Source organism: Adiantum capillus-veneris, chromosome 4 (genome assembly GCF_014529385.1).
Source record: "Adiantum capillus-veneris isolate H3 chromosome 4, ASM1452938v2, whole genome shotgun sequence".
NCBI lineage: Eukaryota > Viridiplantae > Streptophyta > Polypodiopsida > Polypodiales > Pteridaceae > Adiantum > Adiantum capillus-veneris.
Genome location: NC_140934.1, coordinates 21,342,892 through 21,631,249, shown reverse-complemented (window position 1 = coordinate 21,631,249; position 288,358 = coordinate 21,342,892). Strand labels below are relative to the sequence as shown.

Genomic DNA, 288,358 nt, shown 5'->3' with positions numbered 1-288,358 from the left:
ATAATTATTGTGTTTTTATTAAGATTCTGTAGAATGTTTTCAAAAGGTCAAAAATGAAAATTTTAGTTTCTAGAATATGTGGTCACCAACCTGTGAAGAAGGGTTTTGCTCCACTAATTCCATAGCGTTAATATAAACAGGAAGTCAAGGTTTAGGCCAGACCGTAATAGCAATCACCCACACCCACTCAACTCCCTTTCCAAAACACACACACATAAATGTCAAGGCTAAGTGAGGGGAAATCATCACTCACCTCTATTTATATTGGTTGAGGGAGGAAGCGCCATGAGTTCTGAGAGGAAGGAATCCCACAAGATGAGCTTCCACAATCTTATCGAGGACCGATGCAGCCAGATACAAAGAGCGGGTGAAGGAGGTAGATACTACAAGTGCAGAGAATGCCAAACGGCACGAAACTTCAGAGAGAAATGCATTATGTACGTAGTCTACAGACCGCAAGGGTTAAAGAGTAAAGGGAAGGGCAAGTGGTAAAGAAAGAAGGGGGAGAATAATTAACACGGCAAAACGGGGGAAGTGTAAAACATTTAAAGCCCACTACCTATTAAGGTTAAGGTTAAAAAAACCCTCTCCAATATTTTACAAGGGCTTGTAGGGATTGTGCCCATAGGATAAGAGTTAACACTAGAATGGTAACAGGACACTTTTATGTCCTTGGACACTTTTGTGTCCTGTTAAGTGACCATTTTCCTTGAATTATTTGAAGAGTATGTAAATGAATTTCTAGGTGCTATATATCCACAAAGTTGCCTTATGAGCTGAAAAAAACTTATCTTTTTTTTTTTGAGTATCGATCTCACCATTAACCTTACTCTTGCACAACATTTTTGAACCTAAATTGTGTGAAAAAACGAGTCTTGTTTTTGGCTTTTTTTTCAATTTTTGGCAACTATACCACTCTAAACTTCATGTTTGTGAGGTTTAGATGGCTAGAGGTTAGGCCTTCATAGTTCTCAACATGTTTGATGCTTGTAGGGAGAGCTAAGTGTTAAAATTGAAAGTTATGACCAATTTACAAGAATTGCATAATCCTGTTTTTTTGGCCAAAATTAGCACTTTTATGATTTTTTTGGTGGCTTTCTTGATATCCAAATTCAAGTTTGATTGTGTGTAATGTATAACATAAAGCTAATCTTCCTTGAGTTTTGGGGGACCTAATATGCTATATAGCATAGTATATGATGATGGTTGAGTTTTTTGATTGCTGAAGAATACGATACATTTTAGAGTAGCAAGTATAACTTTCTCAATATTGCTAGTTTCTTAGGCCAATTGTGTGTATTTTGTAGGTAGCAACCATATCTAGTCATAGACTACAAACTTGGCTAGATATTGAGTAGTTTCTATGGGTTTCTAGAGGTCATAATGCTAAACCCAGTTTTTTCATGTTTGCTGTATTTAGCACTTTATCATTGCCCCCAAGGTTCCCATTGTAAGAGATCCATTATCCTTTTGACATGCTCCATGGCTCCTTTTGAATCCAGAGGCCCAAAGGAAACTAAGAAAACATGTATATAGTATCTGTATTGAGCGTGACTATAGAAACTTTGATGATAGGTCCGCAGAATGGCAAAAATGCAACTTTTGTGTACCTTTTTTTTTTCCCAAAAAAAAATTAGTGAGGTAAAAGCAACCATATGCTTTGGTCACCAACCCATTGAAGTTAACGGGGCATTTTATCTCATGTCCTACAAAAATCTCCACTCTTATTTATATGCAATCAACCGTAAGAAATTGTTGTTTTGGGCAAAATGCACTGGTCCATCAACTTTGGAGGCTTGTAGTGACCAAGGGATGAGAAAAATTACAAGTTTCTCATTTTTTCCATATGTAGTAGTTACTAAACTATAAGCTCATGAAAGGATTTTTCAAAATGAGTGGATCTACTATGGTTTTGGAAATTTTTCCCAAAACCCATTTCCAAAACCATGAAAGGACACTTTTATGTCCTGTTAGGTTACCATTCTAGTGTTACCAAAGTAAGCGGGTCGGATAATGTATCGAGAAAGCATACAACCAATTATTCACATATGGTGCAGATTACTGAGTGGAAAAAAGTGAGGGGGGGTTGGTGGATTTTAAGTTTGTAACTATCAATCCCATTACTAGATAGGGTTCTGAGAATTGGAGAAGGGTCTTTCATAACCTTAAAGTGGGATATTTTGAAGCATAAGTTTCAATAAGAAACTTTAGAATTGCAAGTAGTAGCAAGTATTGGGCAGCTACAAGAGTGTGTGTGTGTGTGTGTGTGTGTGTGTGTGTGTGTGTGTGTGTGTGTGTGTGTGTGTGTGTGTGTGTGTGTGTGTACGCACCGCACCCTAACACAGGCACCATACTTAATGAGGCGGCAATAGGCCCATTACTCAATGGGCCTACCGCCTTTAGTTAAAGTAATGAGATTAGTATGGTTGATCCTTAATTTAGGCCATTTATCACGAGAAATAGATTTTGTGATGGGATTGATTAAATCATTCCTATTGAAACCATTAAGGCAATATTTGTCAATAAGGCATTTAAGTTCCTCCTGGGAAGTAAAGTTGTCAGAAGAGGAGTATAATATCATGTAAAGTAGACATATCTAGGAGTTTAGAGAAGCCTTAGGTGGCCGATTGCTTTTCTTCTTTACAAACTCCACAGTAGAGATCTTAAGGTCATCCCTTTTCCAAATGAGCCGGAGATCATAGTTACCGTTGTATGGACTATGTAGCAAAATTGAGAAGTTTACGAACTGTATAGCGGTAGAAAATAACCCAAAAGCGAAATTAAAACCTTTTCTCAATGTAGGTTCAATCTTGAGGCAATTTGGGTAAATAGATGTAATTTTGTTGTGAAAGGATCTATTATTATTATTAAGGTTAAGAATATCATCCATATACCTATAGGTGTGATTAAAATTGGAAAGCTTATGTCTTGATTTTGAGTTTCCCATGGTATTAAGAAATCATTTGTATTCAAAGTAGGCTAGGTATAGCTTCCACATGAGGGGGGAGCGAGAAAAGCCCATAGGAATACCTAGCCTTTGATTGTAGCAAATGCCCCTACACTATACAAAGCACTTGTCAAGTAGCCATGAGACAATGCTATATAATTTAAGCTCATTGAAGTAAGAATTATGTGTTGAGTTGGCTTTTTTAATCCATTTGGGTTTACTAACAAGAGAAATGAATGAGAAACCTTTCAAGCTAGCATTATTAAATGCAATTTTAATCATCTTTTCAAAGACATGTTTTAACCCAAGATCACCATTGAGGGGTATGTTCTCATAACATTGGGTGATATGTGCAGAGAACAAATGGAAAATTTGTTTGGGGAGGTTGAGTGTAGCCTCTGTGAATTTTTTACAATCTAGTACGGGTTATAATGGATTTTAAGAAAATCCAAACACACCTTTTGTTTTATTGTGCATACCAATTCAAATTTAGATAATATGAGATCCATGGAGAAAGTGATGTCCTTAGTAATATTAGTAAAGACCACATTTGAGGCATCAAATCCATATGAATTTGTGTTTTTGGTGTTTATAAGTTGGAAAGAGCACAGGTAGTTTGACAGAGTCAATAGAATAGCCAAGATCTAAACTATTTTTAATGATAAGGCTAGTGTGGCATCACTGGGAGAAAGGTTAAATAGTGAAAACTCATCTCCAGTAAGTCTAGGTTTTTGCCCATAAAAGTTGGACAATTAGTGGATTTATCTAGACCAACAATGAACCATTGTTGTGAGACTTTCTCAAATTTCAAACTTAAATCTGGTTTAATCCAAGTACTATCAGTAAGATAGCCAGTTTTGAGGTATGAGAGAGATCTTGTGAAAAAACTATTGTTTAACCAAATTGATTAAGTCCAGTAGGACTCATCTCCAATTGGAGAATGTTGACCAAGTCAATCAAACAGATGTTACCATATACATGCGGTAGTGATGTGTGTGAACACACTTAAGATCGCTGGGGCATTTTTTCCCTCACTAGGAGGTTTTTTTTTCCCACGTGCATTGTATGTATGCCCATCACTCTAAGGCTGTCTTATCTTTCCATTGCACACTAAGTAATATATCGTCTGTTGTGTGCCTTGAGCTTCCTTCAATTCTCTAAGTTGTTTGTGTTTTCTTGCAACCCTAATTTCAACCATTGGTATCAGAGCAAGTCGCATCCTCTCTAGGCTTAGTCGCCAGCAGCTCCAGCACATGCCTGCTCACTTTCTCCAATTTTTGTGAGCTTTGGTGATCGTCAGAAGGTCAACTGATATATTTGGATCACTCGTGGAGCTTGGTCCGCTCAGATTTTTGATTTGGGCTCATTTCGGCCTCCGTTACCACTACAAGCAGTATTGCGCATGCTATTTTGTCATTTTGTGTAGAAATTTTAGTAAGTGTCGTTTTTTGCATAGCAAGTCCCTTACTGTCTTCTACGATTTGTGCTATATAGCACGTGTTGTTCAAGTTGGCTTCATTTCTCCTCTTTTTGAGCAGTTTTCACATCAGGTGCAGCATTTGCCTACACAAATGTGTTCAAGATGTTTGTTGTTGAGCATAGATTGGATGGGTACGATTAACCTATGTGGGCTTATATGATGTAACATGTACTTGTGTCAAAGGGTGTCTGGAATATTGTGCAGGGCATTGATCTACATCCTCGTTCTAAGGATGTAGGCAATGTTGAGGATGTTGCAGGTTTTAGTGGCAGGGTTGTTGCTGCCAAAGCTATTGTGCCTACGGCTGAGCAAGTTCTTTGGGATGTAGAAGATGGGCAGGTTCATGCATTGATTGTGTTGTCTATGAAGTGCACTATTACTCCCCACATTCGTTCAGCGAAATCTACAAAACAGGCTTGGGATATTTTGGCGAGTTTTTATGCAAATCGCAGTGAGGCAAAAATTGCATTGCTATGTAAAGAGCTGGAGTCAAATATTATGCATGAGGAAGATGATATGGACACTTTCCTTGTTGGTGTCAAGGATATAAATGAGCAACTTATTTTTGCAGGTGAAGTCATTTCTAACAGTTCCCTTGTGCTGACTATTCTTGATGCTTTGCCAGATTCTTACCAGACTTTTGCTAGTACTTGGAGACTCATAACCCAAGGAAATCTAGAAGTTATCAAGTTTGATGCATTATGCACATTGTTGTTGCAAGAATCACTTTCTAGAAAAAACAAGACTAGACAATGTGCACTTGAACAGGCCTTTATCGTTGCTCAAAGAAAAGGTGGTAACAGCCATGTAGCCACTTCTCATGGTTCTTTTGCGAGTGGTAAATCACATGTTCATAATGCTTCTGATGGCAGAAATTCGTTGGGGATGTTTATGTGCTTCAAACAATTCTTGGCTATGGCTCGGAATGTCTCGAGATGTACTATGGGCACCCTCTGTTTCGATCGAGGGAGGGAGTATATGTCTCATGAATTTAATGCATTTCTTGCTAGTTGTGGGATAAAACACCAATGTACAGTGGCTTATACACCTCACCAAAATGGTGTTGCTGAGAGGAAAAACAGGTCACTTACGCAAATGGCATGATGTATGGTCAAAAGTCTAGCTTTGCTACATTCATTTTGGCTTGAGGCCATCATGTGTGCCACTTATGTACTTAACAGGTGTATTTATGTACTTAACAGGTGTATTACAAAAGCTTTGCAGTCTATGACTCCATATGAATCATGGCATGAGAAGAAAGCCTTCTATTGAGCATATGCGTGTTTTTGGTTGTTTTTCATATGCTTTGGTGCCACAAAGACATCACAAAAAATTGGATGATAATGCTGTCAAATGTATTTTTTTGGTTATAATGCTGAAAGCAAAGGTTGTAGGTTGTATCATTCGCAAACAAAGTGTATTTTAGCTTCGCAAGATGTTCTGTTTGTGGAAGATTCTGTTCAACCCTTGCTATCATGTACTAGAGACAGTAATGTAAGCTCACATGACATTTATGACACTTTGTTGCCTCTTTTTAGTGGTAGTGGTTCGAATCAGCCTACTACTGATGTAGATGACATGATGTACTTGATGAGGAAAGGGCTAAGAATGAGCAGGTTAGAGGCATGCCAAAATGGCTGGTGTATACTTTGCATGACAGTAAATTGGATGCACCTTTATCTAGTCATACTTGTTTGGGTTCTTGCCAGGCATCTTATGCATCAGATTGTTATGCTTTGGTTGTTTCTAGCTTATGTAATGTTGAGGAACCTCTATCTTTTAATGAAGCACAGAATTCAAAAAATTGGATGGTTGCCATGCAATCTGAATATGATGCACTTATAGAAAATGACACATGGACTTTATGTGATTTGCCTCCTAGAAAAAAAGGACATTGGTATGAAGCGGTTTTACAAGTTGAAACGCAAGCCGGATTGTGAGATTGATCGCTATAAGTCTCGACTTGTTGCAAAAGGTTATGCACATTGCTCGCACTTGTCATATGACTACTGTGCATTTTTTATGTGCATTGGCAGCTCATTTTGGTTGGGATGTACATCAGTTAGACGTTGTTACTGCTTTCTTGAATGGTGAAATATTTGAGAAATTTTATGTAACGCGGCCTCGCGGTTTTGTCATTAAAGGATAGGAAGATAAAGTGTGCAAAGGTAAGAAAGATTTGTATGGGTTGAAGCAATCTCCTCGTGCTTGGTATAAAACGGCTAACAGTCAGTTGGTCAAACGAGGCTTTCGTAACAGTCCAATACAAAGCACATTGTATATAAAGCGTGAGGGTGATGTACTTCTCATTGTCGTTCTCTATGTGGATGGTTTGTTGATCATTGGACCAAATGAGAGACATATTGCTGAATTTAAGGCTGATTTGAATGCTACTTTCAAGATGAAAGATTTGGGGTTGTTGCATCATTACTTGGGCATACAGTTTAAGCAATGTGATGGTGGTATTGCCTTGTGTCAGACACGTTATGTAGAGACATTTCTATGTAAGTTTGGACTTGAGGATTGCAAACCTATTGTCACTCCCATGGAAACAGGTTTGAAATTGAGTCTTCATGATGTTGGTGATCCTGCCAATGTCACTCTTTACCAAGGATGCCTCATTTATGTATGCAACACGAGGCCACATATTCAGTTTGCAGTCTCACAGGTCAGTAGATTCATGCATAGCCTAGGGCCTAAGCATTGGTAGGCTGTCAAGAGGATTTTTTGCAAACAATCCCAAAGGGGGATCATTGTCGCCACACTTACATTCTTTTTTGGACTCAAATTGGGCTGGTTGTGTTGACACGTGAGTGTCCACAAGTGGTTTTTGTTTCATGCTCACGGAAGCTCATGTATCTCATGGTTGAGCAAGAAGAAACCTAATGTGGCCACTTCTAGTTGTGAGGCTCAGTACAAGGCAGTCTTCACAGCTACGGTTGAGTGTGTATGGCTCAGACGCCTCATGGTTGATTTGGATGTTGGACAGGACACTGCCAACACTATCTACACTGATAGTCAGATTGCATTGGCAGTTGCAAGGAACCCAACTTTTCATGCTGGCACAAAGTTTTTGAGGTGCATTACCACTATGTTAGGGAGAGGCTCTCAGAAGGAGAGATCAACTTGGCTTATCTGCCAACATAGGACAACCTTGCAGATCTTTTCACAAAGGCATTGTCTCATGAGAAGTTTGAAGCTTTCCACAAAGCTTTGGGCCTACTCCCCTTTGTGGAGGCTTGATCATGTCCTTAGGGCATGGCACTTCCCTATACTCTAGGTTCCAGTTCTCATTCACCACATCACTCCCATGGGGAATTTGTTACCATATACATGTGGTAGTGATGTATGTGAACACACTTAGGACCGCCGAGGCATTTTTTCCCTCACTAGGAGGGTTTTTCCCCCGTGCATTGTATATACTCCCATCACTCTAGGGCTATCTTATATTTCCATTGCACACTAAGTAATATACTCTTTGTTGTATGCTTTGAGTGTCCTTCGTCTTCTCCAAGATGTGTGTGTTTTCTTGCAACCCTAATTCCAACGACAACTAAGTAAAGCTGAAACAGAAAGGTAGGGGTTTTTTGGAAACAACAAAATGTGGTTCAAACCCTTACCAATAATGTTCTGCATTGCAAAATTATTAATAATTTTAAGACACATGTGTAACATGCTTACTGAGATCCCCAAATTCTTTACAAAATATATCAAACTCTTTACAAAAGCATCTTGGAATAGCTTTGTCTCGCAAAAAATCATTGTTGTAAACTAAATTCTTGATGGGTTGATGCTATGTCCATCCAATCATGATGTTATCATGTTATGATCGCCAAAAAAAAGTTTAAACCATTCACAAACGATAATTTTAGGGGAAAATCAATTGAGGAGTTCATTGTGATATAAATAGTGCACAAAAATACAATCTCCTCCTGTAGAAGTATGGCTGAAATGATCTTTCTCCCACAAGGGCCTGAAATCACCTATATATCAAAATGAGCTACAAGTAAATAGGGGTATTCCTTCCTTTGCCTCTAGTGTAACTACAAGATTTACCCCTATTATAGCTAGTAGAATTGTTGGGTGTTAAAAAAGATGTAAAAGAGTTGTTAAGGGTGGTCAGAGAGTTAGACCTTTTGAGAGGTGGAGAATACTCATTTTAGATGCAAAATTTGGCAAACCAGTGGAAATCTTGACGCCTTTATAATTAGCATATGTGGTGAGATAAGTGCTAGATGCATCAGACTTTAGTTCCTTGAGGATGTCCAACATCAATCTTCTGAAGGCATTGAAAGAAATCTGCATGGCTACAAGGGATTTGGCTTGCCCACCAACAAATTAAGGACAAAGGGAGATCTATAGGTCTTTCCGCAAACAATTGTTCCAAATGATTGAGAATGTACCAAATAGCATGATCAAACCACATAATGCTAGATTCACAGGAAGCCTTAGGGTCAAGGAATTTACAGGCACATTTTACGCAAGGTTAAAAGACATTCCAGATTGACTTTTTTAATAAGTCAATGTTGCTTTTGGCAAACTCCATATTCCCTTTAGTGCGGATGTACAGGGCAACATTAGAGGCACATTTAGTATGATCAATAAATTTGATGTTAAAAGGGGCTTTGATGAGTTCCCTTTTATCCAAAAACTGCCCACCTTTTAGAACTTTGAGTCTACAGTCTTCCATAGCAGATGCTAGAAGATTGGCCAGATAGACCCAAGTTTCATTTAGAATAGGTGTTGAAAATGCTTTGTTGGGGAGAATCCGTAACTAATGGTCTACTCCAAAAGACTCCACTTCAATCTGCTTAACTGACAAGAAAGGAAAGACTTTAGGAACCATTTCCAAGAGAGTGGAGTTACTGAGGGTGCATAGATTGCTTTGGATTTCATTAATAGCTTCTAGAGTGGCATTTTCCTTGCAAAAAAGGCCACCTATTTGTGGGACAACAGGAGTAGCCGGAGTAGTAATAAAAGCTGGGTTAAGTCCACACAGTTTTTTAAGGAAATTAGTAAGTTCAGCACACCAAAGGAAGAGAATTGAGCAATATCTTGATTGTATTGTATAGCTAAAAAAGGAAACTGGGCTATATACTGAGAAATTATAGCCACTCTATCCTCTAAATCTTTGTCCAAGGTAGGCAAATCTTGACCTACTCATTGAAAGAAAGCATATGTAAAATAGATGACTTTTTGTTAGCTGCTGTTAGGACTGATTAGGATAGCTCAAACCTTTCCAAAAAGCTACTAATTTTAAACCAAATAACGGGGAAGGAGTCACAATTGCTCAATCAATCCCCCCCCCCCCCCCCAAAAAAAAAACAAAACAAAAAAAACTTAAACAAAACATGGGATCGGTAGATCACCCACAATGTTTTTAGAAAAAGCTTTTATATACACCAGACGATAGGAGCAATTTACTATGGTTTTTTTATTTATTTGCAAAACGTTTTTAGAAAACCAAAAATGATAAGATTAGTTTTTAGAATATGTGTGACACCAACCTGTGAAGGAGGGTTTTGCTCCACTAATTCCATAACGTTAATATGAACAGGAAGTCAAGGTTTAGACCACAGTGCAACATCAATCACCCACACCCACTCAACTCCCTTTCCAAAACACACACAGAAATGTCAAGACTAAGTGAGGGGAAAGCATCCCTCACCTCTATTTATATTGGTTGAGGGAGGAAGCGCCATCAGTTCTAAGAGGAAGGAATCCCACAAGATGAGCTTCCACAATCGGATCGAGGACACGAGATAGCCAGATACGAAGAGCGGGTGAAGGAGGTAGATACTACAAGTGTAGAAAATACCACGTGGTGCAAAACCTCATAGAGAAATGCATTATGTACGTACTCTGCAAACCGCAAGGGTACAAGAGTAAAGGGGAGAGCATGTGGTAAAGAAAGAAGTGGGAGAATAATTAACAGGGGATATCAGGGGGAGTGTAAAACATTTAAATCCGAGTACCTATTAAGGTAAAGGTAAAAAACCCTCTCCAATTTTTTAGAAGGGCCTGTAGGGCTTGTGCCCATAAAATAAGAGTTAACAAAGCAAGCGGGTTGAATAATGTATCGAGAAAGCATACAACCAATTTGTGCCCATGTGGATGACCGCCCATCACTAACTGCTACTAACCTAAGTGTACAGCTATACACTTGTGTGAGCCACTAACACAAAGTACAGTGTGTATTATGCCTAAGTGCATAAGATAGAAAAGAAAGAAAGGGGACACGCAGTGTGTCTCGGCTCTCCCCCTCTAACCTCTGTGTGTGTGTGGCTATGGTGGTGTCTGTGCATATTCATCTTCCTCTTTCATTGTGCTCCGGACTCCTCTCCTTCATCTAGTATCAATGATGTTTCATTCCCGAAATCGCTTTCGTGCGTGCGTGCGCTTTCAAGAGTGCAAACAGGGTTTCAACTTTGGCATCGACAAATTTAGCATTTCAAGAGCATTTTCATCAGGCATTCTGGGGTTTTACCCCCCTTTCGGAGCCATTCGCGCCATGAGAAACCTCATTCAAGCTACGGTTTATGAGCTGCATTTTTCAACTCTCTTTTGGTAGTATGTAATGCAGAGCTTCCATTGCCATTACAGGTACCATTGTTGTAGTCTTTTCCATCTACGAGAGCCCACGGCTCATTCGGGAGTGTGTAGCCTCTTTTCGAGTGGCCCCATACACACACATAGAGTGGGAGTTTGACGGCATTGTCTTCTTCGACTATAGGTACAGGTACATGTACATAGACCGGCTTGGTTAGCTTCCTCTATGCTTCTCGGTCTTGATTTTAGCTTCGGCTACGGCATCGGCATCAACTCATAGGCTACAAATTTCAGTGCTTATGATATTCTGGTTCCAATGGGAGCAGTTTTTTATGCGTACATGCATATGTTGGCACTTTTGACAGTGTTTGAGCTCTTTTGAGAGCAGTTTGAGTCCCTGCAAGGATATTTCTTTGCATGCACTTGCTTTTGGCGCATGTTTGAGCATCATGATAGACTTGTACGTCTTCGTGGATACTACCATTGTATGCTTTTATGGAGCCATCTTTTGGCTAGTACGACAGTTTCGGCCATTTCTGAGACTTGGTCAGGATGATGGCCATTTCTGAGACTTGGCTATATGTTTTGCTGCATAACCTACATTGTTGAGGGTCGATAGCATGAGATTTTCATTGAGCTAGGGTATTCTCAAATGTGGAGATACCTTCGGTGATACAGGTAGCTAGAGCATCCCTTACGAGGCCTCGCCATAGGACATTTATAAAGGGGTATAGGTGCTTTTAATGCTGATTTGGCGGTCTATGGTCAGTTTGATAGTTTATGTGCCTCAATTCGTCTCTATACAATGTGCTTTTGAGAGGCATTGCCCTCTTTTATGCTTTGTGAGTGACATATTTGGTCATTTTGTCTCCTATTTTGGTTGACATAGTCCTTAATACAAAGGAGACTCTGTTGAAATTTTCCCAGAATCGTTTGGTAGTTTTGTCACCATGTCTACTAGCAAAGACCGTGACATTTATGACATAAAGAAGTTTGATGGCACTAATTTTCAGCTTTGGAAGAACCAAATGCATGATGTGCTTGTCCAAAAGAAGCAAAAGTTGCCTATTGTCTATGCGGCTAGAACTGAAGATATGCACATGACTCAATTTCAATGAGAGGAGCTTGATGAGCTATGTAGGTCTACAATTAGACCGCACCTTGGTGAGTGGGTGTACTTTTCAGTGTTAGAATGCAAGACTGCTCATGCTTTATGACAGAAATCATGCGACACTTACGAAAAGGATACGGCTAGCAATAAGGTTTTCATGATGTGAAAACTTTTCAACCTTCGTATAAAGGAGTCAGCTAGCATTGCCAGCCATATCAATGATTTTCTTTTCTTTTTGCCCAGATTCATGCACAACACATGACCATTGATGATGAGATGAAAGCAATCTTTTTGCTTTGTTCGTTGCCACCCTCTTGGAATATCTTTTGTACAACTGTTAGTAACTTTGCTCCTAATGGTACGCTAAAATACTATGATGTTACTAGTACACTTTTATTAGAGGAGATGCGTCGAAAGACCATGACTAGCTCGCATTATGGCGAAGCTCATTATGTGCAAAGGGATGATAAGCAACATAAGGGACGTTCTTCGCAACATGAGTCCAAGAAAGAGGGCAGTAGAGATGCATCAAAGGGTAGATCAAAGTCTCGTGGTCGCCGCAATGTTCAATGCCATTATTGTGATAATTTTGGTTACATAAAGAAGGATTGTTATGCTTGGAAGCGTGACAAAGAGAAGGGCAAAGGTAAAGACAAAGATCATGATGATAAAGAGGAGAAATCAAAGAGTTCCGTTAAGATTGAAGAACTGAATATAGTTCAAGATGACAGTGATGCACAAGAAAATAATATGTTGACACTACAACACTACATGAAGATATCGACGCGTAAATATCGACGGCCATGCTTTTCCACGTGTATATCGACGTAATTAGCGTGCGTCTCTATACGTGTCGATATACGCGTCGCAATGTGCGTCGATATACGCGTGGAAAGGCTTTATTTGCCACGCGTATAGCGACGCAAAAAAAATTAGGGGAAAAAAGCGAAACCCGAGCGCAGGGGCCATTTTCGCCTGCTCATATCTTGGCCGAAACCTGCTGTGCAGGTATTATGTCCATCTCCGCCCCCCCCCCCCCCCCCCCCCCCCCCCCCCCCCCACCCCAACCCCTCCCTCTCTCTCTCTCTTTCTCTCTACATCGTGTGTGTGTGTGTGTGTGTGTGTGTGTGTGTGTGTGTGTGTGTAGGAAAGAGAGAGAGAGAGAGAGAGAGAGAGAGAGAGAGAGAGCGGTGTGTGTGTGTGTGCATGTGTGTGTGCAGGAAAGAGAGAGAGAGAGAGAGAGAGAGAGAGAGAGAGGTGTGTGTGTGTAGGAAATAGAGAGAGAGAGAGAGAGAGAGAGCGGTGTGTGTGTGTGTAGGAAAGAGAGAGAGAGAGAGAGAGAGAGAGAGAGAGTGTGTGTGTGTGTGTGTGTAGAAAAGAGAGAGAGAGAGAGAGAGAGAGAGAGAGAGAGAGAGAGAGAAATGTGTGTGTGCGCATGTGTAGGAAAGAGAGAGAGAGAGAGAGAGAGAGAGAGAGAGAGAGAGAGAGAGAGAGAGAGAGAGAGAGAAATGTGTGTGTGTGTGTGTGTAGGTAATCAGAGAGAGAGAGAGAGAGAGAGAATTAATGTATGCTTAGGAAATTAAAATTAAAGAAAAAAAATTAAAGAGAGAAATGAAATGAAATGTTATATTAACGTCTTCGAAAGGCCAAAGTGACCTATGAGACATGAGACAAGAAAGTTACAACGTGATGGATCTGATACAAAGTCAGAGTAAGAAGATGACAAAATAAAATATTATGGAATCCTAAACTGCTGGGTGTGGACTAAACGGCCAAACCAGCTAGCTGCGATAGGTAGATCATAGGAGATCCAACATCTGTCGCCGCTGCCGCTGGGGGATCTCATCAATCTCCTCCATGGTTAGTAGTGTGACCGGACGTTGTGCAAGTCGAGCCAAAGTGATCTAGCTAGATCCTCTGATGCAGCCTCTGTCGATGTTGTGTAGTCCTCCGTAGTCGTGGGCGTCTAGATCTCCCTAGCTCAGTCGCTTGTTCGATCAGTAGAGAGATAGGGAAGTAGAGAGCGAGAGAGAGAGAGAGAGAGAGAGAGAGAGAGAGATAGGAAATAGAGAGATAGAGAAAGAGAGTTTTTTATATATATATATATATATATATATATATATATATATATATATATATATATATATATATAGAGAGAGAGAGAGAGAGAGAGAGAGAGAGAGATAGGGAAGTGGAGAGCGAGATAGAGAGAGAGATAGGAAAATAGGGAAATAGAGAGAGAAAGAGAGATAGCGAGAGCGAGATCGAGAGAGAAAGAATGAGAGATAGGGTACGTAGACAGAGAAGAAACTATGGAACTAAAAGAGGCAAAGGGGTTTTGCTTGCTACATGCATTGCCATGTACACCTGGGAGTGCACGTATGTGTCTACCCATATAGGATTTGACCAATAAAGACGAGATTTTGACCCAGTGGTCCTGATCTCCGTACACCTCTAGACCGAGGTGTACGGAGATTGGGCAAGACTAGAGAATGCGAGGTAGTTTACATTGTGAGGAGTATATATATATATATATATTAAAACAACATTCATAATCATTGTAGATGGCAACGTCATCAACTAACATGGAGGAAAAGATTGCATGCTCGTGCAAGCTCTGCAAGTATCAAATCCTGCGCAAGCGTAGGATATGTAATGAGCATGTGCACAAGTACGGAGAGTTTGCTAGAGAAACTGTACAGAATCTGCGATACGACTCCTACGGAACGGGCATTGATTTCTGCGACATAGCACCTACATCTGAGAGAGAGAGAAAAAAGATTATGCGTGAAGGTCCGACCAATATAGAGCCACGGATAGAAGCAGAAAAGGGCTTACAGACAGAAGACGACGGCATGGAGGATATGCTGGATGCCTTCTTCCAGACAAGTAAGGAGAACGCGAACGAAGCAGCACCAGAAGCCGTGCGTCTATCTCCTGAAGACATGTTGAGGAAGTTGGCATGTCAACCAATCTATGAAGGCGCCAAAATATCTGTGCTTCGTACTTGTCTGGCGTTTTTGAATCTTCAGTCAGTGTATGGGTGGTCAAATGCAAACGTCACTGCTTTGTTTAGGTACGTAATTTACAAAAGAGATTTTCCGATTGCAACGGTGATGTGCTCGGAGAGCTTTTTAATTTAATGTGGCTTAAACAGGTTATTGCGGGAGCAACTTCTCCCGGTTGGCAATGAAATGCCCCCCTCCAGGCCAGACGCAAAGCAACTTCTGACCTCAGTTGGCTTGGACCACAACAAGATTCATGCATGTCCAAATGATTGCATTCTTTTTTGCAATGAATTCACAGATTGTCTATCGTGTCCTAAGTGCGGAGCAATGCGCTACAAACAAGATGCAGTTGGCGAGACAGTGCCAGCTAAAGTGTTGCGGCATTTCCCTATTATTCCTAGGATAAAAAGCATGTTTCGTTGTGGTTCCATTGCAAAGTTGATGCGGTGGCATTCTACGAATAGATCCACTGACGCAACAGTTAGGGTGCCCGCTGATTCAAAGGCTTGGAGGCACATTGAAGATACCTGGCCACATTTTAAGAGTGGCCACATTTTAAGAGAAGTATCTACCCATGAGCTGCCTAACTATCCAAATGCACTTGCTCATCCATGTAGTAGATGAGGTTGCAGTGGCAGGTATAGTCCACAGCCGTTGGATGTTCTTTCTAGAGCGGTTCATGAAAACACTTAACGGTTTTGTTCGCCAAAAAGCGCGTCCAGAGGGGAGCATGGCAGAAGGATGGCTGGTGCAAGAGTCTCTTGTATCGTTTCTGACCCAGAAATGCCTCGACTATGGAGCGATGAGGAGGATGCAAGACTGGTGGGAGAGGAGCCGCAAGGGCAAGGGGTGCCGAAGAAAATGAACCTGGCCATGCGAGAAAAGATCATGAAGTTCTGTATACTAAATTCAGCGCCGATGCAAAAATGGCTTGAAAGGTACGAAGAAGAGAAAGAGAGACGCAATAGGGAGCGACAGGATTTCAGGCGAAGTCGAACGACTAGAGGCTTACCCTTGCCAGACTTTCTCACTCCTCTACCTGAATTCCCTACAATGGCATGGTTGGACACGACAGTGAGAGCAGCTCGACAGATCGGAGAACCCATATCTCTAGAAGAGGAAGAGCTGGCTATTGGATGTGACTGGAAGTATCATACATACATGGCACTGTGGTCGCATGGAAAGCATTTCAGAACACAACAAATTGACAGTAGAAGAAACACGTTTGACAGTGGGGTAATGGTTAGTTTCATGCAAAAGAGCAGGGCCAATGCTAGAGACACGAATGAAAGCACTAGCAACCTGGATTACTGTGGTCTGGTGTCAGATATCCTGAAAGTAAGCTTCAGGCGGTTTGAGATGTTTTTGTTGGATGTGAAGTGGTTCAAGGTGATTACTTCTGGTTGCAATGCAACGGTACGCAGAGATGGAAACAAACTTGTGCAAATAGATTCTACAAAGATTTGGACAGATGCGAGCGACACATTTGCTCTCCCCGAACATTGCGAGCAAGTGGTCTTTGTACCGGACCCTCGAGAGCAACAATGGTGGTTTGTGGTTCAGGTTGCTCCAAGAAATAAACAAGTATTTGAAGGGCAAGATCTCCTGGAGGAAAGTCAGTCAGACGATGTCCATACTGCTGTGACATTAGATGAGATGGACGAAGGTATGGCAGAGGAAGCTAACAGATATACGAGGGATGACGCAGACGAGCCAGAATTGACACTTGTAGATGAAGATGCAATGGATGAAGACAATCTGCCAGAACGAGTTGGGGCAGAGTTATGTTTGCAATTAGAGATAGACGATGATACGGTGCAAGATCTTATCGATGATGCCTCACTCGTCGAGGCCTAGGCCTGTAAGTGTTTGTGTGAAGACGTTGATTTAAAATTAAGTTTAAAGTTAATTTAAACAATTGTGTTCTGACGCTTTATTTTACTTTCTTTGTGCAGGACTTTAGTATGGCAGACCAGATTCCAGATCCCGCTTCCATGAGTGCAAATGCATTCATGGGCTTCGTTACACGGATGACGCCTGCTCAGATGGCAGAGGCTTCTCAGTACTGGGTAGCCAGAGGCACGGGTACTACGCCTCCGGGCTTCACAACGGAGGGTCCGACGCCTAAGGGAGGGACACCTACAGGGGGGAGGATGCCTATGGGTACGACGCCTGCTTCTTCCATCACGGCCGCTTTGACACCTAAGGGTGGGACAGAGGCGGGTACGTCCTCATCTCCGCAGCACAGGCGCACTCGGAGGGTCCGACGCCTAAGGGAGGGACACCTACAGGGGGGAGGATGCCTATGGGTACGACGCCTGCTTCTTCCATCACGGCCGCTTTGACACCTAAGGGTGGGACAGAGGCGGGTACGTCCTCATCTCCGCAGCACAGGCGCACTCGCCGATCTCGACGATCGTCAGGTGGAGGTGGTGGTTTCTGTGGAGGAGGTCCACAGATGCTTCGACCCCTCCTCGCTCACGACCCCCGTCCTACCCAGGCACACCTCTCGACACACCTCTTGGCACACCTCGGACACCTTGGGGGGCACACGATCCTAGTGCCTCCAAGCTCTATACTGTACAGGCAGATGGTTCTGTTGACATGGATAGAGTCGGGACTGAGATGCGACAGCGGATTCGCCAGCTCGCGGAGCTGCAGTTTTCGACCAGCCTTCTGACGTCTTGAGGTGATCAGGATGGGGACAAAGTCAATTACATAGTGGAGACCATCCTGAGAGAGTACCAGCCTGCTCCGGGTTCTTCCGTTGTTCTGAGGAGGTGGATCAAGGGTGTTGCACGGGATACCGTGAAACATCGACGAGATGCAGCTCGGAAGGCTTTCAAGACCGGCTCGCGGAAGCCTTTGGGCATCCCACACGAGACGTAGCTGCAGATCAGGGAGGATGAGCGGACAGCGGACACGCGGTTCAGATAGCAGCGTGAGGCCGCGCAGGTACGACAGATGACCAGGGGGACATCTCATCTTGGCAGCGGAGGCTTCGACACCTTTCGCTATGAGTTTGTGAGTTTCTAATCCAATCTTAACTATGGCATTTTTTAAAACGCGATGAATCATGTATTCTTTTGTATAAACACAGAATCTTGCGATGCATCGAGCTCCGACACGCGAGGAGGAGTCAGATGGATATCGCAGAGGTATCTATGAAGTACTGAATGATCTTGAAGCTTCAGGAGAGCCTACAGACTGGGAGGCCTTACAGTCTCGCTGATCGCTTGAGGTGAGACGTTAATATGTGTGAGTTGATTTAATTAAGTAAGTATATGTGAAGTAATATCAATACTAATTTTGTGAGTTGTCCTATGTACAGGTTGCGACGCCTAGTTATTAGTGGACCGGATTTCATATATATGCTTTGTGAGACATAGACACGCTTCTGTGTCTCTTTTTTGTACAGACAGTTATTGTTCAGACAGTTATTGTTTCCCTTATGGTTATGATTATTGTCATTGTCATTGTATAGACATGGTTATTTCTCCTATTCTTGTATAGACATAGTTATGGTTCAATTTTTGTTAATGGTTATGTTTAACTTTTTGGTTATGCTTATGGTTATTGTTAATTTTGTTTATGGTTATGGTTATCTGCATTATGGTTATGGTTATCTACATTATGGTTATGCTTTTAAGTTATGGTTATGGTTCGTTATGGTTATGCTTTTCAGTTAGTACGGTACTTGTCTTTCATTGGCCTTAAATCTCATGTGAGATCCTACATGGATAGCATGTAGGAGGCGTATACATGATATGGTTTTTTTTTAAAAGTTTATGTAAAAACAAAGGGAACTCTGCCAAAATTTCTGCACACGGGAGCATGGTTGATTTTGGTGCTACTCGCTTTCTTGGGTAGAGGGCAGGAAGTCTGGCTGTGACTGTGTCCATCTTTTAACTAGGCACAGGCCAGGCTACCTGCCCTCTGTCCAAGAATTTTTTTTTCTGTTATGGTCGTCGCTATCTGCGTCTATATCTGCATCTATATCTGCGTCGCAAATAGCGACAGGTTCACAAGGACGCGGATATCGACGCACATAGCGACGCAGTGCGTCGATATCTGCGTCGATGACACCTTTTTTTGTTGTAGTGTGACTGAAAATAATGATGTATTTCATGATGCACATGAAACTCTATCTTTGTAGAGTGCCATGCCAGCTGAACTCCTTGTTAGTGGTGAAGTATCCCATACATGGATTCTTGATTCGGATGCTTCGTTGCATGTCACACCTCATAGACATTGGTTTACTACATACGAGGAAACCATTGTCTTTGTTACACTTGGTGATAGTTACTCTTGTGACATTGTTGGCGTCGGTGATATTGCCATGGTTATGGAAAATGGGGTAAAGTTTATCATCCATAATGTGCGTCATGTTCCAGCCTTGACACGCAATCTGATTTTGGTTGGACGTCTTGATGACTTGGGTTACAAAGTCACTTTTCATCAGCAGTCTTGGCGGGTTGCGAAGGGTCATCTTATTATAGCCCATGGTTCTAAAGTTGGTTCACTTTATCCTCTTTATGTATCTGCTAAACACAATGTTCTTTCTGTAACCGAGCTTCCAACCATTGCTTTGTGGCATAGCCGGTTAGGACATATGTCAAAGAAGGGAATGGAGACACTCTCTCGTTTGGGCTACTTACCGTCTTTGTCATTTTCTAATTTTCCCTTTTGTGAGCATTGTCAATATGGAAAGCAAACACAGACACATCGTACACATTCAATGTTGTTTCTATAACCAAGATTCCAACCATTGCTTTGTGGCATAGCCGGTTAGTACATATGTCAAAGAAGGGAATGGAGACACTCTCTCGTTTGGGCTACTTACCGTCTTTGTCATTTTTTTATTTTCCCTTTTGTGAGCATTGTCAATATGGAATGCAAACACGGACACATCGTACACATTCAATGTTCTTTCTGTAACCGAGCTTCCAACCATTGCTTTGTGGCATAGCCAGTTAGTACATATGTCAAAGAAGGGAATCGAGACACTCTCTCGTTTGGGCTACTTTTACCGTCTTTGTCATTTTTTGATTTTCCCTTTTTGTGAGCATTGTCAATATGGAAAGCAAACACGGACACATATTACAGATTCTTTTGATAAAGAGAGAAAGCCATTAGAGATTGTGCACAGTGATTTATGTGGGCCTATGCCCTCTAAATCCCATGGTGGTGCAACCTATTATGTTACATTCATTGACAATGCAACACGGCATGTTTGGGTCTACGCCATGAAGTATAAAGATGAGACATTTTCTTGCTTCAAGAAGCTCTTATCTAGTGTCGAAACTCGGTTTGAATATAAGTTGAAAGCTTTGTGCTCAAACAATGGTGGAGAATATGTCTCCAAAGAGTTTACAGACTTTTGTTTAAGTAGGGGAATTAAGTGTGAGTTTACAACTCCTTATACCCCTGCACAAAATGGTGTTGTGCAACAAATGAATAGGACCATCCAAGAGCGGATTATTTCTATGCTATCACAGGCTAATTTACCGCAAGTGTTTTGGGCTGAAGCATTATACATAGTCGTGTACTTGATCAATAGATCACTACATGCTTCATTAGAGTTTCATGTACCTTTGGAGTTATGGTCAGGACATAAATTGTCTTATGAAAAACTTTGCACATTTGGCTATGAAACTTATGCACATGTACCCAAGGAGTTGTGTACTAAGCTAGATCCCAAGTCCAGGAAATGCATCTTCATTGGCTATGGTGTAGATGGTCAATTTGGCTTTCATTTATGGGATCCGAAAAGTCGATCTGTGATCCGTAGCAATGATGCTGTCTTTAATGAGACTAAGATGCATAGACAACCAGTGAAAGAGGTTGAATTCCAAAACGTGACGTTTTCCAATATATCACCTAATGTCCAGATAGCTCCCGAGCCACTTACTACACAGGCTAGTACAAGTTCTGATCAATCGCGGAGATCTCAAAGAGTCTCACATCATCTGCTAGAACATTTAGTTCCAGGCGTGGATTTTGTTTTGCTGACAAATAGTGGTGAGCCTTCTTGTTACAAAGAGACTATGCTAGCAATTAATGATAGGTTCAGTGGGAACATGCTATGAAGAGGGAGTTGTCCAGTATTGCAAAAAACAAAACATGGGAACTTGTTCCATTGCCAAAAGGTAGGAAAAAATTGCCTTGTAAATGGGTTTACAAGAAGAAGCTTGACCATTACAAAGCTCGTCTAGTGCCCAAAGGTTTCGAGAAAGAATATGGTGTCCATTTTCAGGAAATCTTTTCTCCAATGGTCAAGATGACCACACTGAGAATGTTGCTTGCTTTGGTTGCCACTGAAGATATGGAGCTTGATCAAATGGATGTTCTTACAGCTTCCTTACATGGTGATCTCGAGGAAAAGATTTATATGCAGCAACTTGAAGGGTTTGTGTTAAAGGGCAAGGAACATTTGGTCTGTAAGCTTCTAAAAAGTCTCTATGGCTTGAAGCAATCATTCAGACAATGATATCAAAATTTTGATGCATTTATGCGTTCCCTAGGCTATAAGCGCAGTAATGAGGATCCATGTCTTTACGTGAAAAGACAACCCAATGGACAACTTATTATGCTTATCCTTTATGTAGATGACATGCTTATTGCTGGTCATTCCAAGAAGGACATTGCTAACGTGAAAACCAAGCTAAAAAGTCAATTTGACATGAAATATTTGGGTGAAGCCAATCACATTTTGGGTATGCGCATTACTCGTGACTGTAAGAAGAGGTGTTGTACCTTTCTCAAAAAGAGTATGTGCACAAGGTTCTTGATCGTTTCAACATACAGAAGTGGAAGGGTTTGAGTACTCCATTGCCTACATATTTGAAACTTAGCAAGAACGATTGTCCCAAACCTGCTGAGAAAAATGTTGGGATGGCTAAGGTTCCTTATGCTTCAGCTTGTGGTAGTCTCATGTATGCCATGGTGTCTACAAGACCTGACATTGCACATGCAGCGGGAGTTGTCAGCAAATTTATGTCTAACCCTGGTAAAAAGCATTGGGATGTTGTCAAGTCAATTCGCAGGTACTTGAGTGGCACTGGAAATAGACAGTTATGCTATGGTCGTGGAGGATTTGTAGACACTGATTATGCAGGCTGTGTTGACACTTGTAAATCAACAACACGTTGTATTTACACATTTGCTGGTTCTGTTATTTCTTGGAGATCCGTTCTTCAAGACTGTACATCGAGGGAGATTATGTTGCATTGAGTGAGGCATGCAAAGAAGCTATATGCCTTGCTCGCCTAGTGAAAGATCTTGGATTGGAACAGTGTACACCAATTCTTCATTGTGATAATCAGAGTGCTATTGCCTTGGCTAACAATCCAGTGTTTCATTCCAAAACGGGAACACATTGATATGCGTTATCACTTCAATCGTGAATGCGTGGCAAACAAGAGCCTTGATTTAGTGAAGATTCCTACGTCAGAGAACACAGCGGATGCACTCACTAAAAGTTTCTCCAACCATTAGTTTCAACACTGTCGGAGTTGATGGGCATTTGGTGAAGCGTGGTTCTCTTCCATTCTTATGGTCTCCCATATTGGCCATCAAGTGGGAGAATGTTAGGTTTAATGGCCATGTAGCCGACCGCCCATCACTAACTACTACTAACCCTCAGTGTACAACTATACACTTGTGTGAGCCACTAACACAAAGTAGAGTGTGTATTATGCTTAAGTGCATAAAATAGAGAAGAAAGAAAGGAGGCACTAAGTGTGTGTCGACTCTCCCCCTCCAACCTGTGTGTGTGTGGCTATGGTGGTGTGTGTGAGTGTGTGTGCGTATTCATCTTTGTCTTCCGCTGTGCTCTCGGCTCCTCTCCTTCACAATTATTCACAGATGATGCAGATTAATGAGTGAAAAAAAGAGAGGGGGGGGGGGATTGTGGGTTTCAATGTTTCCATTATCGGTTAGGGTTCTGAGATTTGGAGAAGGGTCTTTCATAGCCTTAAAGTGGGATATTTTGAAGTGTAAGTTCCAATAATAAATTATAATTACAAGCACTGGCAAGTACTGGGTAGCTACAGATGTGTATGTGTGTGTGTGTGTGTGTGTGTGTGTGTGTGTGTGTGTGTGTGTGTGTGTGTGTGTGTGTGTGTTAATCGGATGTAACAATCAAAGCCAAGTGAAGCAATCCTACCCATCAACTCCATCATGCAAAATAGAACCTGATTCTCCCATAGAAGTAAAAGCAAGTAAAATACCCATGATAATGAACCACAAGACATAATATAGCGTGTGTGTGAGTGTGAAAGATGAAGCAGTCAAAGCCACGTAAATTGATTGTGTGTGTGTGTGTGGCTGAGAGAGAGTAGGAAGAGATAATATATTTTCCACTTTATGGATTTTCTTTTTAGGCTTCAAAGAATGGAAATAATTTATGAAGACCACAATGGTATAGATACCGAGAGCTTCTCAATCACACTAGGAGTGCATAACCCACTTGACGGTGAATTGCCACATCAAAAATAGGTCCCCATAAAGAAATTCCATCCCAACAAGAAGGTTGAATTCATCTCCAACTCCATGGATGATACAATTAATAAACTCCATGGTGTCAACATGGAGAATGGTGCTAGCCAACCTTCTATCATACCATAAATAAAACAAAGAGCTCAAACCTCTTCATTTACTTCATAATTATTCAATAAAGTCAAGGCTAGAGTGCAAAAGAGAACCCTATCAAGAGTTGGACATTCCATAGCCAAAATGTACTTGGATGTAAGACCTCAAGATTCAAGGCCTATGTACTATCTGTAAATAGTCTTCATGCACATAGTTTCTTCTTTATTTCTTATGTTCTTCTATGATTTTAGCTCAAGCTCAAGAATTGAGCTAATTTAATCTATGTTTCTTATACTAAACAAGTTGAGCCTAAGAGCCAAAGTCTAAGTCAAAGCTAAGAACTCAAAGTGACAAAAGAGTGGAGAAGCCTCTACTACAAAAGACCTCTTTGGACTTGTGCCAGCCCTTTATAATGCTTTGCTGCACCACAAGGGCTACATAAAGTTCATAAAGAAGACATCACGTCTTTTTCTTGCACTGCATGATATTCTTATTGTGTATTTCTTGTGTATGCATAATAGGGTTTCTAACCATTAGACACATGCATTAGGCACACTTTTCTTGTTCAACCCATGGACGCGCACTTCCTATTTTGATACCCTCACCTTCAAAAAAAAAAGAATTTAGGCAATTTTTCCCACTGGTTTTTCTTTTCATCTCAATGTTTCTATTATGAATTTTTGCATGAACCATACTTCCAAGGCATACCATAGTTGGAATGGGAGGATGTCCTCTGTACACACACTCTCCACCTATGATCGTCATCATGATATGTGGGTGCGTCCCTCATTAATCTTTTAAAATCCATTGCTTCATTGAGCTATAAAGATTAAATCACCACAAAAATCTTGTAAACACTTGTAACATGCTAATCACCACCCAACCATCCTCTATATATACCATATGCCTAGATACCCTCGTACTACATGCCTGACACATGGCAAGGCCCTTACCCTAGGGGATGGTCTCCATGCCATCTCAGGACCGTTGTCTTGACACTACTCCCCCTTTTGGAAAAGTTTTCATCCTAAAAAACAAGAGTAGTTTCTACATAATGATTGTCGCAAGACAAAAGATTGTCAAATCCTTGATAATGTTTGAGTGGGTAAATTACAGAATAAATCTCATGCTTTTTAACATTTTTTTAATAGGATTGTCTTGATCCACCTATTAAAAAGAACAATACTTTCTTATTTTGCGGCTTTTGCAAGCGAAATCATAATCATATCTAAGTAGACAACCTTAGCTAGTAATTTTCATAATAGAGAGTGCAATAATGATCCTCATAGAATGAGAGTGATCAACACCATAGGATGCATTGTGACACATATGAAAATATGGCGCAAGTGTCATAGTCCATGAGAACTCATACTCTCCACATGTGGAATATGTTTCAATATAATATCAACGCCGTAACCATCTATGTCGATGTTCTTTTCAAACAAGAGAGTTTGTGTTCATGTGGCTAAAGTGAGCTCCATAAGCTTCTAAACCATATTGTCAACCCTTCTTGGCAAATGCCTTAGTGTTTGGTTTGTTTTATAGATTTGGAGATAAGGCAATGATGGTTGTAAGGGGATACCTTGAAATCATTGTTTGTTGACTCATGAGAAATTTTGAGATTAAAAAAAACTACTTTACAATTACTGATTTGTCCTCGATATTCCTCTTGCTCCCAACCTTATGATTTGTCTATTCTATAGATCCCGTAGATTACAATGTCTTGTAGTGTTCTCGAACTTAGACTTATAGGTCTCTATAGAGTTTCCTAGACCAACCTGGCTGCATGAGGTTAGCTTTGCTGAGTTGCCTTTCAATCTATACAAAAAAACATAGGAGCAACCTGTTGTAATCATCGCGCTACCTGACTCCGTCATTTGTCACAAGTAGTATGTCGACATTGTCGTTTGATATAAAAACTTGCATGCACGTGGAGAGAGAGTCTTTTTTTTGCAATTTTTCCAAGATCGTAAGCACATACTAAGACAATTCTCTTTACTTTTGCACTCATTTTGAGAGTCCCCATTTTTGGCATACCATTTTAAATTCTTTAACATTTCTTATGCTTGTTAGAGCCGAGTCCCCATAGGAGCTAGTGATATTTATAACATTAGGAAAATCTAGCTATATAGGTGTCACACCAGCCCATATTCTATTTAGTAAAATGAAGGGACACAATCCTAAATGCTAGCAGTACTACTCATTATAGGTTTTTTCCTTGTATTATGGGTTGAAGAAGAAAACTAACGAATGAAAATTCTCATTACCAAGTTACTTTTGGAGCACGTTCATCTCCTATCCAAAAACAAATTCACTTTTTACGAAAATCAAATTGTTGCTCTTGGCATTAAATTCTTGTGTGACCAAGATTGCCATTTACAAATGCTTCATTCCCTTAATACTCTTAAGAGCACGGAGGACTCGGCTCTTAAAACTCTTTTTGGCCTGCTAAAGGTCTTAGTCCCCAGAGGGTAAAGGTGGTTCAATTTTCTTTAAAAGACAAGTGTCGCTTAGGAGCTCAAAAGTCTTGTGAAAGAAATCTATTCTCCATTTACTCTCTTTGGCATGCTTGAAAAAGACTCTAGAGAACAAAAATATTAAACACTACATTCATAGAAGTTTGATCCCATGATGTGAGGTCAATGTTCGACAAAGATGTGCCTGAGGTTAGCCTTGAGCTGGTTGAAAATCAAGATTAGCCAGTTGCAAAGGATGGTAAAAAGCCAATATAATATACTAGAAAATAGTTCAAACATCTTGTAAATTTGAAAATTTCTACTAGTATTTTCAGTTTGCATTTGTATAAGGAGGAAACTCGTCGCTTAGGCAAAAAGACTTTTCTTGACATTGTGTAAAATATTGATAAAGGGCCCTTTTATTTAAGGATTTCAAAAAAATTCATTTCACTAAATTGTTTTATTATTTTCTATTTTTATTAAATCTATATTTTCTTAGAATACGAAACTATTAAAATATAATTTTGCTTTAATTTTTATTGTGTATTTTTATTTTACTTCCTTTTTATTTTATTTTGTTTCAAAATACTGATGAGCAATATGCACCTTTTACCTTATTATTTAAGTGGGGCCCTTCGTAATATATAAACCATTTGTGAGTAGAGGTACCGAGCCTCGACTGGAAGAAAATAAAAAATGACCCATTAGTGGAGATAACGAGAAGATGCCCGAGGAAATTTAGAGGTAGAGGAGTGAGAAGGGTGAGGCACGCCATGTGGAGGCCACACCTCCCAATTAGGGATCTCTCTCTCTCTCTCTCTCTCTCTCTCTTCGTAGAGCAGAGGTAGGGACACTTCACAAGGCCTACGTAGGCTAATAGAATCCCCCCCCCTCTCTCTCTCACTCTCTCTCACACACACACACACACACCGCAAAGCAGAGGTAGAGACGCTTCATAAGGCATACACGAATAGAATCTCTTTTTCTTTTTCTTCTTCTTCTTGTTCTCTCTCTCTCTCTCTCTCTCTCCCTCTCCCTCTCCCTCCCTCTCTCTCTCTCTCTCTCTCTCTCACACACACACGCACGCACGCACGCACGCACGCACGCACGCACGCACACACACACACACACACACACACACACACACACACACACACACACACACACACACACACGTTGTAGAGCAGAGGTGCTACAGACGGGAACGTCGCGAGCCCTGCAAAATAGCAAAAACAATATACTACAAGTCATGAAACGAACAAATCTACATACCTCGAATCACACAACGCATAATCCAAGTTGTACACGAGTAGAGAGAGAAAGAGAGCGTGATAGAACAAGAGAGCACGTGCAAGCGCACCTCCTAGAGTGGAGTGCTACGCCGGCACGACGAGAGAGAAGAGGGGAAAGGAGAGAAGAAGTACACAGACACTGGGTGCAATCTCCCCCCGTGCAAGAGTGACCATTTCCCTCTTGCACGTATTTGTTTTATAGATTTCTTAAATGGTCAATTGTGAGTACAAACTGGCCGGCCGGTCATAAATGGTCGAAGCTCATAAAGAGCACTTGAATAATACATGAAATATATTTCCGTATGCATAGTCCTAGCTCGGTCAAGCCTTTTCCACTTGTCAGCTGCAATAATTAATAGAAATATCAATTCCATTACAAGAGGTAGGGATGCTTCATATGGCATAGGCAATTAGAATCTCCCCCCCCCCCCCCCCCCCTCTCTCTCTCTTCTCTCTCTCACACACACCCACACACACACACACACACCCACATCGCAAAACAAAAGTAGAGATGCTTCATAAGGCATACACGAATAGAATCTCTTCTTCTTCTTCTTCTTCTCTCCTCTCTCTCTCTCTCTCTCTCTCTCTCTCTCTCCTCTCTTCTCTCTCTCTCTCTCGTCGTTGTAGAGCAAAGGTAAGGACGCTTCATATGGCATAGGCAAATAGAATCCCCCCCCCCTTCCCCCCTCTCTCCCTCTCTCTCTCTCTCTCTCTCTCCTCTCTCTCTCTCTCTCTCCCATAGCTCTGGCGTCCTTCCTCGACATAGGCATAGTCGTGATGACGTGGGGGGACCGTTCCATAGGTGCAAGTCCATGAATGGCGAGGAAAGCTTAGGTGCAAGTTCGCAAGGAAGGTGGATTTGTAGGCTCACAGGGATGCATCGAGAGGTAGAAAAAGGCAACACGTAGGCGGGAGAAGTTTTTGGTGACATAAACACGAGGTGAGGGTTAGGCGATGAGAGCAGAGGGAATCTTGATAGCATTTTTAAATTAATATATTTTATTTAAAGTAAGAGCCACTTTTTGAGAATAGATAATACAACTTAATATTGAAACACAACAAAAATTCTATATGATTGGAGGCACTTATTTAAACTTACTCTTCGTCCCCCCTTAAATTAGGAGGCCTTCGTGCCTCTTCACCTTGTTCTTGGTAGCAATTCCAGTATGTGTGCATGTTTTTAAAAATTCGTGAGAAGGGCGAATCTGGAGATGATGCACAGGCAGGTGGTGTTGGGTCATAGGGTGGTGGAGTTGTGGAAGCTTCCTTCTCTCTCTCTCTCTCTCTCTCTAAATATATATATATATATATATATATATATATATATATATATATATTTATATATATATATATATATATATATATATTATAGAGAGGGAGAGAGAGGAGAGAGAAGGAAGCTTCCACAACTCAACCACCCTATGACCCAACTCCACCTGCCTGTGCATCTCTCCAGATTCGCCTCTCACGAATTTTTTAAAAACATGACACATACTGGAATTGCTACCAAGAACAAGGTTGAGAGGCACGAAGGCTCCTAATTTATTGGGGGGGACGAAGAGTAAGTTTAAATAAGTGCCTCCATCCATTATAGAATTTGTTGTGTTTCAATATTAAGTTGTATTATCTATTCTCAAAAAGTGGACTCTTACTTTAAATAAAATATTTTAATTTAAAAATGCTATCAAGATATTCTCTGTCTTCATCGCCTAAACCTCACCTCGTGTTTAGGTCACCAAAAACTTCTCCCGCCTACGTTGTTGCCTTTTTCTACCTCTCGATGCATCCCTGTGAGCTACAAATACACCTTCCTTGCGAACTTGCACTTGCTTTCCTCGCCATTCATGAGACTTGCACCTATGGAACGGTCCCCCCACGTCATCACGACTATTGCCTATGTCGGGAGAAGGACGCCAGAGCTATGGGGAGAGAGGAGAGAGAGAGAGAGAGAGAGAGAGAGAGAGGGAGGGGGGGAAGGGGGGGGGGGGGGATTCTATTTGCCTATGCCATTGAAGCGTCCTTACCTTTGCTCTACAACGACGAGAAGAGATGAGAGAGAGAGAGGGAGGAGGAGAGAGAGAGAGAGAGTGAGAGAGAGAAGGAGAGAGAGAGAGAGAGAAGAAGAAGTAGAAGAAGAGAATCTATTCGTGTATGCCTCTATATGAAGCATCTCTACTTTTGTTTGCGTGTGTGTGTGTGTGTGTGTGTGTTGTTGTGTTTGAGAGGTGGAGAGAGGGGAGGGGGAGGGGGGGGGGGGGGGGGGGGGGGAGATTCTAATTTGCCTATGCCTTATGAAGCATCCCTACTCTTGTAATGGAATTGATATTTCTATTAATTATTGCAGCTGACAAGTGGAAAAGGCTTGACCGAGCTAGGACTATGCATACGGAAATATATTTCATGTATTATTCAAGTGCTCTTTATGAGCTTCGACCATTTATGACCGGCCGGCCAGTTTGTACTCACAATTGACCCATTTTAGAAAATCTATAAAACAAATACGTGCAAGAGGGAAATGGTCACTCTTGCACGGGGGAGATTGCACCCAGTGTCTGTGTTCTTCTTCTCTCCTTTCCCCTCTTCTCTCTCGTCGTGCCGGCGTAGCACTCCACTCTAGGAGGTGCGCTTGCACGTGCTCTCTTGTTCTATCACGCTCTCTTTCTCTCTCTACTCGTGTACAACTTGGATTATGCGTTGTGTGATTCGAGGTATGTAGATTTGTTCGTTTCATGACTTGTAGTATATTGTTTTTGCTATTTTGCAGGGCTCGCGACGTTCCCGTCTGTAGCACCTCTGCTCTACAACGTGTGTGTGTGTGTGTGTGTGTGTGTGTGTGTGTGTGTGTGTGTGTGTGTGTGTGTGTGTGTGTGGTGCGTGCGTGCGTGCGTGCGTGCGTGCGGTGCGTGCGTGTGTGTGTGAGAGAGAGAGAGAGGAGAGAGAGAGAGGGGAGGGAGAGGGAGAGGGAGAGAGAGAGAGAGAGAGAGAGAACAAGAAGAAGAGAAAAGAAAAAGAGATTTCTATTCGTGTATGCCTTATGAAGCGTCTCTACCTCTGCTTTGCGGTGTGTGTGTGTGTGTGTGAGAGAGAGTGAGAGAGAGAGGGGGGGGGATTCTATTAGCCTACGTAGGCTTGTGAAGTGTCCCTACCTCTGCTCTACGAAGAGAGTGAGAGAGAGAGAGAGAGAGAGAGAGATCCCTAATTGGGAGGTGTGGCCTCCACAATGGCGTGCCTCACCCTTCTCACTCTCTACCTCTAAATTTCCTCGGGCATCTTCTCGTTATCTCCACTAATGGGTCATTTTTTATTTTCTTCAGTCGAGGCTCGGTACCTCTACTCACAAAGGTTTATATATTACGAAGGGCCCCACTTAAATTAATAAGGTAAAAGGTGCATATTGCTCATCAGTATTTTGAAACAAAATAAAATAAAAAGGAAGTAAAATAAAAATACACAATAAAAATTAAAGCAAAATTATATTTAATAGTTTCGTATTATAAGAAAATATAGATTTAATAAAAATAGAAAATAATAAAACAATTTGTGAAATGAATTTTTTTGAAATCCTTAAATAAAAGGGCCCTTTATCAATATTTTACACAATGTCAAGAAAAGTCTTTTTGCCTAAGCGACGAGTTTCCTCCTTATACAAATGCAAACTGAAAATACTAGTAGAAATTTTCAAATTTACAAGATGTTTGAACTATTTTCTAGTATATTATATTGGCTTTTTACCATCCTTTGCAACTGGCTAATCTTGATTTTCAACCAGCTCAAGGCTAACCTCAGGCACATCTTTGTCGAACATTGACCTCACATCATGGGATCAAACTTCTATGAATGTAGTGTTTAATATATTTTGTTCTCTAGAGTCTTTTCAAGCATGCCAAAGAGAGTAAATGGAGAATAGATTTCTTTCACAAGACTTTTGAGCTCCTAAGCGACACTTGTCTTTTAAGAAAATTGAACCACCTTTACCCTCTGGGGACAAAGACCTTTAGCAGGCAAAAAGAGTTTTAAGAGCCGAGTCCTCCGTGCTCTTAAGAGTATTAAGGGGAATGAAGCATTTGTAAATGGCAATCTTGGGTCACACAAGAATTTAATGCCAAGAGCAACAATTTGATTTTCGTAAAAAGTGAATTTGTGTTTGGATAGGAGATGAACGTGCTCCAAAAGTAACTTGGTAATGAGATTTTCATTCGTTAGTTTTCTTCTTCAACCCATAATACAAGGAAAAAACCTATAATGAGTAGTACTGCTAGCATTTAGGATTGTGTCCCTTCATTTACTAAATAGAATATGGGCTGGTGTGACACCTATATAGCTAGATTTTCCTAATGTTATAAATATCACTAGCTCCTATGGGGACTCGGCTCTAACAAGCATAAGAAATGTTAAAGAATTTAAAATGGTATGCCAAAAATGGGGACTCTCAAAATGAGTGCAAAAGTAAAGAGAATTGTCTTAGTATGTGCTTACGATCTTGGAAAAATTGCAAAAAAAAGACTCTCTCTCCACGTGCATGCAAGTTTTTATATCAAACGACAATGTCGACATACTACTTGTGACAAATGACGGAGTCAGGTAGCGCGATGATTACAACAGGTTGCTCCTATGTTTTTTTGTATAGATTGAAAGGCAACTCAGCAAAGCTAACCTCATGCAGCCAGGTTGGTCTAGGAAACTCTATAGAGACCTATAAGTCTAAGTTCGAGAACACTACAAGACATTGTAATCTACGGGATCTATAGAATAGACAAATCATAAGGTTGGGAGCAAGAGGAATATCGAGGACAAATCAGTAATTGTAAAGTAGTTTTTTTTAATCTCAAAATTTCTCATGAGTCAACAAACAATGATTTCAAGGTATCCCCTTACAACCATCATTGCCTTATCTCCAAATCTATAAAAACAAACCAAACACTAAGGCATTTGCCAAGAAGGGTTGACAATATGGTTTAGAAGCTTATGGAGCTCACTTTAGCCACATGAACACAAACTCTCTTGTTTGAAAAGAACATCGACATAGATGGTTACGGCGTTGATATTATATTGAAACATATTCCACATGTGGAGAGTATGAGTTCTCATGGACTATGACACTTGCGCCATATTTTTCATATGTGTCCACATGCATCCTATGGTGTTGATCACTCTCATTCTATGAGGATCATTATTGCACTCTCTATTATGAAAATTACTAGCTAAGGTTGTCTACTTAGATATGATTATGATTTCGCTTGCAAAAGCCGCAAAATAAGAAAGTATTGTTCTTTTTAATAGGTGGATCAAGACAATCCTATAAAAAAAATGTTAAAAAGCATGAGATTTATTCTGTAATTTACCCACTCAAACATTATCAAGGATTTGACAATCTTTGTCTTGCGACAATCATTATTGTAGAAACTACTCTTGTTTTTTAGGATGAAAACTTTCCAAAAGGGGGAGTAGTGTCAAGACAACGGTCCTGAGATGGCATGGAGACCATCCCCTAGGGTAAGGGCCTTGCCATGTGTCAGGCATGTAGTACGAGGGTATCTAGGCATATGGTATATATAGAGGATGGTGGGTGGGTGATGATTAGCATGTTACAAGTGTTTACAAGATTTTTGTGGTGATTTAATCTTTATAGCTCAATGAAGCAATGGATTTTAAAAGATTAATGAGGGACGCACCCACATATCATGATGAGATCATAGGTGGAGAGTGTGTGTACAGAGGACATCCTCCCATTCCAACTATGGTATGCCTTGGAAGTATGGTTCATGCAAAAATTCATAATAGAAACATTGAGATGAAAAGAAAAACCAGTGGGAAAAATTGCCTAAATTCTTTTTTTTTTTGAAGGTGAGGGTATCAAAATAGGAAGTGCGCGTCCATGGGTTGAACAAGAAAAGTGTGCCTAATGCATGTGTCTAATGGTTAGAAACCCTATTATGCATACACAAGAAATACACAATAAGAATATCATGCAGTGCAAGAAAAAGACGTGATGTCTTCTTTATGAACTTTATGTAGCCCTTGTGGTGCAGCAAAGCATTATAAAGGGCTGGCACAAGTCCAAAGAGGTCTTTTGTAGTAGAGGCTTCTCCACTCTTTTGTCACTTTGAGTTCTTAGCTTTGACTTAGACTTTGGCTCTTAGGCTCAACTTGTTTAGTATAAGAAACATAGATTAAATTAGCTCAATTCTTGAGCTTGAGCTAAAATCATAGAAGAACATAAGAAATAAAGAAGAAACTATGTGCATGAAGACTATTTACAGATAGTACATAGGCCTTGAATCTTGAGGTCTTACATCCAAGTACATTTTGGCTATGGAATGTCCAACTCTTGATAGGGTTCTCTTTTGCACTCTAGCCTTGACTTTATTGAATAATTATGAAGTAAATGAAGAGGTTTGAGCTCTTTGTTTTATTTATGGTATGATAGAAGGTTGGCTAGCACCATTCTCCATGTTGACACCATGGAGTTTATTAATTGTATCATCCATGGAGTTGGAGATGAATTCAAACTTCTTGTTGGATGGAATTTCTTTATGGGGACCTATTTTTGATGTGGCAATTCACCGTCAGTGGGTTATGCACTCCTAGTGTGATTGAGAAGCTCTCGGTATCTATACCATTGTGGTCTTCATAAATTATTTCCATTCTTTGAAGCCTAAAAAGAAAATCCATAAAGTGAAAATATATTATCTCTTCCTACTCTCTCTCAGCCACACACACACACACAATCAATTTACGTGGCTTTGACTGCTTCATCTTTCACACTCACACACACGCTATATTATGTCTTGTGGTTCATTATCATGGGTATTTTACTTGCTTTTACTTCTATGGGAGAATCAGGTTCTATTTTGCATGATGGAGTTGATGGGTAGGATTGCTTCACTTGGCTTTGATTGTTACATCCGATTAACACACCCACACACACACACACACACACAACACACACACACACACCACACACACACACACCACACATACACATCTGTAGCTACCCAGCAGTACTTGCCAGTGCTTGTAATTATAATTTATTATTGGAACTTACACTTCAAAATATCCCACTTTAAGGCTATGAAAGACCCTTCTCCAAATCTCAGAACCCTAACCGATAATGGAACATTGAAACCCACAATCCCCCCCCCCCCTTCTTTTTTTTCACTCATTAATCTGCATCATCTGTGAATAATTGTGAAGGAGAGGAGCCCGAGAGCACAGCGGAAGACAAAGATGAATACGCACACACACTCACACACACCACCATAGCCACACACACACAGGTTGGATGGGGGAGAGTCGACACACACTTAGTGCCTCCTTTCTTTCTTCTCTATTTTATGCACTTAAGCATAATACACACTCTACTTTGTGTTAGTGGCTCACACAAGTGTATAGTTGTTAACACTGAGGGTTAGTAGTAGTTAGTGATGGGCGGTCGGCTACATGGCCATTAAACCTAACATTCTCCCACTTGATGGCCAATATGGGAGACCATAAGAATGGAAAGAGAACCACGCTTCACCAAATGCCCATCAACTCGACAGTGTTGAAACTAATGGTTGGAGAGAAAACTTTTAGTGAGTGCATCCGCTGTGTTCTCTGACGTAGGAATCTTCACTAAATCAAGGCTCTTGTTTGCCACGCATTCACGATTGAAGTGATAACGCATATCAATGTGTTCCCGTTTTCCCGTTTTGGATTGAAACACTGGATTGTTAGCCAAGGCAATAGCACTCTGATTATCACAATGAAGAATTGGTGTTACACTGTTCCAATCCATACAAGATCTTTCACTAGGCGAGCAGGCATATAGCTTCTTTGCATGCCTCACTCAATGCAACATAATCTCCCTCGATGTACAGTCTTGAAGAACGGATCTCCAAGAAAATAACAGAACCAGCAAATGTGTAAATACAACGTGTTGTTGATTTACAAGTGTCAACACAGCCTGCATAATCAGTGTCTACAAAATCCTCCACGACCATAGCATAACTGTCTATTTCCAGTGCCACTCAAGTACCTGCGAATTGACTTGACAACATCCCATGCTTTTTACCAGGGTTAGACATAAATTTGCTGACAACTCCCGCTGCATGTGCAATGTCAGGTCTTGTAGACACCATGGCATACATGAGACTACCACAAGCTGAAGCATAAGGAACCTTAGCCATCCCAACATTTTTTCTCAGCAGGTTTGGGACAATCGTTCTTGCTAAGTTTCAATTATGTAGGCAATGGAGTACTCAAACCCTTCCACTTCTGTATGTTGAAACGATCAAGAACTTGTGCACATACTCTTTTTGGAAAGGTACAACACCTCTTCTTACAGTCACGAGTAATGCGCATACCCAAAAATGTGATTGGCTTCACCCAAATATTTCATGTCAAATTGACTTTTTAGCTGGGTTTTCACGTTAGCAATGTCCTTCTTGGAATGACCAGCAATAAGCATGTCATCTACATAAAGGATAAGCATAATAAGTTGTCCATTGGGTTGTCTTTTCACGTAAAGACATGGATCCTTTTACTGCGCTTATAGCCTAGGGAACGCATAAATGCATCAAAATTTTGATATCATTGTCTGAATGATTGCTTCAAGCCATAGAGACTTTTTAGAAGCTTACAGACCAAATGTTCCTTGCCCTTTAACACAAACCCTTCAAGTTGCTGCATATAAATCTTTTCCTCGAGATCACCATGTAAGGAAGCTGTAAGAACATCCATTTGATCAAGCTCCTATTCTTCAGTGGCAACAAAAGCAAGCAACATTCTCAGTGTGGTCATCTTGACCATTGGAGAAAAGATTTCCTGAAAATGGACACCATATTCTTTCTCGAAACCTTTGGGCACTAGACGAGCTTTGTAATGGTCAAGCTTCTTCTTGTAAAACCCATTTACAAGGCAATTTTTTCCTACCTTTTGGCACAATGGAACAAGTTCCCATGTTTTGTTTTTTGCAATACAGGACAACTCCCTCTTCATAGCATGTTCCCACTGAACCTATCATTAATTGCTAGCATAGTCTCTTTGTAACAGAAGGCTCACCACTATTTGTCAGCAAAACAAAATCCACGCCTGGAACTAAATGTTCTAGCAGATGATGTGAGACTCTTTGAGATCTCGCGCGATTGATCAGAACTTGTACTAGCCTGTGTAGTAAGTGGCTCGGGAGCTATCTGGACATTAGGTGATATATTGAGAAAACGTCACGTTTTGGAATTCAACCTCTTTCACTGGTTGTCTATGCATCTTAGTCTCATTAAAGACAGCATCATTGCTACGGATCACAGATCGACTTTTCGGATCCCATAAATGAAAGCCAAATTGACCATCTACACCATAGCCAATGAAGATGCATTTCCTGGACTTGGGATCTAGCTTAGTACACAACTCCTTGGGTACATGTGCATAAGTTTCATAGCCAAATGTGCAAAGTTTTTCATAAGACAATTTATGTCCTGACCATAACTCCAAAGGTACATGAAACTCTAATGAAGCATGTAGTGATCTATTGATCAAGTACACGACTATGTATAATGCTTCAGCCCAAAACACTTGCGGTAAATTAGCCTGTGATAGCATAGAAATAATCCGCTCTTGGATGGTCCTATTCATTTGTTGCACAACACCATTTTGTGCAGGGGTATAAGGAGTTGTAAACTCACACTTAATTCCCCTACTTAAACAAAAGTCTGTAAACTCTTTGGAGACATATTCTCCACCATTGTTTGAGCACAAAGCTTTCAACTTATATTCAACCGAGTTTCGACACTAGATAAGAGCTTCTTGAAGCCAAGAAAATGTCTCATCTTTATACTTCATGGCGTTAGACCCAAACATGCCGTGTTGCATTGTCAATGAATGTAACATAATAGGTTTGCACCACCATGGGATTTAGAGGGCATAGGCCCACATAAATCACTGTGCAACAATCTCTAATGGTTCTCTCTTTATCAAAAAGAATCTGGTAATATGTGTCCGTGTTTGCTTTCCATATTGACAATGCTCACAAAAAAGGGAAAATCAAAAAATGACAAAGACGGTAAAAGTAGCCCAAACGAGAGAGTGTCTCGATTCCCTTCTTTGACATATGTACTAACTGGCTATGCCACAAAGCAATGGTTGGAAGCTCGGTTACAGAAAGAACATTGAATGTGTACGATGTGTCCGTGTTTGCATTCCATATTGACAATGCTCACAAAAGGGAAAATAAAAAAATGACAAAGACGGTAAGTAGCCCAAACGAGAGAGTGTCTCCATTCCCTTCTTTGACATATGTACTAACCGGCTATGCCACAAAGCAATGGTTGGAATCTTGGTTATATAGAAACAACATTTGAATGTGTACGATGTGTCTGTGTTTGCTTTCAATATTGACAATGCTCACAAAAGGGAAAATTAGAAAATGACAAAGACGGTAAGTAGCCCAAACGAGAGAGTGTCTCCATTCCCTTCTTTGACATATGTCCTAACGGCTATGCCACAAAGCAATGGTTGGAAGCTCGGTTACAGAAAGAACATTGTGTTTAGCAGATACATAAAGAGGATAAAGTGAACCAACTTTAGAACCATGGGCTATAATAAGATGACCCTTCGCAACCCGCCAAGACTGCTGATGAAAAGTGGACTTTGTAACCCAAGTCATCAAGACGTCCAACCAAAATCAGATTGCGTGTCAAGGCTGGAACATGACGCCCATTATGGATGATAAACTTTACCCCATTTTCCATAACCATGGCAATATCACCGACGCCAACAATGTCACAAGAGTAACTATCACCAAGTGTAACAAAGACAATGGTTTCCTCGTATGTAGTAAACCAATGTCTATGAGGTGTGACATGCAACGAAGCATCCGAATCAAGAAATCATGTATGGGATACTTCACCACTAACAAGGAGTTCAGCTGGCATGGCACTCTACAAAGATAGAGTTTCATGTGCATCATGAAATACATCATTATTTTCAGTCACACTACAACAAAAAAAGGTGTCATCGACGCAGATATCGACGCAACTGCGTCGCTATGTGCGTCGATATCCGCGTCCTTGTGAACCTGTCGCTATTTGCGACGCAGATATAGATGCAGATATAGACCAGATAGCGACGACCATAACAGAAAAAAAATTCTTGGACAGAGGGCAGGTAGCCTGGCCTGTGCCTAGTTAAAAGATTGGACACAGTCACAGCCAGACTTCCTGCCCTCTACCCAAGAAAGCGAGTAGCACCAAAATCAACCATGCTCCCGTGTGCAGAAATTTTGGCAGAGTTCCCTTTGTTTTTACATAAACTTTTAAAAAAAAACCATATCATGTATACGCCTCCTACATGCTATCCATGTAGGATCTCACATGAGATTTAAGGCCAATGAAAGACAAGTACCGTACTAATGAAAAAGCATAACCATAACGAACCATAACCATAACTTAAAAGCATAACCAAGGTAGATAACCATAACCATAATGCAGATAACCATAACCATAAACAAAATTAACAATAACCATAAGCATAACCAAAAAAAATAAAATAACCATTAACAAAAAATTGAACCATAAACTATGTCTATACAAGAATAGGAGAAATAAACCATGTCTATTTCGGCATTAGTAAATGCCACCACAGACAAATCTTTTTCCTTCTTAAAATGATGAATACAAATGCCACAATTGCCATAGATGGTCGCAAGCTTTGCAATAAGGACACTGTGGACATTCATTGGAAACATGGTCTTTGGATTTACACTTTGAACACCAGGTTTCCGCTCTTCTTACTGGTTACCTAGTCTGGCTGATTTCAGCAATCTACCGGGCCATCTCATCAATCTTCCTAGACCAAGACCTCTTTTTAGTCTTGTCTTTGCTCCTCTCATCTGCGTTGCTTTCAAAGCTACTGGAGGTCTTACTGGAATCAGAGTTCTCAGTAGAAGTATTGCTATCACTGGACCTCCTCTTCTTATGACTTCTTTCCTTCTTAGCCTGCTGTTCCAGCTTCAGGGCTCGCTGCACCAGATCATTAAATTTCTTGGTTGGTGCAGGCACCTCATGTTCCCTAAGCTTCTTACTTCGGAAACCATTTAAAAACCATGCCCGCAACCGTTTTTCTGATGGTGGTTCTTGTAGCTGCCTTATCAGTTCCTTGATTTTCTCAACATAGCTTCTGACTGATAATTTCCTTTGCTTTATCTTATCCAGTTCACAGAGGATATCCTCATCTCCTCTGTTATCTGAATATTCCAGTCGGAAAGCTTTGAGTAGTTTGTTATATGATCTGAGTTGGCAAGTTGGATAATGGTAGTACCATTTCTTGGTTGCCTCCCTCAATGTCTGAGGAAAGTATTCCCCCTAGTCATCTTCATCAATGTTTTTTAACTCAGCATACTGTTCGAAGGCTTGGATATGAACATCCGGGTCATCTTTTTTCCCACCCTTAAATACTCGAAAAGAAATTTTCAATGAAGAGGTGTAATCATGTCGATCAGCATCGTTTCGGCCTCTTCTCATCTTAGGAACCTGACTCCTTTTTGAAGATTTCTTGTAATGATCTGTATCTGTATCCCAGTCAATTTCTTCTGTAGTCTTAGTTTCTGTCTCTTCCCTGGAACTGTGGCGACTACCTTTACTGTCTTTGGCTCCTTCATCCCCATGTGTGGTCCGAGAACTCATGGCCTTGCGTTCTTCCCTTTCAGCCCTCCTTCGTCTGGACTGACTGGAGTGCTGAGAGCCCTTAGCCTCATCAGCTTGACTGTGCTCCTCCGGAGCCTTAGTCTCAGTCCCTGGTTCGGTCTTAGGATCAGAATCTTTTTTTGACTCCTCAGGAATAGGGTCAACGCGGTAGGATGGTTTTCGACCACGGCTGGTTTTGGGTGCCATATCTTCAGCTGAAAATTCAAATTGGGAGAAGCGGTCTGGTCAATGAGCAAACAGCTCTAGCCACCGTGATCGCCAAAATGGAGTTGGAGCTGATCTTTTCAGATAGCTGATTTTAGTGTTAGAATTTACAGCTATTGGAAGTCGTCAGTTCAGTTAATGAGACTGAAATGGAGTATAGAAACTGAGCTGGAATAGTTAATGAGCTGAAATACTCTACTGGAATTAGGAACAGACTGAATGACTGAAAAAGTGTTTCAGATTCAGATTCAGAGTTTACAGATACAAGGTATTACAGACTGAAGCTTAATGGACCACTGTCTTAATAATTACATAATAGAGTTACTAGTGAAGAGATTGTCACTCAGGACAGCTTCAAAGACTAGAACCAAAAGACTAGAAGTAAGAAGTCAAAGAGTTCAAACAGTCCCAAAGTACAATCAGTTCGATTACAATGTAATGGGTCCTATTTATAGCTTCTTGAGGTTACTGTGGTAACCGCCATGGTAATTACTGGCTCGTCCGTTGTTCGGCTTCCTGGATATGATTCCCACCTATTGAGACTATCTCCGCCATCTACACCGTCCCATTTTTAACCTGCGTTTCAAAACGCTGTGGCGTTTGTAGATTGAACCCCCAGTTGCTGCCTCACCGTCCGCTGCAGCCTGCGTTTCAAAACACCGGCGTGCGTGCCTCCTTGCGCCCTACCCCCCTATGCTCCTGTAGGCAGTTCCCTCTTTCCCCACTTGCGTTTTGAGACGCTCGGCTAGCTGCTGACTTGGCGATCCCCCTTTTTTCACTAGCGTCCTGAGACGCCCGTAGCCCTGGGTGTCATCTCCCCCCCCCTCCTTGCGCGTTTTGAGATGCCCTCTCTGGCGGCGACATGGTTGCAACGCCCCCCTTTTTGCCACCTCTTGGCCAACGTTTTAAGACGCTGTTTGGCAGAGAGAGAGTGCTCGAGGTTGTGTTGGCCTTGCCTTGGAGGACACAATGCAAGGGCAGTACATCGTGGAAAACGGATTTCGTAGCCTATTTGGAGGAGACCTTCGGAGCATGGCGTGAGCGACTTGGACGGGCATTGGGAGGAGCTTGAGAAGGCGACTTGCGAGGAGCAACGAAGGATCTTTGGACGAGACCCTTGATGCGGCTTGGGAGATCGGAGAGTTTTGCTTTGGCGATTCGGAGATCGTGTGGCCAATTATTGGAGTGCAAGAAGGCGAGAGCTCACTTCCAAGTTTTGCAACTTCAACAAGGCCTCCCCTTGCTCGAGCATGACTGACACCAACGACCAACAGTAATCAAAAGCTATGGATAACGGATTGTCAACCATCCATTTAGCGGCCTGTACACCAGCACAGTTCTCAAGGAACCCAGCAATTTGTTTGGCTGGACTTTATGAAGTCAAAAGAAAATGGAGGAGTTTGCTAGAGGACAGCAGCAAAGGTCAGTTAACAAGGATGGAAGTACAAGTACTCAATTAGCTGCCTCAGTACCCGGAAGGTACGACCACAGTTGTTATTATTGTGATTCGACGCTTTGTTTGACCCGAGAGTTTGAAGCCAAAGAAAAAAGCCGGAACTCAAAGATAGACAAGGATAAAGGCAAGCTGGACAAAGATTACTGCAATAAAGATTCGACAGAGGAGATCGGCATGGCATACGTGGCGGTGGCCACAGTGGCCTCGATGTCAGATTTCTAGTCAAATGACAGGTGTCACCACTAGCTTCAGCGAGAGAGAGGCTTGTGAGTGGCAGAGAGGGGCAACCACACTCTCCCTATAATAATTTGGACCCTTGTGTTGAAGTTCAAGTTATTGGTGTTTGGACCCGTAGGTTGGAATTCAATGCACATGCATCTGGCAGGGAACCAATTAAACGTCTAAAACACTATGGATGAGTGCACCAATCCATTATTGTTGGTCAGATTTTGGACAAGATGTGTTCCAACAGTTCATTATCTTGGAGTTTTATATTTTGGACGTGATGTGTTCACAGTTCACGAATGGGGATTATTGGAAGTAGTGTGGTCTACAGTTCAAAGTTTCTACAAAGGCAACCGATGCTCAAGATGGCATTACTTTCAGGTACGAAGTTGAGGAGAGCAACACCGAGGTGTATCCAGTTGGTGTCCACTTTCTGAGGTGTCCATGGTAGCTTCTTCATCGACTTGGTCTCACTATTGATGTCCACTATGAGCTGCAAAGAGGGTGTTAAAGTTTAGGCATCTCAAGTGAACTGCCCAATGTGATCCCATTATTTAGTTTGGCTTTTAGGTATTTATTTTACTTATTTGTCAAAGTTTTGGGTAGGCCAATTTACTAGGCTTGCTATATAAGCAACCCCTTGCCTCCATTGTATATACATTCAGTTATTCATTGCCAAGGTTGATTGGTTCAGTAGACTCTCTCTCTCTCTCTCTCTCTCTCTCTCTCTCTCTCGTGCTCACTCCCCTTGGTCTCTACGCTTCCGCATTGTCAACTTTGACACCCTTTTCCCTACACCAACGTTTTGTGATCATGGACATACAAAATGCAAGTGGACAAGAAAAGAATGTATGCAGAACATCTAGACAATGCACTTGCTCATGTACCCATGCCATCACACATTGAACAAACATGGCCAATTTTCAAACAAGCTCTATGTGACGCCGTGGAACAAACAATGGGAAAAACGCATCGGCGAGGAAATCATGTTAAAGGGCTACCGCATAACCCATGGTTTGATGAAGAGTGCAAGTATGCCAAAAAACAATTGCGGGCATTGTCAACGACGAACACGAAATGGGAAACTCTATCAAAAGACTACACAAATCTCAAGAGGCGGAAAAGAAGAAACTATGAGCTACGCACGGAGACACAAGCCATAGCCAACTTCAAGAAAAATCCCAAAAAGGAATGGCTGAAAATAAAAGGACGGAGACATGACATTATGGGGGACATAAGCTCAGATGACATGTACATGTATGTGGAACAACTATATGTGCATACTAATGCGGAAGAAATGCCACACATGCAAACCGATCTCCATGCCCAAGACCACTTTGATTCCAAAACGGTTAAAAAAGGCATACAGAAACTTGCAAATGGGAAAGCTCTGGACATACTACACTTAAAATCAGAAATGCTTAAATGGTCAGGTATGAGAGCCACAGAGTGGATACACAGAATGCTAAACCAAGCCATTGTTCAAGGGCTACCCGAGGATTGGCAAAGAACTGGATCAAAGCACTTTACAAAAAAGGGGATGTAAATCAGTCTACCAACTACCGTACCATTATGGTAGGATCTTGCATGGCAAAGCTTTTGGGAAGCATCTTAGAACAAAGCATAAGCACATGGGCAGAGACAAATGGAAAACGAGCAAAAGAACAAGCAGGTTTTCGACCAAAACATAGCACCATTGATCACCTTGTTTCACTCAGGGTATTAATGGAAGAGAGTCAGCTAAAGGGAAAAACATTATACTGTTGCTTTGTAGATTTCACCAAAGCCTTTGACACGGTCCCGAGAATGGGTATATGGAAAAGGATGGAATGCATAAAAGTACCGATGCATCTCAGGAGTGCGGTAGCACGTCTCTATGACAGAGTCATATGTCAACTAAAAACGCACGAAGGGCTGTCCAAAGCTTTCTCGAGCAACATGGGGGTCAAACAAGGATGCCCTCTCTCCCCTACTCTTTTTGGATCGTGCATTGATCAAATAGAAAGCTTCCTCCCTCAACTAGAAGGGGATGAACCAACCATCGGGATGCTTACACTTCTCATGCTCATCTATGCAGACGATGTGGCTCTTTTCGCCCATGACATTACAGCTCTATAGAAATTGGTCGATGCGTTACATGCTTTTTGTGAAAATGTGGGTCTATCAATCAATGTAGACAAAACAAAGTTCATGATTGTAAAGACTCGTAAGATGGATATCCACGCCCCCCTCATGTATCAAGGGAAACAAATTGCAAAAAATGTACATGTATATCATGAAGGTCAAAGTGATGCCTACTACTCGAATCCTCGCATTGCATGGGAAACGGAATGTGCGCCGCAAAAGACAAAAAAAAGCAAATTTTTGTCATCGAGCCTCATACATGACATTAAGAAATGGTTCGCTAAATGGAATGTAGAGGCATATGTGGACATGCTTATTGAGGAGGGCAAGGAGGGAGAACACATGCTGAATTTTGAAATTGCATTACTAAATAGCCTCCACACCAAGTGGAAGACAACGCAACACCGCTCGAAATTTGAATACTATTGCAAGCATGTCAACACAAAGTACTGGGAAGGCTATAGCACAAACCCAATGGAAGCCCAGGCCCACATACAAACACCCATGCCTCACATGGCACGAAGAGCCATCTCTTTGATGCGCACAAGGTCTCATATGCTCAAAATAGAAACAGAGGGCTGGCTGAAAATTGATGCTTCTAAACGGATATGCACATCATGTACAATGCAAGCTCCCGAAGATGAAGCACATGTGACATTGGAATGCCCAGAATACGCTCACATCCAGGCTAATTTTCAACCACTTCTAAGCGGTTGCTCTACCTTTGCGGACCTATTATCCAAGACAGACCCCTCCCCTACAGCTCTCGGAACATACCTCACCCGCATACTTGAGCATCAAAAGACACTCATAGGAACACAAAAAGAGAATAACACACACCACACCATACACCCCCGTGAGGGGAGACTATGTATCACTTTGAGGTCCCATGGGTCATTTCTGGCCCCCCGCGGACGTTAATACAAAATCAAATCAAATCAAATCTCTCTCTCTCTCTCTCTCTCTCTCTCTCTCTCTCTCTCTCTCTCTCTCTCTCTCTCTCTCTCTCTCTCGCTTCCGCACACGCTCACTCTCACATGGTATCAGATCTCAGGCTCTCCATGGTCCGGATGCACCTTCCACATCAGGTACTCCTCCCAAGAAGAAGATCAGCCAACGTTTTTGCAAGGAGAGGCCAGCGCTCAACCTACAGCAGCTTTCCATTCTGAAGAACCTGCGTTTTGGGTAGCAGAAAACCCTAGTGTTTTTTGGAGGCTGCTTGCGTTTTTGCTCTCTCTTGGTGGTGATCACCTCCTGGTGGCTGCCAGCGCTGGCCCTTGTGGGCTCTTTCCTCGCGAAAAACCCCTCCCTCCACCTGCGTTTTTGGCCAGGTCTGTGTTTTTTGGCCTATTCAGCAGTGTGTTGCAAGAGGGGGGCAGCGCTACCTTTGGCCCACCATGGATCTTGCCTTTCGACACCCGGCTTGGCATCCGGTGCCTTGCCGGCCCCGATCCTCTTCATTTCCATCAGATTACAGCCATTATACCTTGCTGTTTTCTCCGTTTTGAGCACATCTGGGACTGTGACCTTGATTCCCCACCCTCTTCAAACCCTCTGCACTGCTCCGGACCCTACTGGGAGCATATGAGCAAGCTAAAAATCGTTGGACAGTAGCGTTTTCATCACCTCGCAGTGGCGTTTTTTGGGTGGACAGCAACCACATGGTCTGTGTTTTTCACCAAGGATGAAGCTACCTCCTGCCAGGACACCATCCAGTGGTGGTCCATGTGCCGATGCGGTCTCTCAGTGACTGCTGTAGTACACGGTATCTTCGACATCGGCTTGATCATCTACAGGCGTACGATCCTTGGGAGATCCATTCATTCTAGCCATCATTCGGCGGTTGCGCACTCCAAAGGGGGTGGTGACTTGTGGTTTGCTATGGACACACCTATGCACTTATCGAAGGAGTTCACACGAGATATTTCCATGCTCATGGCATATGGGATTCCGACATTCTTAGAGAAGACACCACCATCTTGTGGTTAGACACTTACCACTTGACCTCGACATGTCGGATCACTTGCTTACATAGGAGCATCTACTTGGACTTAGGGAGAGGATCTTGGATCTCTTCTTGGACAGGTTCATTGCTTGGATCTACAGACTAGAGTGGGACTTCAGTGCTTTGGAATCTCTAGGAGAGTTTACCCGCAAGATGCAGGAGATCAGGCATCATTCCGCGACTACATCCGGAGTCACTGGTAGCTTGGCTTGGATGGTAGTGTAGTTGCTCTTCTACACTCCTGATCATTTGGATTGCTACCTTCAGAGTTGCTTACACTCACCCTCGGTAACCTTACAACAGACTTATCCCCTGACGTGGGTCGTAGGCCACTCCCAGCTCATTCACATTGAGAGCCACACCAAGATGCGGTTTGTTGGCGTTGCTGGCGCGGATTTTGTTTTGGTTGACACCGGAAGACTGGAGGCAGGAGATACAGGCAAGATGGCGTAGCAGATTGGTTTGACCTTTCCTCTTCTCTGAGATTATTCATAGCGCAGACTGCTCAGTCTGGCTTCGCGTCTTCATACAGGATGATTACGGTGTAGAAAACTTGGTCTGACCATACCTTCACAGCGCAGAATGTTGAGTCTGGGTTTCCCCTCATCTTGGATTGCCCCACCTACTGATAGAACACCATCCGGTGGTGGTCCATGGGGTCTATCAGTGACTGCTGCAGCTTACAGAAGCTTCTACAGTGTAGACTGTTTAGTCTGGCTTTCCTTGTTTCGGAGGACGTATACGACGCAAATTGCTACATATGGCCTTCCTGGAGTTTTACACAGCTTAGCCACTTGGCCACACTGGGTTGTAGGTTCATGCATTGACAGGCTTCCGGTCATTCTCGTGACGGTTTTTGGGCTTCCCCATTTTCTCCAGACGATTTGACTACAGACACCACAGATCCTGTTGGGTAGGTTCATGCATTGACAGGCTTCCGGTCATTCTCGTGACGGTTTCTGGGCTTCCCCATTTTCTCCAGACGATTTGACTGCAGACACCACAGATCCTATTGGGAAGAACACTTGCAGGTCTATTGGCACTTCTTTTACAACAAGGAGTTGTTTTTACACTTAGTTCGAGACCTCACGCAGTATCTTCACACTGTATTGGCGAGGAACAACAGTTTGCTACACTGCTCATGACGACACTTTACCATGGAGATCTCTCGGAGGTTGGGACATTCCAGATTGCTGCAGACATCGTAGCAAACATCTTCATCATTTGCCTCAGATTTGCGGCTTCATACGGTTTGTTCAACGTCAGGTGCTGAGAGGGGATGTTAGACTTACACCACTCTGCTGCTTCACAGGTCTAGGGCATGCATGTACAGCTAGTGTGCCTTCGGGTTGGCCACCCTTTGTATATGCATATAGATTGTATTTTCAGGCTGCCCACTTCTAGGCGTGCCGCTCGTATCTTGTCTAGGCGCCCTACACTCACTTATATCGTGTTGGGTCGTGGGGGCATCTTCGTGCACTACTTGACCTCCCCCTTGGGCACCTATATATGGGGGCAGGGGGGTACCCACTTCACAGTCATAGACTCACACATAGATCATCTGATCATTGTACGGGGTCCTCTTGTTCTGGTAGTCATGGGGGGTTGATCATCCCCTCTTCCCTACACCAACGTTTTGTGGTCTCTCTCTCTCTCTCACGCTTCCGCACACGCGCACTCTCACAAGGGTCCCAAAAATTAAGAAAAAATCAAGGAAAAGAAACTGGCAAATATATATAATGGTTGTCACAGGTTCGTGACACCAGCCTCTTCTTTCAAGAAGATTACGTTCAAGCAGCAGATATAGCGATTTTGTTGTGGTCTACCTAGATTATTGTTTGTTGCAGAAGTTCGAGTTGTACAACAATTGATGGGACATGCAAAGCAAGGGTTTGCAATGCATGGGGGCACTCTTACGTACTCCACAGATAGATTGGTCACAGTTTGGACCGGACAAGATACGAAGATTAGTAACAAAAGGAAGGGAAAGCAACAGAAGAAGAGACCTTCCCTCGACTATCAGTAGAGCAACGAGCCGAATACTTAAAGGAGGGTAAATGTTACGGTTGTGGGAAACACGGGCATGTGTTAGCCAGGTGCCCTATTAAAGCACCAAAGATCAGCCAGAGGACAAGCCTGAGAGCTCTAGTGTAAGGTGCAGCGGAATGAATGTTGTATTTTATCAAGATTTAGTGATCTTTATTGCTCAAGGTTCCTTTTAGTTCTTTAGGGAAAGAGAGAGCTTTTTGTCTTATGGAGAGTGCTATGATCACGAACAAAGTGAGTGGATATTGTGCGTGCAAGTGAATGAGACTAAGAGAAGGAGAGAGAAGAGATACGACCCCTGAGAGGTTGTAAAACCCTCCTCCGAAGGCCCCACTCTCGTCGGCGAGAGTGGTCTACTTTGATTGCACAAAGGTATACAATGCGTATGCAATGGACTGATGCAATGGGACTATGCCGATGACGACGACGACGGTGACTTGATGGCTGAAATCTGAGATCTTCTAACTGCTGAAATTCGGGACTGTTTCGGTGGCTGAAAATGATTGTTTTGGCTGCGTTTTCTTGGGCTAAAGTTGGGGGGACTTCTGCAACCGACTGGGGGCTGATCTGCTACGGTGTCATAGGCTGAAATCGCTGGGATCTGATGTGGTAAAAGTTCTCTCTGGAAAGGTACGTAGTGTACGGTACGGTTTAGGTACGTACGGAACGTACTTCCGTACTGAACCAACCTTTAGGTACGTGATAGGTACGTACCATTTGTAAAAAAAGACAATTACACTAAATTTAAGTTCACAGACCTTTCAAAATTCAGCCTCATTAACAATGCAATGCTTAAAATGAACATATTGATCATAAAACTTAATGACTCAAGACTCAATACTCAATGAGAAAATCAATGACCATAAATCATAAAACCAAATAACAACTATAAACATCATGTCCATGGCATCAGCCAGAAGTAGGCATATACCATACAAACTGAATCAAGATCCAAAACAAAGTACTGTGAAATACTACAATGCCATAATAACAATAAAAGTCTGTTGCAGCCTGTCCTCCAAAGCATGTAGTCACCAGAGTGCACTAAGACGTGCGGCCTCAAAAGTCTGTGTCAGATGCGGAAGATGAATCGTCGGTAGAGAGCAAGCCCCCATCATCAAGGACATTGCCCTCCTCATCAAACTCAGGGTCAGGCTCAACATATGTCAACTCTGGTACAAGCACCTCTTCACCACAAGCCTCCTCAGGCATATCAGCAATCTCTGCATGGATGAGCCGGACAGCTTCATTCGCTCGCGTGCGAATGGAGCGAATAGGAAGCTTCCCCCTGCGAATACTCTCTCGTCTCACAGTGTCTGGATCTTCTCCCACCGTGCGTAGAGGAAGACTAAGAGCTCGTGCACGTGATCTAGTCACACGACGATCCACACTCTCGAGCTCTCTATGCAGCTCTCTAAGAATCTGCTCCTGCTCGTCCCTAATCTGTCGGTCCACCTCCTCTGGTCTAGGATCATCTACCATTTTCAGCTATGTCGCATCAACTTGTTGAAGAGTAAAATAAAGTTAAACTGACTTATTTATGGCATATGCTTGCAGGTTGAGTTTACAATGGCCAACATCAAGATAATTGCAGGTTGAGTTTGGGTTGCCCCAAAGAATGGTAACTCCGCACAAGCCTCATGTTGGCTCTGCAATACACCAACTTCTCCAACTGAGAAGTGCTAAGGCGATTTCGAACCTTCGTGTGTATGAGAGAGTAAGCACTCCAATTGCGCTCACATGCTCCAGCCGAGCAATCCTGCTCAGTGCTCAAGCAAGAGCGCAATCATCAGCAAGAGAGTGACAAGTGTCAAGTAATATAAAGATAAAGTTAGAAGTTTAAAATGATATATACATTGTACAATGTAATCATGGATGGCAGTTTCCTAACCTGAGAAAGGGTACGAAGAGCAATGCGTGAGAGGTTGGGAAGACCAACTCTCCCATACGAGTGCCACCACGTCAAAGGATACTTTGTGGCTTCCTTCCTCAAAGAAACTGCTCTCGTGAAAGAAGTGCCAATGCCATTCATGTAGTTGGTGAATTCCTTGTCTATCCCAAGCTGATCATCCTCTGAAAACATGAGCCCAACATACTCTGATTGTTTTGTGCTAAGCAAGGTATTACTCCATAGCTCTGGCGACCTGTAGAGAGGATGAAGCATGGCAGCCATCGCATGTATGGGACGGCTCATGAAAGTCCAATGGCTCTCAACACATCCCAATAAATCTGATCGGCTGAAATATCAAAACAACTTGTCAATACAAGTTATAAGTTAGACTTGATGATTAAAACAGACAACCATTAGAACATGAGGAACCCTTACCGATCAATAGTCAACAGTTCGCATTTGGAAACGTGGTCTTTCATCTGCATAAACAGATGATAGACTAGTCCCAAGGTCGATCCCTCCATATCCGTCAATCGAAGGAGGACGTAGACTGGCTTGAGTGCCACTGAAAGAGCGTGCACTTCCTGCCAAAAGCTCTCATCAAGGATCCGCCTCTGCAAGTATTTTGTAGATTCATCTTGCGATCTTGACATGCCTTGCCATTTTGGATCCACCACTGTCTGTAGTAGTGGATCTCTAAGTTTGTAGAGCCTCTGTAAAACCAAGTAAATGTAGGCAAACCTGATTTTTGAAGGTCGAACCATATCCAAAGTGCTATGGCTGCGGAAGATAGCAAGCGCTTGATGTTTCTTGCGAAAGAAGGTGGTGACCTTGACTACATCTGCAACTATGGGCTGCACCCATGAAAGTTTGCCAATATCCTCCATGAGCAAATCCAAACAATGTGCAGCACATGGAGTCCACACTATGCCAGGAAACTGTTGCTCCACCATAAATCCCATTGCCTTGCAATTAGCTGCATTATCTGTCACCACCTGCACAACATTCTCCTTGCCAACCTCCTCTATGGCTGTTTTGATGTGACCAAAAATAAACTCAGCCGTGATCTTTTCCCGTGCTTTTCCTGCATCCACAGCACGCAAGAAATAGGTGCCCAAAGCTGAAGACACAAGGATATTGATTATGTGTCGTCTGCGTATGTCTGCCCAACCATCTGAGATAATGGTGCATCCAAGCTCCTTCCATCCAGCTTTCACAGGCGTAAGTGCCTTGTCAATTAAGGCCTTCTGTTCATCTAACATAGTGGTGCGCATCTTTGTGTAATCAAGACCTGTCCATGTCTCAGTAGGCCCCACCTGTGCAATGGCTTTTACCATTCTTTTCCACTGATCTGTGCGCAAAGCATTGAAAGATATGTTGCACTCAATAAGAGTGCGACATATCTCCATCTCTGCCACCCTCTGACGCTCTTTCACCCAAGCCTGAGAAGAGATGCGACTAGGCAAAGTGGTCTGCGTTGGTGTTTCAGATGTACCTTTTTCACGTGGCAAGGAATCCTCACCTTCACCACCAACACGTGCTCTCTTCCTGGAAGTAGGGGGTTGCATGGAGGCTGAACCTCCTCCAACCTCTGTCTCCGCACCTAAAGACTCCAGCTCTCCAACAAAAGCATCATGTAAAGCATCCTGTGTGCTGGGAGCACCTCTCAAACCAGGAGCACCAACAGGAAAATACTCTTGAATAAGCTGCTCCCTCAAAGGTGGTGGTATTTTCTCACATGCACCAATCTGATCAGTGCACCCGATGCCCGTCAAGTGCTTTTTGACTCACGTAATAGTGCTGGTGTATTGGTCCCCACAATACTTGCATTGCCATAAGCGTGTGCCAGAACCTTGCTGAGAAGTGGTCGTGATGATGCTCAAAACAATGGTGTGGAGCGACCAGTTGGGGTTGGTTTTACGCGGCATAATGAATCCTGCACATTGAAAATGCAAAAGAGTGCACACACATGAGGGTACGGAGTGCGAGAAGAGTACGGAGTGCATGGTGGCAGAAGCAGTACCTTTTCACGCGCGTAGCTCGGCTCTGCAGGACTCTGTGCACTGCTCTGCAGACTTCTCTGTAATAGAACAGAGACTCTTTTGCTACAGTGGTCGATTAAAAAAGCCTAAGGCTTCCCTCCCTTCACACTAATAAGCCCATCTGAAAGCGCTCCCTAGCGGAATTTGTCCGAGCTGAAAACGCCCAAAAAAAATAATTATGCCGTACTGTACCGTACGGTACGTACTGTACCGTACCGTACGGAATGGTACCGTACGTACGTACGGATTCTACCCTGTAAAAGATGAGAATTAAAAACGCTGGCTGAACCTGTCCTTTTCAAAAACGCTAATGGCTGAAATAGCAAAACGCTAATGCTGATGAATCTAAACCAACGCTGATCTGCAGCAATCCCTAGCGTTAGTGAAAACGCTGAGCAAGGCAGGTTGCTGGAGAACAAAACACTGCAGGGGCTGAAGTGATAAGGGAAAAACGCCAGGCAATGGGGGTTGATGGCGAGGATCTGCTGTGAAGGAAAACGCAAGAGTTGCTAGAGGCTAGGCGATGGTGCTGAGGGGGGGGGGGGTACTGCTGAGAAGTTGCCTGTTGAGCGGGAAGCTCCTACTGCCTCTTCTGCCAGAAAGTGCTAACTTGGGTTTGCTTATATATTAACTTAGCAAAATTGCCCTACCTACTTTTGTTGGAAAGTCACTTAAAAATAATAGGTGAAAATAACCAAAAATAGGAAAATAGGGTAAATGCACTGGAAAATTCCCCTAACTGATGCTAATGAATTCTGATGGGAATTCCGATGATCATGTTGTGTGCAACCAAAGGATATGCATCTACGCTAAGTGACTGGGTATGCACGGTCTAGGAAAAGACTCACAAAAGTGTCAGATCACTGCTAATCTAAACTGACTGAACTGACTGAACCCTGCTGTGGTGTAGCTTGTCCACGGACACATAGGGTTGGGATGTGTCATGTGACATCCCCTCCTTTTCAAAGTGAGGTACTGGTACCGAACTGTATGCGGTCGAGGAAGATCGCCAATAGCATCCGGAATCCTAGAAGAGACTCTTCGCCGGCCCACTCTGATGTGTGGGCCGTGCGGTACTTGAACTTCATAAAGGTCTGCAACGCTTGCTTCTTTGGGCCGCGCCGAAAGCGACACAAAGTCTTCTGTGGCTCTTTTGTTGCTTCAACTGCATCTAGAGTCGTGCTTCTTCCATCTTCAAGAATCTCCATGGCTGAAAATTCCTGAAACCACTTCCAACACAAAACCATGAATATACGAATTTCATGTAAAGTGAATGGAAAAAATCTTGTCTTCGCTAAAGACTGTGTATGCAATGTAGATGAACATAGAGACAGAGTGACAACCCGTTCATCAAACACATCTAAGCAATGAGGTCGAATCTTTTCTGTTTGACCGAAATCAATCAATTGTGGCAAATCACAATGGAAATGCCCATGCTTGGTGCTCATACTATCAGGTGCTCTTTCGGAAACTGTGTCATGCCAAGGAAGAGACATGGAATGTGACTTCCTGACATACAAACTTTTTAGCTTTTCACGAACAATCCGTATACATTCGTGCTCATCCATGAGAGAAACGTGCTCAACATACAATATGTCATGTCTAGTAAAAGGGATCACATAACGATGCTGACTAAAATACAGGAAACCTTCACGAATGAAACACTCGAACAATGCGTGCGTATCAATCATGCGAACACATAATACTTCCTGTGTGGGTTCTTTGGACCAAGGCTCGAGAGTCAAGATCGCTTCTTCTTGAATGATCGAATCGTCTTGTGGGGGTTCTTTGAACCTCGACTCGAAAGCCAAGATCGGTTCTTTGTGATTGATCGAATCTGTAACGATGTTAGCTTCGCTAGAAAAAGCATCAACTAACACATCATCCTTGTGAACAATCACATCATCTTTATGCAACTCATCATGCTTGTGAGAAATCACATCTTGATCATGCAAATCATCATGCTCGTGAGAAATCAGATCTTGATCATGCAAATCATCATGCTTGTCATTGTCATCCAAATCATTATGCAAATCATTGGCATCCAAATCATCATGCTTATCATTGTCATTCAAATCATCACGCAAATTATTACCATTCAATTCATCATGCTTCTCATCATCATGCAAATCATTGTGCTTATCATTGTCGTTCAAAACATCATCATGCTTCATACAATCATGCAAATTGTGTGTATCATGCGATGGAGAAGAAGAGACTGAGGGAGTCTCCTTTTCCCGAATCTCTTGCATCGGTGCCTGCACTTGAGAAAAGAGTCGCAACATCTCTTGCAATCGTGCTTTGTTCTCGCGATAAAATTCTGCTTGTCTTGCTTGGTTCTTTGCTTGTCTGTGTTCCATTTCTGGTTTTCTTTCTTTGAATTCACGATCCAATGTGGCTTGTCGTTCTTTGGCTTCCAAGCGTGCTTGCTCGTTCTCACGCGCTATGGCTGCCATTCTTTCTTGGTACTTACGCTAGATGGCTGCCATGTTGTCTTTGTAGGCTTTTCTTTCTTCTTTCCGTTCAGCATCTCTTGCTTTGTCTTCTAACTTCTTGTCCATGATCCTCTTGTCGAAAGCCTCCATAGGAGTTAGTGCAATCGGCATCGTAGATGGGGAAGGGTCGGAAAAACCTCCCGGCGGGGACAATTCTTCTTCGCCTCTCTCATGCTCATCACCTCCAAGCGAAGTATCCATTCCGCTTCGAGTGATGACCATTCTGAAGTCGTGGGTTCTTGTGGGTTCTTAAGTTCACGAGGAAGTTGGGTTTTTGCGGGTCTTGAGTTCTTGGGGTGCTTGATTCGTGAGAATCTTGGGTTCTTGAGGTTCTTGAGTCTTGAGGGTCTTGGGTTCTTGGGGTTATTGTGATTTTCTTTCGCTTGCAAATCGCGTTGGAGGAGGATCTTCTCTTCACCCGAGTTCTACCCTTTTCTGCGGGCGCACCCCTTGGCAGCTTTGCGCTCACACCAAGGTTGCTTTTTCCCACCTCACGTCAATTGGCTAGCCGCCAAGTGCACGGTCCGCTCTCAATGAGTGAAAAGAAACACAAGCGGAGGCTGGACAAGCCCTTCTTTCTTGGGATGCTTGTCACTCTTCAACAAAACACGATTAGGAATCGCCACGCCCAAGTAAACTTGGGTTCGTGCGATCGCAACAAGCAAAAAAATTCTTGTGGTTCTTGTGGTTCTTTCCTTGAGTAATGCAGAACACGTCCAAAGCTCTGATACCAATGTTAGGTGCAGCGGAATGAATGTTGTATTTTCTCAAGATTTAGTGATCTTTATTGCTCAAGGTTCCTTTTAGTTCTTTAGGGAAAGAGAGAGCTTCTGTCTTATGGAGAGTGCTATGATCACGAATAAAGTGAGTGGATATTGTGCGTGCAAGTGAATGAGACTGAGAGAAGGAGAGAGAAGAGATACGACACCCGAGAGGTTGTAAAACCCTCCTCCGAAGGCCCCACTCTCGTCGGCGAGAGTGGTCTACTTTGATTGCACAAAGGTGTACAATGCGTATGCAATGGACTGATGCAATGGGACTATGCCGATGACGACGACGACGGTGACTTGATGGCTGAAATCTGAGATCTTCTAACTGCTGAAATTCGGGACTGTTTCGGTGGCTGAAAATGACTGTTTTGGCTGCGTTTTCTTGGGCTAAAGTTGGGGGGACTTCTGCAACCGACTGGGGGCTGATTTGCTACAGTGTCATAGGCTGAAATTGCTGTCATAGGCTGAAATTGCTGGGATCTGATGTGGTAAAAGCTGAGAATTAAAAACGCTGGCCGAACCTGTCCTTTTCAAAAACGCTAATGGCTGAAATAGCAAAACGCTAATGCTGATGAATCTAAACAAACGCTGATCTGCAGCAATCCCTAGCGTTAGTGAAAACGTTGAGCAAGGCAGGTTGCTGGAGAACAAAACGCTGCAGGGGCTGAAGTGCTAAGGGAAAAACACTAGGCAATGGGGGTTGATGGCGAGGATCTGCTGTGAAGGAAAACGCCAGAGCTGCTAGAGGCTAGGCGATGGTGCTGAGGGGGGGGGGGGGGGTACTGCTGAGAAGTTGCCTGTTGAGCGGGAAGCTCCTGCTGCCTCTTCTGCCAGAAAGTGCTAACTTGGGGTAGCTTATATATTAACTTAGCAAAATTGCCTTACCTACTTTTGTTGGAAAGTCACTTAAAAATAATAATTGAAAATAACCAAAAATAGGAAAATAGGCTAAATGCACTGGAAAATTCCCCTAAGTGATGCTAATGGATTTTGATGGGAATTCCGATGATCATGCTGTGTGCAACCAGAGGATATGCATCTATGCTAAGTGACTGGGTATGCACGGTCTAGGAAAAGACTCACAAAAGTGTCAGATCACTGCTAATCTAAACTGACTGAACCCTGCTGTGGTGTAGCTTGTCCACGGACACATAGGGTTGGGATGTGTCATGTGACATCCCCTCCTTTTCAAAGTGAGGTACTGGTACCGAACTGTATGCGGTCGAGGAAGATCGCCAATAGCATCCGGAATCCTAGAAGGGACTCTTCGCCGGCCCACTCTGATGTGTGGGTCGTGCGGTACTTGAACTTCATAAAGGTCTGCAACGCTTGCTTCTTTGGGCCGCGCCGAAAGCGACACAAAGTCTTCTGTGGCTCCTTTGTTGCTTCAACTGCATCTAGAGTCGTGCTTCTTCCATCTTCAAGAATCTCCATGGCTGAAAATTCCTGAAACCACTTCCAACACAAAACCATGAATATACGAATTTCATGTAAAGTGAATGGAAAAAATCTTGTCTTCGCTAAAGACTGTGTATGCAATGTAGATGAACATAGAGACAGAGTGACAACCCGTTCATCAAACACATCTAAGCAATGAGGTCGAATCTTTTCTGTTTGACCGAAATCAATCAATTGTGGCAAATCACAATGGAAATGCCCATGCTTGGTGCTCATACTATCAGGTGCTCTTTCGGAAACTGTGTCATGCCAAGGAAGAGACATGGAATGTGACTTCCTGACATACAAACTTTTTAGCTTTTCACGAACAATCCGTATACATTCGTGCTCATCCATGAGAGAAACGTGCTCAACATACAATATGTCATGTCTAGTAAAAGGGATCACATAACGATGCTGACTAAAATACAGGAAACCTTCACGAATGAAACACTCGAACAATGCGTGCGTATCAATCATGCGAACACATAATACTTCCTGTGTGGGTTCTTTGGACCAAGGCTCGAGAGTCAAGATCGCTTCTTCTTGAATGATCGAATCGTCTTGTGGGGGTTCTTTGAACCTCGACTCGAAAGCCAAGATCGGTTCTTTGTGATTGATCGAATCTGTAACGATGTTAGCTTCGCTAGAAAAAGCATCAACTAACACATCATCCTTGTGAACAATCACATCATCTTTATGCAACTCATCATGCTTGTGAGAAATCACATCTTGATCATGCAAATCATCATGCTCGTGAGAAATCAGATCTTGATCATGCAAATCATCATGCTTGTCATTGTCATCCAAATCATTATGCAAATCATTGGCATCCAAATCATCATGCTTATCATTGTCATTCAAATCATCACGCAAATTATTACCATTCAATTCATCATGCTTCTCATCATCATGCAAATCATTGTGCTTATCATTGTCGTTCAAAACATCATCATGCTTCATACAATCATGCAAATTGTGTGTATCATGCGATGGAGAAGAAGAGACTGAGAGAGTCTCCTTTTCCCGAATCTCTTGCATCGGTGCCTGCACTTGAGAAAAGAGTCGCAACATCTCTTGCAATCGTGCTTTGTTCTCGCGATAAAATTCTGCTTGTCTTGCTTGGTTCTCTGCTTTTCTGCGTTCCATTTCTGCTTTTCTTTCTTTGAATTCACGATCCAATGTGGCTTGTCGTTCTTTGGCTTCCAAGCGTGCTTGCTCGTTCTCACGCGCTATGGCTGCCATTCTTTCTTGGTACTTACGCTCGATGGCTGCCATGTCGTCTTTGTAGGCTCTTCTTTCTCCGTCTCGTTCGGCATCTCTTGCTTTGTCTTCTAACTTCTTGTCCATCATCCTCTTGTCGAAAGCCTCCATAAGAGTTAGTGCAATCGGCGTCGTAGATGGGGAAGGGTCGGAAAAACCTGCCGGTGGGGAAAATTCTTCTTTGCCTCTCTCATGCTCATCACCTCCAAGCGAAGTATCCATTCCGCTTCGAGTGATGACCATTCTGAAGTCGTGGGTTCTTGTGGGTTCTTAAGTTCACGAGAAAGTTGGGTTTTTGCGGGTCTTGAGTTCTTGGGGTCCTTGATTCATGAGAATCTTGGGTTCTTGAGGTTCTTGAGGTTCTTGAGTCTTGAGGGTCTTGGGTTCTTGAGGTTTTCTTTCGGTTGCAAATCGCGTTGGAGAAGGATCTTCTCTTCACCCGAGTTCTACCCTTTTCTACGGGCGCATCCCTTGGCGGCCTTGCGCTCACACCAAGGTTGCTTTTTCCCACCTCACGTCGATTGGCCAGCCGCTAAGTGCACAGTCCGCTCTCAATGAGTGAAAAGAGACACAAGGGGAGGCTGGACAAGCCCTTCTTTCTTTGGATTCCTGTCACTCTTCAACAAAACACGATTAGGAATTGCCACGCCCAACTAAACTTGGGTTCGTGCGATCGCAACAAGCAAAAAAATTCTTGTGGTTCTTGTGGTTCTTTCCTTGAGTAATGCAGAACACTTCCAAAGCTTTGATACCAATGTTAGGTGCAACGGAATGAATGTTGTATTTTCTCAAGATTTAGTGATCTTTATTGCTCAAGGTTCCTTTTAGTTCTTTAGGGAAAGAGAGAGCTTTCTGTCTTATGGAGAGTGCTATGATCACGAACAAAGTGAGTGGATATTGTGCGTGCAAGTGAATGAGACTGAGAGAAGGAGAGAGAAGAGATACGACACCCGAGAGGTTGTAAAACCCTCCTCCGAAGGCCCCACTCTCGTCGGCGAGAGTGGTCTACTTTGATTGCACAAAGGTGTACAATGCGTATGCAATGGACTGATGCAATGGGACTATGCCGATGACGACGACGAGGGCGACGACGGCAACTTGATGGCTGAAATCTGAGATCTTCTAACTGCTGAAATTCGGGACTGTTTCGGTGGCTGAAAATGATTGTTTTGGCTGCGTTTTCTTGGGCTAAAGTTGGGGGGACTTCTGCAACCGACTAGGGGCTGATCTACTACGGTGTCATAGGCTGAAATCGGTGGGATCTGATGTGGTAAAAGCTGAGAATTAAAAACGCTTGCTGAACCTGTCCTTTTCAGAAACGCTAATGCTGATGAATCTAAACAAACACTGATCTGCAGCAATCCCTAGCGTTAGTGAAAACGCTGAGCAAGGCAGGTTGTTGGAGAGCAAAACGCTACAGGGGCTGAAGTGCTCAGGGAAAAACGCCAGGCAATGGGGGTTGATGGCGAGGATGTGCTGTGAAGGAAAACGCAAGAGTTGCTAGAGGCTAGGCGATGGTGCTGAGGGGGGGGGGGGGGGGGGGGGGGGGGGGTACTGCTGAGAAGTTGCCTGTTGAGCGGGAAGCTCCTGCTGCCTCTTCTGCTAGAAAGTGCTAACTTGGCGTTGCTTATATATTAACTTAGCAATATTGCCCTACCTACTTTTGTTGGAAAGTCACTTAGAAAATAATAAGTGAAAATAACCAAAAATAGGAAAATAGACTAAATGCACTGGAAAATTCCCCTAACTGATGCTAATGGATTCTAATGGGAATTCCGATGATCATGCTGTGTGCAACCATAGGATAAGCATCTACGCTAAGTGACTGGGCATGCACGGTCTACGAATAGACTCACAAAAGTGTCAGATCACTGTTAATCTAAACTGACTGAACCCTGCTGTGGTGTAGCTTGTCCACGGACACATAGGGTTGGGATGTGTCATGTGACATCTAGAGCAGCGGAGGAGCGAGCAAAGAAGGGAAATACAAACGTTGGACTAGTAATAGATTTTGTGGGCACCTTTTTCGACGATATCATCGTAATTTCCAAGAATGAGGTAGTGTCACTAATGGGTGACGTGGCATGGCATGGCCCTGGACATTGGGCCAGCAGAGCACACACACACCGTTCTCAGCTGGCCGACATCCTCGGGAAAATTGGCTGAAATGTTGACGTGACACTGGCGTACAGTCCCCCGGAAATTGCGGCAGAAAACGCGGCGCAAGAAGCGGAAATCTGTACGAACAGCCATGTGGCAGCAGCGTACGGACACCTTGCGTTTTACGGGCAGCTGTACGGATTTTTCTCTACGCAAAGGTTGAAAGTCTACTCAAGCTGCTTTATTTTTACCAAGCAAGCTTGTGAGAGGAATTGCTTTATTTTGGATGCTTTTTGTGGACAGCTTTTGGGGCTCTGCTTTTGTCATCCCTTGTAAACCTGTATAAGTGTGGGCAGGGCTTGTGGAGAGTCAGTGCCACTGTCTTTGGGACTGTCCTTTGGCACAGCAGGTTTGGCTTCGTGTTCTTTGGCTGATGCCAGCTCTTTCCACAGCTTGGCAGTACACTTGGGGGGTAGCAGCTTCGTCCACTCTCACGGGCCTGACACTTCAGTTTGAGCTATCCTCCACCAACAAGATGATAGTGATGCAGGGGGGTCGACCTACACTCTAGCCTGCTACAGAGCTTACTCCATAGGAGTGGTGCAGTGAGAGAGAGGAGTGTTGGGAGCTTATCTGCGGCTTGACACTCTGGTTCATCTGGCGGGCCTGCTGCTTCCGCATCTTTGAGGCTCGCCCTGTATCACCAGCAGAGACAGTTCGGGATCTTTGGCTAGAGCTGATCTATACTCTTAGCAGAGGACAGCTCGAGAGACTCCAGGGCAGCTCCGATCGCATGAGGGAGCGTAGAGAGGCTTTTCTTCGACTCTGGCGCCCTGGGTCTTTTTTCACCATGGTCCACGGTGTGCTCAAATGGCACTACCGTCCACCTGTGTGGCTTTTCCCTCCTCCCATTTCTTGATTTAACCTCATTGTACATATTGTTTTTTTTTTCATTGGGAGAGTCTCCCCTTCATGATTGTTGTAGCCCTCTCTTGTAGAGATGGTTGTATGGGCAGTTTTATTAACTAATAGAAGGATCTTTTTGTTGAAAAAAAAAAAAGAGCTCCATCTCCTTCTCCAAGCTAGTAGAGAAGTTGAGAGCCTACACCAACACTCTTGGCTATGGAATGCAAATCCAACCAAGAGCCATGCTTCAATGCTTAAGCTTACCATCTTCTCCATCTTCATTACTATGCTATTATGTACGCTAGCAAGAAGAGTGATGATAAGTAAGGAACTATTTCTTTTTCCTATGAATGTTTCTTCTTCCTCTTCCCTACCCTTATTCCCCGCTAGCTCTCTGCACCCTTGAAGGTGTTTGAGGCCTTGGGATCAAGGCTTGGGATAGTTAATGCTTTTTGCAAAGTTTATGTTATGCTCGTGATGCATGAAGCTTCCCATCTTCATTGCATCACCTAGGTCACAAGGAACACAAAGATTTTATTGTACCAAGTCTCTCTTGATGGAAGAATCTATATTACAAAAGCCTATTGGAGGGGAGACCGGCTCCACATAAATCCGGTCCTTAATTGTTGTCAAGTTCTCTAAACTCTCTCTCTTGCAAAAGTATTGTTCATGCCAAGGTAATTAAGTACTATGATTATGTTGCTACCATCAATTAAGTTCACCCTCCATGTTCTCAAAGTTAATTCTCTTAATTCCGCTATTCTCAAAGTTCATAGGCCATTTCTATTACATTGGTATTAGAGCTATTGGTTTCTCTTTTCTTGCTTAAGAAGAGAGGTCCTTAAGTTGTCCATGAAAGGTTGGGCTTGTTTATTGCAATAGGGTAAGTGGGATAGGGATCTATTATCTTGGTTGAGAAGGACTTAGTTTGAAGTACACCGTTGGGAACTATATTCTTAATTATAAAACCTCTCGGGGCTTGCCTTTGGCTTTACCATTATTGAGCTACGAGCAAGCTCAACAGGAACCATAATCAACCGAGCAATGGTAGACCCTCTCTACTAGTCTTTGCAACTAACAGTGTTAAACCACGGGTATGGTTGCTTGAGAACTGATTTTCAAAGGTAAAGAAGAGTAGTGACTAAGGTTTTTGAGGGTACCAAAGCACAAAGTATTCTCTATATAAGTATAATTAGCATGGCTGACAATAACCAAGAGAGTAGAATGAACATTGATAACTTTGATTTTGCACATGAAGGTGCTAATGATGATGCCCCCTTGTTTGTCAATTATCTTGTTACTAGATTGCAGCAAGCTATGGGCAACCCTGCTTTGCAAGCCGAAGTTACCGAACAACTTCACGCTTATGGGATTTCCCTTCCTCTTCAAGAGGAGAGAGAGCTTAGGAGGCCTCTTGATGAGACCCCCAAAAGAAGACTTCCCCTTACGAGAGGAGGATTCCAAAGAACAAGAAAGTAATGAATCCCTAAGTTCCTCTGAAGATGTGGCTCCACGAAGATGGCGGTTTAGACGGTCGCAAACTCCTCCCAAGAGGAAACGGTCAACCCACAGTCCTTCTCGTCACTACGAAAGGAAAGAGAAGAAACAAAGGAAGAAAAGGGTAAGAAAAAGGTCATTTCTTCTCCTTCTTCTTCATCTTTCTCCTCTTCCGACGAAAGCTATGGCTATTCTCCTAGAGAATACAAGAGGGTAGGACATCGTAAATCTTACCTTGCATGATGAAGGTCACAAAAGCTCAAGAAGTTCAAAGAGGGAGGAAAGACTATCTCTTTTCTCACCTATGATGGCATCTTTGGTGCTACTGACAAAGTATTGGTCTTCATCCAACAATTTGATGTGGCCTTTGGAGACGAGGGCTTCACGGAGTCCTCCAAGCTACGCCATGTAGCTATGCACTTTCAGAAATCGGCTCGTCAATGGTGGGCTAGCCTTCGTGGCAATGGCAAAGCCCCAAAGACATGGGAAACTCTACGAGTTTCCATCATGAAGAAATTCCTTGCAAGCGATGCAAAGGACAAAGTGCTTACCGAATGGTGCAGTTTGAAGCTTCTCTCTCATGAGTCTATACACAAATATGTAGACAAGTTTTGGGATTTACATCTCAAGGCTACTGTCTTTCAAAAGATGGACTTCGCCGAGAAAAAGCAACAATTCTGTGCAGGATTACCTGAAGAGATGGCAGAGTACGTCAACTCTCAATGGCCTCGTTCTATCAGGGAAGTAATCCACCACACTACGGTTGCTTTGCGCATCAATTTCTAACAAGGGGCTAGACGGAATGTCAAGCCCATGGAAAGCAAAGACAAAAGTGATGCAAAGGGGAAAACCAATGCCCAAAATTTTTCCCAAGGCAATTCCAATAACAACAATCTTGTTTGACCCTGGCTCTACTCACAACTTCATATCTACGGAGTTGGTTGAATCCGGCCCCTGGGGCGGTAGGCTTTGGCTTTCACTCGAAAATCTTTACTTTACTTTAGACACACACACACACACACACACACACACACACACACACACACACAGAGTACTTTGCAAAAGGAACGTGCGACGGGAATTAACACTTAAGTACACACGGCTCGGAAGCTAGAATGCTCCGAGCAGACGTTGACAACCTGCAGGCCCCAAAATTGGCACCCCTTTGGGTATTTCTTTATATATTAACAAAGGGAATAAAACCTGTGATTTCCTACGAGTTGTCCCGCATAATCCGGGCTGAAAACCACCTGTTTTGGCCCGATTTCGGCAGCATAACTGTACTAGGACGCTTCACAGACAGTATCCCCATGCAATAAATGACTTTCCCGATGCATATGGACACTTTGCAAAACCTGGCGAGAATCTGCAGCACGCTGAATTCTCTGTTTTCTGCCCTGAAAATGTGCCAAATCACCTCTACAGCGGTCCCCTCGTGTCCCTAGACCTCTTGGGGGTAATTGGGACGGTTTAGGGCCGAAACTCTATACCTGCAAAATACACAGCAGGCTGTATTTCCGTGTTTTGGGCTCCATTTCGCGAGCCGGTCGCATCCATAGCAAGTCCTCGAGCTCCCGCACGTGTAGGGCTACTTGCCCTTTGAATCGGACGATATTTCTCACGTGAAACCTTTCCAAATTCACCTGTACCTGCGATGGGATTAGCAACTAGCTAATCCAGTACCTGTGCAAGAGGCTCTTGCCTTGGCAATCGCGCATGAACCCACACAACTGTACATAGGTCAAATGAAAAGCCCTCTTGTGGGGCATCACATAACTCCACGTAGGGGCGAGAGAGAGCGGTGTGTAGTGTGTAGGTCATCATTCCTAGCACCACACTGTACATAGAGTGGAAAGCAAGCACTCCATAGCTCTTAACCTGTGACAGAACTCTCAAAATGAGCCTCCCAGCTATAAATTCAGCGCTACCTTCTCTTGCATGAGAAAAGTGCACAGAAATGTGCCACTTGGTGCGTTTACATGCTATTTCTCGTTTCGGGGTTGCCGGCTAAAAATCTCCCGATTGGTTGCCCAGTTGACTTTGCGGCAGAGTTCTAAAATGTTCCCCTTGTCATTCCGAGGTAATGACGCGAACACATTTCATGGCCCAAAATAGCAGTTCCCTAATTTTTAGGAGATGCTTCCGTTGGGCTCCCACTGGTCTTCTGACCATCTATCCCCATTGGGACCGCATCCAAAAATGCAATGTGGCCCAACTGTCGGGTATTTTCTTTTGGTGATCCCACCTTGGCTTTATGCCTTAATTGAGTTCACTTCCTAGTATCCACCAACTTGCTAAGTGCGACAGGGGGACCTACATGATCTTGAACTGAGCCTAGACACCCTCTTACTATACGAATTCCAGTGCCGATCCACTTCCTGTCTGCGGGTGAAACTACCGTTCACACTGGCCATACAATGTCCGACCATTTGCAACTTCAAAAAGAGGGTCTCAAAAATAAAACAAAAATCATTGGAAAGAAACCAACAACTAAGGTTAGTAGTTGCCACGTCCTCGTGACATAGTTAACAGTTACCACGTCCTCACCAAGTTGGGCATTCAAGCTTTTGAGATGGGAGATACCTTAACGGCCGACACCGCTTTCAAGGGACAACAAGCCTCCGTAATTCCCTTGATTGGGAAGTCGAGGCTTCATGTTTAAAGCTATGTTGACAAAGAAGACTTCTTTATCTCTCCTCTTCAACATGAGGATGCTATCCTAGGGGCACCATGGTTCAACCGCAAAGACTACCTGCCTGCCGAAATGCCCAGCCGTTCCGAGACGTTCCGTACACCTGAAGCCTGCCAGAAAGCCGTTCCGGCATTCTAGGCCCTGTAGAAGCCGTTCCCCGGTAACGCCCTGGGCCTTCCAAAAGCAGTTTACATGAAAAGTGTCAAGTCTAAAAGCATCCTGCCCGAAAAGCTCGCACCAGAAGCTACCAACGCAAATCGCGGAAATTCGGCCTGCCACGTCAGCAACGCAAATCACGAGCATCCGTACAGTTGCCACGTCATCATCCTTCTACGCAATTTTTCGGGATGAGAGAGTGGGCCTGCTTTATTTTTAATTCCTTGTGTCCCTAGGCCCCATAGGACAGGGTCCCATAAGTTGGTGGGAATGGAACTCTACAAATAGGCCACTGGGCAAGACTTGAAAGTTGGTAAAAGTTCTTCTGCATGTTTCAAGAGGGATTTGACCCCTCTCTGTCCGGAGTTCGTCTTAGGTAATGCCATGTTCTCACTTTGTGACAACCTCACTCTTGGAGAATATGGTGATGTCGTTGAAAAAGGTGCACGATGACCTATACTCTCTAAAAATCCCGTCCATCATTCTATTGAACGTTGCAGGAACATTTGTGAGACCGAAAGGCATCACCAAATACTCATACAATCCAAAGGACGTCCTAAACACGGTCTTGTATACATCTCGAGGAGTGATTCTCATCCGAGGATAGCCACTTTTCAGGTCGATTCTACTAAACATGTAGAACCTTGTAGCCTGTCAAGTATATCATAGATCTTGGGTATTGGAAACCTAATCTGGATGGTGATTTTGTTGATAGCTCTTTGGTCAATGCACATTCTCCAAGACCCATCTTTCTTTAAAACTAACAACACTGGCGAACAGTAAGGTGATGTACTGGACTAAATGAGACCCTTCTCTAGAGGCCCTTTCACTTGGTTCATAATTTCCTCGTTTTGGGCTCCGCTAATGCAGTAAGGTGGCCGGTTCGGTGGCGTGCTGTCGGGAATCAAATCAATGGTATGATCGTCAAGACGCTAAGGAGGTAACTCTCCTAGTAAGTCTTCAAAGAAACAATCAGCTTGAGCTTGCAGAAAGTCTTGTCGTTTCTTCTCAAGTTCGAACAAATTCGACGTTTTATTGTCATCTAACTCATGTAAGTAGATCGAGTAAACAATGCAAGTGGGATGGGCTCGCCCTTTGATTTTACATCAAGTAGCATATCTCTACCCTTCTCATTCTTCAAAGTCGCTTTCCTCGCCTTGTAGTCCACCACTGAGCTGTTCTTGTGAAACCAGGGGACTCCCAAAAGGGCGTCACACCCCTCCAAAGGCATGATGTAAAAGTACTCGTGCCCTAGATACCCCTGACAATGCAACTGTAGTTTGCCTACAACAGGTGTAATGGCAACATCGTGTCCTAGTGCTGCTAGGATTGCCTCAACTGGCGGCATAGTCACAAGGGACGCATTCCGAGACGGGGGAACGGGGGACGGGGCTGAAATGGATTTTTAGTGTAAAAAAGAGAGCGGGATGGCAAGTGGGGACGGAAAAGTGGGGACAGGAAGCCCGAAAAAGGGCGTCCCCTGTTACTATGACTGGCGGTCCCATTTCCTCTGATATAATTCCAACTGGAGCCACCAATTCAATCGAGATGAAGTTGGCATTGCTCCTCTGTCGAAGAAGACGAGGGATTATTGATCTTGTACTTTGCCCCATGCTCTGTAGAGCTTCGTACTTTCGTCCATTTGTTCAAGGTCGGTCCCGCTACCAGTCCTGCTTTTGTCTTCCCTTTCTTTGTTCGCTCCTTTGCTCCTTTGGAACTCTCTGGCTTGTCTTGTGACTGATCTTTAGATGCTTTGTTAGGCCACCTAGCAAGCACATGCCCTGTTCGGTGCATCCGTAACATTTACCCTCTTTGTAGTATTCGGCAGCGTTGCTCTGCTGACAATCAAGGCCGTGCAGGTTTCTTTTTTTGTTCCTCCTTTTGTTACAGTTGTTCGATTCTTGTCCGGTCTGAACTGCTACAAGCTTGTCTGAAGGATACGTAAGAGTGCTCCCATGCATTGCAAACCCTTGTTTGGCATGTCCCATTAGTCGTTGCATGTGCCACATCACATGGCATTTTTGCACCCCCACAGTGGTTCATCCTACATTCATCGTACAAACCAGCTTGATGTTTACATAGCCTACACAATGTCACTTCTCTTTTGTACTTCCTCTAGGAGATAGGCCATTGAGCATCTCTCGAGGTCTCTAATGTACACAGAATAAAGCCCCTTTTCTCCCCCCCCCCCCCCCCCCCCCCCCCCCCCCCCCCCCCCCCCAACACACACACACACACACACACACACACACACAGAGAGAGAGAGAGAGAGAGAGAGAGAGAGAGAGAGAGAGAGAGAGAGAGAGAGAGAGAGAGAGAGAGAGAGAGAGAGAGAGAGAGAGAGAGAGAGAGAGAGAGAGAGAGAGAGAGAGAGTGCTGCACGAACCCTGCCCCTGACACGAACCCTAACTGCGAACCTGCTGCGCGAACCCTGCCCCTGACACGAACCTGCTGCTCGAACCCTGCCCCTGCTGCGGGAATTTGCTGCCTGCGCGTGGTGAACCTGCTGCCTGCGTTGCTCTGCCGCCAGCCCGAAACCCTAACTGCACGACCTACCGCTTGCCCGAAAGCCTAACTGCGCGACCTGCCGCTTGCCCGAAACCCTAACTGTGCGAAACCCTAACTCCCGAAACCCTAATTGTGTGAAACCCTAACTGTGGGCTGTGCGCTTTTGCCTACTGCCTGCGAGAGAGAGAGAGAGACAGAGAGAGAGAAAGAGAGAGAGAAAGAGAGTCCAAGCTTCACTTTGGGTCCTGCTTTTATCATTTGCCAGTTTCGCCCGTTCTTCATGGCGGCTTTGCCGGTCTGGAGTGCTCCTCATGGCGCTCCATCACCACTTGCCTGTCGCGTGGATTGCATTGGCGACCTATTGACACGCATTGACTCCAAAGTACAACACTTGGCTCAGCATGCCTTAGTTGGCCGGATGATTGGACAGTCTCCACCCCGATCTTCTATCCGTGATTGGTGTCAGACTGCATTGGGCACTACTCAGGGATGGATCTCGGAGCTTACACTCCTTGGCAGAGGCATATTCATGGTACGTCTTTCAGATCTCGCCACCGCCTCGGCTCTCCTGGCTCGCTCTCCGATACTCTCTGATCGCAGGATGATATACTTGATGAGGTGGTATCCCGAGTTCTCCACTGAGGAGTTTGACAGTTGACACCTTATTCCCAGATTCCCTCTGACGCTCTCCTTCCCGGATAAGCCGCTCCATTTTATCGATGAACATCTCCTTTAGATGATTGCTGCTCATTTTGGCACGGTAGTTCAAGGATCCTGCATCTTCTCATCTGGCCCACCTCGCATTCAGGTCTTGGTGTTTGGGGATACTTCATTACCAGATAGAGTTACTGTGGCTGTGCGTGATCGAGACTACTCTCTCCGTATGGTAGTCACTGGCCGCTCAGGACAGTGCTTACGTTGTCACGAGATGGGACACTTGGCGCGAGATTGCCCCACCCTGCCACGACACCGGCGGCAACAACAGCCGGCCCGTGGCAGTCATGCTCAGCCACGTGGTCAGCGTCAACAGCCGGTTCCACCTTCTTTCCCATCTACTACTCAAGCACCTCAACAGCCTACAGGCGCTCCTCGAGCTCCTGTCCTCCATGTTCCTCCCTCCGCTTCAGCTCCCACTGAGGTAGCATGGCAGACAGTGGGTTGTAATCATTCCTTCCGTCCTCGTTAGCAACCAACAACGCAGCCAGCTCCCAGTGTTACCTCTCCCGCTCCCTCTCAAGTTTCCACCACACCCTTACCCCCTGCATCTCCTCGCCATTCTTCTTCTTCGCGACAGGATCACTTGCCTCTGCTACCAGCTCCTCCTTCACCTGCAGTTCCCCCACCCGCTCCTTCCCCTCTTCCCGAGGTCCCTGTTCCCATGCAGATGGATCATTCACTGCTACTACCTCTCCCTTCTCCTCCTCTTCCTCTCGCACTTACTCTCCCCCCTTCGCCTTCTGGTCTTCCCCCTCCCTCAGCAGCTCATACCTACGTCTCGCGCAGTTTTCTAGCTCTTGCCCTCTTTCCTGGGGCACTCATCGGGCTGAGATGTGCGGTGACTCAGAAGGGCCATTGCGGGTGCAGCTCTATCTTATGCATCACAAGACAGGTTGTGTACCCTCTTTAATAGGCAGTCGCTCTAAGCCTACCATTCATTTTTCCTTCCATTCCACGCTGCTCAGGAATGGACCGAGGATCAGGTTCTACATTTTGTGCACGCACAGACTATGGCTCAGCTTCATTTATGGTTGTCTACTTCCGCTCCTGATGTTTTGTCTCCTCACTATCCTTCATGTATTGGTGCTATGGAGTGGAGTGACGTTTATGCTTGCTATTCATTGCCTATGGTCATTCATGTATCCTCAGATGTGGTGCTTCCTATGTCTATGCGCATTTGGGGTGTCAAAGCTGCAGCATCGGTAATGCAATGTAAACAAGCTGAGGTACGCAGTTGGTGCAATGAGACACCATATCTTAGAGAGGGCTTGCGGGTAGCTTTCTTACCGCCTGAAGCTCACCCCTTGGATGGCCCAACTGCCTCCAAGAAGATGCGCAGTTAGTCAGATGCTATTCAAACTCGTTCATGCAATCTATGGATTTACATGTAGTTTCTTGGAATGCTAATGGTTTACAGACTTCTCAGGTAAAAGGTTCCCGTAAGCTTTTACTTCGCAGAGATTTATACACTCATGTAGTGGGCACTGTGGATATATTGCTAGTACAGGAGCATAAGATTGCCACTCCCTTTGGCAACCTCATGCCCTCGGGTGCCCGCACTTTTTGGGAGCTTGCTCTGGGCCTGCATGGACAGAGTTGTGGTGTATGCATCTCAGTGGGACCACGTTACTTGGCCTCAGTTCAGCAGCATGGCACCCTTGTCGCTGGCAGAGCAGTTTATGTTTCTATTTGGATTTGGGAATCTATCATTGGTTTTATGTCAGTCTATGCACCCACTACTCCTCGGGAGAGGGCTACATTTTGGTCCTCTTTGGCTGCTGTTCTACCTATTGTAGACTCTTGGGTTGTTGGAGGTGACTTCAACAACGTTGAGAGCGAATCTGATTGGCGAGCCATCGCACCTCCAGTTCTATCATCCATCTCTCCCGATGAGCAGCGAGCTTGGGATCGCTTTCTTCTAGCTATTCAAGGTGTTGACGCCTGGCACATACCGTCTTTTGGTCATCACCCTGCTACACTTCATTACTCTTGGGGGTTTCAGGGACAGCAGGGGAGATTATTAGAGCGACTTGATCGTTTTTACATTGGCCCTTGGGCAACAACTCTAGGCGGATTCACTACTATATGGAGAGGGACCAGCCTCTCAGATCATTTACCCATCTCATTGTTTATCTCCTTCACTAGATCCTCTACACAGAGACGAGGCTACCGCATCCCTGACACTGTTCTCACCACCTCAGTATTGCAGCAGCAGATTCGTGACTTATGGTCCACGGATGCTTCTTATTGTGGACCCCCTGGAGAGTTTCTTGCTCATTGCATTACTCAGTCTAGTATTCACTGTCGTGATTAGACCGCTATTATTCATCGTCAGTTGAGAGTACGGGAGTCTGATCTTCACATCCCTCTTGGTTCCACTCAGCGCTTGCTTGAGGAGTGGCCTCAGGATGCATACCTCGTTGCTAGACAGACAGAGCTCACAGAGGAGATTCGTCGCATACAGAATGCTAGGTCTAAGTTCACTCATCATGCTTCAGTATCTCATTGGATAGCTAAAGCTGATCGAATGAATAAAGACTTCTTCGCTGCGCATAAAGAACACCCTCCTGGCACCACCCTTCGGACTTTGTGCGATGCTCAGGGGACTCTACATATTCATCCTGATGTTATACTTGATATGTCTGCAGATTATTTTGAGACATTGTTCACTGCTGATGTATGCACTACTGAGGTTTTACTTGCCCGTGAGCAGATCTGGCATCACATGAGACACCGTTGTACAGACACTATGGCAGAGATCTTGTTGGCACCATTCACACTTACAGAGCTCCATGTTGCTATAGAGAGTCTTGATCCATCCTCCTGTCCAGGAGAGGATGGCCTCACTAGAGCTTTCTTTTTGACATATTGGGATGTATTGCATATACCACTGCTTCGCGGTTGTCAGGACATCTTTGCATCAGGATATATGCATCCGGATCTTTGTTCAGGTCTCATATCTCTTATTCCGAAGGGGGGTGACACCACTCAGCTCTGATAGTGGAGACCTATTACCCTACTCCCTTCGGTCTATAAGATATTAGCGTTAATGATCAGCCATCGCTTGCGGCCATTCTTACCAGATATTATTCATACTTCTTAGACAGGCTTTGTCATGGATCGATGCATCCTGGATAATATCTTCACTTTTTATGAGGCAGTAGAGTGGGCCAGATCATCTTCTGAGCCTCTCGCTTTTTTCATCCTTGACTTCGAGAAAGCATACGATCGTGTTGAGTGGGACTTTCTTGAAGGAACTTTAGCCAGGATGGGTTTCCCTTCGAGATGGATCTCAAGCATTTCCGCTCTCTTCAGGACTGCCAGCAGTGCTATTACTATTGGTGGCCGTGTCAGTCGCAGTTTTGAGCTTTCTCGATCTGTCCGTCAGGGATGTCCTCTAGCAGCATATCTGTATCTGTTTGTAGAAGAGACTATGTCCGACTTTCTTCGTGCTCAGAGTCATGCATTCTGTGGCTTGACCATGCCAGTACCTACAGCTCCATACCTTATCGATCAGGAATTTGCTGATGACACTATACTCATGTTACGCTATTTGCTAGCTGTAACAGACTTGGACACTCCAAGTCAAGAATCAATCGCGACAGCACCAAATAACCACTTCAAAACAATTCACAGATCACAATAGATTTGCACTGGCCCGGCGGAGTTCGGATGTGATCAAAAGCTGAGCACTCTAGTAGTGTGTGGTACTCAGACTCTCGAACTTGCAGTGAGCATAATGTGCACAATCGATTTGACTCTTCTCCATTGCCCCAACGCCCTATCTCGCATCGAAGGAAATGGGAGCTAAGCCGAATTGCTGCGATAGTGCGTATCGCGGACAAGGGAATAGGCTCAAGCATGTAAGTGTGAGTACGGTTTCCTCTCTCAGCGAAGAACATGGTTTTGTAGTTGGGGGCAATATAGGTGGTGTAATGTATGAAGCGTGACCCACCGGATTTCTCCCAAGCCGTAATACATTGGCGTTGTAGAAAAGCTTCATTCACTTGAGAGTCAATTGAAGCATCATGTAGCAAGTGCAATGCTCATAGACCACCTCAAAGCATAAAAATCAGTTTTTATCATAGTAGGCTTCATACGCGTATGAAGTCTCACAGCCAGTTTTGCACAAGAAACACTCAGAGGTAATCACAACATCATTCTGCATACCCTCTAGAAGCAATACACAAAATTTCATGAAATTTGGAGCTTTTACAGGCACCCAAGAACCAAAGAACGCAAAGTCTCAGCCTAATCTCAATATTTGGCTTTAAACTTATGAAAGATGCTCCAAATCATGTGAAATTTTGTGCACAGCATATACTTAGCCCAAATATCTTATGACTATGCTCAAAATTGCAATATGTGAAAATAGACTTTATACACATATAAAGACTAACTCGGCTATCAGAGGGTGCTGCTCACAAACTGATTATCCAAGCCTATAAAATATATAATGACAAGACACTACATCAAATTTCGACCAAATTGGGAATGTATTGGTCATCCATCACTTCAGTTTCAAAAACAAAGTGTCTTAACCTGAAATTATGGCATTAAGCTCAAGAACTCTTATCCAGTTTCATTTGGGCACCTATCACAGCAGTTCCATGCCTAGAGATATTGGCCCCAAAGACTGGCGCCCCTTTCGGTATTTCTTTTTATATCAATCAATCATCAAAGTACAAGAGAGCGGTTAGGGTTTCACTCTCAAACTCTGCGTCCAGATGCTCTGAGAAGTGAAGCCCTCACCACTTATTTAAAGATACAAGGGATGCCCAAGAGCAGAGCCCCAAAAGCTTTTAAAATAAAAAGCATCAGTTCTCTCTCTCTCTCTTAGAGAGTCTTTTCTCTTTTTTTAATAAAAAAAAACAAAATTCGCGTCGCTCATCATTTCAAAAAAAATTTTAATAATTTTTTTAAATTTATTTTAGAGCCTCCGCGATTTCCAAAAATTAGGGTTTCTGGCAAAAATTAGGGTTTGCAGGAATTTTAGGGTTTCTGCTGTCCGCCACGTCATCACTTTGTGACACTAGCTGCTCTTGAAAGCATTGTAATCGACCGCAATTACGCCTGCAAAACCAACAAAAGCCATAAACCGTCTTAGCAGACACTGACTGTTAGTACCTACGTACTAGGAACACACATCTAGCACATGTACAAAATCGACAGTCACATCACACGACATCACATGACATCACATGACATTCAACATTCATTCGGATCTTAGACCGTGATTTATCGGCAATGTAGCTAGCAATCACATCTAGGTCCAATCGGGACCTCATCGATGTCCGATTGATTAACCCCTATTGCAACCATGTCTATTCGAGATCAATCAGACCAAAATGCTGTTGTCATTTCGTCTATCAGTTCCTGCACTCACAAGAAGTCAAGAACAAATCAGTATCATAATCAGGAATTCCATTTCATAAAGTCATCCAACAGAATACTATTAGCTCTCAGTATCCCTGAAGCTCAAAGAGACATCATTGACTTTAGTATCAAAATCGAGGCATCTGTTGACAAAGGAGCGGAGTGACTCCCCTCTTGTGCATCCCACTGCACCAGATCTTCGGCCAAGCTAAATTCTGGGTTCCGTTTGGAGTAGACTATGCTAAACCAAAACATCGAGGTAAAGTTTCACAATCCGAGGAGTATCTGCTAGGTCCTCCTCCTCCATCCACTTCGCATCAAATGCAGGAAAGTTCTTGAACTTAACCAAGAACCCGCCTTCGGACTTTACCTTTCTTCGTATCCTTATGTGCCAAAATCTGTTCAGGAACAAGGATCTCCTCGTTTTCTTCCACTTCGGGTTGCTCATCAGGCTCCCCATCATCAGGTACATCACCTTTAAAAGGTTTCAAGAGACTCACATGAAATGCATTATGAATCCTCCAAGTATCTGGTAGTTTCAATCGGAAGGAGACATCATTTATCTTTTCAGTTATCTGGAAAGGTCCGTAGTATCGCATACTAAGCTTTGGAAAAAGCCTCTCCTTTCCCTTTTTTTTTCTTAGGCGTGCCTTCTCAAAAGTAAGAGCACCCAATCATCCTCCTTCAGTTTCAAGTCGCGACAATGGCGATCCGCTGCCCTTTTCTGTCGTTCTTGAGACTCTTGCAAAGTCTCGCGAACCTTGGCAAAAGCCGTATCCAAATCTCACGAATATTCATCCGCTTCAAATATCTAATCTTTCGTGCTCAGGAAGGATGGAACCTTCGCAACACTTTCAACAATTTCACATGGCGTCTTCCCCGTCGAAGAGTGTATCGTGTTATTGTAGGAAAATTCCACCAAAGGTAAGTTCTTTTCCCATTAAGTCTTCTTATCCGAGATACAAGACTTCAATAAATCTAAAATCACTGAATTGGAAATCTCAAATTGCCCGTCAGTCTGCAAGTGGAACGATGACGAGAACTGCAACTGCTTGCCAATGTTCTCCCAAATTGCCTTCCAAAACCAACTCATAAATCTGGGGTCTCTGTCGGAGACAATCATCTCAGACGTGCCATGTAATCGGAAAATCATCGTGATCATTCTGTGTTCTCGGGAGATCAAAAATGAAATCCATTTCAATACTTTTCAGGGGCGGATGGGTATGGGTAAAGGCTTTAACAATCCCTGTGCCTTATGCCTGTCAAAATTGACCTTCTGGCATACTGCGCACAACTCTTCCACGTCTTTTTTGAGTCACGGCCAAAAGAAGTATCTCTCTACCCCTTTCATGGTGGTAGCAATGCCTCAGTGACCCGTAAAAGGTGGACAGTGGCATTCAGTCATAACCTTTTCCCTCAATAGCTGTGTGACGCACAACAGTCTTTTTCATCAAGTAGCCTTCCCGAAGGGAGTATCCAGCTACTGTCTCCCCATCCCGTATCCGTGTGAAAATATCTGCAAAATCTGTATCTATGGCATACTGATCGACCATATCCTCGAAGCTCCTATGATGTATCGCGGAAATAGCCAGAACGAGACAAAGCATCTGCCACCACATTCTTTTGTCCCTGCACATGGACAATCTGGAAGTGGAACTGTGACAAGATGTTCGCCCACCGCATCTGCTTTTCCGAAAACTGCTTCTGTGACGAGAAGTAGCGCAAACTCTGATGGTCTGTAAAGACAGTAAAATCCGCTTCGAGTAGGTAATGCCGCCACTGAGTAAGAGCATGGATAATCGCCAAAAGCTCTTTCTCATAAATCTGTGCTGTCATCTCCGGCCAGAGAACAATCGGCTCTCGTAAGCAATGACATGGCCTTCTTGCATCAAGACAGCACCCAGACTACGACCACAAGCATCACAAAATACTTCAAATGACTTCTGCAAGTTCGGCAAAGTCAAAATAGGTCCCGTAGTCAATTTCTCTTTCAATGTCCGAAAGGCAGTCACCTCTGTGGGTCCCCACGAAAAAGGTGCTCCTTTCTGTGTCAAGGTATGCAAAGGGGAAGCAACCTCTGCAAACTTTCGTATGAACCGCCTGTAGTACGAACACAGTCCTAAGAGGCTTCTAACTTCATGGACATTCCTCAAATCGGGCCAATCACGGATAGTCTCTATCTTGGCCGGGTCCATTTGCACTCCTGTTGCTGACACAATGTGTCCCAAAAAGTGTATCTCTGGTAGGAAAAATTCACTTTTCTTTGCATTAATCACTAACGTGTGATCTCGTAATGCCTGAAAGACTTGAAGCAGATGATCTCTGTGTTCTGCCTCATTCTTGGAGAAAACAATGATGTCGTCAAAGAAAGTGCCAACAAATAGCCTGTATTCTCGAAAAATCCTGTCCATCATCCGGTTAAATGTCGCAGGAGCATTGGTTAAGCCAAAAGGCATCACCAAAAACTCAAATAACCCAAAAGTCGTCCGAAAAGCTGTCTTGTAGACATTTCTTGGCGCTATCCTGATCTGATGATATCCACTCTTCAAGTCAATCCTGCGAAAGCACGAGGATCCCTGTAACCTGTCCAGTATATCATCGATCCTAGGAATCGGAAATCTGTTCTTGATGGTGATTTTGTTGAGAGCGCTATAATCGATGCACATTCTCCAAGATTTGTCTTTCTTCAAAACCAACAACACTGGAGAGCAATACGGTGAAGTATTAGGCTGGACAAGACGCTTTTCCAAGAGGTCTTTCACTGGGTTCATAATCTTTTCATTCTGTACTCGGCTCACACGATAAGGTGGCGTGCTTCCAGGTATCAGATCAATGGTTTGATCTTCAGGCCCTCTGAAAAGCAATCGGCATGAGTGTGGAGAAAAATCTTGGCGTTCTTTTGATCATGTCAAAACATATTCAACCTTTATCCAGCGTTCAATTCTCTCCCAAAAGAATGAGTAAGAAACTGAAGTTCATCAAGTACAATCTCTAAGCCCTTCATTTATCAAAGTCGCTTTCTTGGCCCGGTAGTCAACCACGGCGTAGTTGTTGTGGTACCAAGGGATCCTGAGTAGAATGTCACTCGCGTGCCCTGAACACCCCTGTCATTGCAAACAAAGTTTGCCAATGCTCGGTGTAATGGCAACATCCCATCCGGGTGGCAGTCGAACTACCTCTGCCTGTGGCGTCAGTCTGTCGGGCGTAATTCCAAATCGAGCCGCCAATTCCAAGTGAAAAGAAGTTGGCCTTGGCTCCTTCAAAAGAGCTTCGTGATCCTTCACTTTGCCCCAAAAGCGGCAAAGTTTGTACTTTCATTCATTAGATTCGGTGCAGGTCCCATGCCATGTGGTACCAGTTTTGCTTTTCTATCTGCCTTTTCTGCCACATTCCTCAGCTGCTCTCGAACTCTCAGACCTGTCGTCGTCTTTATCATTCTGTTCTTTCTGTGCCTTATTAGGGCACTTCGCGGAGATATGTCCCTGTTCCCCGCATCCAAAGCACTTCCCCTCTCTGATGAAGCGAGCTCTCTCCTCAGGAGTAAGCTTGGGTCGTGCATCCTTTTTCTCTGGGTTGCTCTTTTTCTTTCTACTTTCATTCCCAAAAGTCTGTTCGGCTCGTTGTGTTATGGCCTCATCTGTGTGGTAGGTCAGACTGCCAGAGTGAATGGCAAAGCCCCGCTTCGCATGACTCATCAACTCCTGATAGAAGCTGACTTCTGTTCCAAGCAGTGATCTCGGATCTCTGTAGGTAGACCCAAGGTAAACCGCTCAATCTGTTCTCTGAACGAGATCTTCTTGAATGAAGAGGCAGGTAGAAAAGAGCTCCAGAATCTTTCACAGTAAGTATTTACTGGATCGCTCTTGGTCATCCGAAGATGGTTCCAAGCAGCTCGTATATCTCGTTCATATTCTTGCGTCAACCAAGAAGAAATAAAAAGCTTCTTAAATTTCAGCCATTTAACTGGCGCACTCTGGTTTAAAAGAAGCGTGGACCACCAAGTACGAGCATTCCTCTTAAAGTAAGAGGCAGCTCTCCGAATCTTGGAGTGCTCTGAACAGCGTCCTCCCACGAAAGCAATGTCAAACTGCTGTATAAAAGACAAAACCTTCGAAGCATCTGAGTATCCTGAAAAAGTATCAAACTTGATTGAGTGGCCACCTTCCTTAAACTCTCGGACTTTCTTGCTTTTATCTTCGAGAAAGTCATACTGGTTGGCTTTGTAAAAATTCTTCTTGTTCGCATAAAAGTTTCCGTTGTCAGAGTCTGAACTGTCCGTAGACGAGTCCTCTGTAGAAGTGTCACTCACTGTGCGAGACTTAGACTTCCTTGCCTTTTTCTTGTCCTTTCCGAAGCGTTGTTTCTTGCTTCGCTTTTTGCTTTTCCTGTCTTCTTCGCTCGAGTTTGAAGAGCTAGAAGAACTGTCAGAAGAAGAAGAAGAAGAACTGGGTAGGTCTTCAAACTTGACGCGCTTCTTCAATTTCTTTGCCTTGTCAAATGTCAACCGACGACCCAAATATCCCGGGAAGTCAGTGCCTTTCTTCTGCTTTTTGCCGTGCTTTTTGCCTTTCTTTTGCACGTCGAAAAGTTGAGCAATCCATGCATCAACCACATTCTCCAGTTCCTTCTCCGTATATTTCTTGGAGGCAGAAGGTTTCTTGAGAGCGGGTTTTGGGAGTGGTGTTGTGGTTCTTTGCCACTCCATTTGTACCTCTTCCAAAGAGGTCTGGTTCATATATTTTGCCATCTTTGGGACCTTGGCAAAATTGAGCATCATCTTTGTTGCATCGCCAATCAATTGACGATGCTCCATCTCTCTTTGCTCTGCCGGAGTAGGGCGAGGCGGGTCATACTCTTTGTCTGAATCTTCGTTGTGATCCCAGCCCGCATCATGGAGATGCAGAGGGAGTCGACTGATCATTTCCTGAAGCCATAGGTGGCGCGGAAAAAAAATTTGGGGATTGGATTTCTCATAGAAGAGAAATCGGCCGTGCTCTGATACCATTGTAACAGACTTGGACACTCCAAGTCAAGAATCAATCGCGGCAGCACCAAATAACCACTTCAAAACAATTCACAGATCACAATAGATTTGCAATGGCCCGGCGGAGTTCCGTGCCTAGAGATATTGGCCCCAAAGACTGGCGCCCCTTTCGGTATTTCTTTTTATATTAATCAATCATCAAAGTACAAGAGAGCGGTTAGGGTTTCACTCTCAAACTCTGCGTCCAGATGCTCTGAGAAGTGAAGCCCTCACCACTTATTTAAAGATACAAGGGATGCCCAAAAGCAGAGCCCCAAAAGCTTTTAAAATAAAAAGCATCAGTTCTCTCTCTCTTAGAGAGTCTTTTCTCTTTTTTTAATAAAAAAAAACAAAATTCGCGTCGCTCATCATTTGAATTTTTAAAAAAAATAAAATTTATTTATTTATTTTAGAGCCTCCACGATTTCCAAAAATTAGGGTTTGCAGGAATTTTAGGGTTTCTGCTGTCCACCACGTCATCACTTTGTGACACTAGCTGCTCTTGATGCTATGCGGGAGGCCCTAGGGGTTTTTTGCATTGCTAGTGGCGCACGCATTAATTGGCATAAATCCTATAGGTTACTGGTTGGCAGTGATGACATACCTACCTGGGGGGTAGCTGATGGTTTCACATGGCTGCAACCGGGTCAGACATGCAGATATCTGGGCTTTCGGGTTGGATTTGATGTTACCTCACAGCAGTAGTTTGCACCCGTACTTCAGTCTATTCGCAGAAAGCTATGCTATTGGTCTTCACGTCATCTGTCGTTGGCTGGCCGTGCCTTGGTCGCCAACCAGGTCATTCTGGCTACAGTATGGTATACGGCTTCTTGCTGGATGTTACATTCTGGTGTGATAGCTCCGCTCCGCCGCTTAGCGCAGAACTTTTTATGGAGTGGCACAGATGGGACTACTGACACCCGTGCTCGGGTTCGTTGGTCCACGATTATTCGTCCTAGGTCAGAGGGAGGCCTGGGCATTATTGATCCAGAGTTACAAAGCCGCGTCCTTCTTACCAAGCTTATTGTTCGGGGTCTTTTTCCCGGACAAGAACCTTGGAAGATGCTTCTTCAGGCCGCTCTTTGCGCAGTGACTCCACGACTTGGCACTAGAGATGGTCATACTTGGCAGACAGGGTATCGGTTTCTCTTTACTAATGCTCCCTTGTCCACCGCCTCCCTCTCACCCTTCATCCGATCGCTCCTTCAGATTTGGGTTTCCATGCGACGGGCTATCATACGCTCACCTCCCTCATGTTGTGAGGAGATTGAGCGCCAGCTTCTCATTTGGAATGCTGCAGTTCTTGATTCTTCGGTTGATCCACCCCGTCAGCTTGGAGAGAGGACTCACATTGATTGGGCTGCCTGGGACACTGGCCATGCTGCCTCTATGTGGTTGTTTCATGAGACACGTATGCTGGATGCTGATTTTGTGGCAGAACATTATGACATTGGTCACGGGGTGACAGACAGATTGCTTGAGATTGATTCCGCCGTTCCTTCACAGTGGGATGCAGTCATGAGAGGCACGATTTAGATGCCTCCCCATTGTGGCTGGGAAGGCCTCTTTGCTCAGAGCACTCTCTTATTAGCTCGTTTAGACACCATGCTATTCACAATTGATACTAACCAGTCTCAGGGGATTCATGCTAGATTGACATATGATGCCACCTCTCCGCACCTTGCCCTTCCCGGAGCTCGATGGGAGGCCATCAGAGTAGTTGGCTCCCGCGTGAAGCGTCGTTGTGTTGACCCTCATTTCGCTTCCGCTGATGCTGCACTTTGGAGGCTTTGGGTGTGGGAGGGTCGTGCCCTATCTCAGCTTTATTGGAACCTAGGCGAGTGGCATTGGCCTTACTCTGACCCCACCGGTGCACCTGTATCCTTCTTTGAGTACACTGTCAGGATTGGACGGTTAGCATTGATGAGACAGCAGCCAAAGCAGCCCACTCGTATGCGTTTTTTGTTACATTCAGGCCTCTCCCATGCCTATCTGCAACAGTTTTGGTCCGCCATCTGGGATTTACATGCGGCTCGTCGTATTTCTTTTTTCATGTGGATGATTGCACATGCGGGACTTCCAGTTGGGACTTGGCAGCTACTATGGGTCATGATCCGTTATGTACTCGCTGTCCTCTGCGACTACTGGAGTCACCTGCACACTGTCTTTGGTCATGCTCAGCTTCCCATGTAGTGTGGCTTGTAGTTTGCTTTCTACTTAGCAGAGTAGGTGTTCAGCATGGATTTCTTACTTGGGGATCTGTCTCATGGTTGATGCCGATGCCCGGCCCCCATCTTTTCTACGAGGGCTCAGACACAGATCCAGCCTTTATGCTCACATCGGCTGGTTATCGGAGAGGTACTTTGGCTATGCTACCACAGATTGCTTGGCAGGGGGATTCTCAGACACGTGATGAAGTTTTTTCAGTCATCACTAGTATTACACTATGGAATGTTTGGAGAGCTCATTGTCTCCACATTCTGAGTGCGGCTCCACAGCTCCTTTAGGATACCCTCACTTCCATTTGGCTGGACATCATTCATACCCTGATTTGGCAGTGGGATTCTTCCTCAGGTACATCTCGAGCAGCCGAGGCTCGCCGCTTTGCCTTCCTTCGGCGTTGGGCACGATCCCCACTCTTCTTCACACTTACAGGTGGCCAGATTACGTGGCATTATGCCCCTCCTTGGTGGTTTCTCCTCCACTCATCACACAGACCACCATGAGATTGTTCTAGTCGAGTTGTCACTATAGTGGCTCTCCTCCTTACATTCAGCTTGTACACCCCACGTGATAGGCTATTTTGGCGTCCGCTGGGGATTATATTGTACTCAGTAATATATAGCCCTGACTTTTTCCAAAAAGAGAGAGAGAGAGAGAGAGAGAGAGAGAGAGAGAGAGAGAGAGAGAGAGAGAGAGAGAGCATATGTGTGTGTTTTTGGGCAGGCTTGGATCTTGAAAGAGATAGAATTCTCGAAATAGCTTGTATCATTACCGATGGGAAGCTACAAAAAGTGCTTGAGGTTGGCATATAATTCTTTATTCCCTTATTTATTTGATCCTAGCTCTTAGAGCATCAAAATTTTTAGTCCCTCTTAGCTCAAGGAGGCGGTTATGTTTGTCACATGAAACTATCAGGCGTCTTGTATTGAGGCCCTTGTTGAAGAGGCCTGTGTTTTAACAAAGAAATTTTAATTGTAGAGAGGTCAATGATTCACATGATCAATTTTCTTAACGCCTTAATTGATGGATTTAATAACCATGCTTGTGTTCCTTTTAGAATCCCGCAAAACGTTTTTTTAAAATTGGTATGTCGGTGTCTCAAATTTTATTTAATTGAAATGTGAAGACTAGTCATGAGAAGAGTTAGACAGAGACGTGGAACATAGAATAGCTTTTCCCATCATCTCCTTTACCACCTATATTGACTTTGAGATCTTACGAGAAGTACACAGAGTGCCTAATGCATAAGTAACGTGGGTCAGGAGGTTACATGTCAAACCAGGCATAGCTTAGAACTCTGGATGCCTATCAAGAGCTACCATCTAAAGTCAGATTTGAAAAATAGTGAGGAACCGGTATGTACATGGTGCATAAAGAGCGTACATATGCTGATATGCTGATATGCTGAAACCGTGAAGATGATTACCTTGTGCTTTTTCTTTCGACCTTGTCAATTTGCTGAGAACCACTTTGCAGATTGGGTGACATTAAGGCAAAGTTTTTGCAAGGCCTTCCAACTTGGTGACTTCCAAGGCAAGGTCGGATGAGTTGAAAACCTAGCGCTTCAACCGGAAGAAAACTTCCATAGCTCATGAGAACCAAGAAGGCCTTGGTGGCAAAGCTACCCCAGTAGCCAAGGGAATACATGGTGAAGAAGTGGGTGGAGAAAGCTCTTCCCAACTCAAGCTAAGAGAGTCTCTCAAACATGATGCCACATTGGACCAGTTTGTTGCTGTAGCCACAAGGATTGAAGGAGCAAGGAGACTGTTTAGAGACACCCTGAAGTAGGGTTGGCCTTCTGTTCTATTGGAAAGTGCATCTGACCCTATGATTTTTTAATGTGGGAAATTGGAGGGGTCCCATAAGTTGGCAGGAACTCCTCTTTAGAAATAGGAAACTCGGCAAGACTTTGCAAGTTGGTAAAACTTCTTTAGTTGCTGCTGCTTCTTTTGCTACTACTTCACTTAGGGTTTAGGCCCCTTGGCCGGGCTCTGCAGGCTGGCTCCGTTCTTCAGTGGCTTGACACGCAGCAGTTTGTGACAGAAATCTTTCCTCTTTAAGAGATTTCTGCAACTTTAATGCCAGCTGTACGGATTTCCGCAAAATGTGCTGGCAGCTTTTGGACCAGTTGCTTTTAGAGTTTGATGCTTTTCATGTAACTGCTTTTGAGAGGCCAAGGGCCTTTAAATATGAGCCAAGGGCTCATTCTCTGGTACGCTCCCGCATAGAGGTGTAGAGGATGGAGTACCGGTGATGTACTGAGTTCAAGCAATATAAAGAAATATCAAAAGGGGTGCCAACGTTGTGGGGCCAGTGCTCTTGGGGTGGAACTCCGTCACTCTCCGTCTCGTGTGTCGTGCATCTCTTTCAGCTTTGTTGTTATTTGAAGTGCTTAACGGTGTTCAATCTGTTCTTTTCCGTTTGCACATGGTGCCCCGTCCCGGTTACAATCTCTCTGTGTTCGGCATGAAAGGTCTCCTGACCAGCTCACAACAAGAGTCTAAGGTTGCAGCGTGGTGCAGTTCACGTAGCTCTCCCAGCCATCCTCCCCAAGAATGCTCTCTTAGAGGTTACTGAAACTTCTGCAAGAAAGGTGGACACAACGATAAAAACTGCTACTATCTCAAGGGGCTTAGACATCTATAGCAAAGCCTTGGCTCCCCCTCTTCAACATGGATTGGCTCTCTTATCAAATATAGTTTCTCCTTATGGCCATCCAGTCAGATTCCGCCCTTGCTGACGAACCCTCCTATGCAAGCTATGCAAGGCGCCTTTCCACCCCAGAGCTTCTACCATGCCAAACACTTTTGGCACCTCAGAGATTCTACACAGTAGCAACCTTTGGTCCTAAGCAGGCACAACGCCCACCCCGTCTGCCTCCCCATCCATCTAACCGCCCGATCTTGTGCTACAGATGTGGTGAGTATGGCCACTATCAAAGCAAGTGTCCTCTTCGTGAGGGGTCTCGACCATGCTGACATTGTCCTGAGGCCAAGGACGATTATAGCAAGGACTGCCCAACGCAAAGAGCCTCATCGTCATCCAGTCTGGGCTAGAGCCAATCTGACTTAACTTTCCCAAAGATCAATATGATAGCAGTGAGCACTACCCCAACTCCTCCTTCCACCCATGCGGTTGCCTCCCAAGACAAGTTGCAGAAGTCTGAAGAACCAGCTGGGGTCCTCACTTGGGCCAAAAGGGCTGCTTTAGGACTGTCTGTTCTGTCTACACCTACCCTTCCGGTAAAGCCATCTAGTAATAGTAAAGGAGAACAAGCCTCTCTGGTGGTGCTTCCTTGGAAACAGTAATAGATCTACAACAGCTCAAGCCACTGGAGAGGACACCTCTAACCAAGCCTACTGCGGAAACCATTCTTAGAAACACCTTTCAACAAGTTTCCCGATATGATCTAGTACACGTTTTTTATTTTGGGTCCTTGAAAAAGAAATCTAGTACACGTATTATACTACGATGTACTATACGTCGTGTCCCGTACCTGGCTACATCTCCTACTTCGATGTACTATACAGCCTGTCCAGTACTTGGAAACATCTCCTTGTGCAGCCATCAAAGTCCTTTATGATCTCTTACCCAACTCATTTTCTGTTGTTGATTTTGGCTAGAAGAACAACAATGACATCATACTTGGAAGACCATTCATGAGACAGTTAAAATGGTCCAGGATTGGGGATATGACCATATTTACCTAACAAATGTGGAGACCACAACTAGGATAATTTAAAAGACCATAGTTATAAGGATGTGACAAGAACTCTCGTTGAAGAGTTCGATTCAGCTATGTTAGCCGGATCTGAACTTCCATCATGGTGAGGTCAGTCCAACTAGCTATGGATGTGTGGTGCTTCAAATTGTGGTAGCTTAAAACGAGAGGAATGTATCCTAGAAAGGGCTTTAGACATTTACTCTTGATTTGGTGGTGGTGCGCCTTCCACAAGTGGAGGGAGGGTTCCCTTTGCTTGTTGACATGCCTTGGTTTAGGCACACTAAAGCATTGCATGACTAGGGTAATGATGCCAAGTATATTCGCACTCCTGATTCTCCCATGAGACCAATCAAGTTGAAAGGTGGGATGGATCTTGTGGCACACCATAGTTCCCTGTCAGTAGAGTCGTCTTCCTCACTCGGCCAGCCTCCACCGCTTGACGGACTTGAAGAAGACCTAAATGGTTGGCTGCCAGAGCCTATGCCCTGTTTTGTAGTCTCCATTCAACCTTTACCTGAAGATGCTCCTCCCGTAGGCTGGCCCCTACCTTGATGCAATAGCATCTGTGGAGGTCCTTGGACTGGGAGAGCCTTTGAAAGATCACAAAAGGGGAAAGAAGACACCTCTGCAACCGCACCTTTTCCGCATCTACACCCTCAACCAAGTCCAAAACACCTGTGTGTAGACAACCTACCCTTTGAGGAACTCCCGGCCGGCTGGCTACAAGAAGAATATGCTGATTTTCACATTGATCAAGACACCTGCTCATGATTTTCACATTGATGCAGACACCCGCTCATGATGTTTCTATGCTCCAAGAAGTTGCTTCTTCCCTGGCACCCATTGTTGCTAGACGAGGTAGTCTGTGTTATGCACTCGTTTAAAGATGGTTTTGCTTGGACCTATCTAAATCTGGGAGTCCATACTATTCCTCTGATCAGTGGGGCTAAGGCAGTCACGGGCATAAAAGCTGAATCCCAAGTATGTAGTGGCAGTCAAACAGGAGTTAGAGAAGATGCAAGAGGCAGTTATCATAGTGCTTGTGGAGCATTTTGAGTGGCTGCCCCCCATGGTGATAGCTCCCAAAAAAGATTCTTAACAAAATCCGTGTTTGTGTTGACTTTCGAGCTCTCAACAAGGTTACCATACAAGATGGATTTCCAACACCATTCATTGAGAGGTTCCTAGATGGCTGGGCATGCCCTGTACAGTCCATGGATGGTTTTAGTGGCCACAATCAAATGGCCATCCACCCAAATGAGAAAATCAAAACAGCATTTGTGACTTTGTGGGGTGTTTTCATTTACAAGAAGATGGCATTTTGGGCTAAAACATACTCTGCCCTCCTTCAACTGCACAATTTACGTCATTTTTTGCTCTCTACTCACAGATCATCTCAGCATTAGTCTTCTATGAGTTTTCGACCTTCTTTGGTGCCCAATGCTCTACACCTCTGGAGAACTTGGAGGAGCACGTAGCTCAGCTCTTTGCAATATTCCAAAAGTGTTGGAAAGCATGCCTCAAGCTAAATCCTAACAAATATCATTTTTCAGCTATTCAAGGTATGCTTTTGGGCCACTTTGTGTCTGCTAAGGGTTTAGCAGCCGATCCAGATAAAATGGTTTTCATTTTGAAGTTGCCTCTGCCGCTTAACTTTAAGGGTGCCAGAGCTTTGTTGGTCATACTAGGTATCATCGTCACTTTATTAGGATGTATGCTATGGCTGAGCCTCTTTCTAGGTTGACGAGTGCTTAGGTACTTTTTCAGTGGTCTCAGGCTGCAGCCCTTGCTTTTGCTTATCTAAAGAAGTGCCTCACTTAGGCCCCTATATTTGTTGCCCCTGATTGGCTCCTAACATTTCATGTGCACACTCGTGCTAGTCTAACTGCTGTAGGCGCTGTTCCAACAAGGAGTTCATTTGGATCACCTGATCCACTACGCTAGCTAGTTGCTTACCAAGGCCGAATGCAACTACAGTCTACAGCACCAGTGAAAGGGGTGGACATGACTCTTGAAAGGTATGGTGTGACATCCTCCTGTTGTTGTCCACCGTCATGTACCTCGACAATGCTTCTCCATTGCAAAAGTGAGGTTGCTACTGAAGTCAAACCCCTTCACACTGATTGGGGAACATCTATACAAATCTGGTCCAGATGGTGTTTTACGCAGGTGTCTCTCTCCTCATGAATTATGGAGGATGCTCACAATGGTCCGTTAAGTGGGCACTACTCTAGTCAAAAACCGCCCAAAAGATTTTGCAGAGTGGGTTGTGGAGGTGTTATCTACTTAGAGATGCCATTGCCTATAGCAAAGAATGTGACTATTGCCAAAGATGTGCTCCCAACCCTAGTTGACAAGCTAACTGTCCTCTACAGGTGTCAATGGCTTGGCTACTCTTCAAAAGGTGGGGCCCAGATTTTTTTTGGTTTGATCAGTCCAACAACACAATGAAAGAAAACGATACTTGTTGGTTGACTATGCAACCAAACGGGTGGAGGTATTAGCTACCACATACTGCATTGCAACAACACTGGCCAGGTTTTTATATGAAACTATTTTCTGCAGGTTTGGCTGCCCTTTGGAGATTACACGTGACTGAGGCAGCCACTCCACCAAGCTAGCTCAACATAAGGTTTTTCATTGCAAATCTTGCTCTTACTATCCGAGGGCCAATGGGTAGGCAAAAAGTACAAACAAGGTTCTGATTGCTTTACTCTGGAAAGCCAGTCATTTGCATCCGACCACATGGGCATAGGCTCTCCTTGGCACTACATGGGTTGAGTGTGACATAAAAACGCGTTCCATGCCTCTGAAACCTCGAAACGCCGAAACGTTTTGGCCCAAAACGTTTCGGCGAAACCCCATGAAGCACCACCCCTTTTGTTAAAAAATCCAACTAAGCCGTTTCACAAACGTGTAAGGACCAGCTTTTATCTACGGTAGAAACCACATATTAAAAAATACTCACCACACGTATTCGCATGCTGTTATGTGAATCTTACCCACGCTGGCGGCTGAACGGAAGGCTGTCTCATCTTTGTTCCATGCTGCTCTCTCTCTCTCTCTCTCTCTCTCTCTCTCTCTCTCACACACACACACACACACACACACACACACACACACACACACACACACAGAGCAGCCCGCTGCTGCACAACCCCCCCCCCCCCCCCCCCCCCCCCCCCCCCCTTACACACACACACACCCCGGTCCCCGTGACAGCAGCCTGCTGTCCTCTTTCAATTGTTACCACCTTTCTCTCTGTCATCAGAGATTGTTCATGGCTCTTCCCCAAACTTCTAAACCAAAAGCATGGGAGTTGAAGTCGAGTTGTTTTATGCAAGTTTTGTGGAGATGTGCTTCGAGGGAGTCTCACACGAGTTACCAGTCACTTCAATTGGGTGATGGGGCGTCGTGGTCATGGATGCAAGCAAACGTGTACAAGAGTCCACATTCTATGCTTACGGTGGTTTAGAGTCTCGATGGACGGAGGTGAAAGCTGATTTGAGAGCTCCACTACCTAAGCATATGATCGATCAAAATCTTGCCGAAGCCAAGGAAAAGGAAGGAGCAACCAAAGATGTGCGAGAAGCGGCCAAGAGAGCACGAGAAGAAGCCGATGATGAGAGCTTTCCCACTCCAACTGCAACCTCAGCAGGTGATGATGGTGGACTTTCTAGCCAACCTGGAGACATCAACACAAATGGGTGAGTCCAGAGCTTTTCCACACGTTGCTTCCTCATCACAGATTCATGCATGTGCTAGTAAGAAGTTAAAGCAACCTATAGCTCCACATGTGCAAACCACACTCACATCGCGATATGCACCAAGGCTTAAGAAAGATTGCGGAGCGACAATTCTTTTATCAATGCAATCTTGCTTTTAGAATTGCTCACACACCAGCATATCATCGATTCTACAATTCCTTGGTTGCCACCGCAGCCGCCGATGCTACGGGACTACGTCCTGTCAATGCAGAAGCTCTACGGACAAAACACTTGAGGGGCCAAGTGGCATACATAAAAAGGAGCTAGAAGGTTTGCAAGCTTATTGGCAGCATTATGGTTGTTCCATTATATCAGATGGATGGAGTGATCTAGTAAGTTTTTCTAGACAAGATACATTACTCTTGAAGAATTGAAGTTGTATGTTGAAGGCTTTAAAAGAGAGTTTATGTCCGTTTTCAAAAGCGTCGGCATATGATCAACATATTGGTTTCTAGTTGTGCGGGAACAAAACTATTGCATGTTATGGATACCTCCATGCCAGGATTGCGGATCATAGGTGAATGGTTTTTGGTTATATTTATTAGGCTATTGAGGAGATTGGACGCAATGTGGTCCAAGTAATAACAGACAATGGGTCTAATTGTGCATCAATGGGAAAGATGGTAGAAGAAAAGTTGTCACATTGTCTGGACTCCTTGTGCATCACATTCTCTTGATCTTCTATGCGAGGATATTGCGAAGCTCTCATGGGTGGAGCCAACCTTGGATAAGGCTATGTTCATTATCACATTCATCACGAAGAGGCCTCAAGCTTTGGCACTCTTTCGTGATGTTTGTCAATACGACCTAGTGAAGCCTGCCAAGACAAGGTTTGGATACTTGTTTCTTGTGCATCAAAGGTGAGACTAAACCTCTATGTTGAGTTTATGCTTGTCATACTCATAGTCTTCTAAGCTTATTTAACTTGTACTGCAATTATAGATTGGTGCAGTCAAAGGATGCACTACGACGTCTTGTTTGTAGTGCAGAATGGGGCAACTGGCATGGAAGCAAAAGGCAAAAAGCAATCACAATGAGTGACCGCATTCTTTCTAACATCTTTTGGAGGAAGCCGAGGCAATCAAGCAAGACGTATCACCTTTGTATTTTATTCTACAACTTTTTGATCATGAGGGTGCTACCATGAGCTTGGTCTATCATTATCTACATTACTTGGGAAAGTGCATGAAAACGTGCAAGGCACTTTCACGGGGAGGTAATTTGTTTTTTGGTGATTTGTACATATAAAATCTAAATGGTCTCCATATATATTATATACTATTCTTCTAAGTCAATTGATCACTTGTTTTCTAGGGTGGATGATCTTACTGCTCTATGGAACACAAGGTTTGATTGGTTTCATAAACCAATCCACATAGTGGCACATATGCTCCATCCGCTCTATAAGAATCTTGAGCATTGGAATGATCGGAAATTGATCAATACATGGTCTGAGTATGTTGAAAAAGCTTACTCTACAGAAGATTGTGCAGCGTAAGTTTACACAATCGAGTCACTATGTCAAAGTAGGCATATAGACTGTTCTCCCAAGACAGGGACTACTTTGCTCGCGCAATTGCCTTGAAAGAAGAGAATAGGTAGCAAGCTGTGTCATGGTGGGAGATAAATGGAAGGCTTACTCCCATGCTACAAAACCTAGCCTTGTTCACCTTATCACAAGAGTGCACTAGTGGTGCAACGGAGCGCATTTGGAGCATTTGTGCAAACATTCAAACCAAGAAGAGAAACAGGTGTTTTTTTTAAATATGCAATAGCAAGCATTCGCAGTTGTGATTTGATGATTACTTAATACTTACTAAACGAATTTGCAACATTGGAGAATGAGCACACCTCAGCTTGATAATCTGGTGTACGTGAATGCAAACCTGAGGCTTCTTGAGAGATTGCGACGTGCAGATGGAAACGGAGAGGGAGTGTTGCTTGCCTATTGCAAAGTTGTAATGTGGGCTACAACGTGGAGAGGCAATCGACATTAGCTTTATTCAGAGACGCAATGATGAGGATCTTGCTTACGACTTTCTTCGAGAGGAGCAAGCACGATTTAGGCGTGTTACATGATCCCAAGCCCGTGCTTTACAGCTTGCTAGTAGCCAACAGGCTACTACCATGGGTGCAAATGCTGCTGGCCCATCTCATGCTAGGTCTACGAGGTCTTGAGGGAGAGGCCAATTTGGTCGAGCTACTAGGCGCTCTTTTGTCATGAGAGAGATATTGTCTTTTGATGGGAGTTCTTCTAGCAGTGAAAGTGACATTGATGAGGCATCACACAGTGATTCTCCTAAGGAGGACTCTAGCTAGCCACTTTTTGCTATTTTGGATGCTTTTGTATCAGGACTACTTTTGGGATATGATATTGATATTCAAAAATATTTGGAATCTTTAGCCTTTCAGCTTGACTTAGTATTTCAGATTTGAGCTCTTATTTGATGCCTGATGTTTGAAGTCTCTCATTTCTAGCTTTGCTTGAATTCACCGAATGCCCACATATTGTCACGAGGACATGGCAGCTGTTAACTATGTCACGAGGATGTGGCAACTGCTAGCTTTAGTTGTTGGTTCTTTCCAGTGGGTTTTGTTTTATTTTTGAGACCCTCTTTTTGAAGTAGCAAATGGTCGGGCATTGTATGGCCAATGTGAACGGTAGTTTCACCCGCAGATGGGAAGTGGTCGGTACTGGAATTCGTATAGTAAGAGGATGTCTAGGCTCAGAGCAAGATCATGTAGGTCCCCCCGTCACACTTAGCAGCAAGTTGGTGGATACTAGGAAGTGAACTCAATAAAGGCACAAAGTCAAGGTGGGACTACCAACAGAAAGTATCCGACAGTTGGGCCACATTGCACTTTTGGATGCGGTCCCAATGAGGATAGATGGTCAGATGACCATTGGGAGCCCAACGGAATCATTTCCTAAAAATTAGGGAAGTGCTATTTTGGGCCGTGAAATGTGTTCGCGTCATTACCTCCTGTATGACTAGGGGAACATTTTACAACTCTGCCGCGAAGTCAACTAGGCGACCAATCGGGAGATTTTTAGGCGGCAAACCCCGAAACGGGCAAAAGCTTGTAAATGTACCAAGTGTCACTTTTTTATGAACTTGCCCCATCCAGAAAAGTTGACGCTGAATTTTTAAGCTGGGAAGAGCCTCACTTGGCTTTCTGTCTCACAGGTTAAGAGCTATGGAGTGCTTTATTTCCCTCCCATGTACAGTGTGGTGCTAGGAGTGATGCCCTGCACACTACACACTGCTCTCTCTCTCCCCTACGTGGAGTTATGTGATGCCCCACAAGAGGGCTCTCCATTTGACTGATGTACAGCTGTGTGGGTTCATGCTTTTGTGTTGAGGCAAGAGCCTCCTTGAGTAGGAACAGGGGTAGCTAACTGCTACTCCAAAGCAGGCACCGGTGAGGGTGATAACCTCACCGTACAGTTGCAAATTCAGCGCTGTGTACGCGCAGAAAATTGACTGTTCTTCAGCCATACGGACGCAAGAACCTTTGGGAATCGTGCCTCACAGGCAGAGAACAGTTCGGGGACTGTTTAGGGCTGGAAACATGGCAAAAACCAATAAACACAGCGACCTGAATTTACTGTTTTTGGGAAGGAATCAGAGGGTTTATGCCAGTGCAAGTGAGATCCAGCAAAGGAATTGATTTCGTGCAAGTTTTGGGGCTGTTATGTTGCCGAAATTTGGCCAAATCAGGTAGTATCTAGTGTGATACAGGTAAAGGATTCCCAGGACCTTACTTTGTAATTTACCCTCTCAAAGAATAAAGAAATACCAAAAGGGGCGCCAATTTTGGGGCCTACAGGTTATCGGCGTCTGCTCGGAGCATTCTAGCTTCTGAGCCGTGTGTGTATTCAAATGTTAATTCCCGTCGCAGGTTCTCTTTGCGAAGTGCTCTGTGTGTGTGTCTAAAGTAAAGAATTTCGGGTGAAAGCCAACGCCTACCGCCCCACGGGCCGGTTTCATGGTTCCATTGCCGGGATATCAATCACTTTTTCCTCAAAGAGTGAGCCTTGGTTGTTTTGGGTAAAGACACAGAGTACAGGAACGCGGAATTACACTATGGTTGACAAAGGGAAGGGCATTATGGAAGAGGGTTCCTCCTCGAAGGACAAGTAGGAGATTTCTATGGTCTTTGAAATTGGCAGAGCTCACGGCCACGTCAGTCTGTACCTCCTGTCAATGTGAATGTCCCTCCAGTAGTATAGGGCTTTATGACTGTGCAACTTGAGGATGATGCGTTCAGGACTCAGTTAGTTGCCGCGGTGAATGTCTTTTCGCAACTGGTGCAGAATCCAAGGTTTATGAAGTTCTTGCAAGCGCCACCAGTGCAACAGCAAAATAGGCAACCTACACCGCGTACGGAGCTTGTTGAGGCTCAAGCCCAAGTACTTAATGCGACTTAGCAGGATAGGGAACACTCGCATGTTGCGGAGTCAGGGGCTCCAAAACAGGTTTCTCCCGTGCTTGAACAGGTGGCTGTTCCACAGGTTATGCCAGTTCGACCCGCCACCTTTCAGAGCCCGCATGCTGTCTTGAATGGACAGGGAATTGGATACCAGGCTATGCACCCAGTTTTTCCACCACCCACGGTACATCCTGGGTATTTCGGGGGTGGATCAGTGTTCCAAAAGTATGGCTGGTTATGCGCCTGAAAGTCAGCGGTACATGTTAGGAACAGTGTTTGGGGGTATGCAAGGCATCATGCCAAACCCCATGTATGGTAGTATTGGCATGCAGCAGGGTTTTCAGTGCAACGAGGGCAAGTATGGCTGGTTATGCGCTTGGAAGTCAGCCGTACATGCCAGGAACAGTGTTTGGGGGTATGTAAGGCATGATGCCAAACCCCATGTATGGTAGTATCGGCATGCAGCAGGGTTTTCAGTGCAACCAAAGCCAGTTTGGAGTGCCACAGGGTCATTTTGGCATGGCTGGTTTTTCTGGACAACAGCCAGATATCGCACCTCTGACGCAAAATGTGAATGGCCAAGATGTGCCGATCATGCCTACTACAGTGTCCATGTTGCTGACCATTCCTTATGACAACTTGGGGGCACTGGAGAAGCCAAAAGCTTACAAAGAAGGTGGTGCAGCTGTAAAGTTCAGTACCTTCAGTGGTTTCGAGGATAAGACAAAGGCTCTCACTTTCCTCCAACAGTTTGATACAGCTTATGCAAGAGGGAAATTTACAGAGGCCTCGAAGGTTAGGAAAGTTGCCACTTTCTTAAAGGACAATGCGCTCACATGGTGGACGACATTGTTAATGCAAGGATAGGCACCCGCCACTTGGGTTTACTTCAAGCAAATGTTTGCATCTGCTTGGCTGTCAAATGAATTTGAAGCCGACGTCATGACAGATTGGCACCAGCTTACTTCAGCTTCATGCAAGAGCTTGCTGGACTACAATAGGAGGTTTTGTAAAGCGTTACTCTCAGTGACCTCCTACAGATTTGTGCCATTGACAGAGCAGATAGAGAAGTACTATTGTGGGCTGCCTAAAGGGCTTCGCGATTACTGTACCAAGAACAGAGTGGCTACCCTCACTCAGTTAATGGAAGTTGCGAACACTGGTCTTGCCTTGTTGATAGGAGAGGACAGTGGGTTTCCGAGCAACGACAAAGGAGGGCAGCAAAAGAAAAATTTAGCGAAGAAGCCCTTTGTGAAAACGGCTCCTGATGCGTCACAGGGGTCAGAAAAGGCCACCAAGGACAAGGATTCAACCAGGACTTCTGGAGCGAGGCAAAGAAACAGAAAAGGAAGCCTTTTGTGCGCAAGTCGCTCGAGGAAAAGAAGGTCCTAATGGCTGAAAACAAATGCTTTATATGCGAGCAGCCTGGTCACTTTGCTACCAATTGTCCAGAAAGGAAAGACCAGCTGACTTTGATGATAAAGAAGATCAGAAAGGCAAGAAGCCTAAACCCACGGCAGGTTTAGTGCCAGACATGGTGGTTGACAGGCCCAGCACAGATGCCATTGAGTTATGCAAGGCATGGGGTAAAGTTAGGGATCAGACGACACTCATCTTCTTTGATCCAGGTGCCAAAGCCAACTTCATCTCACCAGAGTTAGCTATGAAGCTGGGCATCAGAGCTGAAGTGATGGGGTACACAGCAGAGGCAGGGTTGGCATGTCCTGGCCACTCAGAGTGTGTTACTCCTATTATTGGAAAGCTGCGTCTGCACATCATATGTGGACACAGAAGAGTTCTACATCATGCCACTGGAAGGATGTGATGCCTTGTTGGGGATCCCGTGGATGTTCCGAGTGCATGGAGTCTTGGATGCCCACAACAAAAAGATCACTGTACAACATAGGGGCAAAACTCACATCTTGGATGTAAAGCTTAAACGAGAGTTAGTCCCTATTGTATCTTCTTTTGCTATTACTTCTGTAATAAAGAATCATCTTTCTGTGTACTTGATTTTTGCACGTGATGTCTCAGATAGTGATCAATCAAATTTATCTGTGTTAGATAAAGGAAGGTCAGCATTTTTTTGCAAAAGTTTAGTGATTGTTTTTTTGATTCATTACCGTCGGAATTGCCACCAGAGTGACCTAAGGACCATCGGATAGATTTGGTGCCAGGGTGTAGCCCACCAAATAGACCTCCCTACAGGGTTAGCGTGACGCAACAGAAAGAGATTATGGGCCAGGTTGAGGAGTTATTAGAGAAGGGGCTGATTCAGCCTAGTTCTTCACCCTTTTGCTCCCCAGTGCTCTAGTGCAGAAGAAGGATGGCTCATGGCGCATGTGTATTGATATTACGTGCGTTGAATAAGAATACCATCAAGAATAGGTTTCCTATTCCTAGGATTGATGATATTCTCGATCGTTTAGAGGGTGCTGCAATTTTCAGCAGGATAGACCTTAAGAGTGGGTACCATCAGATTCGTAAAAGGCCAGAGGATGTGCACAAGACTGCGTTTAGAACGACATTTGGTCTTTATGAGTTTCTAGTGATGCCATTTGGTCTAACAAATGCTCCTGCCACATTCAACAGAATGATGGACCAGATTTTCCGCTCGCATCAACAGTTTGTTGGGACGTTCTTTGATGACATGATAGTCTATTCGAAGAATGAAGAAGAGCATAGGCGTCACTTGACCATTGTGTTCGAAGAGCTGCGTAGTCACATGCTACTTGTCAATCCTTAGAAAAGTGAATTCTTCTTGGAAGAGATCCACTTTCTTGGCCACATAGTTTCAAAGGATGGTGTTAGAATGGATCCCGCAAAGGTCGAAGCTATCAAGACATGGCCAGACTTGAAGTCTGTGCACGATGTCAGAAGCTTCTTGGGATTGTGTTCGTACTATAGAAGGTTTATCAGAAACTTTGCAGAGATAGCATCGCCTCTTTACGCTTTGCAAAAGAAAGAGGTCACTTTCAGATGGACCCAAAAAGAGATTTCAGCTTTTAGTCTCTTAAAGGAAAAGATGATTTCAGATCCAGTAATTGTTTTGCCAGATCTCAGGAAGGCATTTGTGGTCCAGTGTGACGCGTGTGGCAGTAGCATCGGAGCAATGCTAATGCAACATGGACGGGTGGTAGCTTATGAAAGCCGAATTTTGCAAGGGCCAGAGAAGACTATGCAAGTCTATGAGAAAGAGCTCTTGGCCGTGATTCATGCGCTTTCTAGCTGGAAGCACTACCTCTTAGGTGCTGATTTTGTTGTCCAAACAGATCATCAGACCTTGCGATACTTCTTGACACAGTTAAAGTTATCCGAAAAGCATATGCGATGGGCAAACATTCTTTCCATGTTCCACTTCGACATTATGCATGTGGAAGGCAAGAAGAATGTTGTGGCTGATGCGTTATCAAGAAAACCACAAATTTCAGCTGTGTCAATTCCTTATCATCATGAGCTAGATGACATGAAGGAACAGTATACTGCTGATGAAGATTTTGCAAGGATCTTTAAACATTTACAAGAGGGGCAACATCACGAGCACTACCTCCTCAGAGATGGTTTTATGATGATGCATGGAAGACTTTTAGGCCACTGCGACATAAGGTCATGGAAGAGAGTCATGTCCCACTGTATGCAGGGCATCGTGGCATTGATGCGACAGTTAAAGCGGTAGAGACATTCTTCTATTGGCCTACCTTGAGGAGAGATGTGGATGCCTTTGTGCGAGCATGCATAGTTTTCCAAAAGGTCAAAAGACACCAGGGTTGTTACAACCATTGCCGATTCCGGATAAGCCATGGGAAAGCATTGCTATGGACTTTACCTTTGATCTTCCAAGAACGCCAACAGGGAATGATGGTATATGGACCATTATCTGCAGGTTCAGCAAGCAGGCCCATTTTATCCCTGTCAGGAAGAAGCTAAAATCTGATCAGATGGCATGCTTGCTCATGTACAATGTGTTTAAGTACCATGGTATGCCACAATCGATTATCAGTGATTGTGATCCTCGCATGACCAGTTTGTTCTGGAGAGGATTGTTTGAGAACATGGGCACTACGCTCAAGTTCTCGTCTTCGTTTCATCCACAAACTGATGGACAGTCAGAAGAGGCTAATTCTACTGTCTTAAATCTGCTGAAATGCTACGTGTCAGATAATAAAGGCAAGTGGGAATAGTATTTGCCTATGCTTGAGTATGCGTACAATAATACGGTGCATTCGTCTACTGGCAAAGCACCTTTTGAGATTGTTGAAGGCGGCAAGAAGGTTCCTCCCATTTTGCATACAAAGGACAAGATCTTTGAGGCAAATCAATATGTTGAGAACATGGATGAAATGTACAAGAAAATTAAAGTTGCATTGGAGAAGACTCAGGAAAACAGAAAAAGGCTGTTGATCGTCACCGTCGTGAATTGTTGTTATCACCTGGTGATTGGGTTCTGTTAAGGTTCGAAATGGCAAGGTTAGAGAAGATGAAGGGCAAGGAACGGCTCTTTCCTAAGCTCAGCATGCGTTACTATGGGCCTTTTCAAGTGCTTGACAAGCAAGGTAGTACCGTACGTACGTACGGATGACATCCGTACGGTACGTCCGTACAGTACGGATCCGTACCGTACGGATTGCATCCGTACGGTGCAGTATTTTTTTTAAAAAAATTTGGCTAGCGCGTGTTGCGTTCGTTGCAGCGATAGGGTAGCGTTTTATTTTTTCAATAAAGCTCTTTACAGAGAGTGTGCGCTTCTGTAAAAGGTGCAGAGCAAGTGCAGAGCAGGTCTGTGAGCGCCTTTCTTGCAAAGAAAACACCATGCCTCGCGAAGCCAACCCCCTCTGGAACATTCACACTAATGTCATTGAGATTGTGAAGACTCCAGGGCAATCCGGATCAGGTACACGACGTTGGCAATGCAAGTATTGTGGGATGCAGAAGACCAGTACGGTCACTCGTGTCGTCAGGCACTTGACGGCAATAGGATGTACAGCCAATTGTGGAGCATGCAAGAAGGTGCCGCCTGCTGTAAAAGATCAACTGATTGCATAAAAATTTCCAGCAATGGCAGGAGTAAACAAAGGTAGGGGAAAACAATCTACACAAGATGCTCTTCATGATGCCCTTCTCGGAGACCTTGGGGAGACGGACACTCAAGATCAAACGGTGGGAAGTAGTGAACCTAGTGCACAGGCTCAGTCTAACAGGAAGAGGGCTCGTGTCATGCAAGATGTTGAGGATGTGTTTTCTGAGGATGTTAATGATACGGAGGATGTCACAGGGCCTAGGCAGACCACCTTGCCCTCGCGTGTGCATACTCAATCTTGGATCAAGGAGCGACAAAAGGTGGCGGAGATGGAGATTGCTCGCACTCTTATTGAGTGCAACATCTCCTTCAATGTATTGAGGACTGACCAATGGAAAAGGATGGTGAAGGCTATTGCTCAGGTTGGTCCCACAAATACATGGACTGGCTTAGAGTACAAGAAAATGCGCACGACAATGCTTGATGAGCAAAAGGCTTTGATTGACAGGGCTTTGGTTCCAGTGAAGGCAGGATGGAAACAATTTGGGTGCACAATCATTTCAGATGGTTGGAGTGACATACGTCGACGACACATCATCAACATTCTTGTGTCATCTTGCCTTGGCACATATTTTTTGCGAGCCGTGGATGCAGGGAAGGCAGGGGAACATATCACAGGTTAGTTCATTTACACGCACATTCGGCAGGCCATTAGAGACGTTGGCGCAGAGAATGTGGTACAGGTTGTCACTGATAATGCATCAAATTGCAAAGCAATGGGTGACTTTATTTCAGCAGAGTTTCCATCCATAGTTTGGACCCCTTGTGCTGCACATTGCCTTGATTTACTCATGGAGGGGATAGGGAAACTCCCTTGGGTGCTGCCTATTGTGTCTGATGCAACAAAGATCACCACTTTCTTCCGCAAGAAGCACCAAGCACTTGCCATCTTTAGGAGCCACAGCCAGTTGGATATGGTACGGCCTTCAAAAACCAGGTTTTCCTATATGTATTTGGTGCTCCATAGGCTCTTCAAGCTAAGGGATTCCCTGATGCAAACAGTGGTGGATCCCAAATGGAGAGACATGCACAATTCCCAGCAGGAGAACACTAAGTACATCCAGAGGCGTGTTCTTGATGAGAGCTTTTGGACAGAGGTGCAGTCTCTCACAGTGGCTTTGCAGCCTGTTCACGTGTTGCTGCGTGTCACGGATATGGAGGGGTCCACACTAGGGCTGGTTTACCATCTATTCTTGCAGATGAAGAGCCACATTAGAGAGTGTCCTTCTTTGTCTCAGCAGCGGTATGTTTCCTTGATTGCATCATTGACAATTGTTGGCAATTGTTTTTTTTTAGATAGCTCGGACCTGCTACACTGAGATGCTTCTTTTTTGATGGATGTGTGCAGACGAGATGACATACTGGCTATTGTGGCGAGTCGGTGGACGTTCATGAGCCGTCCTATACATGGAATGGCTGCATGTCTCCATCCTCTCTACAAAAAGCCAGAACTATTCCATGATAGAGATTTGCTTGCACTACGCGATTCATACATCTCGTCGAGGTATGACGAGGACACACAACTGGAGATTGATGCTGAGATGACGAGCTTCATCAACAGCTTAGGTCCTTCCTTTGTGCGGCCTGTGGCACTGAGACAGGAGGCCACCAAGTTTCCTTTGACTTGGTGGCAGAGCTATGGGAGACAGGGTCTTCCCAAGCTTACGGATCTTGCATTACGCCTACTTTCGCAGGTAAATACGAAACCTAAACCATTGCCACTTTTGCAGGTAAATACTAAACCCTAAATCATTGTAATTTCCCAATTGAAGGATTGCTCTGCGGGTGCTTGTGAGCGCAACTGGAGTGCCTACTCATTGATCCACACCAAAATACGCAATAGGCTAAGCACTGCGCAACTAGAGAGGTTGGTTTACTGTAGAGCCAACATGAAGCTTGTGCGAGCCTACCATGCTTTGGGGACACCAAAGCAGGTAATATTAAATATGTGGTTTTGTTAACTCGTCGATTTTACTTATGATGATATGATCGAACTCTTTGTAACGTACGTTCGGTTTTTTCTATGAGCAGGTAGATCCCACGCAGGTTAAGATGGTGTCTGATTCCACTATAGAGAACATTGAGCAGCAGACGAGAGATGAGCAGGAGGAGATTCTTCAACTACTTCATAGAGAGTTGGAGAGTGTGGATCGACGAGTGACCAGATCGCGAGCACGGGCATACAACATTCCACTCCAAGAGCGAGCTCCAGATCCAGATATTGCACGACGTGAGAGCATTCGCAAAGGAAAGCTTCCTGTCCGCAAAGCACAAGTACGTGCAAATGAGGCGGTTCGTCTCATTCACGCCACAGAGGAGGAGGATCTTGAGGATGTTGCAGAGCAGCCACAGGTGTCTATGGTTGTGGAGCCAGAGTACGACGACGAGGGCAATGTCTTGTCACATGGAGACATTCTCTCCTCTGCAGAGAGCTCATCTTCATCCGATGATGAGTTCTAAGCTAGTTGTCTTGGGAGAGAGAGACTTGAGTCTCTTGACTGAGGACTCCATTGGGTTTTTTCTAGTATTATTCATGCTATGTATTAGTTTTAACTTTTGGCATTTGCACCTTGCTAGTTTATGAGCTTTTGTAGTTGGCATCAGACATTGGTCATGATTGCTATGTCATTCTCATTGGTCATGATTGATATGCCATTTTCATGCCGGGATGATTGTAGTGTTGAGTTTTGTATTTGCAGTATTTTAATCATCATTAGTCAATCTTTGGATCTTCACCCTTGTATGATCATTGATGTACATTGTCTCTTACCTTACAATGCTATGTTGCTTTTGAGATTATGGTATCGAGTCTGTCATACTATTACTGAAATCGGGTATTGTGTCCCATGTTCGTATATGGACCACGGTAGGTCACTTGATTGATGTTTAATGCAGGTAGGCCTTTTCATTTAGCCATATAGATTGATAGTTTATATATTTGTGGGCTTCTTTTGTGAAATTTCAAATGTTTTTCCTAATTTTTAAGGGTTTTTTATCAATAGTGCGTATTTTTACGTACCTTAAACCTCAATCCATACAGGACTGCGTACCTTACGTACCGAATACGTACAGTATTTTACGTTTGGTTCCACCTTGTTGACAAGATCAGCGATGTGGCTTACAGGCTGAAATTGCCTGATGCATGGAAGATTCATAATGCGTTTCACGTGAGTCTTCTAAGACTCTTCGTGGGTGATGTGCCAGAAGATATGCTAGATGAGGATCCGCCCGAAGTTGAAGAACTTGATGAGATCCTAGTACCTGAGCAAGTTTTGGCACATAAGGATAGAAAAGTTAAAGGACAAGTTGCAAGACGCTATTTGGTGAAGTTCAAGAATTATCCGCCTATGGATGCAAAGTGGATGGAAGAGCATGAACTGTCAAAGTCACCAAATATATTGCAGCTTTACCTTGAAGCCTTTGGGTTACAACCTACCTATGCCCCAACCCAACGTGTGCAAAGGAGGGGTAATGATGGAGCTAGCACATCAAATGTACATATGAATTCAATGTAATAGATGGAAATGACAAATGTATGAAGGTCTCATTAAGTCATTTGTATCTATGCGTTACGACCTTTCTTGCGGATACACGCGATGATAAAAGAGTGTTGATAGCACAAGATCATCAGTGGCGTGTATTTATGGTATGCAATCGAGGACGTTTGCGATTTCAAGAGGGGGGTATGTCACGAGGACGTGGCAGCTATTAACTGTCACGAGGACGTGGCAATTGCTAACTTTAGTTGTTGGTTTCTTTCCAATGGGTTTTGTTTTATTTTTGAGACCCTCTTTTTGAAGTAGCAAATGGTCGGACATTGTATGGCCAATGTGAACTGTAGCTTCACCCGCAGATGGGAAGTGGTCGGCACTGGAATTCGTATAGTAAGAGGATGTCTAGGCTCAGAGCAAGATCATGTAGGTCCCCCCGTCGCACTTAGCAAGTTGGTGGATACTAGGAAGTGAACTCAATAAAGGCACAAAGTCAAGGTGGGACTACCAACAGAAAGTATTCCACAGTTGGGGACCACATTGCACTTTTGGATGCGGTCCCAATGAGGATAGATGGTTAGATGACCATTGGGAGCCCAACGGAATCATTTCCTAAAAATTAGGGAAGTGCTATTTTGGGCCGTGAAATGTGTTCGCGTCATTACCTCCTGTATGACTATGGGAACATTTTATAACTCTGCCGAGAAGTTAACTGGGCGACTAGTCGGGAGATTTTTAGGCGGCAACCCCGAAATGGGCAAAAGCTTGTAAATGCGCCAAGTGTCACTTTTTATGAACTTGCCCCATCTAGAAAAGTTGGCGCTGAATTTTTAAGCTGGGAAGAGCCTCACTTGGCTTTCTGTCACAGGTTAAGAGCTATGGAGTGCTTTCTTTCCCTCCCATTTACAGTGTGGTGCTAGGAGTGATGCTCTGCACACTACACACTGCTCCTCTCTCCCCCCTACGTGCAATTATGTGATACCCCACAAGAGGGCTCTTCATTTGATTGATGTACAGCTGAGTGGGTTCATGCTTTTGTTCTGAGGCAAGAGCCTCCTTGAGCAGGAACAGGGGTAGTAGCTAGCTGCTACTCCAAAGCAGGCACCGGTGATGGTCATAACCTCACTGTACAGGTGCAAATTCAGCGCTATGTACGCGCAGAAAATTGACTGTTTTTCAGCCATACGGACGCCAGAACCTTTGGGAATCGTGCCCCACACAGTTCGGGGACTGTTTAGGGCTGGAAACAGGGCAGAAACCAGTAAATACAGCGACCTGAATTTACTGTTTTTGGGCAGGAATCAGAGGGTTTATGCCAGTGCAAGTGCGATCCAGCAAGGGAATTGATTTCGTGCAAGTTTTGGGGTTGTTATGCTGCCGAAATTTGGCCAAATCAGGTAGTATCTAGTGTGATACAGGTAAAGGATTCCTAGGACCTTACTTTGTAATTTACCCTCTCAAAGAATAAAGAAATACCGAAAGGGGTGCCAATTTTGGGGCCTACAGGTTGTCGGCGTCTGCTCGAAGCATTCTAGCTTCCGAGCCGTGTGTGTATTCAAGTGTTAATTACCGTCGCAGGTTCTCTTTGTGAAGTGCTCTGTGTGTGTGTCTAAAGTAAAGAATTTCGGGTGAAAGCCAACGCCTATTGCCCCATGGCCGGTTTCACATATCTCGTCTAAATGTTTGTATTTCCTTGTCCAAATATATGTATATATCCATTTTGTGGTCACACACACAAAAGCACATATAATGCAACTCATTCAAGCATAGATGCATATATCAATAATTTTTATACACATATTTAGGTTTGCTCAATGAAACCTGCGTTTTGTATTTCTCGTGCTTCGAAATGAAACGTTTCAAAACCTTCAAAACTTCGAAACATCTGAAATCCCGAAAGGTTTTATGTCACACTGCATGGGCATCGCACTACATTCAAGGCCACCACTCAACACACCCCATTCCAATTAGTGTTCGGAATTGAAGCTATCCTTTGAATTCAACTCAAGATCCCCTCGGGTAGGTAAGTTGTGCACACAATGGTCTTCAAACTGCACACTCGTCTAGCGATGCTTGATGAAACTAGATTGTTAGCCACTCAAGCTCTTGAGTTAGAACAACTTCGGAGGAAGGCTTGGCACGATCGTCATCTATGGAAGCCGAAGTTTGAGAAAGGGTCTATGCTCCTGCTCCATCAGTTAAGGTACTAGAGTTGGTCCCCATTTGGCAAGGTCTATTTTTGATGTAGGATACCCTACCCCAAGGTGCTGTGCAAGTGGCCAACACCGATGGTATGTCCCTCCCACTTGTCAATGGCTCTAGGCTCAAACTTTATCACCTGCCCAACGCTAACTCCCTTGTAGCACCCACGGTTGTCTGTGCCATTGCTGTTGCCTATGCCATTGACAACCTTGATCCTTTGCCTGAATTCACTTATGTCTCTTTTCCCCTCATCTGTGCTCGATTATTTCTAACTTTACTGTGTAACCCCTAGCTATTTGCTTAATTGCTAATTCCAATCCCTGTTCCGATGTTATGTCTTATAGAGCTCAGCCTTCTCATGCCATTTGTTACCTATTTTGCAGTCAATTCAATGATCTTGGGTTTTTTGTATTTGTTCTTAAACATTCGGTGTGCATATGTTGCTCTAGTAGAACATGCAAAAGGTTGCTTGTTCAGATATGTTACCTTTCCGTATGTTCACGCGATATTTGTTGTTGAGCCTTGAGTTAGCCCCTGACTTCCATTTCCATTCCAAACGTGCTTGAAGGAAATCAAACCTTATTAACACTAATTCGCTTGTCTTTCTTCCGCAAGGAACCTGTGCTCGCGCTATGGTTGTGGCTATCCCCCATCTTCCATATCTATCCTGGTGCCCTCTCTTACACCATGCCCTCGCCCTTTCACTATAAAGAACTTTGTAGCGGAAATCCCTTGGAAGAGCTCTCCTGTGAGCTCTTCATGGAATCACTACTTAGAACTGTCCACCCAACCATAGGAGTCCTATGCTTAAATAATCCTTGCGTGGCAGTTCACACTTGTACAGCCATGACCCAAGCCTACGGTGTGCCGGGCTACACACTTGTGTGGCCATCTAGGCCTCCTCAAATCCCGTGTGGGCTCCACCCCCAAGCTTTTCTTACATAGTGCGCTCTACTCACCTATCCGTGTATGCCATACATGCTCCATGGTGTGGATTGACATTCACTTTACTGCCTAGCCTTCTCAAGTTGGCGATATTGCCTCCCTGCTACTCTAGTCCCTTGTCCTTCCCCACTTGCTAAATGCTCGAGCCCTTGTCCCTATAGCTCGCCACTTGCACTCACCTAGCCCATGGCTTGTAACTCACCAATTGCCTTGCCTTGTGTGGTGCTGTTTGCCCACATATAGCATGCAAGATGATGCTAAAGATATACTCGCCCAACTTGCAATTCGCCCTTTGTTGCTCAACCTCTTATTCGACTTGCCACTCGTCTTGTCCTCTTGGTTCTGCACATTGCCCTCATCCCCGCCCTTGCAACTCGCCATGTTGCTCCCACTTGCCATTCTCCCACTTAAGCTTTTGCTACTCACCCCACTTGATGACTCACTTGCAGATCGCCCTCGTCCTCCTGCAACTCGTCCAAAAAATCCGCCGTGGCAACTTACGTAAAGGATGCCACCGTGTATCATTTTTAGAACTATAAACTATCATTAAAATTTTCCAATATAGCTCACTTGTGCACAACATATAAAGAAAAAATATAGAACCTGGAGCATTTTGCTCTGCGTAGCAAACACAGGTCATGCTGCTGGCTGGCACTGAATCAATAAGGGTAGAATTTCTTCTGTTCTAGTGCTTTGTGCTCTTTCACCGCAAGGACTTTGCAGTTTGCAATATCGCCAGAAAGGGAAATTCTAACATAGATCCCCCACTCTGAGAAGCATGTTGTGTGTATCTGCAGTGTGTTCACATGGATTATGCAGTGTATTGAAGCCGATTATGGATGTATGCATTTACGGGTTAGTTGATATGTATGTTTATGCGGCCTTATTGCCCCAACATAGATTGCAGTTCTAAGGTGTGAGTTCTAGGAGCAATTTGGTTTGCCTTTTAGAGTTTTGTGAAAGTCATTGGACAGAGTTACCGAATCATGGTTTATTCGCAAAACACTGAAAGTGTGCGGATGCGTGCGTGTGGGAAGAGAGCGTAGAGAGGAGATGAGACGGATGTTTGGTGGAGCTGCAGAGTGAGTTAACCCTCACTTGTTCTATATTATCCAATAGAATAAGGTGAGTCGTTAGCGGGTTGAGATGATAGGTGCATGGTCGGGGTTACGGCCACGTTGGCCCTTTATCCCAACAGCCTCCCACTTAAAGGCCAATGTGGCCGTAAGTGGCTATGACTAAAGTTAGTCTATACAATGACCTGTACTACCATGAAGCATGTCAGTGGCTTCACCCTACACCCATCAGCTCTATGCAACCACAACTAAGCTCTTCTTCGTAAGAGCATCCGTATGGTTGTTATCTGTATGGACCTTGAAAAGGTCGATCCGCTTATCTGCCAACACATCCTATGAAGTGATGCCTCACCTCTATGTGTTCCGTCTTGGAATGAAACATGGGACTATTGCAATGCACCACTAGAATTTCGTGAACCTTGTTCAGATCTCCCACTAAACGTGCCAACCACAATGCTTCCTTGCTGGCCTCTTAACTTTGCAACATACTCAGTGTATGTAGACTTCTTGTTGTACATTCTCTTCATAATCTGCATCTATGTATTCAACCACGGATGCATCACTGTTCGTTAAGCATAAGCACTTGCTTGCCGTACCTTAGACTTCTTGTTGTCTACATTCTCTTCATAATCTGCATCTATGTATTCAACCACGGATGCATCACTGTTCGTGAAGCATAAGCACTTGCTTGCCGTACCTTTCAAGTACGTGAAGTGATGTTTCACTGCATCCCAATGTTTCTTGCCAGGGTTAGCCATGTAATGACTCACCACTCCCACTGCAAATGCAATGTGTAGCCACCATAGCATAGACGAAGAGGTGCAGTCTATCTTCTTGTTATGCTCTCTACCTTCTTCATGGGACACTTTCTACTCAACCATAAGTAACTCTGCACCAAAGGGCAAGTTGGTTTACAATGGTGTAGTCCGTAGTTTGCTCACTAAAGAGATTTGCAAAAATCTATTGAGCCTACCAAGGGTGGTGATGCATATGTTGCTAGTGTATAGAAGCACCGAGGTCACACATACTATCGTGCCATTGTAAGAATTCCCACGATAAATCTCATGGTTCCATTCGCAATGTAAAATGCTATTATTGCCATAAGAAAGGACATGTGAAGAAAGATTGTAGATGATGGCAGAAAGACGAGAAAAAGTCTTAGGATGAGAAGAAGTCTAACAGTGACATAAAAGACAAGGCTAAGGTTGATAAGATCAGTGTGGTTGAGTCTCCCAAAACCAATGTTTCAGACATTTTGGTATTCACAGCAGCTCTTAGAATGGATACTTTTGCACAGAGTTAGGTCATTGATTCTCGTGAAAGCTTCCACATTACACCACAAAGAGATTGGTTGTCTACTTACGTAAAGAGTTAAGCCATAGTGAATCTTGGAGACTCTTATGCGCTTGATATAGTTGGTGTTGGAGAGATCAAGTTGGTGTGGAGTAATGGCACAGAGTTTATGCTACGCATTGTCGGACATGTACCCAAGCTCGCAAAGAGCTCAATATCCGTTGGATAGCTAGATGATTTGGGGTACACTAAAATCTTCTGGGAATAGAACTTGGATGATCAAACAAGGTAACCTTGTGGTTCTCAAGGTCATAAGCATGATACTCTTTACCCCATCCATGTGTCTTATGTAAAATATGATTTATCTCTATAGCTGAGATGTCATCTATTGAACTGTGGCATAGCCGGCTAGGCCATATGAGCCAAAAGGAAATGAAGACTCTAGCACGTTTTGGTTACTTACCTGTGTTGAGTTTCAATGATTTTTCTGTACGTGAGTATTGCATTTATGGCAAACAAACTAGGTTTGTACACTTGCCATTGGGTAGAAAGCCTTTTGAGCCACTTGAACTTGTACATACTACATAGCGACGTGTGTGGTCCTATGCGCACCAAGTCTCTAGAGGGAGGCTAGCTATTTTGTGGCATTCATAGTTGACTCTACTAGGAATATCCTTTGAAACATAAAGAGAGAGTTTTTCTCTGCATTTCAAAAGTTTCTCACATTAATCGAAAATTATTCAGGAAAGAAGCTCAAGAGCTTAAGGGCTGACAACGGGGGACAATATGTCTCCAAGGAGTTTACAGGATTTTGTCCTAGGAGAGGAATTCAGTAGCAGTTTATTGTGCCTTACACACCTGCACAAAATGCAGTAGCTAGAAGGATGAATTGCACGATTCAAAAAAGGGTCACAGCTATGCTTTCTACGGCAAACTTGACTCATGGCTTTTGGGACGAGGCTATTTTGACAACGCTTCACATTGTAAACAGATCACCTAGTATGCCATTGAATTACTATATTTCAGAGGATTTGTGGTCAGGCAAGAAACCACACTATGATCATCTACGTGTCTTTGGTTGCGAAGCATGTGCACATGTGCCAAAGGGGTTTAGACGGAAGCTTGAACCAAAGTCACACAAATGTATCTTCATTGGTTATGGTGCAGATGAAGAGAGAGACTATCGTTTAACACCCAAAATCTCGTAAGATCATTAGAAGTTTGAATATCATATTCAATGAGTCCAAGATGCATAAGAAGCCTATCAAAGAGGTAGAGTACAAAAAGAGTCACATTTGAAGATGTTGCCTCAGATTTGGTCAAAACTCAAAAGTCTAGTGAGAAGCCTCCCAAAGCAACGCTCCAGAGAGAGCCGAGAGCAGTAGTTAGGAACTGAGATGCTCTTGTGGAGCCTCAAATCCGCCTGTATATTTTTAGTCAAGACTACATTATCTTATGCTAATGACTGCGAGAAACTGTTTTGTTTCCAAGAAGCAATGCAAATGGATGTTAAGGACAAGTGGGAGCAAGCGATGCAACGGGAATACGGTTTGATTGTCAGTAATGAGACTCGGGAATTGTTTTAAATTGCCTAAAGGAAAGACAGAGTTAGCTTGCAAATGGGTTTACAAGTAGTAGACCTCAGGAGATCAAAAGCCTGAGTACAAGGGTAGACTCGTAGCTAAAGGTTTTAGGCAGCACAAAAGTGTAGACTTTGATGAAATCTTCTCAACTTTGGTCAAGATGACTACTTTGCGTATGGTGATTGGACTAGTAGCTGTAGAGGACTTGGAGTTAGTCCAAATGGACGTGAAGACGGCTTTCCTTCACGGAGATCTCGAGGAAGATGTGTGCATACAGCAGCCTGAAGGGTTTGTTAACCCAAGCAAAGAAGAGCTTGTGTGTAGAGTCAAGAAAGCACTTTGTGACTTAAGGCAAGGTTCCAAGCAATGGTATCAGAAATTTGACTTTCATAGAGTCTCATGAATATAAACGGAGTCACGAAGATCATTGCTTATACGAAAAGAAGCTCAGTGATTGATCACTTATTCTTCCTATGTTATATGTCCATGACATGCTAATCACTAGGAAGAACACTCACGAGATTGCAAATCCTAAGCAAATGTTGAGTTAGACTTTTCCCATAAAGGATTTGGGAGAAGCTAGTCACTTTCTTGGTATGCATATCAAGCATGACCAGTCAAAGGGTATTTTTGAACTTTCTCACGAGTTGTACATTGACAAGGCCTTGCAACATTCAATATGCAAGGGGGGGAGGGATTGAGTACACCCATGCCACCATATTTGAAAGCAAGAATGATTCTCCTAAATCTGATGTTGAGAAGGCTAAGATTCCGTATTCCTCGGTAGTGAGCAATCTCATGTATAAAATCAAGTCCGTTTGACTTCAACCGAGTGAAGACTCTGATGAACTCATTTAAGTGTCCAAAAACTGTGCCGTCTTCTTTCATACGAAGCTCAAATAGTTGATTCATCAGGTAAACCTTATTACTTGCAATCTTGCTCTCATACGTTTTTCACAATTTATCCCATAAGGCTTTAGAAGTAGCTTCACTAACAATAGTGAAATAAAGGTGTAGAAAAATAGTGGATCGAGCGTTGGCATCAAGCACTTTCTGCTGTGCATTGGTGTAGCCATTGCCGTCTTGGTGCTCAAAAAGTGGTTCCAATTGATCTTTTTGGATCAAGACGTCCTGAATATGCTCTTTCCATATGGAAAGGTTCGTGCCATCGAACTTCCTCATGTTAGATATATCTTTCTTAGAAGAAGAGGCCATAACTGCAAGAGGTAAACACGATGGCAAGAAAATTAAGAAACTATGGTGACAATCTTGGGAAATTTCGGCAGAGTTTCTTCTATAACCGAAGCAAAATCTCAATGGAAAGTCAAAGAAAACGATCTCAAAATCAAAGACTAGCGCATAAAGGGTATGATTGACTAGTTGTGTGCGTAAACTGATCTTTGAACTGACCCAAATAGACCACGGACACGGCGTCAAAAGCACCTAGTGAAACCGGCCTGTTCAATCCAAAAAGGGCGGTAGACTTTACTTCAAACCTTGATTTAGCTTTCACCCATTATTAGTCGTCTATTTTACCTGTACTTTCAAGACACAACAAAGGGGAGAGGGATACAGGCTGCTAGATTGCACCTGTATGAGTAGACGGACACCAGATTGGCCCCTAACTTAGGCGCCCCTTTCGGTATTTCTTTATTGTTCAAAAGAGGGAATAAACGTTGTGGTTCCCTACAAGCTGCCCCGCACAAACTCGGCTGAATTTCCACTGTTCCAGCCCGATTTCGGCAGCATAACTGTACTAGAACCCTTCACAGTCAGTATTCCCACGCATTGGATGACTTTCCCGACGCATACGGGCACTTTGCATAACTTGGCGAGAATCTGCAGCACGCTGAATTCTCTGTTTTCAGCCCTGAAAATGTGCCAGATAACCTGTACAGCGGTCCCCTTGCGTCCCCGAACCTCCTGGGGGTATTAGGGTCCGTTTAGGGCCAAAACCCTAAACCTGCAAAAATACACAGCAGGCTGTAATTTGCTGTTTCGGGCTCCGTTTCTCGTGCCGGTCACATCCGTAGCAAGTCCTCGAGCTCCCGCACCTGTAGGGCTACTTGCCCTTTGAATTGGACGAGATTTCTGGCGTGAAACCTCTCCGAATTCACCTGTACCTGCGGGGGGATTAGCCGCTAGCTAATCCAGTACCTGTGCAAGAGGCTCTTGCCTCGGCAATCGCGCATGAACCCACACAACTGTACATTGGTCAAATGAAGAGCCCACTAGAGGGGCATAACATACTGCCAAAGGGGAGAGAGAGGGCAGTGCGTAGCGTGCAGGGCATCACTCCTGGCACCGCACTGTGCATAAGAGGGAAAGCAAGCACTCCATAGCTCTTAACCTGTGACAGAGACTTGCAAAATGAGCCTCCCAGCTATAAATCACGTTTTTGCCTTCTCTATAAGTAGTAAACTGGCCTCAGAGTGCCAAGTGTCACTCATTTGTGCATTTTCCCGCTTTAGACCCTCGGGTCTAAAAATATCTCACCTGCAGCCTCTGTTGAGTTGGCCACAGAGTAACAAAATGATCCCCATGTCAAATTGCACGTAATGACGCGAAGACATTTTCAGGTCCCAAAATAGCAGTTCCCTAAATTTTAGGAGATGCTGCCATTGTATCTTTCTAGGTCATCCGACCCTCTTTGTACACTGCGGCCACATCCAGAACTGAAATGTAGCCTCTGTAGCAAAGGATTCCACTTTGGCTAGTCAATGACCCCACTTGGCTAACCATAGTCCTTGTCCAACCTTAGTGCTCTCTTGCCCTCAGGCCTGGACTCCCTCTGGACAGTTCCACACTAGCTATGCAATGCAGGGTAGTTAGATTTCCCGAGGGGTGTTTCCAAAAAGTGAAAGTAAATAGATAATAAGAAAGAAATCAACAAAAAGGATAGATAGTAGTCACACGTTGGTGACACCTAGTCCTCTCTATACCTAACTTGTGGCGAGGCCTCAGAAAGAGGGGTGCTCCAGCAAACTTGTATCACCAAAAGGATCTCAACATTCGAGAATTCCGTTGCTCAAAAAAACCTCACTACGACCCTTCAGAGACTCATCAGACAAGACTATGGTCAAACTTAGCAATGATGATCTTCCTGACCAAGTCTCAGAAATGGCCGGGATTGCCGTAAGTGCGAAAGAATGGCTGCGGCCAAGACTCGCTCTTTGTGTGTGTCCGAGATCTATAAGCTCTCTTCGAGCTCTAGGAACGCTCCTATGGGATGTGTGTTACTGCACGAGAGCTTCTTGCTCTCTCTGTTGCGCAAGAAGATCTCTCTCGTTATCGTGCAAGAAGCCCCACTCTCTCTGTTGCGCTACAATATTTTTCTCTCAGCGCTGCCTTTTCCGCAATGCTAAGCCTTGTGTTAAAGCTTTATGCTGCCAATGCTACTGTAAGCCATTAAAAGAATTCTTGCTCTACTGATTCAATTCTCTGAGCCCTGCCCAATTTCAAGCATAGAGTTAAGTTTTATTAAGTTATCTCCACACTGCTTCTTCCTTTGTTGCACACCCGTACTTGATGTTTTGTGCAGCTCTGTGTGATTGTCGAGCTCTCAACCGAGCTTCATGTCTCTGTGTAGCCTTAATCCAAGCAACCTTAGGCTTGGGAGAAAGAGGAGAGTCGCGCAAGGAGAGTGAGCATTTCCGTCTTCATGTCTCTTATACTATTCGAAAGTGGGCGGATGCGTGCTGGAAGCAAAGAGTGTAGAGAGGAGATGAGACAGATGTTTGGTGGAGCTACAGAGTGAGGTAACCCTCACTCGTTCCCTATTATTCTATATTATCCAATAGAATAAGGTGAGTCGTTAGCGGGTTAGGATGATGGGCACGTGGTCGGGGTTATGGCCACGTTGGCCCTTCACCCCAACAAACAATGTGAGCACTCTGCACACACTAAGAACTCTCATGAGTCTTCTCAGAGTGGTGACGACAACATTCCCTCAGAGTATGCCCCAAGTTCTACCAGTTATTCGGAGGTTGAACACTCCTCTTCAAATGAGGAGCCCACGGAATCTGGGGAGAAAACAACACAGACAAAAACTTACAGTACCTCGACCGACAAGTGCAGGTGCAGTCACAGTGATCTTTCATTTGAAAGATGTATTCACCACACTGCAGCTGCTACATCTGGGGTTGCACAATCTGGGACATCCAGGTCTCTCTAAGGTCTCTTGGTCGAAAACGGATGCTCTCATGCTAACTTTCCCTACTGCACCAGCCATCTGTGACGCGTTTTTGTGCACATGTCACTGCCTACCCTACCCTTTTCACCAGCTCTTATTTAAGTCCATTCAAGATAGGGTGAAGCAGTTTCATACACAGTAGAAAGCTGAAATTGAAACATTAATTGCTTTGCAGTGCTCATCTTGCAGTGGGTTGTGGATATACTGCAATCACATAGGGATGCTATAGGATAGGATGATGATGCCCCAGTACAGACTAAGAAGAGAGCTGGTCCAAGCTCCTAGGCTAAAGGCAAGGAGTCCAGTAAGAGAGCCCGAGTACTAAAAGACAACCCAACAAACTTGGCTACTCTACCTTTCTACGAGAGTCGGGTCCACATCACTTCACCCTCTACTCTCCACCACTTCCACAGCCACTTTGAGCAATTGCACCCCGTGCCCACCTTTGTCATTGCACCTCTTCGTCCACACTATCCATCTCATCCACTTTCCACTGAACCCACTCCTATCTTCACTTTTTCCAGCACAAATTCCACCTCTGACACTTTCACATACTTCACCACTCCATCTGCACATGCACCTTCCTCGGCACCACAAGCCCAAGAACTCAGGAGAGGGGAACCCCATGGTTACAGTACATGGTCTCAGTATGTACTCAATATCGAAAATTGTGCTCTCCACTCTATTGCAGAAGCATTGACTACTATAGAAAGCACTCGGTAAATGCATGGCGCCACTTATGATGGGATGTATAGAGACTTAATTCAGTGTCATTTGCTCATCTATGGGTCAGGCAGTTTGACACTATGTGTAGCGAGCAGACCTAAAAGCTGAGAATAGGCCACTCAGACAGGAACTCCACGAAGCTGCAGCGCTTCAGTTAGCCTCCTTTGTTGCTGTTACCAGTGGTAGTCCAATAGAGCCGATTGATGTTGTGAACCAAGTTGTTTGTGAAGCTGTTCCGGAAAGTGCACCAGCTATTACCCGTACATTGACGTTTGCTTCTATGCCACTCCCAATGGATACTATGGCAGCAGGGACTCTGGGTGTTGGGTCAGAGGCCTTGCGTTGTCAGGGTGGTGCTTCTCAGGGGTATAGGCTCAGATGGATTTCTATGGTCGAATTCCACACCTCAGGCCTCAGCCTCATCTCAGTTTGTTCCACTATCAGTGGCTCCATATGTCCTGCAGTAGCAACCATCCTATGCTGTGGGCACATATCAGAGGCATCCATTTCTGGCTTCATAGACTCCCCTCTTAGCAGCAGCTTCTACACTAGGTCAGGGAGCCAGCATGCATTTGCCGATGTACCGTCCACCTCTTGGCTTTGGGATTTATCCATTACAATATCCGTGGCCTCCACATCCTTACCCTCCCTTTTACCTGCAGCAGCCTCCTCCTTCCATGCATCAGTAGCATGGAGGCCTCATTGCATTGTCTATTCCCATTGTTCTAGTGTCACTAGCAGTTTGGTTTGGTAGCTTCACTCATCAAGACTGTGAGTGGTCTTGTGGCGGGCAACTTGTAGCAGGGTTACAGTGTCACTAACAGTGGACTGTCAGTTACAGTTGGTTTTGGTTCACACCTGGCGGACGCTCTCGATTGGTGGACTAGACCATGTAGGTGGTCTAGCGGGCCAGATGTGCCTGGCAAGACATTGAGTGGTAGTGGAGTGGATACCGTGGCCAACCTACCACCATGTATATATGATGAGTCTGGCATGAGTTCAACCACCTACTGTCAGAGCTTGCGGAGAATGGATATAAATGGAGTCATCATCGACGTGTTCACTGTAAGGTCAACTCTAGTCCTAGTTCCAACTCAAGTTGAAGAGAAGAAGACAAACGTAGATCAAAGAAACTAAAGTATCAGAAGAATAGACCTCAGAAATATTTTTAGTAGTTCCAAGGAGGATGATTCTATAAGTTCTGACAGTCCTAGCGATAGATCCTCAGGTAGTTCTGATGACAGATGGGCTACTTCTGTATAGACATTTGGAAGAAAGAAAAAAAACAAAATTTGACAATCTGGAGCCTAGAAAGGACAAGAAGGAATATGGAGATGGTGGCCAGAGCATCAAGTTTGACACTTTATCGGGTCACAAGGATACCCATGGAGATTTATCCTTAATCGAGCAGTTCGACACCGCCGTCTTAGGAGGCAACTTTACAGAAGCTTCAAAGGTTTGCAAAGTGGCATCCCACCTCAAAGGGAATACACAAACATGGTGATCGACGCTTTTAGTGCATGGAAAAGCGCCTCGTAACTGGGTTAAGTTTAAAAGGTGGTTCTTATCTTTTTGGTTGACTCCTTAGTATGAAGCTGATGTCTTGATGGCATGGAACCACCTTAGGATGAAAGAGGAAGATGACCTTTCTACCTATAACGAGAGATTTTGGGATACTTTCCTACTGCTTCTCCTTCCTTCCGGAAGGTGTCTTTAAAGGAATAAATGGAAAGATACTGTTGTGGTCTATTGAAGGAAATTCAGCGATAGTGTCTGAAGAAAAACTCCGTTGCATTCAGCAATTTATGGATCATGCTCTGGACAGTTTCTCATTGTTGTCAGGATCCTTGACTTATGCTACCGACGAGCTAGTGTCCAACACTATATAGAAAAACGCTTCGGAAGGGAAGGAGAAAGCCAAGAAGCTTGTTTAGAAAAACGCTTCGGAAGGGAAGGAGAAAGCCAAGAAGCTTGTTTAGAAATTAAAATCAATAGAGCAAAACGCGGAATACAAGAAGGGAAGTGTGGTGAAGTGGGGCTTGTCTTAGCAAGGTGCCCTAAGAAAGAGAAGCCAAAAGACAAACGAGAAACTTCAAAAGCGATGGAGGAAAGAGCAAAGAAGGGGAAAACAAAGGTAGGACTTATACCTGATTTTTTGGGATGCCTAAGTACCATGAAGATGAGAGTACAGTGCTTTGCAGGGTGTGGGGCAAAGTATAAGAATAGGAAGCCCTAATTTTCCTCAATAGCGGTGCCAAGGCCAACGTCATTTCAAGAGAGATGGCGGTTGGCTTATGAATCAAGCGATGGAGGAAAGAGCAAAGAAGGGGAAAACGAAGGTAGGACTTACTCCAAAGTTTATGGGGATGCCTAAGGAGTCAGGACCATGAGGATGAGAATACAAAACTCTACAGGGTGTGGGTCAAAGTACAAGATCAGGAAGCCGTAATTTTCTTCGATAGCAGTGTGAAGGTCATCTTCATTTCAATAGAGATGGTGGCTCACATAGGAATCAAGTTCGAAGATATGGGATCAGAGATGGATGGACTATTGGTGGCACGAGACATAGTTACAAGGAATGGCCATTTTCAGGTCTTCGTTCCCCGTTCCCATTCTAGCTTCCCATTCCGAATCCCCGTCCAGTGTTTCGGATGTGAGTATCCGTAATAGGGAATGGCATTTCATGTCAATTTCCCTGTTCCCTGTTCCAATTTTCTATTCCGAGTAACTATGGCACCAGTGCATGAAGTCGCCGGAACGCTTGTCATAGGCAAGCCTAGGGTGCATTGTCAAGGTGACCTAGGGCATGAGGACTTCAACATAATGCCATTGGAAGGGTGTGATGTACTTTTTGGGATGCCATTGCACCATAAGAACACGTGGTGGTGGATTATTGGGCTAGGAGCGGCGATCTTAATGCAAGAGGGCCATGTCATAGCTTATGAGAGTCGGATATTTTCCAAGACAAAGAGGCTGCACATATTTATAAAAAGGAGTTCTTAGTAGCTAGCTATTCATGTTTTGACTTAGTGGTTGCATTACTTTCTTGGTGTAGACTTTACACTGTACACAGATCACTAGAGTTTGTGATATTTCTTGTCCCAAAACAAACTATCCGAAAAGCACATGAGATGGGAAAATATTTTGTCACAGTTCTATTTTCAGATAGTGTGCCTGCAGGGACAATGCATTTGCCAACACATTCTTCTTTCGCGAACACCTTTGAGTGCCACATTATACCCCTGTGCCAATGAAAAGGAGAATTCTGACACTCCGTCAACACCTTCTGCCTCAAACCACATGTGACACACATGGTCTTTTGCATAAAAAAACAATGCAACACATTTAATAAGTTTAGATGTAAGGTTTGGTTATAAGATATGGAGAGATTAACATTCCCTTAAGAGTACTTGCATGCTAGGTGCTTGTTTTGTGATTGATATGAACTTGTGGCTTCGCATAAAGAAACAGCTCAATTTCAAAAAAGCCAAATCAAATGTTAAGTTTGAATCCAAGGTTTGGCTATAAGATATGGAGAATTTGACATTCTTGCAAACAAGTGCATACTAGCTACTTGTTCTGTGATTGATATGAACATGTGGCCTTGCATAAAGCAACAGATAATGTATCTATGTTTCTTTGATTCAATTGCTGCTGCATGAAGAGGCTCAGAATTTATTCTTCACAGATATGCGTATGTTCCGGCTAGTTGAGGAAAGTTTCTGTCCAAAATTATCAACTTAGTTGCGGTTGCATCTTCCTTGTGATTTCCTGTAAGAAGCCTGTCATATGTCACTTTGTTTTTGCAAAGTCTGGTAGTGCAAGCCACAGTTGAGTTTATCATGCTGGTTTTAATGCTAATACAAATGGGGCAGTGCAACAAAAAACAATCTTTGTTTGAAAAAAAAGGAAGGAGGAACGATCTTTGAATTTTGGACAGTCCATTGACAATAAAGCTGCAAATTATTGCCATCTCCACACTCATGTTTAGTTTTCTCTTGACTTAAAGTGTTGATACCAGGGTCCAGATCTGATAATCCATCAATCTGAACAACTCCTCGCTGGCATGGGTGAATGGTGTCAGACACATCATGCTGCCAATGGTGAGTCTCTCTGGAGTATCATGGAGTCTCATATTTAGATTTACTACTTGTTATAAATGTTTATATTTGGAAATTGGTTTGATGTAGGACTTATTGAGGCAGTGCGAAACAGCAGAGTTACTGAGAGAGAAGCAGAAGAAGAGGTTGGTTGTTTTGGACGTCCCTCATCAATATGGTTTGAGAAGTTTCCAAACATTTCGTTTGTCCCTTTGTCTCATAAAAGGACAGGAAAGGAATGTAGAACATAAGATGCCTGTCGAAGAACCATTTTTCGTTAGCAGTATATAAGGAATGACCGAGTGTTTGCTTGAACTGATCCATCCACAGTCGCTGATTGTTCTCTTGATTTTTGCCCTGGCTCTTATCTGATGGTGCTAGTGATGGGAACGATAGTTTGAGGTGTGCTTATAGCACTTGAAAAGTTTTCACTAGACTGTAATTAGCTGGTGTAGAAGCCCTCTCAGATATTGGCATCTAAGGTGAAGCTCCTCTCAATCATCACTGTTACAACTGGATAGACTACTGAAGAGCACAGCTGAAGCACTGATGAAATTGAATAAAAATTCTCAATTTGAGTTTATCCATGCTAATAGCAGTTTTCAACGTTTGCTTGCAAACTTTAATGGCACATAAAGTTCAGTTCTGCTTGAAGGAAACTGTCCCTTCCACAAAACTTCACCGAAGTTACTCAATCATGTCTGCAACATCTGCCAGCTTAATTGATACCGGTGCCTGTAAACCTTTTGGAGAGATTCTGACTGAAAGATCTCTGCCCATCTCGCCGCCAGTGGAACAGTGGGTCCCAATGAAAAGGAAACATCTCTTGTAGGTTGTGACATTTAACCATGGCTGTCAATTACAAAGAAGCTGTGGGTTGAACTTCAAGTCCCCTTGAGCTTGCTTGGGAGAGGACACCTGTGCTCAGATGATGTGTTTTAAGTGGCGAGGGCTCTTGCCCTTGAATACTAATGTGCACTATCTTTTCCCTTCTCTGAGAGGAAGGAGTACTCCAATTTATAGGCTGTTTACAGCGCATGGTCCATCAATGGTGTACTATTTGGGCATGAATCTATCTAATTAGACTTTTGATTGCATTATTTTCATGATATCCAAATCCAGAAGTCCTTGCGCTTGCTTGGCTCAGCATTATGTTTCTTCAGATGTGAGTCTCAGAGTGGGAGGAAGACGTCTCTCAGCTGTTCTGATTTCTCCACCTGTTAATGCTGGTGCTGGAATAAGCTTAGGAATGAACATGTCTGATTGCATTCATGAAATTTTTCATGAATCTCTTTTGAACAAACCTGCTTGGGCCGAAATCAGTGACACTATGATATTGAGGATGATTTGGAGTAAAGCCATGAGATTTTTAGAGCAAAGATTGATAGCGCATTTATCATAATGGAGGAACTAACTTGATCCGCATCATTTATGCATAGCTTAGGGGAGCTTCCAAGACACAGATAGCCATATAGTCCTCTAGGCAGCTAGCAAAGAGGAGACACTACCTGCTGGTATTCACAGATGTCAGCATGGTTTGATGTCCATGGATTCAAGGTGGCCAGACTACCACCACTTCATTACTCTTTCGCTGCATCAACTCTCACCTTGAGACGATCTAAGATCGGCCAGCTCATCAGGTAGAATAATGCACATCGATATTTGCAGGACATGGCTTACACCTACACGGGAGCTAGGTAGGAAGATGTCTTTCTACACTGACCTCCTTCTTCCCACTATGGAGGATGGATTTATCATTCGCCCTAAACATATAGGGGCATCTCTCACATGGGTTGAGATGTGCACCTCCTCGCATCAATTGTAGATAGAGGTTGGGCGACAACAGTTTTGTGTCTACATGGCAGCAACGCATACACCAAGTTTGTAGGTAGGCACCAGAGACCGAGGAGCATTTCAGCTGCCATCTCGTGAGGTGAGAGGACGTTTTCATTGCTTATTTGAGAGGGATTTGGACCAATTTCCAAATTTATGGACTAGCCAGATCATAGATGCCTTGGTTTGTACTTACTAGATATTTGCAAACTCAGGGATATGATGCTGAAAGAGAGCACACTTGCATACCAATTGCCTCTAACAAGACAGATGATAGATTTTTTCACCGCAAGATACAACCATGGCTCCCTGTAGGGAATCCTGGTGGATAGAGTCATGCTTTGACATGGCCCAGACTTTGAGGGAGACCACTCTATTGGGCCACTTACAGAGGAGGATTTGGGATATCATTACTAGAGTCTAGATACCTGGAAAGGCCTACTTGCTTCTTTACTAGGGAGACGATAGAGACCATAGTGGAGAGGGCCATAGACAGTTCATGGAATGACTCCTCCCTTGCCCTTCCTTGTATTACACCTTCTCCGCCCTTTATTGTATAATACTTTGTATTGTAGCCTCCTTTTATAGTTTGATTCCCATTCTTACGCCCGTTGCATATATTTCATTTTCCTATCTGTCAAGGTCAATTTTTATTCAGTTTTGTTCCAAATAGTTGTATCACATTTATGACGGTTGTAACTTTTTTGCTCATAGGCCATTTGTTACAGGCTTGGACACTCCAAGCGAGAAATCAAGAGCAACACACGAACAAAATCTGTAAATAACGTGAGAGAAAATGATATGAAATGAAATGTTATATTAAACATCTTCAAAAGGCCAAAATGACCTATGAGACCAAACTAATACAATCCTTGTGGATCTAATCCAATGTCTGGGTACAAAAATAAAATGAAGTGAAAGACTAAAATCAAAAGACTTAAATCATCAGCCTGAAAATCATCATCATCATCATCATCCATGCCCGAGGATGCCCGGCATCGGGCATTGTCCGATAAAGTATTGCATCGGTCGCTGAAGAGCTTCGTCGATGTCCACCTCTGTAAATAATCGTATTGGGCGTCTCCCATGTCGTGCTAGAATAGTCCCGATTCTCTAGTGGAGCCTCCGTCGATGTCGTGGTCGCCCCCGTAGACATGGGCGTCTAGCTCTCCTGAGCTCAGTGGCTTTGTCCACTAATATACCTCTGGTAGAAGTGGGATTTGAAGTCTGCTGCGAAGCATGTTCATCTGGCTGCTGACTCCCTGCTCTAAAGAAGTCAGTGATCCCCCTCTGTGAATGTCTCCCACTACCTGATCTCCTCAAGAGACTTTCCGTGTGTTTGTACAGCTCTAGCAAAAACAACCCGAGGCATCTCTGATCCTGATATCTCATGACTCTAGCCAACGGTCCAAAGCCCTCTCTGAATAGACAATGAAAGCGGCCTCGTATCTCGTATTACACCAGACAGTGACAAATGTGATGTAACTCTGTCTCTGGCTTTATATGACACAACTGGCATATCCTGGCTTCTCCAGGCACTCTCCTAAATCGCCAGTCTCAATCTCTAGCTGATGCGATGATGTGCGCACTTGACCAATAGCACATTATATCCCATAGGATAAATGAGTGTCCATATAAGCCGGTCTGATCACCTATCCATCCTCTCTTAGTTGGAGGAGATGCTCTCTATAGAAAGCCATCTTCATGCCCAACTCTTGTACCGGCTGTATCCATGTGCTTCTAGTATCTAGTTGAATCAAATCCTGACGTATAAGTCTACTGATCTCTGTCCGTGCGAGAGAAAGGGAGGGTGCATCCAAGGAGTACTAGAATCGAGGAAGTCTATCCATGCTGACGCCATGCGACTGAAACCATGATGTCATCTGCCCATACCAACATGCTGTGTCCCCTTGTAGCGCTAGCTGTCAAGATGACTCTAGGGCTAGCCGAGCATATCTGTCTCTGGGGAGGTCCCATAAATTATGCATGAAGGAGACTGACTTAGTAAGGGCCTCAACTACGAGAGGAGGGGCAGCTAGCTCAGCCCGAATAATCTCATGTGGCATTGAGGCCTTAGCCTGAATCATCCGAGAGATCATAGAGACTAGAGGCCTCTCCATACATCTCCATCCATCAGTGCTACCAGATCTGCCATGGTGGTCCATTGAGGGCCCCCAAATCTGAACCCCATAGAGCATAGTTGAAGCCACTAGAGTGTCATAAAGCCACAGCTTTGTTTGAGGTTCCTGAAACTAAACCTGCGAACACATCTTCTCCAAACCTCCCAAGGTTGCATAAGCTCTCGTCAATCTAGTCTCTGCTGCTCTCCTCAATGAAAATGCCGGTCCACTTAAAACTACCCCAAGATAGGTGTACGCATCTGTATACTCCACCGTCTCCTCGCCATATGTAAAAGTAGGTATTGACCTCCTGACCCACTATGGTGTGGTGCTAAACACCATAACCTTGGTTTTCCCTAGGTTAACAGACAATCCACTATCGTGGGCAAATGTGTACTAGGCATCTAATTGACGCTGCATCCCCTCCGGGGGATCGAAAATCAGCACAATATCATCAGCATATAATAGTAGTGGGATCCATGTCCCTGCCAACTGTGCTCCGCTATCACCTTCCCTCTCAATGTAGTCAGCAACCTCGTCCACATACATGCCAAATAGTGTAGGAGATAGCGGGCAGCCCCGTTTCACCCCAATAGTGGAGTGACCCAAATCAGAAATCCCCTCTAAAGTCCGTACATGTCTCACTACTGACTTGTATAGAGCCATGATCCCCCAAGTCAACTCTTTTGGGACCCCCATCTCTTGCAATTTGCGCATCAATCTAGCTCTGGGCACTGTATCGAAGGCTTTGCGGAAGTCCACAAAGCAACAATAGAGCCGTCGCCCACGTGATTTCCCCCTCTCAATAATGGCTGTGAGTGTCTGGATATGATCAAGAGTAGAGAAACCTCTCTTGAAACCGCCTGTCCTACTGCCCGTACACCCTCTCTCTCTGCCCATCTACTCAATTGTTGCTCAAGGATGAATGCGTACAACCGTGCCAATGTGTGTATAATCATGATAGTGCGGTAGTTCCCAGGCTCCATAGGGTCCCCTGACTTGAAGATACGTACAATTGTGGACAAACTCCAAGTATCAGGCACGGTTGAACATCATTGCTGGAAGCTCTGCAAGAAAATCTTTGGTATGTATAAAATGCTCTGCTACCATGCCATCGTGATCATATGGTCTCCTAGTCTTCATGCTGTCAATGGATTTGTTTACCATCTCGGCGGTAAAGAAAGCACATGTTTGTGGGCATGGCTCCGGCGGATCTGGAGAGAGAGAGAGAGAGAGAGAGAGAGAGAGAGAGAGAGAGAGAGAGAGAGAGAGAGAGAGAGAGAGAGAGAAATGAAATGAAATGTTATATTAACGTCTTCAAAAGGCCAAAATGACCTGTGAGACCAATCTATTACAAAATGGTGAATCTAATACCATGTCTGGGTACGAGAGAGAGAGAGAGAGAGAGAGAGAGAGAGAGAGAGAGAGAGAGAGAGAGAGAGAGAGAGAGAGAGAGAGAGAGAGAGAGAGAGAGAGAGAGATGATGAAATGACCTACGAGACCAAACTGATACAATCCTTGTGGATCTAATCCAATGTCTGGGTAGAAAATAAAATGAAGTAAAGTGAAAGACTAAAACTAAAAGACTAAAACCGTCTCTGAAAATCATCATCCATGCATGAGGATGCCCGGCATCGGGCGTTGTCCGAGCAAGTATTGCATCGGTCGCTAGAGAGAAATGAAATGTTATATTAAACGTCTTCAAAAGGCCAAAATGACCTATGAGACCAAATTGCTACAATCCTTGTGGATCTAATCCAATGTTTGGGTACAAAAATAAAATGAAGTAAAGTGAAAGACTAAAACTAAAAGACTAAAATCGTCAATCAAAAAATCATCATCATCATCATCATCATCATCCATGCCCGAGGATGCCCCGCATCGGGCGTTGTCTGAGAAAGTATTGCATCAGTCGTTGAAGAGCTTCGTCAATGTCCGCCTCTGTAAATAGTCATACTGGGCGTCTCCCATGTCCTGCTAGAATAGTCCTGATTCTCTAGTGGAGCCTCCGTCGATGTCGTAGTCGCCCCCGTAGGCGTGGGTGTCTAGCTTTCCCAAGCTCAGTGGCTCTATCCACTAATATACATCTGGTAGAAGTGGGCTCTGAAGTCTGCTGTGAAGCATGCTCCTTTGGTTGTTGAGTTCCTGCTCTAAAGAAGTCAGTGATCTGCGTCTGTGAATGTCTCCCTTTGCTTGGTCTCCTAAAGAGACTCTCCCTGTGTTTGCGCAGCTCTATATCTCATGACTCTAGCCAACGGTCCAAAGCCCTACCTGAATAGACAGTGAAAGCGGCCTCGTATCTCATAGTATACCGGACACTGACAAATGTGATGTAACTCTGTCTCTGGCTCTATATGACACACCTAGCATATCCTGGCTTCTGCTGGTACTCTCCTAAATATGTCAGTCTCAATCTCTAGCTGATGCGATGATGTGCGTATCTGACCAGTAGCACATCGTATCCCATAGGATAAATGAGTGTCCATATTGGATGGTCTGATCACATATCCATCTTGTGTTAGTTGGAGGAGATGCTCTCTATAGAAAGTCATCTTCGTGTCCAACTCTTGTACCCGCTGTATCCATGTGCTTCTGGTATCCAGTTGAATCAAATCCTGATGTATAAGTCTAGTGGTCTCTGTGCGTGTGAGAGAAAGGGAGGGTGCATTCAAGGAGTACTGGAATGGAGGTAGTCTATCCATGCTGAAGCCATGTGACTGAAACCATGATGTCATCTGCCCATACCAACATGCTGTGTCCCATTGTAGTGCTAGAGGCTAGATGTCGGGATGACTCAAGTGCTAGCCGAGCATCTCTCTCTCTGGGAAGGTCCCATAATTATGCATGAAGGAAACTGATTTAGTAAGGGCCTCAACTACGAGAGGAGGGGCAGCTAGCTCAGCCCGAATAATCTCATGTGGCACTGAGGCCTTAGCCCGAATTATCCGAGAGATCATAGAGACTAGAGGCCTCGCCATACATCTCCATCCATGAGTGCTACCAGATCTGCCTTGGTGGTCCTTTGAGGGCCCCCAAATCTGACCCCATGGAGCATAGCTAAAGCCACTAGAGTGTCAAAAAGCCAGATGAGAGAGAGAGAGAGAGAGAGAGAGAGAGAGAGAGAGAGAGAGAGATGCAATGAAATGTTATATTAACATCTTCAAAAGGCCAAAGTGACCTATGAGACCAGAAAGTTACAATGTGGTGGATCTGATACAAAGTCAGAGTAACAACAATAACAACATAACATAACAAAATAAAAAATACTATGGGATCCCAAGCCGCTCGATGTGAGGTAAGCAGCTGGCTGGGATAGCTAAATAGCTAAATCATAGGAGATCCAGCATCGGTTACTGGCGGATCTCATCAATCTCCTCCATGGTCAGTAGTCTTTGACCAAGCGTCGTGCATGCCTGGCCAAAGTGACCCGAATCTTCTGATGCAGCCTCCGTCGATGCTGTGTAGTCCTCTGCAGTCGTGGGTGTCTGGATCTCCCCAGCTCAATCGCTCGGTTGATCAGTGTGCCTTTGGTGTGAGACAAATGTGAGCTCTGTTGTTGTAGTAACTCCTCCGACTATCCAATGTCTGTTCTAAAGAAATCTGTGATCCGTCTCTGAGACTGGCTAGCCTCTCCTCTTATGAGGCTTTCCTTGTGTCTATGCAGCTCAAGAAAAAACAAACCCAAGAATCGTTGATCTTCGTACCCCATGACTCTGGAGAGTGGTCCAAAACCCTCTCTAAACAAGCAATGGAAGCGGCCTCGTATTTCGTAGTAGACAGGACAGCGGCATGTGTAGTGCAACTCTGTCTCAGGCTCCATGTCACACAAGGGGCATGTCTTGGCCTCTGCTGGTACTCAGTTGTATCTCCTATTCTCAACTCTCAATCCGCAGCTGGTGTGAAGATGTGTGTATCTGGCCAATAGCACATTGTATCCCATGAGACAAGTGGGTGTCCATGTATCTGGGTCTCATCACAAAACCGTCTTCGTAAGTTGGAGAAGATACTCTCTGTAGAAAGCCATCTTCGTGCCCAGCTCATGTGCTGGCTGTATCCATGTCCTCTTGGTGTCTACCTAAGTCAAGTCCTAGCGGATGAGCCCGGTGATCTTGGACTGTGTAAGAGTGAGAGATGGTGCATCCAGTGAGTACTGGAAGGGTGGCAATCTGTCTATGCTGAACCCATGTGCCTGAAACCATGATGTCATCTCCCCATACCAGCATGCTATATCTCCCTGCATGGCTAACTATCAAGAGGACTCAAGTGCAAGGCGGGCATATCTGTCTCTGGGAAGCTCCCACATGCGGTGTATAAAGGAGACTGGTCCGGTGAGCGCCTCTACCACTAGTGGGGGGGCCGCTAGCTCTGCTCGGATAATGGCACGTGGTACTAAAGCCTTGGCTCTAATGAGCCGCAAGATCATAGAGACCAGAGGTTTCTCCACGTCCCCCCATCCATCAGTGCGACCCGACCTCCCGTGATGATCCAATGAAGTTCCCTATATCTCAGCTCCATAGAGCAATGTAGAAGCCATCAGAGTGTCAAAGAGCCAGAGCTTCGTCTGAGGCTCCTGATGTCACCAGCGTGTGACTACTATCTATGCTTTTTGTTGATTTCTTTCTTATTATCTATTTACTTGCACTTTTTGGAAACACCCCTCGGGAAATCTAACTGCCCTGCATTGCATAGCTAGTGTGGAACTGTTCAGAGGGAGTCCAGGCCTAAGGGCAAGAGAGCACTAAGGTTGGACAAAGACTATGGTTAGCCAAAGTGGGGTCATTGACTAGCCAAAGTGGAATCCTTTGCTACAGAGGCTACATTTCAGTTTTGGATGTGGCCGCAGTGTACAAAGAGGGTCGGATGACCTAGAAAGATACAATGGCAGCATCTCCTAAAATTTAGGGAACTGCTATTTTGGGACCTGAAAAGGTGTTGACGTCATTACCTCCGGAATGACAAGGGGAACATTTTCTTACTCTGTCGTGAAGTCAACTGGGCAACCGGTTGGGATATTTTTAGACGGCAACCCCGAAACGGGAAAATGCTTATAAATGTGCCAAGTGGCACCTTCTGGTGCACTTGCCTCATGCATCAAGAAGTGGCGCTGAATTTAGGAGGGGGAGAGCCTCATTTTCAGATTTGTCACAGGTTAAGAGCTATGGAGTGCTTGCTTGCCCTCTTATGCACAGTGCGGTGCCAGGAGTGATGCCCTGCACGCTACGCACTGCCCTCTCTCTCCCCTTTGGCAGTATGTTATGCCCCTCTAGTGGGCTCTTCATTTGACCAATGTACAGTTGTGTGGGTTCATGCGCGATTGCCGAGGCAAGAGCCTCTTGCACAGGTACTGGATTAGCTAGCGGTTAATCCCCCCGCAGGTACAGGTGAATTCGGAGAGGTTTCACGCCAGAAATCTCGTCCGATTCAAAGGGCAAGTAGCCCTACAGGTGCGGGAGCTCGAGGACTTGCTACGGATGCGACCGGCACGCGAAACGGAGCCCGAAACAGTAAATTACAGCCTGCTGTGTATTTTTGCAGGTTTAGGGTTTTGGCCCTAAACGGACCCTAATACCCCAGGAGGTTCGGGGACGCGAGGGGACCGCTGTACAGGTGATCTGGCGCATTTTCAGTGCTGAAAACAGAGAATTCAGAGTGCTACAGATTCTCGCCAGGTTTTGCAAAGCACCCGTATGCGTCGGGAAGGTCGGCCAATGCGTGGGAATACTGACTGTGAAGGGTTCTAGTACAGTTATGCTGCCGAAATCAAGCTGGAACAGTGGAAATTCAGCCGAGTTTGTGAGGGGCAGCTTGGAAAGAACCACAGCGTATATTCCCTCTTTTGAACAATAAAGAAATACCGAAAGGGGCGCCTAAGTTAGGGGCCAATCTGGTGTATGTCTTCTCATACAGGTGCATTCTAGCATCTGTATCCCATTCCCCTCTCTTGTGTCACTATAGCGCAGGTAAAATAGACGACTAATAATGGGTGAAAGCTAAATCAAGGTTTGAAGTAAAGTCTACCGCCCTTTTTGGAATGAACAGGCCGGTTACATGGTTCCATCGCCGGGATTAAATCACTTTTTCCCATAGAAGTGAGCCTTGGTCAGTTTTGGGCTTGAAGACACAGGGGATCATAGACCAGACACAGGGAATTGCAATTATGGCTGACAGACCAGATGATGTGATTGAAGAGGTTTCGTCTTCACAGGGTCAACAGACACATGAAGTGGGTGAGTCGTCAAGACCACCACAGACAGATGACGATATATTCAGGACCCAGTTGGCTACTGCTGTGGCTATGTTCACACAAGTAATGCAGAATCCGAGGTTTTTAGCCTTTCTGCAACCTCCTGTTCCGTCTCAGCAAGTTGGGTCACTGGATCATATTCAAAAGCCTGTTAAGGCTCGAGCACAGGTGATTCATACCGCACAGTCAATGGAAACACCTGTACACTTGACGGAGAACATGCAGTCTCCACAACCTATGCATAAGGTGCAAGAACAGGTGGCTGAGATGCCAGTATTTCAAGCTGTACCAGTTCAGCCCGCCACCTTTTAGCAGCCTATAGCTGGTTCTAATGGGCAGGGAAGGAACCTACAGGCTATGCAACAGGTCTTCCCACCACCTTCAGTACACCCTGGCTATTTTGGAGGTGGATCGGTATTCCAAGCTGTACCAGTTCAGCCCGCCACCTCTTAGCAGCCTATAGCTGGTTCTAATGGGCAGGGAAGCAACCTACAGGCTATGCAACAGGTCTTCCCACCACCTTCAGTACACCCTGGCTATTTTGGAGGTGGATCGGTATTCCAGAGCATGGCTGGTCATGCACCTGGAAATCAGTTTTACACGCCAGGAACAGTGTTCGGGAGTGCTCAAACGATGATGCCTAACCCCATGTACAGTGTCATGGGTATGCAACCAGGGTTTCAGAGCACTCAGGGCCAATTTGGGATGCCACAGACAAATTTTGGTATAGCTGGAATTACAAATCAGCAGCCAAATATGGCATTTTCAGGTCAAGTTAATAGCGGCCAAGGAACACAGATGAACCCTAATAGTGTTCCCATGTTTCAGTCACTACCATATGACAATTTAACGCCGTTGGAGAGGCCAACTCCGTACAAAGAAGGTGGCAAAGGTGTGTCATTCACGACCTTTACAGGGTTTGATGACAGGAAGAAGGCTCTTTCATTCCTCCAGCAGTTTGACAAGGCCTATGCAGGGGGAAACTTTACAGAGGCTTCAAAGGTCCGCAAGGCAGCCACTTTCTTGACAGGGAATGCGGGACAATGGTGGACAACTTTATTGCTTCAAGGGCAAGCTCCGTCCACATGGATTTACTTCAAACAGATTTTTGCAGCAGCATGGTTATCTGATGACTTTGAAGCAGATGTCATGACAGAATGGCACCAGCTAAATGCTGCCACTTGCAGAAATCTGGATGATTACAATCGGAAGTTTTGGAAAGCTCTACTTCCAGTAACTTCCTGTAGGTTTGTGCCATTGACAGAACAGATTGAAAAATACTGTTGTGGCCTACCCAAAGGATTGAGAAAATACTGCACAAAGACAAAAGTTACTACTTTGACGCAACTCATCGAGGTAGCAAACACTGGCAATGGTTTGCTCAAGGGAGAAGATTGTGAATTTAACAATGGCGTCAAGGCAGGATCAGGCAAGAAAAATTCAGCCAAGAAGCACGTTCCCAATGAGGCTCCTAAAGCGACTCAGGAGTCAGCCAACGCAGGGAAAGACAAAGCTACGGCTGAATCAGAAAAGGGACCAGCAAAGAAATGGAAAAGACGTTTTCCTCGCAAGTCAGAAGAGCAAAAGAAGGTCCTGAGGACAGAGAACAAATGCTTTATATGTGTACAGCCTGGCCACATTGCTTACAACTGTCCTACAAAGAAAAGGCCAGCTGATTCTGAAGACAAGGAGGACAGGAAAGGAAAGAAGCCCATGGCTGGTCTAGTGCCAGATATGGTGGGCGACAAGTCAAATTCAGATGCAAGTGAGCTTTGCAGAGCATGGGGAAAGGTCAGGGATCAAACAGTGCTTATCTTCTTTGATCCAGGTGCCAAAGCCAACTTCATTTCCCCAGAATTGGCTTCAAAGTTGGGAATCAGACCTAAAGAGATGGAGTATACAGCAGAGGCAGGTTTGGCATGTCCTGGCCATACAGAGGCTGTGACACCCATCATTGGAAAATTGCGCCTACATATCCAGTCCTATGTAGATGCTGAAGAATTTTACATCATGCCACTGGACGGATGTGATGTGTTGTTAGGTATTCCTTGGTTGTTTCGTGTACAGGGAATCATGGATGCCTACAACAAAAAGATCACTATACAGAGGAGGGGAAAGACTCATATTCTGGATGTAAAGCTTAAAGGGGAGTCTATTCCTACTGTATCAGCTTCTGCTATTACTTCTGTAATGAAAAAGCATCTTTCTGCGTACTTGGTTTTTGCACGTGAAGTGTCAGATTGTGATGAATCAAATTTATCTGTGCTAGATAAAGAAAGGTCAATGTTTTTACAACAGTATAGTGACTGTTTTTTCGATTCATTACCGTCTCAATTACCGCCAGAGAGACCCAAGGACCATGCGATAGATTTGGTGCCAGGCAGTAGCCCACCAAATAAGCCTCCGTACAGGGTTAGTGCGGCTCAGCAGAAAGAGATAATGGGCCAAGTACAGGAGCTGTTAGAAAAGGGGTTGATTCAGCCCAGTTCATCTCCATTCTGTTCTCTAGTGTTGTTGGTGCAGAAAAAGGATGGCTCATGGCGTATGTGCATCGACTACCGTGCACTGAACAAGAATACCATCAAGAATAGGTTCCCTATACCTAGAATTGATGATATTATGGACAAATTAGAAGGAGCAGCTATGTTTAGCAGGATAGATCTAAAGAGTGGGTACCATCAGATCCGCATTAGATCAGAGGATGTGCACAAGACTGCTTTTAGAACGAAGTTTGGCCTTAACGAATTTTTAGTGATGCCCTTTGGTCTCACAAATGCTCCTGCTACGTTCAATAGGATGATGGACAGAATTTTCCGTCCACACCAGCAGTTTGTTGGTACATTCTTTGATGACATGATAGTCTACTCAAAGAATGAAGAGGAGCATAGGCATCACTTGGCCATTGTGTTCAAAGAGCTACGCAGTCATAGGTTGCTCATCAATGCAAAGAAAAGTGAGTTTTTTCTGGAAGAGATTCACTTTCTGGGACACATTGTCTCAAAGGATGGTGTCAGAATGGATCCTGCAAAAGTTGAAGCGATCAAGTCATGGCCAAATTTGAAGACGGTGCATGATGTCCGAAGCTTTTTGGGACTATGCTCCTATTATAGAAGGTTTATCCGAAATTTCGCTGAGATTGCTTCACCTTTACATGCTCTTCAAAAGAAGGCAGTCACCTTTAGATGGACACAAAAAGAGATTTCAGCTTTTAATCTCTTAAAGGAAAAGATGACTTCGGATCCAGTCATTGTGTTGCCAGATCTTAGGAAGTCATTTGTGGTCCAGTGTGATGCCTGCGGTAGTAGCATTGGTGCACTGCTAATGCAAGATGGCAGGGTAGTAGCCTATGAGAGCAGAATTTTGCAAGGGCCAGAGATGACCATGCAGGTCTATGAGAAAGAGTTACTGGCTGTGATTCATGCGCTCTTAAGTTGGAAACACTACCTGCTAGGTGCAGATTTCGTTGTCCAAACGGACCATCAGACCTTGCGATACTTCTTGACACAAACAAAGTTATCTGAGAAGCATATGCGATGGGCAAATATTTTGTCCATGTTCCATTTTCAGATTGTGCATGTGGAAGGCAAGAAGAACGTTGTGGCTGATGCCTTGTCAAGGAAGCCACAAATTTCAGTTGTGTCGATTCCTTATCATCATGAACTTGATGATATGAGAGAACAGTATGCAAATGATGAAGATTTTGCAAGGGTCTTCGAGCAACTAATGGATGGACAACGTCATGAACACTATCTTCTTAAAGACGGGTTCATGATGATGCATGGCAGATTGTGTGTCACAAAGCCATTGCGACGCAAAGTTATGGAAGAGAGTCATGTCCCACCGTATGCAGGGCATCGTGGTATCAATGCTACAGTTAAAGCGGTTGAGACATTCTTCTACTGGCCTACATTGAGAAGAGATGTGGATGCCTTTGTGCGAGAATGCCTAATATGCCAAAAGGTCAAGTTTGACAGGCAAAAGGCACCAGGGTTATTGCAACCACTACCTATTCCAGATAAACCATGGGAAAGTATTGCTATGGATTTTATCTTTGATCTTCCGAGAACGCAGACAGGAAACGATGGTATTTGGACCATTATTTGCAGATTCAGCAAACAGGCTCATTTTATTCCCGTCAGGAAGAAGATAAAGCCAGATCAGATGGCACGCTTGTTTATGAGCAATATTTTCAAGTATCATGGCATGCCACAGTCGATTGTTAGCGACCGTGATCCACGCATGACAAGTTTGTTCTGGAAAGGCTTGTTTGAGAATATGGGTACCACGCTCAAATTCTCTTCGTCGTTTCATCCTCAAACAGATGGGCAGTCAGAAGAGGCAAATTCTACTGTCCTAGATTTGCTGAAGTGTTATGTGTCAGAGCATAAAGGAAAGTGGGAGTAGTATTTTCCATTGGTGGAGTATGCATACAATAATACAGTGCATTCATCAATTGGCAAGGCACCCTTTGAGATAGTTGAAGGTGGCAAGAAAGTTCCTCCCATACTGCATATAAAGGACAAGATATTTGAAGCAGATAAGTATGTTCAAGACATGGATGAAATGTACAAGAAGGTCAAAGTGGCCTTAGAAAGGACTCAGGCAAAGCAAAAGAAAGCAGCTGATCGTCACTGTCGTGAAGTGGTATATTCACTTGGTGATTGGGTGCTTTTACGCTTTGAAAAGGCAAGGTTAAAGAAGATGAAGGGCAAGGAAAGACTGTTTCCAAAGCTCAGCATGCGTTACTATGGGCCTTTTCAAGTATGCAACATAATCAGTGATGTTGCATATAGGCTGAAATTGCCTGACAGTTGGAAGATTCACAATGCATTTCATGTGAGTCTTCTCAGACCCTATGTGGGTGATGTGCCAGAAGATATGCCAGCTGAAGATCAGCCGGAAGTCGAGGAACTTGACGAGATCTTGGTCCCTGAACAGATTTTGGCACACAAAGAAAGGAAAGTGAAAGGCAAGGTTGCTAGACGTTACTTGGTAAAGTTCAGAAACTATCCACCAATGGATGCTAAGTGGATGGAAGAAGGTGAACTTGCAGAGTCACCAACTGTGTTATCACTTTACCTTGAAGCCTTCGGTTTGCAACCTACCTTGACCCCTTGAGTTTCAAAGCTACATGGATTGTCAGTGTGACAATGGCTTCTGAAACAAATGATGTACATGGTATTTAAAGTGAGCTCAAATCAAATACCTGTTACATGAATGTTAGAGCTGTACAGATTGTCAGTTTGGCAATTGCTCTTATGGAATGTCCAAAAGTTTGGTTAGTGCTATAGAAGTGAGTATTTCTTGTCAGTTTGTCAAGGATATAGTGATTGCTTCTATTGAAGAGTACATGTGTATCTGCATTCTTAAACTGTCGGTTTGGGTATGCTCGAAAGTGTTACGGGATCCAACGTGTACTATAAGACAGTGGCAAAATGTGCAGCTACCATTTTGTCATTGGAAAGTTAGTGACTCAAAGCAATGGCACAGTGCGAAGCTACCACTATGTCATTGGGACAGGGTTCACACGCAGGCAATACATGAGTCGACGAGGTGTTGAATACACCAGGGTTGACAATGAGCATGTATGTGTCGTACATGTGTCGACAGGTGTTGAATACATCAGTGTTGACTAGGAGCATGAATGACATAGATGCAAACGAGGACGTTTGAGATTTCAAGAGGGGGGTATGTCACCAGCGTGTGACTACTATCTATCCTTTTTGTTGATTTCTTTCTTATTATCTATTTACTTTCACTTTTTGGAAACACCCCTCGGGAAATCTAACTGCCCTGCATTGCATAGCTAGTGTGGAACTGTTCAGAGGGAGTCCAGGCCTAAGGGCAAGAGAGCACTAAGGTTGGACAAAGACTATGGTTAGCCAAAGTGGGGTCATTGACTAGCCAAAGTGGAATCCTTTGCTACAGAGGCTACATTTCAGTTTTGGATGTGGCTGCAGTGTACAAAGAGGGTCGGATGACCTAGAAAGATACAATGGCAGCATCTCCTAAAATTTAGGGAACTGCTATTTTGGGACCTGAAAAGGTGTTGACGTCATTACCTCCGGAATGACAAGGGGAACATTTTCTTACTCTGTCGTGAAGTCAACTGGGCAACCGGTTGGGATATTTTTAGACGGCAACCCCGAAACGGGAAAATGCTTATAAATGTGCCAAGTGGCACCTTCTGGTGCACTTGCCTCATGCATCAAGAAGTGGCGCTGAATTTAGGAGGGGGAGAGCCTCATTTTCAGATTTGTCACAGGTTAAGAGCTATGGAGTGCTTGCTTGCCCTCTTATGCACAGTGCGGTGCCAGGAGTGATGCCCTGCACGCTACGCACTGCCCTCTCTCTCCCCTTTGGCAGTATGTTATGCCCCTCTAGTGGGCTCTTCATTTGACCAATGTACAGTTGTGTGGGTTCATGCGCGATTGCCGAGGCAAGAGCCTCTTGCACAGGTACTGGATTAGCTAGCGGCTAATCCCCCCGCAGGTACAGGTGAATTCGGAGAGGTTTCACGCCAGAAATCTCGTCCGATTCAAAGGGCAAGTAGCCCTACAGATGCGGGAGCTCGAGGACTTGCTACGGATGCGACCGGCACGCGAAACAGAGCCCGAAACAGTAAATTACAGCCTGCTGTGTATTTTTGCAAGTTTAGGGTTTTGGCCCTAAACGGACCCTAATACCCCAGGAGGTTCGGGGACGCGAGGGGACCGTTGTACAGGTGATCTGGCGCATTTTCAGGGCTGAAAACAGAGAATTCAGAGTGCTGGAGATTCTCGCCAGGTTTTGCAAAGCGCCCGTATGCGTCGGGAAGGTCGGCCAATGCGTGGGAATACTGACTGTGAAGGGTTCTAGTACAATTATGCTGCCGAAATCAAGTTGGAACAGTGGAAATTCAGCCGAGTTTGTGCGGGGCAGCTTGGAAAGAACCACAGCGTATATTCCCTCTTTTGAACAATAAAGAAATACCGAAAGGGGCGCCTAAGTTAGGGGCCAATCTGGTGTATGTCTTATCATACAGGTGCATTCTAGCATCTGTATCCCATTCCCCTCTCTTGTGTCACTATAGCGCAGGTAAAATAGACGACTAATAATGGGTGAAAGCTAAATCAAGGTTTGAAGTAAAGTCTACCGCCCTTTTTGGAATGAACAGGCCGGTTACACCTGAAACTGAACCTGCGAACACATCCTCTTCAATCTACCCAATGCTGCATGGGCTGTAGTCAATGTGGTCTCTGCTGCCCTCCTTAATGAAAATGCTGGTCCGCATAAAACCACTCCTAGGTAAGTGTAACCATTTGTATACTCCACTGTCTCCTGGCCGTATGTGAATGTAGGTGCTGACCTCCTGATCCACCGTGGGGTGGTATTAAACACCATAACCATGGTTTTAACAAGGTTGACAAACAAACCACTTTCTTGGGCAAACCTGTGCAAAGCATCCAACTGACGTTGCATTCCCTCCGGGGAGTCGGAGATCAACACAATATCATCAGCATATAGCAATAGTGGAATCCATGTCCCTGCTAGCTGTGCACCTCTATCACCATCGCTCTCAATGTAGTCAGCAACCTCATGCACATACATACCGAATAGAGTAGGAGAGAGCGGGTAGCCCTGCTTCACCCCAATAGTGGAGTGAACCGGTGTAGATAGACCCTCTGAGCTGCGTACATGCCCCACTACTGACTTGTATAATGCCATGATCCCCCAAATGAGCTTTGTGGGTACTCCCATCTCCTGTAGTCTGCGTATCAATCTAGCTCTGGGTACTGTGTCAAATGCTTTGCGGAAGTCCACAAAGCTACAATAGATCCGTCTCCCATGTGATCTGCCCTCCTCAATGATGGATCTGAGTGTCAAGATATGGTTAAAAGTAGAAAAGCCTCTCCTAAACCTTGGCTGCCCGGCTGCGCGTATCCTTTCCCTCTTTGCCCATCTATTGAGCTGCTGCTCAAGAATGGATGAACCATGCCAATGTGTGTCCAATCATGATAGTGCAATAATTCCCAGGCTCCATAGGGTCTGTCTGTCTGCCTCTGCTCTCAATCTCACCCACATGTACCTAGCCTGCTCATCCCTGCGGGCTATATGTATCAATGGTTGCAAATCCTCTCTGAATAACACTGCCACTCCCTCTGATCCCCGCCCTTTGTGCTCTGATCGTGTCTCCTTTCTGTAGGTTGTCTCCCATCTATATCCACTGATGTGAGGCATAGATTGCCTAGGGGCTTGATGTGTCTCAGAGTAGAAGATGATGTCCCTTCCAGTAAAAATATCCTCAAAAGCACCCACATCGAGGCGCATAGATCCATTACAGTTCCAGGTGGCAACTTTGAGTGTGGTCCCATAGGTCTGGCACCGTCATGTGGAGCGTCGCTCCAGTATTACCACTCTGCCATCTCGGTAAAAGGCAATCTTTCCTTTTTCCCTTGCCGCTCTAATCTCCGGCATTACTTCGTGCATATGAGCGATCTGCGAGAGGGTAAGATCATCTCTGAGCAAGATGCTTGTCTTCTTAAGAGTTGGCCTTTTCTTCAAAAAGTCCTTCGCTTCCATGGAGGGAAAACGAAGGATGAGTGCCCTTTCTTTCAAGGTTTCCCCATTGCTTCCATTTTTCTTGTTGCCCACTCCCCAAGCTCGTGTGCATCGGCTCATGAACCCCCATTAAAGCCATGAGTTCTTTTACCTCTTCGTCCACATTATCTTTGTCTTTAAGGCCGCAAATTCTCGCATGTAAAGCGCACACACGTCTTCTTTGCTCCTCCTCTAGAGTCAGATTAATAATAGTGGGTGTGGACGTGGACGTCAACCCAAGAAGTCATCATTTCTTTGTGCTGTTCTTCTCCTTTTTTGATGGCCCGTACTTGCTCCTTGATCGTGTTGAGTTCTTCTATTACTGAGGGTTGCAATTCTCCCTCTTCAAGTGTGTTTCTTGATCGTGCTTTAGCGAGATCCTTCTTGAGTGATGTAATCTCTTCATCCTGAGCCGTCACACGATCTTCCAGTGCATTTATCTTACTTTCTTGGATCAACACGCGTCCTTCGAGCATTTTTATTGTGCCCAATAGGTTGCGGTTCATCTTGCTAATGGTTTCCGTCATTTCTTCTTTGCACTTTTGGATGGCATCCTCCAAGGGGTCGATCTTATCATTCTGCTTCCTCATGCTTAATCGCCGCCAAAACGAGAGCCTATGCGCACATATGTTTCCACATTATGCATACATTTTCTCTCGCATTAAGTATGCATTTTGCGTACCCCTGCAATTTCAGCAAAAAATCTGCAGTCTGAGATTTTATTTTTTTCTAAAACAGATTAAATTTTTTTTTTCTTCCTTCTCTCTACGCATGCAAGTTTTCTCTCTCTACGTTTCCTTTTCTCTCTCCACGCTTTCTTTCCCTCCACTTTCTCTCTCTACGCTTTTTACTTCTCTCTCTATGCCTTCTTTCCCTCCACTTTTTCTCTCTATGCACGGGCGGCAAGGGGGGAGCGCAACACTCTTTCTCTACCCACGGGCAGGAAGGGGGGAGCGCGGCACTCTCTCTCTACGCACAGGTAGCAAGGGGGGGAGTGTGGCGGGGGGGGGGGGAGAGAGAGAGAGAGACGGCACGACGGAGTTCCGCGCCCAGATGAGACTGGCGCCCCTTTCGGTATTTCTTTATTATTATTTTGCTCGTAAGAGTACAACTCTTGAGGGGCCCTCTGCTCTCTGACTCTGCATCCAGATGCTCTACAGAGTGAGGCCCCAGGGGCTCTTATAAAGAGTACAAGGGTTGCCCAAAAGCAGAGCCCTAAAAGCACTCAAGCCTAAAGCATTGCAACCAAAATCATCTTCTCCAAAATCCCACGCAAAAGCTGGCCAAAATTTCCATTAGCACAAAGCATGAAAATCCGTACAATTTGTCATGTCATCATCAACATCGCAATTCGCGGAAATCCATACAACCTGCCATGTCTGCACTTCAACGCGTTTAATGGAAACCCCTCTCAGAGATCAAGCTTTTGTCTCTTGGGGTTTTAGGCCCCTCAGCCGGTGCTCCATAAGTTCTTTAAGTTAATGGGTTAGGATTTTTTAAATCCTAACCCCTTTTTAAGCCCCACAACCACAACGTCAAAGTTCTTTTGGGTTTAGTTTCTCGTCCACTCCGCCATTTCTCTTATAGTTGGGCACGCCATGTCATCACTTTGTGACACCATTTCCGCTCTTTGCAAAAGTTAATACTATATTTAGTTTCTGTGTGTGTGTGTGCATGTGTGTGTGTTCTTTCATCCAAAGAGTGAGGAGAGACATGAGTAGCCAAAGAGGAGGGGTACATGGCATATCACTAGGAGAGCTATTCTAAGTGAACGAGCAATTGACTAGCTAGGGAGAGCTGGGAGGCGGAGGATGAGGGGATGCTCCTAGCGCCGAAGGAGGTTGTAACATAGGATTAGATTCATATTGGTGAGACATAGGAGACGCCTTGTGCGGATTCTCACCATTGAGGACATTGACATGATCATGCACTGATCGATGCGAACTATCACCGGATTTGGTTATATACATATCCACCATGTGTATTTTGAGATACCTTCCCAGTTTTTGTATATTTACCCTCAGGCTCATGCTACCCACCTTTTAGAGCTCTACTAATGTTCTTGTTTAGTTTAGTTTCTTTCCTTTATTAGGATGTATCAGATTCACCATGATGTAACTCTTCTGTCTCATAGGTCATTTTGGCCTCTAGAAGATGTTAATATAATAATATCTCATTTCATTTCATTTCTTCTTTTAGAAGAAACAATCTTCTAGTAAATAAACATCTTGAGGGAAAAGTCCTCAAGATAGATATACAAAAAGACCGGGTGTGATCCCAAAGTCCATAAGATATACAATCAAATACTAAGTTTATTTGTCAACAATTTGAATTTTTGGTCTACTAGGAGTTGACTGTATTGTATTGGAATTGGCCATTTTAGAGAGAGCGTAAAATAGTCAAAGGGTTGTGAATTAGAAAGATGGAAGAAAGGTTCTGTCACGTGCACATCAAACCCTATGTGCATGTGGACAAGCCGTAACTCCTATCTCTAGGGTTTAGGACAACCTAGGAAGTGTTCTGGCACCCTTGTGAGCCTGTATGGAGGACGTGCATGTCCAAACACTTTAGAGTAGGTAAATACCCTTTGATTGCACATGAGCACAACCAGTGTCTGCTATGTGTAGGCACTGGGGAGTGTTCCCATACAACACCATTAGTACCAAGCCTAGGCAGTAATTGCATACGAAGCAGCTCTTATTAGTAGTTCATCAACTTATTGATAAGCGACATTTTAGCATCATTTTATAAAATCGTGGGGGCTCAATTCGACACTGCTCGACCCAAACTTTTGCACCTATAGGGGTCACCTCTCTAGGGACATCCAGTACCTGCAGTACGAGTACCATAGCACAGGCATCTTCAACGTTTTTCAGTCATCAGCCCATCGCAAGCTGCATCAGTAGAATCAGCCCAACGTTTTCAAATCTCAGCCCTAGCCTCGTTGTCAGTTTGTAGACCCAACTCAAATCAGCTGAGTTGTTTTCAGTTTTCAGCCCTATTTTTTCTGAGAAAAAGATCCTTCTGTTAGTTAATGAAACTGCCAATAGGGCTACAACCACCTCTACTAGAGAGGGCTACAACAATCATAAGGGGAGACTCTCCCAATGAAAAAACAGCATATGTACAATGAGGGCTAAATCAAGAGGTGGGAGGAGGGAAAAGCCACACAGGTGGATTGTAGTGCCATGTGAGCACACCATAGACCATGGTGAAGAAAGGCTCAGGACGCCAGAGTCGAAGGAAAGCCTCTCTACGCTCCTGCATGCGGTCGGAGCTACCCTGAAGTCTCTCGAACTATCCCCTGAGAGTATGGATCAGCTCCAGCCAAAAATCTTGAACAGTCTCCGCTGGTGGCACAAGGCGAGCCTCAAAGATGCGGAAGCAGCGGGCCCGCCAAATGAACCAGTCAGGCCCCAGTCAAGCTCCCAACACACCTCTCTCTCACTGCACCACTCCTGTGGGGTGACCTCTGTAGCAGGCTGGAGTGTAGGTCGATCCCCCTGTATCACTATCATCCTGCTCGTGGAGGATATCTCAAACTGTAATGCAGGACCCGTGAGAGTGGACCAAGCAGCTGCCCCCCAAGTGTATTGCCGTGTTGTGGAAAGAGTTGGCATTAGCCAAAGGACCCGAAGCCACACCTGCTGTGCCATAGGACAGTCCCAAAGACAGTGACGCTGACTCTCCAAAGGATGGCCACAAGCTGCACATGCTACCGAGAGGCCACTATGTACAAGCCAGCTCCCCACTGCTGTAGCTCTATGTGCAACCAACCATTGGAACAACGTGACTCACCGCAGTTGTCTGGCATCTCACAACCTCTCCCAAAAAATGACAAGAACTCAGTTGGAGACCCTCTTCTACCAATGAGGTGCTACAGCAAGACGAGCCTCTCTCCATGTTGCAGTATGTGACGTCCCAGTCGATCAGTGTATCGAAAGAAGGGGACACTTGGATGGTCGGCTGAGGAGAAAGGGTCCCTTCAAAACCACTCTCGAGGATCCCACTGCACTCGTGCTAGTGGACAACTCTCCCAAGCCCACGGCCTCCAATGGCTTCTCTCAAGAGTTGCTGGGTCAGGATCTATGACACAAGTCCCCCCACAGATGCCCACAACTCAGATCCTCTGAAAACAACACTTTGCAACCTGTGGGGCCTCTACTGAGACTCTGTGCAATCGACCCTCGCCTTGTAGCTCGAAAAACATGGAGGGTACAGTCTCTAAGCAAGCCTAAACTGCAATGAGGACCTCCAATCGCGTGAAGGTCCCCATCCATGCGGGCGTTGTTGACTCGAGAGGTGTAAGCCACTCAGCAGGTACTGCCTCTATGATGTCCTGACACATGCTCTGCACCCCTCTCATGCCCTATAGCTGAATGCTCTGAAGCTCCTCTGACAAACCTGAAAATTGTAGCCAGTCACCTAAAGTGCGTGTTGGACCCTCTGCCATGGGACCCCAAGAAACATGAGGTCTACTACCAACCAAGTGGCCTCTCTGAGTGTTGACCATGGGGTTCCAAACAAGGGGTTGTCTCAAGCGCTCCTCCGTGCAAGTGGGCTGGTGCCGCTCGAGGCTTCTCCGTAGCTGCACCCAGGAGCGAGGCAGGCTCATCGCAAGACTATCCTCCAGTTTCCTGCTCAGGCCAACTCTGCGCATCTCTGTGAAAATCCATCTGATGGAAGGTCTCCAAGGGCCTCTTGCCTGAGGCACTCTAGCTCTAAGCCGCTGAAGCAAAAACTCCTCTCCCTTGGAAGCAGTCCTCTGACAACAAACTTCCCAAGAAGGGCTATGGTGTGCAAGGTCTATGATCCCCAACCCGCCCTGAGAAAAAGGTAAAATGATGACCTGGTAGGCCACTTTGGCCCGGGCTATCTGGGTGTCGTGCCCTGACCAAAGGAAGTTCCTGATCAGCCTCTATACCTAGCTGATGCAGGAACTCGAAAAGATCCAACAAGACGTAATGTACCACATAGTAGCCAACAACACCTGGTTGGCCACTACAACTCTGCCTGCCAAAGAAAGTAGTGTCGAGCTCCAATATAACAGCTGCCTCCTGATGGACAGAAGGAGGGGATCCATCTAAAACCCTTACCTGGCAGGGAATCAGGCGCTGGAGCACTGCCAAACGAGAAATCCATTGTCTTCCTCCAGTTGATCAGTGCGCCTGACGCACAACAAAACATCTCAAGAGCCTGCTCATACGTGTGTAGGTTGGCCTCCTGGCCCTCCAAGTACAAAGCTGAGTCGTCTGCAAACTCAACATCTAGTAGCTCATCGCCCTGAATAGGGAGCGCGAAGCCACGTAGACCAACCTGCTCTGAAACCAAAATCTGCTCATTGCCTCAACATAGAATAGAAAGAGGAAGGGGGCAAGAGGGCAACCCTGTCTGACCGAACATGTGAGCATGAAACGGTCTCCTCTACCTCCTGCCAAGAGCACCTGACTGTGTGCACGTCTGTATTGAGCTGACACACCTCTGATCCAAGCATCTGAGAAGCCCATCCTACGTTAGAGTGCCCTCCAAAAAGTCCCAGTTAACTCTATCATAGGCCTTCTCAAAATCGAGAAGAAGAATCACTGATTCCTCACCACAGAGGCGCGCGAGGGTTGAAGCCTCCCAAAAAGTACAGATGTTGTTGAGGATACTGTGCTCCTTGACAAAACCTGTCTGGGTCCCATGTATAATGCTCTCTAGAAGTGGTTGAATCCTCAAACTCAGAGCCTTGGCAAGAATTTTGTAGGCTGAGTTGAGGATCGAATCTCATCCAAGGAGCCACCCTCCTTGGGAATGAGGTAGATCAAGCCCTCACTCATGTTGTCAAGCATCTCTCCTGTGTGTAAGATGTATTGAAAAGCGTTGCATAGGTCCGAGCCAAGCAAGTCCCAGTACTCTAAGAAAAAGCTGGGAGTCAAACCATCCTCGCTGAGACAGCTACCACAGGGAAGTGCTGTGAGGGCCGTGTGGAGCTTCTCTAACTGAAGAGGTAGCTCAAGCCTCTCGCGCATCTCCTCAGTCACCAAACAAGGCATCTATGCCCAAACCTGCTCTCTGCATGCATCCCGACGCTCTAACTGAGGCTCTGCTGACAACGGGTCACGGTAAAAGTCAGTAGCAACTGCACGCATGTCCTCTGGCTCTTAGGCAACTGACCCGTCAGGCCTCCCCAACTGGCTGACAATGGCTTGCGCACGCCGGGGACCCACTGTCTTAAAGAACGCCCCAATCACTCTGTTACCCACTTGGGTCCACTGAGATGCCTATCGATGGAAAGCAAACTCATGGCGCCTCTCCTTTGTGCTAGCGAGCCTGTTGTAGCTTGCTCCTCCAACTAGGAACTGTCTGGGTGTTGCTCTTGCATCCTCTGCAAGGAAGCAACGAACTGTTGGAGACGTTGCTCCTCTCTCGCTGCAGCGAGGCGGGCCGTAGACTCCTGAAGAAAGAACTGAGTAAGCTGAGCAAGTCCAGAGGCCACCCTGTCAGCAGGAGAGTCCAGCGTGTCCAAGCCCTCTGTCCAAAGAGCCACCACTCGCTCTCTGAGCTCGGAGTCCAGCAAGATCCTCTTAGGGATGCGTAGCATCGTGCTCCCCCTCCTCTGTCTATCCGTCGGATAGTGCCGACCCTGTCAGTTGGCTACCAAAGCAAGTGGATCATCGACAGATTGTAGTTGAGGCAACTGACATCGCACATCTCCAGCCACATACACCTGAGGACGATGTGTATGATTTCATCCGTGAGGACATGATGAGGTTCTCACGACAGACTCGTTCGTGGGACAGCTTTTTTTGTGTTTGCCATCACTCCAGTCTTGACTCTTTACAGTCTTGTGCTATGTAGTCTGTCGAGTCTCGACAAGATTATGGTTTGGATTTCATCTTATTTACGTGGAGAATTGACTTATGCTCTTGACATTCTATGTGCATTGTGTTCAAACTTCACTATCCGATCCATTGGTTTGTTTAGTTCTACTAGTAATGTTCGATGAATCAGAAATCTTGAGACTTGAATGTGCAAGTAGTTACTAGTTGTAACTTGTAACTTTGTAAGTTGTAATTTCTTGTCGCTTTGAAGTTTGAATTTTGCTCACTTTCAGTTTGTTCCAGTTTAAATTATGCAACGGTCTATATCTTGGAAAGTAGAGGTAATGCCATCAATATTGATCACATTATCATGTATGATGATATCTCCCTCTCTCAAGGATCTAGATGTGGCACAAATGTGTGCAAATGTGTATTGCATTGTACACACCTATCATGTATATATATAATACTATATATACCCAGAATTGGCGTTTCGGTCATACGTTCACCGAGGCTCCTCTCAAGGGTGAAATGTTTCGGGGTGAGATGTTTCGGGTCTGAAATGTTTCGCAGTTACGCTGCACTTGCTCTGTCGCTGTCGGCGAAAGAGAAAGTTGGATGGTGGGCTCTACAAGTTCGGGCGAGGGGGCTTCTGAAGAGTCCCTCTGGGGCGGAGCATGAGCCTCCATCTGTCTGCTGCTGTGATGGAAAGGGGACGCATGAAGACAACCCTTTACGAAACTTGGCGAGTAAAGTCCCAGAAAAAACACCATTGCAAGGCTAAACAGAGCAAGGCTTGGGGTAGGGGTGGGGGAGGGGAAAGGTGCGCAAAGGGGGGAGGGGTGGGCGAATGAGGGCTGAGAAGTTGAGGGGAGGCGGGCAGGGGAAATGGCGGGCTGAGGCAGTGGGCAGCAACGGGAGGGGTCGGGGAGAGGGGCTGGCGCGTGAGGGCAGAGGGCGAGCGGGCTGCGCGCGAGGGCTGGCAACACTAGCATGCAAGGCATGGCAGAGGCGAAGCTTGGGGGGGGGGGGGGGGGGGGGGGGGGATGGCGGGGGGTGGGGGGCAGCGTACAACCGCAGCAAGTCCCAGACAGTTAGTTTTCAGCCCTTAGCCTCGCCGATCCAAGCATCTACCAAGATCCCATCAGCATCTCAGCATCTAGGACCATTGTATCAACGTTTGTGCAATCTAAAGCAAATACATCTCTAGCGATTGAGAGGGGGGCCCTTGGAGGGGGTTTGGGACCCCATCTGGTATTAGTCCTCTCTCTCTCTCTCTCTCTCTCTCTCTCTCTCTCTCTCTCTCTCTCTCTCTCTCTTTCTCTATGTGTGTGTGTGTGTGTGTGTGTGTCTTCAGTTTCCTTCATGCATAATTTATGGGACCTTCCCAGAGACAGATATGCTTGGCTAGCCCTCAAGTCATCTCGACAGCTAGCGCTACAAGGGGACACAGCATGTTGGTATGGGCAGATGACATCATGGTTCCAATCGCATGGCTTCAACATGGATAGACTTCCTCCATTCCAGTACTCCTTGGATGCACCCTCCCTTTCTGTCACACGCACAGAGACCACTAGACTTATACGTCAGGATTCGATTCAACTGGTACAAGAGTTGGACACAAAGATGGCTTTCTATAGAGAGCATCTCCTCCAACTAAGAGAGGATGGATATGTGATTAGACCGGCCTATATGGACACTCATTTATCCTATGGGATATGATGTGCTATTGGTCAGATGCGCACATCATTGCATCAGCTAGAGATTGAGATTGGCAGATTTAGGAGAGTACTTGGAGAAGCCAAGATATGCCAGTTGTGTCATATAGAGCCAGAGACATAGTTACATCATATTTGTCACTGTCCGGTATACTACGGGATATGAGGCCGCTTTCATTGTCTATTCAGAGAGGGCTTTGGACCGTTGGCTAGAGTCATGAGATATCAGGATCAGAGATGCCTCGGGTTGTTTTTGCTAGAGCTACACAAACACACGGACAGCGGCCCAATCGACGTGAGAGGTGGGAAAAAGCAAGTACCAAGAACCCCAAGTACCCAAGTACCCTAGTACTCAGTGCATGGTCATCACCCGAAGCGGAACGGATGCTTTGCATGATGGTGATGAGAGTGGAATTGGAGAAGAATTCCCTACACAAGAGGACCATGTTTGGATCCTCCCCCGTCCCCATCTAGGCCACGGATTGCACCAAATTCTATGGAGGCTTTGGTATAGTCCATAATGGAGATGATGCTACAGCAAGAGGCTCAGCAAGCCGCAACCGAAAGGGATAGGTAAGCTCAGCGAGCCAAAGTCGAAAGGGAAAGGGAAGCTCAAGGAGCCAAAGCTGAAAGGGAGAAGGATGCTCTGCAAGCCGAAACTAAAAGGGAAAAGGAGGCGCAACGGGCCTTCGTGGAAAGGGGACGCATGGCTCTAGAGAGGGAACACAAAGCTCAACGCATAGCGGCTGACGAGAAGAGGCAATGAAACTGGCCCGTAGGGCGGTAGATTATGGCTTTCACCGGAATTCTTTACTTTACTTTAGACTTTAGGACACAGAGGAACTTCACAAATAAGCCTGTGACTGAAATTCAACACTTCAAGACAAACAACGGCTTAGAAGCTAGAGCGCTACCAAGCAGACAATGACACCTTGTTGGCCCCAAAGACTGGCGTCCCTTTCGGTATTTCTTTATTCTTATTATACTTGAGAAAAAAACCTGTAAACTTCTACAAGCTATCGTACTTTTATCGGGCTGAAATTCCTCTACTCCAACCCGATTTCGGCAACATAACCACAGTAGAAGTCTCCACGGACAAAATCCCAAGCAAACATTGACTTTCCACGCACTTTAGAGCTCTTTGCAAAACCTGGCGAGAAATTGCAGCTTGCTGAATTCTCTGTTTTGCGCTCTGATCCGAGTGCCGATCACTTTTTTGGGTAGCCCTCGAGCTCTTGCACTTGTAGGGTCACTTGTCCCTTGAATTAGACGAGATTCCTCGCGGGAAATCTCTCTAAATTGTCCTTTACAAGCACCCAATGCTTTCTCGAGGCTCCCTTGGCAAATAAACAAGCCGAACGCTTTCACCTAACCCTCACCAAGCTGTCCAAACCTGTCCATGGCTGTAATTGCAGGTTTTTCACCCAATTTCGATAGCATAACGGCGCAAATATCCCTGTATGTCAAAAGTACACGTCAAGGACACTTTCCATTGCGGTATGGAAGCTTTCCAATGAGCTGTAGGTCAATTTTAGCATGCTATAAGTTTCTGTTTTGCCACTGTTAGGTGCCTACTTTCCTGTACGCGCATCCCAAGGCCTTTCCGAGGCTCCCTTGGCGATTCCCTGCAGTTTAGGTGCGAAACCCTAAACCCGCAGAAAAACACAGCAGGCTGTAATTCTCTGTTTTGGACCGCTCCGAGCGGAGCGAGCACGCCAACGCGTGTCTCAAGTGCTCCCGCACGCAATGGGATAGTTCCCGTGTAAATCGGAGGAGTTTTCACACAAGAAAGCTCTCCGTTTTCGCATTCCTTCACGATAGAACTGTGCGTACTTGAAGGGGATTAGCAATTAGCTAATTCGGTTTCTGTACAAAAGGCTCTTGCCTTGGCAAACGCGCATAAAACCCCTAAAACTGTACATGGTCATCTGAGTAGCCCAACTAGTGGGGCATTACCATACGTGCAAAGGGGAGAGAGAGATGCGCGAGAGCAAATCCTCGCGCTACATAGAGCAAGGGAGAAGGCAAGCTTTCCATTAAAGCTGTGAGCGTCTGCACCCACTACTCACACACATCGTAGCACTCACTTATGGGCTGAAATCAGCCCCCTCTCTTGATATGGACGCCCCCTCTTGTTGATGTAGCGAGGGGCCTAAATCACTTTGAACTGAGCCTAGACACCCTTTTACTGCTCGGATTCCAGTGTCGATTGGCCTGACCAACTCGTGGCGACCTGCCCTTTCCGACTGCGGGTGAAACTCTTGGCCGTCGGCCGTTTCACACTAGCCATACAATGTCTAGCCATTTGCAACTTCAAAAAGAGGGTCCCAAAAATTAAACAAAAATCATCGGAAAGAAACCAACAACTCAAGTTAGCAATTGCCATGTAATGGAATTGGCCTATTAACTTGAGAGTAGCGGATACTTTTAAGAAATTACTTTGTGACCATAGCGGGTGATTCACATAGTTGAAGTTCCGTCCGTTCCGTCCCGTCCCTTGCATTTTGTATGTTCTGTACGGGACCTGTTCGTTCAAAAAAATTTGGCCATTGTAGGAAAATTTTGACCGTTTTGAATTTTGAAATTTTTGAGCGCCGAACGGCTACAGCTTTTGAACGTCGGGGCCTTGGGGCATCATAGGCCCTTAGTGCATGATGCATCAAGCCTCTCTCTCTCTCTCTCTCCCTCCCCCCCATTATTCCTTCAAGCTCCCTTCATCTCCTTCAAGCTCTCCATTATTCTTTCAAGCTCCCTTCCCACCATCACGATTCACTCTCCTCACCAACCATCTCCTTCAAGCTCTCCATTACTCTCAAGTTCTCTCATCACTCCCCATCCCATACAAGCTCTTCATCACGATTCACTCTCGAGTCTCAAGTTATCTCATCACTCCCCATCCTTCAAGCTCTCCGTAATGCCGCCCGCTCTTCATGAAGCCTTCACGAAGCATTGCCGCTACTTTGAAAGGGTGAAGAGTAAGCAAAATGTTTGCAAATGGTATTGCAAATATTGCGCTTCAAGACCATGACCTCAAGCGCCACCCGCCTTATCATCCACTTGACCAAGATGGGAGGGCAAGCCGGCCCTTGTCCGAATATCCCCGATGACATTCTCCAAGAGTGCAAAGCAAAGTATCTCCCCTTGAAGACGCGCAAGGGGGTTGCAAAGGCATCGGAGGAGGTGGTGCCGCCCGACATGATGTCTCCAATTCGGGAGAGGATGCTTCTCCATCAATGTCCGTTGCATTCGGCCCCTCTACCATGGCCTCCACCGACGGAGGTAGCATCTCAAAAAAGAGCAAAAAAGGTCATGGTGGGCGGCCTCCAAAGCAGGCTACTCTTGCACAAGCGGTGGGTGGAACTTCCGGTCCATTGTCTTTCCTCAAAGAGAGGCAACGACAGGCGGAGATAGAGATTGCACGCCCCATCATTGAGTGCAATCTCTCTTTCCATATTCTTTGCACGGACCGTTGGAAACGCATAGTGAAGGCTATTGCCATGGTTGGTCCATGTGAGGGGTGGACGGGAGTGTCATACCATGACATGCGCATCAAGAAGCTTGATGAAGAGAGGGCGCGAATCGACAAGTCTCTTGACCCCATGCGTGCCGGATGGGAAAAGTATGGTTGCTCTATTCTCACCGATGGATGGAGTGACTGCAAGAAGAGGGGAATCATTAATATCTTTGTCTCATGCCCTGTTGGCACCTACTTCTTGCAAGCGGTTGATGCGGGAGCAAGGGGAAAAAGGTCACAGGTGCCTTCATTTACCGCCACATCCGTCAAGCCATAAAAGAGGTAAATTTTTTGATTCCACTCTCAAGTATCTACTATTTTCAATTTTTTCTTTTGCCTTGGCTCTTCTCACTTTCCCTTTTTCTCCATATGTAGATCGGTCCAAGCAACGTCATTCAAGTAATCACCGACAATGCCTCCAATTGTGCTTCCATGGCCAAAAAGCTAGAGGCGGAGTTATCCACACATAGTATGGACTCTATGTGCATCTCATTGCATTGACCTCCTCTTGGAGGACATTGGCGACCTACCTTGGGTGAAGGACATTCTAACCCAAGCCCTCTCAATCGTCAACTTCATCAACAAAAAGGTGAGAGTACTTGCGATATATCGCACTTACTCCGGCTTGGAGTTGAAGAAGCCTTCCTCAACACGCTTTGCCGCTATGTGGCTCCTCCTTGAGCGCCTCTATGATATGCAAACCAACTTGCAAAAGACAATGGTCTCGGATGAGTTCAAAGCATCGATGGAAGAAGAGACCCAATCAGCCCAACAAGATGCGAAGGCCATCCAACGGCTTTGCTTGAAGGAGGAGTTTTGGCAAGAGGTCAAGAGTCTTGTCATTGTGGTATTGCCATTGTATAGGGTGCTTCGGATGACCGACATGGAAGGGTCTACCATAGGTCTCCTTTACCACTTCATGGAGGAGGCTTACAAGGAGATTGAGAGACCATTCTTGATGGAGCACCCAATGGTTCACGGTAAACAATTCACGTTATGATTTATCTACATTGTAAGTCTTTTTTCATCTACGGTTCTACCCTTCCATGCTTGACTATCTTTCTCTCTTTGTAGTGATGTGTTGGAGGACTCTCCAAAGAGAGATGACATTCTCTTCCTTGTTAATAAGCGGTGGGATTAGATGAGGCGACCAATCCATGGCTTTGCCGCCCTCTTGCATTTACCTTTCAAAAAGCCATCTCTTTGCGGATCAAGCACTTCAAGAGGACCGCGACAAGTACCTTCCAAAGATTCTCAATGAAGAACACCATGGAGAGTTTCTCCAAGAGCTCATCAACTATGGAGACCAAAGAGGTACGGCATTCGCTTCCTCGGTGTGTTGGAAGAGGGATTCGTTAGTGAAGCCTCTTTTTTGGTGGGAATGTTTTGGCTATCAATTGCCTCATCTTCAAAGGGTGGCATTGAGGGTTCTTGGACAGGTATATGATATATATTATACCATAATTTATAAATTTATAATTTCAATCATGTCATCATTTGACATTCATGTGACATCACCTCTCAATTTCCATAATTCAAATCTCATGCCTCTCTTCTATCATCTATGTGCTCTAGGATCGCTCATCGGGTGCATGTGAGCAGAATTGGTCGGCGTATTCTCTCATACACACCAAGATCCGCAACAAGCTTTCTACGAAGAAATTGGAGCGGCTTATCTATTGTCGCTCCAATTTACGCATGTTGCGGTCCGTGCATGAGATGCCAATGGCTAGGCAGGTAATTAAGTTGGCTACATCCTACTCTTTATTTATGCTTTCACATGTATGATGTGCTCATATTTTTTGCATGCCAAATTGCTAACTCCAGTAATCTTCTTGCATGTTGTAAATGAAAAATCGGTGAATATAGATGAATGCAAGCTCGCGATCCATAGGAGGACCAAATATTTCGAGACCTCTACTTGGAGTTGGAGGAGATTGATAGCCGTGTCTCTCGCACACGGTCCTGCAAGAAGGTGGTTGTGCAAGCTTTGACAACTACAGGTAAAGGAGATTCCACTCCGGTTGCTCGTGGGAGTGGAGAGCATCGGCACAGACACCCAGGACCTATGTGCGGCGAGGCTCGGGTAGCGGATCTACTATGGCGGACACCACTTTGGAGAATGTGTCCATTTCTAAGCGTGCGGATCCTAGAGAGCCAGAGCTTGATGATGAGGGCAACATCCTTAGTGAGGGAGATTATGGTCTTGCATCTAGTGCATCTGATACAAGTGGTGTTGAGGATGATGCAACTACCGCAAGCTCAAGCTCTAGCTCAAGCTCGGACCACAACTCCGGTGATGAGAGCAATTAGAACTCTCTCTTTATGCTTTAAAGTTGCACCCATGGGCCATGAGACTATGAGTTGTGTCACTACTTTTTTGTACTACTTTTTGTCATTTGTATCTCTCGAGTCTCGACTCTCTACTTATGTAGTGAAATCAAATGCAATCGTCATCTTCGTTTTTCGAACATTGCCGTTTATAATGTCCATGGCCAAATCTTTAGTGTTCTTATTTGTAAGACATCTCCTTTAAGTTGTACGTACTCAATATTAAGTAGTTACATTACTAAGGTCTATGTCACGACTCATAATAGACTATAGGCTCTAAAAGATATATGATTTATTTTTCTGCATCGTATGTTACTTCAACGTCCGTCTAATTTTTTTTAGTTCGATTCGTACCGCACGTCTTCGTACGTGTAACCATCGTACGTGACCATACGTGCCAACCATAAACATAGCAATTAGTTAACTTGGCATGAACAATACTTTTGCAAGAGAGAATTAGAGAACGTGACAACAGTTGAGGACGGGATTTATGTGGAGCCGGTCCCCCCTCCAATAGGCATTTGTATTATGATTTCTCCCATTAAGAGAGACTTGTTACAATACAATCTTTGTGTTCCTTGTGACGTAGGTGACGCAATGAAGATGGAAAGCTTCATGCATCATAAGCATAACATAAACTTTGAAGAAAGCTTTAACTATCCCAAGACCTCAAACACCTTCGAAGGTGGAGAGAGCTAGCAAGGAATGAGGGTAGGGAAGAGAAAGAAGAAACATTCATAGGAGAAAGAATTAGTTCCTCACTTATCATAACTCTTCTTGCTAGCATACATAATAGCATAGTAATGAAGATGGAGAAGATGGCAAGTTTAAGCATTGAAGCATGGCTCTTGGTTGGATTTGCACTCCATAGCCAAGAGTGTTGGTGTAAGCTCTCAACCTCTACTTGCTTGGAGAAGGAGAGGGAGCTCTTGCACTTTGCACAATGTACATTGAGAGTGTGTGTGAGTTTGTGTTGGAGAGTATACTCCCTAAGCAACCCCCTAGCTTGCTTTGGTCGACCCCCCCCTTGTAGCTCATGCTTGAAGCTCATTTGACCCCTCCAGGCCTAGCCAATTACAAGCAGGAGGCATTACAAGCAACAAGGGTAGCCTTGGGACAAGTGTCCCCCTTTCCCCTTTGAGAGAGAGGACTTGATAAATGTAAAGATAATTAATTAAATCTCCTAAATTATCATTGGATCCCTTGGGTGGCCAACCAATAGGCTTCAGGCACACCATGAGAGCAACATGAGGAGGAACTTGACAAGTGTCCCCTTCGCTTTCTTTGTACTAGGCATGCCTTGTGTGTGTGTGTTTTCTCTCTCATCCCCCCTCATGTAGGGTTCGCCCCCTCCTTGTAGGGATTGTCATTGACCTTTTGCACACCTCAATCCACTCAACTTGGGCTTGGTTCCCACCACAAGCGTTGGGCCGGGTTCCCACCTCAAGCACAACCCTAGCTTACCTAAGGTCAAAGGACGTTTACACTCATTATTGGAGGTCTTCAATGAAGCTAACCCTAAGGTCTTATGCTCCATTGGTTAGCCTTGCTCTTTGATAGACCATCTCTCATTTGGGCCCCTTTACCATTGGCTCCGTGTTGAGCTAGATCTATAAGCACATGTCTATATCTTAACCCTTGTTCCTGTTTATTCTCCACATTAAATGATCAGTTTAATAGGAGAAAATCATTTGGGTTGGTTAGATATTACATTTTATGACATTACCTCTCTCGAAATCATGGTCGTCCTCGATTATGAGGTAGAAGAGATAAAGCCTTAGTCATTAGTCAATCTTACTTAGCGGGTAGAGTGTAACAAACTGCGGACGTGTCAAAGCCTAAAGAATGGAGCCAACTTACAGATGCTGGCCGAGGGGCCTAAACCCTAAGAAGAACAAGTAACAGAAGAAGTGTCACAAAGTGATAACGTGGTTGTCCGAGAGCAGAAAACCCTAACCCTAATTTATGTCGGAAACCCTAACTGTTGAAACCGTAATTCTGGAAACCCTAGCCCTAAAACCTGCAAACCCTAATTCTCGAAACCCTAACCCTAAAACTGTAAAAAACCTAACCCCAACCCTAACCCTAAGGGCAGCGTGACAGATTATCGAAAATTGCGTTGGCATGATGACGTGGCAAGCTGTACGGATTTCCGCGTTTTGCGTTGGTTGATGACGTGGCAGGCTGTACGGATTTCCGCGATTTACGCTGGCAGCTTTTTTGGCTTTGCTTTTGGACCAGAAGCTTTTGAGTTTTAAAGGCTTTTTACTGTAACTGCTTTTCAGGCCAAGGGCCTTTAAATATGAGGCTAGGGTTCATTCTCTGGCATGCTTCCTGGAGAAGGTGCAGAGTCTGGAGTACCGGCTTGTACTGTGTTGATGCAATATAAAGAAATACGGAAAGGGGCGCCAAGATTTGGGGCCAATACTCTCTGGGGTGGAATTCCACCACTCCGTGTCGCGTGTCGTCTCTCTTTCTCTCTCAATTCAGTTGTTATTGAAGTGCTAAAAGTTTGTTTCATTCTGTTGTTTTCTATTGGCACGTGGTGCCCGCCTTGTGACAGTGGTATCAGAGCATCAGGCGTGTGCTTTTCTGAAAGCATACCGGTCCTACAAAAGAGCAGACAGAGCTATTGATGGAATTTTATTTGAAAGATCTTCGCCCTCCAACCCGGACTTACTAGTCACTCCCACCCTTACTTCATCGCGCATCGGGCGCGCTCCCGTCTTCAACGCAGTGTCTTACAGGGCATAAGCCAATTAAGAACCCAATACTTGGAATTCATGGATTCAGCAGAATATTTGCAGTTTCTGCTCAACAAGCTTCACGACATTCTTTCGCGGCATCCTCATCAGAATCTTTCGATGCTGCAAAGTTTTCAACAATTTTTGAACTACATGTTACCCCCTTTGATGCCCCAGGTGGTACTCCTCCTTCGGCACCAGAAAGTACGAGAGCTTCCAATCGGTAACTTTCTCAGCCGTCTGTCCCGATCGGGGGAGTCTTCAGGAATATCGTGCAGCCATCTGACCCTGATGCAGTGCAACCGCCTTTGCCACCGCCGTTGCCCCCACCTCCACCGCCACCGCCACCGCCACCAGGCTACAATGGTTGGAGCCCATATGGATACCCTTATTATCCATACCTGGGATATGCGCCAAACCAACCCAAAGATTTCAAAGATGGTGGCACGACAATCAAATTTTTCACTTTTTCCGGGGTGAAAGATCGCAAGAAAGCATTGCAGTTCCTACAGCAATTCGACAACATCTCTGCGAATCCAAGATTTCTCGAGCAGTGGGATTTCTTAAAGATAATGCTATGCAATGGTGGAGTTCAATCGCGACACAACCGCATGCTCCAAGGACCTGGCAAGCTTTCAAGACAGTTTTTGCACGTAGTTACATGTCTTCTATGTTTGAAGTGCGGATTTTGGCAGAGTGGGGCAACTTAAAAATGCTTGCCATTGAAACCATGGACGAATATAACCAAAGGTTTCTCGACGTGTACCTTCCGGTGTCCTTCTTTAGATCTGTTCCCTTGGAGTCCCAATGCGAGCGATATACCATTGGACTACCATCACCATTGCAGGAATATTGTCTATCCAAGCAAGTCTCTACCATGCAAGAACTTATGGACCATGCCACGGTCGGCTACAAACTGATAAAGGGAAAGCTAGAGTTTACCACAGAAGAATCTCCAGCCACTAATCACAACTCTCGGCAACAACGAACAAATTCTCGAGAGTCTTGTGAAAATCAACCGCAAAGGCCTCGTTTGACGCCTCAACAACAAGACACCTTACTACAAGAAGGCCGATGCGTTGGATGCTTTCAAACAGGGCATAATCATTCTAATTGTCCCAAACACACTGATAGACCAGAGGAGCCAACGCCCTCACCAACAGTCGACAGAACCCCAACGCCACCTCCTGCTAAGAGAGCTAGACCCGCTATTGGACTAGTTCCTGATATTTATGGCATACGCCTTGAGAAGTACAAATGCATTGTGTCGAGCATACGGCAAAGTCAATGGTTTCAAAGCCCTTATTTTCTTTGACCCCGGAGCGATAGAGAACTTCATCCATCCAGAATTCTTAAAGAAGATGCACTTTGATTATGATGCAAAGGGTGGAGAAATTGAAGCTGAGCTAGCCACAAGGCAAACTCAAAAAGTAGTACCGCTCATTGGTGCTCCTCCAGTGATGATTCAAGATTATCATGGAAAAGCTGATTTCCACATCATGAAGTTGGGCAATTGTGACGTTCTATTAGGCATGCCTTGGCATGACAAGAATGATGTGACTCTCCAAGTCCGGAACCGAACCATCACCGTGATGCAGAAGGGCAAGCCAGTCGTCCTCAAAGTTCGGTTGTCCGAACAAAATCCTGAATGAAGTCTCTAGTTGTTTTAAGGTTAGATACTTTTGAACTTTGTTTGAGAAAGTATTGTTTGAAACTTTGTTTGAAATGGATGGTATCTATTTTGAACCTGTCTTGGTGCCATTTTGAAATGTTTGACTCTAGTTTTAATACTGGTTTCATTGATTGGTGATTTTACTCCCGAGTGGAGAAGTGAGAAATACTGTTTTGGTATTGTTTGAACCTCGGAACGACGCAGGCCCATGCCTGGGGAGCGTTTGGTTGTATGCTTGTAAAATAATTGTTGTTGTGACTTCCGGCCTGGACTTGGATGGTTATGCTAGAGGACGAGCAATGGTTACTCTCACCACCTCCAAACGACGGAAGTTGCGGTCTGGGGGGCGTTTGGTTGTAAAAGGCCTCTATATCTCCCGGCCCGGACCTTTCTAGGTTATGCGGGAGGAGTGATGAGGGAGTTGTTGAATATCTCCCGGCCCGAACCTTGTTAGGTTATACAGGAGGAGTGTTCATTGGCGGCTTTATGTTTCTATGTCTTGTAACATGCATATGTAAGCATTTGTGTTGCATTGTGATGTGCCAACAACTGAATATTCCTAATTGGATGAGATTGCCTGGGTATGTAATTTTAGTGCATCAAGACACCTGTGGAAGATTAGTACGGTCTGGGTGTGATGGCTAATTTTACTACGCCGGAATATCGAGAGTTTCGATCTAGACGAAAGGAGAAGCTAACTCCTTGATCAAAAGAGAAGAGAGAAGAAGCTAACTCCTTGATCAAAACAACCGAAAGGAGAAGCTAACTCCTTAATAAAAAGAGCAAATTGATTGTCCCTCGGAAATTTTTGAGCTAACTTGAGTTGTTTTGCAGATATGCTATAATCGCGGACGATCACTCTCTTTCAAGAAGGGGAGATGTAACAAACTGCTGACGTGTCAAAGCCTAAAGAATGGAGCCAACTTATAGATGCCGGCCGAGGGGCCTAAACCCTAAGAAGAACAAGTAACAAAAGAAGTGTCACAAAGTGATGACGTGGTTGCTCGAGAGCAAAAAACCCTAACCCTAATTTCTGCCAGAAACCCTAATTTTGGAAACCCTAACCCTAAAACCTGTAAACCCTAATTTTGAAAACCCTAACTCTAAAACCTGCAAACCCTAATTTTGGAAACCCTAACCCTAAAACTGCAGAAACCCTAATCCTAACCCTAAGGGCAGCGTGGCAGATTTTTGAAAATTGCGCTGGCATGATGATATGGCAGGCTGTACGGATTTCCGCGTTTTGCGTTGGTTGATGACGTGGCAGGCTATACGGATTTCCGCGATTTACGCTGGCAGCTTTTTGGCTTTGCTTTTGGACCAGAAGCTTTTGAGTTTTTAAGGCTTTTTACTGGAACTGCTTTTCAGGCCAAGGGCCTTTAAATATGAGACTAGGGCTCATTCTTTGGCATGCTTCCTGGAGAAGGTACAGAGTGTGGAGTACCGGCTCGTACTGTGTTGATGCAATATAAAGAAATACCGAAAGGGACGCCAAGGTTTGGGGCCAATACTCTCTGGGGTGGAATTCCACCACTTCGTGTCGCGTGTCGTCTCTCTCTCTCAATTCAGTTATTATTGAAGTACTAAAAGTCTGTTTCAATCTGTTCTTTTCTATTGGACGTGGTGCCTGCCTTGTGACATAGAGGATCCCTTTTTACCCTAGGACATCTTTCCAAGATGGATGACTAATCCATTTGGTGCTTGGGAGACATAGCTGCCGCAAGCATGTCTGCTCTTTAGTCCATTTTATTCTCTGAAAGTAGAGTGATAAATTCTACTTGGTGTTTAAGAGACGTCATCATCACAAACATGATTCTAAGCATGCATACTATTTAAATTTGTGCACAATAAAAAAGAGAACTAGTCTTATAAGACAAAAACATGTGTCAAGTTAAAGAAATTTGTACATTTGCTTACTCTAATGTAGTATTGTAAGCATTGACAAGGTTCATATTATCCTTAAGCTGTATTCCTTGCATCCATTTAGCATCTTCAAAAGGATAATTTTTGAACTTAATAAGATATCATCGGATAATCTTACCATGCCGTGGTACCTTGTCTTCATGCCGAAGGATAGCTTCGGGTTGTAGGATTGGTCTTCAACTTTGGGAGGGTCTTCAATAATTGGTTCACTTGGTGGCTCTCCTATGTAGGGCTTAAGTAGGCTCACATAAAAGGCATTGTGTATGAGCCAATGGTTGGGCAACTTGAGTTGGTAAGCCGTCTCATTGATAGGGTTCAAGATTTAGAAAGGACCATAGTATCTTTTTGCTAACTTAGCATAATACTCTTGATAGCCCGTAGGATTTTTGCCCATGGTTTGCCTTAATCGCGCCTTAGGAAACTTAAGGAAGATCCAATCATTTTCTTTGAATGTTAAGGCCCTTCTGTGCTTGTGAGCAGCAGCTTTTTGCCTTTGTTGAGAGATGGATATAGCCTCCTTAATCTTTTGAAAAGATTCTTGTAGGTCACGGCCATACTCATCGACGGGGAAGATCTTTCCATGTACATTAAGTAACAAGGGACTTTTAGGTCTTTTCTCAACGATCTCAAAAGGTGCTTTTCCCGTAGAAGTATGTACAGTATTATTATAGGCATACTCTACAAGTGGTAAGTACTTTTCCCATTGTGAGCGTTGATCTACTTCGGTAAAATAAGTCTTGAGTAGATCGAGTATCGTAAGATTGGCTATCTCACTTTGGCCATCCGTTTGTGGGTGATAGGCCAAAGAGAGATTCAATCTTGTTCCTAAATTTTCAAAGAGACCTTCTACAAATTACTGGTCATTCTAGAAGCTCTATCTGACACGATGGATGTTGGTAATCCATGGTGTTTGAAAATCTGTGATATGAAGAGAGTTGCCATTTGGTGTGCCTTAATAGTCTTTTTGACAGGAATAAAGTGTGCTTGTTTGCTAAATCTGTCGACTATTGTCCATATTCCTGTATTCCCATGGATAGGCTTGGGCAATCCAAAGATGAAATCCATGGATATACTCTCCCATGGTGAATTTGGGATAGGCAATGGCTGGAGTAATCCAGGTTGCTTTCCTCTATCATATTTGGTCTTTTGGCATACTACGCATTTTGAAACATACTATTGTATGTTCACTTTCATGGTAGGCCAATAGAAATACGTCTATACTCCTCGAAGAGTAGGTTGAATTCCTCTATGCCCCGCATAGGGAGGAGCATGGGATTCATACATAACTTTCTCACGAAGGGAATGGGTAACACAGCCTATTGCCGTGGAGAAGATAACCATCCTGCAAGGTGAACGGTTCCTCTTTCTTCCCCGAAGCAAGGGCTGACAATATGTCTCTAAAGTCAGGGTCAGTAGCATACTCATCTATCGTAGAAGATAGATCATTGTGAGTAGCTATAGACACCGCATTAACTTTTGGTCGTCGTGAAAGTGCGTCGGCCACTTGATTGTGCTTAACAGCAATGTGAGTAGTATGGAAATTATGTTTGTCGGAAAGCTTGGTTTGCATCATGAAATACTTGAGACTTTGGTGGTCGGTTCGTAGAATAAATGGAGTCCCCAATAGATAGTGCTTCCATGTGTCTAGGGCATGTAGAACAGCTAAAAGCTCTTTCTCATAAATACCCAAAACTCGTTTATTCGTATTGAGCCTTCGTCTCTCATATGCTATGGCATGACCTTCTTGAAGCAAAACTGCTCCAAGGCAATCACCACAAGCATCACATTGGACCTCAAATGGCTTTGAGAGATCCGGAAGCATAAGGGCTGGTTGAGAAGTAAGCTTCTCTTTGAGCTTATCAAAAGCATTTTGCTCCTTAGCAGTCCATGTATACTTAACGTTCTTCTTAGTTAAGTCATGTAGTGGTCCTGCTACTTGAGAGAATTTTGCTATGAAGCGTCTACAGTATGCGCACATACCAATAAAGCTTCTTAGCTCATGTAGATTCCTTGGGTTAGGCCATACTTTTATTACCTCTAACTTCAATGGATCCATACGGATACCATCTTGAGAGATAATATGACCTAGGTATTGAATCTCTTGAAGGAAAAATTCACTTTTCTTTTGGTTGAGAAAAAGCTTATTCTCCCTTAATGCTTGAAAAATCACTTGGAGATGTTTCATATGTTCCTCCAAAGACTTGGAGTAGATAATGATATCATCAAAGAACTCTCCAGTGAATTTGCGATAAGGTCTAAAAAATTTCTCCATTAGATGATTGAACGTAGCTGGTGCATTAGTCAAGCCAAAAGGCATGACTAGATATTCATAAAGACCAAACGCTATGCGAAATGCGGTCTTTAGGATACCTTCATCCACTATCCTTATTTGATGATAGCCACTTTTAAGGTCAATCCTATTGAAGTCATGAACTCCTCTTGTTGAGCTTGAGAGACTCGATAAGGAGGCTTGTTAGGCGGTGAGCTTCCTGGAAGGAGCTCAATACGATGATCATCCTCCCCTCATTTTGGAGGTAAGTCCATAGGGATATCATCGATGAACACATCTTGGAATCCTTTTAGAAAATTAGACAAGTCTTAACTCTTCTTGATTCCTACCATTTACATTTGATGAAACATTAGGATCTTTTAGAGACTCTTTGATAAAAATCATGTAGGCTGAAACTGAGCTCTTCATTTACATTTGATGAAACATTAGGATCTTTCAGAGACTCTTTGATAAAAATCATGTAGGCTGAAACTGAGCTCTTCATTGACTTATCAAAAGCAGGAGGATTTACAAGTGGAATGGTGCGATCATGCTCACTAGCATCTATATACGTGTTCTTTCCCCTGTAGGTGAAGTAGATTCTCCTTTCAGGGAACTTCTTATTGGTAGCCGTGCGATCAAACCATGGCGTCCCTAGGATAGCATCCTCATGTTGGAGAGGAGAGATAAAAAAACCTTCTTTGTCGACATAGCTTTGGACATGAAGCCTCAACTTCCCAATCAAGGGAGTAACGGAGGCTTGTTGTCCCTTGAAAGCTGTGTCGGCCATCACTATATCTCCCATCTCGAAAGCTTGAATGCCCAACTTGGTAGCCAACTCGGTTGATATGAAGTTGTGAGTAGAGCCAGGGTCAAACAAGATGAAGACATCATGCTCTCTTACCTTTTCCCAAGCATAGGAAAGTGATGATCCTTTGCAATGAACATCCTCTTTTGGAGCTTCGATGGTGGAAGCCCTAGGAGTCTCATTGTGAGCATTCTTTTTGGGGTAAGAACGATAGCCATGTCCTTGCTCTTCACACTTGAAACACTTATGGTCCTTGCGAAAAGCTTCAAGCTCTTCAGGAGAGAGTTTGTTTTTGCCTTTGTAAACTCCCTTCTCCTTGGACCGATTGTTGTTGTTATTGTTGTTGAAAGTACCTTGGGAAGAATTTTGAGTCTTGGTTTTTTTCTTTGCATCATTTTTATCTTTGTTTTCCATGGGCTTGATATTCCATCTAGTCCCTTGATGGAAATTGATGCGTGAAGCAACCATGGTGTGATGGATTACTTCGTTGATAGAACCAAGCCGTTGAGAATTGATGTATTCGGCCATCTCTTCAGGTAATCCCCCACAAAATTGCTGCCTTTGTTTGGCAAAGGCTATCTTTTGAAAGACAGTAGCCTTGAGATGTAAATCCCAAAACTTGTCTACATACTTGTGGATAGACTCATGAGAGAGAAGCTTCAAGCTGCGCCATTCGGTAAGCACTTTGTCCTTTGCATCGCTTGCAAGAAATTGCTTCATGATGGAAACTCGTAGAGTTTTCCATGTCTTTGGGGCTTCGCCGTTGCCACGAAGGCTAGCCCACCATTGACGAGCTGATTTTTGGAAGTGCATAGCTACATGGTGTAGCTTGGAGGACTTTGTGAAGCCCTCGTCTCCAAAGGCCGCATCAAATTGTTGGATGAAGGCCAATACTTTGTCGGTAGCACCAAAGGTGCCATCATAGGTGAGAAAAGAGATACTCTTTCCTCCCTCCTTGAACTTCTTTAGCTTTTGTGACCTTCGCCATGCAGGGTATGATTTGCGATGTCCTCCCCTCCTGTATTCTCTAGGAGAATATCCATAGCTTTCATCGGAAGAGGAGGAAGGTGAAGAAGGAGAAAAGGGTGACCTCTCTCTATCCCTTTTCTTCCTTTGTTTCCTCTCTTCTCTTTCGGAATGACAGGGACTGTGTGTTGATCTTTTCCTCTTGGGAGGAGTGGGCGATCGTCTAGACCGCCGTGTTCGTGGAGCCACATCTTCAAAGGAACTTAAAAGTTTCATTGCTTTCTTGCTCTTTGGATTCCTCCTCTCGAAAGGGGAGAGTCTTCTTTTGGGGGTCTCTTCAAGAGGCCTCCTAAGCTCTCTCTCCTCTTGGAGAGGAAGGGAAATTCCATAAGCACGAAGTTGTTGAGTAACTTCGGCTTGCAAAGCAAGGTTGCCCATAGCTTGCTGGAACCTAGTAACTAGATAATTCACAAACATGGGAGCATCATCATTAGCACCTTCATGTGCAAAATCAAAGCGATCAATGTTCATTCTACTCTCTTGATTATTATCAGCCATGTACAAAATTTGTGTACGTACTTAGTGTATGCTTTCGCAATTCAAAACCTTAGTTGCCACTCCTCTTAGCCTTTGAAAATCAGCTCTTAAGTATCTACACCCACAGCTCGAAGTGGTTAATTATAGAAAGTAGTGGAGTAGCTCTAACATAGTAGAGTTACCGAGGGCTAGCTCCTTTCGGACTTCTTATGGCTAAATAATGGTAAAGCCATAGGCAAGTCTAAAAAGACTCCATTATTAAGTCCAAAGCTCCCGAGGTGTGCACCATATTCCATATAGTGGGCTCAACAAAACCAATAATAGATCCCAGTTCCACTTACCCTAATATAATTAACAACAAAAACCATTTATAGGCTACTTAAGAACCTCTCTTCTTAAGCAAGAAAAGAGAAACCAAATGCTCTGATACCAATGTAATGGAATTGGCCTATTAACGTGAGAGTAGCGAAAATTAATGAGAATATTTTTAAGAAATTACTTTGTGAGCATAGCGGGTGAACATAGTTGAAGATAACAACATAAACATAGCAATTCGTTAACTTGGCATGAACAATACTTTTGCAAGAGAGAGAATTTAGAGAACATGACAACAGTTTAGGACTGGATTTATAAGGAGCGGGTCCCCCCTCCAATAGGCTTTTGTATTATGATTTCTCCCATTAAGAGAAACTTGTTACACAACAATCTTTGTGTTCCTTGTGACCTAGGTGATGCAATGAAGATAGAAAGTTTCATGCATCACAAGCATAACATAAACTTTGAAGAAAACTTTAACCATCCCAAGCCTCAGTCCCAAGACCTCAAACACCTTCGAAGGTGGAGAGAGCTAGCAAGGAATGAGGATAGGGAAGAGGAAGAAGAAACATTCATAGGAGAAAGAATTAGTTCCTCACTTATCATAACTCTTCTTGCTAGCATACATAATAGCATAGTAATGAAGATGGAGAAGATGGCAAGCTTAAGCATTGAAGCATGGCTCTTGGTTGGATTTGCACTCCATAGCCAAGAGTGTTGGTATAGGCTCTCAACCTCTACTTGCTTGGAGAAGGAGAGGGAGCTCTTGCACTTTGCACAATGCATATTGAGAGTGTGTGAGTGTGTGTGGGGGAGTATACCCCCTAAGCAACCCCCTAGCTTGCTATGGTCGACCCCTCCTTGTAGCTCATGCTTGAAGCTCATTGGACCCCTCCAAGCCTAGCCACTCACAAGCAGAGGCATTACAAGCAACAAGGGTAGCCTTGGGACAAGTGTCCCCCTTTCCCCTTTGAGAGAGAGGACTTGATAAATGCAAAGATAATTAATTAAATCTCCTAAACTATCTTGGACCCCTTGGGTGGCCAACCAATAGGCTTCAGGCACACCATGAGGGCAACACGAGGAGGAACTTGACAAGTGTCCCCTTTCCTTTCTTTGTACTAGGCATGCCTTGTGTGAGTGTGTGTGTGTGTGTTCTCTCTCATCCCCCCTCATGTAGGGCTCGCCCCCTCCATGTAGGGATTGGCATTGACCTTTTGCACACCTCAATCCACTCAACTTGGGCTTGGTTCCCACCACAAGCTTGGCCCTTAAGCCCCTCAAGCTTGGGCCGGGTTCCCACCTCAAGTACAACCCTAGCATCTAAAGCATGAGAAGCACCTCAAGCATCCCAATCATAAAGCACCTCAAGCACCTTAGTCATCAAGCACGACAAGCACCTCAAGCTTGGGCCGGGTTCCCACCTCAAGCACAACCCTAGCTTACCTAAGGTCAAAGGACTTTTACACATTATTGGAGGTCTTCAATGAAGCTGACCCTAAGGTCTTATGCTCCATTGGTTAGCCTTGCTCTTTGATAGACTATCTCTCATTTGGGCCCCTTTACCATTGGCCCGGTGTTGAGATAGGTCTATAAGCATATGTCTATATCTTAACCCTTGTTCCCATTTATTCTCCCACATTAAATGATCAGTTTAATATGAGAAAATCATTTGGATTGGTTAGATATTAGATTTTATGGCATGCCACGTCCGGGCGACAGGCAGCTATGGAGCTAGAGCGTTAGGCACTGCGAGACCAATGTATGCAAGGCTTGGTCGTGTACATGCTTTCCTCGAAGAGCGATCCACTCAAGGAGGCTGGCAAGTCATCATGTAAATCAGGTAGAGACGATTCCTCCAACAATTCAGTCTGTGAAAAGTTGTAAGCATGATTGTAGGATGGATGCGGCGGTGATTTATTCTTGGTTACATCAATTTAAGGCTTATTTTGCTATTAACAAGAAAAACAATAATAGTAAATTGTTGGTTGCTGCCATGTATCTGTCGGATTGATGCCATTGATTGGTATCAAGCCTAGCAAGGGCCACAGTTGGCCGTCAACATCTTGAGCATGGTGTGGACCATTGTCTTACAATTGGGTCGACTTCCAAGACAAGCTCAAGGCTCGTTTTATGCAACTGCATTACCTTGATTGGTTGAAAGAGGATTGTAGAGGTCTCAAGAAAAATGGGACTCCCGTTATGTCTTTTTCTAAGTGTATTTGCAAATTGGTGTGCAATTGCGTAAGTTGGATGAGGAGCACAAGGAGCCTTTCCTCTTTGGTTTGGACGAGTACATCAAATACGATGTAGAAGCCTTAGACACTACGAACTACAATGCCGTCGTTAGGATAGCTCTTAAGCACACGTGTATATGTGATTGATCTAGCAATTGTTATGCAAGTGTTTGCAAATTGTTATGCACAATCTCTTTAATAAATCTTAATTGCGTTGTGTCAAGAGTCGGGATATTGATGCATATGTATGGACATGGTTTACTTGTCAAATGGTCATGTATCTCTTTAATCTCCTTAATAAATCTTAATTGCGTTGTGTCAAGAGTCGGGATATTGATGCATATGTATGGACATGGTTTACTTGTCAAATGGTCATGTATCTCTTTAATCTCCTTAATAAATCTTAATTGCGTTGTGTCAAGAGTCGGGATATTGATGCATATGTATGGGCACGTGTTACTTGTCAAAAGGTCAAGTTCGACAGGTATAAGACACCCGGTGTACTTCATCCTTTACATATTCCCTCGTAGCCAAGGGAAAGCATTGCAATGGACTTTGTAATGGATTTGACCACACCTCAACAGAGCAATGAAGCTATTTGGACAAGCAAGCAAGTTCACATTATACCGATTAAGAGAGCCACTAAAGCTGAGCATATGGCTAAAATCTTCCTTGCATAGGTGTCCAAGCATCATGAAATGCAAAAGTCCATTGTGGGAGAGAGAGATCCGAGAACTACAAGTCTCTTCTAGAGAGTATTGTTTGATAACATGGGAACAAGCTTATCATTCTCAAAGAGATGGGTAAAGTGAAGCTCCAAATTTAGCGGTATTAGATGTCTTGAAATGGTATGTTGCAGATCAAAAAACTTAGCGGGAGAAGTATCTACCACTTGTAGAGTTTACTTACAATAATGCAGTCCATGCATCTACAGGAAAAGCTCTTTTTGAAATTGTGTATGAAGAATTGCAGTCCTGATTTTATGCACTAAGGTTAGAATCTTTGTTTATGATGAGTTGTGTGAGACTTGAATGTTTTTTCTTGAATAAAAACAGCCATTGCAAGGTTGCAAGAAAAACATAATAAGGATGCTGATAAGCATATAAGACAAATGGACATCAAAAGAAATGATCGGGTATTGCTGAAATTTGAGAAAGCTAGACTTAGAAGGAAGCCAAGTGATGACAATTCGACTTTTAAGGCAAAAGAAAGAGTTCTCAAAAAGAAGGAACGTATCCTAAGCTTGCTACCAGGTATTATGATCCTTTTTTGGTCCCTATGTCAAGTAAGTTGAAAAGATGAATGCACAATCCCCTCTTACATGATCATTTGGCATCAAGGCTTTTTGAACCATTGTCTTCTCTACACCTGCTATCCCATGACATAACCTTTTCCCTTCTTTGTGATGACAATTCGACTTCTAAGGCAAAAGAAAGAGGCCTCAAAAAAAGGAACATATCCTAAGCTTGCTATCAAGTATTATGGTGCTTTTTTGTTCGTATATCAAATTAGGTGAAAAGATGGAACGTACAATCCCCTCTTTACACGATCATTTGTCACGAGGTTTTTTTGAAGCATTGTCTCCTCTATCACGTGATATCCCATGGCATAACTACTTTTCCCTTCTTTTCAAATTGCAATGTAGTTGTAGGTTGCATAGAACGACCTGAACGAGGTCTTGCCTCCTTGCGACTGTGTCAGAAGCCTATCTGCAGTAGAGGAGGCAGATGTTGCAAGGAGCATCGTGCATATGTTTAAGGAGGTTCAGCACCAACTCAACATTTGGCTTGCGGCCCTTCCAGGAGACCACTTCTTGTCGTTGATCCTCTTCTTGTATGGGTTGTTTGCTGTTGTCTTTAGACAGAATCGACACATGCAATTGGTTGCTTGGCTGTTGATCTCCTTATATATTCATGTGAAGATCATCGTGAGTAGGTATTGTTGCGACAACGAAACATCTTCAGTTGATACATGCCCAGAAATGTTAGCATTCGCCTTACAATGAACCTTAGGAAGACAAAGGTCATGATTTTCCAAACATTGAGTTGGGGTAGGAGCTATGCCACATTCAGGTTTGCATGAGGTCAGTGGAGTCGCTTCTTATGTATACTTGAGGGTCACCTTTTTAGCAACGGAATCTCCCTTCACCATAGGAGCAGTGGTTAGAGCTAGATTGACACAAGGATATGCAACTTTAGCTATTCTAGAGAGACAGTGTCACCGATCATAGTTTCAGGAGCCCTGAACAAAGGGGTGGCTATTTGATACCTTGGTCACTGCGCCATTGATGTATGCAGCAGTGGTGTGAGCACCAGCCCTAGCCGTCCTCTGGTGGACTCAGAGCGACCTTGATCATTATGATATCAATGACGATACAAAGCAAACCGTCCAACCCAGTGTCGCATGATATTGCCAGAGCGGAGCTTTCTGTGCCACCTATATTAGTGGAGGCTCTGTTCCAGACTATTAGCCTCAGAGACATACTCAAAGACATGCGCCTCGACTGCCTTGAGGCATTTAGTAAGCTTGCTAAGGTAGGAGGTAGAGGGTCATGGTATGTGTAGGTGACACAGTGGTTCACACAATATGGGATAAAATGGCTCACATGCCACCCTTTCAGTATGATTGGGATGCTCCACACATCGCCTGTCACCTATAGTAGCCATGAGGTTTCAAAACTCAAAGTTCCAGATGGGTTTTATACATTTCAGGAGGTTTTGGTCCGTGCGTGAATGGCATCTGAGAGGATTTGGAAAAAACTTCAAGATAAATGTAGACTTTGTCATGGTATGTGTAGGTGACACAGTGGTTCACACAATATGGGATAAAATGGCTCACATGCCACCCTTTCAGTATGATTGGGATGCTCCACACATCGCCTGTCACCTATAGTAGCCATGAGGTTTCAAAACTCAAAGTTCCAGATGGGTTTTATACATTTCAGGAGGTTTTGGTCTGTGTGTGAAATGGCATCTGAGAGGATTTGGAAAAAACTTCAAGATAAATGTAGACATATAAATATGGACACTAAATGATTATGCCCATTGCACAACATGTTGAAGTTAGACATGAACTAGGTGTATGATGTGCTAGAGACGTCCTGGCTTACTTGAAACTCGAGACGCCAAATAGAATAGATGCGAACCACGGGTACGGCTTGTCACAGTTGTGCAAAATATAAGGCAGGATAAGTCTCTACAAGGGAAGGAGGTCATTGCAAGAGGGTGGTTGCCTATGCAGCGGGAGCGAAGGTAGACAAGGAACTCCATTGTTTCATGGTTTTGGACTCGATATTTGGCAAACAAGCAACACCATCCAAAGCTGCAGAACTAACTGATTCAGGCTGGCTTTTGTATGGGTTTTTTGGTTGCAGTTTTTAGTAACAAAAATTTTACAACCATCCTACATCCTTGATTGGAGATACATTTAGAAAGGCTTAACACAGTCCCTTAAAGATGGTGGGATTGTCTCTTGACGTAAGTGCATCAGTATCTGATACTCACAACTGCTTTGTTTCAAACTTCTGTGCCATTAACAACTTTGAAAAATATCTACCTACCAGCGTACTTTACGCTTCACTTATGGCATCTTGTTTTTAAGATCGTTCTGTCATACTTTTTGGGCATCATTATCTTATAATCAGTATCTTTTCACGTTACGTGATTATTTTTCACACTTAATTACAGAGCTACAAAAAGTCTTCTGTTGTTTACGTATATGATTCCTTGCTTTGAGTTTTGTTATAGCCTTGAATAAGTTTTGACATTTTGTAACATTCATGTTTTTCAATATCATTGAGGTATGTAAGAACAAGCAGGTTCACTGTTTGGATGAGCAGGTTATGGACTTCGTTTGCTCAAAGATTGGAAGTGAAACAAAGCAGCCTTTGCTTGCTGGAAACTCTGTCTATGTCGACTTAATGTTTCTCCGGGTTAGTGGAAACTTTCTCAATAAGTTGACATCTGTTAACCTTCTTTGATTGACTGGTCTGCTTGGTATATTGTGTTTAGGATGATAATATTTCACACAAATGTTTTAGGATGACAAACACTTCTATTTAAATCTATGGTCTTGCAATGTATAAACCAATCTTCATCTTTTTGTTCTCCATCCTATTTCATAGACAGGCAGAAAATCGAAAGCAGAGTGCAGCCATGTAATGGGTGCGTAAAACACATAAGGTTCTCCTTTAAGCAAGGAGGCTCACACACACCGTGTATACAACAATCTTTACTGCAGGTTCCTGTTAATTGAATCCTTCTAGTAGGTGGGCATTCTTAACCTTGATACCATTAGGTTCACCTTATGTTTTGAGCTGACTGAGCACACGTCCAGATTGGTAGATTTTTGACGGAGCATTATAGCTGACAACAGACTCCTGTTGTGGCTTTGTCTGTATATGAACAACTCAGTAGATATAAAAACTTCTTGTATGCGAAAATTGACAAAGTAAGGAGAACCACCACAGTCCCCCCCCTCCCCCCTTCAATTCCCACAGGATGCCTTCTTGCTATATTTTGAATCTAGCTTTGGGTGTCTGCACTTAATAGAGCTAGCTTTTAGTTCTCTTAAGAGTGGGTTTATGAGGGTGGGATAGTGCCCCAAGGCGCGCCTGGATACAAGGCCATGGCTGCCCAAAGCGGACCCTTCATGAGAACCTTCCCTATGGACTTTGCTGCCCTCTGTAGCACATAGAGCCATTGAGTATCCCATGAGCCCTTTTATAAAAAGAGGGATGGGAGCTCTCCCTTCCTTTTGCTCAATGCAGCGCAATGGGGCTCCATGACCCCTTATCACATCCCCCCATTTTGAAAGGGTTAGAAAGGGGTGCTAGTGTTTGCCTTTCCCTTCTTGACAGCTTTGATGACATTATCCCCTCCCTGAAACCATAGTGACCCTCAGGCCTGTCACTGGAGGTAAGAGGTCATTGCAACAAAAATAATGGCACTCATGAGATGTTTGCAAACGCAAACAAAGGGAATAGAAATTGTGGCCACAAGCATGACGTGTCACAAGCAGATGTATAATCCAACAGCTTGTATAGGCATTGTCAAAGAGTTAACTCTTCCACGTCAACCTTGGCACTCTTGATCCCTATTGAGTGGTATATCTCCATGGTAAATAGTTAAGCTATTCAAGTGGGTTGAAAACGAACTTGGCATGTAGAGGAAGCAGAGTAGAAATTTTGAAGTACTCCATAATAGAAATGAAATGATATATTGACGTCTTCAAGAGGCCAAAATGACCTATGAGACCAAACAGTTATATACTGGTGAATCTGATACCATGTCTGGGTACAAAAAAAGAGATACTAAAATGAAGCTTCAAGTGCTACTTGCTGGAACTGTGTGGGGTATGTGTGCCCAGTACAAGAGGGTGATATAGTGGGTCATGAGTCTATCCTCATCTGTACTCTGGATGTCGAGATAGTATGGCTCGAATCCTCTGCTGCAGTCTCCGTCGATGCTGTGAACCTCCTCTGCTTAGTCGTGGGTGTCTCGATCTCCCTAGCTCCAACACTCAGTCTATGAGAGTATCGCGGGTGTGAGTATGCTCGGTGTATGAGAGTACCGCGGGTGTGAGTATGAGCTTGTAGTGGAGATAATGTGTCGTGCTCTCAAAAGTGGGTGCTCCTTAGTGTAATGTGCGTGAAATCTTCACCCCAATAGCATGAACAGACTAACTCAAATGAACTAGTACAAACTTTGGCATGGCAGCACACTCAGCTCCAAGCCCAGATATCACGGGTATAATGGGGGTTTCGAGGCTCAAATGTGGAGGGATGGTGCACACGTGCTGTGCATGAACTCAAGACGCTTGACCATACAAAGTAGATGATGATCAAGATGATAATGATGATAGTGTCCCCCGACTATCCCCTCAAGAGCCACCAACGGCTAGCAAAATATTCCAATGCAGCTAAGCCTATCTCCAAACTGCGGTGGTGGTGGTTTGGCCATCCACTAGACCACCATTCGTATCACTTGCCACGTGTTACTGCCCATGCCAGTGTCCGTCCAACGTGAACTCTTAACTCACTGTAACTAACTGTCCGTCCTATGCCAGTGACACTGAAAACGATGAAGAGATATGGCAGCCTGTCACAATGAGATAGGCTGTACAGAAAGCAAGAAACTGAAGAATGTCCAAGCTTGAACAAAATCCTAGGAAGCCACAAAACTAGTGTAAATGTAGTCAAAAAAGCGAGGAGTTGGCTACCATGAATGGTTTGCAGACAGAGAAATTCCCAAAAGATGCAAAACAGTAAATAGGGGACTGATGGAGGGGAGCAGGGCTAAAAAAATACGTTTTTCCTAACCGAATAAAATAAGGGCAAACTTGAAATGCTCCCGGTTTTAGGTCAAAAATTTGAAGGTTTTGCAGGTGATTACACTAAAACTTGTGAAAATTTCCCGGTTTTCTTCAAGGCAAGCTCAAATCTAATCGAGATTTTAGGAATTCTGCATGTTAAAAGTTTTCGGAACGAGTTATTTTCTAGCACTGGAGGGGTGAAGGGGAGGGTCGAGGAGGTGGGTAGGGGACTAGGGGGTGGTAAGGGCTAGGGAAGAGTGGAGAGGGTGGGTAGGGGCATGGGTAGAGGGGATGGGGTGGTGAGGGGCGAGGGAAGGGGTGGGTAGAGGCGAGGAGAGAGGGAGGGTCGGGGGTTGAATTCCCCTTGGAAGCTTGGAAGCACCGGTTTTCTCTGTCTGCTCTTTGGAAGGACCAGTATGCTTTCAGAAAAGCACACGCCTAAAGCTTTGATACCACTGTCATGGGACCGGCACCAAGTGCCAACGAAAAAGAACAAACTGAATAACTTTAAGCACTTCAAATAACAATTGAATTGAAAGAGAGAGAGTGCACGACACACGAGACGGAGAGTGGCGGAATTCCACTCCTGGAGAGCACTGGTGTCACCAGCGTGTGACTACTATCTATCCTTTTTGTTGATTTCTTTCTTATTATCTATTTACTTTCACTTTTTGGAAACACCCCTCGGGAAATCTAACTGCCCTGCATTGCATAGCTAGTGTGGAACTGTCCAGAGGGAGTCCAGGCCTGAGGGCAAGAGAGCACTAAGGTTGGACAAGGACTATGGTTAGCCAAGTGGGGTCATTGACTAGCCAAAGTGGAATCCTTTGCTACAGAGGCTACATTTCAGTTCTGGATGTGGCCGCAGTGTACAAAGAGGGTCGGATGACCTAGAAAGATACAATGGCAGCATCTCCTACAATTTAGGGAACTGCTATTTTGGGACCTGAAAATGTCTTCACGTCATTACGTGCAGTTTGACATGGGGATCATTTTGTTACTCTGTGGCCAAGTCAACAGAGGCTGCAGGTGAGATATTTTTAGACCCGAGGGTCTAAAGCGGGAAAATGCACAAATGAGTGACACTTGGCACTCTGAGGCCAGTTTACTACTTATAGAGAAGGCAAAAACGTGATTTATAGCTGGGAGGCTCATTTTGCAAGTGTCTGTCACAGGTTAAGAGCTATGGAGTGCTTGCTTTCCCTCTTATGCACAGTGCGGTGCCAGGAGTGATGCCCTGCACGCTACGCACTGCCCTCTCTCTCCCCTTTGGCAGTATGTTATGCCCCTCTAGTGGGCTCTTCATTTGACCAATGTACAGTTGTGTGGGTTCATGCGCGATTGCCGAGGCAAGAGCCTCTTGCACAGGTACTGGATTAGCTAGCGGCTAATCCCCCCGCAGGTACAGGTGAATTCGGAGAGGTTTCACGCCAGAAATCTCGTCCGATTCAAAGGGCAAGTAGCCCTACAGGTGCGGGAGCTCGAGGACTTGCTAGGGATGCGACCGGCACGCGAAACGGAGCCCGAAACAGTGAATTACAGCCTGCTGTGTATTTTTGCAGGTTTAGGGTTTTGGCCCTAAACGGACCCTAATACCCCCAGGAGGTTCGGGGACGCAAGGGGACCGCTGTACAGGCGATCTGGCGCATTTTCAGGGCTGAAAACAGAGAATTCAGCGTGCTGCAGATTCTCGCCAGGTTTTGCAAAGTGCCCGTATGCGTCGGGAAAGTCAGTCAATGCGTGGGAATACTGACCGTGAAGGGTTCTAGTACAGTTATGCTGCCGAAATCAGGCTGGAACAGTGGAAATTCAGCCGAGTTTGTGCGGGGCAGCTTGTAGGGAACCACAGCGTTTATTCCCTCTTTTGAACAATAAAGAAATACCGAAAGGGGCGCCTAAGTTAGGGGCCAATCTGGTGTCCGTCTACTCATACAGGTGCAATCTAGCAGCCTGTATCCCTCTCCCCTTTGTTGTGTCTTGAAAGTACAGGTAAAATAGACGACTAATAATGGGTGAAAGCTAAATCAAGGTTTAAAGTAAAGTCTACCGCCCTTTTTGGATTGAACAGGCCGGTTTCATGGTTCCATCGACGGGATTAAATCACTTTTTCCCATAGAAGTGAGCCTTGGGCAGTTTTGGGCTTGAAGACACAGGGGATCATAGACGAGACACAGGGAATTGTAATTATGGCTGACAGACCAGATGATGTGACTGAAGAGGTTTCCTCTTCACAGGGTCAACAGACACATGAAGTGGGTGAGTCCTCAAGACCACCACAGACTGATGATGATATATTCAGGACCCAGTTGGCTACTGCTGTGGCTATGTTCACACAAGTAATGCAGAACCCAAGGTTTTTAGCCTTTCTGCAACCTCCTGTTCCGTCTCAGCAAGTTGGGTCACTGGATCATATTCAAAAGCCTGTTAAGGCTCGAACACAGGTGATTCATACCGCACAGTCAATGGAAACACCTGTACACTTGACGGAGAACATGCAGTCTCCACAACGTATGCCTAAGGTGCAAGAACAGGTGGCTGAGATGCCAGTTTTTCAAGCTGTACCAATTCAGCCCGCCACCTTTCAACAGCCTATAGCTGGTTCTAATGGGCAGGGAAGCAACTTACAGGCTATGCAACAGGTCTTCCCACCACCTTCAGTACACCCTGGCTATTTTGGAGGTGGATCGGTATTTCAGAGCATGGCTGGTCATGCACCTGGAAATCAGTTTTATACGCCAGGAACAGTGTTTGGGGGTGCTCAAACGATGATGCCTAACCCCATGTACAGTGTCATGGGTATGCAACCAGGGTTTCAAAGCACTCAGGGACAATTTGGGATGCCACAAGCAAATTTTGGTATGGCTGGAATTACAAATCAGCAGCCAAATATGGCATTTCCAGGTCAAGTTAATAGCGGCCAAGGAACACAAATGAACCCTAATAGTGTTCCCATGTTTCAGTCACTTCCATATGACAATTTAACGCCGCTGGAGAGGCCAACTCCGTACAAAGAAGGTGGCAAAGGTGTGTCATTCACGACCTTTACAGGGTTTGATGACAGGAAGAAGGCTCTTTCATTCCTCCAGCAGTTTGATAAGGCCTATGCAGGGGGAAACTTTACAGAGGCTTCAAAGGTCCGCAAGGCAGCCACTTTCTTGACAGGGAATGCGGGACAATGGTGGACAACTTTATTGCTTCAAGGGCAAGCTCCGTCCACATGGATTTACTTCAAGCAGATTTTTGCAGCAGCATGGTTATCTGATGATTTCGAAGCAGATGTCATGACAGAATGGCACCAGCTTAATGCTGCCACTTGCAGAAATCTGGATGATTACAATCGGAAGTTTTGGAAAGCTCTACTTCCAGTAACTTCCTATAGGTTTGTGCCATTGACAGAACAGATTGAAAAATACTGTTGTGGCCTACCCAAAGGATTGAGAAAATACTGCACGAAGACAAAAGTCACTACTTTGACGCAGCTCATCGAGGTAGCAAACACTGGCAATGGTTTGCTCAAGGGAGAAGATTGTGAATTTAACACTGGCGTCAAGGCAGGATCAGGCAAGAAAAATTCAGCCAAGAAGCACGTTCCCAATGAGGCTCCTAAAGGGACTCAGGAGTCAGCCAACGCAGGGAAGAAGATAAAGCCAGATCAGATTGTCAGTTTGGCAATTGCTCTTATGGAATGTCCAAAAGTTTGGTTAGTGCTATAGAAGTGAGTATTTCTTGTCAGTCTGTCAAGGATACAGTGATTGCTTCTATTAAAGAGTACATGTGTAACTGCATTCTTAAACTGTCGGTTTGGGTATGCTCGAAAGTGTTACGGGATCCAACGTGTACTATAAGACAGTGGCAAAATGTGCAGCTACCATTTTGTCATTGGAAAGTTAGTGACTCAAAGCAATGGCAGAGTGCGAAGCTACCACTATGTCATTGGGACAGGGTTCACACGCAGGCAATACATGAGTCGACGAGGTGTTGAATACACCAGGGTTGACAATGAGCATGTATGTGTCGTATATGTGTCGACATGTGTTGAATACATCAGTGTTGACAGTAAGCATGGACGACATAGATGCAAACGAGGACGTTTGAGATTTCAAGAGGGGGGTATGTCACCAGCGTGTGACTACTATCTATCCTTTTTGTTGATTTCTTTCTTATTATCTATTTACTTTCACTTTTTGGAAACACCCCTCGGGAAATCTAACTGCCCTGCATTGCATAGCTAGTGTGGAACTGTCCAGAGGGAGTCCAGGCCTGAGGGCAAGAGAGCACTAAGGTTGGACAAGGACTATGGTTAGCCAAGTGGGGTCATTGACTAGCCAAAGTGGAATCCTTTGCTACAGAGGCTACATTTCAGTTCTGGATGTGGCCGCAGTGTACAAAGAGGGTCGGATGACCTAGAAAGATACAATGGCAGCATCTCCTACAATTTAGGGAACTGCTATTTTGGGACCTGAAAATGTCTTCACGTCATTACGTGCAGTTTGACATGGGGATCATTTTGTTACTCTGTGGCCAAGTCAACAGAGGCTGCAGGTGAGATATTTTTAGACCCGAGGGTCTAAAGCGGGAAAATGCACAAATGAGTGACACTTGGCACTCTGAGGCCAGTTTACTACTTATAGAGAAGGCAAAAACGTGATTTATAGCTGGGAGGCTCATTTTGCAAGTGTCTGTCACAGGTTAAGAGCTATGGAGTGCTTGCTTTCCCTCTTATGCACAGTGCGGTGCCAGGAGTGATGCCCTGCACGCTACGCACTGCCCTCTCTCTCCCCTTTGGCAGTATGTTATGCCCCTCTAGTGGGCTCTTCATTTGACCAATGTACAGTTGTGTGGGTTCATGCGCGATTGCCGAGGCAAGAGCCTCTTGCACAGGTACTGGATTAGCTAGCGGCTAATCCCCCCGCAGGTACAGGTGAATTCGGAGAGGTTTCACGCCAGAAATCTCGTCCGATTCAAAGGGCAAGTAGCCCTACAGGTGCGGGAGCTCGAGGACTTGCTAGGGATGCGACCGGCACGCGAAACGGAGCCCGAAACAGTGAATTACAGCCTGCTGTGTATTTTTGCAGGTTTAGGGTTTTGGCCCTAAACGGACCCTAATACCCCCAGGAGGTTCGGGGACGCAAGGGGACCGCTGTACAGGCGATCTGGCGCATTTTCAGGGCTGAAAACAGAGAATTCAGCGTGCTGCAGATTCTCGCCAGGTTTTGCAAAGTGCCCGTATGCGTCGGGAAAGTCAGTCAATGCGTGGGAATACTGACCGTGAAGGGTTCTAGTACAGTTATGTTGCCGAAATCAGGCTGGAACAGTGGAAATTCAGCCGAGTTTGTGCGGGGCAGCTTGTAGGGAACCACAGCGTTTATTCCCTCTTTTGAACAATAAAGAAATACCGAAAGGGGCGCCTAAGTTAGGGGCCAATCTGGTGTCCGTCTACTCATACAGGTGCAATCTAGCAGCCTGTATCCCTCTCCCCTTTGTTGTGTCTTGAAAGTACAGGTAAAATAGACGACTAATAATGGGTGAAAGCTAAATCAAGGTTTAAAGTAAAGTCTACCGCCCTTTTTGGATTGAACAGGCCGGTTTCAACTGGCCCCAAACCTTGGCACCCCTTTCGGTATTTCTTTATATTGCTTGAACTTAGTACAATGCTGGTACTCCAGACTCTGCACCTTCTCCAGGAAGCATGCCAGAGAATGAGCCCTTGGCCATTAAAAGCAGTTACATGAAAAGCAGTCAAACTCAAAAGCATCTGGCCCAAAAGCTGGCGTTGAATATTAGCCACGTAAATCACAGAAATCTGTACAGCTTGCCACGTCAGCAAGCTAGCGCGAAAATCCGTACAGGTTGCCACGTCAGCAGTCAGCACGCTTTGCGGGTTGTCTGTACAGCTACCACGTCATCATCTTCTACGCTTTGCGTGTGGAGGATGGTCAAGAAATAAAGTTTGACACTTTTTCTGGCTTCAAGGATACTCACCGAGCCCTCGCTTTTATTCAAGTTTGATATTGCATATTCCGTAGCATGCTATTCAGATCATTCCTCAAGGGGAACGCACAGACTTGGTTGTCTACCCTGCTTCTACGGAGGGAGGCACCAACAAAGTGGCTTCAGTTCAAAAGAGTATTTACTTTCTCATGGTTCACTCAAGAATACAAGCGTGATGTGATTACTGCTTGGAATCATCTGAGGATGACCAAGGAAGACACCTTAGATACTATCAAAGATTTTGGGGCACCCTAAAGAGATACGAGACTATTGTCTGCTGCAGAACTTCCAGTCCATGCAACAACTGATGGGACATGCAAAGCAAGGGTTTGCAATGCATGGGGGCACTCTAACTTACCCCACAAATAGATTGCTCACAGCTCGGACCGGACAAGATACGAACAACAGTAACAAAAAGAAGGGAAAGCTACAGAAGAAGAGACCTTCAGGCCCTCGACTATCGGCTAAACAACGAGTTGAATACTTCAAGGAGGGTAAATGTTACGGTTGTGAAGAACATGGACATGTTTTAGCCAGGTGCCCGAACAAGGCGCCAGAAGAACAGCTAGAGGACAGCAGCGGAGGAGTGAGCAAAGAAGGGAAAGACAAAAGCTAGACTAGTAGCAAATTTCGTGGGGACAGACCCTGAGCAAATGGATGAAAGTACAAAGCTTTGTAGAGCGTGCGGCAAAGTACGAGATCAAGAAGCCCTCATCTTCTTCTACGAAGGAGCCAAGGCCAATTTCATTTCGACTGAATTGGCGGCTCAACTTGGAATTAGGCCAGATGAAATGGGACCACCGGCTAAGACAATTCTAGCGGCACCCGGACGGGATGTTGCCATTACACTTGTCACAAGCAAACATCGGTTGCATTGTCAGGGGTATTCGGGGCACAAGGACTTCTATACCATGCCTTTGGAGGGATGTGATGTCCTTTTGGGAATTTCTTGGTTCTACAAGAACAATGTGGTGGTTGACTACAGGGCGAGAAAAGAAATTTTGAAGAATGAAAAGGGTAGAGAGATAGTACTTGATGTAAAATTGAAGGGCGAGTCAGTCCCACTTGTATTAGCTTCGGCCATTTCGAGATTAGTGAAATCCAGTCTGTTTGTTTACTCCTGCTCCGAAGGCTTATCGGGAGAGTTACCTCCTCAACGTCCTGAAGATCACACGATTGATTTGGTTCTTGGCAGTATGCCTCCAAACCAGCTACCTTACAAATTAGGCAGAGCCCAAAATGAAGAGATTATGAACCAAGTGAAAGAATTGTTGGAAAAAGGATTGATTCGACCTAGTAAATCACCATTTTATTCGCCAGTGCTGCTAATTCTAAAGAAAGATGGATCTTGGAGAATGTGCATTGACTACAGGATTCTCAATAAAATCACCATCAAGAACAGGTTTCCAGTACTCGGGATCGATGATATACAGGACAGGTTACAGGTTTCTACTTGCTTCACTAGAATCGACGTGAAAAGTGGCTATCATCAGATCAGGATTGCTCCTGGAGATGTATACAAGACGGCGTTCAAGACGTCCTTTGAATTGTACGAGTATTTGGTGATGCCTTTTGGTCTCACAAATGCTCCTGCAACATTCAACAGGATGATGGACAAGATTTTTCAAGAGTATAGGTCATTTGTGGGCACCTTTTCCAATGATATCATCGTAATCTCCAAGAATGAGGCAAAACATCGACACCACCTGTTACAGGTTTTTCAGGCACCAAGGCAACATCAGTTGGCCGTGAATGGGAAGAAGAGTGAGTTTTTCTTACCAGAGATTCACTTTTGGGACACATCATCTCTGCGGAGAGTGTCAAAATGAATCCGGCCAAGGTTGAGACCATCAGAGATTGGCCAGATTTGAAGAATGTTTATTAGGTTCGTAGCTCCTCATCCAACTTATGCAATATCCATGCTCTTACTCAGTGGCGACACTTTCTACCCGAAGCCTACTTTACAGTGTTCACCGATCATGAAAGTTTACGTTGTTTCTTGTCTCAGAAACAGCTTTCGGACAAGCAGATGCGGTGGGCAAACATTTTGTCACAATTTCACTTTGAGATTGTGTATGTTCAAGGACATAAGATTATGGTGGCGGATGCACTGTCTCGTAAGCCTTTGGTTTTGGCTATTTCAGCAGTTCATCACCACAGCTTCAAGGATATGGTAGATCAATACGCCACAGATCCGGATTTTGCAGACATCTTGACCAATTGCAGAGTGGAGAAGCAGTTGCGGGCTATTCGCTCAAGGAAGGCTGTTTGATGCGGAAGAACTTGTTGTGTGTTACATAAGCACTGAGAACTAAGGTTTTGACAGAGTGCTATTGTCCACCTTTTTCAGGCTATCGCGGCATAGAGACCACCTTGAAAGGTGTGGAACGGTTTTTCTACTGGCTGAGGCTCATAAAGGATGTGGATGAGTTTGTCAGGCATAAGGCACCAGCTCTTTTGCAACCTTTACCTATACCTAGCCGACCTTGGGAGAGTATGGCAATGGATTTTATTTTTGTTCCCAAGATTCAGAGTGGGCACGATGGCATATGGACAGTCATCGACGGATTTAGCAAGCAGGCTCACTTTATTCCAGTCAAGAAGACAGTTAAGCCAGATCATTTGGCTAAATTGTCCGTCTCGCAGTTATTTCGACTTCATGGCATGCCTCAGTCTATAATTTCAGATAAAGATCCCCGTTCTACTAGTTTATTTTGCAGGGCAATTTGGGAGAATATTGGTACTCGGTTACAATTCTCGTCCTCTTTCCACCTGCAGACTGATGGGCAATCAGAGATTGCGAATTCAGTTGCTCTAGACTTGTTGAAGTCTTACATCTCTAATGAGAAAGCTCAGTGGGAGAAGTTTTTGCGCTTGGTGCAGTTTGCCTACAACAACACAGTGCATACGTCTATGGGGAAGGCGCCATTTGAGATCATTGAGGGTGCGAAGAAGGTTCCACCAATTCTAAGCACCAAGGATAAGATTTTTGAAGCAGATTCAGGATCTGGAGACTCCTTTTGCAAAGGGGCGTGAGGCTCTTCAGAAGTCTCAAGCAAGGCATAAGAAGGCAGTGGAACAGCATCGACGTGACTTGCAGTTGAAGGAAGATGATTGAGTGCTTCTATGGTTTGAGAAGGCACGCCTACAGAAACGAAAGGGTAAGGAGTGACTTTTCCCAAAGTGGTCTGGTTCTCGCCTCCCCCCCCCCTTCACACATCCAATTCAGTAGGTGGTTGATGGTTAGCTCCCAGAACGCCCAAGATAGCTCTCTCTCAGCTTATTTCAACCTTCTTAGAATTGTGTATCATCACTCTCACTTTATCGCCAGTTTTAATTGTTCCAGACTCATTGGGACGCTTAGTGGTTTAGTAACAAGCAAACTGTAGCCAGCTTCAATGATCTTGCAGAAGGTAGGGAGCTGTGTGGACCATTGGGCCAAGGTACCAAGATGTAGCCGTGTGGACCAGTGTACCACCAAGGGTGGCCAAGGTACCAAGGTGTAGCCATGTGGCACCTTGTACCTGTGGGCCAAAGCACCCTTACCCTCAGCATGTGGCATTGCACCTATCCATTGTACCTTAGCCTCTGCAACCCCATTGTACTTGTACCCAAGTCTTGGTCTTGGCAGCACAGTCGTCAGTCCTTGTCATGGTCTTGTAGTCGTCTCCATTTCTCAGTTTCTGAAGTGCTCTCTTATTGTGTCTTGCTGTGTACCTTGATTGTCTTGTAGTGTACTTATGACTGCATAGAGGCAACCCCTCTCACAAAGAGCACAGCACTCACTTTCTCGCTACACCTTTGATTCGCACGTTCAGTCAACAGGCCTACCTCATTTCTCCATCTCCAGTGTAGTGTGAACTTATTGACAGAGAGCTTTGGTCCTCTGAGGAGAGCAATGGAGTAGCTTGGTATTATATCTTATTAAGATCCTCATACTTAAACCACGGATGGAGCTACTTTTGCAGTAAGGGGAGGGAGTTTTATGATTACATACTATCTTAGAGCGATTTACCATGGAAATGAGGGTTGCCATGACTGCCACAGCCCAGCGCGACCCTCTTGACTTTTGACCAAGCCCTCGCCCTTGGGCATAGCAGAGCAGTGCATCAAGATCTATCCTAAGAGAGAGTTGCTGCTGGACATCTCATGTCTCTGAGGTACGCCATCTTGCCATGTACTGCATCTTACATCCTCTCTATTGCCAAGGTAAGTGTAGATGCTCTCTGGTGTATGGTTACACACATGCATGCAACATACAGTTCTAGAGCATGGGTCATCATCCATCACATTTGTGTGTCATTGACCCATACTTGCCTACTAAATTTGCTGGAAAATCCTTTATTCTGAAAAAAAATTTAGTTCTCATAAATGTTTCATGCATTAAATTTGGTCTTGTAAGCAAAGTATACTTACATAAATTGTAAGGCAATATTGTTATCTGTGTTATACTCAATTTATCATTGTCTCTCTTTAAACTTATAGATTTATAAACCATAAATAATAGCTTATATTTTATAATCCTTTTTGTCTTGTGTGAATTGTTCACTTATGCTGGTGCCATTCTGATTTACAGAGATACATGCCTCGACTAGCTGCTCTTTTCCCTCATGTTGTGGTTGATGTGAGCAGCATCAAAGCTCTTTGTATGCGGTGGTTTCCAAAAGGTACTCCCACTTGTTCCTTGCCAGCCCACTGAGGTTGCACTGGAAAATGAGATTGATGGCTGCTAGGCAAGTCGCTTGCATAATTTCAATCTTCTCACTTTGATATTGAAGTTGACAATCTCAGCAGTCGCTCTTCAGAAGTACTTGCTTTTCTTTTATGGGAAGGGGGGCTTTTGTTGGGGTGTGTCATCCTTGAAAAAAAGGGGCTTTTGTAAGTCTTCTTTGGAAATTCTGAGGGGATTTTTGTTATGCGTGATATGAGGTTATCTACAACTTATGCCTATAGAGTCTGCAGATAGTCTTATTAAACCTTGTCTGCAAATTTTATCTTCTTCTCTTTTCTTGTAAGAGAACTCAAAAGAGATGGTTTTGTCATGTCTTTTCTTTAAAGATGTGGACAGGACTTAGTTATGCCTACATTTGTCTCTTACCCACTGACAAAATTTTGTAGATGCTGAGCGGGCACCAGCAAAAAAGAAGACTCATAGAGCTATGGATGATATCAAGGAAAGCATTGCAGAGCTAAAGTACATGCAGAAGGCAATCTTCAAGGAATCCAAGAGATAATTTTGTGAGGTTTGATGTATGTAAAGAGTGGTGGACAAAAATGAGAATATCCTCAAGGCAAGGAGAGGATAGAATCAAGAAATGGATGTGCTTAAAGGTTGACATTTGTACCATGTACTTTGGCAGATCACTGCCTTCAATTAGGGCTTCTTCAAACATTGAAGGATAGCTATTCTTATTTAGGATGATTGTTAGTTTGCAACACAATTTTATGCAATTGCTTAATTTCAAGTTTCTTTTGTCGCATGGTAATGGCAACAAAAGGATAGCCTTCAAAAAGTGGCTTCAAAGTTTGGTATAAACAATGCTTGGAAAGCAGTATGAGGAATAAGATTTATTGAAAGTCAGCGTTGTGCACTCACATGCCCGCGTGCATACACACACACACACACACACACTCACATATATATGTGCTCTGTGTGTGTGTGTGTGTGTGTGTGTGTGTGTGTGTGTGTGTGTGTGAGATGCGTGCACACACACACACACACATAGAGCACATATATGAAGGTGAGATAAAATGCATTAAGCAAGTATATTAGGAACTATCTGAAGGTGCTATGGCTTACTAACAATATATTGATGTGTGCAGAATTGCTTGTGTGTATTTGTAGATATCCTATTGTTTATTACGAGACCACTATCTTATCATCTACAAAAACTACAAGAAATTTGCAAAGCTTGGAAGAAAGGGGAGGCAAAAGAAGAGATTCTTATCATTACAACGAGGTGAGGATTCAAAAATACCTTGCACTTAATGTGAATGGAGAGAGATAGATAATAAATGTGAGATCTTCTAATCAAAGCATCAGCTACAACGTTCTCTTTACCACGTTGGCATTGGTACCATCTATTACATATATTAAGGTTTATTAATTCTTATGTATGTTCTACACATTAAGGGATCACAAAGCTAGAGTGTATGGGGGAAGATCACAAAAGATGTGTCTTCCATGATGCTAGTGTGATGACTCCTAGTAGTAGGAGTTCCCTAGGGTTGCAAGGAGTATTTTAAGTGTATAAAAGCACTTACGAAAACTTACTAAAATAATCAAGCTTATTTAGAATTTCTTGTTTTTTTTAAGTTTGCAAAAATTATTACACACAATTGCATGTGAGAAGCAACGTAGGTTTTTTGTATTCTCCATCTTATCTCATATTGTTCCAAAAACAATGTGGAGATCGAAAATACGAAAAAAACCTATGTGAGTTTTTATACGAAAAAGAAGAAACTATAGATAAGGGTTTCGTAAAAGCGGAAAGAAGATAATAATAAATTTCAAATAAAAAGTATAGCAAAATGTAAAAGCTTTATATCATGTAGTGAGTGCATTTGAAGAGAATAAGACGCTCGTCAAGCACATTTTATGCTATTATAAATATGCATCACATTTGGCAGACATTTTGACACTATCGTTGTCGAGTACACCATCTTCTTCATTAGTCTAAACTAGAAATGTCATTGTAATTCTTCCCCGTGTCAACAACTTGCATAGTGTCATAGGCCTATGCTTGCATCCATAGAGGGGCCCTCACTTTTAATCCTTGGAATACAACGCAAATTTACATGGTCGTTCCCTCTTCAAGATATCATACAATCAATGCAAATTAAATACCCAAACAAGAATCATTTTGTATCTGTGTCATTACCTAAGCATTGCAAAAGCAGCATATATTTTTTGACTAATGCCTCACATTGACCATGCATATAGTGCCCCATATTTTTATGTGTTCCTCTCAAGTCACCTAATATTGGTAACACTAGTAGGATACACATTTATCGACATGATCCGTAAGTATGCCTTCTTAGATAACCCACTATTGTCTATGGCTTGCATTCTACAACCTCTTCATCTTTTACTTGAGTAATAGCTAATATTGGTTCTTTTGTGAGATCACAAAACTTTCATTGGAGAGAGAGAGAGAGAGAGAGAGAGAGAGAGAGAGACTTACCTCGGACATAGGTTAGAGGGTGGATGCACTATAATGAGTCATAAATCAAGATCCTATCCATTTTCCATCAAGAATATAATGTAAAGAAGAAAGAAAAGCTTGCAAGCATAACCTTACTGACAACTTACAACCATGTCTCTTAATAATTATGTACGCAAGTACGGTGGTACCCCGTTTTTGTATAGGAACTTTCATTGGTGAAAATGTCCACCAAAGAAAAGTCCCCACATAGGCCCTTGTCAATACCTTGTCATTACAAAGTCACCATAAGGACACTTCCCAATTTTGAAGTTTTTGAATTAGTTTGCATCTATGTTCATAATTTTACGAGTGTATTTTTTCCATATTCTTTTTTAAGTGCAAAAGAGCACAAGACTGTGTCCAAAGCATGAGAAAGCCCGTGCGGTGTGTGTGTGTGTGTGTGTGTGTGTGTGTGTGTGTGTGTGTGTGTGTGTGTGTGTGTGTGTGTGTACCCTTCTTATGGTTCATACATGATTATATGTGAATCGTATCTAAATTTTGTGTAGCTTGATGTTTTTAAGCAAGTACTATCCGCAAGTCATCTTGAAAATTGGCAAACAAAACCTTGTCAAAACCTACGGAAGCATTGTGGGGGGAAACAATGGTAATCTTTTTTATGTATTCAGTTACAAATGTCTTTTCAACAACACATTGTTTAGCCCTAGTTTTTCTAGATTGGGCCTCTTGCAAAATATAGAGACGAGACCATTAAACTCACACATCATTAACTCTATTCTTTTGTCACAAGCCTATAAGTAATACCATACTATGGTAGTGATGTGTGTTAACACACTGCCAAGGCACTTTTTCCCCCTTGGTAGGAGGGTTTTTTTTCCTAAGCTTTATAAATGCCCATCACTTGAAGGCAAGCCTTATCTTTGTTTTAGCACACCCAATAATGCTTCATGTGTTGTGTGCTTTTGAGATTCTCCTTCATCTTCTCCATCTTTTCATACATTCTTGTAGCTTTTATTTTGAACAATTGGTATTAGAAGTTGACTTTGGTATCCCTAACAATGTCCCCAAGACCATCCTAGCCTACGTTCTCCGATTGAGGTTATTTTTGTTGAGTATTCATAGGGTGGCATAACCTTGGGAGAGCTCTTTGAGCCTAGGCAACATTAGAGTTTTTACTCAAGCTCATTTTGGCCTCCGCTTCCACTACTGATAGTACTAAGCAGGGAATTTTTCCTTTCATTCCATTTTTTTGGCAAATAGGCAATTTGTAGTCTATTTTGGGTTGTGTTATATAGCGCATATTGATCTTGTGTAGTTTTATCTCTATACATACAACTTTTGCATCATGTGTAGTCACTGGCCATGGTTGACAACAATGGGTTGTGCTATATAGCACATGTTGATCTTGTGCAATTTTTCCTCTATACGTGCTACTTTTGCAATAGGTGCAATCACTTGCCATGGCTGACAACAATGATGTTTTTGACATTTTGTCTCTTGAGAACCACGCCCTTTTTTCTTTTAATTTTTCACATTTTGACTCTTCTTCTCAGGTGTGTGTGTGTGTGTGTGTGTGTGTGTGTGTGTGTGTGTGTGTGTGTGTGTGTGTGTGTGTGTGTGTGTGTGTGTGTGTGTGTGTGTGCGTGCGCGCGCGCTAATAAAAGGAGGAAAATGGTATAACCTTTCCATCACCCAAGTGTGGTAGATTCGTTATGCCATTTCCCTCTTGAATAATAGGTCTCGAGTTCAACTCTTCTTGTCAGATAGATATTTAAGGTCTCTTGGGATAGTTTCCTACGACGCTAAAATACTCTTCCTCTCGGGTGTGTGTGTGGATGTGTGCTAATAAAAGGAAGAAAATGGTTTAACCTTTCTATCACCCAGGTGTGGTAGATTGGTTATGCCATTTCCCGCTTGAATAATAGGTCTTGAGGTCAACTCTCCTCCTCATATAGATCTTTAAGGTCTCTTGGGATCGTTTCCTACGAGGTTAAAATACTCTTCTTCTCGGGTGGGTGGGTGTGTGCTAATAAAAGGAGGAAAATGGTATAGCCTTTCTATCACCCAAGTGTGGTAGATTGGTTATGCCATTTCCCTCTTGAATAACAGGTCTCGAGTTAAACTCTCCTCGTTAAATAGATCTTTAAGGTCTCTTGGGATAGTTTCCTACGACATTAAAATACTCTTCTTCTTCTTGACTCAAATCAAGCATTAGGTTTAGATAGTTGCATAAAAGTTGATTTTTTTTTTATTTTAATGGACAAACATTTCTTTTAAAATCTTATTAGTTTCATTTCAAACTAAAGTTTTTTAACAATTAATTCTCTTAAAACAAATCTTGAGAAGCCCTTCGTCACGATATTGCATGCCTTATATCCTACAAGTGCTGCAACCCATGGCAAGGATTGGTTTTTTGCTTCTACATGGTGATTGGTTGGTGGTGGTTGTTTTGCTGGTGATGCATTGGGTTGCCTTGTGGGAGTGGCTTCTAGATGTGCTTAATTTCAATGGTGCTGCTACTATTGTGAATCGTTTAGTTCTCACATTATCACTTTTGGAGTCTGCTAGAGTTGGTGCTTTTAAGTGTGGCATGTTTTGGCACGACTCTACAGTAGGTTCTCCCCTCGTCTATATATGTTTTTCTTTTAGACTTGGTTGTTGTCGGAGTGGACATGGTTCACCCTGTATGTGTGTGGGGGTGGCCCTGTGGTGACACCTACTTCTAGCGTTCTTGCTTTCTCATGGTTTAGGGCTTCTGTGTGAAAAGCTTGTATGTGAGTGTGAACTTTATGAGGTGATTGTGGATTCCATGGCTCGGTTTGAACATGGTATGTCTTTTATTGTAATTCCCTAACTTAGTTTATGAGAATATTGTTTTTTTTTAAAACTACTCTTCATTTGGTCATGACTTATCTTTCCTTTGCTGTGTGTGTGTGTGTGTGTGTGTGTGTGTGTGTGTGTGTGTGTGTGTGTGTGTGTGTGTGTGTGTGTGTGTGTGTGTGTGTGTGTGTGTGTGTGTGTGTGTGTGTGTGTGTGTGAGAGAGAGAGAGAGAGAGAGAGAGAGAGATGTTATTTGCTTCGATTTTGTATTACAACTTTCCACACAATGTGAGAGAGAGAGAGAGAGAGGGAGAGAGGGAGGGAGAAACCATTTGCTTTGATTTTATACTTTCAACTTATTATAACTCATAATTTCTTTCTTCTTCCTTTCATAATGTAAAATGTAGGCCATTTCAATTTTCATTAACTTGTTCATTATGAAAATCATGTGAAATATTCAATCTCTGCTTTGGAATCATGAATTGTGAATGAATCAACAACATTAGTTGAATCATAGATGAGACACTTGGGGTGCATTCAGACTTCACGAGTGCTGTAAACAGCTTTTCCGCCCGAGAAATGTAGGCACATCCCTACTGAGTGAAGTGATGTTCACACTACGCAACACATAGCCTACAAAAAGTGCTTCTATGCAGATCGCTCCAGCCAACTGATTGGTTCTTCAAGTTCTTCAAGTATAAGTTGTTCACCTTTGGGTGGCTCAACCTTGGGGGATGCACTATTCAATACTCCCTATATAATGTGTGTTCGCGGGGTAATTAAAAAACCCCTTTTTTAACATGTTTGAATGAAAGAAACCTCTTATTTATGTTTTTTTTTCAAAATTGAATATAAAAACCCCTTATTTCAATGTATATTTGTTAAAATTTTGCATTTTAAAACCTGTCATGTTGAACTCATGTGGTACATTAACATGAATCGTATCCCCCTGGAGGGCTCAACCAGGTCAGGACACAAAAGTTGATGCTTGGGTGTGAGTCAGACTGCCACGCCATCAACACATTGCATGAAACATGTGCAATGCCAATTGCATATCCTCAAGTACCTCAACTGGTTGGTCCACATAAGCTCAACACGGGCAATGTGAACCCAGCCTTAAGGAGTTTCCAACATTGTTAGATTTTTCCTCATCCCAATTTCATTCTTTGTTATGAGAGAGGGAGAAAAGGCATCAGCAATGAGATTGCGTTCCATCGAAACACGCTCTTAGTGTGTTTAGAGATTCAAACATAGCTATCGATCCCAAAATGGATGGGCAGAGGGGAGAGTTTACACACCATGCATTAGTCCTTAAAGTCTCTTGATGAATTGGTTGCATCTACTTTTTGAGCAAGGTGTTCTGCGGTTTAACTTATTTGGATGGCCAATGTTGGTTGCCTACGACCTTCTTCTCCGCCATTTTAGGGTAGCCATTGCTCTTATAAAACATAGCCATCCACATCACTCGGTACCCAAGAGTGGGCTATTGGTGTGTAAACTGCATTTGTCTCATCGGTACCCAATTTAGATACTCCAGCTAGAAGATGGCGCTTGCCTTGTTGGCAGCCACAAAGGCATCATATTTTGATGAGTTTTGGATGGGGGTGTAAGGGTACATTCAGACTGCCCATGGTTGAGAACCTTGGGCATGGTTCGTGCATCCACCTATGATTCACACTCGCTAAACGTTGAATATGTTGTAAAGTTGCAGTTTCGACTGCATCCAATAGGAAGCGAGCTCGTGGTTAAGATGAACCGCTCTAGATCTGCAGGGTCTCGAGATCGATGCTCATGCGTGACTTGCGCTACAAAATGCATGGACGTTCCCTTCTTCCGGGGGTGTGAGGCCGCCCGTTGCTAAGGCGGGTTCGGACACTGCATTTCTTTTTTGGAGTGAATGGCTTTATGCCACCTCAACAATGAAATCTTGGACGAGCGCTCGTTCCCGACAGTCTAAACACCACCTAAGGTTGCCCAATAATGGTGCTGCTTAAATCACTTCTTTTCCACCACTCAATTCATTTTTTGAATGGGCTATGTGTATCCATCGTACCCAATCTCACGCTCGTAAGATGAAGATGCCTGGCTGCCATATTTTGGGCAGGATCGCATTTTTAAATGGAGATGGGTAGAGGGATCTTCCATAGGCCCCCTAAAGCAGCTTTTGGGGGGCCGGTAAACTACATCTCAGGTGTCCCATACCAACTCATGCATGGTAAGAATCGAGACGCGTCTAAGGTTGACTGGAACTTTTAAACTGGGCAACTACCTCCCATATTAATAAGACGCCCTTTTAATGGTTGCAGACAATTCTCTTTTACCAACTGTGAAAAACAATCGAGTATCATAATGCCTCTGCACTATTTGGCACATGCATGTTCAAATGGGATCGACATTGGTGGTCATTTGGGCTATCTGATGCATTCATGCCATATAGTGTTGAGGGTCGCCAAGATCAAGCATTGTTCAATAGAGCGGGCTTATGGGTGAGGGCTCTAATAACCTCCCGTAGAAAAGTGGCATGTTGATTAATTGCTTCATGATGGAGAGGGGCAAAAAAAAAAGTGTAAAGGTCGGGAGAGTACACGTGGAAGCTGGGTTGGACCAATGAAAAGGGAAAGGGTTAGAAAAGGGACTATGACAATCGATGGCGGCGAAAAGCGCAAAAAGGTCACACGAGAAGCTGGATAATCTTTAATAATGCGAAAATTGCAGAAATTGGAACGGACATGCAATTGGATATATTGCCTATTTTCGCCTCGCCAATTTTGGGCTTTTATCCGCTTTTCTTCCTTCTCTTCTGCTCTCTCATTTCCACCATCTCTTCAGTACTCTCTGAGTGAGTCTCCTCTGTTTACCTGCTGCCCCTGCCCGCTGAGGTTTTTCCGCATTCTTGTCGACGCACAAGCTTGGAGTTCACGCACGCTCTCTCTCTCTCTCTCTCTCTCTCTCTCTCTCTCACACACACACACACACACACACACTGCAGAGGTATCCTTTGCAGCAGCTCACTTTTGTCCCTCTGGTTCTGCATGAAGGAAGGGCACTGCAGCCAAAAGTTTGTGCCGGCCAAGAAGCATGCCGAACCTGCACAGCCCATTTGAATCAGAATTACAGATCTGTATGTTGCGGTGAGGATGATGCAGGACTTGTTACAAGCAAATCTGTCTTTCGGGAGAGGTCTGATTGTCAGACAGACTACTTGAAACTCTGTTAAGAAACGGAAACAACGCCTAAGGATTTATCTGCAAGAACTATGGGAAAAGCCCAAAGAACATAGGCTCCGTCATGCTTTATGGAGCTCCGTGGATGCCCTGCATCATACAGTGCTAAGCAAGGTATCGTTTTGTAATTAACAGAGCATTTGGTACAGGTTTTCAATAAACACTCACGATGTCGCGACGACCTTCAGGAGAAGGTTAATTGCCCCTTTACGCAGTTATCTGTGGAAGATTGTAAGCTGCTTGTGTAGCTAGGAATCATAGAACGGTAGTCAAAACTCAAGAGAAGAGACCAGGAGTAGGCGTTTGCATTACAGCTTGGAGTCAACAGGCTTTCAAAGAAGAGGACATTATATATATTAAGCTAGCAGAATTGCGCATGTGATGGAGGCTACATGCGATTATTGTGGAGATGCCCCATCAACCGTCTATTGTGCTGCCGATGCAGCACGCTTATGCCTTTCATGTGATAGGCATGTTCATGGTGCTAATGCAGTCTCTCGGCGACACTCACGAACCCTTCTTTGTGATGGTTGCAACCTTAGGCCTGCATTTGTGAGATGTCTCACAGAGAATTTGTCTCTCTGCCAATCTTGTGACACAGACAAGCACGGAAGCTCCCCCATAGCATCACATCACAACCGATTAACTGTTGAGTACTTTAGTGGATGCCCTTCAGCAGCAGAGCTTTCACAGATATGGGGATGTGAACTTAATGAGGCTTCTGCAACAACAACTGCTCATAACAAGGCTTCTAGATCTGTTGTGACGTCTACAACTACCTCTGACAGCATTGCGGTCGCCTCAAAAGAAACTAGAGAAGGTGCAGGTACATGGGATGGGGATGGGCTGACTCCTGGTGGGCAGCATACCATCCCCAAACATGGAGTGGTTGACAGTGATAGAGATTTGGTCAGGATTGACAGTACGATGGCTGCCTCATCAAAGGACAGTCCGCTAAATTTCAATGCAGATGCTCTTGCCAAGTTATCTTCACAGTTAGCACAGGTAAGAACCATTATTTTCCTGTTGAATCTCATCAATACTCTATTTTTCCTGGAGTTCCATGTTGTAGTGGACAAGTACCTGGCTTTTACACTACTAAAAATTGAGTCTTTTAGGATGACAATCTTGTTGCACTTACGGAAGGCCTGGAATATGACTTAAAGAGTATGGAGCAGGGCGGAAAGCAGAAGCAAGTAGTCGTTCAACAATTGCTAGCACTGCAGCGCCTAAAGTCTGAAGATGCAGTATCTCAACTTCCAGAGCAATCATCAGGTCTTCGCCAGACAAGATTCTTGGAGACACAGTCATCTAAACATTTCACTCGTGAAGACTCACAAAAGGCACAGGGAATCCTAAGAGACGGGCACCTTAGCAGCTTAGATGGCCAAGCATTGAAGCAACCTTTCATGGACCAGGTGTTGTTTTCAGATTCACCTGAAATATTGAGACGCTGCAATAACAAAGTATATAAGACTTTGTTTTTATCGAGCTTTGCCTTCATGGTAGATTTTAAGCTTACAACCCTTGTTTGTGGTTTTTGCAGGGCTGGTGCACAGGTATTGATGACTTGGAAACGTGTACGGATGATGATTTATGTCATGGTTTTGGGATGTGTGAAGAGGATCTTAAATTTTCCAGCTATGAGGACATATTTACCACACCTCAAAACCAATCATTTGATGATCTTGTTTCTGCCTGCTCATCTATGGATCAGAGTACATCATATTCAGAATCTAGTGCTCCTATGGAGAGCATCCCAGAGGGAAGGCTTCTAGATTCTCAAGTGGTACGTGCTTTTGTATTTCAGTCTTCACTTGAAAATGTTAGGTTTAGGGTGGATAAAAGAGAGTTGCATTCATACTAATGACATGCTAATCACAACGCTAATTGCTCAATGAAAATTGACTAGAGTGTCGGCACAAAATGAATTAGATTACTTGGTTGAAATGAGTACAAAAGAGGTGCTTATATAGTACTAGATAGGTAGTGTCTACTTACCTCATGCATGACAACTTGGAAGTAGCTAATCTAAGAGCCAAACTCGAATTTGCATATTTAGGGGGTTTTATTCATGCCTACATGACTCCCACATGTGATATTATGCTCCTCTAGAAATGCTCCACATGGGATAGCCTATGACCAAGGCCTCTTTTGGCAATGCTTCACATGCCATATGCCACCTAGGATGCTTAGTAGACTAGGGATCCCGCTAGGGATATGCTCCATGATCACTCTAGAAAAAAGCCCACGAACCTTATGTAAAAATTTTGAAAGCATGGGTAGACGTAACCCTTCAGAGGTGATGTTCTCCTGCGATTGTGAAGGATTTTGTTTGATTATCCTATGCGCCTATTTCACATGGAAAGGGAAACCAAATGAGACCTGCAAGGCCATAATAGCTTGTCCTTTGCTATGGTACGGACTAGAAACGGCTTCACATACATATATTTTCTATGCAACCTTCAGAATTTCCTGAAGAAACAACACAAAGGAAACGAGAAATGGGTGACCTTGGAAACCAAGTTTCCTATTTGAGAGGCTCCGAAATGGAGTTTCCTTGTATCATTGTGTCAGTCTGAGGAATTGGCTCTGCTTGGTTGACAGCATGGTGGTTGGGGGAAAATGTATGGGTGCTACTGAATGGATGAAGCACTCTTGCTGAAGTGCTCAACGTGCTTGTATGATTTGGCATTGTAAATTTCCTTGCATAGACAGATGAAATATGAAACAGGACAATACCTTGCACCATTTAGGACGAAAATGGCTTTCCCTTTGCAAAGGAATGGATTAGAAACGGCTTAAAATAGCTATATTTGTGTGCAACCTGCAGAATTTCTTATGAAACAACACAAAGGAAACGAGAAATTAGCAGAGAGTTCCCCATCTGATAGGCCGTGAAATGGAGTTTCCTTGCACCTTTACTTGTCTGTATGGTATGTTGTCTATTCTAATGGCTCCTCTTGGGTACTCCAACCATACTGGTTACTTGCTGTACTGAAATCTGGGTTGACGAGGAGACATGGTTAGGTATATAGAGATCTATCTGTCCAGACATAGTGACATAAAACCCCATTTTGTGGACCTGAAGCATCAAAATTTTAAAATTGTAGAAACGGACAGAAACAAACTTTCCATCCAGAAAATGCCTTTGCCTTTTCAGCTAGCACCTTAAGAAAACCATTCTGTTGACCCTGGTTAGAGAGTGTCCCTTGAATTGAATGCCAAATTGGGTGAAATTAAATGATTGCATTTGCAGCAGCAGAATGAAAAGATTTTTGCAACAGCTCTGATGGGTCTCATTAAGGAGGATCTTCTCTTGCTTCTGAGCACAAGCAAGCCTTCCTTCAGCCCACCACTGTGGGAGCATAGGTTGGCCCAAAGTAGACATTCTTCTCTCTCTATGTGATGCACCTCCAATGCAGCTTACATGTAGATGCGCCAGGCTCTGTATGCTTTAGCAGCGATGGCCTTTCCACACTCGTGATCTATTGAGAGGTGATAGGGTAGTCATGTACACCAAAATCTTTGTATGCTGATGAATGCAGAGGGGAAAGCTTATCTCCAGACTCCAGAGGAAGGGGGCGATCGCCCACCACTCAGAGGTGGGCATAAATTCTTTTCAGATGCCTTAGCAGGCGACAGAAAACAACTTTGTAGCCCAGCTAGAGGGGGAGTTATTCGTATAACGAGATGTTGGTGAGCTATAACTGAGAGAGGTCTGGAGACCACCTAGGGAACAGCTCCCCACCACAGTCTGCAGATCACTTCGCTTGATGCATGGAAGCAGTATATGTCACAATTTGGTGACATGGCACTGCCCACGACCGGACAGGAGGAAGAGGATGATTGGACCCGGATTTGTGGGGAGATACCTGTAGATTTTGGCAAGAATCGCAGCGTGATTCGCGGGAGACGTACGGTCGGTCACATGGCAGTGTATGGTAGCGCTAATGTTCCGATTCAGTGGAACTGAGAGAGAAGGTAGAATCGAGCAATCACACTTTCTTAACCCTTTGTTTTTTCCTTGCCGTAATAATGTAAGTTTGTGTTACTGATGGTCCCTGAGAGAGAGAGAGAGAGAGAGAGAGAGATGCACCGATGGGGTCCCAGCCAACCTCTCAAGGTCCCACACGATTACCAATGTGATATTTGCTTTAGGTTACGTGAATGTACACAGATGCAATACCTTAATTGCAAGACTCTACTCAACTTGATGGATCGTATTATCACCAGTAACTCTTCCATGTCAAGCACCTCCGACGCTGATTTGACTTGCTGATGAGATCCTACTCGATGTGGTTGCGAATGGCCACCACGGGGTAGATCTAGGGTTGATTTGCACGTTGATGTGAGGGGAATCAAGGATTGCATGCTACCGTGGATGCAAGGCTGAAAATCCAGCTGATGATGTAGCACGCAATGGTCAATAGACGAGGCCGATTCCCCAAGCGATGGGGCTTAGAGAGAGGATGCTAATGGCTGCTAGAGAGCATTCAGGAAGTGGCGCAGAGGGGAAACACTTGGATTTAGAAAATACTAGGAAGAGCGGGAGGTGTTCAGGTCCAAAAACGTTGCGCTGATAGGAAGGTGGCGATTGACTTTTCAAATGTTAGAGAGATAGTGCCTAACACTATTGTGCAAGAGGGTTTGAAACTGGAAATCTTAATCTAATGGACTGCCCATACATGTAGGCCGTTTGAACAAGCTCACAAAATTGCCGACAAAACTCTAGCGAGGCAGTGAATCCACAACAAACACATGATTGAATAGGAAAATGATAACATTTGAACTTAAAAGACCATTGGGGTCGAGACACGGGGTTGCATTGGCTCCTAAATCACGTGTTTCACACCGTACTTTTTATATTGATAACTCATAGAGTACAAGTGTCAAGGAGTCACTCTACAGATGCATAACCATACACTGATCTGCCACTAATGACCCCCTAGGCCTTCTTTTATACGGAACGCAAGTACAAAGAGAAAAAACTATAAAAATTGGCATCCAAATGTCTGCAGTTAAAAGATGAATCATGATACTCCAAAAGTTCTTACAGTTTCTATGTGTCATCTCCGTAAAATCCCCTACAAGCCACTGGCAAGGCAGTGCCATAGTAGACACACGAACAACACTGAAAACTGATAACACTTGAACTTGAAAACAAACTAGAGTCGAGACACAAAGTGGTGTAGTTCCATTTTCAGATGCATCGGCCCCAAAGTTTGGTGCCCCTTTTGGTACTTCTTCTATATTTATAAATCCACAGAGTACAACTGCCAGGGAGCTCTCTGCAGATGTGCAACCATGCATTGATGTGACAGAGTAGGCCCCCAAGGCACATATTTAAAGGTTGTAGGCCTAAATGTAACGGGGACGGGCACCAAGAGCCAACGGAAAATAACAGATTGAACAACTTTAAGCACTTCAAATAACAACTGAACTGAAAGAGATGCACAACACACGAGACGGGGATTGGCGGAGTTCTACCCTTAGAGAGCACTGGCCCCAAACGCTGGCGCCCCTTTCAGCATTTCTTTATATTGGTTGAACTCAATACATCGCCGGTACTCCATCCTCTGCACCTCCATGCTGAGCATGCCAAAGAATGAGCCCTTCGCTCATATTTAAACTTAGCCCATGAAAAGTTTCAAACTCAAAAGCATTCGGTCCCAGAATCACTAGCACCAAAGGTTGCCAGCGCGTTTTGCGAAAATCCGTACAACTGCCACGTCAGCATGTCAACGCAAATTGCGGGCATTTGTACAGTGCCACGTTAGCATACTAGCGCAAATTGTGGGACGTTCGTACAACGGCCACATCATCATCTTTTTTACGCAAGGGAGTTTGAGTGTGTATGTGTGCCAACTTTACTTCTAGTGAGTCGGAAGTGACTTGGGCCCCCATCAGACGAGGTCCCATAGTTGGTAAAGACTTCTTCTATTGGTTCTTCTTAGGGTTCAGGCTCCTCGGTCGGGATGTGCAGGCTGGCTCCGTTCTTCAGTGGCTTGACACGTCAGCAATTTGTGACACTAAAACTAATTGATACAAAAGCATGGTGCCCAAAAGTAAATCTGTAAAATTAGGGCACCCCTCAAAGACTTGAGAGTCAATTGCTTTAAAACTGATTCCAAGAAGCTACAGTACAGCCATGTCAGTCCACGTTTCGCTGCGGAAATCATGATGCGATAATTGATGGGATTCGTGGTGCATTTTTTGGGCAGCCATGTTACCAGCCATACCGGTGTCTCTCTTTCTATCTCTTCTAGTCGGTCAGTGTAGCCATGTCATCATTTTGTGACACATTTGGATTTTCATCGGGTGGCCAGTCGGCACATGCCATGTCACCAATTCAGCACAATGACCATTCCAAGATTCAGTCTTCTTTGGGGTCTGTTGCATAAGACAAAGATTGAAGAGAGTGCATGAAATGAGGTAGCGAATTTGACCTCAAAACCGTGCATACAAAAAAGTTGGGGAGAAAGATTTTGTCATGAGAATTCAAGAGTGAGAAAGATGGGCTGGCTAGGGTGAGCTCTTAGTGCAATAAAAATTGGCTATACTCGGCAAGGATTTCAGAGATGTATTTCTGCTGCTAGAGTTTGATCCAAGCACCATAAGGATCCTGACTACCTCTATGCCAAGATTGTATGACATAGGTCCTTCATGACAGATGGAAAATCCATGACTGAGCATTTGAGTAGTGTGAAAATTCATGAGCTCATTTGTAGCTGAGGGGAATGTCCTCGAGAAGAGAGCAATGCCTTCATGTGTGTGTGTGCCATATTTTTTTGCTGTACTCTACAATAAAACACTCATGGATGCAAGTATACTAGTGGTGAAGGGATTGTTTAAGACCATAGATAGGTTGCTAAAGTTTGCACACATATGAGGATGGATAGTCTAGATGTGGTTATGATGGTGGTTGATGCAAGCGACCAAATATGCAGTTTTGATATCTAAATGATATAATGGGAGACCAAAGTTAGCTCCAGTGGTGACACTTATGCGGAAAAAAGCCATATTAAGCACAAGTGAGTAAGTATCAAAGTAGTCGACTCAAGAGCGCCGAGTACTAAATCCACAATCAACCAAAGGAGCTTTGTAGAGCTCCGCAAATCCATCTGGCCGATACTTCTTTCGATGAAGCCACTTGCACCCGACAATGTTGTGATCACTAGGTTGGGAAACGAGATTCCATGCATCAGCCTTGATCAATGCATCCACCTCTTCCTGTATGGAGTCTCTTCAGTGAGGAGCTCCATAAGAATCCAATCCTTCATAAAGCGGAATGTAAAGCTTTTCCTCAAGCAGTTTGGGAGAATGGTCTTCGACGTGTCCTCTGCAAGATGCCGGTATCAGTGGGGAGATTCCACACTTGATTGATTTGGCAACAAGTAGCAAGGTGTGAGAATCTGATGGCTGGGATTCAATTTCATCAATGTCAGAGGGGATTGGAAAGTGCAATGGCGTTCCATGGCTGGGGAGCGACTCCGACAAATAAAGTGGGCTATGGATGTTGGGTTGAATTGAGGGTGATGAGGAGTGGAGCCTTTCCTAGTTGTGCACCTTGTGGAAACCAAGGTTGGTGAAGATGCAATACAAAAGAGTGGTGCAATGCTCAGTGTATTTAGCACTTGTTTCCGCCATAAACGCCATTCCCAACATGTGTGTGTGTGTGTGTGTGTGGGGGGGGGGGGGGGGGGGGGGGGGGCAGGGATGCAACTGAATTGTGTGTGTGCAATGCAGCTGAGGTGTGTGTGTGTGTGTGTTGAGAGAGATGAGCTGGTGGAGCCTAATTAATGTAGGCGATGAGTTGTTCAATCGCTGGAACTAATATATATTGACTGATTACCCACGCTGAAATTAGTGCTGGTAAATCTGCCACGTCAGCTCGAGTATGGGAAAAACCATTAAGTTGCTAGGCTTGCTGTAGCGCAAGTAGTTTTGGCTCCGGGGGACGGGGGGCAAAGCACACACCGGCAGTAGCGGGAGAGCATGCTCTGTGGGTAAGAAGGAAGAAAGAGAAGCAGTCAGTGTGGAGAGAGGATGGATATTTGGCTAAGTCCAAGGAAGACACGTCGCAATGTGAAGGTGCAGGTGGAGCTGATGAGCACTCAAGAGGATCGTTGGAGTGGGAGGGAGTTGAGACATGAACTCGGTAGGAGGGGCGCCAGGTGATGAAGGGGTTGCGTAAGCGATCAGCGGAGGTGGCGTTGAAAGCAAGGCTCAGCCGCTTAGTGGGAGCGGGTGAAGATGAAAATGGCAGGTTGGCCTAGAGCTCTTCTTCTTCAAAGAGGTGATTGAGCGGTTATGGAAGAAGTGTCAAGTTCAGTGTTGATGTAGGTGATAAACCTTGATCCCACAATGACTGCCACAACCGACAAAATTTCTTTTGCTGGCATGAGACGTGATCTTGGAAGAGGGGCATGTATCAAGAGCATAAGCTGGAGAGCCCAAACACAAGAAAGGGAAATGTCAGGATTCTGGTTATACAATAGGATATAGGGTAGGTGTGGTACTTGGATTGGTCGGAGTGACAAACCAATTCAACTTCTGATTTTTAGTGGTGGACATGGATATATAGGTATATCTAGAGTAGTTATCAATGAAGGTGAGAAAATGCGTATTTCTTGTGAGTGAGTTGAGGGGAGCCATAGGGAGCAAAGTGAATGAGCTCTTGGTGAGTTTTAGCTTTTGGCACGAGTTTGGAAATGAGGGAAGGGCTTTCTTTGTCTAATGCACGAGTGGATGCATGTCCGAAGCATTAGTCCATTTGATGGAAGTGGTTTGTGCAGGAGTGTGTATAGAGGATGCTAGTGCATGTGCAGAAGGGAAAGAGATGCCAACTGGATAGAGACGACCTTGCTTTTGTATGTGAAGGGTGTTCCTGAGCAAGCAACTATACATCCCTCCTTGGTTTGGTGAATTCAAGCTTAACACCTGCTTATGTAAGCTCACTAACAGAGGTGCGATTATTAGCAGGTCTTGGAACATAATAGACATTAGGGTATCCGGATGGTGGTCTTACGACCATTAGAGACTTTGATTTCCACACTTCTAAGAGCTTTGGCAAGTTGAATGCTATCATTCCCTAGACATACTTCCTATAGTTAGCCATTCATAATGATGCGTCATGTGATGAGCGGCACCTATCTCTAGGATCGAGATAGCTGAGAATGAGTAGCATTGACAGTGGCAACATAGAACTTACAACTAGAGAGGAGTTTAATAGGTGTCAACTGAGAAGTTTGTGATCTTCGTACAATGAGCTTGAGCTGGATGTCCACCGGGATGATATGGGCAGGGAGGTTTGGTTTTGTTGTTGACTTCACTGCTTGGATCTGCATATGACCATGGTATTTTATCATGTTTCGAAACCAAGCGTCAAAATTTTGTTGACCTCTCCCGTTTGGTCCCTCAAATGTACCCAAGCTTTAATTCACCCATTACTACATGCAGAGTTGCTGTCACTTGTGCTGTCTTGACTCAATTTTTCTCTTGTGCACCAGGCTCAAGTAACTTCTTGGGGTAGTCGTGAGGAGAGCCATCTATAAGATTTCTTTCTGGCAATAGCAAGAACTTGTTTGGAATTGCTTGAGTCATTTGAAACACTATACTCTATAAACTAGCATTGCACTTGTCAGTGTTTTGAGCGCAACGCATGTTTTATACATGTTCCTGGCATGCATTTTGAGTGATCATACTGAAAAATTTAAAGGCATTAACCATGTTTTTTGCAGGCTTATGTGGTGGGACATGCAAGCTCCATGACAAAGTTGCAGGCATCGCAACCACCAGTGCAAGGGACAAGCCATATGCAGAATGACATGAATGCAGAAGCTCAAACTTTTAGGTGTCATGGAACTTTTGATTGCAATAATCACATGGCTTCATACTCTGTTTTGCCAGTACGTGCGGCAATCTCTTTGTCTTTATCAGGAATGAGCGGAGACAGCCATGGCACTGAATATGTAGATTGCGGGGCATCACCAATGGTTTCGATAAATGACTCTTCATGGGCGGCACCTCCACCGATGGATGCCGGAGCCATGGCCCAGGCGCGAGACAATGCAATGCTCCGCTACATGGAGAAGAAGAAAAGAAGACGGTGAGTAGCACAAAAGTTATGTTCTAGTGAGTATGGTAAACTTGAAAACGTTGTGTGCGTGCTAATAAGAAGAGGAAAATGGTATAACCTTTCTATCAACCAAGTATGGTAGATTGGTTATGCCATTTCCCTCTTGAATAACAGGTCTTGAGTTCATCTCTCCTTGTCGGATAGATCTTTAAGGTCTCTTGGGGTAGTTTCCTATGACGTGAAATTCTCTTCATCTCCTCTCTCTCTCTCTCTCTCTCTCTCTCTCTCTCACACACACACACACAAAAGTTCAATACTTGGTTAAATATATCTTCGAGGGCTCTTGGGATTGTTTTCACGACGATAAAAACTTCTTCTCTCTCTCTCTCTCTCTCTCTCTCTCTCTCTCTCTCTCTCTCTCACAGAGCCAGGCTCTCGGAGCTCTTGATTCTTTGTAACTTATGAAACCTTGATTCTAGCTTGAGAAGGAGACCGTTCCCCATATAGTTACACGTGAAGGTGCTAAGACAATCTGTAGGAAATTATAGAAAACTACTGAATGACCTATGGGGGATATGAGAGAGCAGAGGTTATTGTGGCCTATTCAGTACAAATTGAAGATCCTCAGATAAGATTGAGTAACTAGTATTTTAGAGAAGACTATGGAATTCCCTGTGTGATGTTTCCTTTGATGCCACTTAACATAATTACCCTGTAGCAAAAAAGACCTATAATCTTCATAATCCAATTCATTGTCTAAGCATTTTCCTCTTAGTTACATAACATTTCTGTTGCAGATATGAAAAGAGGATTCGATACATGTCTCGCAAGACTAGAGCAGATGTGAGAAAGCGTGTAAAGGGAAGATTTGTCAAGGCAGGAGAAGCATATGACTATGATCCGCTTGATGCAACGAGAAGCGTATGACACTAGCTGATTTTAAAGTGGTGTTGATGTACATACTAAGAAGGTGGAGCTTGTCAATGTACTATAGGGGCACACCCTGATTGTGTGCATCTAATGGAAAACCCACAGAGTTGTATGATGGTCAAATCCCTCGTCTTGTTTTGTCATGGGAGAAGAGGAGATTTTTATGTTTATTTATTTTTCTTGTGTAAAGCAGATCATTTGCAGGGTCTTTTGCATTTGTTATTGGTTTTTCTTGTTATTTATGTGTGTGTGTGTGTGTGTGTGTGTGTGTGTGAGAGAGAGAGAGAGAGAGAGAGAGACTGTGCTAGGCTTTTCCTCCGCCTGCAGGTTTGAACCGGGCCTTAGTACAAACTAGTTTGCTCGCAAACGCATGCTCTCTTTAGCCCACACGGGAGTGACCGCCTGTAGCGGCAAAAAGAACATCAAAGTAAGAAAGCTCATTGACACTATGGTAGCCCTACTCATCAAAAATCAACCCAACTATCTACTTTGCCATAAATTCCCAAAATGCCCTTCAAATTTTCTAAAATTTCCAAAATACCCTTAGTTGTGAGACTAAATTTCTCCAAAAATTAAAAAAAAATTGTAGCTTTTCATAAGATATAAGATGACTAACCTATACTATATATTAAGGAGACTGGTTTTTCAGTGCCACGTGTTGCAATTTGCTTTATCCGGCTATAGTGAGGACAGTACGCACGGAGAGAGAGAGAGAGAGAGAGAGAGAGAGAGAGAGAGAGAGAGAGGCGGCCAAAGGCACACTAGTTGTCTATCATACAAGATGCTAAAACTAGGAATTGTTTCATTATTTTTAGAAGTAATTACTTTTTTTGTGAGGTAATTTGTGACAAATTACATGCTAAGCACTCAAAAACAGATCTCAATTGTCAAAAGGGAATAAAGATAGAATGTTGAGCAATCCAACCAAAATAGATATAAGGGTATTTTGGAAATTTCCACAAATTAGAGGGATATTTTGGTAATTTTTCCTTTTTTTTTTTTTGGGGGGGGGGGGGGGGGGGGGGATTGCCTCACCCTAGTGTTTCTTATTATAGGCTGAGTTTAGATTGAGCCGGCGGAAGAAAGAAGTCTTCGCAAATTTGCCCCGTCGCCTAGTGTGAACAGTGTGGAGGCGGAACAGTGAAAAAGCGAAGGGGGCTGAGCGAAGTGGTGGTAGCTGGGGAAAAACGGTGAGTGAGGTGGTGAGTCGGGTAATACCAAAGCAAAGATGAATAGGCTAAGGGGGGAGCCCTCATATTTCATCTCCTCTCAGAAAGACTTCTTCATCCACCCTTCAAAAAGCAACCATGATAGACCAAAGCAAAGTTGAATAAGAGGGGAGCCCTCACACTCTATCACCTCTTAGAAAGACTTCTTCATCCACCAGATTAAGGCGGAGAAAGAAGCAGAGCCATGCATCGTCTTCCATGCCCATTGCTGAGAGCTAAGGGCCAAGATCCTCAAACCGGGTTTGAGGGGGAGCCCACCGTGTAGAACAAAGAACTCATATGCCACCATGCAAGGTAGATCCTGCCACCATCGGCCGTGCACACCGAAGAGCCCAATCTCAATCTCCACTCATTGTCACTAAAACACCAGATGGGTGAAATGGCTTGTCGAGTTGTCGCCAAGCCTTGTTCACAAAAATATACCAATACCTGCCCACCCTCGGAGATGGTAAGGGCAACCGAGTGGTCCCCTCTCAGATGCACTCTCCTTTTCCTTCTGAGATTATTTCTATTGGATGTATGAAGATGTTGAATTCTATTATTCAAACTCATTAATTGTTGTGTCCACGTTGAATCCAAAAGTAAGTACAATTTGCTGTTGTTTTTTAGATTACTGTAGTGGAAGAAGAAAACCTAGGTTTTTTGTGGTTTAATCCTTGCATGCACTCCTGAATGACTATATGGCTTTGATTTGTCTGCAATTTCTCCCGATTCCTTTGGATGCTTAATTTGAATCTACACATTGCTCATTAAAAAAAGGCAACTATTAAAGTCTTGTTTTGGTAGGTCAAAACATCCAAGATTTGATTCACCCAACTTTTTCACTAATTAAAATTTCCAAAATGTTCCTTCAAAATCATTCATCTTCTACACCTAAAGTCGTCCAACTCAGGTAGCTAAATTGGTAAGCTCTCTAGTGTATCAAACACTTGGATGCTCCTCTCGAGTTGCGGGGAGGCTACTCTAAATATGTGGGGTCCACTGTTACAAATATATATGCTTTCTGTGACACATATTGTTAACCCTCACGGCTCACGGACACCCCATCACCTATGATGGACATGTATTATGTATTTGGTAGAGTCAGGTACCGGGCTTGTCGGACCAATAGGAAAAGGGTAAGAGTGATCGCCGATAAGAGGCGCACTCTAACCAGGACATTCAAGGGATTAGTTGGCTAAGCATGGGCGCCCAAGTGTGAATGGGGTGAGTTCATATAAAAGCCAACTAAACCTAAAATTCACTTATTCTCTCATTTGTGCAATAGAAGAGTGCTTTTGCTCCATCTCCATCTCCATCTTCTTCTTCTTCACCTCCTTGTGTGTGTGTGTGTGTGTGTGTGTGTGTGTGTGTGTGTGTGTGTGAGAGAGAGAGAGAGAGAGCGATCGAGCATTGCGGCGGCACGACGGCGGTGAAGCGGTTGAGCGCGACGTAGCGGCGTCTCCTTCTTCTTCGCAGCGAGGAATCCTCCACGGTAGGAGCATAGAGCGGTGAGTGACACACCATTGTCCTCTTTTGAGCTTACTAGTTAAACTAGTTGTGTACTTGGAGTCGTCTATGGCTCGCACACAGTGTTAGGCAAGGCCCTTGCTTCGACAGTGCGGCAAGGAGTGCACATTTTTGGCGCCGTTGCCGAGGAATCGCCCTGCATTAAGCCCAAGAGGCACTTTGTGCTTCTCCTATGAGTTTTTTGTAGTAGGAAAGAAGAGGAAGAGGAAGAGGAATGAGTTATTTTTCTGCAGGTTGTTAATTTCTGTATTGTCTGCAAGTTCTGTGATTTCTGCATAATGTTGTGTTTTCTGTTTGCACATAGTCTTTGCACAATTAGTAGTCGTTAGCTTGTTCGCAGTGAATGAATAAGTAGGAAGGCAGTTAGCAATTTCTGTTTGCACACAGTCTGTACACAGTTTTCTGTCAAGGTTTGCCTGCACACAGTCTTTGCACAATAAGGTAGTGAGAGAGGAAGTAGGTGAATAGTTAGCCCACTGTCAGTAAGCAGTTAGCAGAGTGCTTAACAGATTAGTTAGTAGATTAGTTACTGGTTAGCAGCACTGTTATTAAGTAGATAAGGTAGTGAGCTGTTGACAGAGAGGTTAGGTAGGTGTTGACAGTGTGTGTGGTCAAGAAAGGGTCACCTAAACCGCGCGCAGTCGTCGCCTCAAAAAACATATATATATATATATATATATATATATATATATATATATATATATATATATATATATATATATATATATATATATATATATATATATATATATAATCTTTATAAAAAAAAACCAAAAATATTTAAGCGTGAGTGACTGGGGGGCTACACTAAAATTTTGATCGGGATCGGAATCATTTCCCCAAGCCCAAGCCCAAGCCCAAGCCTCAGTCTTATGATATATACTAGACTCACTCTTATATATATACCCTACCCCCTCAAGAGGGAATGAGAGCATGTGGGGCAAGTCCTCCACTCTCCTCCCTTCTCTTCCCACTTGCACCCTTAGACTTTCTAATTTGGGCCTAGTTCCCTACTAGAAATTGACGGTTTTAGGGATTCCGAGGGCATAAAGTGACCAAACGGAGGGCTGTAAAGCACGGCACGTCCCTCTGACCGAGACGCTCGTTTTGAGCTATCATACGTTTTATTCTATAGCTGGGTGAGAAAAAAAGGACCAAAAAATCAAAAAATAAATAAATAAGAAAAGACTTGGGTTGCAAAACACCCAAAAATACTAGGTGAGCAGCCTTCACGGGCACTCACTGACACTTCTAGGGGATCCAAGTCATATGAACCTACGCTCTGGACGAGTGTTATAGCACGAGCATATTGGTAGTGCCTCCATTTACGCGGGCACCCATTATTTCTCCACCCTAGGTTCTAGACCTTCGGGCGGGACTCAAGGTAGCGCGACCCAAGATCCTCATATCGCGTCTAGTGATTCTTCCTCTGACTACGAAGTCATGGAGGGGTATCCTATACCAAACCCTGATAGTTCAAGTCAAGACATGCATGCCATGGGCCCACGGCCCGGGTCCAGCGTGTTTAGCCGCTTAAAAGAGACCCTTAGTAGAGCTACTCGCTCCGAACATGCGGTTAATGAAATAAATGAAGGGAGTGGGGAAGTAAATTCGTCATTCATGCCTAAAATAGACCCTATGCTTCTTGAGAGTGTGCATGTGAATGTTCCATCCACTGCACCTCCTGATCCTTTAGGACTATCTCCCTCTGAGGTTTTACTACCCGATGGTAGGAGTCTTGCCGAAGTACAAGAGATCGAACGCTGTATGCAAGCAACAAGGGAGAGGGAAATTGAGAACCTACGAAGGCTAGAACAAAGTCGAGCCCTGGAAGCAAAGGCTCCTATGACAACAATCATGCCAGCCGAGCAACCGAGTGCTCCCAAGGTAGCAGTCACGGAGGGGCAAGCGATGGGGAGCAATAATGCTTCCACTTCGAGGGAAACCTCCAGCACGACAAGCCTAGATGGGATATTCCTAAACGAAAATTGGGAGTATGACCTACAAGCAAAAGCTTTAACTGATCGGTACACAGGACACACCTATCATGTGGGTTGGTTAGATGTTCTACAATCCACATCGGGTGCTACTAGCATAGATGAGCAACAACAGAAAGTCTGTGATGTCCTCCATAGGATTGTCGAGTTAGAAAGACAGAACACAGGGATCAACATGCCTTCAACAGGCCTAATGAGATTCTTGGATACGGGAAAGGCCAACCAACCAACCCTATCACAAATGGAGACTCCCTTAGTGAGCCCCATTGATCCTCCATATGTTGTTTCGCCAGGAGCCTCAGTACAATCTGAGCCCACAAGTGGCAGCTTTACCATCCCAGATCTAGCTCATCTTTCTCTTAATAACACTACGGCTACCATGCATATCCCAGTGGTGAGCATGACAAGAAGTACACCATGGAGTTCATTTGTTAACACTGCGCCGATGCCTAGTAGCACAGTGCCCCCAACTATACCTACATGTATGTATCAATCATGTGCACCTGTCGTACCTCAGCCTCATGTAGCTCCTACACCTCCGATTATTCCAAGAGCTTACAATCCACAATGGCATTATCCAAGCTCTTATACAAGTGGAGCCATGCCATTTAATAATAACATGCCATATCAGGCACCCCCTATGCCTAGGGCGACGCCTGTAAACTTTGGACCACCGTCTGGTACACCACCATACGAAATATGGGACCCAAGAGCCGCGTGTATGCCAAGGCCAAGGCCAACTCCCATCTCACATGTGGTTCCAGGAGCACATACACCCATTATACCTGCTAAAATAGGAGATTTGGCAGCATTTGCTCAAACTATCGGTCGCTCTATTGCGGAAAACATGCGTAGTGCACCTGATAGAGAGCCTAGGAGCAAGGCAGTTCAAGTAGCTAAGCTCACACAGAAATTCAGTGGAGACGGAGATGCTAGAAAGCATATGGAAGTCTTTGAACATGTGTGCGATTCCTTGGAAGAGCACAATGAGCTACATAAGTGTAAGGCTTTGAGTTTGACCCTAAGCGGAAAGGCTGGAGATTGGTATAGAACCTTAAGAGTAGAAGAGAAAACGATCTACTCTACTCTTAGGAGACTGTTCTTAAAAGAATACATACGAGAGGGAGTACTTTGGGGTGTAGCCTCTCAGCTCCAGAAAGCCCAACGAGAAGAAGGTGAATCCGTGAGAGACTTCATTAGTCGCCTAAAGAATTTGAATTCTCGATGCAATCCAAACGAGCGATTCAACAACAACCAATTGCTCGATAGATTCATTAGGGGACTACGACATGAAAGTATTTATAATAGCCTAGTTATTAGAGGTATCACTACTTGGGAAGCAGTCACCATGAATGCAATCCAATTGGAGGATAATTTAATGATTGCAGGAGAAAGAGTGTCTGCCGAGCCGAAGTCTAGTAGCTCGCAAGCATCAGGGCATGAGCCAATGAAGATAAAGCCAATCGTGAAAGAGCAAACGATATCTGAGATGACTTTGGCAGATCTCACCAAGGCCATCCAAGAAAGCCTTAGGGGTAATCGTGCTCCACAAAACACTCATATGTATCCAAGAAGGGACCAACAATGGTGCTCAATTTGCTTGGGCCCACATACTACGAGTGAATGCCCTACTTTCAGAGTAAAGTTTAACGGAACTTGTAACGCGTGTAGTAGGTATGGCCATCAAGCGAAGGATTGCCTAATGCTTAAACGCATCATGGAAAATAGACCGCCTATAGCTTGGGCAGACTCACCTCGAGTTCCTGCATTGATGCCTACCCCACCCATGGAGCAACAGTTGCCATTACAGCACATGGTCCCTAGAACCCAAAATGTGGTCCAAACCACACCGTTGCCACCTCCAGTGCTAGGACCGCAACCCCCTCATCCAAGAGTTACACCTATGAACCAAATAGGTTGCGAGTCATCTAGTACTTATGTAGATTGCGAAGAGGACATAGACTCTAGTATCACCTATGGAGTCGACATGCTTGAGGAGTGTCCCATGTACTATATGGAAGACCATTGGGGACAAATCAAACCGGTATATCAAGCTACTGCGCTAGTAGCAAGAGGCCAAAACATTAATAGTTTTGCCTGGAGACCACCTCTTCAGTGCTACGAATGTGGTGGACCACATCGAGTAGCTGAGTGCCCCATTAGAATGCAAAAGAATGCCGCACTAATGCAAACAAGTCAAGGGAGTGCATTGGCACTGCCAATACTCACTTGTAATCGTTGTGACATAGATCATTTGATCACACAGTGTCCTAACAATCCAAACGCACCGAAAATCACACCATTGAACATAACAGAGATTGTTGATGGGACACCACCAACTATAAACATAGCACCAGTGAATGCACTCACACGGTCGATGCTCCAAAAGCAAAATTACATCCTCGAAGAGAGAGATGCTGCATCCATTGGCCGAGCAAGAAAGAAGAAAACACGAAGAAAGAAATCCCTTAATGCTTCTAGCTCAAAACCTAGTTCAAAGACTAACATAGGGACAGGAGAGGATCCCGTGTATATGAATGACCCTGAGGATGACTCATATTAGATAGAGACCACGGAGACCAAAACTATTACTACAAAGGAAAAAGCCAGTGAGGAGGATCACGAGAGGGAATTACGACGAACACCAAAAGAGTATTCAAAGTTAAACCACCCAGTTGCGAACCCCCAAGATAAGCCACGAGAGACAAAAAATGAGGATTGCAAGAGAAAGATTGGAACCTATCCAAACCCAATAGTGGAAATTGAACGAGTCCAACAACCGAGGGGTTTGGTGGAAGAAACTCAACGAACATTAGAACCTGAACCCAAACATATCCAGATGTCGGACACAGTGTTTCCCACACAAGTTCAACCTCACAAGAACTACAGGCCATTAGCTATACCCAGTATCATTCGGGAAGAGAGTGAGGGTAGGACATCTGAAAGTGGACACACACCTTTCCTACTAGAGAGAATGTTTGGTGAGGGAATGCCCGACCCCCTTGAGGAAGTGGAGATTCCATCTTCACCATTCTCTTGTCAGGGTCCTACGTCCCACAAGATGCCATTAAATGTTGCCAAATTGATGGATTTCATGTCTTCAGAAGTTAGAACCACCATCATGTCCAAACTATATAAAGACCACGAGCTAGTCTCAGCTCTTCGAGCCTTCCTCAATGGAGAATTACACGCCGGATTACCACAATTTGCACATATGAACAAACTTGACTCGGTAATGAATGATGAGGAACATTTAGCACCACCATCTGACCTAGCGGGACATGAATCTGTAATTGAAGTACCCGTTAACAAGTTGGGGCAATACTTTGAAGGTGATGAATCTAATGCTACTCTACCAATCACTACTAAAGGATTAACTGTAAAGGGGATCCTTGACGGTGGTGCGGGAGTCAACATGGTGACAAAGAGTTGTTGGGAGTCTATGGGGCGACCTCACCTTGAAGCCACAAGCGTAGTGGTAAAAATGGCTAATGGATCTATTGTTACGCCTATTGGAATGCTAAAGGATCTCAGAATCAAGGTCTTGGGACACAAGGTAAGGCAGACTTTCATTGTTATGGATTTTTCCAAGCATCCTATGTCATTTGAGATGATCTTAGGGCGTCCATTCATGGCGGAAGCAAAAATGGTGCATGACTGGTCCAAAAACCACGTCTACTTACAGTTCCAAGACTCTGTCATTCGAGTTGATCTTTTAAGTGGTCGAACGCATCCTCTAGGAAATAAATTCATCATTGATAATCGATCAAACACAACAATTCACTCAGCTCCATTACAGTATTGTTACACGTGTAACGAAGACACGAATATTGGGGAGAACTCTCCTTATATGGATATCCTACCCGGAATGGCTGAGTCAGACAATGTCGATTGGGTGCACCTAGCGGCAACTATAGATACATGGGGAGCTAGAGGAACAACCTGGGTAACACCAGATGGGGAAGAGATACCACACATTGCACCAGTAAACATGTTAGGTGTAGCGCATGTAACATCCAATGATAAGAAAGAGGCACACCTACCTGAGAGTGAAACCGATGATTCCTCAAAGGCTTCAGGCCAATACACATCAGAAACGGAATCTCAGGGAGAAATGGATTCAAAACCTGAAGAAACATCGAGCGAACCAAGTATAGAAACTGAACACTCAAGGCCTAGTACGACCATCTCTGGTAATTTATATGAGAGTGAAGAAGATACAAGCGAAGACCTATCAGGCGAGTCGAGTTCAAACATTTACCAAAATCAAAACCTTAACAAGAAACAAAGGTCATATAAGAGATGACGATATCGAGCAAATGTGAGAGCTAGGATAAACAAGGAAAGATCTACTGCAGAATGGCTTAGCTATCTAGGGGCATGTGATGCTCATCGAAAGCTAGTAGACAATTGCGGTGAACATCTCCAGAGTGTCATGTGGTGCAGCCCGCGACCCATTGACCTCTCTCAATTGGAGGTTACAGAGCCGAAATTGAGTCGAACTATAAGAAGACGTCAAAACCGAGAGTTAGCACAACAACAAAAGGAGGCAGAACTAAAAGAAAGGTCTCCGTCAGGACAAGAGCCTACCGACTTACATACGGCTCCTGAACATTTTAAATCTTATACCACGGGGGAGCGAAAGGTTGTGTATGCCAAAGCCCAACGAATACCTACCAATGGAAGCAGTGGAGTCTATGATGGTCCAGTGGTAGTTAAAGAGATAGAATTAGCAGAACCAGGTGAGGAGTCTAAACCAATCTTTATTGCTCAAGACCTTACCGAAACTGAAGAGGCTGTACTTAAGGAGCTCCTCAAGGAATACAAGGATATCTTTGCTTGGACATATCATGACATGAAGGGCGTTCCACCTTCTGTGGTGCAACATACAATTTCCATGATCAACATGGCTAAACCCGTCCAGCAACGACCCTATCCAATGAATCCTAAGTATGCCAAAATTGTACAAGAGGAGATTAAAAAACTTATCCAATGTGGATTCATATACCCTATTGAGCACTCAGAATGAGTTTCTCCAATAGTCATTGTGCCAAAAAATAATGGTAAACTAAGAGTGTACGTGGACCTCAAGAAAGTTAATGCAGCTACTAGGAGAGATCATTATTCCTTGCCATATTCAGAACATGTGCTTGAAAGAGTTGCGGGCAAGGAAGCTTATAGCTTTTTAGATGGGTACTCTGGTTACAATCAAATCACAATTGCATTAGAGGACCAAGCTAAAACTGCTTTTATCACATAGTTTGGAGTGTTTGCATTTCGTGTTATGGCTTTTGGCTTAACAAATGCCCCTGCTACATTCCAACGATTAATAAACACTGCGTTTAAAGAATTTCTAAGGGAGTTTTGTGAAGCTTTCTTAGACGACCTTTGTGTTTATTTTTCTTGGGAGAATCATTTGTTATATCTACGAAAAATATTTGAAAGGTGCAGATTTTATCGCATCTCATTGAACCCTTTCAAATGCCAATTTTGGTTTAAGCACGGAGTCATTCTAGGGCATATAGTGTCAAAGAACGGGATATCCACAGATGAGAGTAAGATTAAAGCCATTGCCGATTTGCCACCACCTACTAACTATAAAGGAGTTCAAAGATTTATGGGCCATGTTGGTTATTATCGAAGGTTTATTTTAAACTTTGCCGAGATAGCGCGTCCATTGTACAAGCTTCTTATCGAGTTTCACTGGACGGAAGAATGTCATCAATCTTATGAGTTATTAAAGAAGGCCCTAACAAGTGCTCCAATCCTGCGAACACCTGATTGGAATGTACCTTTTCATGTGCATATTGATGCATCAAATTTTGCTATTGGGTGTGTTCTAACTCAACCAGGAGAACATAAATTGGACTACCCTATTAGCTTTGCAAGTCGCCAATTAAATGATGCCGAGATGAACTACACTACTACAGAGCTCGAAGGTCTAGCTATGATTTACGCAGTAAAGAAATTTCGCTATTACCTTCTTGCTACCAAGTTTGTGTTTTATGTTGATCATCAAGCATTGCTATATTTGGTAAACAAGATGTGTTCCACAGGTCGAATTACACGATGGTTGTTAATTCTTCTTGAGTTTGACTTCACCGTTGTTGTGAGGCCTGGGAGGAAACATGTCATGGCGGATCATTTCTCTCGTATCCCTAATGGCGAAGCTCCTACGAGGGTTGATGATGAATTGTCTGATACTCCTTTGTTCATTGTTGAGACAATGCCTGAATGGAGTGAAAAGATTGTTAACTTCTTAGTTAATGGTTTTCCACCCAAAGAGCTGCGAAAAGATATAGCTCGAAAATTAATCAAGGAATGCGAATCCTATTGCTTACTGGCTGGAACTCTCTATAAGAGAGGAAAAGATGATGTTCTTAGACGTTGTGCCCGCGAGGATGAGTATTTATATATTCTACAAGAGGCACACATGGGCGTAGCTGGTGGTCACTTTTCAGGAAAGTTGACTGCCCGAAAGATCTTACAGTCACGCTATCGGTGGCCCACTCTGTTTAAGGATGCATCACTTTTTGCAAAGGGATGTGATGAATGCCAACGCTTCAACAAGCCACAAAGAAGGGATAGGATGTCTCTACATCCCATCAAGGTAACCCAACCATTTGAAAAGTGGGGCTTAGACTTTGTAGGACCGATTAATCCGGCTGCACGTAACACGCAATCACGATATATCATTGTGGCTACCGACTATGTAACCAAATGGGCTGAAGCAAAAGCAACACGAAAGGCGGATGCAAAAACAACAGCTAAGTTCCTCTTTGAGAACATTATCACACGTTTTGGATGTCCCTTTGAACTTGTGAGTGACAATGGAACTCATTTTATAAATGAAGTAATAAAAGAACTCACATCAAACTTCATGATATCTCGCCACAAGTCTACACCCTATTATCCCCAAGCAAATGGCCAAGCTGAGAGTACCAACCAAACTCTCATCTCCATTTTGACAAAGACAGTTGAGGCTCATCGCACTGATTGGGACCTAAAGCTTACATCAGCTTTATAGGCTTATCGTACTGCATATAAAGTTGCTATTAATTGCACACCGTTTAAGATGGTGTATGGCCAAGAAGCAGTTATGCCATGGGAGTTTGTCATTCCTAGTCTTCGAGTAGCTTCTCAAGAAGGTTGGGATGGTAACCCCTTAGTGGAGCGATTATATATCCTGGAAAGGCTAGATGAAGAGAGGCAATTAGCTGTGCGAAATGCTCTAGTGGAGAAGGATAGGAGAAAGAAGTGGTTTGATAGCAATTTAAAGGATAAAGACATCAAGGTTGGTGATAAAGTTCTTATGTACGGGGTACGTAATGAAAAGAAGAAATTGAAATACGCTGGTAAGGGACCATATCGAGTGTGTGAAATTACCCCGCAAGGTACCATTCGTGTGGAGACTCTAGATGGAGTTGAAACCATTGGATTCCTTAATGGGAGTAAATTCAAAAGATATTATGATCCTCTAAGCCAGGAAGAGTTGCAAGACATCCATCAAAAGAAGGCTGCCAAGGAACAAGCAGAGCTTTAAAAAATCCAAGCAAGAGTTGAGGCTCGAGAACGACAACAACGTCTTACACGCCAACGAGAGGCTAATCTGGGAATCATGCAAGCATTTTTCGAGGACACAGATGACGACTCATTAGAATCTGAGCCACCCCTACGATACCCAATTGAGCTAAATAGCCCCTATGGGAAAGTACTATACAATGCCTTATTAGATACGGAAGCTAAACACAATTTGTTATCCTATGGAGTTTGGTGTCAATTAGGGAAACCGACCCTATCCCCGAGTACGATGCAAGTCAAGGGAATTAATAAAACGAAAACTGCTATTCTTGGAGTCCTTCAGACCCCTATTGTCTATGACAATGGAAGCATAGTGCAGAGGTTTCTAGTCATGCCCGCGGGAGCTATGGAAGGCAACGTAAACCTGGGACGCACGTGGATGTTGGCAACCAAATGCACTATTGATTGGGATACTGGTAGTGTCACGACGCGACCACTGACTCTTACCCCTATCATTCAAGCAAAGTCACCTACGTTGCAAACTCTAGCAAAGTTGAAGGATAGCCAACATTCACAAGCCAAGGTGGTTAACTCGTCTTTGCCGGCTACCCATGAACCTAGCACTTCAACACTTGTAGTTGCAGCAAACAGTAATATTGCAAGTACTCAACCTGCACGACCTAAGAGTACATATCAATGGGTCCCCAAGGCCTTACTTCCAACTACCTCAACCCTCCCATCCATTCCAAGAAAAAAATTCCCCGGAAAACCAAGAGCGCGCCCTAGGAGAGTCAAGACCAAATCACGATGGATTCCAAAACAACTATTAGAAGCCCAAGGCTACTATGATGGAAATGAAAAAAATTGCGTACTTAAACGTAAAATGTGTCCTTCCCTATCGACAACAAACCCATATGAGTCAAACAGTGTAACGCTAAAGCCAATGGCAGACCGTGGGAAAGGAAAGATCACAGAATGCTACACACCTAGTCCAGAGCTAGTTTGGGCTCCAAGGCAAAACCAATTTATTCCACCTAGCTCAGGAAGGGGGGAGTTCCATGAAGCTTCTAGCTCCTCATGTAATACATCCATAGAGGTAAAAGCTTCTACACAGCCTCCACCTACAATAGTGGACCTCCATGAAGCTACAAAGGAATCCACACCTTCCAGTGTTCAAGAATCACCTAATGAACCACTTCAAGTTCGATCCTGGGAGAGTACCTTACCACCCTTGCAACTCGACGAGGCACCTAAGGTAATAGAAAACTACTGGCAAAAATCTTCACCTATAACAACTTGGAACAACTGGTTTCAAAGGGTGACGACATCATTTCAAACGATATGATCTACCCAAGGAAGGGGGGAGTGTTTGTGGACATCCATTATTCACTTGCTTCCCTCTCAACCTTTCTCCCTGACCTTTTAATCTCCAATCTTCGGGAATGTATATATAAAGCCTTATACTCACAAAAACAAGATAAAAAAGTAAAAGAGCAAGAGCCATAACACAAAATCATAAAAGCAAATTATGCACAAGAACACGACCCTTGTAATATTTGCACTCTAACCATCATCTATTTGCGTGTACAGATATGGCTAGTACGCTAGAGTCATCTACTCCTGCCTTGGGCGAGAGGTACCCTCGTTACTTTTCACAAATATTTCACATGGTCTTTCCAGTGCTTGCATGTGAATGGGATTTGATAGGTACGCTAGTATGTGAGAGGAATTTTGAGGAGTTAGAATGGCTGATACGTCTCTTGACCACGTCTGATCCATACTTAGTAGAGAGCGTTTCTCCCATTGCACAAGCCTACCCTTTTGACCAAGATGACTATAGGCGTCTAGTGACCTTCTTAGTAAACATGGGCACCTATGATGAAGAAGAAAATTTACAGGACTACACGGATGGCACATATGGTCTCATAGATGATGACTTTGTTTATCTCGACGACGAGGATAGGGGTTTAGCCTTAGGGTTTCCCCCCAACCTCTACAATATCCTATTCCCTTGACTCTCTAGGGGAAGTGCAACTAATTAGGTTAGGGTTCCTTATGTTTTTTGTTGTGTTCAATAAGTGTTGGTACCTTTTCCCACTAATGTGCCTCCTAGAGGTATTTCTTTTGTTTCCTAGTGTGTACAGGAGCGTGTTGCTATTGATAGAATTTGGACGTTCATGGAATCTTTATCTCGACTCACTCTTCAAATCAAGCGCGACCATCGACACAAACAGGTGTTTCTTGTCCATTAGCATTGCCCCTTATCTTTTTTGCATCTATGATTGTCTGCTTTAATTGTGATTGGTAGCCTAATATTCACCGCATTTGCTTAGTATCAAACATTTAATTCAATGTAATTTTTTGTCATAATCACTTGTCTAGGTTTAAAAATCAAGCAGTCCGACTAAGCTAGTTTGACCAAGTTAGGTGTTAGAGATCTTCTCTTAATACCATGGGGAATGCCTTCCTAATAATCAATGGTTACTTAGGTTCTTAATCCGATTTAGGCAGCATTGTGTGAAATGTACTAGGGCTTTCTAGTGGGCTTGACCCTATTGACCTTTAGCTTAAGTATTATAAAGGGAGTTTACTAGTGTGATGAGCCTAGAGAGGTGTATCAGTGTTATAGGACCCCCCAAAGTTACAAAATTAAAATGCTAAAAATGAACAAACAAAAAATCAAAGTGCCACACTATAAAATCTTAAGCTGGAAGAGAAATCTCAGCTTGATTTGGTACTTCACTCACATGTATTGCCTATGGTACTAGAGCCCTAGAGGTTCCCAGTGTGGGCGCTTTTCCTTGAAAAGCAAACAACCCAAGGCATACAAAATAAGCACACACATCAAATTGAATCACTGTGAAAAGACTTTGGGGGGTCAAAGAAAAAGTAATCAGTCGGGCGATGATTTCATGAGAAATTCCTTTTATGGTAGCTTAACTACAAGGTCTTCTAGATATAGCCTCTAGTCAGCCCTCGAACATGAATACTTGGCTCTCGCGATTAAACAACTTAATTGACCACAGAAAATTAAGAAGCTTACCCATGGTATTAATATTCGATCAGTGCCTTTCGATCGTCAAATTAGCGACCCCAGACTTGTTTAATTTTTTACCTTTACATCTGTTTATGCACTTGATTACATTGCAATTTAATGTTCATTGCTGAAAAATTGTTTGAAATTCTTTTACCAATCAATTTGTCTACCTAAAACTGCATATGCTTTTTAATCACTTATGAGAATGCAATTATTGTGCCAATGTTGTTTGATTTTGCAGTGACTGAAGAAGGCTAAGGACATTCATCTCAAATGCTCTTCCACCTCGACGAATGCAATTATTGTGCCAATGTTGTTTGATTTTGCAGTGACTGAAGAAGGCTAAGGACATTCATCTCAAATGCTCTTCCACCTCGACGAATGAGCTTCAACTCAATAGCTTCCGAGGACGGAATCTACATCAGGAAGGGGAGCATGTTAACCCTCACGGCTCATGGACACCCCATCACCTACGACGGACGTGTATTATGTATTTGGTAGAGTCAGGTACCGGGCTTGTCGGACCAATAGGAAAAGGGTAAGAGTGATCGCCGATGAGAGGCGCACTCTAACTGGGACATTCAAGGGATTAGTTGGCTAAGCATGGGCGCCCAAGTGTGAATGGGGTGAGCTCATGTAAAAGCCAACTAAACCTAAAATTCACTTATTCTCTCATTTGTGCAATAGAAGAGTGCTCTTGCTCCATCTCCATCTTCTTCTTCTTCACCTCCTTGTGTGTGTGTGTATGTGTGTGTGTGTGTGTGAGAGAGAGAGAGAGAGAGAGATAGCGCGATCGAGCATTGCGGCGGCACGACGGCGGTGAAGCGGTTGAGCGCGACGTAGCGGCGTCTCCTTCTTCTTCGTGGCGAGGAATCCTCCACGGTAGGAGCATAGAGCGGTGAGTGACACACCGTTGCCCTCTTTTGAGCTTACTAGTTAAGCTAGTTGTGTGCTTGGAGCCGTCTATGGCTCGCACACAGTGTTAGGCAAGGCCCTTGCTTCGATAGTGCGGCAAGGAGCGCACACATATCACAAGAGTTAACACAAATACAAAAGACATAGAGACATTTAAACTTTACAAAATGGGGAGGAAAGTTTTTTTTTGTGATATTTGAATGTGAATAAATTAGAATATGAGGAGAGTAGTTTTATTTTGCAAATTCATTTTACAGGCTCCAAATCAAGATTGAATTTGCAGAAGTTGTCATATACAGTCAAAACCATAAATTTTGGAGGACCAACAATATAGTCTATTTTTTAAAACTTTTGATTAAGATTTGACTGAATGAGACTTGTGTCTTCTCCGATGAAGGGTTTTCTTAACATTGGATCCTTGTAACCAAGACTTTATGTCCTAATAACCAAGACTTCTAGAGCTCAATGCAAGCCTGGTGACTTATTCATCACTTGTTTTATGGGAAATGGTAAATGCGAGACATGTTAGCATAACAGAAGCCTTGGAATCTTGACATCGGTTGCCTATAATGGTTGCATTTGCCTCTTTGTTGTAAGCCTCTCTACATTGATTTCTAGTTTTGCATGTCTAGTTAATAGCTGAAAGCGTCAAATGGTCCTTTCGCTAGAAAATTTTTGCTCTTTTTTGGTCGGTCTGTGCCGGTAGAAAATGTTTTGTGCGAATGATATAACAATGATGGTTAAAATCTCTTCCCTATAACTAAGGCGCTGGCGAGTAGCACTTTCATAAAGGAGGTTCTAAAATAACTCAGTCATCTTCATTCTCAACTTTGTCAAAAACCCTTCCTCATCTAGGGCTCCTAAAATATAGAGTTGTTCCATGGCTAATATTAGAGCCTCTAGAGGCAGTAGATCCATAAAATTGAAGGCCAATAAATCATTAATTCCCATAGCCTTCAGTTGCAAAGTTGTATTATTCATATTTATTCACTGAATTTTAGGCACAATTATTGTAGAATTGCCTAGCAGGTTTTTGACAATTGATGGTTGACCACTCTACTCAACCAAGCATGTGCACCAATCACCACTCAAAGTGATAAGTTTTGCAGATGTGAAGCATTTTGTATCGGACCTCCACTTGTAGACGTGCTTCAAGTCACTTTGCTACTTTCTTAATCTTGTTTAGGTAATTTTCAAGGGGCACTTGCAAGGTACTTATAGGGAATCACACCTCTTGATTGGACTTTGGTGTTTCCAGACGGATCTTTAAGTTGGAGTATTTTTGCAATTTTCTCGTGTATACGATTACACATGATGAATTTCTAGGAAGATGACATTATTTTCAAACCAACTTTAAGATTCAAGAGACAAATGTATCTTTAATAATGTGTCTTTGGTTGTTCGCACGCCTTTGTATCATCTCTTCTTGAAGTTTCTTCGAAGCTTTGGAGTTAGCCAATGTACTAAGTATAAGTGCTAAGAAATTATCCTTTTTGTAGATCCAGAGAAATTCATTAGGCACGCAGGATGATTGTGTCCAAAAAAAACCATACATACGTATCGTGATGAGGTGGCACCGTCGTTCACCATTTTTTATAGACCGTAGGGATTGTACCCTTCCCTCGTATACTTGATTCTCCTCCAATGTTGGAAGGAGACTTATGCTTTTGTTTCAGCATTGGAGGTTCATTTTTTAAAAAGAGTACACGGAATAAGGATGAATTCATTACCTTTAAGTTTATGTAGACTCAAGAGCTTCTCACATTGTTGTGGATGTAGTGTCAGGACTTGCCTATCTCATTGATGAAGGAGTAGGAGCGGAAGTGCGACGCGAGAGAGTGTGCGAGAAGAAGAGCACGACGATATGATGAACTCGCTCTACTGTAATGTATAGAGCATAGTGAGTTCTTATTAGGTTTTAACAAAAGAATATGTGTACATACCTGACGGCCCGCCCACTTACCTGGGAGACCACATTGGGCTTTATACCCCAACAACCTCCCACTTAAGGTCCAATGTGGTACTTTAAGTGTGAGAGAAGGTACTATACAAGCTAATATACAAGAGATGTAGAGAAGTGATGTACTACCCTACACCTAATGCTTGCGAAAATGCGCAAAGCTCTCTGAGGGAAGTCCTTTTGTAAGTAGATCAGCAGGATTTTCTGTGGTGTGAACTTTGACAAGCTGAAGTTGCTTATCCTCGAGCATTTCCCTGATGAAATGATACTTCACATCCACATGCTTTGTCTTTGAGTGATAAACTGGATTGCGAGCCAATTGTATAGCACTTTGACTATCACAATATAACACAGGCATCTCTTCTTTGATTCCCAAATCTGTTACTAGTCGATTAAGCCAAATTGATTCTTTGCATGCCTCTGATGCTACAACATATTCAGCCTCTGTAGTAGACTGAGTAACACAATCTTGTAATCTAGAACGCCATGATACTGCTCCACCAGCCAATGTAAAGACATAAGGCTGACGTAGACCTTCGGTTTTCTAAGTCACCTGCATAATCTGAGTCTGTAAAACCCTTTACACTTAGCTCCTAATTCCCATAGCATATAAGCATACTCTTTGTAACTTTCAGGTATCTCAATATTCCTTTCACTGCCTCCCAATGTTTCTTGCCTGGGTTTGACATGTATCGACTTACTACTCCCACTGCAAATGCAATGTCTAGGCGAGTAGCAATCATTGCATACATCAAACTACCCACTGCAGACGCATATGGAATCTCATCCATTTCAGCCTGTCCTTCCTCAGACACAGGACAATCTTGTTTGCTAAGTTTCACATATGGTGGCAATGGAACACTCAATGCCTTTCCCTTCTCCATATTGAAACGTTGCAAAACCTTGTCAGTATACTCTGTTTGAGATAACCAAATCAACTTCTTTGATCTGTCTCTCTCAATGCGCATACCAAGTATATGACTTGCCTCACCCATGTCTTTCATGTCAAACGATTTTGCCATCTTTGACTTCAAAGCTGAAATTTCTTCCAAGTGCTTGCCAGCAATCAACATGTCATCCACATACAAAATAAGGATCAGCCAACTGCCATCCTTAGCCTTCTTTGTATACAGACAGTGATCAAACTCACTACGTTTGTAGCCTTGAGAAAGCATAAACTTGTGGAACTTATGGTACCATGCCCTCGGTGATTGTTTTAAGCCATAAAGACTCTTTAACAACTGGCATACCCAATCTTCCTTGCCTTTCTCAACAAACCCTTCTGGCTGCTGCATGTAAATTTCCACATCTAAATCACCATGCAAGAACGCTGTCTTGACATCCATTTGGTGCAACACCAAATCTAATATGGCAACCAATGCAAGAAAGCATCTCAATGTAGTCATCTTGACCACCGGAGAGAAGACTTCATCAAAGTCAATGCCTTGCTCTTGCTTAAAGCCCTTGGAAACAAGCCTTGCTTTGTACTTTGGCTGACTATCATGAGCGGTGATCTTATACCTATAAACCCATTTACAAGGTAGAGCCTTTTTGCCCTGTGGTAATTTAACTAGCTTCCATGTCTGGTTTTTATGCAGAGCTGTCATCTCTGAATGCATGGCCAATTGCCAATTCCCGGAGTCCTTCATTTGCACTGCTTCCTTGTAACATGAAGGCTCATTGCAATCAGTCAACATGACATGGTTCATAGATGGAACAAACCTATCAGGAGGTCGCGTGATACGTCCAGATCTACGCAAAATAGGTGGCTCAGGCTCAGCCACAACCTGTGGTTCCACTCTATCCTGTCCTTGCTCCTCTTGAGCCCTGACATTTTGTCTTGCACGTGCAGGTCCATCTTCTTGGAAGACAACTCTTCTAATCTCCTCAACCCTCTCTGGTTTAGAATGATATTTGGATTCATTAAAGTGAACATCATTGCTGCGGATAACCTTTTTGGATTCGGGATCCCAAAGTCTGTTCCCCATCTCACCAGAATTACCATAGCCTAGAAAGATGCACTTTCTACTCTTTGGCTCAAGTTTGTTCCAAAATTCCTTTGGGAACATGAGTATATGCCTCACAGCCAAAGACTCTGAGATGCTTGTATGAGGGCATTTTGCCTGACCATACCATCTCTGCCACTAAATCCTTCTGCAAAACCTTGCTAGGAGATCTATTTATAAGATGAACAGCTATTGATACAGCTTCAGCCGAAAACCCATTTGGCAGTTATGCATTAGACAACATACTTCTGACGTTCTCTTGTATGGTCCTATTCATCCTCTCAGCAACACCATTTTGAGGAGGATTGTAAGGAGCAATAAGTTCACGTTTTATACCTTTTGACTCACAAAAGTCCTGAAAGGCCTTTGAAACATACTCTCCACCATTGTCAGTGCGTAAGCATTTAAGCTTCTTGCCACTCTGATTCTCCACAAGTGTCACAAACGTTTTGAAAACACTAAACGCTTCATCCTTGTGCTTGAGAAAGTAAACCCATACTTTCCTCGAGTAATCATCTATAAATGTCATAAAGTAAGAAGCTCCCCCTAGAGATAGGTTAGGCATAGGTCCACACAAATCACTATGAACAAGTGCCAACTGTGTATCTCTTCTACTGCTTCTATGCTTATGTGGTTGTTGTGTTTGCTTACCATACAGACAATGTTCACAGAATTCAAAATCATTAAATGACAAGCCAGGCAAATAACCAGAACGAGACAATATTTCCATTCCCTTCTTGGACATATGTCCTAACCGGCTATGCCACAAAGAAACGTTCGGCTGCTCGGTTACATTGATTACATTTTTAGAGACATTTGATACATAAATCATGTAAAGTCCTCCAGAATTTACTCCATGTGCTACTGTCATAGAACCTTTGGATATCTTCCACATATTCTGTCCAAAAGTGGTGACATAGCCAGCATCATCAAGTAAACCTGTGCTGATCAAGCTCTTTGTAATTGCGAGAACATGTCTCACATTCTTCAGCATGAAAGAAGAGCCATTCTGAAACTTCAATTGAACATCTCCAACACCTAAGATCTCACATGTTTGCCCATTGCCTAGCCGAACATGATCTTTAGTGGTCACATAAGAGGTAAACCACTCCTTGTTTGGAGACACATGAAGTGATGCCCCTGAGTCTATAATCCAGTCACTCAGTGCATTTCCATCAGATGCTGTAAGGAGAGCTGAGTCCATTGTATTTTTCAAGAAGTAGATATCTCCTGACACTAGACTGTCATCCTCTACAACAGTGTTTGTCACATTTATTTCTTGAATCTTCACTGAGGACTTGTTCTTCTCACCATGGTCTTCTGCTTTCTCTTTGCCTTTTTCTGCTTTCCATTCTCTGCAGTCTCTTTTCATGTGACCCTTCTTGCCACAATGGTAGCATTCTATGTCACTCTTGCCTTTAGCACTGCGGGACTTGCTACAAGATTGATCCCTCTTTCCACCTTTGTACTTTTCTTTGGTCCTTCCCCTGACAACTAAGGCTATTCCTTTGCCTTTGTCCATTGTCTTTCTGTTGGTTTCTTCAATAAGCAGACTGCCTTCTACACCTGCTATGGTCAAACCATCTGGAGGTGCAGAATTACTCAAAGCTGTGCGAAAAGTGTCCCAACTCTCCGGCAATGTGATCAACAGGAACATAGCTCTAACAGGTTCATCAAACTTGACACCTTGAGCTGACAACTTACTGTAGATGGTGTTGAATTCATTCAGATGATTGAACATAGGTGTCCCTTCTTTCATCTTCAAGTCAACAAGCTTCTTAAGCCAGTATACCTGTGAAGCTGCACTCTACTTCTCATAAAGATCACTCAACTTTGTCCATGCTTGATAAGCCGACATCTCGTCTACTACATTGAAGTAAACGCTTTCTGCCAAAGTCAGCATAATGGTAGAAAGTGCCAATTCATCCATTTCGCTCCATTCATCTTCGTCCATATCTTGTGGTTTTATCCCCTTGAGCTTTACAGGTTTTATCTGCTTTTTTTGTACCAACACATGCCAAATCTGCTTCTTCCACAATGGGAAATTGGTTCCATCCAGCTTCTTGATATTGTAAAGAGCAGTGTCCTGTGATCCAGCCATAGCTACGCTTCACAGTAGTTTACTTTCTTGGGAAAAATTCGGCAGAGTTTCTCGTGTAAACTGACCTCTGAACCAATATCAACCTGTCAAATGAACCAATAAAGCTTCAGATTCTGCAGAAATTTCGGCAGAGTCTCCTTTGTAAAATGGCTCTGGTGTACTCAAAAACAGACCAAAAACAGCTCAAAAAACCACTGTCTCTCTAACACTATAAGCTGTGGGTAAACCTGTCCTGCACTTGTACTGTCTCTCACTATCCTGTCATTGTCCTGTAAGCATAGACTACGACAATGCCTCAACGGCAGTAAAGCAAAGATGCAATCCCAACTGTCTAACTCACAGTCAATACATCCTAGCTGCCTATCTAAGGGTGCTCGAGGGATCGCTCCAAGACTTGTATCACCGAAAGGATCTCAACATTCGAGAATCCCCCAGCTCAATAAAACCTCACTCGACCCTCAACAAAGGCTGCAGTAAATCTGACAGTACATAGACTTCCCACAAAGTCATACATCCACAAATTTCCCACTGTATGCTGTAACCGCTGCGGCGGTTGTTTGCTGCGTGACTCACAGCCAGGAAACCCTCAACAGACATACATCATCTCTGACAATACATCCCATGTGGAAGTACCTGCAATGTCAGGATGAAATCTGGAATATCAAGCAGCAAACACAAGCTACCTGATGAACGGGTGGATGTCGCCTACAGTTTGTGTGTAGGTGCGCCCATGTCGTATGTGACACGCCTCCAAAAATTGTAAGCCGTTCTTCGTTGTGTAGATAGCCACAAATCAGCACTCTGGAAGTGCAGATATCCTCAGCACTTGCAGTCGTAGGCCGAAACCCCAAAATTGCAGAGTCGGATTTGCACCCGCCGAGACCACGTAGTCGAAAATGGCCTGCGCAGATCTTTGTCGAAGCCGAACGGTGGCCGAGATGACCTCAGTATGAAATTCTGAGAACACCAAGCGCTTCGGGCTTTCCCACAGGAATTGGGGCCGTGTCTTCGCCTGTAGAATCTCACTCCAATCTGAGCAGGTGACTCTGGCTACCTGCAAATGCTGCCCCGAGCCTCGATATGAGCTCTGATACCAATTGAAGGAGTAGGAGCGAAAGTGCGACGCGAGAGAGTGTGCGAGAAGAAGAGCACGACGATATGGTGAACTCACTCTACTGTAATGTATAGAGCATAGTGAGTTCTTATTAGGTTTTAACAAAAGAATATGTGTACATACCTGACGGCCCGCCCACTTACCTGGGCGACCACATTGGGCTTTATACCCCAACAATTGATTCTATGTGCCATCTTCATAAGAATTTTCTATTTGGGTACATTCAAATGGCCAAGAATACTCAGTTAGTGATAAATTTCAGATCATTTTGTAGTTGTAGAATCATCCTCCTCTTTGACTACCTCATCCTTGGTCCTTGATCTACTTCACTTTATTTTTTCACAACAATCTTGTATTATGTGATAGCATTGACCACAATGGCTCCTATATAGTTTGCATGCATGTGGCCTTACATTGGCACAATGTGGAACCTTGGTCCTATTTGGAGTAGAGTCCTCATCAACACTTTAATGTAGTGTTTTATATGGCATCACGAGAGAGGAGCTTCTCTAGGGAGCTTTGAACTTGGCTAAGAGCACCACCCCTAACATGCATACCCCATTACCCATACTTGGACTCGCCTTTCCAAACGCTACATTTTCTCCACTCGATTCTAGGTCCATAATTTCTTGCTATGAATGCATTCGTGGGGGGGATCATATCCTTCAATGAATGATCTACAAGACCATCCCCTTCAACTTCAATGAATGATCTGCAAGACCAGTCTCTTCAACTATAATGAATGATCTCCAATATCAGCCCCTTCAACTGCAATTTTCTACTTTTGAGTTAGGTCTTCGAGCAAGCTCAACAAAGCAAGCTTTGGAGTGAGCTTTTTTTCTTGTCGCCCTCCCTACATCCCCTTCCTTAGCACCTCCTCTTCCCTTGCTCCTCCTCCTTAGCATCCTCCCTCTCCTCCATCTTCTCCTCTAGTTGCCCTCCCTTCCTCCATCCACCTTCCCTTCCTCAAGGTCATCCTCTTCTCCCACTCCCTTCTTTTCCTCCCACCTATCCCTTCCTCCCTTTCTCACTCTTAGGATTCCTTCCTCTCTCTCTCTCTCTCTCTCTCTCTCTCTCTCTCTCTCTCTCTCTCTCTCTCTCTCTCTCTCTCTCTCTGTGTGTGTGTGTGTGTGTGTGTGTGTGTGTGTGTGTGTGCAGATGGACCAGACAGACGCCCTCCTAGTTGACCCCTTCGTCATGGGCCATAATTTTTTTGATATCTCATCATTATTTTTTGGGAAAGCTTTGTAATTATATGATTCTAATTCTAGCCAAATGATCTCTGAGATAGATTATGTAGAATTTGAGTTGTGAAGTCTGAAATTGAGTCCAAACCTGGTAAAGCCGACCACTGGCCAAGAGAACCCTAGGTATAAAGCCTAATTTTGTAAGTGGTAACTGACACACGTTATCATTATCAAGGGTTTTTTAATGTTGAAACGTACGACTGAGAGCGGCTACTCTCTTGCGCATTGTTATCCATTTTTCTTGAGCTCTCGTAATCCAGATTCAATTTTGTTTATTGCATTGTGTTTCTTGTCTACTCCACTTTGATTTAAGTGTAATCATTGTCAATTCTTCTTTTGTTTGCGACTACACGTTAGCAAGCTAAATTGACTATTTTGAGTGCTTTAATGGTTATTTTCGATGTTTTGACCATAGGAGAGTGTTCCTAGACCATAGAGTGACCTTTCTGGTATGTTTTGTTACAGTTTTTAGGATCTTGATAATGATGGATCTTGATTTTGGTGCCTTGTTGAATTATGACCAAACTTGGTAGGATAGTGTCCCTAGGTGTGTTAGACCTCCTTCTAAAACTTCATTGCTTTTAGACTTCCTTTGAGTGCCAAAATGGTGTCACGATGAAGAGAGGTGACATAGAAAATATGCATTTTTCTAGATTCGACAGTGATAGATTTACTAGTGCTAGAGATAGCTTCATTCCATAGATTCACTTCTTGAGGTTGACACCTTCAAAGAGTCTTTGTGACCCATCCAAATCGCTTCCTTAAGTATTGACATTATGTTAGTGCCAGACAGCTATGTTATAGATGTCCGTGTGCAATGATCCGTTAACATTGACACCATTATCGAGGATAGTGATCCTTAGGTGGTGAGTGACATGGTCGTAGCATTTACTTTAGAGACCTTTGATTTTGATTTCCATTCTATTTACACTTTAGCAGTCAGACAGTTAGACTCAAGGTTTAGTGCTTGGTAGAGGCTAGGAGTCGGGGACTTGCTAGATTTGCTCTTGAGAGGCATAGTGTAAGACTCTGGAGACTATACCATATACCACTTTCCACCCAACCGTGATCTATATAGGCCTTGTCTAGCTAATTATAGAGACCGCCTGTACCGCATGTCTGTCCCCGTGGCCTGTCCGGTCTTACCCTAGGCCTAACATTATCCGCTTGGAGATGCGTTTTTGTCCTTGAAAACAAAAGTGGTTGTACTTCATAAGAACACTAATGTTTTTCCACAGTGGTATCCTCTTCATGGATCCAGTTGTTCATTGAACCGGAACACGGTTCAGTAGGAGGTTCAATGAAATCAAGAATAACGTCTTGATTTTCCACATTGATGTCCCTTTGCAATCATCTTGTTTAACATGCACATATCCAACATAGCGTGTAGACTCCATTTATAACTCACTTGAGTATGCTAAACGAGTTATCACAACTAAGATGTACCTCAAAGAGTACCTATTTTCACTTTCCATGAAAGTAACTAGCTAACGTGACTTATCAACAAAGTATTAGTCCTTGACTTGTTATCAATTTTCATCAGTAAACAACCCCACCATAACTAGTGTTCAAGGTTGAGAACCTGATTTACACATGAAGAAACTAAACCTAGTTGCAAACATGCTTTACCTTAGGGTAAGCAAACTCCAACTAGAGCGATACATGCTTTCTAATTGGATTGCTTGGTGCTAACGTGCGTACACTCTTCGTATATCCTTCAGCACAAAATTACACTTGTAATCTATATATCCCCTTTGGATTAATGACAATACTGAGGTATGTTTCTCCACCGTTTATAGACAGTCTTCCAAAATGACTGGTAAACAAGGACCACAATGCCTTACAACATGGCTGAGAAATTAGCAATGTACCCAAACCGAGCCAATACTTATGGAAAATATGATGCTCATAGCACACATGAAAGAAGAGTGTAAATAGTTCTAAAAAGAAACTAAATATTGTCTACTACAATCATTTGCAAGCCTTGTTGAAACATTTGAATGTGAAACATAAGTCACTTCTAGGTACAAACAGTGGTCACAAGTGCCGATCCCAAAGACTCATATTCTCCACATGCGGAATATGTCTCAAATAAGGATGTTTGTAAGAAGAATGTCCTTCAAGTACAAGATGTATTTGTGTGTGGAGGTAACTACAACACTCTACGCGACAGGAGTGAGAGGGACCCTCATATACTTTACTCCACACTGGCTAAACTGAACTCCTTGAGTTCCTAGGCCATGTTGTATCCCATGTGACAACATGTGCCAAAGAAAACCCTACCTGTAGGTCCATGGCTGCATAATGCAGAAAGGTATTTGGGACACTGCGATCCAAAATTCTATGCTCTTACATGACCTTATCATGTCTTTGAAGACAAAATGGATGAAATCATTCAATGTTATTCATCCAACTTGAAAAATTCAAGAAAATCATATTCAAAAGGAGAATAAAACCAAATCATATGCATACTTGGAGTTTGAACATAACGTGCACTTACCCGTAGTCACGTGCACTTTGCAAACCTGAAAGAAACAACTAGAAATCCCCCAGGGTGTTTCCTTTGCAATCCAAACCCCTTGGTTAGCTTCTGTAATGTCAAACCACTTGGTTAGACTTTGCATGAAAACTGTGCAATCTAGCAGCCATTGATAACCAGGACAGGCTACCATGTCTAACAGTTGTTGAAGTAAACTTTGGAAGTTGAACTTGTCCACTACCCCTTGGCAGCTTGTGGACTTCTTCCTTTGAAAGCGCAAGTGTGAAGGTTCACCATCAACACTTGGTAAGTGACTTAGTAATCACGAGTTGGGTCTTACCCCAAAACTGTGCTTGTATAGACACTCTCAGTGCTATAGAAAAAATAGGAGATCCGCTCAAGTTGGAATCGTATTCACAACTAGATATTTTCTAGACTTGAAAGTCCATAATCTTGGGTTTTTGTGAACAACCGTGTTGTTTGAAATGCTTGCTTCATCTATACACCTTTGTAGAGATAAGCCTTTATGGGTCTAAGACTTTCAAAAACTCAACTTGATCTTCACACTTAAAGTATGTAGTGCAAAAATAACACCCAAAAATTCAGTAATGGCAAGACGCTTGATTGTCCATTTGAATCGATGGGTACTCAATTGGATATGATTGTTTGATCTTGAAAGCAATCACTAATGGACTATAAACAGATGGCTCTTAGCCCTTCATGTTAGACATAGAAAGATTTTAGTAAATCATGCCTAATTTCACTTTTTTTGCAGAGAATTAGGAGAGAGAGAGAGAGAGAGAGAGAGAGAGAGAATGTTGGGATGAGGAAAATGCCTTATTCTACTATGTTGTATGCCCCCTGCGTGTCTCTGTGCAAACAATGGATGTGTCATAGCTTATCCTATGAGCGCACAACAATGTGCTTGTACAACGTGCTCATAGAGAGAGGTAATATAAGTCACATCTTGACCCACCTACCTTGTATGTGGTCATGGTTGTACCAGGGTGACTTAAATATGACACTTTTCCTGTGAATAAACATAAATTAAAAATATTTTAAGACATCAATAACTTACCTCATCCTTGACATAGTAGCTAGTGTTATAGCGGAAGCGTAAACAATACTAAGATGGAATTTTGTCTATCTCACTAGCATGTCGTGCACGCATAGGTGTAAACCTTTGGCAATAATGATGGCCCCTACAGATTGAGTCGATACCAGGAGTACCTTACGGAAGCATACATGGATACATCACAATTCACCGTAAATTGTGAGCGTATATCCTCACGTTGCCAAATTTCCACAATTGTGTGCCATTGATTCGAAGTCCACTGTAGGATCTTGGCACGGTTTGAAAGCCTTGCTTCTAATGAATGCTGTCAAAGCACTTTGTTGTGTATAATAGGCAATCCTTGCCAACTTAAAGGTTACAAATAAGAAAAACAAGAAAAATTGAAATTGTCTAACTTGGTTGCTCTGTTGTGTCCAGTTGTCAAAAACTCGCTTGAATCTGGCTCATAGCCATTACTGCTGTGCAAAAGAGAATTGTCGTATGCACCATATTCGCCGTCTTTGCACATAATGAAATAACCTGCAGACACTTGCCAACCCCCCCCCCCCCCGCCGTTCGTATGTTCATAGCATATTCCAAACATGGGAAGTCTTGTCTTTGCATCATACATCTCAGTAGCCCCACTTTGGATGCTACCATTTCTCATAGCTACAGGTACTCTTGCTCACAAACAAATTTCATAGCAAATTAAAGTCGACCTTGTCGATCATTCACAAAAAAATGGCCTTGTCTAATTGTAGATCATATGGAGATTAGAACAATACTTGCAAGTTATGCATCTCGTAGCTTCTTGGCTTGATGACTGTTATCCTTGATCATTCACAGATATCCATTGCATACCATAGCTATCAAGCACATGCTCAATAAAAAAAATCAACTATGTACCTCATTAAGTATGCCTACCAATGGGTCTTGCCATCATAATAATAGAATGAGTTGCAAGCAAGAATAAAAATCGAGAAATTTTGAGATACCATTGCTTGATTCAATAGATGCTCTACTTTCTGCTATCGAGGGCCTTGCCCGATTTGCAACCAAATTGGAAGCTTGTGAAAACTTCAATGCTCTAGTTGGGTTACACAAACCATGCCCATGAGCATCTTTGGATGGATCCGTGCTCCTTTGTCCCGATTATGAACAATGTTTAGAGACGTGCGAAAGACAGTCATACTATCTTCCTCAAATGCGTAGAATGTTTCTACAAAATACACTCAAAATCAAGTTAGCTTTAAATAAATCTGCATACCCTCGACCTTGTCGGCCAACTGAGGTTGTTGACAACTTGCATGGATATGTCGTGCTTTCTTGTGAATTGTCTATGGTTGCTCATAGCTACATCAGACTCAAGAGAAGTAGTGTCAACCGTCCATGTCGTGAGCTATGCCTACCTCGCATGCCTTTGAACTCGCATGCCCTCAAACTCATTTGATAATAATGCTTGTCCAAAATGATGTCCGAGCTATGCTTGGAATCCTTGCTCAAGGACGAGGAAATATTGAGCATTGTCTAAGTAATCATGCTTGACTTCTTTGTCACTGTCCTTGTTGAGATGCCAAAAATAGACAAGCAAACCATGGAATGCAATTGGCCTTGCCTTTGCATCCTCAATTTTGTGTCCGTACTATCATAAATTTCCTATATCACTTGCCATGTCCATCGGATTCCACAAAGATGCTCTGAGAAATGTGCTACGTACAATCTTGCAAGCTTTGTCCAAGGGTACATGAACTTGTCAGTTTAGCGTGTTAGCCCCTTTTGGTTTTGTACAACACTCTAAAATCCTGCGATTTTATTGCCCCTTGTTGCACTTGGCCATGCACCATGGCCCCTTTGTTGAGGCCCTTCATGTTTATGCATGACACAACAACCTGCCATTATTTTCCTTCATGTGGGAAGGCTTCCCTGCAAGGGGTGTTTGGCCAAAACCCTTCCAATTGGACACCCACCATGTGAAAAAAACTTAGCAAAAGCTATGGTGGAAACTCGCAGGTAGCACAGGGAAAAAGAACCTTGCACTAGTCCATGCAATGCATTTTGGCTCTGCTCAAAGTAGAAAATTTTCATGTGCATGTTGGGGTGACCCGCTTTGGAACTGCTCCTGCTTCAAAAGGTGAAGGTTTTCGCTCCACCCTCTGCATATAAGGGACATCTCCCGTCGGCTCCTCGAGCACGCCCTATCACCATAAGGGGCCTTGCCCACGTTGCATACAAGGATTAGAATCTCCTACTTAGGGCACCTACCCACGGCCTTCAAAGCCCCTCCATCTCCTGCTTAGAGCGCTTGCCCACGGCCTTCACAACCCCTCCGAGAGAGACAACCCTCCATGAAGGACCGCCGATAGAGAGAGAGAGAGAGAGAGAGAGAGAGAGAGAGAGAGAGACCATGCTTCTTCCCCTCCTCCATGGCTCCTATCTCCCTTGAGCTGTGATACCAATGTTAGACTCTGGGGACTGAAGCAATCCCTTTCCACCCAACCGTGCCCTATCTAGGCCTTGCTTAGCTAATTATAGGGACCCCATGTACCACACGTGTCCTTCTTGGCCCTTGGCCTGCCCGATCTTACCCTAGGCCCGACACATAGGGAGTTGTGAGTGAGATATGAAAGCATTTCATTCTGCTTTTTATTCGATGCTTTGAAAGTACCTTTCCATCATTTGTTTTTCTTTCAGTTTTGCATTGTTTCTTAGTTTTTTTGTTCTTAGAAATCATTTCAGTACTTAGGAGTAGGTTAAGTAACATCTAAAACCATATTTTGGTAGGAAAGGCCATAAACTTTGAATTTAAAAAATTTGATGGTCAGAACTCAAAAGTTACTCTAAACCCAAAAATAAGTTCAAAAAGAAGTTAGAGGTCCATATGGCCTTTTCCTCACATAATTCCTCTTTTAAAGGCACTCATTTGTCTTGTGATTGGTATACTTCTCCTTGATCGCACGCCACTTCAACACTCATGGTACATTTGCTATGCTGGTGGTTGTTGTATGTTTGAATTTTGTCGATAGCTTTGGTTCATCCTTCCGATCACTTCTTTGACCATTTGATCAACATTTGGTACCAAACACTCCACTTCAATGTGGATTCACTTGTGAAAAGAGGGAAAATACTAGTCATATTGTCTGCATCTTCCATCACCTCTTTGAAAACCTTACAATTGTTAACTAGATATAATGCTTCTCTAGTTACTTGCTCAAATATGTGGCGCATGCTTTCAAGTGCAGGTCCTTTTTAAAATTTCTCATTTCTCAAGCCCTTGATGAAAAGAATCGATAATCTCTCATCTTGCGGTAGCTCTTGCACATGGCATCTCTCTATGTATTGCTTGAAGTGAAGCAAAGCTTCCTTCACTTTTTTGTTCTCCTTTTGCTTAAAAGCGTAGATTTGGGACATTGTCTTGTGCTCAATTCCTCGTTTACAAAATTCCTCAGCATATTCTCACAGAAGTTTCTCTATAATTGTGAAATCTCTATTGTTCAATGGTAGAACCATGTTAAAGCTATTCCCTCCAATGTTGGCCCAAATCCCTCGTACTGAGTATAGAAATCCACGGCTCTTAAAACTCTTTAAACATGTGTATATGGATCCCCTAACCCATTATACTTCTTGGAAATACGTTTTCCTACTTGAGATGGCCGCATTTGTTGTGTTTTGGCAACCATTTGCACGACTCTAGGTTCTCTTACAAGGACATCTCTAGCCTCATAACCCTTGCTAGGAACTCTAGTTGCCAATGGGGCGAGCTCATATAAAAGTCAACTAAACCTAAAATTCACTCATTCTTTCATTTGTGCAATTGAAGAGTGCTCTTGCTCCATCTCCATCTTCTTCTTCTTCATCATCTCCTTGTGTGTGTGTGTATGTGTGTGTGTGTGTGTGTGTGTGTGTGTGTGTGTGTGTGTGTGTGTGTGTGTGTGTGTGTGTGTGAGAGAGAGAGAGAGAGAGTGATCGAGCATTGCAACGGCGGCACGATAGCGGCGAGGCGATTGAGTACGGCGTAGAGGCATCTCCCTCTTCTTCGCGGCGAGGAATCCACAACAGTAAGCGTAGAGCGGTGAGTGACGCACCATTGTCATCTTTTTAGCTTACTAGTTTAGGCTAGTTGCGTGTTTGGAGCCATTTGTGGCTCGCACACAATGTATTGGCAAGATCCTTGCATTGACACGTGTGACAAACGCGCACATTTTTGGCGCCGCTGTCGGGTAATGCCATACACTAAGCTTGAATGGCACTCTGTGCTTCTTTGTGGTGCAATTTCAAACCGACGTTTCTCATCAGCGTATTTCTTATACCGATCCTGTGCTTGTCGGACATTCTGATGAGCAAGTTTCAGCATATCCATGTGGTCTTGGAGAAAATCCTTAACCTGTTGGAGTTTTTCGGTTGCCAACCCCACCGTAACTGGTGACCTAGGTTGAAACCCGTACATGAGCATGAAAGGACTAAAGCCTGTTATGACATGCTTAGAACTGTTGTAGGCAAACTCGAGAATAGGTAAGTATTCTTCCCAGTCTGTCTGTTTTTTGTTGACGTATGCTCTTAGCATATCCTCTAGCACCTGGTTAACCAGTTCCGTTTGACCATCTGTTTCTGGATGATCAGCTGTACTGAGGTTGAGTTGTGTACCTAATCGTTTAAATACAGCTCTCCAGAAGTGGCTGTTAAACTTGGGGTCACGGTCACTAACAATATTACTTGGCAACCCATACAATTTGTATAGATTTTCCACAAATAACCTTGCTAGTTCTGATGTCTTAACCGTTGATTTGGTTGGAATAAACATAAACTTACATAGTTTAGTCAACCTGTCTACGACCACCCATACTGAGTCATGACCTCGTATAGTGGTTGGTAAACCTACAACGAAATCCATGGAGATACTTTTCTATTTTCCATTGGGAATTTCCAAAAGATGTAAGAGTCCTCCTGCTTTCAGGCGCTCTGCTTTGTTAACTTAACATTTTTGGCAATGCAAGACATAAGCTTGAACAAAGCCATGTAGACCTGGCCAGTAAAACTGTCGTCGTACGAGAGAATAAGTTTTTCTAATCCCCGGGTGCCCTGCACTTGGACTATCATGACATTCATAAAGAATTTGGCGCCGAATGTCTATGTCTGTCAATACACAAACTCTCCCCTTGTGGAGTAGGTACCCAATGTTGATGGTAAAATGCTTCCATCGCTGTAGTTCATCACTTGATAAAGAAGAACTAGGTGTGGAGGTTAACTGTACACTACCTGCAGACCAGTGTAAGAACTAGGGAACTAGACTCTAGGATCCTCCTCCCAACCTCCCTTTATGTAGGCGGGCTCCTAGCTCCTTGCCCTAGACAGATCCCCTGTCCACACTACCTAGCCCAACCCTTGGCCGTAGTCCATGACTATCCTAGTTCTTAGGGTACAGGACCCTTGTCCTGACAGAAAGCCCCTATGTCAATATCCTTGCTAGGAGAGCAATCGAGTGCTCCTGGCTTAGCAACCGCTAAGGGCCAACCCCTAAAAAGCAACATTGCATCTAGCTCAAAGGACACCCCTAACACCTCAATCCTAGATGGAGCGTTCTTAAATGAGAACTGGGAGTACGAACAACAAACGAAAACTCTAACTGACCTATACATAGGTGACACCTATCACGTGTGTTGGTTAGATGTCCTACAATCCACAACGGGTGCTACTAGTGTGGAGGATCAACAACAAAGAGTTTGTGAGGTCATCCATAGAGTCATTGAGTTAGAGAGACAGAACAAGGGGATCAACATGCCTTCAATGGGTCTCATGAGATTCTTCGATACAAGAAAGGCTAAACAACCAACCTTATAAAAAATGGAGACTCCCTCGATAAGTTTGATGGATCGTCCATATGTTGTTTCGCCAGAGGTCTCAGTGCAATCTGAGCCCACAAATGATAGCTTTACCTTTCCAAGTCTAGTTCATCTTTCCCTTGATGACACCACGGCTACCATGCCTACCCCAATGATGGGCATGCCGAGAAACAACCCATGGACCTCATTTGTTAGTAAAGCACCACTACATGGTAGCTCAATGCCTGCAACAGTACCTACAAGTGTGTACCAATCATATACACGCGTGGGTCCTCGTACTCATGTAGTCCCTACCCCTCCCATTGTTTCAACAACCTATGCTCCACAACCACAATACCCAAGTTCTTATTTCCATGGGACTATACTACCACCTAGCATTGGCATGTCAATCCGACGTCTGCTATGCCTAGGGCCACACATATGAACTTTGGGCCGCCACATGGCACAAAACCGTACCAAGTGTGAAACCCAAGGGCTTCCTATGCGCCAAGCCCAATGCCAATACCTACTCCACATGTAGTCTCTGGAGCGCCTTCACCCACGGTGCCTGCTCACTTAGGTGACTTGGCAACATTTGCTCAAGCTATCGGTTGATCTATTGTTGAGAATATGCGTAGCAGGTCTGATAGAGATCCTATAAGTAAGGCAGTACAAATAGCCAAGCTCACACAAAAATTTAGTGGAGACAGGGATGTGAGAAAGCATATCGAAGTGTTTGAACAAATATGCGATTCTCTAGGAGACACAATGACCTACATAAGTGTAATGCTTTGAGCCTAACCTTGAGTGGAAAGGTTGGGGATTGGTATAGAACCCTAAGGTTTGGAAGAAAAAATGATTTACCCTACTCTTAGGAGACTGTTCTTGAAAGAGTACATACGAGAGGGAGTGCTTTGGGGCGTAGCCTCTCAGCTCCAGAAAGCCCAACAAGAGGAAGGAGAGTCGGTGAGAGACTTTATTAGTCACTTGAAGCATTTGAATTCTTGTTGTAATCCAAATGAGCGCTTCAATAATAATCAATTTCTTGATAGATTCATTAGGGGATTACGACATGAGGATATCTACAATGGCCTAGTAAGTAGAGGTATCACCACTTGGGAAGCAATCACCACCAATGCGATCCAATTGGAGGATAATTTAATGATTCAAGGAGAAAGAGTGTCTTTGAGCCTAAATCTATTAGCTCGCAAGCATCGGGGCATCCGCCAATGACCTTAAAGCCTATTGCTAAGCAGCCGAAGATATCTCAGATGACTTTAGCAGATCTCACCAAGGCTATTCAAGAGATTCTTAGAAACACTCGTGCTCCGCAAAACAATCATATGTATCCAAGAAGGGAGCAAGAATGGTGCTCAGTATGCTATGGACCGCATAGTACCAGTGAATGCCCTACTTTTAGAGTAAAATTCAATGGGAACTGCAATGCCTGTGGGAGGTATGGTCATCAAGCTAAGGATTGCATAGTATTTAAGCGCGTGATGGCCAATAGACCAACCTTAGCATGGACAGACACACCTCAAGTGCCTGCATTGATGTTGGCCCCACCTCTTGAACAAACCTCAAGATCAAGGTCTTTGGACATAAAATAAGAGTTACCTTCATTGTTATGGATTTCTCCAAGCACACTATGGCATCCGAGATGATCTTAGGAATTCCGTTCATGAGGGAAGCAAAAATGGTGCATGACTGGTCTAAAAACCATGTCTACTTGCAGTTCCAAGAATCTGTCATTCGAGTGGATCTGGTAACTGGTCAAGCACATCCTCTAGGAAATAGATTTATAATTGATCATAGATTTGACACCACAATTCACTCGGTCCCATTGCAGTATTGTTACACGTGTAAAGCAGACACTAATGTTGGGGAAGATTCTCCTTATATGGATATTCTACCTGGATGAATGAGTCGGACAATGTAGATTGGGTCCACCTAGCAGCAACCATAGACACTTGGGGAAACAGGGGGATGACTTGGGTAACACCTGAGGGGGATGAAATGCCCGTACCCTTAAATATGCTACAAGCAATATATAGCTTCTGACAAGACTCGTCCTAATATAACGAAGAAAACATACAAGTGGGTCCCTAAATCTTCTTTAGCGACCATAGCTAGTGCTAAAAAACAGAAGCCTTGTAAGAAACATCCCACTCGCTCCAAGGAATGTAAGGAAACGTGATGGTGGATTCCAACGACTATTGAAAGCCCAGGGCTACTATCAAGGAAATGATCAAATCTGGGTCCCAAAACTTAGATTGTGTTCTTACTTGTCACCTGACCCATGTGAGCCCAATCCCGTAGCTCCAAAACGAATCAATGATCGCGGAAAGAAAAAAATTACAGAATGCTACACACCCGCTCCCGAGCAGTTTGGGTACCAAAAGAAAGAACGATTTGTTCCACCTAGCTCAGGAAGGGGGGGGGTCCCATGAAGTTTCTAGCTCCTCAGGTAATGCATCCATAGAGGTAGAAGCTTCTCCACAACCTCCACCTACAATAGTGGACCTCCATAAAGCTACAAAGGAATCCACACCTCCCAGTGTTCAAGAATCATCTGATGAACCACTTCAAGTTCGATCCTGGGAGAGTACCTTACCACCCTTGCAACTCGATGAGGCACCTAAGGTACTAGAAAACTACTGGCAAAAATCCTCACCTTTTACCAACTGGAACAATTGGTTTCAAAGGGCGATGAGCACATTTCAAACAGCATGTCCTACCCTAGGAAGGGGGGAAGTCTTCGTTCACGTTAGCCTATTAAATTATTTCCCTCTTACCCTTCTTTCCCTGACCTCTCAATCACCAATCTTAGGGAATGCATATATAAAGCCTTCTACTCACAAAAAAAAAAAATAGTAAAGAGCAAGAGCAATTAGCAAACGAGTGTGCACAATAAAAGTCAAAACATTGACCTAGACCTAGACATTGACTCCGGTACACTAAAACAGAAACCTATGTCATCAAACACCTTTGATCCTCATAACTCGAGTGATGGAGGGTAGGTAGAATTAGTACAATAGGAGTGTTTCTGTTTTAGAGTGGAGTGATTAGCAAAGTTCTTTTTTCCCACTGATGTGCCTCCTAGAGGTATTCTTTGTGTTTCCTAGTGTGTACAGGAACGTGTTGTTGTTGTTAGGATTGGACCTTCATGGAATCTTTCTCTTGTTCACTCTTCAAACCAAGCGTGAGCGTCAACACAAACAGGTGTTTCTTGTCCATTAGCATTGCCCCTTATCTTTTTGCTTCCATGTTTGTCTGCTTTAATTGTGATTGGTAGCATAATATTCAACGCATTTTCTTAGTACCAAACATTAAATTCAATGTAATTTTTTGTCATAATCACTTGTCTAGGTTTAAAAATCAAGTAGTTTGACTAAGCTAGTTTGACCAAGTTAGGTGTTACAGATCTTCTCTTAATATCATGGGGAATGCCTTCCTAATAATCAATGGTTACTAAGGTTCTCAATCCAATTTAAGCAGCATTGTGTGCAATGTACTAGGGTTTTCTAGTGGGCTTAGTCCCTATTAACCTTTAGCTTAAATATTATAAAGGGAGTGTACTAGTGTGATGAGCCTGGGGAGGGTAACAGTATTATATGACCCCCCAAAGTTACAAAATCAAAATGTTGAAAATGAACAAACAAAAAATAAAAGTGCCACAATGTAAAATTTTAAGCTGGAAGAGAAACCTCAGCTTGATTTGGTACTCCACTCACATGTATCGCCTATGGTACTAGAGCCCTAGAGGTTCACAGTGTGGGTGCTTTTCCTTGAAAAGCAAAAAACCCAAGGCATACAAAATAAGCACGAACATCAAAATTGAATCACTGTGAAATAACGTTGGGGGGTCAAAGAAAAGTAAATAAGTCAGGTGATGATTTCATGAGCAATTCCTTTTATCGTAGCTTAACTCCAAGGTCTTCTAGGTATAGCCTCTAGTCAACCCTCGGACATGAAATACTTGACTCTCGCGATTAAACAACTTAATTGACCAGAGAAAATTGAGAAGCTTGCCCATGGTATTAATAGTCGATCTTTAGTACCTTTCGATCGTTAAATTAGCGACCCTAGACTTGTTTAATTTTTTACCTTTATAATTGTTTATGCTTTTGATTATATTGCAATTTAATGTTTATTTTGCTAACAAATGGTTTAAAATTTTGTTACCAATCAAATTGTCTGCCTACAAACTGCATATGATTTCTAATTGTATATGAGAATGCAATTACTGTGCCAATGTTGTTTGATTTTGCAGTGACTGAAGAAGACTAAGGACATTCATCCCAAATGCTCTTCCACCTCGATGAACGAGCTTCAACTCAATAGCTTCTGAGGACGGAATCTACATCAGGAAGGGGGGCATGTTAACCCTCACGCACATTCCTATCACCTAAGACGGACACCGTATTATTTATTTGGTAGAGTCAGGTATCGTGTTGTTCGGTCTAATAGGAAAAGGGTAAGAGTGATCGCCGATGAGAGGGGCACTCTAACTGGAACATTCAAGGGATTAGTTGGCTAAGCATGGGCGCCCAAGTGTGAATGGGACGAGCTCACATAAAAGTCAACTAAACCTAAAATTCACTCATTCTTTCACTTATGCAATTGAAGAGTGCTCTTGCTCCATCTCCATCTTCTTCTTCTTCATCATCTCCTTGTGTGTGTGTGTGTGTGTGTGTGTGTGTGTGTGTGTGTGTGTGTGTGTGTGTGTGTGTGTATGCGTGAGAGAGAGAGAGAGTGTGTGTGTGTGATCGAGCATTACGACGGCGGCATGACGACAGCGAGGCGGTTGAGTGCGGTGTAGCGGCGTCTCCCTCTTCTTCGCGGCGAGGAATCCTCCACGACAACAAGCGTAGAGCGGTGAGTGAAAACACCATCGTCATCTTTGAGCTTACTTGTTTAGGCTAGTTGCGTGCTTGGAGCCATTTGTGGCTCGCACACAGTGTATTGGCAAGTTCCTTGCATTGACACGTGCGATAGACGTGCACAAAGGTTGCACATCTCTAGCTTCTGTCCAAGTATCTAGAACTCTCGTCCTATAGATTGTGCTTGGAGCTTCACCACCCCTACGTGTGGACATTGGAAACCTTGAACCCAAGGATCCCATCGATCTAGGTACTAAAAATTGTGGTCAACTAAATGAATCTTCAACTCTCATTCTATCAAGAATCACTCTCTTTGTTTTTGGTTTCGTCTTCGATACAATAGGTCTAGAAATTCTTGGAGTGACATAATACTGATGGAGTGGGTCTCCAAAGTATATATTCTCTCAAGATCCTTACGATTGACTATGGAGTATCTCCACCTATACTTATCAAGCATAATGGCATGTATATCTCTATCTTGTATGTATGTAAAAACATACAAACATTTTTTTCTTTGACAACCTATCAATGTACGTCTTGCGGCACTTATAATAGAGCATTTTCTCCCCATTATTGTACGTGTACAACCTCACATGAGTGTTGTATATGTTGACTCTTGTTGTCTCGTTTACTCGCCTTAGTTTCACATTTGGAATTTCCAACTTAGGCGGCTTGTCCATAGGCTCTACATCAACTTTGTCCTTCATACCTATCAATCCCCATTTGTTCACAATATAGTAATTTTGCACAACTAGATATATTAATTCTTTGTCATCAAAGTATCAACCACCAATGTAGTCCACATGCACTAGGTCCTTGAACTCACCTGGTCTCTCTTCTAGATTAATGCAATAGTGATCCATACCGTCTTTGTAAATTTTTCCACTCTGTTTGTTTCTAAACTGGTATTTCAAGTGCAACAGTCTCATGGTTGGTGCGGGTTGGGATAGTCCTACTCCCATGTTTGTTCCCTCTTTGAAACTCAAACTCGTCTATCCCTCAACCAACCATGTAGGTGTAAGATCTTTCTAATAAATTATTAATTAGAATCTCCTCTAGGATTAGCTCTAAGGGAGACAATGGTCCCTAATTCACTCTCTCTTATGTGGAAATGTTGCTAATTTGGTCTCCTACAATAGGGTCCTTTTTTTTTCTTGGCTTGACATTCCCGAGCCAAAAAAATGATGGCTTCCTTGCAAACTTCAATTCTGCATAGGTCGCTAATTGCATACTAGTCGATGAATCCCTTTTCATAGCCGATAGGTGGTGTTGGATCTTTGGCTTCAAGAATGTAGTGGGCATTTGGGTGCATAGGCCACAACTCAAAAACTATCCATGAAACCAAGCCTTTGCCAAGGTCATAACAGTAAGTGTTTCAAAATGCTTCCAAGAAAATCCACAATAGCGTTTCAAAACATTATCGGTGGAAACAAGGGAAGAGGTAGTTGATGGGTGGCATCTCAAGAGCTAGCTCAACATCTCCACCTATTATACCTAGCTTTTCAAAATTCTTATGTACGCATTCATTTTTCGTGGTCTCTATTGTGTAGCCACTAATCACCACTGCCCTTAATGCTTGTTTTTCAGAATGCCCTCCTCTATAGGTGCAAATTTATTGTCCTTGCTCAACACTAGCTAGGGACAATGTTGTTTGCTTGGAAAATCTACCCAAGGTATCATCTTTGACTTTTTTTCAAAATGCTCATAGCGACAATGCCCCTATAAACTCCTTCTCCGCATTTCAAAACACCACAAAAATTATTGAGTTCAAGACTCATCGGTGGATTAATCTTTGACTCTTGAGGGGTTGTTCCTGTTGAGAGAATATTTCGACTAAACACTCTCATGTACAATAATTCCTAAGTTCAAAACTCAAATCGATCTTTGAGCTCTTAAGGAATTGTTCCTACCCCATTAACTCTCTCTCTCTCTCTCTCTCTCTCTCTCTCTCTCTCTCTCTCTTTGAACATGTCTCAAGTTCAAGATCCATCCAACGTATCCACACAAAAATTTTAGATGACTCCAATTTATCCTTGAAGTAAAGAGGCAAAACAAATGACAAATGCGAACATGACAAGTGGCAAGTGCAAGGTACACAACTCTCCCTTCGTCTCATCTCTCTCTCTCTCTCTCTCTCTCTCTCTCTCTCTCTCTCACACACACACACACACACACAGTTGTTGCCCCTCATGGTGGGTTTCATTGGCAAAACCATATTTAAGGAAGCAAATGGCACGCATGGCTTCATAAGAAAAAAGGCTAGGAAACCCACAAGAGACCTCTTTTGAAAGTCATTGTTTTTGGAGACAACTGGTAAATTTGTGTAGAGTAGGGGCAGGGCACATATTGTTTTGCACACAATTTTGGTAAACATCTCTATTATTGTGCACCCACGTGTGCATGCAAGTACGTAGTAGGAGATGGGTTCTTCAAATGGGTTTTGTTGGCAAAACCCTTTAGCCCAGGGCGTTCACTAAGTAAAATTTTCTTATATCACGTGCATTCACCAAACTAGATTTTAATTACCCGTTATACCCCACTTGTACATATGAATCTATAAATTTTACAAGAAATTAAAATCCCTTCTGTTGAACGCAGGTGCTATGTTACATGTACTTTAGTGAACTCCCCCCGGGCCCTTTAGGAGGCATGAAATGGAGTAGTGTGAAAAGTTCTCATTGAATGGAGCTTCCTTCAGAGCAAAAAAAGTTTTCATGAAACGGCTCACTTTGGGAGCAAAGTGTGAACTCCCTGTTTTGTATTCAATGTCACTATCACTGATACACAGTTTTCATGTTTTTTCCGCTTTCACTGGCACCTCTAAACCTCAATCATAGTGCCTTCAAATTGACATTTATGCACGCTTGTAACTTCAAAAAAAAAAGTAATTTCTTTTTCCAAAACTAATACACACCGTAAAGATTCCATTTTAATCATAGAGGTACGAGCCATCATCACGTTTTCCAGTTCTATGCTCAGCTTTTTAGCAATTGCATGGGCTTGTTACTCCATGTCGTTAAAGGAGATGGCATCCAAGCCAATTTGGACTTTCATTATGTGCAATCTTGTTGGGTGCCTGCTATGACCAAGAAGCTACCGTTTGCTACTCATAGGATAAGCATTGTTCTAACTTCTAGGGCTACATATGGTTGGTTTTGCACCCATGAAGATGGAAAAAAAAATTGTTGTGTGAGATGAGCTGGAAACGATCATGTTCATCAATGTGAGTAGTTGTGTGTGATGAACATTAAACATTAAAGGATTCTCAACATGTGCACAAGTGTTTTACAGTCCCTCCTAATGGGTTTCACCAACAAAACCCTTTTTAAAAGCTTAACATTATTAGTCTCAAGATGAATTTCGGATTGATTTGAAAGGAGGTTGCAACTTGCCATCCATGGTTTGCTTTGTGTAGGTTGTGCCATTGGATTGTCGTCCATGTTTTTATTTGTGTAGGTTGTCGTGGACTTGCGATCATTTTTTGTAGGTGAACGCCACCACTTTGACATACCATCTCATCCAAAATTGAATACTTAACATTTTTTGAGTGGGGGCAATGAACTAGGGGCAAGCATTAGCCCTCCTTTGAAAATATAGTTTTCCTTATATTTTTAATGGACTCTGACTTCTTTGTTGTAGCTTGCTTATTTTTTCGATGTGTCTTGCATTGTTTTTTGATGTGGCTAAGTCACATACGCTCAATGGTTTTCCTTGTACTTTGAATGAGCCTTCTACTACCATGTGCCCATATTTCTTGGCAAAAAAGTTTTTTGATGCATTTTTGTGATATCCTTTGAAGGCTTTGCTGGCAAAACCTTCTTTGAAAGACGCATGTAGGGCTCGCAATAATTTGTCCTCTTTATTGTCTTTTTCCATCCCACTAGGCAAAAGAAAAAACACAAGTAGAACCTTAAATGAGTGGAGATCATAGACTAGAGCTAGACAAAGAGGTTGAAAACAAAGATTCATAGGAGGCAAAGGATGCAGTTGGTAAGAGCAATGAGAAAGAACACGATGCAGAACATGTTTTTCCAGTATTATTCAAAGCAAGCAAAGGATGCAATTGGTGAGAGAAATGAGAAAGAGCAAGATGCAAAAGAAGTTATTTGAATATGTTTAAATAAACTATTAAGATCAATTTTTTTAGGGTATATCACTGAATTATTGAATGATGTTACTTGTTCCTTTGTGATCCTTTGGTTGCAGATTTTTATGGCAATATGGGTAGAGTCAATATGCATGGTAGTGTCTTTTGCTAGTGATGATAACAATGATGATTATGTTCTTAATTATGTTCTTAATGATAACAATGATGATTATGTTCTTAATTAGTGTCTTTTGCTAGTGATGATAACATGATGATGAATTGTACATTGCTTAGTTGCTAGTCAGATGAGAAAGGTATATGGATTTTTTTGTTCTATCCATGTAGACATATTTTATATTTTATCCACACAAACTTTTTTGGGTTCTGTTATAACCATGTCTATCTATGTACAATTTTTTTATTTTGCAATTAGTTCTTTGGTATGGGCTTGTACTTATGGTTATCGCTTATGCTTGAGGTGAATTACATGATAAAATGAGATTTCTTTTGGTTTGACATTATAGTGTACAATTAATTGTTTAACACTAGTTTGGTAAAGCTAAGAGGACATAAAAGTGTCTTATCAGGGTTTTGGAAAAAAATCAAATACTCTTATTGTATGTATGTGTTTGTAGATGTCCTTATTGTAGCTCAAAGCTAACACGACACTTTATGTGGGAAAAATATGAAGCACTCACAACTCTTGACTGCATGGTTATGAGGAGCTCTCAAAGATAGAAGAGTGCTAAATTTGACAAAAAACAATATAATTTTTAGGTGAACCCCAATTTACAGAAGGTAAAAAAATCTCTAGACAACGAGCCTATTTTTTTCCTAAGCATTAATGAGTTCTTGACCAAAGTATGTGGTTGTTGTAGGCCCAAAAATTGTCTTTTGAACATAGAATTAAGTACAAAAAGTTGTATTTCTATATTTTGTTGACCTATCATCAATGTTTCTATGCCTACACCCATCGATATCTTTATAAATACGTTCACTTTAGTAAGTAACATAGTAAGAACTCCATAAAACACACTCAAAATTTCCTTTTGATTATAAAGAACCTTCTAAAATATTTATCAAAATGTGAATTTTACTAGCAAATCAACACATAGAATTTTTTGTAAATGGGCCATAGGTTTCAATACATAGGCTTTCCATTTTATAGAAGCAAAAAAACGCCACTAGAACTTTAAGGTAGAACTTTAAGGTCACTAAGTTGTGTATTAGGGTGATCTCATGTCAATTTCATGAAAACTCCCAAAAAACAACACACTTTTTTTGCTCGAGTTAGGTTTAGAAATGTTAGTTCAAACCCAACTCTAAAGGTGGAATTAGTAGCCCCAAAACAATCCAAGTTCTTTTCGGGTATTGAGCTAGTATTGTGTATATAGATCACTTTGAAAACTCTTGACATTTCAAGCAATAATTTTAGGAAGTTGTAAGTTAAGAGGACACAAAAGTGTCCAAGGACATAAAAGTGTCATGCCAATCTAGTGTTAATGATCATATTTCCTTGCTTTAAATCAATACCTACATCATTATGATTTAATTCAATGTGTATGCACTATGATTACATGATATTATTAAATTTGATGTAAGTGTATATCCTAGATGCGATACTCATAGATTTATCTACGAAATACTCTTAGAGAAACATCTCTATTTTTTCTCTTTTGTCATTCCTTGCTCATATTGCTCGTGCATTTTTGCTCGCTTGATTAACACATTCACCCAAACTCTATGTCTATTGGCGCATACCAACTATGCTGTCAGCCATCATTTTTGGGCTATGACTATAAGAGATGGAGAAGCAAGTTAGGTAGTAGGGTTTCTCTCGACTCTGATGAAAATTTTCCATAGTTTGAATGAAAGATCATAGTCCATCCATTCACTGGGCCTAGAAGCCTTATAGTAACAAAAAATTGGAGACTATAGGTTGTCAAGAATCTTTTGAGTTCCTTGATGAAACATCCCTCGAGAATAGATTCAAAGTGGATGGTGTTTTTGCGAGCAAAATGATGGAGAATTCAACATCATGCGTCAGGAATTGTATTTGAGCCACTTGCAAGGACTTGACAAAAGTGGAGTTCAATGTTGTAATCATCACATTTTGCAAATATACATGTCTTTTCTACCTTGTTGTGATCATTATTTATGCAATATTAAATCTAAATGACACCATGATACACATTTAAGAATCGAACAGTTGGTTTTTTTTTTTTAAGTACAAAATTATGAACCACCAAAGGGTGTATGTTCATATGGACAAAATATAAAAAGGTGGACATAACTTTTGTGGAGTAATGTAATCAATCACAAAAATCAACTTATCTTTTTGCCTAAGAGGATCCTGCATCCTCAGAGACCCTTTTCATTTTGTGTTCAAGAGGGGGTGAATTTGGTTTAGGAGGGGGTGGTGGTTAGTTGGGTTCCTTTGGGGGTGATGACTTGGGCTCCTCAAGGGTTGGCTTGGGGGACTTGGCAGTGGGTTCTTTGGAGGGTAGTTCATTGGGCTCCTAAGGGGTTGGCTTGGGAGACTTGTCAGTCTTCTTGGGAAACATGAATCGAAGTTTGAAAGGTGAGCCAAGCTTTTCCCCTTTACTATTTCTTAGTTGAAAGACGCTTTGAACCTTTAATTTCACTGGTGAGTGGAATGGAGGGCCCTTTGCTTTTGCATTTGCTTTTCTTTTGTAGGGCTCTTCTTCTTGGTAGAGCTCTTCCACTTGGCAGGGCTCTTCTTTGTAGGGCTCTTTGCATGGAGCTTCTTTGCATTGATTTTTTTATTTGTAGGTCTTTTCTTCTTGTCCTCCCTTTTATTTGTAGCTACACCTTGGTGGATCTACCTTTTTTTGGTGGCATAGGAGAGTTTGGATCATTTGGGTTTATTGATCATTCCAAGACCATGGAAACAGCCTTCTCTCTCACCCACATAACCCAAGACTCTGGATATTCATGAAATTGTAGCAAAGAAAAAAAGGGTAGAACACGAGTACATAAGTTTAAAAATCAAAACAAATCAATGGCACATTTTGTGATGCACACTTACTCTGAGTGTAGTTATCCTGCACATTGACTAAAGATCTCTCCATGCATTGACAAGCACCCTCCATCCACAAGATGTTGAGTCTATTTGTAAAGGAACTTTTTTATTGTAGTACTTGAAAGCTCCTATATTGCAATCCCTATTTGTGGTACTCACGTGACCGGCGATAAGTTTGGCAGCATTGCAAGCACAGAAGGAGACATCAATCAAAGAGCTAATAGGAAACAAGGAACCATCAAACATAGACCATGCTTCAAGATTATAGTCTACTTCTCCTATGAATAATTGGAAGTGCAATCATAAATATAACATCTTTCTTCAAAAGATTGAAGATAATAAGACTCGAGTGGCCTCTGCAAGAAAAATAACAATTAGTTAGGAATACCATAAAATACAAAAAAAAAAGACTTACTCTTCAACATAGGGATATATTATGTAATTGCATGTCAACATGTCAAACTCTTCAAAAAGACGTGAAAGATTTCCCTCTCTATTGAAAAGGCTTTGCGTCACTAGAGGATCAAGTATGGATACTTGCATAGCCATAGCCTCAGGAAGATCCCTCATGAGACACCTCAATTCAAAGGAAATACGTCCCCCAATGAGGCCCATGTAGGCATGCACTAATAATTTGCAAAGGGAGCAACACATGTCTAAGATAGATAAATAGCACAATATCACCAACCTCAATGCTGGGGTTTACAAGAATACTTGTGTCTTGAGGAAATATGTCATAGTACACCTCATCATCCCCATGCATGGAGATATCCACAACCATTTGCGTGTAACTTTTTCATAAAGGAGGGAGTTGGATGCTCTTAAAATTTTTTCTTTCTCTTTCAACATAACATCTTCTGATATTCTCTCTTGCTCTCTCTCAACTCTTTGCCTACTTTGATATCCTTGGCCTTTCTTGTATCATACAAAAATGTAGCATCTCCAATGAAAACCCTTGACTTATTCTGTAGCCTAGCAGGAGGAATATTAAAAATTTATATCAGTTATTATACGCTTTAGAGTTCTAAACCAATTATCCCCATAAATTGAAGGGCCAATTGTCATTTGCATTAGTGTTTGATAGGCCTTAAGGTCCTCACTAGGAATTGGCTCTAGAACCTTATCAAACTTAAACCTCAGCCTTGAAAGAGGCACAAAGTTTTTGCTCATAAGTGTGACCCTATGAGCAAATGCAGCTACAATGTAGCTATCATTGATAAAGTCTATCAAGAAGTCTTCAACAACCTCCTGAAGGCACATCAGGGCTTAGGATTGCCATCTTACTGAAACAAAGTTTTTACTTCTCATCATGCTAACCAACCTCTCTGATATCTCATGTTGGGTATGCAAGCCCGGTAATGGTGTCTTAGCCTGTGGGAACGGTCTTTATAGCATGCAGGCAAGTTTAGTTGGAGTTTGAGTCTGCAAGGCAATTTTCGTTACATATATGTAAGGTTATTTACACAAAAGAACAATCAAACATAGCGTGTCTTTGTTCTCTCTCTCTCTCTCTCTCTCTCTCTCTCTCTCTCTCTCTCTCTCTCTCTCTCTCTCTCTCTCTCTCTCTCTCTCTCTCTCTCTCTCTCTCTCTCTCTCTCTCTCTCTCTCTCTCTCTCTCTCTCTCGTTTTCTGTTGCACCTTCTCCTAGCCATGGCACCCCAAAGGCGGCATCCACCATAGGCAACCCCAACATATGGTATCAGAGCCTCGAGGGCTTGTGCTCGAGAAGTTTCGTAGGACTAGCCGCTTGCAGAGGGGGACACGACCATCACAAGTTGCATGAAGAAGTGCATAACCAGCATCAATATGGTCGCCCAGGGATGTTGATAGCATCTCGACACTACAAGACCCCCAGTCCGGCCTATACAGCCCGTGCCCTGAGCGTAACTGTTGCTTGGACCTGTCGCTTGTGCCATTGCTATGTTACAGGGGGGTTTTTTTGTGTTGATCTTCACACTTGTTTAAAGTGGCCAACCTCTTTTGAGTCTTGATCTCTTCGACCAATCACACCTCACACCCAAGCCTCAGTGTCGAGCTCAATGCTCCTTCAAGACGGAGATGGTACTGGTGTGCATATGCAACAATGGCAGCCCTAGCTACTTCTTCTCAGCATCCTCTAGCTCAACCCTTACTCTCTTTTGAAGCTCCTTTCATGCACCGGTCTCAGTAAAATACACACAATCACAAATTCAATGGGTATCTGGAAGAAGTCAAAAGCTTGTTGATTTGGTGAAAAGGGTCCACAAATACGAAGGGATTCATCAGCAGGTTTATTGGGTAATGAGCAGCTAGAGGATCTTAGAGCCGATGTGGTCACTGAACTTGTCAAAAGGTTGGAGGATCTTAGGAAAGCCAGGAATGATTTCCAACAACAACAAAAAGACATGTATGCCAAATCCATTCATTCATTGGTTGAAATACAGCTAGCAATGAGGCAAAGTGCTAAAGAACACGAAGATTTTCTTCAAAAACATGGTAAAATACTTCAAAATTGTTGCTACCTCTCCAATGTCATAGATTTTTCAGCTTTAGTCTATTGTCAAAACAATCATACTCTTTTTAGTCAAATCCTTATTGTCAGTTATTGTCATGCTTGCCAGTTTTCATCGCATCAAAATTTGTACGGGTTATAGACACTGCCACATAAAAAGTGGTAAGACCACCCTTTTGTTGTTTGGTCAAGTTCTGGTATGTCTTACACTGATGCTTGTTTGAGGGAAGTGCACACACACACCTATGTTATTGTCAAGGGGGGGACTTCTACTCATAGTTTCAGGTGATTGGACTCTGCCATGGTCTGTCTCGAGTCCGGTTGTTGGGTATGCAAGCCCGGTAATGGTGTCTTAGCCTATGTGAACACTCTTTATAGCATGCAGGCAAGTTTAGTTGGAGGTTGAATCTGCATGGCAATTTTGGTTACATATATGTAAGGTTATTTACACAAAAGAACAATCAAGCTAGTGTGTCTTTGTTCTGTCGATCTCTCTCTCTCTCTCTCTCTCTCTCTCTCTCTCTCTCTCTCTCTCTCTCTCTCTCTCTCTCTCTCTCTCTCTCTCTCTCTCTCTCTCGTTTTCTGTTGCACCTTCTCCTAGCCATGGCACCCCAAAGGCGGCATCCACCATAGGCAACCCCAACATCTCCTTGACAACTCTCATAAAGGGAAGTCTAGGGATACAAAGGCAAGTTGACTTTTGTGCTTTCCTTAGCTCCCTTAAAGACTTCACTTGATAGTGCATCTTATTTCTAGTAGTGGGCTTGGCACGAGGCTTTGGAACTAGTTTCTCATGTTTGTGTTCATCCTTCTTTGATTTTTGCTTTAGCATTGGTTCCTCTTGTTTGTCCTCATGCTTCTTTGATTCCTTTGGAGCCTTGTAAACTTTCCTATCAGTTTGTTTTGTTCTTGTCATGTCAGAAATAACACAGAAAGATATCATGGATGGCAAGCAAAATGCAAGGGAAGCAAGGGGATGTAGTGGATGGCATGCAAAATACCAAGGTGAAGCAAGGGGGATGTCATGGATGGCAAGGGGAATTTCCCAAACAAAGAGAGGAGGAGCGGTTCCACAACCTCCGACCTTAGGAGATCGCAACGTGCAAGACAAAATTGTGAAGGAGGAAAATCCCCGAACAAAGCGAAGAGGGGGGTCCAACAAAGTACGACCTTGCCTCATCGTGCCATGCAAGCTGGAGGGTTTGAAGAGAGAAATTCCTAAAAAACATGAGGAGAACGGGTTCCACAAAGTACGACTTTGCCTTATCGCATTGTGCGGGATGGAATGTTTGAAGAGAGAAATGCCTGAACAATGCAAGGAGAATGGGTTCCACAAAGTATGACTTTGTCTTATTGTGCCGTGCGAGACCAATTGAGGAGAACAGGCTCCTTTCCATATGATTTTGCATTATCATGCCAAACAAAGTGCTGGAGGAAGGAAGGTTCTTCAAATGGGGCCTTGCCTTATCGTGCCATATGGGATAGAGGGGTTGGTAAAGAAATGGGAAGCTAAAGAGCACCATGAGATACGGAGTAAGGGAGTGAAACATGAGCATGTGCAAGTATATAGCAAGATGTATGTACAATTGATTGTTGGGCAAATGCCACATTGCATATGTGCATGACTGGCGGATGTTACCATCTGACCTTTGTACATTCTTTCTCTGCCTCATATCGCTTCATTCCAAACATTTGTACCCTTTTGCACATTCTTCCTCTTCCTCCCCCACACGATGCAATATTCTACATTCTTACATACTCCCTCTACCTCCCTTTGTATCATTTTGGTCACCCTTTAGTATGATCTCCCTTTTCCTCTCGGGCCATCCATTTACCCTATCCTTTTCCTGCTCAGAACATTTCCCACCTTCCCATCCCCTTTCTCCCCATCCATCACTTTCCCATCTCACTCCCCAGAGCAAAAGTTTTGTTTTTCTTTGTTGCAAACATTTGTACCCTATCACACATTCTCCCTCTTCCTCCCCTGCACAATGCAATCTTCATTTGGGCCAACCTTTGATACGATATCCCTCTTTTTCCCCAGCCATCCATTTACCCATCGTTTTTCCTCCCCATAGAATTTCCCACCTTCCCATCTCCTTTCTTCCCATCCATAAATTTTCCATCTCCCTCCTATCCTTTTCTCCCCAAAGCCAGAGAAAAAGGATGAGTCCGGTTCCAAAAGGTCAAGAGGATATTCTAGAAGAGAGCCCAAGTGAAAAGCTATTGGTTGCTAATTGGGATGGTGGTGACATGGAAGTGTACACAAAGGCATTTGAAATATTTAATCCTAAATTTGATCTTGTAGCCATGTTGGACAAGCTGAAAGATATTCTGGTAGAGGAGATCAAATAATTTGAAGAGGTAGATGAGGGTCAATGTTTTGTCCTTGATGGCAAGAATTATTGTCATTTAATCAATCAATGTCACTCATAAATGCATCTTTGAATACATTATTTTTTCTCAAATAGCATGCATGAATGCACGATGCATGACTAATCTTGACTAGTATCAAGCTTTAGGCTATCCCCATAACCCTTGGCTCTGATATCATGTGAGACATACCCCTCCCCAGGTGTCTATGCAAAAATTGTACAATTTATAATTTTATAGAGTTTAAATATACATCAAAATTGTAGAAGCGTTTGCATAGGGGAGGAGTTCTCAACGCCCAACCTAGCATGGAGTTTAGGCCATGAACCAAACTGCTTCCAGAGGCACATAGCGACTAGTGCTACCTCTGAATGATTGTTATGAATGAAAGCGTACTAAAGAAAAATAACAAGGTGAAGGGTGAATATAAGTGTACACTACATTGTGGGGGGGGAGAGAGAGAGAGAGAGAGAGAGAGAGAGAGAGAGAGAGAGAGAGAGAGAAGAGAGCGGGGGATGAAATAGAGTGCACATAGACACAAGAGAATGAAAAAAGAGAATCTTAAATGCCCCATCTAAATAAAACAGGTAACCATGAATTAATTCAATAACAAAATGTGGGTATACCATAACATCAAAAAATATAAATGACTAGCAGAGCACCGGACCCTGTGGTGTAGGGATCAACAAGTTTACCCATCTCCGCTCTACTATGGACATATAGAATTTCACTTTATAGGGAGCGAGCCAGAACACCTCCAACCTACCTAAGCCAGACATAGGTTGAGGCCTCTTTGCCTCCCTCCATGAACTCGATTTCCAAAACGATCCCAAATACCAATAGGTGGTAGGAAATCAACACCAAGCATACCAATTTAAGTGCCACACCTCTTTGATTCCTGGCATTAGGTGTTTAGGCAAAGCCAAGACAAGATCCCCGACGCATTAGCCATGTAGGTCATTCAATTCTTGAAGCACTAAATGTGTAGATGACCCTAACAAAAAGAAGACCTAAGCAACACCCCTGATCCAACAAAGCTCGAGGTCATCGACTCTTTTGTCTAAGGCTAAGCAATGAAGGTGATCCTAGCCCTGTAGCAATGCTACCATGAGAAACATAACACATCCAATCACAATATCATCTTCCATATGCATAAACAATCTTTTTCAAGTAGTCAGATTGTATAAGATCTATAGCATTACATGTCCACCATAAACCGTTAAAACCACTTCATGATCCAATCCAAAACCATAAACTTTAATCCCAATCTCATCACACGGGTGAGCACTCCGCCCAACTCAGGGTGATGCACATCCAGTCCTGCAAAACCACTTTAGCATATAATATGATTGCAAAAATTTTGATAGCATTTTGGTAGCACAGCCATATCCCAAAAAAGATCCAAGAGGCACATCAGCTTTCACAATCAAAGGTGCAGCAAAGCTATGGAGTGGACCTGCAACAAAGAGAGGGAAGGACAAAGCTATGGAGTGGAGAGCCATGGGGGGGAGAGATGCAGCAAAGCTATGGAGTGGACCTGCAAAAACAAAGAGAGGGAAGGAGGAAGTGTGTGCTGAAAATCAAGAGAGAGAAGAGGGAGGGAGAGGAGTGAGAGTGGGAAGGAGGTAGAGCGTGTGTTAAAAAGTAGGAGAGAGAAGAGACAGAGAGGAGTGAGAGAGAGGAGTGATTTTGGAGGGAAATAAAAAAGGTGGGAAGTTTGCAGGTCTAGTGATGAGATTTTGAGAGAGAAAATTGATTTTGAGTGTATATATATATAGGTTGGGGAGAAGTTTTGAGTAAAATTGAGGTTTTTTGAATTTTTTGAAAAAAGTGTTTTTTGGGCTGAGGCTATGGACGCCCTTGATGATGTGACAAAAGAAAGGGAGGGGAAGGTAGTTATTGTCATAAGGACCACCACTCTTTTGGGTAGAGAGAGAATGTACCTATCCTCCCTCCTTAGCTTCTATTTCAACCTACAAAAAGCTTATGATAGCCTTTAAAAACGCCTATGAGAATACACTCATTCAATGGCCTTGTCTCCTAAACCACACACATTTTTAGCCTTAATCCCTTAAAATTAGGGATCCTTACAAGGCCCTTTTGGGGTTCATACTTTTCTTAATGATAAGTTTTTCTTTGTACATCATGTGTCTTCTCTTCTCTATGATGAATTTCAATCCCTTGCACTGCACCACACAGTTGTCTCATCAAATTTTTGAGGGTACCAAAGTGTTTTTCTCCTCAAGTTCTATGTGCGGATACCTACATTGCAAGCACCACCCAAGACAAAGCATCAACTTCTAAGACTGTCCAGGTGATATTTCTCTCTATTTGAGCGTTGTTTTGAGATTCTATCAATTGCACTAAATTCTTGACACTTAGGAGAACTTAGTAGGTACATCTCAAATCCACAAATTTGACCTGAATCGGGCTACCACAAGAAGATTGCATTTTTCTCTTGGTGTCATATTGCAAGTCTGACAGTCTAGTTTTGTCCTAAGTAGTGTCATCGAGATGCCTATTATGTTTGGAGTCAATTGGAGTTGATTTGCATGAGGTTTTCATGAGGTTATGTGAGAGGAAACCAGGATAGAATATGAGATTGCAATAGATAGGATGCACATCAAGTGTCAGAGTGGAGTGTGTTATGTTTAGAGAGGAGCTTGAAAACCTCTTGGCATGCCTCCATGCCCTAGTCAAGTCACTTGCTTCCCAGGATTGACATTTCATCTTGGTTTTGTCTCTTCGAGAGATGTGACAGGTGTTGGCCCTTGTGGGTCCTGAGACATTGGCATCATTGGGGAATGAGTACCTAGACTAGAGTGAACACAGTCAAACCTGACAGAGTTGCCTTAAGCAGACCTTTAGGATAGATAGGTTAGGAAAGGAGATCAGGGTTTTCATGGTCTTTGTTTTGTGTGATTGTGGTGAGAATCTCACTGTACAAGTGTTAGACATTTAGAATAAGTATTTTAGATAGGAGCATAATGCAAGGATTCATTGACGGATAGAGTGAAAAATACAAGAAAACAGAAAAAATTTAGAGTTTCATTAGGGAGTTGTTTTCATATGATTTCTTTGTTTTAGAAGTAGGGTAAGTAGACAAGTCTAACAATGCTCTTAGCATCTACTTGGATCTACATGTCATTGAAACGATCTTGTGCAAACGTAGAGTAAACTCAAAGAAGGATAGAGCACCCAAAAAAGTAGGTGATCATGGGCATGACTTGCATTAACAAGAGTGTGTGAATGCTCAACCATAACCAAAATTCTCAAAAACCCATTAATTAACATTTGTGAGGAAAAATTATGATTTTCTCCTGCAGGTGAAGCTAAAAGACAAGTTTATGCATGATATCTCACCATTGTCTTTGACTAGTGTATTTAAGTACATGTGTGAAGTTTGGGTGCAAATTGACTAACAGAAGGTGAGAAAGAGCCAAAGAGGTGGTTGTCAAGAAGGCTAACTACTTGTGGTACCTCCCTACAAGGCCAAAACAAGATACATGTTGATAATAGAGACTAAAAGAGGGACTCAAAGACCTTGGACATGGGAAAAGGGGTGAAAGGGCATTCTGGGAGGTTTCTTGGGAAAAAAAGTGACTTTCTCTCTTATTTCAGACATGGAGCTTAGAATTCTGCAAGGTTGAGGTCAGGCAATCACCTTGACTTAAGAGGGATATTCATAATGTCCAAACGAGGATTGGGGAATCACAAGTGAGTGGAGAGTGAGTGTAGAGTCCAAAATTGAGCCTTAATCCTGAGAAAGTGTTGAAATTGAGTTTGTGGTCATTTTACTTACTCAACTGAGGTGAAAATTGGTACATATACTCTTGAAGAGGGGTAGAACACTCTGGAATTGACCAAAGCTTGTAAAAGTGATCAAGAGTAGAAGTCAAAGGAAAATTGCAAATTTTCCTCTGAACTTCTGATAGAAAAAGGCTTTTTGGCTAAGTTTAATACCAAGAGCTTGTCGTAAGGTGTGAATCACACTACCAGATGGCCCATAAAAGGTTGATTGAGAAAGAGGTAAGTTTTATGGATAGAGTCACAGAAATTCACCCATGTATAGAGGACCCATAGGCAAAAATCGAAAGCACTAGATGTTCCAGATCCTTAGATGAGAAGGAGTCACTTGTCAAAACCAGAGCCTATCAGAGGTGGCCTTATGATTGTTACAGGGTCATTCATGCCACACCATACTGAGAAAGTAGTGCCATATGTGACTATGAGGGAAGTATCGAGAGCTACACCTAGAATGACATCACCTCCTTATGAGGAAGCTTTTTTAAGAGCTCCAAGAGTGATGAGATATGTAGTTGAGCCGAGGTCCATGCATCCATCTCAATTTGCAAAATGCATGGCATCAAAGTATAATGGATCCAAGGATTCCCATGCACATTTAACATCATTCAAGCAGGTATTGAGATCCGAGTATGTCACAAATTTCCACATCCAGTTTGAAGGTTTTGGATTAGTCCTGGAAGGCATAGCCCTTACTTAGTTCCAACGTTTTGAAAAAGGAAGACTATGGAAACATAGAAGCACCATTGCATGATTTTGTAGAGGAGTTTTCCATGAGAGGAATCAAGCACAATACATTGTCAATAGATTCATTCTTTCAAGCAAAAAGATTGTGAAAAAGTACGACATACTTCCTTGCAATTCAAGCAATACATTGAAAGGTGTTAATCACGTGAGAAACCTCAGGAAGGCTTCCAAGTAGTGCTCTTCATTGAGGAGCTTAAGAAAGAGTACCTCAAGAAGGATTTTCACTTGAAAAAATACATGACTTTAGACGAGGTCAGAAAAGAGGTTGTCTACCTAGTAGACAACTACCAAATCTATGGAGAAGTATCACAGAATGTGGATACTATCTTGATAGATTTTTGTTCAATATCTAGTGGACCAAATATAGCAAAGATGACACCACTACAACAGTCTCCACTAAATATTAAATAGCTTGCATATGAGCTTGGGAGAAGAATGGGGTAAAAGCTAGGAATCCAAAACTAGAGAGTACCACCATTGATGTGTTGTATGACATGTGGAGGAGACCATCCGACGTAACATTGCTCCATGTTTCTACAACCATATCATAAGTCTTGTGCTTGATGAAGACTATGGAGGGTGACGTTTGAGTAGAAGCGCCATGGTGGGTAGAAGTACAGAGAACGAGCGAGAGAGGAGAGAAAGATTCAACGACAGAACACACTAAAAATAAATAACACTATTGTGTATTTTTCTTGTTTCACTGCCAAACCTTGGGTTTAAGGTGTACCCAATAACCTCATGAGAAACAGAACAAAATAGGACTTGAGCAAAAAATTGATAATTTGGGAGGTCTTACCACTCATGTATGGTAGTGTCTATAGCCCATACAATTTATTTTGACTCGAAAAAACATGAAAACATTGATCTAAAAATCTTCATTGTCAACAAGAAATTAAGGAGATTCGGTGTCTCCCTCAATCACATGAATTTGATTTTTACCCTTTTGAAAACATCTATTTGAAGGATGATTTGTTTTACCACAAAGAACACAAGGATTCTTCTTGAAACAGTCCTTTGTCTACTGATGATCGTTGCGCCCACAAATGGCACAAGATCTGGTACCAATGGATGCTCGAGATGAAGCTTAGGTAGAAGCACAATTAGTGACTGCATAGGCATTGGAAGTATCAGAAGAATTGATGGGGGATATTGTATGGGAGACAGTATATGCACTAGGAATAATGGAAGAATTGGTACGGGATACCCTTCTTTCTTCTTCCTACAATGAATTTATGATACCATCCAAGGAGGGCAACGGATCTTTCTCCTTTAAAATGGTAATAATCTGATGTAATTTATTAGGAAATATTTTTAACGAAACAGCTATGAGATCTTCTTCTGGCACTGGGGCTTCGACATAAACTAGTTGAGTTTTAATACTCTTCAATCGGTTAACTAAAGATGTAATGTTTTCATCAGCACGCATAGCAAGAGAGTACAACTCCATCTTTAGACTCACCATTGAATACTTAGCTTTAGCACCAAAAACCTTCTCTAGTTGTATCCAGGCAGCGTTGGCGGATTGCATGTCATCCAGATAATGAATAAAATCATCTTCGAGAGATGCTAGAATAATACCTAATGCTTTCTTGTCCTTGCGTTGTTGCTCTGTAGATAATGCCCTGGTAAGTGCAGCCAATGTGCCAGCTTTGTCAGTTGATAGAGGCTTGACCACTCTTCAGAGATTCTTTCACATCAGATATCCCTTGACTTTGATTTGCCAGGTATGAAAGCCCGTGCCATTGAATTTATCCACCTTTGATGCCATATTTGATATGCCAATGATAGCTCGGTCCTTTTGCTATTCTTGCAAAGGCAAGTAATTATCGTCGACCTTGGTTTATAGAATTACAAATTGCTTTTTAACACAATAGTGGATCCGTAGCATATAAAGCCGAGGAGATTGTGTTTTGACAATGTCGGTAGAAACACAATTGCTAGCCATTATCAGCCCTTCGTCGTCTCGTGGCCTAGCTACCTTGCTGCAGTGTTCTAAAATGATATGAAGAACTGCATTTTGAGAGACTATGCAAACTGTCAATAAGTTACCCACCACTGCCTTGAACGTTTTAGCATGCAAATGGAGTCTTTGCCTGCGCCACCAACTACGCCTTGACAATTGCGTTTTGAGATGTTGTTGGTCCTTGCGTCTTGAGATGTTTCTATTGTGCCTATGACCTCTACCCATGCATCTTGAGATGCCCATAGGTGCGTGATTATCATTGCGAATTCCCTGCTTCGTTTCGATATGCAACTACTTGCCGGCGACTTCCACCACACCTGCACCTGCAGATGCCACTTGTGCTTGACAGCGCCACAAGAGCACCAAGATCTAATACTAGGTGTTAGGTGTGAGCCTTTGGAGGGTGATGGCGTGCAACCATGGCAAGGGATCAGGTAGAAGAACGAGGGAAATAGCAAGAGAAAGACTCAACACAGCACACTAAAAATATATAACGCTATTGTGTCTTTTGCTTGTGTATTAATTTAAAAGAGGTCTTACATATATACAAAGCATGATATTGTAATGCAAAGCTTCTAAAAAAGAGTGTAGCTCATCTGCATGTTGCAAGGGTGTGTTCCCATGGGCTTACACATTAAATCGAGGCTTGAATACCTAACACTAAGCACAAGTGGTGTACCATTGAGAACAAGTGAAAAAACCATACCACTGAGAGGAATGTTACTACAATAAAGGTCAAGCTAGGGAAGGGCCTTATCATCCTAACCCCCAATACCATCCTAATGTACCAATAAATCCTGAGTATCAATAGAACAGACCATCACCACCACCACTGTGATATGCAGTAGGGCCAATAAACTGGAATCCAGGAGTAGAAAGGCAGAGACCAGTGTTGGGCCATCAACCGCCATTGTTAGCTAAGGATCAAGCAGCAATGATATATGTGTATCTAGATCAATACAAGAAGAGAACGCTCTAATGCCAGTACAAATGTATTACAAAGAGGACAACTACAAACCCAACCATGCATGTGATCCTTACCCATCAAGGATCATGGAGTCATATGAGCAAGAGAATGTTGTTTCACCCTCTAGTAAGCCTCATTCAATAATGGGCAACATAGCTCAAAGTGAAGGGTTTATTCTGAGTCAAGGAAAACTAATGTTCATAGCTAATCAGGGAGAGGCTAGGCTAAACCAAACGCATATCCCCAACAACCATATGTTTGGTGGATGCGTCCCCTCCTAGACGACCACATTTCCCAAGAATAAAATTCTGATGTATACTATATCTGTTTTCCAATAAGCCTTGTAAATGAGACATTATGGTTTTTTGAGCCACACTATGTATATGGAAAAGATGTATTCTTTTATCCTGAGCCCAAAAAGCCTTGTAAGCCGACCACTAGCATATGAAAATTCCTAAGTATAAATCTCAAAGCCCTTAGTTTGAACAAACATTGTATCATTATCCAAGGTTTTGAAGAAGTTTTGTGCTTACAATTGTGAGCAGCTACTCAACAATACCTTGTAACTGATTTTTCTCTTAATCTACTTATCAAAATTCTATTTCGATAAATTGCATTGTGCTCCGTCTCTCTTGATCTTTTTTTTTACCGATGACACAGAGAAATTCAATGCCAAGAAGTCAGAGAAAGAAGAAATTGAAGAACCATTGGAAGCCAGTGTTGATGTCATTCTAGAAAGTCTATAGGAAACAGGTTAAGCTAGCCACCCATGATATTACATCATTGATGTTTATATTGATATTTTTATCATTTTATATTCTTTGTCCTATTTCAAATTTACCAATGATATTTAAAACATTGATGTTTAGTTTGTTCTTTCTATGTTGGAAATTAATACGAGAAGCAACAATAGTGTGGTGGATGACTTTGGCGATAGAACCAAGACATTGTGCGTTAACATACTCGGTTATTTCTTTTGCTCGGCAAAGTCTATCTTTTGAAAGACTGTGGCTTTGAGATGTAAATCCCAAAACTTTTCCACATATTTGTCAATAGACTCGTTGGAGAGTATCTTCAAACTCCGTCATTTGGTGAGCACTTTATCCTTTGTGTCACTTGCAAGGAATTATTTCATGATGGAAACTTGTAGAGTTTTCCATGTCTTTGGAGCTTCACGTTGCCACAAAGGCTATCCCACCATTGACGAGCAAATTTTTGAAAGTGCATAGCTACATGACGTAGCTTGGAGGACTCTGTGAAGCCCTTGTCTCCAAAGGCCGCATCAAATTGCTGGATGAAGGCCAATACTTTGTTCAGTAGCACCAAAGGTGCCATCATAGGTGAGAAAAGAGATGCTCTTTCCTCCCTCTTTGAACTTCTTTAGCTTGTAGGACCTCTTCCAAGAATCATAGGATTTGCGATGTCCTCTCCTCTTGTATTTTCTAGGAGAATAACCGTTGCTTTTGTCGGAACAGGAGGAAGATGATGAAGATGGAGAAGAGTGTGACCTCTTTCTCACCTTTTTCTTCTTTTGATTCCTCTCTACCCTTTTGCAGTGACAAGGAGAAGGACTATACGATGATCTTTTCCTCTTTGGAGGGGTTGGAGATCATCAAGACCACCGTCTTTGTGGAGCCACATCTTCAGAGGAATTTGATGAGTCACTTGTTTTTTGTTTATTGGACTCCTCTTCTTCTTTCACAGGAGAGATTCTTCTTTTGGAAGTCTCTACACGAGGCTTTCTAAGCTCTCTCTCCTCTTGGAGAGGTAGGGAAATACCATAAGCACAAAGTTGTTGGGTAATATCAGCTTGCAAAGCAGGGTTGCCCATAGCTTGTTGCAACCAAGTAACAAGATAGTTCACAAACACTGGGACATCATCAGTAGAACCTTCATGTGTAAAATAAAAGTTGTCAATATTCATTCTACTCTCTTTAATATTTTCATCCATGTTAACTATACTTATGTATATGCTACTTTCTGCTTTGGTACCCTCAAAAACCTTAGTTGCTACTCTTCTTTACCTTTGAAAATTAGCGCTCAAGCAGCCACACCCGTGGTTTAGAAACTGTGTTCCAAAGAGTAGTGGAGAGGGTCTAACATTGCCTGATTGATTATGGTTCCTATTGAGCTTGTTGGTAGCTCAATAATGGTTAAAAATCCAAAGGCAAGCCCCGAAAGACTCCATTATTAAGTCTATAGTTCCCAACGGTGTACCTCAAACTAAGTCCTTTTCAATCAAGATAATAGATCCCTATCCCACTTACCCTCTTGCAATATGTACAAATGTACTAAACCGTGAATCATGAATGTAGTTCACCCTACACACATCATCTCTATGCAATGTGCAAAATTCTCTCGGGCTAGGCTCTTTGTTAGAGCATCCGTTGACTTTTCATCCATGTGAACTTTGACAAACTCAATGCATTTGATAGCCAAAATGTCCCGTACCACATGATACCTGACCTCTATGTGTTTTGACTTGGAGTGAAACAAGGGGTTCTTTGCTAACGCAATCTCACTTTGGCTGTCATAGCGTAGCATTGGAGTCTGGTGTATACCAAAATCTCCCACTTGACGAGATAAGCACACAGCTTCCTTACTGGAACTAGAAACTGTAACATACTCTGCCTTAGTAGTGGAAGACAAAGTGAAATTTTGGATACATGACCTCCAAGAAATTGCTACTCCAATGAACAAGAAAATGTAGCCAGATATGGATTGCCTAGTGTCCACACAACCCGCATAATCCAAATCAGTGCATCCAACTATAGATGCATCACTGTTCCCAAAGTGTAAGCACTTGCTAGTTGAGCTCTTGACGTATTTCAAGATGTGCTTCACTGCATCCTAGTGCTTTTTGCCTAGATTTTCCATAAACCTACTGACCACTCACACTGCATATGCAATGTCTGGTCATGTGCTAGCCATGGCGAACATAAGATGGCCAACTGCCAAAGAATACAGCACCTTTGCCATCTTTGCCTTTTCAGTAGGCCGATTTGGGACAATCATGCTTGCGAAGTTTTTTGTATGTTGCCATTGGGGTACTCAATGCTTTCCCCCTTGCATATTAAAATGTTGCAAGACCTTGTGGATATACTCTTCCTATGAAATTCAAGTATACCACGTTTGTGATCTCTCTTGATACGCATACCAAGAAAGTGATGTGCATCGTCCAAATCTTTCATAACAAACTCCCTGCTTAAGGAATCCTTGAGAAGTGCAATCTCATCTTTTGACTTCCTGTCGCCTATAAGCATATCATCCACGTACAAAAATCAAAATAATGATGGAACCATCATTTAACCTCTTTGTGTACAAGCAATAATCCTCTTGGCTCCGTATGTAACCCTGGGACTGAATGTACTTATCAAACTTGATGTACCATTGCCTTGAGCCTTGCTTTAATCTGTACAAAGCTTTCTTGAGTCTACACACCAATTCCACCAGTGTTGGCTTCTTAGGATTTATTGCAAAACCCTCTGGTTGTTTCATGTGAACATCTTCTTCAAGATCCCGTGAAGAAACATTGTCTTCACATCCATTTGGATTAATTCCAAGTCTTCAATGGCTAGTAGACCAAGCACAAGAAGCAATGTAGTCATCTTGACCACTGGAGAAAAGATTTCATCCAAATCCACGCCTTTCGTTTGCTTGAACCCTTTAGCAATCAATCTTTCCTTATACTTAGGCTCGGGACCATCTGTGATATACTTCTTCTTGTACACCCATTTGCACGGCAATGCCTATTTACCTGCAGGTAACTTTGTCAATTCCCAAGTTTCATTGGATAAAATTGAGTTTTACTCAAATTGCATAGCCTCTTCCCACTTTATGCTATCATCCATTTGAATGGACTCTTTGTAGTAAGTGGGTTCATCGCCATTAGTGAGACTAGTAAGTAGGCTAATCCTGGCTCAAAATGCTCAAGTGCACGAAGTGCCTGAATGTTGGATTCCGCCCTCTCTAGAGCAACATCTGTGTATGTACTAGTGGAAGATGCATCACTAGCACATCCAACATTCTGTGTAACTGGCGATGAGGAAACATCCTCAAATCATACTCGGCAATACTCAATGCCTTTCAGTGGATTTTTATGCATCTTAGACTTGTTAAATATCACCTGTGAGCTACATATGACCTTCTTAGATTTTGGGTGCCAGAGACAATATCCCATCGCTTCGTCTACACCATATCCAATGAAGATGCACTTGTGTGATTTGGGGTCCAGCTTTTGTCTAAGCGCTTTTGGCACATGTGAGGATGTCGCACACCCAAATACACATAATTTGTCTTAATTGGGCTCTTTGCTCGTCCACATCTCCTGCAAAACCGTGTACTTTAGTGGTGTACTAGGTGACTGATTGATCAAGTAAGCAGACGTCGTAACAGCTTCTCCCCAAAATTCTTGAGGTTAGTTGGTTGTAGACAACATAGAAGTGACCCATTCCTGAATGGTTCTATTCATTTCTTAGCCACACCATTTTGGGCGGATGTGTAAGATGTGGTAAACTGTCTTCCAATGCCTATTTTACTTTGCAAAAGTCTTTGAACTCGAAGGATATGTACTCACCTCCATTGTCACTGCGCAAAGCTTTAAGCTTTCTATCCGATTGGTTCTTGACCAATGCTAAGAACTTCTGAAAGACACTAAAGACGTCTCTCTTTTTCTTCAAGAGATAAACCCACACCTTTCTAATAGAGTCATCAATGAATGTTAGGAAGTATAATGCTCCCCCTAGATTTAACAAGCATAGGTCCGCACAAGTTGCTATGAATGAGATTTAGAGGACTCCCTAACTTCTTGTCCAAAGGTGTTGATGTCAACCTAGTGTGTTTGTCATAGATACAATGCTTAAATAAAGAGAAGTTGGAGTAATCTAACACAGGGATATAGCCAAAATGCTACAAGACTTTCATTCCCTTTTGACTCATATGTCCTAGCCGCCTATGCCACAACTTTGTAGATGGTAACTGGGCTACATAAATAAAATTCTCTTTCACAAAAGAGACATAAAGTGAGTACAATGAGCCAGATTTCTGGCCATTAAGCATGACCAGATTTCCCTTCTTGATAATCCAAGAACCATGAGAAAATATAGTAGTGTAACCCAAATCATTCTAGTTGTCCAATTGACATTATCATTCCAGTTTTCCAACTGACATTGAACTCTTTGTCAATTTGGGTACATGTCTGACATTGTGCAGCATAAACTCAATGCCATCATGCATAGAAAACTTGACAATGCCCACACCGCATATATCAAGCTCATAAGAATTGCCTAGCTTCACTGTGCCATGTGTGGAATTGTAGGTAGAAAACCACTCCTTTTGAGGAGTCACATGAAAGCTAGCACATGAGTCCATAATCCAATTCTTCGCATAACACTCATCATGAGCTAACAATGCATCAGGACTCAAATCCGATGTGAAAATCAACACATCATTTGACACTTCAAAAACTTTTTCAATGGTTGGAGACTCAACCACATTAATCTCTTCAATCTTCATGCTGCTTTTAGGTTTGTCAGACTTCTCTTTTTCCTTGCCCTTATCACATTGCATTGTGCAACAATCTTTCTTTAAGTGTCCCTTTTTATGGAAGTAGTAACACTCTACGTTTTGCATGTCTTTGCCGCAACTCTTGCTATGAACTTGCCTGTGTGTTACCATATACATGTGATAGTGATGTGTGTGAACACACTTAGGATCATCGTGGCATTTCTCCCTCGTTAGGAGGTTTTTTTCCCAGTGCATTGCAATAATGGCCATCACTCTAGGGCTATCCATCTTTCCATTGCACACTAAGTAAAACACTCTCTATTGTGTACCTTGAGCTTTCCTTCATCTTCTCCAAGTTGTGTGTGTTTTCTTGAAACCCTAATTCCAACAATTGGTATCAGAGCAGGTTGCATCCTCCTAGGCTTAGTCGCCAGCAGTTCTAGCACACGCCTAGTCACTTTCTCCAATTTTAGTGAGCTTTGGTGAGTGTTCGCAGGTTGTCAAATATTTTGGATAAGATTGAAGAGCCTTGTTCGCTGAGGTTTTTGATTCGGGCTCATTTTGGCCTCCGTTTCCACTACAGGTAGAACTGCCTATTTTGTCATTTTTTGCAAAAATTCTATCAGTGCCGTTTTTTGCATAACAGATCCTTACGGTCTTCTATAGTTTGTTTGATATAGCACGTGTTGTTCTCGCTTTTGTTCTCCTCTTTTTGAGAAATTTTCATATCAGGTGCAGCATTTACCATGGTTGACAACAACACAGACGTGTTTAAGATGTTTGTTGTTGAGGACAAATTGATTGGGGACAATTACCCTATGTGGCCTTATATGATGCAACATGTTCTTGTGTCAAAGGGCATTAGGAACATTGTGTAGGGCATTGATGTACATCATGGTTTTGAGGATACAGGCGATGTTGAGGATGTTGCACGTCTTGCTACAAGGATTGCTAATGTTAGAGTTGCTTTCCCTACGGCTGAGCAAGCTCGTTGGGATGTAAAGGATGCACAGGCTCATGTATTGATCGTGTTGTCTGTGAAGCGCACCATTACTCCTCACATTTGTTCAGCATAATTTGCAAAACAGAATTGGGATATTCTGGTTGGTCTTTATGTAAAAGTCACAATGAGGCTAAAATTGCATCGCTGCAAAGTCAAAGATTATGCATGAGGAAGATGACATGGACACTTTCCTTGATGGTGTCAAGGATATCAATGAGCAACTTATTTTTGCAAGAGAAGTAAGTTTAGACAGTTCCATTGTGCAGACTGTTCTTATGTCTTGCCAGATTCTTACCAGACTTTTGCTAGTACTTGGAAACTTATGACCCAAGGAAATCCTGAAGTTGTCAAGTTTGATGCATTGTGCACATTGTTGTTGCAAGAGTCACTTTCCAAAAAAAAAGACTAGACATCATGCAATTGAACAGGTCTTTATTGCTACTCAAAGAAAAGGTAGTAACAGTAATGCAGCCACTTCTCATGGTTCTTGTGTGAGTGGAAAATCACACACTAATAATGCTTCTGCTGGTATCAATTTGTCTCAAAATTCTGGTGATAAGGGAAAAAAGAAGATGTCTTGCCATTATTGTAAAGCTAATAATCACTTGATCAAGCAATGTCCTAAGTTGAAGGCCGAAGAGGCTAAGAAGGAAGAGGTTGGTTCCACTACTAATGTTCGTTCCACTACAAATGCAGCTATTGTTGAGTCTTCTGTGAAAGGAGACTGTGATGCTGATGTTGATGTAGAATGGGCTTTTAGTGTAGAGTGCACTTATAATCCTATTGTCCATGATGCATGCATGTCAATTGCTACAGATTCACATGTGTGGTATTTTGACAGTGGTGCTACAAAGCACATTACCTCACATTGTGATTTGTTCACCTCTCTTGAGTCTATCCCTCATGGGAATTTAGTTACTTGTGCCAACAATGCATCTTATTCGGTTCAGGGAGTTGGAAAGAATATGCTTACTGCTCCAAATGGAAGTTCTTTCACACTTGTTGATGCACTTTATGTACCTGGGATCAAGAAGATTCTTTTGTTTGTATCCGCACTTGCTAGACTTTGTCTTGTAGTCAAATTTGTGGATGGCAAATGTACATTACATGATCTCAGTTTTGGTGATGGAATTGTTGCATCTGGTATTTTATGTCGTGGGATGTATAAGCTCACTTTGTATGACAAGTGTGGTAAAAATTTTGCAAATGCAGTTGTGGATTCAAAGGCTATTTCATATGCAATAAATTTGGCATGCACGTTTTGGTCATCTAAATTTTGTCAGCTTGCTACGTTTGCAGAAATCTCATATGGTTGCTTCTTTGCCTCTTGAAGCATCTGTCAAGCATGTCTATGAAGGCTGTATTTTGGGTACGATGCAACATTCTAAGTTTCCAAAGGATGGTTCAGTTAGGGCCACATGCAAGTTGCAGCTTGTGCATAGTGATGTTTGTGGGCCCATGCAAACTCCATCCTTGGGAAATTACCTTTACAGTTTGTGATTTTGATTGATGATTACTCCAGGCATGCATGGGTATGTCCACTTAAAGCAAAGTCCAAAGTACTTATGTGCTTTAAACAATTTTTAGCTATGGTTGAAAATGTCTCAAAATGTACTATGGGCACCTCTGTTCCGATCGAAGGGGGGAGTATATGTCTCATGAGTTTAATGCATTTTTTGCTAAACGTGGGATAAAACACCAATGTATAGTGCCTTATACACCTCACCAAAATGGTGTTGCTGAGAGGAAAAACAGTTCACTTACAAAAATGGCATGATGTATTGTCAAAAGTCAAGCTTTGCCACATTCATTTTGGCTTGAGACCATCATGTGTGCCACTTATGTACTTAACAGGTGTCCTACAAAAGCTTTGTAATCTATGACTCCATATGAAGCATGGCATGATAGAAAGCCTTCTATTGAGCACATGCGTGTTTTTGGTTGTTTGGCATATGGTTTGGTGCCACAAACACAGCACAAAAAATTGGATGATAAGGCTGTCAAATGTATTTTTGTTGGTTATAGTGCTGAAAGAAAAGGTTACATGTTGTATCATCCACAAAAAAAGCTATTTTGGTTTCATGGGATGTTGTGTTTGTGGAAGATTATGTTCAACCCTTGTTGTCATGTACTAGAGACAGTGATGTAAGCTCACAAGACATTTATGACACTCTGTTGCCTCTTTTCAGTGGTGAAGTTCGAATGTAAATTCCAATAAGGAAAATGCACAGTCTATCGGGTTTCTAAAAATGTTACATAACAGCCTATTACTGATGCAGATGTACATGATGTACTTGATGAGGAAAGGGTTGAAAATGAGCAGGCTAGAGGTATGCCAAAATAGCTAGTGCATACATTGTGTGATAGTAAACTGGATGCAGTAGCGGTCTCTCAAGAGACACGATTTCTTGAGCACATTGCTCGGAGACATAGATTCGGCATCAACATTACAGGTGGTGTTATCTTTGGAGATCCGAGCATAGATTGCTTTTCAATTGAGGCGTAGCGTTCTGCATCACCATTACAACAATTTTGACAGTCATTTTGGCAATGGTTTCTCTGCGAACTGTTATGCATTGACATATGAATATTTTTTTTAGAACACATAGTTCCATTGAGCTCTTTTGAGAGCAAATATCCCCACAAGTATATTGTTTTACTGCATGCAAAAATTATTTCCACCTGTTTGTTCATGATTTCACATGTACGTTTGTTGCGGTTATTGCCTATTATACTTTGTGTGGAGCCATTTTTTGACCATTTTGGCAGTTTCCCCGATCGTTTTTGAGACTGGACCAAAAGAGCCCTTTCTGAGACAGTGGCTAGTCTTGAGTTTGCTTAGCCTTTGGAAGGTCGTTTGTGTGAGGTTTTCTTGAGCTGAGGTGTTCTCGAATGTTGAGACACTTTCGGTGATACATGTTGTTGGAGTACCCCTCTTTCGGTATCCTTGCCATAGGCCATGTATTTGGACAAACACTTTTTCTTTTGACGTCAAGTTGGTGGTAACATGACAGCTTGTTACGTCAGTTTTATGCCCAATGGTTATTTTGGTCAGTTTATGCATTGATTTTGTAATGTGGGGTTTGAGAATTTACTCACTATACAGAGGAGACTCTGTCAAATTTTTCCCATGAATCAACCATATGCGTTTTTTTGGAACTTTTGATTGTTTACAACCAGTGATTCTGTTACACTTTGTCTTGAGTTTTCGCTCCTGTTCTAGGGAAAACTCTGCCAAAATTCTCCCATCAATTTTGCCATAAATCTTTTGGTCATTTTCTCTTAAGTTATGGCTGCTAGTAGTGCTTTAAAAAGGGAAGACTACTACTTTAAAAAGTTCAATAGCACAAATTTTACGATTTGGAAGGAGTGTATGCTTGCCATCTCTTCTACCTTGATCCATGCAACCATCCCTACCTGCGCTCCCTCTTGCAATAGCCAAGTCAAGCATAGACAAAAAGAGCATAATGAGGAGTACTCAAAAGCAATGACTTTTTCCATTTTTGATTGGACTAAAACCTATGCTCAGAAGAAGGATTTGTATCAAGCCAATAGGTCGATACACACAGCTACTTGCATGTTCTCCACTTTGCAACCTTGCTTCCTTGCATTTGTGCCTGAGCGCATTCTTCTTCTACCTCATCTCAGTGGCATCTTAGTGCTCACATGCCTGTCAGAGTGTTGGACAGTGTTCATCACATGCCTGTTCTCCACCTTGGATCAACATGTGAGTGTAAATATAATTACTTTCATGGGAATTTAGAAATGACTTTTTCTTTTTTTAAGTGGGACGTCTGCCTCTCTTTCTTTTACATCCACGATATCCTTCAAATTCTTTCCAAATGCAAGGATGCCTTTCACCTCAAGTGCATCGATACATGGCTTAGTAGATGCTCCACCAGCACTTTATGTCGAAGCAGAGTGGAGCTTGATGATGTTTTCATTGTGGAAAATTTTTCATCTATGATTAAGCAGAACATCAATGAGCTCAGTTGAAATTCCAAGGCGAGGAGGCCATCGCCAATCGGGTGTAGTTTAAATCTTAAAGCCTTAGTACAAATTCATAAATCATTTCAGGTTTATGTGCAAAGAGAAGCTGAAATCTCACGAATGCAATGGAGTGTCGATGATCCCAAAAACAAAACAAGGAAGAAAAGTGAGCTTATGTAGGTCTAGCAGTATGGAATTGAAGCATGGGGAAATACCTTTTGATCAAAAGGAGCTTAAAAAATGCTTAGGCATTTGCGTCATCCTTGAAGATGCTTTTTTTAACATTGTGGAGTTACTTTATACCATTAGATGCAATCTTTTTTAGCTTAGGACAATTTGCTATCTTAGTTGTCAACCTCAAAGACGGAAGTGCCAACATCGTCAAGCTTTCGGAGGGGGCGGGGGGGGGGGGGGGGGTTGTCACTATGTATAAATTGTGTACATCACGTGCATTCAAAGACTATTTACAACATTCCTTATCTGTGAAATTTTGACAAATAAGATACATCCTTTTCTTATTCAATCTGTCAAGTTTTTTTCAAATTCAATTTTACGATACCGTTGTGTATGTGAAAATGTGAGAAAAAATGAAATTTAATAATCCCTTCTGTTGCACTCATGTGATAGTCACATAATTATTAAGTGACCCCCCCCCCCCCCCCCCCAACCTCAAGCAATATGGATGTATCAACAAGACTATCAAGATTATGAATTCAAGACACATTCCAATCACTCCTATCAACACCACAGAAGGCAGAAGTTGGGCTATTGGCGATCAATCTCACCATCCGGCTTGCATTTCAACTTGTAAACCCACTTCATACCAATGGCCTTTTTTCCAAGAGGCAAATCACATAAAGTCCATGTGTCATTTTCTATGAGTGCATCATATTCTGATTGCATGGCAGCCATCCAATTTTCTGAATTCTGTGCTTCATCAAAAGACAGAGGCTCCTCAACATCATGTAAGCTAGACACAGCCAAAGCATAACAATCTAATGCATGGCGAGAGCCTGAACGAGTACGACTAGACAAAGGTGCATCCAATTTACTGTCACGCAAAGTGTGCACCAGCCATTTTGGCATACCTCTAGCCTGCTCATTTTTAGCCCTTTCCTCATCAAGTACATCATGTACATCGGCATCAGTAATAGGCTAATCTAGAACATTTTCAGAAACCCCCATAGGTTGTACATTTGCCTCATTGGAACTTACATTCGTATTTCCACCACTGAAAAGAGGCAACAAAGTGTCATAAATGTCCTGTGAGCTTACATTACTGTCTCTAGTACATGACAACAAGGGCTAAACAGAATCTTCCACGAACACTACATCCCGAGAAACCAGAATACATTTTTTTTGCAGATGATACAACCTGTAACCTTTGCTTTCAGCACTATAACCAACAAAAATACATTTGACAGTCTTATCATCCAATTTTCTGCGCTGCACTTGTGGCACCAAAGCATATGCCAAACAGCCAAAAACACGCATGTGCTCAATAGAAGGCTTTCTATCATGCCATGCTTCATATGGAGTAATAGACTGCAAAGCTTTTGTGGGACACCTGTTAAGTACATAAGTGGCACACATGATGGCCTCAAGCCAAAAAGAATGTGGCAAAGGTTGACTTTTGACCATACATCGTGCCATTTCCATCAGTGACCTGTTTTTCCTCTCAGCAACACCATTTTGCTGAGGTGTATAAGGCATTGTACATTGGTGTTTTATCCCACGACTAGCCAGAAATGCATTAAATTCATGAGACATATACTCCCCCCCTCGATCGGAACGGAGGGTGCCCATAGTACATTTGGAGACATTTTCAGCCATTACCAAAAATTGTTTGAAGCACATAAAAACTTCGGACTTCTCTTTAAGTGGAAATACCCATGCATGCCTGGAGTAGTCATCAATGAAAGTCACGAAGTACAGGTAATTGCCCAAGGACGGAGTTTGCATGGGCCCACAAACATCACTATGCACAAGCTGCAACCTGCATGTGGCCCGAACTAAACCATCCTTTGGAAACTTAGAACGCTGCATCTTACCCAAAATACAGCCTTCACAAACATGTTTGACAGGTGCTTCAAGAGGCGGCAAAGAAGCAACCATATCAGATTTCTGCAAAGGCAGCAAACTGGCAAAATTCAGATGACCAAAACGTGCATGCCAAAGTTTTGCATTTGAAATAGCCCTTGAATCTGCAATAGCATTTGCAAAATTTTGTCTACACTTGTCATACAAAGGGAGCTTATACAGCCCACGACACAAAAGGCCAGATGCAACAATTTCATCACCAAAACTAAGATCATGAACTATACATCTGTCATCCACAAATTTGACTACAAGTCCAAGTCTAGCAAGTGCGGATACAGACAAGAGATTCTTCTTGATCCCAGGTACATAAAGTGCAACAACAAGTGTGAAAGAACTGCCATTAGCAGCAATAAGCACAATATTTCCAACTCCCTGAACTGGATAAGAGGCATTGTTGGCACAAGTGACTGAATTCCCATGAGGGACAGACTCGAGAGAGGTAAACAATTCATGATGTGAGGTAATGTGCCTTGTAGCACCACTGTCGAAATACCACACATGTGAATCTGCAGCAACTGACAAGCGTGCATCATGGATAGCAGAATTGTAAGTGCACTCTACGCTAAAAGCCCATTCTGCATCAACATCAACATCATAGTCTCCTTTCACAGAAGACTCAACAATGGCTGCATTTGTAGTAGAACCAGCATTTGCAGTGGAACCACCCTCTTTCTTCTTAGCCTCTTTGGCCTTCAACTTAGGACACGACTTGATCAAGTGATCATTAGCTTTGCAATAATGGCAACGCATCTTCTTTTTTCCCTTATCACCAAGATTGCCAGACGAAGTGCTGCCAGCAGAAGCATTAGGAACAGAAGTTTTGCCACTCGCAGCAGAACCATAAGAAGTGGCTGCATTGCTGTTACCACCCTTTCTTTGAGAAGCAATAAAAGCCTGTTCAGTTGCACACTGTTTAGTCCTGTTTTTTTTGGAAAGCGACTCTTGCAACAGCAATGTGCATAATGCATCAAACTTGACAAATTCTGGATTTCCTTGGGTCATAAGTCTCCAAGTACTAGCAAAAGTCTGGTAAGAATCTGGTAAGGCATCAAGAACAGTCTGCACAAGGGAACTATTTGAAATGACTTCACCTGCAGAAATAAGCTGCTCATTGATATCCTTGACACTAGCAAGGAAAGTGTCCATGTCATCTTCCTCATGCATAATCTTTGACCCAGCTCTTTACGCAGCAAGGCAATTTATCCTCATTGCGACTTGCATAAAGACCAGCCAAAATATCCCAAGCCTGTTTTGCAGATTTTGCTGAACGGATGTGGGGAACAATGGTGCGCTTCATAGACAACGCAATCAATGCATGAGCTTGCGCATCATTTACATCCCAACGAGCTTGTTCTGCCGTAGGCAAAACAACTCTAACAGCAGCAATCCTTGCAGCAAGACCTGCAACATTCTCAACATCGCCTACATCCTTAGAACCAGGACGTACATCAATGCCTTGCACAATGTTCCAGACGCCCTTTGACACAAGAACATGTTGCATCATATAAGCCCACATAGGGTAGTTGTCCCCATCCAACTTGTCCTCAGCAGCCAACATCTTGAACACATCTGTGTTGTTGTTGTCAACCATGGTAAATGTTGCACCTGATGTGAAAACTGCCCGAAAATAGGAGAAACGGAGCGGGAACAACACATGCTACATAGCACAAACCATAGAAGACTATAAGGCACTTGTTATGCAAAAAACGGCACTGACAAAAATTTTGCACAAAATGACGAAATAGCCTGTGCGGTACTGCCTGTAGTGGAAACGGAGGCCGAAATGAGCCCAAATCAAAAATCTGAGCGTTGCACTTGTGGCACCAAAGCATATGCCAAACATCCAAAAACACGCATGTGCTCAATAGAAGGCTTTCTATCATGCCATGCTTCATATGGAGTAATAGACTGCAAAGCTTTTGTGGGACACCTGTTAAGTACATAAGTGGCACACATTGTGGAGAACCCAAATCTCATTGTATGAGCACAATGTGAGAATAAATTAAGAGCTCCTTATTCTTTGTATGTATAAAGAATAAAGGAGACAAATATGGGCGACTGAACACTGGCCAGCGGACACAGGGAAAGCACAGTGAGACACACCGTCTTTACCTAACATTATCCCACTAAAGGCTGTGTACCGATAAGTGGCGAGAAGACTAGCCTACAACTAGTACATACAAGAGGTGAGAGAAGACGGCACTCAACCTATGCCCATTGGATCACTCTAAACACGTGAGTGCATCTGTACATACAGAGGCCATCATGTGTGCCACTTATATATACAATGTGTGCCACTTATACATACAAGAGCTAACAATGCCTCTGGAATCGTACAAGACTAGTACATCTGATAGAGCTGAGGCACGTTAGGAACAACATCAACATGTAGAGACTCAATAACATTGAGCTCCTCTATCTTCACACTACTCTTAGGAGGTGCAAGACTTATGACAATGGCTTTACCCTTTTCTCTTTGCAACAAACGGCAATCATTTTTTATGTGTCCTTTTTTGTGACATTAGTAGCATTCGATGTCCCTTGTGTCACGTCCACGACTCTTGCTATGTGCATTCTTACAATCTTGAGAATGACCGCGACTACAACTATGGCCTCTTTGCCATTGATGGTTTTTTTGGCTAGTTCCACTAGCCAGATATGCATCTACATGCCCACTAGTGTCAAGAGATTGACGTCAAATCTCTTTCGTGAGCAAAGCACTAGTAACATCACTAAAAACAAGATTGCCCTAAGGGACGGAGTTACTAATGGTAGTTTTAAATGTATTCCATGATGCAGGCAAAGGGCATAGCAAGAAAATGGCTGTCATTTTATCATTGAAATTCAGCCCTTTAGAAGTCAATTCTGTGAAAACACTATTGAACTTGGTCAAATGAAAATTGGTACTACTACCCTCTTTCATATTCAAGTGCATAAGCTTATTTATCAGAAATAATTTGTGCAATGCACTCTTTCCATCCCAAGCTGAGCATAATGACTCCCATAATTCCTTTGCAGTAGTCTTGTCAATAATCATAAAGAATATGGACTCACCAAGGTGCTAGTGAATGGTCACCATAACACAAGCGTCAAGATCCTCCCACTCATCATCAGTGTAAACACTCTCTTTACACTATTTCAATGGCATTGCAAGGCCCTTATTGACCAAGACATCAAGCATATGTTGCTTCCATATCGTCAATTTTGTGCCGTCAAACTTCTTGATAATACTCTTCTTTCTCGGAATTTCTAGCCATGAGTGACAAGAGAAAATGTAAGAGAGTGACTGTAGAAGTTTATGGCAAAATTTCTACGAAGATTTCAGCAGAGTCTCCTTTGTTCGGAGATCAAAATCTCAAAAAAAATTGAGCACAAAACCATGCATAAACCAACAAAGTGTGTTGATTGGGAATTAACTAGCATATACTATTCAAAGAAACTATCGAATGATTGCCAATGAATGACTGCCAACTTGACATCAAAGCACCTATACTAGTCTATACATATACTATGGCGAGTCCACAAATGGGGATCTCTAGCAACCTAATCCACCTCACACTGGGTAACCCGGCCCCCACAACTCGGCTTCAAAAAGCCTCACACAAGGTTATGCAGACACGAGTAGCCACAGTCTTATAAAGAGCTCTTCTAGACCGAGTCTTTAAACTGGTCGGATTGCCAAAACAAGCCAAAATCAGCCCCACAACAATGTACAATGGTAGTATGTGCAACACAATCTACATCCAAAAGATATAACTGTCACTGCAAATTGTAGCACACACTCTTAAACAAGCGCCAATTACTATGCAAGCAAAAGTAGAGAACCAGCTCCCTTAGGGGAGTAAAATGCTCTCAATAGACCACAAGCACTCTCAAATGGTAGTAATGCATAAACCATATGCATCCAAATTCCCATTATTGGTTGTCACTACCTAAGATGCTCTCAAATCTAATGTGTCTAGAGAGCCTATGACTATCCCTATGCATGTAGAAATCATACCCGAGAGCTATTGTTAAGAAGCTGTCAATAGATATGCATAAGCAATACTACATATAACATACATCATGGTCAAACACACATATGGACATCCAGATCTGCTCTCAAAAATACATAGAAATGCTTCTAATAGCAATCTATAACCTATCTCCCTGTCTCGCTCTCAGCAATGAGAGACAGCATGTAAAAACTTGTAGTCGATGTTGCCAAAGTCGATGCTAATGAGGGGTGTCATTCCTCCATGGAAGAGGCACCTCACCCGTGCATGTTCATGTCAGAGGAGAAGTCGTTGATTTTGCAATCCAAGAAAGCGAGTTTTTGATGCCAAGAATTGAGTGTGTTTGTACTACGCATACAATCTCTCTCTCTTTCTATAGAATCCCCTTTCTCTTCTTTGTTGAGAGTGTGTGTTTGTACTACAGACAATCTTTCTCTCTTTCTATCAAATCCCTTGTCTCTTCTTTGTCGAGAGTGTGTGTATTTGAGGCCTTCAATGCTAAAGCTGAGATGAAGCTATCTCTTTCTCTCTCTACATTCTCTCTCTTCTCTTACTCAAGTCAAATGTAAAATTTGTGCTAAGAAAATAGCTTTTACGTTTTTTGATTTTTTACACACCTCCACTTTGAACCATCTGATGAACTCTTCTACAAAGTCGTAGAGCTCAAAGCGATCTCCATTTTGATTAAAAAAAAGATTTTGCATTGCAGTTTTGTAGCTCAAGTTATGAGCAAAACAGTGACCTGTTTGTCAATCTCCCTTAAATTGAGCAACCTACTTCTCTCTCTCTTTGAGCTCACAGAAAACGCAATCTTTCACCCCCAAGAGTTTGAATTGAGCAAGTGACAGTTGATTCTACAAATGTCACTGATATGTTGAGCATTCTTATGTGTATGAACAAGTAAGATATGTTGATTCTATTTGCATGAGCATCAAGCATTAGTATCAATTTGCCTTGACATTTTTTCCTTCAATCATATGTAGTTGAACGAGACAAGATACGTGGCCACCTCTTACACGGACATGGTTTGAATGTGTGTGTAGTCTATAGCTGGATGCAGGTAGACATTGATAGGAGAGTAGGAAAGAAATCATAGTACAATATCCCCGTCACTTTGATGTCACAACTTCCTCATCCTGTAAGTGGCATCAAAGTGTTAAGTTACTGACCGACAATGTCCACAGCACTATCGGGAGTATACATTTGAAATCGATGCCTAGTCTTGACCTTGACTCCTTCCTCCAAGATGCTAAATAGTTGCATAGGGGTAAGACCCTTTCTTATGAGCTAGGTTTTATGAAAAAAGGATCAGAATCTAAGTTGTGCAAGGCATTGGCAGACGCAAGGAAAAGATGTCTTTTGCAGGTATGTACACTATATATTTACATTAGAAATGAACAAGTTAATTTTGCTTCTTACAATGATATTGTTTGAGTTAGATGGTTACGGAAGCGCAATTTCAACATTAGAAGTGTGAGAAGCTTGCCAACAATGCTTGAAATTGAGAAAGTGGAGCATATTTTTAACCCAACACAGATAGCAAACTTTAAGAGCAAAGCTTACTAGGATTTGCCTTGGTTCTTTGAGTATGATGAGGGGTACTTCCCTCCGAACGAGGAAAAGGCACACAATGAGGCTTTGAAGGATAGAGAAGAAAGAGCCCGTGGAGGTACACAAATGTCCACAGCGGTAGAGTCCAGTGTGCAAATGTCTCAGGGAAAGGGGTTTGCTGCAAGCAAAGTTGTGAGTTTCAGTAGGACCTTTTTCCTGTATCTTCGTGCGAGTTAATTTTCCATAGGGAGAGAGAGTTAGAGAGAGAGAGGGAGAATGTTACTTGTGAATGTTTCTTGAGTTTCTTCAAATTGATATTACACACTAAAAGGGGTTCCTTATATACATCTCAAAAAACACTTGAGTTTTTGTTTTTTTAAGACCTTCTCTCACTCTCTCTCCCTCCATCCCTCCCTCATTCTCTCTCTCTCTCTCTCTCTCTCTCTCTCTCTCTCTCTCTCTCTCTCTCTCTCTCTCTCTCTCTCTCTCTCTCTTAACGCAAGTGAGAGAGAGAGAGAGAGAGAGAGAGAGAAAGAGAGGCAAGGAGAAAATTCAGCTACGTTCGTCGAAGAATGGAGAGATAAAAAGAGAGAGTTTAAGTAGTGTTTGGATAGATAGAGTGTTTAAAGAAAGAGAGAGGAAGGGGGGAAAGAGGAAGGGGGGAAGAGAGAAGTAGAGAAAGAGATGTAGAGTGTGGACAAGAAATAGGGAGTGAGTGATGGGAAGAAACATAGAGAGAGAGAGAGGGAGGGAGATACAAAGATAGGGGGAGAGAGAGAGAGAGATAGATAGATAGATAGTTCTATTAACATAGTCAGAGGTCAAATATGACCTATGGGACCAAATGAACATGTCACGTGGTGTGAGTGAAGGTCATAAGTGACTCTCGATGCTCAAAAATGGTTAAAATGAGCGTCGCAATAGAGAGTCCACATTTTGGTTGGGAGAGGAAGGTATGTAGGGAAAGCTCATGGCTGAATATATGGGGAAAAGAGGACCTAATGTGGTCAAAATCTGAGAACTCAAGTAGTGTGTGGTACTCACTCCTCGCACTTGACGAGGGCATAAGGTGCAAAGTCGATGAGACTACTCGCCAGTGCCCCAACGTCCTGTCTCGTAGCAAAAAAATGGGAGCTAAGACGAATGGAGGCAATGGTGCGGATCGCAATCAACGGGATGGGCTCAAGGATGTAGAGATGGGTTCGGTTACCTTGTTCGGAAATGAAGAGAGATTTGTAGTTTGGGGCAATGTGTGTGGTGTAATGGCTAAAGCAAGAGCCTCCGGATTTCTCCCAAGCCATGATACATTGGCATTGTAAGAAGGGCCTCATTAACTTGGGAGTCGATCGATGCATCCTTGACCAAGTGACATGCATCCCATCTTCCAAACCATTTCTTGATGTCAAGCATCCACCCCGAACTTAGTATTTTGCTCTCACATGGTTTTTCGACCTTTTGACTTGCTTCATATGCAATTCTAGGAAGTCGATACAAAGGGCTACGTTGTGTCTTAAGCATGTACTCCACAACCTTTTGCATGCCCGAGACCTCAATGGGAAGCGATCCGGACTCAAGAAGTAAGAGCATGTAGGGTGTTTGTGTCTTGACTTGGAGAAAGTTGGTGAGAAAATGCTTTTGGACATTCTCAAACTCTTTTCAAGTAGACTTCCCGATGCTACCACCCCACACCTCCACTCCATAAAGAAGCACCGATGTCATCAATGTGTCAAAGAGGTGGAGGGGGACTTGGAATAGGAGATAGATAGATTGATAAAGAGAGAGAGAGAGAGAGAGAGAGAGAGAGGTGGAGGGGGAGTTGGAGTAGGAGATAGATAGAGAGAGAGAGAGAGAGAGAGAGAGAGAGGGACAAGAGAGGCCCATAAATGGAGGGGGTAAAGAGAGAGGGAGGTATACTTAGAGAAAGAAAGAGAGAGATAGAGGGATGGGAAGAGAGGGGGAGGGAGAAATAATGGGAAAGACAGAGGTAGAGAGAGAAAGGGGGCAGATAGAGAGAGGGGGAGGGAGAAATAATGGGAAAGACAGAGGTAGAGAGAGAAAGGGGGCAGATAGAGAGAGGGAGTTGGAGAAGCAGATATAGAGATAGAGGGATGAGGAGAGAGAGAGAGGGGGGGGGAGTTGGAGAGAGAGGGAGAGAGAGAGAGAGAGAGAGAGAGAGAGAGAGAGAGAGAGAGAAATAAAGGGAAAGAGAGGGGGGGGGAGAGAGAGAGAGAGAGAAATGGATATAGAAATAGAGAAATGGAGGGAGAGGGATAGAGAAAGTGATGAGAGAGAGATGGGAAGAAAGAGTGTGGAGAGAGAGAAAGGGGGGAAGGAGAGGAGACCCGTACATAGAGGGGGTTAAGAGAGAGGGAGGTAGAGATAGAGAGAGATAGGGGAGAGAGTGAGTTGAGATAGAGTGGGGAAGAGAGAAAGAATAGAGATAAAGGGGGTATGGAAGGAGATGTAAAGATATAGAGAGAAAGAGGAATAGAGAGAGAGTGGGGATGAAAGGAGAGAGAGTCCTTTGAGAGAGAGAGAGAGAGAGAGAGAGAGAGAGAGAGAGAGAGGAAGAGAATGAAGGGGTAGGGAATGGTCATTCACTGACCATTCCCCATAATATTGACAACCCCATGGCGACCGGCGGATGCCAGGAGCCATGGTGGGAGTCAATATTATGGGAATGGTCAGTGAATGACCATTCCCGGTCGTGAAGAGTCGGGCGGAGGGGGGCCAGTTAATACTGCAGTCGGCAACACTCCATCGCTGCACAGAGACAGTGCTGAATTCCATGTGCTGACGTGAAGCGATATGATTGTCTTGCACGTGCGAACCTTCCGGATGCTGAGGTGTCTGTGTTGGGTTAAAGGCCCGTGTGCCCGGCTGCCCGTTGTTCAGCTGCCCATGTACAGCCATTCATTTACTCATTCATAATAACTATACTCATTACTACACATTGTAGTGTGAGTACCGCCCCGCCACACACTGTATCTATCTCCTTCTTCATGCTGGCTCTCTGTGTGTGTGCTCTCCGATCCCAACAAGTGGTATCAGAGCTTGGTAGTGAGAGCATTGAGAGCTTCATCATCATTGTTGAGTGTGTTGAAAATTGCTACTGTTTCATTGCCGTTTTTTGGTTTCGCGCACGCGTGCATTTCTAAAGAGCAGAAGGTTTTTCCTAGCTTGGCATTGGAAGGTTCAACACTCCGCGAGTATTTTCATCAGGTGTCCTAGAGTTTAACCCCCCTTTCGGAGCCATTCGTGCCATTAGAAATCCCATCCGAGCTACAGACTAGGAGCTGCGTTTTTCAGCTCTCTTTGGTAGTTTTCTGCTGCTAGAGCTTCCATAGCCATTACAGGTGCCATTGCTGTAGTGTCTTCCACTTACGTGAGCCCACAGCTCATTTGAGAGTGTGTAGCCTCTTCTTGGAGTGGCCTCATACACACAGATAGAGTGGGAGTTTGGCGGCATTTTCTTCTTTGACTACAGGTACAGGTATAGGTGCAGGTACAGGTACAGGTACAGGTACGGGTACAGGTTACAGGTTACAGGGAGTTTTGGATACAGGTTTCTTCTGTGGTTACAAAACATGTATTTTGACTGTGGGACAGCCATGTATATGGTTGTGGTTTGAGTGGGAGCTTCTACTCTTCTGGGCAGTCTGTTTATGCGTGTTCTTGAGCTACAGGTTTACATCATCTATGTATGTTGATGGATGTGGATATGGCAGTTTGACAGACACTCTTTATGCATGATATTGTGGAGATTTGGTTCACTTATACATAGAGCGGGTTTGCTCTTGCTTGCAGTGTTGCGGTTTGAGTACGGACAGGTACTTGGTTGACAGTAGAGATTGGACTTCGTTGAGCTTGTGCATTGGTTATATGCTCACTTGGATCCATTTATGCTCACGAATTTGTGTAAGCTTGGTCAGCTTATGTCTCTATTGTGGTTATTTAGACATGGAGTATGTTTATGCCGCTATGACAGCTCATTGTTGATGCATTTTGTGGCACGGTTTGCCTAGGCCGGTTGAGTTACAGGTGTCACGGGTTTATGCATTTGTTTGAGGATTTCTACGTACGTTTTTTGACCATATTATGGTCTGATTTATACTCTATGCGTTTGCTCTTTGATTGAGCAGCAGGTGTTGTCAGATTTGCAACACTACTTTGTTGTGGCAGTTTGTTGGTTGGTTACAGGTTTCTCATTGTTGCATTCTTGTTGTGATGGGCACTAAAGAGGACACAGTTTTCAATATTGAGAAGTTGGATGGTGCTAACTTCTCATATTGGAAAGATCAGATTTGGGATGTCTTGCTGCAGAAGAAACAGATTCGACCTCTAAAGTTGCAGGGAGTTAAGCAAGAGAACATGGAGAGGGATGATTGGGAGGAGTTGGATGAGATGTGCAGGTCTACCATTAGGCTTTCCCTTTCAAAGTCTGTTTATTACAATGTGAAAGATGCACAGGGTGGAGCTTATGAGCTATGGTAGCGGATTTGCGATATGTATGATAAGCATTCGGCTGCTTCTATGGTGTATTGGATTAAAAAGTTTATTGATTTGCGAATGGAGGAAAGTGCTTCCATGAATGCGCATTTGAATGAGTTCAATACAATTTTCAGCCAACTTGCTACGCAGAAAATTACGTTTTAGGACAATGTAAAAGCTATGTTTTTACTTGTCACGTTGCCTGAGTCATGGGACACATTTAGGACAGCCATAAGTAACTCGGTTCCTGCGGATGAGTTGACAAGTACTAATCTGGAGTCTAGTCTTCTCACGGAAGAGATTAATCGAAAGAATAATGCAGGTAGTAAGTCTTCTAGTGCAATGGTTGTCAGAGGCAAGACTATGGACAAGTCCAACAGGGGTAAATCTAGAAGCAAGTCCCGTGCAGGCACAAGTAAAAAGGATGTGGAATGTTTTCATTGTGGTAGAAAAGGCCATTTCAAAAAGGATTGCTACAAGTGGAAAAGGGAAAATGGAGATGGTAAGAAGAAAGACCATGATGCTAAGGACAATCCTAAGTCCAATGTCAAGATTAAGGAGTTAAATGCAACACAGGGAGAGTGTAGCTCTCAAAATGACCATGGATGTGCTCCGACTAGTGCTACTAGTGAAGAGCTTGGTGATGTGTTGCTTGCATCCTATTTTGATGATGCTTTTCTTCTCACTCATGAGAGTAGTATGCCTATGGATTGGGTCATTGACAGTGGTGCTTCTTTTCACGTTACGCCTCATAGGTCGTGGTTTCATGATTATGATGCTTCGAGCACAGGTACTGTCAGGATTGCCGATGGGCGTTCTATGCAGATTCATGGCATTGGGGATATTCATTTGGCTATGCCAAACTCTACTACGTTTGTCTTGTAGCGTGTGCGTCATGTGCCGGCTCTTGCAAAAAGCTTGATTAGTGTGGGTCAGTTGGATTCACTTGGTTTCAATGTATCTTTTGGTGATGGAGGTTGGAAGCTCACTAAGGGTAGCCTTGTTTTGGTTAAAGGTGCTAAGAGGAATACGTTGTATTCCCTTTGTGTAGCTAGTGTGGTTGATCACATTGTGGGGATCACTGAGCAACCTCCTGCTTCTTTTATGGCATCAGCGTTTGGGGCATATGTCACTGAAAGGTTTGAATTTGTTGGCACGTGCGGATTACATTCCCGTTTCAAATTTTGGTGGTTTTGAGTTTTGAGAGCATTGCCTTTATGGTTGACATGCTCGGTCTTCTCATAAGAAGAGTGTTCCACACAGATCTTTGGAAAAGCTAGATTTGGTGCATAGTGATGTATGTGGGCCGATGCCCAATGCTTCTCTTGGAGGTGCTATGTACTTTTTTATGTTCATTGATGATGCTAGCAAGAAGGTATGGGCATACCCCATTCGTAAGAAGGATATGGTGTTTGATATATTTAAGCAATGGTTGGCTCTTGTTGAGAACCAATCAGGTTGTAAGTTGAAGTGCTTACGTACGAACAATGGGGGTGAATTTATGTCTCATGCTTTCACTACATTATGTGTTGAGAAGGGTATACGGCGTGAGCTTAGTGCTCCCTATACACCTCCTCAAAATGGTGTGGCAGAGCGCATGAATAGGACTATATAGGAGAAAGTCCGTAGTATGCTTTCTATGGCTGGTCTGTCAAATGGATTTTGGGCTGAAGCAGTTGCCACTTCTGTGCATTTGATAAATCATTCACCTAGTGTTCCTTTGGGCTTCAAAGTGCCTGAAGAGGTATGGACAGGTTTGCCACCTTTGTATGGTCACCTGCATGTTTTTGGCTGTGAAGCTTATGTACATGTACCTAAGGCAAAACGCAGCAAATTGGATCCAAAGAGCAAGAGATGTATCTTCTTGGGTTATGGTAGCTCTGGTGAGATGGTTTATCGATTGTGGGATCCTATTGACAGGAAGATTGTGTGCAGCCATGATGTTGTTTTTCATGAGGACTCTATGTATAGAGCATCACCGCGAACGGTTGAGGTTCGGCGTGTGATATTTGAGGAGGATGGTCATCGGTATGATGGTCCCATGGCTGCTCGTGGGCAGCCCATTGACCCTCAAGTCGGAGATCAGCCCTTGTTGGGAGATCATGTAGATGTGGGACAGCCAGATGCACCTCCTGCACAGTCTTTGAGGCGTTCAGAGCGGCATGCAAGACAGCCTCAACGTTTTGTGCCTTCTATGGATTATGTATTGTTGACTGATTGCGGGGAGCCATCATGTTATGATAAGGCCATGTCTAGTGTTGACAAGCTCAAGTGGGAGCAGGCTATGCAGTCAGAGATGGATTCCTTGATCCAAAATGAAACGTGGGAGATTACTCCTTTGCCAAAGGGTAAGAAGGCACTACCATGCAAGTGGGTTTACAAGATAAAATTGTGTTCAATGGATGCAAAGCCTAGGTACAAAGCAAGGCTTGTGGCTAAAGGATTCAAGCAACAGAAGGGCATTGATTTTGATGAGATCTTCTCCCCAGTGGTGAAGATGTCTACTTTGCGTATGTTGTTTGCTTTGGTAGCTACAGAAGACATGGAGTTGAAGCAAATGGATGTAAAGACAGCTTTCTTACATCCGGACTTGCACGAGGATTTGTACATGGAGCAACCAAGTGGGTTTGTTATTCATGGTTCAAAGAAGATGGTATGCCGGCTTCTTAAGACCTTGTATGGGCTGAAGCAATCATCTCGTGAATGGTATCGTAAGTTTGATGCATTCATGAGTTCATTGGGCTATGTACGTAGTTATGAGGACCCATGCCTCTATACTCGCAAGGCTGCAGATGGTAGTCTTATTGTTTTGGTTTTGTATGTGGATGACATGCTGATCGCAGGGAAGTGTATTTCTGATGTGGATGCCTTGAAACATAGGCTACATGAGACCTTTGCCATGAAGGAACCTGGGGATGCCATTCATATTTTAGGTATGCAGATCACTCGTGATCGTTCTCGCAGGATGCTCTTTCTTAGTCAGAAAGAGTACATTGACAAGGTGCTTGAGCGTTTTCATATGGAAAGGGGGAAGGCCATTAGTACCCCGTTGCCTCCATATGTAAAACTCAGCCATGATGACTGCCCTCAGACAGATTTGGAGACTACAGAGATGTATCAGATTCCCTATGCGTCAGCTGTTGGTTCCTTGATGTATGCCATGGTGGCTACGCGTCTAGATCTTGCTCATGCAGTTGGTGTGGTTAGTAGGTACATGTCTAACCCGGGCAAGCGTCATTAGGATGCAGTAAGAGGTATTCTCAGATACTTGAGAGGGACTTCAGAGTTGTCCCTATGTTATGGTGAGAAGGATATGTCTGTTTGCGGATATACAGATTCAGACTATGCAGGGTCAGTGGACTCGAGGAAGTCTACTAGCGGTTATGTGTTCACAATTGTAGGTGGACCGGTTTCGTGGGCATCACGTTTACAGCCATGCGTTGCTTTGAGCACTACAGAGGCTGAATATATGGCTGCCACTGAGGCTGCCAAGCAGGCCGTATGGCTCTCACGACTAGTGGGAGATCTTGGTATGGTTGGTGATGCTCCGATTCTACATTGTGATAGCCAGAGTGCCATAGCGTTGGCACGGAATCCTGTCTTCCATGCGAAGACAAAGCACATTGAGGTGAGGTATCACTTCATACGAGAGGTGCTAGAGGACAAGCGCATAGAGCTTGTCAAGGTACACACTGACGATAACCCTGCTGATCTACTCACGAAGTTGTTAGCCTCACAGCGGTTTGCACACTGCAGATCGCTGATGGGTATGGCTTGACTTCTTTTGTTGTACTTTGGCCACTTTAAAGGCACACTGCCTTTAAGTGGGAGATTGTTGGGTGAAAGGCCCGTGTGCCCGGTTGCCCGTTGTTCAACCGCCCATGTACAACCATTCATTTACTCATTCATAATAACTATACTCATTACTACACATTGTAGTGTGAGTACCGCCCCGCCACACACTGTGTCTATCTCCTTCTTCGTGTTGGCTCTCTGTGTCTGTGCTCTCCGATCCCAACAGTCTACAGTTTGTAGCGTTCCGTGCACTTAGCTAGAGTGAAATGATTGGCTGTAGAGTACAAACATTATGCATGCTGACGTGGTGGCCATCCGGTGGGTGCAGATTGTGATTCCGCTTCAGAAGAGAGAGCGAACGGAGGGCCAGGATGCGCTGCCCCCCGACGCCTGACCTTGACGGATAGAGAGCTTTCACGAGGAGGAAATAGGGAAGGATAGATGGCATAGGGAAATGGGAGAGAGAGAGAGAGAGAGTGGAGAAGAGAGAAGGAATTCAAAGAGATAGAGTCCTCAACCTCCAGGGTTTTCTCCAAAATATACGTGATGATAGGGTAACATAGAGAGACCTTCAATGTTTGTATTTGAGTGTGTCGATTGTCTATAAATATAGGCTAGGGTGTCAACTAAAATATATCTAGATAGCCACTAAGGTTTAGAGGATTCTCTCAACAATGGCCTCCTCTTCATTGTGCAAGGTGAGTTTGTTCTTGAATACTATTTGCGGTGAACCTTGTATCTTGATTGCCCTGCAAGATTTTCCATGGTCAACCCTGAGATTATGGGGGTCTAACAACAAGATGTTTGCAATCATTTCCCCTTCGGATGGCAACATTCATACTCAGGTGAAAGATGGTGTGACATTAGGTCATCAATTTCAATTTGTATTGGATTCAACCTTGTCTACAAAAAGTTTGTTGGTCACAAACATGGGTGTGGATATATCCTCAAGATCAAATGTGGCAATGGTGGAGTTATTTGACAGCTCCACTGATGAAAAAGAAGGTTTTGTTGCTGGAACCTCCACCAAGAAACTTCAAGATTCTTTTATGTTTGCAGGAATCAATGTAAGATATTTGGATAGAAGAAGAGAAGAAAGACAAAAACATATATTTGGGTTCAAACCAGGTAGAGAAAACACAAAGTACACTGGAACACATTGTGCTGAATAGCCACAAGTACCCCAAGTTTAGCCGAATGATTTTTAGGTGTTTGTTTAAGAAGAAGGTTGATGAAGTTCCCCAGGTGTACAATGGGGATTGCGTTTATGAGTTGGACCCTGTGTCAAACGGTGTTCCCAAAATATTAGGGATGGATCAAAGGCATGATGGCCATTGCTGGGTTAAGCCTCTTCATTCCATAATAAGTATTCGGCTTTAATCAAGAGAAGTAAATGTGGCGGACATCTTATCTGCAAAAATGGTTTGTGCTCAATCAATGCGATAAACGGATGGCCAAATGAGACTTCTTGGACAAGGAAATTGAGTTACATCAATTATGTCAGTTGGTCCTTCCATTGCGGTCAAAGTCCAGTTCTGCTTCAAGAGTGTTCTTGTATTGTCTATTACTTGCTCGCCAAATACAACTGGACCTGGTTGTTCATCCACATTGGAAGCCATAACCACCCCATCGCAAAGGGAGTTTTGTGATCGACGATACAACAGACGAGAGAACTAGTGTCTCGTGTTGTGTCTGAATCACCAACAATAAGACCTAGGCATTTCCAATTGAATCTTGCAAAGCAAATGGTAATGGGAGTGGTGGCTTGAGAAAATGGGGAGCAGCTAAATAGGAATAAGCTTCTCTTTGTAGTGGAGGAGATGCTGCCATTGATCCCTACGCAAAGGTGTTGTTTCATCTTCTTAACTTCGAATGTGTTACACTTCCTTTTGACTGACATCCATGTAAGTGATATTAATCTCAAGTTTAAACACTGATCCATACGCAAAGTTGTTGTTTCAGCTTCTTAACTTTGAGTGTGTTGCATTTCCTTTTGACTGACATCCATGTAAGTGATATTACTCTCAAGTTTAAACAGTGGATGAGAGAGGCAACTTCTACACGGATTGGAGTCGGTGTAGAGTCTCAATTGCTTCGACTAAAAAACAATTACGACTATAGGTTTTTCCACGACATGTTGTTTCCAAGATAATCCACACACGCTAATAAAAGATGTCACATATTCAAAATGCGATCAATGAACTTGGATCTGGTGTCAAGCTATTATATAAAATGCAACAAGATGGTAATGGGGACTTGCGAAGAAGCTGGCTTTGCTTTGATCACACACATATGGTAGTGGGGTCGACAACATCGCAGCACATGTCTACGGTCCTGGGTAAGGTTTACGAAGACAACTCACAACTTCTTCTTCATTACTTTGTAGCATTTATTAATCTTTTATCTTTGCACGATTCAAGAGATGCATACAATTTCCATCTGCGAGATGAAGGAAGAAGACACACATGCACAAATCATGTTCTGAGAAATGATGAGTGCAGTGTTGTTGGGGACAACGGCACCATCCAATTGATTTTGGAGGATTCATGGCAGATGAGGCTGA

General features: G+C 43.5%; 5 protein-coding genes across 8 annotated transcripts; 4 read left to right on the top strand and 1 right to left on the bottom strand.

The window, feature by feature from the left end:
• Positions 1–53,471: 53,471 nt before the first annotated feature.
• LOC147458848 (uncharacterized) lies at positions 53,472–58,298 on the bottom strand. The gene is given in 4 exon segments (XM_086511513.1): positions 53,472–53,525; positions 53,527–54,193; positions 57,604–57,946; positions 57,989–58,298. Coding segments are annotated over 4 exon segments (1,374 nt in total).
• Positions 58,299–81,997: 23,699 nt separating this feature from the next.
• LOC147458845 (Polynucleotidyl transferase, ribonuclease H-like superfamily protein) lies at positions 81,998–182,279 on the top strand. Its single transcript, XM_086510270.1, has 6 exons — positions 81,998–82,074; positions 117,806–117,887; positions 117,975–118,030; positions 168,337–168,429; positions 181,378–181,468; positions 181,920–182,279. Exons 2-6 carry the CDS (start codon positions 117,851–117,853, stop codon positions 182,033–182,035), a joined length of 393 nt encoding a protein of 130 aa, XP_086366396.1. The 5' UTR covers positions 81,998–82,074; positions 117,806–117,850; the 3' UTR covers positions 182,036–182,279.
• LOC147458847 (uncharacterized) lies at positions 98,159–100,166 on the top strand. The gene has a single exon (XM_086509705.1). The coding sequence runs from the start codon at positions 98,255–98,257 to the stop codon at positions 98,897–98,899; it is 645 nt and encodes a 214-aa protein (XP_086365831.1). The 5' UTR covers positions 98,159–98,254; the 3' UTR covers positions 98,900–100,166.
• On the top strand, positions 100,249–101,105 carry LOC147458846 (uncharacterized). The gene has a single exon (XM_086509706.1). It carries the CDS (start codon positions 100,329–100,331, stop codon positions 100,734–100,736), a length of 408 nt encoding a protein of 135 aa, XP_086365832.1. The 5' UTR covers positions 100,249–100,328; the 3' UTR covers positions 100,737–101,105.
• Positions 182,280–189,570: 7,291 nt separating the features above from the next.
• Positions 189,571–201,228, top strand: LOC147458844 (zinc finger protein CONSTANS-LIKE 10-like). 4 transcript variants are annotated; one of them, XM_086510267.1, is made up of 6 exons: positions 189,572–190,122; positions 190,197–191,013; positions 191,127–191,474; positions 191,555–191,797; positions 199,752–200,119; positions 200,887–201,228. In XM_086510267.1, the coding sequence occupies exons 2-6, from the start codon at positions 190,390–190,392 to the stop codon at positions 201,014–201,016; spliced, it is 1,713 nt and encodes a 570-aa protein (XP_086366393.1). In that variant the 5' UTR covers positions 189,572–190,122; positions 190,197–190,389; the 3' UTR covers positions 201,017–201,228. The 4 variants fall into 4 exon arrangements, with proteins under 4 accessions (XP_086366395.1, XP_086366393.1, XP_086366391.1 ...); XM_086510269.1 differs by having other exon boundaries at positions 189,571–191,013; positions 191,187–191,474; XM_086510265.1 differs by having other exon boundaries at positions 189,572–191,013.
• Positions 201,229–288,358: the final 87,130 nt, after the last annotated feature.

Bases quoted from the DNA above. Each gene is read 5' to 3' on its own strand.
- LOC147458845 (XM_086510270.1), top strand. From the start codon at position 117,851: ATGGGTGAATGGTGTCAGACACATCATGCTGCCAATG. The intron at 118,031-168,336 runs GTTGGTTGTTTT...TTGGATGAGCAG, and splicing joins AGAGAGAAGCAGAAGAAGAG to GTTATGGACTTCGTTTGCTC. The intron at 181,469-181,919 runs GTACTCCCACTT...AAAATTTTGTAG, and splicing joins TATGCGGTGGTTTCCAAAAG to ATGCTGAGCGGGCACCAGCA.
- LOC147458844 (XM_086510267.1), top strand. From the start codon at position 190,390: ATGGAGGCTACATGCGATTATTGTGGAGATGCCCCATCAACCGTCTAT. The intron at 191,014-191,126 runs GTAAGAACCATT...TGAGTCTTTTAG, and splicing joins TATCTTCACAGTTAGCACAG to GATGACAATCTTGTTGCACT. The intron at 200,120-200,886 runs GTGAGTAGCACA...TTTCTGTTGCAG, and splicing joins GAGAAGAAGAAAAGAAGACG to ATATGAAAAGAGGATTCGAT.
- LOC147458846 (XM_086509706.1), top strand. From the start codon at position 100,329: ATGGTGTCTGATTCCACTATAGAGAACATTGAGCAGCAGACGAGAGAT.
- LOC147458847 (XM_086509705.1), top strand. From the start codon at position 98,255: ATGGCAGGAGTAAACAAAGGTAGGGGAAAACAATCTACACAAGATGCT.